Source organism: Rhopalosiphum maidis, chromosome 1 (assembly GCF_003676215.2).
Source record: "Rhopalosiphum maidis isolate BTI-1 chromosome 1, ASM367621v3, whole genome shotgun sequence".
NCBI classification, from domain to species: domain Eukaryota; kingdom Metazoa; phylum Arthropoda; class Insecta; order Hemiptera; family Aphididae; genus Rhopalosiphum; species Rhopalosiphum maidis.
In genome coordinates, this window is record NC_040877.1 from 46,378,000 (window position 1) to 46,634,380 (window position 256,381).

Consider the following 256,381-nt stretch of genomic DNA (forward strand, 5'->3'; position numbering starts at 1 on the left):
ATTTATAATAAATATTGTATTGGAATTTTGATTGTAAGTTTTTTATTATCTTAACTATTTTTAAGTTATAATAATATGTATAATATATGTACCTATTAGGTATAATTATATTATTGTTGTGGTCTGTTTCTACGTCTGATTTTTCGTTTAATTTTGATCCTATTGAACAAGCGTATACTATAAGTATTTAAATACATAGATTATGGAACCATGAAAACACCAACTCTTAAAATACCTATCAGTGTATATTTAAAAAAGTTGCAACAAAATAGTAGGGAATATAAAACCGGATGTAGATACCTATACTTCGATTGATAACGATTTCAATAATTTTAGTAGAACGAATAACATTTCAAGGGGGGAGGGGGAATTAAATATCACTCTGTATCATATAACGTTGTAGGAAATAAATAATAATACATCGTTTGAAGCCAACATATAGCTATAAACGAAACGAAAGAATAATTATTTTGACTCGACGAAAATAATAACGTCACACTCTATAATTGTATAATATATCTATAGCTTATAAATAATATGGAGGGTTATGATGTTTAACGTTGACCCATATTTAGTAAGATAATATCAGTTATTATTATTGCAATGATACACAGACTAGATTATTAAAATTGATAAAGGTAAAATCTCAACATATTTAATATTGGACATCACAAAAAAAAAAAAAAATTGTTAATAACAAAAATACAAATCTATTTTTTACTGTTGTTGACAGTAAGATACTATTATTGAGATAATAATATTAAAAAAATATTCTGTTCTTCATCACGTGTAAATGTGTAATGTCTAAAGAATTCAAAGTACTTACGATATTCCTAGAAGGCTCGGATTTAAAATTTAGATACCTAGGTCAACTGCGTAGATAATTATACATACATTGGAATAGGTGTATTCAAAATCAACTATGTATGAGTGTATAATTTATTATCATCACTTTCAAAACGGTTCGGGCAATTTTATTAGAGACTAGATTTTAATGGAAAATATCACGTATTTGTGTGTCGATCATAAAGTATAAAAAAATAATGACAAATTGTTTGTTAGCACAATAACAAAATACATTCAATCAAAATAATTCTTGTATTAGATATTTCAAGTAATAACGATAAAAAATATATTTATATATTTAAATAAAATCACTGTATTAGATGGTCTGAAACAATAAAAAAACGCTAGCCAAGTTAGAGATCGGCGTATAAACTTTCTTGATTTTCAATTTTTAGAAATTTATTAATTGTATGCAATATGTATGTATAATGTATTTTGTTTTCATTTTCATTTAGTGAGATTAATTGATCTCTCAAACCGGAGAGCGGATTTTGTTGTTTGAAGTCTTCTTAGATTCACATTGGCTAGCTAGGAGAAATGCAATAAAGATTTTCAGAATTTGATATTTTATAGTGAATTAACACTACAGAGCTTCAAAAAAAAAAATTAAAACAAATTTTATTGGGCGTTTTTTATGTTTTTCAGCTTTATAGCTTTGTAATGAGTTAACGAATGAAGATACAGTTCTGAAAATCTTCACAGCACTTCTCCTAGCCAATTTGAATATAGCAAGACACCAAATAACAAAATCCGTTCACCAGTTTCGATAATCTATCACGCTAAATTAAAATCTAGCAAAAAATAACTTTTTTTTTTAACTGTGAAAAATTAAATAATTTTTTTTTTGAAAATGTATCATTAAAATCTCACATTTTGTATCTACTTGATAATCCCTTTTTAATGAGCTATCAACCAATCTTTTAGCTATAATTATTTTTGGAGAAAAGTTAAAAAATAGAAATGTTGGGACTATTCACGCCGACGATTTTGTGGATTTGAATCGTTATACCACTTGGATGTGATATCGGATCTCTCTCATTAATATTTTATGTTAAAGCTAGCTCATTTATCCATCTACTTATTACAACTTGTTACATTTTTATCATTTTCCTGTTTAACAAAAATTCTTTAAGTTTAAAAAATTCATACTTTTTTCATTTCAATTACCATACTTACTTGATTAAAAATCAAGAAAGAAAAATGTATTTCTCTTGTTATAGATTTAAAACAAATAAATTATATTATACAAAAGTATGAAATATTATGTGAAAAAAAACTTCTTCTATTGTGGCATATCTGTATTGCGTTCACGATTCTCATCATTAAAGGGTAACCATATAGTTTAATCACCGATCAATACCTAAACAATATTATTTTATTATTATACTATAATCGAAATTTGTATCCAATAAGTAAATACACATTACAATAGCATAGACATTTCTTAATCACTGTTTCGTCTGACGGGGAAAATAACGGTAATTATGTAACGAGAGTTCGAACTCGGTTGTATTGTAACTAGAGGTTTATGTGACTGATGATAGGGGAAAAGGGTTAATTTGAACCTATAGCTTTAACGGGGTCAGTCTAAACGCATTATTATCTTTTAATTATTTTTTTTATCAATAATCAATTTACATTTCTGGTTAGGATTAAGCTTTACCTAATAACAGTCTAAATATATTTCACCGAAAAATTACAAATCGTCCATCAAATATATTCATATAATAATATCTGTATACATACAGATAGGCAGATATCAATGGGATGCGTTAGATTTATGATAAATAAATTAATAGGTATAACGATCTAACGTGTGGGTGCGACACATAAACTACAAAACATGCAATGCTGAACGTGCTTTCTCTTCACAGTATTAAGGGTGCAGTGGATATTAATTTCGCGTCTGCCGTTTGCTTGTACACGATTTATTAATAAAGAATGACGTAGTTATTATTTTCTGCTATTAGAGTATGACGTATTGAAGGAGAAGGACTCGCTTTGTTAATATTATATAAATTATTCAAATATTATATTTTTATTTCGTCGTAATTCATAGATTTTAAATTGTACTTACATTTGTATAATTATTATGTTATATTTAAATTAAAAAGGTTTGAATATTTGAACAAGTCTTGCAAATTTATAGTCTATAAGTAATGAATGGTGTTATGTAGACATTTATCTCTATATGGGTAAAGAATAGTTTAGAAATAATTTGTGAAAACTACCTCATTTTTCAATATTTTATTTTTCATATATTCTAATATTTCGATTTTAAGATGTAATATAATATTTTTAAATTTATTATACGCTATTTATAATTAAATTCATACATTAAAGCCTTTACTGATGCAAATTATCATCTTATACACTCATGATGTAAATATCATAGAATTATAATGGGTTTTAAAGGAATTTACTATCTATATAAATGTTTAAATATGTCTTTCTTCATAAACTAGTTTTGTTTATATAATATTTTACCCCATATTAATTTATATCATTAAAATAGTATAAATATATAGTAATTATTAGTTACTTATATATTTGTATACATTACCATTGATTTTAAAATAATACGCCATTACCCGTACATGTCACGCTCTTAATTTTCAATTATTTTATTTAAAATAAATTAATGTAAACCTGTACAAATATTTTTGTTCTTAATTATTCAATAGAATAGTATTTAGTTTTCATTATGTAAATTGATTTGAGTAATATTTATTTAAAACTAGACATTTAGGATACATTTTTAAATTTTTGCTGAATGCAAAGAATTTATTTTTAAATATAAGCATATAAATATATAACTATAATTATAAACTCGATAATAATCAGAATAATTGTTGAATACAATATTTATCATAATAATCTTAATTTTTAACCTATGTCGTAAGTGTTAAAAGTATATTTATATTTTATTTTTAATTAAATTTGTATTTTAAATTGTATTCAATTTCAAAAAGGAGAGATCAATTTCACATCAAAGTATTTGATAACATTTTAATGAAATTTATAATATATATATATGTTTTAAGGTTTTAGCGTTTTAATTAAATGTATTAACATTAAAAATATAATTTGGCTATCAAGATCAATAAATTAATGATAAAATATGTGCCAAAAAAAAATTAAGAAAAATGTAAACACATAATGTTTATTTTGACTTAAAATTAGTTTATGACAGTTCGTTTCGAAATGTACTCAACATATGTTGCGTGTGTTACCAAAGAAATACAATTTAAGATGACATTAATTTTTAGTACCATATTATTTTAAATTGTTATCTATCATAAATTTAAAATAAAATTAATTTGTGCTAGAGTGGATTTTATTTTATTTTTTAAATTGTTGTAAAGAATAAACAAAATAAATGTTTTCCTAACCAAGATGACTAAATAAATATATTGCCGTATAATGATGAAATGTCCAGCCTCACAAATTGAATTTATAACAATAACTTACTATAATTCATATTTTTCTTTTGTAGTAGATGAAATTAATATCTAAAACTTTACTTTCGACAATATTATATAATTATATACTATATATAATATGATCATAATCATAATCCTTATTTATGTTGTAAATTAAATATTTTAAGAGAAGACTTAACATTTTTTTAGTTGCATTAACACATGCCATACTATTATAATAATATAGCCATATTATAGGTATTTATAACTTAGTTTGTTTTAGCGAGAAATATTCATCGTAAATACAGCCATTAAATTCAGTTAATCCTAACCTAAGAAATCGCTAATTTTTCCCTACAGTTCAAACTTTTATAATAATTGCTAATTTGGTTAATTCATCACCACATAAACAATATTGACCTTGGTGCAATCATTGCTGGCTATGCCATAATGGACCAGCTGAGCACATGGAAAGAACACGATGGTAATAATATGACGTTTAAGTTCAATAACAAAATATAATATAACATACCGGAGTTTTCGTAACGCAGGTATCTACGTAAAGTATACACTGCACTTGATTCAATCGCTTATTTATATCGAAACGTTTTGAAATTATGGAATAGGTAAATATTAGTTAATTACAGAGGAAATGTTTATATGAATAATCATAATACTATTTTAACGAGGTTATACCTATGAGTATCGATAATAACATGTAGACGTACAAGCATATATGATTGTATAACATTTGAATCTAAGTTTTAATACTACGAGTATGTTTAGATCAAACATAGCTTAGCGGTTTTGAAATTTTAGATTTTAAATAAAACTCATATAGTATAATTATGTGATGATTATAATTATTATTGTGGGGGGGAGGTCCAAATAAAAATGTTGTTGAGCAATAAAAAAATACTACAAATATGTTTTGCCGCAGCAGAGTTATTGGTTAATGTTTGATCGAAAAACTGACAATCGTATTTTTAATCAAAGGCATAACTTATAATATTGTGAAATTATCATTAGATTTCGACTAAGTAACGAAAACAAAGAATCATCCGTCAGCATAATTCAAGATCGTTTAAGAAATCGTTCTATATTTTGTCTAGATATGATTTTAGTCGTTTATTTAATATGATTTTAAACGTGTTCGAAAATCTAATAGTTCGTCTGATGTACAAGAGTCGATAACCCATGCATAGCTTTTTTAAATTCGATTAATTCATGACCAAGTAGTTAATTAAAGCGTTTGATGTACCATTCAATATGGGTGTATTTAGAATTCTAGCAGCCTCACTGAAATGTCAACGTAAATTTAATTTAATTGTCAACATATAAGCAACCGAATCACGGGTGAGAGTCCTTCCTGGTATACATACTGAACACAATATATTATATTATATTATATTATATTATAATAAAGTCAAGTTAACAATCCGTGTTAAACGGAAAATATGAATAATTACAAAGCTTTGTTGCGAACATAATTATAATTCTCGAGAGATGAGATGGTAAATACTTATAAACAATACGCTGTTGCTTCGTATTGAACACAATTTTGAATGCGCCAACTGAATAACGTTCTCAATACTATACACCGCTATAGATAAATGTATATACACAAATTATTAATAGATCGAGAAAAATTTTCGGTAGTCTTAGTTGCCCGTATTATTCAAGCGAATTTACAGCGGTCGATCAGTTGCAATATAGGTCATGGTCTGGAAAAAAAGTCGTTTAAACGGTATTGTTTGGCTCAAAGAGTTACAATGTCGGTAATTATAATAAATCGATCGATCGAAGTGTGAAATTATAATGATTAGACAATAAACGTCTACTACCATTTTGAGTGAGTTTGTGCATTAGATTTATGTAAACACTTATACTTGAGGACCATATTTTCAAATAGACGTCATATACGATTAGAAATAAAAATTAATATAATTGTAAAATGCCGTTTACCGTTTAAAGTTTAAAATCTGAAATTTGGCAACGCCGCTTTCAGTTTTACGCACATTTGTATGCATTTAAAGGGTCAAAATAGTGTTCTTTTTTATTCTAAAAAGATTCGCAATCGTAAACCTACCCAAAAAGACAAAAGTGCATAATCGCGCGTATTTCGCCGTTTCAAATAGTGACACATACTAACATTTGTATACTATTTATGGAGAGACCAAAAATATTAATTTCTAGTTTAACGACGAATTTGTAAACTTTTCATTAATCATTTTTTTTCTCATATACTGAGAATAATTAATCATATTTTATTCCTATAAATAATTAAACATGTAATTTTCCGTTAAAAATATTGATATATCTAAGTCAAAATTCAAACAACTAGTTTTAAATTATTTAACTTTTTGTAATAAAAATATTATATAGGTCCCTGATGGCTGATAATAGGTTTTGGTAAACATGGTTTAAAATTATTACCAATTAATATTAATTTATCAAAATTTTTATAATTTATAAAATTAGTTCGAGTATAATAAGAACTATCTATAGACATATTTATTTATTTATATTACATTTTATAAAATAATTTTTAAGGAAACTAGCCTTGGTTATACATTTTAATAACTCAGAAATTATTGATTCAAATTTGAATTTATATAACTCAATAGTTTAAAAAAATCATCTACTTGACAATTTACGATAAAAAAGTTTAGTTGTCATTTGAAAAAAGAAGTATTCACAGGAGCATAAGATATTTCATAAATAGTATACAAATCTTAATAATTAAAAAATAAAAGACTTACTACAAAAATTAGAATTTGAATAAACTCATCATAAAAAAAAAAAAAATAGAAGTAAGTCTGTATAAATCACATTGTATAATTTTATATTATTAAAATTCTGTGAAGTGATCACTCGTTGTAGTTTTCTTTTGGTTAAACGACATTTGTGATCAACTGTAGTGTTTCCTAACAATAACATGATATAATAATATAATATTATAAAGTAACAATCGTAAAATCAAAATAGTAGCAAACGATTTTTTCCGACGCTTAAGCAATTAAAACAAGTGTTTAACATGATAGTAATTATTTCTTTATGTACATAATTTTTTTTTAACAATAACTATTAATTAATTTCATCATAAAATCACCTATATTTAGATGTAAATTTGACGTAAGCGATTAAAATATAGAAAATGTATTATAAAAACTTAAAACTATGATTAATTCACAAAAAAAAAAAAAAACCATAAAAATAATATTTATATTTGTATGTAAATACTGTCAAGTTAATTACGAAAAATAAATGTGTTAAATATTTATAATTTAACTGTAGTTTATAATATTATATCTTCAATGGTAAATAAATAAACAAATATATTAGTTTATATCGTCAGTTTTAATTCTCAGTTACTTAACAAATTTTTAATTTTATTATTTTTATGAATAAATTTTTATTTCAAAATTTTTTTTATAATATAACAAATATTTTAGCTTTTGAAAAAACCTATTGATTTGAGTAAGTAATATCTGAAGTTTTTAAAACCTTTCATTTGTTTATCAGGGGTATATTTTTGTCTGTCTAGACTGTTTAAATTATTTTTACACCTCATGCTGAGTTAGGTTTATTATTTCATTTATCGGATGCACATTAATTAATTAATTTAATTAATTTATGACGTTAAAAGTTAGTAGTGAAATTAGAAGTTGTCGCTTATCTTTTGATGTAAAATCTCCTATTAGCCAGCACGTATATTAAACACTGTGCCGTATCTACATTTCAACATGTAAACTCCAACTAAGTTAAGTATTAGGTCACTAAATACATTATTTATATTCATTTTTTTTTAATATAAACTATAATATTTCAATATTTTTTTTTTCACTGTATGCTTTATAGCTGTACAGTCTTAAATGTTGTCATTATATTTCGTATTATACGTCATATACATTTTACCATTATATTTATAGAAATTATTGAAGACTTTTTTGTCTGTCCTAAAAACATTTTACTATTTTATTACCTAGAAGTCAGCTATATATGTATTATAAAAGGTTGAAGACCATTGTTTCAGCTGAAATTTTGATCTCAAAGAGATCAAAGCCAAACTTACAAAAGCTTATTAGTACATTAGTGTTTATAGCAGTGTATTAAGTTGAGTAATAATTTCATATTATAATTGAATGTATGCTGCGAATGACATAAATATATATTATAAACAAGTAAAAACAATATTATTATAAATATGAGCGAAAAATCTTGTTATAATTATAAATATAATATATTTTCTATTTCCCTTAAAATACAAAATATTATTTATAATTATAAATGATTTGCATAATTTTATATTGTTATTCAATATTTATAAGTAAATACAAATTTAACTAGTAAAACGTATATTAAAACTCATCACAATCGGTTTTATTTATTGTATGAAAAACTTTATCAATAAATTAAAACTATATTAGATTTGCCATGTCTTGATAATTAATTAATTAATAGCTTAATGTGAATCTTTTAATAAGGTCAAGAAAAAAATATATATTTATTCCAAATATTTAATATTACATATCATGATATCATTATATAATATAATATATATTTTATAATATAAATGTAATTCAATTTATCCAAATATACATTCCAAAATAATAATAAATTAAATACAAACTATAATTACTAATAAGCATTATATGATCATTATTAAAGTAAATTATAGTGAAACTTTAACTAGCTATAGTTATATAACCATTAACCTTTTTTTTAAAAAAAAAAAAATTAACAGTAACATTTAAAAGATCTATTATGAAAAAAACTGATTTAAGTTCGAAGACAATTTATTTGTGAATAATTTGGAAAGAATTAAAATACTAAAATTATATGATTTTACAAAAACATAATATTCTTCTATTATGATATATTATGATACACCCTGTAAACCAAATAAACATTTTTTTCGCATTTTAATCTTCTCATTTAATTTGTATTTCATTTGCACATTAACAATTTCAAGTAGTTCAGTTGGTCAAAAATATACATCTATAATTTTAATATTTATGAAAATATTTGGAAATATTAGATAACAGGCGATAAAAAAAAATAATTTCATATTAAACAATATAAAAAAAAATGGGTGGAAGATGTCTGCATCAAAAATATACTGGTGGAAAATGTCTTACTACACAATCGAGGAGAATTGTCCGCAATTCGATAAATATATATGATATACAATATATTGTATATTGTATATCATATATATTATACATATTATGTGAAATAGTTACAATCCTATAACGTGACTTATCGCCTTAATGTTGACCCTTTCATATAATATTTAAGAAGTATTCTGTATTTTTTTTAATTAAACCAATATTATATAAATTATTTCCTATATGATTTAGTTTAACACATGATAAACTGATTTATAATTACATTTTATATATATATATTATATATCATACATATTTATAAGTACATTACAAGATTGAAACTATTTTCCAAGGTGTCATAACTTAATTTTTGTTGACACCCCTGAAAATTAGTTAGTTCAAAAGTAAAAATATCTTATTTATAAATTAGATACTAAAAATCAGTGAAGTCATTATTAATTAACTTAAGTAATCACCAATATCGACAGCGGAAAATAATATTTTTAACTCGATATGTTCAATTTATTTCAAAATATATGCACCATAGTATTATTTTATATATAATATATGTCTATGTATTATGTATATGCATATTATATATACATTATATAGTATAATACGTATAATACCTATCTATATTGTATATACATACTATTATTATAACCTATATATCCTATTTGTATAGGATATATAAGTATTATAACTATTATTTAGAGAAGTTTAATATGATTATCCATTCGGTTTCCTTATCTGATACATAAATAGTTAATAAAGTTACACAAACTATAAAAATAGTTTGTTAACGATTTTTTTTACAACAGCAAAAAATTATTATGATTAAAAGTTGATCCTAAATTGCCTATCTATAACGCCGTCATAAATATTTTTGAATTATAAAAATATAGTAGTATTTTAGTACCTAATAATAAAAATATTGAACAGTCTAAGTTTTATCAACAATTATTGTTCTAACCATTAACTAATCATATTCTGTAAAATCATGTCTTAAAAAAAAGTTGTATAAATAAAGTTCTAGCATACTAATATATTATGTTTCAAGGTTTCCATCATTGTTCATTAATTGTATTATGAAAAAAAAACAAAATTTAAATTTACATATGAGCAATATATAATATACTTGTCAATTAATGTGGCATTTAATGAGTATTAAACTTTTAGAAACGCATAATACCAGTGGCCAGACAATAAAACAGAATTCAACTAGTTTCATTCAATTGTACGACGTACCTATATAATAATATAATATAAGAGTATTTCTCATCAAATATTAGCGTTCAATAATATAGCTCTATTAATTACCGTTAAAGCAGGCACTAAGATTGAACTTGATTGAAAATTGTCCATAACTCATAGCTAAGTGAGTTGTAAAGTCCGAATACGAATTTTCAACGTTTTTTATAATGTGTTGCATTTTTTGTACATAATTTCGTTTATTATATTAATTAGACGATTGTATTTTTTACACATTTAATTATACTACGAAACTTAAAAAAAATAAATTCCGTAATAACTAATGAGATATACGATATGAATGAGTTTTGTCGTAATTCGCGGTTCCAAGTCAAATGTCATAAGTGAATGGCATTTTTATATTATAATGTAAACACCAGATTGGAGAATTGATTTATGTTGCTGTTCGTACATATATTTCTGCCAACTTCGCCACTAGAGAGGGACAACTCTGTTTTCATCGTGGTGATGGAGTTTTATAATAATTATTTATTTTGCTTGAATATAATTCTCACTAATACTACATAGATTTATTGTTAAAGATTTACAAATTACAGTTTGTATCAGTTGTATGGTATCGTCGTTAAGTACTTGAAATGTATAGAATTCAGCCAAACATAAACGCTAATTTTTGTTTGTGTATAAATTGCTATCTATGTATAAAGTATAAACATTAGTTATTACGAACTATGTACAATTATAATATTATTATTATATTATTAGAAATATTATATTTTAATGTCACAGAATTTTATTAATTTAAATTACTTTTAACTGGTACCAATTATAACGAATACAAGACAAATTTGAATTATAAATTAATTGGTATTTTATAACCCCCGAGTTTTACGAACACGTATATAATATTATCTAAATTATAAAATGTGATATACACAAACGACACGATATTTTTCTAACTTAACCATCGCAAGATTAACGAAGAATATATAATGTAGTGCTGTTGAGATTTCGTGGTCTGAACAGAATGTTTCGATTCTAGACTTTGCGTCTACAGCAATAGCCAATAAACAATGTTATAATGCACAGTATTAGACTGTTAGCATATTAGTTATATACATCGTCAGTTAGGACTAAAATAGCAACTTTCCGGAAGCTGGTGGTTTGGCACCGAACGAAAACGAATTTGTTTCAACCAGGAAGAGAAGCTTTGAGTAAAGTTTAAACGGTTACTGGTAGAAACTTCCTGTTGAGATAGAACCAGAGCCAGTGTTTGCATTAGAGTGTTTGAAAAATCTATTAGCAATTGAAGATGCTTTATTATAAGATACAATTTTATATATTGTTGTAAAAAAAAATATATGTTCACTTACACGTTTGAACTTGAAAACAATATTTAATGAGTTGTTGATATGTTATAGTAAATTTAATTTATATTTTAGTAAAATTTATCAACAGTCATCACTGAGTTAATTTATATATTATATAATAAATTTTGCTCTTCTAAAATCACATGGGTAGTTTTTTGTTTTCAGTATTTAAATTAATAGAATTTACTGAAATTGAATCATACATAAAAAGATTACTTTAAAATTATATTAAAATTTTAATATAGAATGTAAGATGAATGAAAACAGTTTATATATATATATATTTGCTTTTAGTATTAAAGTATTGTTATATTTGAAAAATAATAAAGTGAAAATTATAATACAAATATTGAATTTATCACTAGGTTTAATTCTTATCAAAGTTCAATTTTATTTTTACATGTTATTTTTTTTTTTTCATTATACTTACATTTTTTATATTGAATTATTAAATTTTAGCTGAAATTAAATTGAACACAATGCTGTTATGAATATTAAAAAATTGTTTGTTCATCTAGAGTTATATCTATGACTTGATAAAAAAAAAAATAAAAATAATATTAAATATTAATTAAGTTATAGCATTTTTCTCGAAATAATGATTTACTACAGTGTATTATTTGAATACGCATACTATTATTTTTTTCTAATGTATAGTATTGTAAATGTAATCGTGAGATAAAAAAGAATAAAAAAATCCAACGCATGTAGGCATTATACCTACCTGCTATGGAATAAAAGGTGTTATTGACTTTTTAAATATTTTTATAACATCACCTGTTGCACCATGGAATACTAAGCCATCCGTCGAGTCAGCTTTCAAAGTTATGGTTTAATATATATCAACGTTTGGTCCGTGAAATAGCAAATCAATACTATATGTATATTGTTATTTTATATAATATGTACATAACAATATGCTAGTATAAAACACGCCACAAGAGGCGTTTATGTATCAGAAACACATAAACGTCATTTCTGAATAAGTTTCGATGTTCTGTTGGTCAACTCCGACTATATACAAATGTTATATAATTGAATTTTGAAAAATTCGGTAAAATAAAATAGATAATAAAAATATATTTACTAGAAAATAATACTTTTTAACATTAGATTTAAATTAAATAATATATTAATATCAGTTTTTTGAAACTAAATTAATCAGATATTTTTTTTATTTATATTTTTTATATGGTACATAACTAGTTATAATTTTTTTGGTACGTTAACAATTATAATTCATAATAATATAAATTAATTAATTATAAAGGTATATACCTAATATGTATTTTTTTTAAGTCCGTTTAGGTTAAGCATTATTTAATTAATGTTAAATAAGTTCATAAGGTTATTATTTTTTTATGATATTTGCGAAAATAACGATAACTAAATGAATAAATATTATATACAGATACAAATATAAAATATAAGACAAGTATTATATTATTATGGCTTTAAAATATATTATAGTATTAAAGTTTACCCGATTGATTTAAGTAGAACTCGTTTATTTATTAGCTGTTATCCATTGGATCTTATAAATGTTATTCCTTAAAAAATGGGAGAACTGTGTAGTCTAGTGGAATAAAATAGCAGTGACGCAATGTAATAAAGCAAAGTTACTGGTAAAAATTGGGCAACCGTAGTTTCTTTAAGTACAGAACACAACAGAAAATCACTATTCTCGACAAACATAACAGTCCAATTACTTCAATTTCCGGAGATGCCCGATGGCTGTAAAAAGAAAAAACGCATATTATAATGTAAATATTAAAACATTATATTAATAAAAAATATATAATTTGAATTTAATGAATGAAGTATATTAGCTTATAATTTATTCTTTGTAGTTATAATAATTTTTAATATTGAATTTGAGATTCTGAGCGAGGTAATTAATGTATTATTAGCTTTACAATGGTGTTTATATTTTATAATTTAAAATGTATTTATATAATAAATGTTTCCTCATTCAAAAAACTTAAAAAAGTATGTATTATACGGTTATTTATATTCCTAAACAATTTAAAAATGTAATTTATTAAAAAAAAATATAAACACAACTTTTAAATTCTCAATTTCATTAAATTCCTGAATATTTGAAAATTATTTTGTTAGAAACCCATAAAGTTTTAAATTCTATTTTTAATACCTAAAGATTAACAATTTATTACAAGGTTTCACCTAAGATTTTCTTAATAGATATATTTAATAATTTGTATTGTAGGGATTTTAAATTACAACATTTAAATGAAAAATATTAATTTTAGTTATTTGGTTGTAATATTATAAAAAAAAAAAAAAACATTTATAAATACTGTCACTTTGTATACATTACTAGATCTAAGTAAACGACTTATATCACGAAACCTATTCACATAATATGACGGTTATGCCGTATATAAATCATATTTTTAGAATATATATAATATATATTATTAAAATAAAAATATTCTCCACTCAGAAATGTATTTAGTATGTAAATTATTGAAATTTATTGAATTTCAATTTTACACATCTATAATACAATATAATAACCTATACATAATGATTAACGCATCATCATATAAGCTCATCATACATCAGAGTAAGTTTTCTATTTTTTTTTTTATATGTATTTAATTATTTAAAAAAACAACTAATTATTCGAACCATAACTATTATCATAATAATATAATAAGCATTTCAAACAAATAATTATAAATTTTAATTTAAATAAATCATTAAGTCGTATAAAATTAACAAATAACTAAAATATAAAATCACAATTAAATATATTATATAACTAAAAAATAAAGGAAATAAAAATAAAATATAAAAATAAAAATAATGTTACGCATCAGACGAAAGTGAAATAGGAGTACTACCACTTTAAAATGTTACAGATACAATAAAAAAAAAAAAATACAAAAATGAAACTATTGTTTATAATTTGTACACAGAATAATATTATACACACCGCGCACACTTAAAATTAATAATACAGTTGTACGCTGTTTCGATGTAAAATAAACTTTTAGATTCTAAACGGAGCAATAATTTTATTGATTTTAGAATTATAGTGTTTTTTTTTGTCTGTCGTCACTTTTTGTTGCAATAAAAAAACTTCTGAAATGAGGAGTGGTTCTAATAGCTAATTGGATCTAGTTGTTGCTCTGGAAGGTAAAAAGTTCCCAGTAATTTTCAACAAAGTAAATTGTAAACTAAAAATAAAAAAAATGATAAGAAAAACAATAATTTTTACAAAAAACCAATATTTGATAAAACTGATTTTGATTTTTTGATGCTACTCAATATATAACTGTAAATCATTGAAACTTAAAAAAAAAAAAATAATTATATTGGTAATTATTTCCTTCTCATAGAATAATTTTTTAAATATTATACCTACCTCTTTTTGAGTATTCATAGACATGATAAGAAATTATCGATTTTTTTTCTAAAAGTACACTAAATTGTTTGAAATTTTAATACAAGATTCATTAATAAAACTGTATAAAATATTTGCGAGTTTGTTTTAAAGCATTTGAAGTTCATATTTTGTATAAATTCGTTAAAATCACGAAAATGTTCGAGTTATTTTGTAGCCTACAATTTATAAAACTATAAATTGTTATTTGATTTATTTATTTGTATTATAGTTATACCAAAAACTACAAAGTTGCTCACACGAGAAGCTGAAATTAAAAATGTTAATATTACAATTTTTTATTGACATTTAAAATTAAAATTTGGACCAAATTGCGTATTTAAACAATAAATAATGACATCAATTATTTTGTTGTAATTCAAAACTATTATTAATGGAGACTTAAAAATTTTATGTATATTTTTAATTTATTACTTAACGTAATGAAATTATAAAAATATTAATATTAATTTTAAACTATTATCTATTTATATAATGAACATATTCACACTGATTTACGGTAAGGGTAGTATTGTCTCAAAGTTAATAATAATAATCTAATTTAATATAAATATATATTCTTATAATAATTAAATATAATAATCAAATATCAATAAAATATAAATGTAATGTTTTCAGGAAAATTAAACCAACTTACTGTTATAATAAAAGTTAAATAAGTTACTTTAATAGTAAACAAAAAAAAAAAAAAAAAATCAATAACTCTAATATCATGGAATATACTTAGTGATATTATAGGCTAACAGACATAATTGGTTAATTATTAATAATTATTCGCTCATAATTGGTTTTCGTATACAATGATAAAATAGTTAAATCCAAATTTAACACGTAAATTACAGTGACCTCCTTGTGCCTCGCACCTACTATACAGCATAATAGTACACTCATTCCCACTTTTTTTAATAAAATTGTATAAATAATGTATAATGAAATTAAGGTATATTAATTGAATAATTAGTATTATATATTTAATATTTATATTTACTATGAATAATTATTATTAAATCATATAGCATAGGATGTCCATAATTTATTGAAAATTAAAAATACTACTTAATTTCAATAAGTAGTATGCAATGTTATATAGTTCACTAAAATTAATTTAATATCAACTTAATTGTATTAAAAAATAAAAATAAATGTTTTATTTTTGTATTAATATAGACAATATAATAGATATATAAACAACTTTTTTCGATTTTAAAATTTTTATGAAAATTTAGTGTTTATTTGTTTTTGTATTTACTTTTTTTTTTAGAGTGTTATGTAGATAGAAGTTAGAAATAATATTATAATTGAATTTTTTACAGTTAATTAAACTTTTGTTCATAATAATCTTTGATAATGGCTGTTCGGTCTATACTCTATATAAATAGTATTTGTAGGTAGATACGTATTTGCTGTACACGGATGATCAATATTAAGTAGAAATATTAAATTATGATAAAGTGGTTTCACTAATGGAGGTTCGATGAGGATAATCACTAAATATTACGATGCAATATTATACATTATTATTATACAGAATGATTCACCAAGTATGTTCGTTCTAGTTTTTCTTTTACTATCTATTTGTATGTATAAATTCTGATTTTTTGAATTGTTAAATACACTTAAAAACTATATTTTAAAATGACTACTTCATTTTTTTTATAGAAATAAAAATAAAGATTCCCAAACGGATAGAAATAGATTTATTTTTATCATAGATAGCTTCCTTTATTATGATATATTTTCGTCACTTTTATTATAATATATTATTATCATTTTAATTTAATTTAATTTTTAATATAGATTGTACAGTTTTTAGAAAAAAGAATTTTCGTAATATTATTACTTAACAGTTATTATTCATTATTGTTACATCGATAATTAGTTACAAAGAAAAACACTCAATACATACTGAACTGCAGTAGGTACAAATTACAAACATTAACGCTATCAATCGGTCTCAAAACACATAACCAATGTATAATTCGTAGTAGATATACTATTATAGATATTCAATTGATATAAATATCTATTGATAAAGTTTTAGCCATTAACAAGGTAATTTCTAAACCACGGCTAATTATCGTCGATAAATGTATTCAATGTTAATATTATCAATGTTTACTATGTGTTATCAGTTATTACTAATAAATACTAATCATCTAAAAAACGACAATATATATTAATGTTTTTAACAACTCAGCACGTGTATACGTTTATACGTATTTATAATTTTTACTTTGTGATTTTAGAATATTTCGATACAAAATAATCGGAAATATTCTTATGTATATTATCTTAACTTCCGGTTTGAATATACCTCTATTGCACTAGACAGTAAATTTGTTTTTATAATATCCATCGACGTCGATGCTAATGCATACAATATATTACGCAGTATAGCACGATATTGCATCAAAGTGAAATTAGAAAAGTTAGTACTATTAACGTGATTTATTTATCTGGACAATAATGACGTAACCATCCACTGTTTGGGAGTTTGTCGTAATTAGTTATCAAATACATTACGCTTAATGTGTATGGCCGTGGTAAAAATAATAATTTTAGAGAACTTTGGATCAACCCCCATGTGGCAATATGACAAAATAGATTATGGTGCAATAAAACATAATATTTGACACTAAACTTAACCGTAGGGCCTGTTGTCAACGACAGTGTAGTTTATCACCATACCACAAAGAATGAGTTAACTTTTACTCCCAAGTATAATATATGTTGGTGATTTTTATCTTGTGTTTATTTTTTGGTATTACGTTTTAGGAAAATAATTTAACAATTAAATCTTGAACCAAAAAAAAAAAAATAATAATAATAATAATAATAATAATACAAATCGTGAATATTCTTTTTTACACAAAGCATGATTGATTTGATATTTTATTGTAAATAAAAATCACTACTTTCGGTTGGATATAACACAACACCCACTAACACCGAAGGATTTATACGAACAATGACAACTGTGGTAAATGTTATTTCATTATATTAGTATTCATAAATAAAAAATTAAAATAAAATAATTCCTTCAAAATATTTTGAAATATTTGTTATACATTTTATAAAAATGGTATATCGGTAAAATCTTATTCAACTAGAAAGCTTTAATACTAAATCTCTGATTGTACATAATTAAAAAATTTTATTCTTCCATTTCAAAAGGTGAAATTTTAGCATATAAAAATCATATTTGAAACAATAATTTAGTAAATTTGTTTTTTAGTATTATTTGTTTATCATTTTTAAAAATATCACACAAAATTTGCGATTAAAATAAAACGCATTGGAATTACACTTCAAATTTTAACTTAATGCATCATATTTTATAAATTATCCAACAGTTGTGGTTTACTTCAATATATTTTAAAATCGTGTATAGCAATAAAGTTAAAACTTATAAAATATAGAAAAGTTTTCAAATTGTAAATATATTAATAATTAAATAAGTTGATATTAATTATTTAAGTTTGGATAAGTTTAATATTTAGATGTATTTAATTTCCGCAATACTTTGTATTTTTATGATATTTTTTAGATTAAATTATTATTAAAATTTCTTTGAAATAAAATAAATGAATAAAGAATTACTTATATTAATAAGATTCTAATAAATATAAAGTTATATTAATAATAACACTTACACTTAAATTTGAGTTTTAAATTAATTGTTACATCGTTGGGTTTAATAAATTACCATTCATCTTTAAAAAATATGTTTATACTTAATTATATGACATAAAAAGTTCAACTTACAACACATAAATTATTGCATTTTTTCCCTCTTAAATTATGAATTTATTTTACTTCAGATCTGCATATAAAAATACCCAATTCCCAACAGTTTCGTCATCCAGCTCAGTATTCAAATTCTTCGTTTCTCGTTCATTAATTTTACAATGGAATTATATAATTAGTAAAAAATCATATAAAGCTATTTTTATATTAAAATTAAAATAATAAAAAGAAGCCGATAGGCCCTATTTTCTAAATGTACTTACGCAGTTTGTGTATGGATATAAATTACAATTTATAACAGAAGAAAATACACGATTGGGTAGATTATTTTGTAAGAATCTTAAATCTTTACACGAATTTGTCATAAAGTAAAAAATTTTAGTTTCTTCCGCCAGGATATTTTTTTTATTAAACTCTCGCCAACTGCATTAAGTAAAAACCATTATAATGTTTTATATTTATAATATTTTAATAAATATAAGTGTCTTCGCCCGTAATCCCTAAAAAGAAACATCGTCTGAGATCAGTGATAACAGACATAACTTGCAATCTCATCTGTGTCGTATATTGTTTGAATATAAAAATTAATCACTTTCCGTCGCATTAATATCCAATAAAGCGGAGCGGACAGAGCGCCCACGGGAAAGCAACAACTGTTCCGTAATGTTTTATTGTTTCATCTTTCATGTTTCTAGCATGATATGTTGGTCACTATCTGATGTCAAAAGACCATGACAGAGTTAAAAGTAAAAGTTATATTTGAATTTTAAAACAAAACATTTAGATTAAACAAACATTCAGCCGGTGGTCGACTTTTGGATTTCGGTATCCGAAAATACTACATTTTGAAACAACAATAATGATGCGATGATAATCTTGTTGATGTATTTAAAATAAATTATATCATTCGTGTCTACAGTTTAATTTTTAGACTTTCTGAACTCTCAGACAGCCCACATACTGTTGAGATAAGAACGTAAAATGAGTTTCTTATGATATTTTTTACATGATTTATTAACGTACCTATGTTGTCAAAATGTATTATTAATTTTATTTCTTTTCCAAGCTGAAATAAGAAAAAGGACCATAAAATAAAACAAAGCATTCCCAATAGAGTAGTTGAATAATCTGATAAATAATTTTGTTTTTACAATAAACGCAACAAGAACATTGTTGTTTTTACATAGAACTACTTTTAAAAGTGTAAAAAAAATCAAATATTTAAAAATATATATATATACTATAACTGTATAGGTATTAGGTATTAATAATCATTATTATGTTATGATTTTTATATACATACATTATGTTTAAATAGATACATAATAACTATATGAAGTAACTATAAATTATTTAATAGTGATAATACGGTTAAGTTTGATAAAAAAATAGAAAAAAAACAACGTTTGAAAAATTATTCTATTCGATATACCTAATGTTAATTATAAAAAAAGGATAATGGAAAAAATGCACTTTAAAAGTAAAAAAAATGAATTATTCAAAAATAAAAATGAGTGGATGAGAGGATTAAGATTATAGTACATTTATTTTACAACTTTCCACTTGGTTAATAATAATAATCGGTTTTAATATTTTTCATTTGTATTGTGAATACGAATGATTAAATTAATATCAAATACAATCGAGTTAGTCTGTTGTTAGCTATAAATTATAAACGTCCAACGTGTGTAAAGTGTACTTATAGTGCGTTTGTTAGAATTGTTTTTTTTTCTTTTTAGAAGTCAATGTAACGTAGTTGGATTACTTGGATGCCAAATATTTGTTGTTCGTTTGGTTTTGGTATCAAACATAATGTTATGTTCCAATGGCTTTCAATGTACGATTATATGCCTCTACGAAGTTCAATTCCAATACAAGTATTATTGCAATCACATTAGACTTTGTCGACATATCTTTTAACATTTACCATTTGATAGTTCTTTTCTTTTTTTTTTTTTTTGGTAGCCCAATATAATAGCTTATTTGATTTATATCGATTCTCGATTTTCTTTAGCAGTAGTTAAAAAAATCCAATGATTCTACACTCATCAAATCATACTTAAAACGATATAAAATTCACTTAGATATACTTAAATGAAAAAAAATATGAATATTACAGCGTTACCTGAAAAATTAAAATATTTATCCATTATATAATACACATATATAATCTACAAGTTATAACGACAAATATGTAATTAGTTTTAAAGGCGTATTCAGGATTTTTCAATGCTGGTGAAAGGGGAGGGCTAAAAGCTAATATTTGCAGAATAGTCGAGCTCGTTTAGTAATAATCAAAAATCCAAACATATATATTACATAATATGTTTTGTTGGTGTTTATTTATAGTTTGGTATCCGAGAAATAATTGGTTTTCAGTGTAGTATAAAAAAAATATAATATGTACTTTTTAAAAGCAACTATAAATCTTTAACGATGTGAAACAAAAAATTAAATAATACGGTAAGGTAACAAAGTAGTATTGTATTATTGGTAGTTCACTAAAAAGAAAAAAATATATCCTTATTTTCTATATTTTTTAATATCAATTAAATGTTATCTCCAATACATTTTCTTTCTTGAACTATTCATGGTTCAGCGCATATTAAACTTTAAGTAGAGTATATTTCGTAAACTTCTCGAGAATTTGTGATATACTTCATACAAAAAAATGTCAAGTTCCAATTTCTAATGTATTGATTATATATTTTTAACTGGTATCCTGTAGTAATATATATTTTCTAAGATACCAGAAGTATTTCTGTTCTTTTGATCATTTTACATCAACGGCACTCCAATACTCAGTTACCAGCAATCAATAAAATCATTAAACTCGTCTATTTCGTTAGGTTGGTTTTTGCTCAACCGTATTGCATTTTCAAGGTACCATTTTAAGATGGTTATCTTGTGCTTACACTGTAAACCTTCCTCTTATCTTCCACGTGGATAAACATATTTTCTTATTGTACCGCCATTCTTAAATTATTGCCATAGACGCTTTGGTTCCTTTGAATAACTTTCCATTTAATTTGTTTTACGGTTTCTTTACTCTATAAACTTTCAGATTAATTCAGTTGATTCAAATAATGCGTTTGTTCGAGTAACACACATAACTATAATAATACGAGTATAATAATTATATTATTGATAGGTTATTCATTAATCGAAATGGGTATTTATGTTATATCAATTAAAAAAAAAAAAAAAATAATCTCTCACATTTCAAAAACCAATTTATGTATATATATACAAACAATCAGATAAAATAGTAAAATTGAGAAATTGAGAAGACGTTTTATTGATAAAGTATTTTAAAATAATAATAATAATAATAATTACGTATTTAAAAAAAAAATAAAGTTGAGCAACATATAATATATTTGATTTATATTTAATAAAATTTATAATAGCTTTAAAATATTTTTATTTTTATTTTTATCTTTAAATACTTAATACTCGTACTTTCTAATTTATTTTAAAATTATGTAGAATTTTTTTTTTAATGACTATTGGTGTGTTTTCAGGCGATTGAAAAAATATTTATAGATTTTCGTTTTCTTCAGTAGTTGCTTATATATTTTTAAATGCTCATCAATACACTCCATAGCACGTATATATTATTGGTTTTGTATTTATTTTCTTTTAATATCGGTTGTCTGGAAACCATCTCATTTTAAATAAAGGTCGGAAACAAGTTTCCAAAACAGATAAATTTACCTCAGGCAAAAATCTATAAAAAAATGTTCAGTGCTATGTAGAAGTTGTCCTTTAAGATGTAGTTTAACCAGTCCAATTGTGTATTTTAAACGGGTTTGCCTAATTGTATTTTCAATATATTTAACGTTGGTATAATATTGATAATATTTTTTTTCTAAATTAAGTAGGGTTTTAATAATAATAGATGCTATTTAAATTATAAGACCCTAAATTTATATTTTATCAATAACAATGTTTGGGAAATTTGAATCATTAACCGTTAACAATAACTTCATGTTTAATACAATATAACAAATATGTATTTATTTTTATAACTATTAATATAATTTATTATAATATATATTTTCACCAGATATTTTTGATCGTATAGAAAGAGGTTGATAGTACGTTAAACATTAACTGTTATAAATCATAGCTTATAATATTCAATTAATGTTTTTTTTGCTTTTTAATGTTAAGGCTCACTATATTTATGTTGATGGGAAATTCTATTTATTTTTTTTTTTTTGGCAATAAAATTGTTTTCATGTTTCTCAAAATATTCAATTTCATCATACCATAATATATTTAAATCTTAAATCATATCTCATTTTATATTTAGTAATATATTTTATGAAAATAATAATTTAATTCACTTCTATATGTGTGTTAAATAATTTAAGGTTACCTTTAAGAATCCAAATTGATAAAAAATCAATTCTAAACTTGACATTTTTCAACTTGAAATTCTGCTTTAACTATATCAAAATACATGTTAATGTTTTGATTTTCACCAATACAAACACATTTCATATGAAGTTTCAATTAACAATTTAAATAAATGAATATATAGATACTTACTTGAGTCATTGGCATCGCGATGGCATTACATTTTAGTATGTACGTCGTGATAAAAATGTTAAGATTTTTTATTCATATTATTAATGCTTTTTATATATATAACAAATAATTAACAATTACAACAAAAATACGTATATCGACTATATCGCATTATCGCGTTTACGTGTTTGAAAGCGTCAGTTTATTCTGTAACTATTTAATAGTCATCACCACAAAATAGACTAGGCAGATATTCGAGATTATACATGAAATCCAGATAGAATATATTATTATATATAATAATTAAATATATTATAAGCTAAATTATAATCAGTGTAGTATTATTATCAGAAAAAAATATCATCGTAATGGTTATTATTTTGTTAGCGGACTAAAATTTAAAAATGAAAATTTTATTATTAGTTATTATTTATTTTAATATATATTGAACATTTTTAAAGTATTTTAAAAGTGTATATTAAATACAAAATGTATTTCTAATACGTTTGATTTACATTTAATTAAAATATTGCCTCTCACTGACTATCTACAAATTAAATTAAAAATAGTTCGTGTTGTGGTCAAAAGTAGTCATATTAATAACAACGGAGATATCGCTATGGACAAAAATATTATACAAATAAAACATTTTAGAATATGACTGCATGCATCTTGAATAAAAAAGTAGTTTTTGTTAAAAATCAGAGAATGGTTAGATTTAGTCATGTACAGCCTATGTGGAAAAGTAAAACATTATTTTAATTATACCAAATCAATATTTCTCTAAATCATTTTGTTTTATATATTATATTACATAATATAAAGTATATTTTAGGTTCCATTATTACCTACAAGGGGCGAATATTATTATTGAGATGCTTTAATTTATAATTAACCACCCTGTTATTAACTAAAACGTAGATAACTATATGATATTGACAGTAGTAAGAACACATTTTACTTAAAGATAAATATATATTATTATTTATCAGAGTATGATCTACATGTTTTGAATTTGTAGGTACACTCATCGTACATATAATAACTGTATTATAACATGTAATAGTAGTCTTTTCTTTGGCATGGGACGTAGTTGTTCCTGTATTTCAGAATGGTGGTCAAAATCCTAAAATATGTACCTACTAATTAAAATCACTCAATTATGGGCGAGAATCTAAAATATTCCCTTATATACAATTATTCCAAATTGTATTATACATGTATTTAATTTTGGATAACCGGGTACAAAAATAGCCATGATTTAAAAAACAAAACAATCATCAGTTTCGTTAAGTCATTGGGTAGGAGATGCACATTTTTTTAAAGTATTCTGTAACTTCACCTTTATTTTTTATTATAGTTTTGTAAGTTCTAAATTTTAAATTTTAAAAAATCTTCCATGGACACAACTCAGACATACTTACGTTCTACAATTTAAACACCATGATAAAAACTTATATATCTACTGATCATAAGAATTGCCACAAATGCAATAATTGTATAGCTAATTGTCATAGTTATACGTTATATTTAAGGATACAACCCTTAATCACACTAATTGACAGTATTTTCATAATTAAATAAGTAAGCCCTGTCATAACTCTGTTTATTAGCTATGCACGGTAGTGAGAGACACCGTGAATATTACTTGCGGGAATCGTTCGTTTAACCGTTCGAGATTATAAACATAATATGTATATTATATTATCATGTAATACCTACGTTTTGCCAAATACTATCATAGTGTATATATGTACCGACAGACAGAGATGTATTAGTAATGAGTAATGGATATGTTAAGTTCCTGCATGAATCATGATTAAAGTATCATTCTTACCTGTTCATAAGTTAATAGGTAACTGTCATAGAATAAAACAATGCATTGTATCAAACACATTGTCGTTATTACCCTTATCAGTCAGTAGAATTTCTGAAAAAGTGCAGGAAATAAATAAATGTTATTTGTTATCAGCAAACATTCACAATAATGTTTGAATTCAATTTTACAAAAATTGTACAATTTTATGAATGAGTTGAAACCACATAATATAACGCTGCATAATTATAGTTCTATATTCAGTACCTGATTATACACTGGTTATAAATAGTTATATAATTTTATAGTAATCAATATCCAATCAAATTCTCGTTATTCTTTTACTGACCAAAGCATATATTTTGTTATTTGACCAGAAAATAAAAGATTTAAAATTTGATACAAATTGATTATTAATTTTTTGTTTACAATATGAAGGAGTTGAGTTATCGGCACCAGATAACGAGACAACTGAATAGAAAATCGTCAACATACATTATTAAAACTAAAAATGATAATTTTGATTATATAGGTGTGTTATATAAAAAATAAATGTAAAGGTATTGTATTCAAAAACGTATAAAATATAAGTAGTTTTAAAAACACAGTATGTGTAGCACCTTAATGTTTATTTTCAAAATATTTCAATTTCATTAATATAACATTAATATTATAATATATATTTTATATTTTCATTCATATAACATTATTCTCTGTTAATTTTTATTATTTTAAAAATTTTAAAAATGTGTATTTGTATTGTTATTCAAGTAGTATTCAATATGAAATAAATTAATTGTGTAGATACTAAAATATTAAAGCTAATATTTGAATAAAAATTAGTTCAAAATATAACATTTGAATTACTAAAATGTAATTTATATATTATATTTGTATATAGGTATATTTAATTTATATTGATATAAAAAAATTGATACATTTCCAGTTGTATCTCTGATAACGGATTTGTGGCAATTTTTCTAAATAAATATCAAGATGGATCTATGTAACTTCTTAAAGTACTACTTCTTTATGTATGGTTAAGCCATGTATGTTATAAGCCAAACTGATATTTTCTAGACAACGTTGACAACCATTACAAAATACACCATACATAATTAACACTTGTACTTGTATTATTATTTTAATAGTAATAAAACAATAATTTGTTGTAATAAAATAAAAATTAATATTTTAAATATTTATTTCTGTAGAGAATAACAATGTATGTATTCTGGAATACTAATTTAATGTATAGATTAAATAAAGTAAATAATATAAAAATATATTTAAATAAGACAAAAATAGCTAACAATAATACTGAAACATAAAAAGCAATCTTTGAAGAAAATGTATTATATTAACCATTTAGTTAATGGTTTTGATGAGAATCACAATACTTATAGGTCTTAACGTTTAAATTCAGTTGCTAAAATATCGCCTAAATTTAAAATAAAAATAAAACCAGACAAGTTTCCAGTTTATAATATAAAAAGCTTTGCCATACGTATTTCTGTCTTATATAGAAAAACTTTATTAATTAATATTACTTGCTGTGAATTTATTGATCTAAAATTTAGTGCATTAGCTTTAAAAAAAAATGATTAAATGGTATAAAATATACTCGTACGATGCACGTATGAACTGAAAATTCTAAAATACATCTGAAATTATGCTTAAGAAATTAAAATTAAACTTAGTATTTATTATCACCCAGGCACCAAAATGTATGTAATAATTAAAAATATACTGATTAGAAAAATGTAAAATTTGTATATACAAAGTTCAACATGCAACTGTTACTTGCTTTAACCTTTTAATATATTTTTCTTTGACAAAACTATATAACATAACTTATTAAAAAAAAATATAGGTATGTACCTATATGTATACAAAACATATATGTATAATATAACAATTGTTGAATTTCATTTGACATATAGGTAATGATTTTGGATGATAATCATTAAAAGTTAAGATTATGAGTTAGGTACCAAATTAAATATCTTTATCCAGAAGTAATTATATTATTAACTTACACACTTATAGAAATCGCTATATAATCTACTAAACGATCATTTAAATCATTAAACTAAAAAAAATTAATTAAAAAATCATTCAAATAATACGATTTGTTTTACATATAAAAATAAACTAAATACGTATCATTATTAATAAAATAAATTTCTATTATATTTCAAAAATTATTTTTATATTGAACATGTATAATATTATATTAATATAGTATATTTTACTTGAAAAAATCATTTAAAATTAAAGGTACCAATTTAGCTGTTTTTAGTCTTGTTTAAACTAAAAACTAATAAAACCCCTTTAATAATTCGTATGACGTACAAAACTATTCTTGACAATTCTGTAGAATGTTTCAAAGGAAATATAACTTGAGATGTTCTTAATAACACAAACAATTGAAACTATTAATATATAAATCCATTGATTTCTTCTATCTTTAAAGCAGCTATTTATATATTTACCACTAGTTCCATAGAATCCACTTATATTTAGTGTCTTCGTAGACCATGAAAAAAAAAAAAAAATACAAAATTGATTTTAGAAATCTAAAATTATTTCACAGTATTGTTATCGTATTTATATAAATGAAAAAATAAAAATAGTTTTTTATTAATTTATTAAATATTTCGAATAAAATAATTATCAATTAAAATTGAAAATAAAAAATTCAACATAATTGTATAGTAAATTTGATTTAATGTAATTTAAAAATGTCATTGATAAAAAAATTGATTGTGAATTTGAGTATATAACGATAGTTTTTAGTTTGTCCAAAGTTGTAATTTATGGGTAGAGCGTAAATAGGTTAACGAGGGACTTCACGTTACTGAAGCATATTAATATATTATATTTGAGATTGAAGAACGAATGTATTTTTATTGCGGTCTTATTGTTATTTTTAATCAATTATTATTATTTTTGGGAAATTCATTTAGGTTTATAAGGAGACTTTTATGTAAAGTTTGACAACATGAAAAATGTTCGATTTATCAGACACCAACAATTATGTCTCTTGTTTGTGTAGTTATTGGATTATTATTTGTAATGAATGTATTTCGCTAGCAGCCAAATAGCATTAAATTTATGACCTAATTGGACAAGAAATAAGTCACATTTTTTCTTTTTATTCAATAAAAGGTACACAGACAATGCAACAAGGAAATCGACTGACTCAGTCATTGAGACAAGTTAAAACATGTTCCATTATTATTAAAACAAAATGAGTTGTTTGCGTGGTCTTTATTTCTCAAATTTCGGTTAAAACATCAGTTTTATTGAAGTCTTAAAACTTAAAATTTATATTTTTGTTCTAATGACAACTAGTAACAACTAATTTCTAGCCCAATAAATTGCCTCCACCCACAACAACGAATTTAACTTATTTCAAATCAATTTTTTTTTATTTTTTTTTTTCAATTTCATTTTTCGTAAAAACATCGAGTAACGTGATGAATATTCTTTGCTTATACCTATGATTCAGTACAAATAGAAAAAAATAATCATATTAGATAATATTATGTTATATAATTTGAAAGAAAATATTTCTTGCTCGGTTCAAATTTACAGAAAAAAAATTGTATTGCTAAAAACGTAAACTTTGATCAGTTATTTAAATTTAAACTATTCGGTACATAATATAATATTAAAGTGTTATTAATAAATATTAAAATACATTAATATAGGTATATTTCATAAGCAGTTAACCAATAAATACAATTAGGTAAGTTTATGGTATAACTGTTAGAACTCTGTGCTTGCAATATTTGCTATGTCTAATTATCTAGTAGCTAGTAGTTTTAAAAGTCACGTAAACAGAAAATGTATATTTTAAATTAATAATAAATTATTGAATGTATAAACTTAATTTAGTCGTATACACTATTAAACTGTTGGATACAAATAAATTAGATAGTTATGATTGTAAAGAAATAAACTCAAACCTAAGTATCTACACATTTAAATACAAAAAAATACACATGCAAATAATACCTAATTTATACATTAAGATGGTATTAGATTGTTCTTAAGTCACCGTGTAAAATAAATTATATACTATTCATATTACTATACAGTAATTAAACTAATAATAATATAATTAAAATTAAAAATTAAGTAATTGAAAAAATAACTAACTCATTAAGAATTTTTGTTCATAGTATCATATTAGGAGTAAAATATGGGTATATAAATTATCAACTATGGTTAAAATGATATATTTGCTCTGCATTATGATATTCATAAATTTAAAATTAAAAACAGTTGACAATTAGATAAATGGTTCCAGAACCAACCCGTGACATTACTCATTTAAACTTAAGAATAATAAACACACAGATTGCAATTATTAAAAATGGACATGACTAATAAAATAAATAATAATAATAAACAACTATATTTTTTGCTACTCGTAACCAATTGCAACCAGAAATAAGCAAAAAAATAAAAATCCAATTTTTATATTTTATGGACAAAATCCATGTGTGAGCCACCCTATAGAGTATAAGCTATTATAGGGGTTGAATTCCGGGATAAAAATAATCCTAAGAGACTCTCCGAGTCCATACTAATCTATTGATATAACTCTTATTGTAATCGGTCCTGTAGTTTCGATAATTAATTTTGGCTAACAGAATTCAATTTCATTTTTAAATGGTTAAAGAGCTACATCTAAAGCGAATTATATGTAATCAAATTTTTATCATTAAGTGTGTACTTATGAGTTATTTATAAACAAATACAATACGCGTCATTGATGTTTATTAAATTAAAACAGTCAATAGAATTATGCAGTTCCGGATTGAAGTAATTTGCTATCAAACGTCTATCACCGATCAATATCATATTTTCTCTATCACCGCACTGATCCGCGGAAACCGATGTCAGACGGGACGACTCGGTATTCGCAAGCTAGCAGCTAGGTAATAGGTTTTCTAGCCATTCGATTCGCCGAATGGCCCATAATATTTAATAATATTATACTGAATATTATATTGTGTACATTATGATTCGTGATAAAAACTGTATAGTATGCTATGTAAATAAACAGATATAATTTATTTTACATTCCCTGTTTAATGTATTAGTATTTAGAATGTTCATAAAAATATTAACTTGTGTCACAATATATTCATTACACATCATATACCATGAAATATCTTATTTATTTATTAAAACAAGTTGACTGCCTCCAACGTCTTATTTAACTCTCACCTTACTTTGCAATTTCGTTTGATAAAAAATTTAGAAACCGTCTAAATTGGCTTTGCACAGAGTTAGATTTAATACACACCAAGGTTGTTGTTAGGGCTATGAGCATTAAATTTAACTCTCACATATTTTATTATTTTATTTTGTGAGAGTTGCGTTTAACTCTCACTCATATTATATATCACTGGAAACAGGAAAAAACCTGAATAAAAACCAGGAGCAATTTTTTCATTATTTTCTTACCATGATAATATTAGCTTTAGTATAACATTTTGATAACCACAAAAATATTGTATAAACGCTCTTATTGGCTATGAGTATCAAATTTAACTCCCACCTAAAATGCTAATGATTACTAAATTATTTTAAGCAAAATTGATTCTGAATATCGTAAAATTTGTATGATAAGTATTAGAATCTGTTTTTATTTAAATAAAGCCCAAAACATTTATGACCAAACTATACTGGTTGACCCGATTACATAATTGAAATTAACTCACAATTCTATCAAAGAGATTTCCTAAAAAATACAAAGACAGTTGACCTGTTAATAGATATTATATTCTCCATTCACCCACTACCAAAACCACCACATCGCACGATGGGCTGCATCAAGATAATACAAGTCAAAATATTGCTTTTATCTCTGAATCGTTTTAGACAAAAAAAAAAAGTGTTTAATTTCTTTATAAATAGAATAAATTAAGGCTCCAAAATCAAACTTTTAAAAATCAAACAAATGATGGATAAAATCAATTTGTTGAACTGATACTTTAAAAAAAAAAATCTTTTCTTTGCAATTTATTGTGATTTTATCGAAACCTATCATAGAGAAAAATTACCTCTCTAAAGTATAATTTGTATTCATTACTGAGATATAATAAAATTATATAAAATATTTACTGTTCTTCTTTTTTATAGTCCTCAGAAAATAATACACAATAATTTTAGAATCAATATCTTTTTGCTCAAGTTAAAATAATTATGTTATTAATACATAAAATATATAGTTTGTTTTAAAAATAAAATAAATAATAACATGTTTGAAGTTTTGAAATAAGTTGACATATAAAATCCCTATAATAAATTTTCATAATTCATAATTAGATCATTGAAAAAATTCTATAGTTGATGTTTAATTAAAACGAAAAGTAACAATAATCACTAATGAGTATTAAAAATTACACGTTTTTACATAACTATTTTACTATTAGTATAATTATATTATCGTGTATTTTAAGATAAACAATAACTGCTACTTATAGAAAATTAAAAAATACTGAAATAATTTAATTTAAATGTATTGAAAATTGTTGATCGTTTAAATTCTTCAGGTTTGAAATAGTCTAGAATACCATGCATAAATTTAAATGTCAGCTATATTCCACAAAAAAAATTACCATGGATTATTCATGGTTTTTGGTACGGTTAGCAGAATTTTTTAGAAAGGATTAAGGAATTAAAAGAAAATTATGTTATTAAATTATCACTCACAAACATTTTTTAATCTTAACAAGGTAATATTATTATTCGAAGCACTCTTTCACCCCTATAAATAAACTCATTACATGTTCATTTATAAATAAAAAAAACACATAATTAAATTTTATCGGAATACCGTGCATACAATTATAACATTTTTTTTTTTTTTTTATTGAACAAAAGAAACATCAGTTACAAGGCCATTTTTTTTAAATTTTTTAATAATTTACATTTTATATAAAAAATTTTAAATTAGGTTGTACAGTTTGGTTTCCTTAAGGAAGTTGACTATGTGTTTATACTTGATTGGAGGTCAGGTTGTAGAGCTTCACTAAGTTGATTTGGAATGGAGTGTTTGGATCTTGAGTCTGCGTACTTGGAACAATCAATGATAATATGTTTGACAGTGAACTCCACTCCACATGTCTCACAAATGGGAGGGTCTTTTCTAGCCATGAGGTGGTTATGTGTTTCGAACATATGCCCAATTCGAAGACGATTTATTATTCACATTAGAATGCAGTGTTAATATATATATATAAATTTTGTATTTATATCAATTTATTTTTATGAGAATATATTTTTATTCAAATACAAAAGTAAGCATTGGTTTAAATGATTCTTATACAATAATTATGTGAATATGTTTTTAAGTGAAATATAGGTAAATTATTCATATATGTATATATTATATTTACGTTTATTTTTTAAATTATTATTATTACCTAGTAAATTTGATTTATAATATAAAATAAAAATCACAATAGATACACTCATAATTAAAATGTGGTATACCTATATGATTTGAGTTATTGAGATGTACCGATATTTTAGAAAATAAATTAATAGTTAATAAATGCATATAAATATTTAGATAAAATAAAAATACCTTATACAAAATTATTCCTACAACACGTGATTGTATATGTTTGTTATGGTATTAATACATTTCATATACTTTTAACACTTGTATTTTAGAGAAAAATAATAACAATAATAAACAAAAAAAATATGCCAACGTTTAGGAGAGACTAACTAACAATGAACAATTATTTTTTAAACTGGAATTTTTAAATTTACAATTATGACCAGATACTTGAACAACATACTTATTTATATCTCACACAAAAAATAAAATACAGAAATTACTAAAAATAAACTAAATTTAAAAAAAAAAAACTAAGCTTTTTAAATAACTATGTCATTTACAAGTTCGTGTTAAATAATATACCTTCTTTTATAAATTATATTTTTTCAAATACCTATTTCATTAAATTATTTTTTATTATTCAAAAGAATTAAATTTCTGTCACAATATTTATCGACAAATAAGTTAGATCACAAATAAGTAAAAGCACAATTTTTATTAATGTTAAACCTAGCTATATTAAATGCCACTGTGTCGTTTTGTCCGATATTATAAAAGTTTTATTCAAGTATTTTTTCATTCATTTTACCAGTAGGCAAGTTTATTGAAGATTCGATAATAGCTTACATTCTGTTCTAGAGCTTAAGCTTGTAAAAAAGTTAAAAAAGTTAAATAAAATGATTATGGTATTATAAAATTAATGTAATAATACGATAAAAAAACAAAAATCGATATCATAAAAAACACAGCTTTTATTTATAATTTCGTTGATAAGCTATATATTATGTTATTATAATAAATCACTGAGTCTTTTAAACTAAGAACTAACAATTCTTATTTGGGACCTTATACTCAAAGTATAAAAAACTAAAGTAAAAAATAATATATATATATATAGTTTTATTATATACTCGTATAACTGTACGTACTTGAGCCTTAAAAGCTTTTATATCAATAAAATAAATATATAATAATATCACTAATCGTTATCGCATACGTGTGTTATCACTTTTATCGTAATTAATTTTATGTACATTTTACTTTTGGGTTTATAAAATTTTTTGATAATTAAGAGATTTTTTTTTATATGGACCGCAAATATAGTTTTTTGGAGACTCCCGTTATAAACTGTCGATACTTGGAACGATATCTTAGAGCTGATAATTCATGTACTCATGTATTGTGATTTCTTAAGTCATTACATAACAATATTTCCGGCCAAAAAACCAGTGTGTCAAAATAAGTGGGTCTTTTTTAACACTTACCCCAAAAGTAGTGTATTTAGTTCATACATTTATCTCTGTAATATTATTATCTTAGTAGTTTTAATAAACGTAATTCATATTAATCTTAGTATAAATAAATTAGTTATGCTTATGTAAGCATATACAAATCTAAAACACAAGCAATTTAATTTCGTATACGACAATAATACTCGGGTAGAGTTTAGGTTTCAATTAGGATAAACATATATTATAAGTATTCAACGGCACATAATTTATTTTTATTAAACATTTTAAGGTCTGAATACCTTTAAAGTATATCAGTACTTTTCCAAGAAAAAATTGTGGCACTATCAAAATTTAAAATAACTTTTTTTATAACACCGTAAAAAATTATATTTATTAAATATTATACATTCTTTATTGGTTTTATCGGTTTTATATTCTAAGGCCGTGTATAGAAATACATGATTTCCGACCAAATTGACATAATGTGCATTCAAAAAAAGCTATTAATACTACCGATTAATAAATATAAACCAGAACGACAAAACGCCATACAACAATCTAGGAAGAAAAACTCTAATATTATAATGTAGATATAAACGAAATCTTCGATTTAAGCTGAACTCGGATCATTATGCTAATATTATTACATATTTAAGTTTAAAATCAGCTAGATTATCATCACCATTAAATTTATACGAGTATACCTACATCAAATATAACCAATAAACACACACAATTTTTTACTCCAAATAGATTTGAAAGCCTTAAATTGGATAAAAACCGCTACGGTAAATGAAACCATTTAAAAATTCTATCTCCAATATTTATCAAATCTTATCATGCAACATCTTTATTAAAGAAGGACTTGAAAAATGGGTTTCATTGCGAGAAACACTTTAGAAAGCTCATCATATAACATCCAATACATACCCTTACATTTATTTTTAGTCGATTTAAAATCTGCACTTGATAATAAAGATAAATTTGTGCTCAAATATTTATGCTACGTAAAAAATAGAAGTATCTCAAATTAACAAACATATACCTTGATATTTTAACTTCTAAAACTATATGTACGCCAAAACATAATGTTATAAGTTTACAACCACTCTAGATGTGCCTGTTAAACGTTAACACTTGCACTAAAAATCGCGATCTCCCGAAAAAATGTGCATTATATACGAAGAAATCACCCCACCAACTACCGTATATTTCAAATTTAAAAAAAATCTATAGCGTCTCTGAAAACTAATCTCGTAACAAAAATAAAACAAATACAAACTAAATTAAAGACAATTCAAATTGTAATGTCAATAAAGTCGTAGATCGTCAATAGATACCAATAGTACCTTACACACAAATCATTTAATTAACAGCCAAATAGCCAAACCTATACATATGGTACACATTACATAATCACACATAAAGCAGACTTACATAAATCATAATGAATTCCAGTACAAACTAAACAAAAACATTGCATTCAAATTTTAAAGGAAACTCTCACAAATCCACTGATCTCACTTTTAACCTAAATCATTGGTAAAATATTACTAAAAAATGTCAACTATGATTGATACAACCTCTGCTCTATCAAATAACATACTAAACCGTGTAATATTAACACACTGAATGGATTATCTGAAGAATCCGATCTTGAAAAATTAAAAACACAACATACGTATTATTGAATATTATGAGCTTTTATTGATGAGCGGTATTCCCATCCATGCCTATCAAACCATCTATATCATTATCTTGTATTATATTTACTTATTTTATATTTAGTATGGATTGTAAATAAAGTTTTAATTAAAAAGAAAAAAAAACAACTTTTATTTTGTTTGAAACAAACACAATAGTCTTATTTTACTAGAATAACTGCTCTGCTACAAATACCAATGTCATTACGTTTTTCGCAGATTTCATTAAAAAGTATCAAACTTTAGATACCACTCACGTATTTTATGTTTCCGCTGGCGTATATAATATGTTTGTTCGTATTAATAAACGTCACCTCGTTCGACTTTTCATCGTGCATATTGTTTGCGGTGCTCTTTGCAATAAACGATTTATTATTTCCTAGGATGCACGTCTTTTTTTTTCTTTTAACACGAATTTGTGGTGCATGAGAATAATAATGACAATAAAAATATTATAAATATTAAATCGTAATATTGTAACAGTATTAACTTGATATTTTTTGGGGGGTGTAATTTGTAAATTTTACACGAAAAACAATAAACACTGATTTTTCTGTAAAAAAATAAATCGTGTTTTTTTCTATTCGTCTGAACGTTTTGTTTTACACGTCACTCACGCACAAAATATAATTATACACCGTCTTAAAGCAAAACATTTGAAAAATCTGTCACGTTTCGTTCGCTAGGCATGTATAACGACGACGTTTTACCTCGCGTCTCCAGCGTATGCAGATGTTTGTATACACAGAATATTTCACTATAGTTGAATAATAAAAACTAAGAGTGAATGTATTAAGGAAAAAAACTACATGAATATCAACACAGTATGAAATATTTTTGATTGAATGAAGTGTGGTCGAAACACTCTAAACGCTGAATCGCCTGCAGAGTTCTGTAGAGACAATTCGTACACCTCATAAATACGGTTCTTTTTTACGCATCGTTTTAAAATATATTAACCACATTTAGTTGATACTCTGTGTGTTTATTATTAGAATTGATTTCTGGTAAACTCGAGACTTTATAATATTGCCGAACTTGTCGAAAGTCGTATATCATGTGTAATTATTTTAGTCATAATATTATACACATCGCATATTTCATTTCATAGATACCTCTGAAGCATGATATTGTACGTAGAAATAATATAAACCATGAATATAATTTGAATTTCTTATTACGACATGTTGTAAATAGTTCAGAATATACTGACATCAATCGGCCTAACGACTTGGAACTTAAGCCTTACTAACAAAACTAGGCCAACATTTTATTTATTTTTTTTACTTTTCAGTCGTTTTTTATTACTTTTCCGAGATTATTTCCCTAACTCCAAAATGTATTTTTCATACTATATTAACTGATTCATTTTGTATAGGTGTGAAATTGATAATATGCATTATCAACTTTTAAATATTATTTCTGTATGAAAAAATACCAAACATTATTAAACTTGCATATCGCTTAAAAATGTGAAATATGAAACAAAATAAACTTGTAATAAACAGTATATTTATTTTTCCACAAGAAAAAATAAAATAAACACTTTTACAAAATATTAATAAAAATACAAACCAAAATTTAATAATATTATTATGGCCAAATAAAAAAAGGAAAAACTACCTAGATAACCACTCTACAATATATGTCGAGTAAACCTCGTCATTGAGGAGTCATTCACTGCATTGTATAATATACATATTATGTTAAATTTGAGCTCAATGATATATCATTGACTATGAAAAATCATTTTAAATCAATACGGGTTGTCCCCTATACTACTATAAGTATATTTCATGTCATGTTATTTGACATTAATATTATTAGGTAATGTAATTTATTTTACATTTTGTGATGCAGTAGGTTGAATTTTTTTTTTTTTTGCATAAAACATTGTAAAAATGTTTTATTATTCATATTTATTGTTAAATTTGAATATATTACATATAAACTAATTAAGAACTTGTTTTACTTCCTCTATAATTAATTATAGGTATAAAAATAAAAATACAAGTACAAAGCATTGAAAAATTAATACAATAATCGATTTGTTCAGAGTTTGAAAAGCCATAACTCAATAAATGGGCTTTATTATTTGGTTATGTTAAAATTATTTTGTACATCAATATTTTTTTGTTAGTTATTATTTCACTCTGATAAATTTTAATAGTATGTATATAGATTTTGTAAAATTATTAGATTTAATATTAATACCATTAAAATGTGATAGATGTTATCAACGAAAAAAAGATGAGTTATGTATTGCAGGATATACTTGTGACTAGAAAAATCTGATAATTAAAATAATTCATTTAATGCAAGGTGCTTTATTTTTACGAAATGAGTACTACAATTATTTTATAGATATAATATATTAAAAACATAAATTATTATAATAATCGAATTCTAAATTTTTTTACTCCAAATTCAACGATTTTAGTATTTTGATTAATTTAAAAATAAATAACTGTATAAAACATTTATTAGCTACAATTATATCAATCATTTCAATTTAAAACTTCGAAAATTGGGTTATTTTTTTTTTATTGAGTTTAACTTTATCAAACGTTAGCGGAATCATAAACATATTTTTTTACTGCTTATTTATTTAAGTTGAGTCGGATTTAAAATATTAGGATCACAGATGGATTTTTACTTTTTTGGGTACATAAATAAGTTTTTTTTAATTATTTAAATGCATTATTATTATTATATCAATGTATACTATGACGTATAATACCAAAATATCAATGTCACGTCGAAATCAACATACCTCATATAAAATTAGAATACCCTGCAGCATATTCTTTAAAATTAGTTTTATAATGTCTGTTACTTTTTCTTGTACGTCATAGGAAGGAAAAATAAAAAATAAAAAGTTATGTTATATTCAACGCAAAACAAATTATGTGGTAGCTACAGTTTTATTTGGTAGCAGCGTGCAAACTACAAAGTTAATGTTGAAGCAATACGACTGGGTGATTTTTAAATTTATTACTTTTTTGAATGAGAGCATTCATTTTAAATTTTATATTATTGAACAAATATGTTTCTATACAAAAATCAAATTTTGAAGTAACATTAAATTAGTTATAATTTGTTCATTATAAATAATAAATAAAAAATGATTTAAAGTATTAAGCATAACAACCTGTATATTATTATTATTCAAAACCTATAAAATATATTTTTATATAGAAAATAAATATATCAATGTCAATAAAGATTCATTATATCAACAACGTGGAATAGGTATTTTAATTAAAAATTGTTACTGAATCCAAACCGTTAACTAAAGAATTTTTTTTATCAATATTATGTGGCCCTAATTCTGACTTAACAACATAACACTGTTTCCATTTAAAGAATTATTTATAACCTTAGTAATCATTGTTTGAAGTTATTCCAATGGAGGATTCTTCAATTTTTGATTCATATATCTTATTTTTTTTTATCTTTACCATCGCCTATGGGCTACGGTTATTTTTCTCTATGTGAACAAATTTTGTAAAAAATAAAAAATAATTAAAAGAAAACAATAATTTAAAAATTGTACTCATTAGGTCTCAATCGAATCTTTATATGTCGTGGCTTTCACTTTTATTAGAGAAAGATAATGATAAATACCTATTTCAAAGCTAACATTGATATTGTAATAGTATACTTGGTAGTTTATTTAAACATTAAATCACGGATATTAAATTTTTATTCAAAAAGCTAGCCATAAAATAAGCTATTGTTGTATAATATATACTTTAAAATTTTTAATCATTCAGAAATTTTTTAACATTTTCTTTACTACCTACACTCCATGGTAATCTATAAAAAGATCAAGAAAAAAACCCTAGAAAAAAATCTAATAGAAAACAAAACACATTAAATGATTATATACACTGATAAAAAAATCCCACTGAAATAAAAACTTATGCAATTTACATAATAAAACTGTATTCTTGTATAATATTAGTTTATAATTACAATATTATGTAAGTATGCTTAAGCATGTATAGATAACTATATTATAATTATTTGTCACTGCCTTTATTGTAAGTACTATAATCTTAATTTTTATAATTAATTACTCAGATAATATAAAAATTATTTAAAAAGTATACTTCATATATTCTTGATATATAATAATTTATTATCTTCATATATATATATGAACCATTTAACTATGCAGTAAGAGTGTACTATTTCATTGATACATTATTGTACACGAAGAAAAACAATTCAGATGAGGTAAGACAGTCTAAATTTGTAATAAGTAAGATAACCAAACAATCATTTTATTAATAATATTACAATTTTAAAATTTTAACAATATATGAGCCTAACAATGAATTTATTTAATTGTTTAATGATTTTTTTTTTTGAGTATGAACGAGTGAAGATGCTATTTCTACAATAGAGTAGTTTTTTTCTGATAATAAACTTTGATACATGTATCTTGTAGGAAATTTGATCTAGTTGGCACTTCTGAGAGATCAAACTCAAAATTTTATATCTTATTTTATTTTTTAAATAATCAGAAAAAACTTAAATAAAAATTCGAATATTTGTTACCATTGTATGATTATTACTGAAATAATTGTTTGGTAACCTTGGCTAGCATAAATATAGATATGTTTCACTCACAATTATTTACAACCATTATCGTATATAATTATTTATTATTAAATTCAATTTTAACACATTGTCATTCACTACTGTGCATATTCAACGACAATAGATACACTTAACTCCAAAAATTATATAAAAAGTGATGGTTACCTATTTTCTACATTTTTAAAGTATTATTTTAATTTTTCTTGTTATTTTAAAAAGAGCAAAAAATATTAAATTTTTACTCCCTAAAAATACCAACTAGATAAATTTTCTATCGGAAACTTCCACTGTAATTAATAATCGGAGCTTTTTTTTTACACAAAATAGTGTCTTCAGAGTCAGACACAAAAATAACACACATCATTGTAAAATCAATATATTATTTAGTAAATAATGTTCTCTACATTACTGCGGGTGTGAATGTGTGACGTTTCTATTGAGAACCTTAAAAAATATATATATATATATATGTATTTTGTCATACACACAATTCGCAATACTAGAATCCCGGATATGCCATTGCCTCAAGCCCACGGGATTTATCTTCACTCGATTGATTGAAATAAATTGTAATAACGTGTAAAATATTTTTGTTTATTTTCTTCAGCATAATAAAGAAACAACATAACAACTAATAATCAATACAGATAATTTAATTATTTTACAATGTGTTGCATTTCACAAATCACAATACATTCATAATTATTATTAAAATAATTATACGTAATAATTTTCATATTTATTTCATTATTTATACATTGTCGAGCATTAACATAAGAATATACTATGTTAGAATTATATAATATTTTATGCAGCTAAAATGAATTCCAGATGGAATTTAGTATTTTTTCAAGCATAATAGAAAAATAAATATTTATTTCGCTGCATACGAATTGTATCCCAACCATATTTAATGAATACATGAATTGCGCTCCAATATAAAAAACATAATTTTCCTTCTATTTTACACAGATTTAGAACTGTCAATAGAAAATTATCGATAGGTTAAAAATATTGATTTTTGTCGTTTTTATGCAATTATAAGTAAGCAAAATAAAAATGTATAGGTTTAAATTAAACGAGTGTAATATAATAATTAAAATTTAAAAAGTTATAAATATAAAATTAAAAAATTAAAAAACTGGTAATGGGAACCTAACCTTTTTTTTGTTTTTACGACTTAAACCTACCGTTTGAATTTTCCTCCACTAACTTTGGCCTAAATAAAACCTGCATCTCTTCATTTAAACTGATAGCCACATAATTAATAATGATGAGTGTATTGCTTTTTAAAATTCAACAAATATTATTTTAGTTAAAAAATTGATATTATTTTTTAGAAATTCAGATTTGTGATGTGTAAATGTTTAAGTACCTATAATTATACTAGGAAGTAAATAAATGCCAGTGGTATATTATTATTATTTTTCAAGCCATGAGTTGTAAGAAATCGTGTTAATAGTTTTGGGCAACTTTTAAAAGTTTCATCCACAAATATTGAATCAGTTTTATTTAAGAATTTTAAAAACTGGACAAAATTCATGTAGTCGTTTAGATAAAGCTAGAGAAATTCGTGTACCCACTTGATAGCGCTTGATACCAGCTGGGTAAAACTGTTACAAACATTTGTTTGTATTGCTGAATACAATGGATCACGTTATGATTCGAACATTATCATTTTATGAAAATCTTTGAATAAATACAAATGATTACAATTTAATTATTTCTTATCGTTGACTTTTTTTTTAAATTTAATAAAATGTTTAGTTATATAATAAATTTAATATATTTTTATCGACGTCGTAATAAATAAACGATAAAATGAAATAAACTCTATAAACACTAAGTTTCAATTCGTTTAAAAAATGTACGTTGTTAATAAATCTTCATGTTACATTGTTACATGAATTTACAAAAATTATTGGTAAAGTTTATAAATGAGCTAAATAAATTTAATAAAAATCAACTGAACATAAAGATTATTTTATTAAATATTTATTTTTTTCTTGGCGCGTTTTTAAAAATATATAAATTATTTCATACTTTTATTAAAATGTCGATATTTTGATAAATGATACTCTAAATAAAATAATTTTAAATGGCATTACCACTGCATGTTGTTTATTTTTAATATAATTTTTTTAATCTCGCTAGATTATATATCTTACTTTTGTAGGAGTATAGCCACCAACTGATTTCTGTTTTTCTATTTTTAAATCGTTTTTGACAGTTAATCGTCCAAAATTGATTTTTAAAATGTATTATTTACACAGTTTAGAAAATAAATCGTGTTCTGGAAAGTTGTCATTGTCGTATAATGTCATTTATACTCATTAAAAAGTTATAGATAAACGTCAAAACTCAAAATCGTAGAAACAAACATATTACGTTAAAACTAATACAATCAGTATAAGGAATGACAAATATTCAGAACAACATTAAACACGGCGAATGGTGATAATACAATAATTTTCTTAAAACTAACTATTTACTGTTAATACAAAAAAAAAAAAAATCGATAAGTCACTGTGCTTGTAATTAGTATTATTACCTATATACCTATATAATAATTAGGAATTAATCATTAAATAGTATATAACAGTTAGTCACTGTTTGATATTCATCTCTAATATAACTTATACAACTACAACAATAGTTGATAACTAAACGTCTAGACCGGATGGCAAATAGTAGATACCATAGACGGTACCAATCACCAGATCTACTCTGGTCTTGCGTCAATTAAATTGGTATGTCATGTATGAATTTTAAAATCAATTTTCTTCGAAATAAACGACAAAAGGATAGAATAAATTATTACATCCATTAAAATAGTATTTATAGCAATTTAATATAACGAAGAGAGAACCGGGCTTTAACAGTGTAAAATTAAACTAATTACTATGCCTTACATTACTATTTAAGCACTGCATTAGTGTTCATCAATAGAGTAGAACGAGTTGTCTGAGGTGATAATATTATTATATAATTTGTGCTTATATTATTCACACAATTAATATATTATGTATCTTATAACATAAGGATTTGTAAACTTTTTTTAGCCAATATTATATAGTGAAAAAACTGACTAACACATGTCGGTAACTACGGCAGCAATTAATAAACCAAACACAATGTCATAACCTGCAACTAGTGAAATGCAATAAATACTCTAAACCGGGTCACTAATTTACTAATAGTCTTGATTTTAAAACGTTGCCTATTTTTTTTTTTATATAAATCAAAATGCAAATATATTTTTTTTTTAACATTGCAATAACTATAATAGTTTTACATCAACTATGTAGGTATGCAAAATACATATCATATTACATTTTACTATGTTTTAGTTCATCCAATTAAATATAATAGGTTCTATGCGATGACGAAACAAAATTGAAATAAAAATTAATAAAAATAACTGTTTTCAAACATTAATAACACTATTCATCAGTATAAAATCAAACCTAAAGTTCTTTAAATGTACACGTTATACTATAAAGAATAACTTCAAAACCAAATAAAAATATTATTCATAAAAAATAATTAAATAATTTAGAACGTGCAGGTGCTATACATAAACATCTTATAAATATTTTTATTTATTTACATTTGGCCTTTAAATGTTCAAATAGAATAAATAGATGCTTTTTATTTTTCACTCGGTTTGTTGTTATCCTTGTCAGATGTCAATATTATTTATTTATTTTATTTCTTCTTTATTTATTTATAATTTATGATGACTTCACTTTATTTATTTCATGCAACACTATACAATCTTTTAATCGATAAACTCGTTAAAAGTTGTGTATACAAAAACCAAAAGTAAACTTTTGTGATCGATCGCATTATTACTCGTAAGTATTTAAAACGTAGACATGCGGAAGAATAATGTTTTTGGTGTGACAACGTGTGATTTGAAACCAAATAATAATACTGTGCACTGTGACGTCGTCGTTGAACGAAGTGGATTTTTTTTGTTCGTACAGGATATACCTAGTATAGTATGGACTATGAAGTACCTATAATATGATAACACGCGATATTTTACATATTATTATTATTATTATTATTATATAATTTACCGTACCCAAGTCTTAATATACTATGTTGCGTAATTAAAATGGAATATTCATGATAAATCGACATCGCTGAAGGTTTCAATGGATTAATAATATATAAGGGAAATGAATCCCGCGTATTAATACGCTCTGCCGGGTATACGGTAATAAGCGTGTTAGATACATATAGCGCGTTGCACCCGTGTTAGATGTAACCCCTATATATATTTATGGCTTTCGAACCGTTGCGCTGTGTACAAGTTTTAAAGGACTTGGACTATCCGGGCAACGGTCAACGGAATAGAATATATTTTGGCGAACAAGAAATGATAATATAATAGTAACAACAACATATTATAGCGGGCCTGTTCAATAGTCGGCGCATTACATAATATTTCATACTTAAATTATTATTTGCAATACACAGGCCCGCTTCCTGCAGTGATATTGTTAGCGCTATCCTTGTTGAATATAGAAGTAGAAAATATATGTGCAACGACGTGCTAATATGGGTTACTTAACTTGTTTGATTTTGGCGAATCAAAACGTCGCAGTAGTCATTAACTCGTACGTTACAGCTAAATTTCGAACAAATACGTATTATATATTTTATACTTTTCCTGGTTTTTAATGTAAAAGATCGACAGCGTAATTCATTTTATTAACTAAGAGATTTTTTTTTTCGTCATGAAATAATTTCAACAGAATCTCAGTAATGCGTGAATGAGAAATCTTTCCAGTGTTTAAGCTCACTGTATACTTAGTTCATAATAAATTATACATAAACTTCCTGGATTTCAATAATTTTTTTATTATTAGTTTAATAATAGATTTAAATATGACTTAATTTTATTTTTTTTAGAAAGATTATGACAATAATATTATCAATGGTGACAAGGCATCTTGAATAGGCAAATTAGCTACACCAGTGTCGTAAGATTATTTTTTAGCATCTTAAAATAAAAAAAAAAAATTAATACCAGACTTATTATTTTGTACACCTAACTGACATATTTTGTTTTGATAGAAAATTCTACTTTTAGATAGTCTTTTTTATTTACTCTTTTTTATATACCCACGCAAATTATTCACACCATATAATATTACATTTGATTACGATTAATATTTATACACATTAACACCTAAAATAAAATAAAACACACATTAACTTTGATGCGTTTCAATTATAATACTAACGACGTCGTTGATTAATGGTTGGTTTAAAACTGTATTATTTACTTTTGTATACATCAAAATTAAATTTATTATAACAATACGTGTACCATATTATATCGTTATCATATTATAATCCATTGTTTAACAGTTTAAATAAGTAAATTTACATAAATAAATAGATTATGAATCGTGGTAGTTGTAAGTAAAAATTTTCATAACCTTAACAAAATTTGTCAAAATTCTAACTACAAACACAATAAAATTATTGTGAATTTACGCTTGATTTTTTTTTTAAATTCCATTGTTAAACATTTTTAAGATCATTTTTTTTTTTAAACATTTTAATGAAGCAAATAATTTTTCACCGACATCTTATCAAGGTTACAAAAAAATTATTTTAATAATAATATCAAAGATTTTACAAATGTTTTTGTTCAAAAAAATATATCATTATTAAATCTAATACAATACGAATTGTATTTATACTATTATCACAGGATAAATATAATATCATAAATATTAATATCATTAATAATTTTTTTTAGTTACCATGGATATCAAAAGTTGATTTGTCAATTTTGACAAACTTTGTCAACAAAGTTGATACAATGATTTATTATTGAATTCAACTTTAACACATCCATTACAGTACTTATTCGATAAAAAGGTATATTCGACTCTTATTGCACAGCAGAGTGGTTATCTACTATTCTCCTTTTTTTTAAGTTAAACTAAATATAATATTTTATTTTAAAAAATAAATTAGATAGAAGTCTTGATGTTCACTTTTTTCTAAATAAAATAAAAATTATCTCGATATATTTTATTGTAAGTATTAAATTAAGTAAGTCTTTACGTTTTTTTTTGTAAGTCTTTTATGACCTTCTTCAAAATAATAATTATTTTAAAATTGTTACTAATATATTATTTACGTACGTAATAAATTGTATATAGACTCATACCTAAAAACATAGTTTGTGAATCTTTTGAGGTATAATATACATCAGTGCTCTCCACAACTGTAGGTACACGAAACAGCAGACTACAGAACTAAACTAAATTATTATTAATTTATTAAACATTAAATTGTTAAGTTAATATTATAAGCAAACTCTAAATTCTAGATTTCAGTTTTGAAAAATAAAAATAATTTCTTAATTTCTCGAGATGAACATTTCTTGAATTGTCAGAGCTCCATAAGCAATCCTCTTAAAATATACTAATAGTATGAATAAATAATAAATATGCTTCCAAAAGGATAACTCGTATAACATACGTTATCACTATAATATACGACACAAATTCAAAATTATAGTAATATTGTAACACATACGATTGCACACTACTACATTACCATTAAAAACGCATAATATGTTAAACGTGTCTAGTGTATTGTGTGCCATGAAGTTTTCGTCAACTTACAATCAGTAACCAAACATGTTAGAAGTTGTTTTTGATTCAATCCATTTTGCTCCAAGCATTGAAGCGTGTAGCAACTGAAATATTGCTTTGGTAGAAAGTTATACAATACGACTTTGCAGCTGATTCTAGTCACTCGCAAAATAGTTTTAAATGTACATTTCAACACGTTACTTATAGTAAAAATAAACATTTCAAATACAAATCGAATTCGTTTAATTTTAATATAATTACTCAAAGCTACGTATGCAATATTTCGATTGTAATATTATTAATATCATTTACATTTTATAATATTATTTTTATAGTCTCAAAATGCATATTGAATACATTCAAAAATGCTTTTAAATAAAATTGTAATAATTTTAATCAGAAATGCTTTGAAATTAGGTAGAAAAAACATTTACAAACGAATTTATTTTGGTTGGATTAAAAGTTTTACATATTTAATTCCCGAGTAGTGGAAATTCTATTTTATAAATGGTCAAATATTAATTTTTTATTGATGATGTACCTTATTACGTATTTATTTCTGTATAAAATGTATTTATAAATTATAGAAGTATGAAAAAAAAATAAAAAAAATATTTTAAAACTAATTCGCATCATCATTGTATTTACAATTTCAATAAAAATAATATTAAATAAATATCTAACAAAAGCACTGATAAAAAAAAAAATAAACTCTTATATGACTAGACTTTATGTACCGGAAGGTGAAAACTTATTGGACTGAGAACAAATGGTAAGGACTGGATGTGAAACCCTCAAAGACCATGAATCATTAATATCTCGTGGGATCCATTAGCATCGCCAGATATTCAAGAACAATTTTGTTGTTTCATAAGAGTAAAGGACTCCACATTTTATGACAAAATATACCTAATTTAATTTTGCTTCCCAGTTTCCAATTCTACCATCATGTAACATGACGAAGAGATGTATAAGCTTCCGGTAAAAACGAAATAATTATATATTTATATCACTGTGCGAGGTTATACGTATTAATATGTGATATGTTTTTTATGTCTTGCTACCAAATTGTGATTTTTTTTTTTTAACCTAACCTATATTTTAAATACAATTTTCTATATTTACTTCAATTTCTATATAAAATACTAATGCTATAATGTTGGAAACATTCTCGCTGTTCTTTGAATTTATATGTTTCCTAAATTCTTCAATATTCTTAATATTAATAAATAAATAAACTAATTAATGAGTGATAAATTTGTTTCAAGGGATTTCCAATGAAATTAACTATATTTTATTTTACATATTTTTATATATTTTGCCATAAGTACATGTTTTTACATAGGTATTTCTCAATAATTCCATTTTTTCCTACATATTTTGACAATTTGTTCATTTACGATTTTTTTAATAATTATTTATTATGTACGATTGTATTTTTCAGTACAAACAATTTCCAAAAGTACAAAATAGTAACGAAATAATACCAATTATTGAAATTAATCTACGGTAGATATAACTTACTCCTTCAGACATAGTCAAAACGCAATACTGTCCAATATTATCAGTGGAAGCCGAATGATCATTTAGTCGGTAAAAGGCAATTTTACGACCAAATTAAAGATCTTTTGTATTTCAAAATTTAAAAATGGCTGTTATCATGAAGTGTAATTGAGATAATTAAAGTTTTAGCTTTTTTTATTTCTATTTTATAATTTGTAACACCTTTTTTAAATAATTTTACTATTTAAAATATAATTTGTTTTATTAGAAATTCATATGAATATATTATATAATTAAATATTAATAAATAAATCATATTAGTAAAATACATATTTTGATTTTTTTAGCACATATTTATGTTCATATTTTGCTAACGTAAATACATATTTTCGTTTCATAAATACATATAAATCCGAGTCCTAGTTATAAGTAATATCGACCTTAAATGCGGTACATGTCTGCTGTAACAAATCGATACGTAATAAAATGTAAGCGACAAGCGGTGTTTTTAAATGTAATTAACTTTGTGTTCTGTACAAAAATAAAGTCCATCCGTTATACAAGGATTAAGTTTGAATATTATATACATGTATTTAAAACGTTTCATAACATTTTCACAGTAATACAATTAAAAAAAAATAATATAATAAAATGCAAAAAATCTGCATAATCATTAAATTATTTTTTATTATCGTTGTCGAACAATATCATAAAATAGAAATCAAAACAATTTGAATCAATGATAGTGATGATAATGCCGATTGTTAAACAACGTTTAGCATACAAATATAACCATCACCAACGCGTTTTCGATAAATTCGAAATTCCATGTCACGTGTCACTATTGCTGTGCCAACATATTTCTAGTTGTAATATATACGATTACCTAATGCGCTTTCGACTTAAACATCTTATTACTTTATTTTTTTGCAAATAAATATAATATATAACACTCGATTTTTAAATGTGTTTTTTCATTCAATAAGAAAATGAATTACCGACGGTGGTGTACATTTTGTGATATCTTATATAGCCTAAGGTCGTAAATGTCAATAATACCTACGTGCTATATTAGCTGTAAAATAACAATTTTTAAAAATTACATATTCTTCTGTTAATATTTATTTTTGAGGTACTTGTGAAAAATAGTATTAAAATATTTAACAATTACTTAAAATAAATTTCACTACACACTGGAAGAATTCCTTTGCAGTTTTTAAATATTTATATTCAGTATGAAATTGTTAGATGTTACATTTTTATTCCATAGTTTATGTATATTTCAAACGCTTTGCAGCTTGCAGGTTAACCCGGTTTTTTATTTACATTTTCTCATTTCACACATTTCTAGTTATATCTAAATAATTTAAATTTAATTTAAAAAAAATCTGTTTCTATAACAACACACACATTTAAAATATTTAAAATTAATGTTTACAAGTAACCAAGTAAAATTAAATGCATTTATCTAATGCTCAATTCAATATTCACTTTATTTTTTTTCTATTTTACTCGTAAGTTTTTTATCCAATCATACTAATTTGAGATTTTTGTACCACGCTTGACGAATTCAAATAATATTTTGAAAATATATCTTTTTAAAGAAAAATCGTCTTTTAAAATATGCAATGGATTTATAATCAAATAGTCGTATTATGGTAATATCTTATAAATTATAACATATTATCATCTTATACATTATATTTTGCACCGAAATATTACTTATAAGAATAACGATTTCGCTATTTTCTCGTTCGCCTTAAAACACTTGCCGAAGTGAAGTACATACCTATCTTGATCACACGATATACATAGTTATTGTTTGTTGGGTTTATAACATATATATATATATATATATATTTATCGTAACTATAGTTTGTGTATGAATGCTTAAATATGCGAAGTCACACTGCACTGTACTGTCTGTACTATAATGTAAGCAGTTTATTTTTAAAATACTTTTAACATAACCTCAAGAAAACATTGTCTGACTATACATAAATGTAAAGCGCAGTGATCAACAATGAACACCACTCAAGTTTGAACCCGGAACAGTGAACAGTGGGTTTAGTGGGTTTCAAGTATGTTTGCCGAACAAAAATATTTAAAAAAAATTGTATCGGATAATTAAATTTTCGATAGGTATTACTTATTGATAAGTTTTTATTGATATCCAATTCGCAGGTTGCTAACATCACACATATTTTAACACGATAGGTTTGGTTTTATTGCCCGTACACGCATATAAGTATCGATATAATAATTAATTAAAATAAATAAATAATTTTCAATCCATAATGTCATGCATTGTGTATAACGACTTATGATTAGTCGGTGTGTTTGAACTTAAACCATCACCCTTTATATTTCCACTTCGTCAGTAAATATGTTATAGTAACTTATATTAGGTACACAATGGATGGTTTACATAAATAAGCACTGTCATCAGTAGATTTTGCAATATAATAATATCCTACTGTCGACTTGTTTGTCAAAGTGAAAATCAATTCTATATTTGTTTGAAAAATATAATAATTTTATCTAATTACTTGATTATTTTCGAAAATCTAAAACATATATTTATTTAAACCGTTTTATTTAAGTTTTTGAGGTTTTTATATTTTTTTTATAGTAAGAAATAACATAAACGTTTTATTAAGTTATAGTTAAATATTTTTATAAATCCTAATGCATTGTTTACAATTGGACAATTTAAAATTATAAAAGTTAATGTTTGAAACAAAATCTGAAAACTTATAAAAACTTTTATAGTGCTTTTATAACCCTGAAATGTGTTCACTGAAAAAATAAAACAAACGGTTTTCTTGCTTCGCTCAATAGGTATCTAAAACTAATGAACAATTTAAAATAAGCACTTAAAGAGTACATAAATTAAACGCTTTAGGAAATTGTATCTTTGATGTCAACTTATTTGTGTCTTCATATACTATTAAAATACAGTTGAAATGTAATATTATTGTGCTACCTTTAGTTTTTAAAATAGATTTTGTATCTTTGGCTTGAGTATTATTTTTTAATATACTTAAAATAAAAATTTCATTACTTTATAGTTTATTGTATATAATTTAAAATGTACCTATTTATGACGACGGTGAAGTGTTAACATATATTAAAACTTTTGAACAAAAAAAACTAAACGTCAACGAAGCCCATTAGAATATCTTCTCAAAGAATAAATACAATAAAAAATGAAATATCTGTTTTAATTAAGTTTAAATAACATTTTTGAAAAAATAATATTGACAATTATTACTAATAAAATATGTTCCTATTTTAATATTAGAGTGAATTTTAGACTCAATATCAAAGTTAAAACCGTTAAAGGTAAGAACATTATCTGTGTTCAAGAAATTGATATTTTAGATATTTAATTTTTAAGCAATATATTAGTATTATAAATATCACCTACAAGTTAAAGATAATATATAGCTCACATATAGCTAGAAAATTAAAATACCTAATCATTTTACCTTTTATGTTGATAATGGAACATTTGACTCTAATATTAAAGCTGACAACGTACAGTCTGTTCTACTCAATGCAAATTTGCTATATTGTGTGTTTATAAGACGAAGACAACGTATGTGGGTGTAGCACAATAGCGTCCTTTTGACGCTAACAATACAAAATTGGTTCTGTTGAACTCGAATTTGGTATATTCTATATTAATTGTATAATAGAAACAACATAATATGCGGGTGTAACGTGTAAAATAAATGTATTTTTCAATTAACAATATTATTTATGCTTTATGCTGAACCTGTAATTATCTATATAATACAATATATTTTACGTTTAATTATTCAAAATACATATAATATATTGTTGTAGATCATATAGGTATTGTATAGAGATATTATGATTTGAATTCTTCTAATATAAATTATAAATTTTTGATAAAATATCATTCCTTCGTAAGCAGCTTTTTTAAATGTTAATTGTAATTAAGAAGTATCTAAATATAATAGTTAAAATCCTGCTTTTATTGGATAGAAAATACAATGCATGATGGAATATATTATATACCAATGTAATATAAAAAATATTTAAAGTTATTTACAATAGACGCGCTTTTGACTGGCTGTTGCTACCGTGGTTATTAGAAAGATGGTAGCAAAATAATACAGCAAGAATTTAGACCAGATTATTTATGATAACTACGTTCATTTTTTAACTATTTAAATGTTGTAAGTAGTTGGACTATAAATACATTCATTGCTTTAAAGTATTTAACACACAAATAGCCTTAATGATAGAAAAAGAAAATATTAAAAATAATTGACGAATTTGCAATAATTAATTGCACTTACTAAATATATTTAAATGAGATTGAAAATATATATAAAAAAATTATATAGATGCTAAGGTATCATACAAATAGCTAGAAATAGCCATAGCACAGAGGTTAGACAATCATTTGAGTCTGGATGTTTGGGATTTTTGATTCTGACGATAAATATACGGAAGTATGATAGTGCATCATCCTACATATTATACAGTACCGTTACGGTAATCCGAAGGAGATTGGGTAAAGATGTCGTTCGGACTACCTATGACTTAAATAAAAAATTGCCTTGCATTCTAAAATTAAAATTTTTTTTTACTTATTTATGTATAAAATATTTGAGTACAATAATAAATATAATAATTGATAACATTTTTTCTTTAAATTAATTAAAATTATTATTGATTACCACGCCTTTCGAATAAGTTTATGTTCGGATTATTGCGACGCTACTATAATACAAACTAAGTATCAGTTTTTAGAACCACAATTATAATTAACTAATTTTATTGAAACGATAACAATACAACAATAAAATTAATGAAAATATATTATTATTTGATAAAAATAATAAATTTAAATAATTATTAACCAAATGAACATTGAATAATTAAAAAAAAATTTAATTTTTAGATCATTATAACTAATTGAAAATAATTTATTAGAATTTTGAATTAGGCATATTTGTAGCGATATTACAAAGAATTATTTCAAAATATATTCATACCAATATATGTATTTAAATTTCACTCAACCAACTTTACCAGAAAAAAAAATATGTAGTATCTTTCCTGATGGTTTAAAAAACCCTGTACAATTTAATGAAGATAATATACATAAAATATATAAAATATTACATATAGGACTTTACCCAAAGAACAATAAATAAATATTTTCAATAAAAATCACCTTCATTCTCAAATTGTATCACATTCTACCAATATTACGTTCCAATCAATGAACACTGAGAATTTATTTGTTCAAATATAAATAACTGTAAAATAGTTGCTGACTTTTTGTTTGTGGTTTTAATGAAATAGTATACAATAGTGATATCGATGCGACTTGTGTAACAGAAATATAAGAGAATTCTATAAACTTCCACAGTATGCAATACTCATACCACGAAATTTAAAAAAATATTATGGTATTCATTATTTTTCAAAATTAATTAGTGCTTTGTATATAAAAAGAAAATATTAGAATTACAATGATTTGCAATAAACGATCTTTTATTCATAAACTAATATTAAAAAGTTCTGATAAATTGCATTTGAAAACTGGATATCGTGTTCATTAGACTAAAGGTGTAATACGAACAAAACAAACGGTAGAATCGTAATTTGCAACATGACAAATAAACCTTTTAAACAATCCCGTATTTGTAATATTTTAGGTAATAAATCAATTCATGTAGATGAAATAAAAAACTTTAAATTGTATAAAGAACTTTTTGATAAAATCAATACAAAATTAGATAAACAAGATTTTTATTTAATAAAATCTATGAATTTGTGTATGAAATTGGATATTTGATTATCATTATAATATTTGCAATATTATTATGCTTTGATATATAATTCAGCAAGTATGACAAAAAATAGATCGATAGCTTTAGAAAATATAAATTTAGGCTATTATCTGGCGTCCATTGCCCAAATAATATAATTAACTTAATTCTATAGTTTAAAATTAATTTGTTTATATTTACGTAAATTTCAATAAGCCCACATTACGTAATTGTATTTATTTATTAATTTTTTTTTTTTTTTTTTTGATAATATTTATTTTTCAATAATAAGTTAATAGTCGTATTTATCTGTTAAATATCAGTTTTAGAAATTTAAATTATCATTAACGTATATTTACTATTTATTATATTTAGGGTTTTAAAATTTCATGAAATTTATTTTCTTGAAATATTTCATTTCAATGAAAAATAAAATATAAATTAGTATATCTTTAAGTTACGTCAACTTGTAAGTGAACATTTTTAAAAGTTGGTTTATTGTGTAAAATAAAGAAAATATATATAATAATAATAATAATAACCAATAAAGAGCTAATTAATAATACAAAAGTGAAGTGATAAATTCTAAAGCTCGGAAGTTGTTGTATTTACGTTTTTTTGTTTTTAGATTATTTGATTAGTGAGATAAAAATCTTTTCCCAGATACTACGAAAAAAATATCAAAAATTTATAATGTATATTTTTACATATTTACTATCAATATTTTCTGTGTATAATCAATATATTATTTCTAATCAACTATAACCGAACACGTTTAAAAGAAAAAAAATTATTTTTCAATATTTCATTGAAATATTTCAAAAAGAATGAAATTTTCAAATTTAAAACCCTAATTATATTGATATTTAATGCATTTTTTAATATATATATATATATGATATATAGTTGTATGTATATAGTTATTTTTAAATTAATAATTATATTATTTTATAGTAATTAAAACGATTATAAAATTATGACATAAAATGCTATGGTTTAGTGTAAAAATTATATCTATAATTACATTTTAATGTAAATACATACTATTTTATATTATATTAATGAATATATTGTGAAGTCTTCGAAAATCTAAAATTAATTTATGCGGAATCGAATTGATATAATATCTATATTAATTTAACTTTTATGTTTTATAAAATTTAATTATTTCACGTTTTATATTGATATTATCAAAAAATATTATATTATAATTTTTTTAATTTTAATTAGTGAATGTATAAAAACCTGTTTAGTTGGGGCTAAGCAAATATTATAGTGAAGTACTAAGCTGTGTTTAAAAGTAATTTTTATCACAGTAGATGTTAATCCATGTTCTCTCTACAGTCGTAAAATAAATATAAAGCCGATGCTGAATTAGCATCGTCCAACAAACGTGTTTCCACTTAATTAATTACAAAAAAAAATGTTTAAAAATATCGTACCATTTTTTTCGTTACCCATACAATACAGCGCATTGCAATCATTACTATGCAATTTGAAACTAAACTCGATAAAACTTTTGTAAACGAACTTATTTTAATGTACAAATACTTTAAAACGAATTCTAAAGTTATAAAATGCAAATCATCATATTTATGTTAGCAAATTATAATTGTAAAACAATTCACCCTTTATACCGTACCTATATATATATATATAGGTAGGTATAATATGTGAAAAGGTTCATATAATAAAACCATACCTAACTTAAGATATGCACGCACTTAATACACATTATTATAATGTGTATCGATCTGTTTTCGAAGCAGCGAAGTGAAAGCGCGTAAGCATTTCCTAATTTCCTAGTTAAATTGTATTCATAAAGTATCATTACGATTTCCATATTACGATTCGACGTACGTTTATTGGGAGCGAAATAAACGGGCGTTCCGTCGTAATTCGTAATTCGACGACGATGTCACGTGAGTTTACGATTTCAGTAACTATTAATCTACGATTGTATTAAAATTTAAAATAATAGATTATTACGAAGGTTTATACAGAAAATGTATCAATATCATACAACAGAATAAAATATGATGATATGAGTCAGATTTTATTGTACTACAAACATTGTTTTTGTGGAATTTTACGTTTGAAAAGAAAAAAAAATGGCCAATTCAGTTGTCTTTACTTTGTGTCACACTTCAGAAAACATAATCTTGTAGAACGATTTGCTTAAAACAAAAACGATACAGAATCGCTACAGCTTTTAGGTGGCGATGTCTCGTTTGGGTCTTGACTCGCCGTATAGAAATGATTTGAAAATAATGTAAAAATTTAATCGTACGCAGTTTTCTTTCTCTACGAGTACGGCGGAGCGTTTCATTGGCTAGTAGTGCTTTATTATTTTTATTTATACGAGTTCATTTGACATTTGTACGTCTTATCCCGCTGAGTAGGGAGCATTGGCTCAACTGGAGAGTCACAGTCTCCTAGAATCCTAGATCTGCCCTCTCAACCCACCCCCATTAATGCCGTATAGTTGAGTATTTATATAATATAATTGCACGTGGTCAATTGCGTTTTGTATTACTGCAAAATAATAATAATAATAATATAATATTCAACGATAATAACACATAGGTAATATACAGCGTTTAAAAAACAAAAATATGTATATATCAATAACACCGCCCCGGTAAATTTCTGGTTACATTACAACTGGTTAGGAAGAATGACACGAGATTTTTGGTATATCATTAATTTTATTTTTTTAAGTTGTTGTTCGGATATTTTTTATTTTTGCCATATTCGCTAAATATTTATGTTTGAGTCAAAGGACGGAAAAATACGCGCGACTACGTTGTAGATGTTCTGCGATGATATAATATATTTTGTTTGTACTGTTACCACTGCAGTAGCTATTCACCACGCATTTGCCGACCAAAGTATTACACTAGTGCACACAGTACACGTTTAGTATTATTCGCCGTATACAGATATTATACCATGGGCCACTGACATCGTTTCCAAAAGCCTTGACATCCTATTTTTCTCCGGTAAAAAAATAATACCATCCCAACATATAATGCCGACGCACATCGGTAGCAGAGATGCAGTTTATCGTAGACGGCTTTTCAGCGCTATTACGTTTTATATTTAATTGAAATGTCGTATCGCGTGACAAACCCGTAATATCATAACGTTAAAACGTTATACCTATATACCTGAAAACGTGTGTATTTTTTTTTTTTTTTGTATTACTCAAAACGTCGGAGAAAATACATTTTTTTAAATTTTAAAACTACCTATACCTACCGGTTTTTTTTTATGCCGTGTAATCATACTTAGTAATATAAGTAAATTTCCGATTGCAGGAAAAGGATTATCTCTTTCTTTTAGACAGCTGTACGTATTTTGTCTCTCTCGGGTATAAATATTATGGGTTCCTTTCGGAATTGCAATAGTTAAACAGATCTCCTCTTGTCGTCGCCGCCGGTCAAAAATGGAAAAAATATATAAAGATACCTGTAATACATTTGAGCAAACATTTTATAAAATAGGAATTGTGAATAAGGTTCTTAATAATAATACCGCAATAAATTAATCCAAAACTACATTGGTCGTATCGAAATTATAAAATACCATATTATATGGTCGGTATACTATCGAATTTTTACAAGAATTTAATACCGTTTAGAAAGTAATAAAATTGCGTGTATGTGTATATATACAGACGAACATTTAAACTTCGATGGACATTATATTGTGAATTATTACTTACTACCTAGTTATTTTATGATAAGTACAAATGATTGAACTATCATATTTTGTTTTTAATATTCTTAAAGATCAATAGACATTGTTAAACTTCTATGTCCTCAAAAATGTGCTTTTATGATAATATTTTATTTCCAATCTAATGGTAAACATAATATCACCGTAAAGTAATTTTATTTTATGACAAAAATTTTTATTATAAAAAATAATAAGGACATTTTATTATAAAATCAATAGTATTCTCTACTAAGAAATAAAGATAATAATTTTGAATGTTCCTAATTTTTTCCCGAAAAGTATTGAAACATATTACAATTAATAAAGTAAACATTAGCATTCAAATACAATATGTAAATATTGTAAATATTAGTGAATTAATGAGCTTGGAAAATATTTATTCTATATAGTGTATATTTTTAGTTTGTATTACATTTCATTGATACAAACTCCATACCCTAAATCAACCAGAGCTTAAAAGAGTTGATGATTGTTTTAATAATTAATAGTTGTTGTTGTTTTAACGTCGTAACCATGCATTGTCGTAGAACCGTACTGATTTAATTTAGCAAAAAAGGTACATACACACGAGTTTTAATTTATTATTCTATTTGATGTTGTTTTAATGTTAGAATATAACAATATAACAATATGGAACATTCCAACCATTACAATAAAAATAAAAATCTAAAAAAAAAATGTACAACCTAGAATGGAAACACACAAACATTAAACTAAGAAAAACTAAGTAATCGTTATTTTTCTCTCTCCAGACGTAGTCAAGTTGGTGTTACTTTATTTGAGCTCGTGAATACAACTACATTTCAATATTACGGTAAAATTAAATTGATTATATTTTATTATTGTAATTATAATATTAAAAAATGCAAAATATTATTCATGCATATTATGTTTATATTAGGTATACTAAATAATAATATGATATTAACAATTATTATCAAATCAAAAAATTACAAAATATAATATTTATTATTATTATTATTATAATTGGTATAATTTTTTATAATTGTGAGCAAAATCTAGCACTATTTTATCGGCTGATAAGTGTTATTAATCACTAACTATAGTAGATATTTATTTAGTATTTTCAACTTATCGTTATATATATATATAGTGGTATTATGTATCCAGCAAGTATAATTATTCTTTTAACATTTTAGTTAAACTCTGATCTCTTTTTAACGTATCTATGAATTTCCAAACGACTGATTTCGTACAATTTATCAGTGCTGACGTTGCCATTCTTCTACATTGCTGTTATTCCCGAGTAGATCATCTTGAAAAGGATTAAAACAGTTTCAGTTTTCTATTGAAAATAATAGAGTTCAACGTCTACCTCTTCTATAACGAAATTCTTATCCACATTCTCGAAAAATATTTTATAATAGGTGATAAAATGTCTTAATTTTCATTGAAATACTGGCTTTCTAGTATATAAAAATAAATTTTCAAAATAACGTAGTTACCTATACTTACTTAAGTTATTAGCAATATACATAAAATCAGTCACTTAGTTTCAACACGCTGAAAATATTTTATCATTGCAGGTATGTGACTGATGCGCTATACTTTTGCACAGTTTAACATATTCTTATAGAATTTTAAAACTACCAAGTAACCAGAGCTGAAATATATTCCATACAACCTATAAACGTCTAATGCCAAATCATGTTACCATTATTCTATCATTTAGCCCATTTATTTATCTGAACTCTATAAAAATATTTTTTAAGCTATCATTTAACTATATTTTTATAATAAATTATATGCATTTTATTTAATATTATCTACTTTAAAATAACATATATTATATCAAATTAGATATATATGACGTTAATAACTCTATTTTCGATACATAAATAAATAATAAATAAAAATATCATGTAATTTGAACAAATTTAAATCATTATCTTATTAGAGTAAAATTGTCTTATTGATAACAATTTATTATATATAATATCTGATATTTTATGTGTTTTGATGAACTTATCAAGATTATATAATTCCAACTGAGGTATGACAAGCGAATTTAAAAGTTAATATTGGAAAAGGATCCTTTACCGATAGAGTAGAGTAGATGACTATATTTATGAAAAAAAAAATGAAGGTCTTAAAATTTACTAAAATTATAACTAACCGTATATACACGTTATAATACACAATTTTATAAATTTCACTTGGTAATTGACTCACTTGACAGATGGATTGTATTATATTGTATATCAATGGTTTGAATACCACCAGAGTACCAACTAAATTCATAAAGGTAATATCAAATAAAATCGCAATAAATATAACACACGAAAATACGTATACACGCACTGCATGTATTATATGTATAAAAAAAAAGGTGTACATAAGTTTACCGTTTTACCGAATCAAATAAACATATTGGACAGCAGGTCGTTTCATACTAACTATAAAATATAAAATAATACACGACACTGTTCATAAATTCATATAATACAAATAACAATAATTAATGCAACAACATGGTTAATTACGTAAAACGATAAAATATTATCAAATAACTATTTGTGATGATTGTGATTAATAATAGCTAAAAAACCAAACAAACAAATAATATTATTGTTGACATAATTTTTATTTGTATTATAATTTTATTTAAAAACATATATCTAGTTGAATATGAATAGCATGTTTTTAATCATTTGGTAAAAATATTATCGAATAGTATTTATTTTGGTCAAATTAAAAAACTTAAAAAGTAATACTTTTAACTTTTGAATGAAAAACAATAATACAATTGTTACAGATTATAATAAGAATATATATTTAATAATATATAAAAATACAACAAATCGAATCATTGAATTATGATTATCCGTGAATTTATTACGACTCAAATATATAATACAAAAAAAAAAAATATCGATCAGACTAGAACTTTTTAATGCTATTCACATTTTTATCATTACTATACTGTAAATTCCTCAAATACGCCCACTCGCGTGACACAACAATATTGTATAAATCTTACCAGATCAGTGAGTAAGTACGAGTAAGTACGCCGCGCCGTGTATATTCGGATCACTGGCTTTACTTCAATGTTTTTTTATTATTTTCCGATTCTATATTTAGCTATATGTAAAATATACATTTTATTTTCAGCTGATATTGATTTATTTTTATAATCCTCGGCGGTCCTTGATTTTATTCGATCATCAAATGGGAAACAAAGTTCAAATAAATAAAAATATTTTTAAGACATAAATAAGCGTTTTAATAATATAAAAATTATGAATAAAGTAATATAACCTAACCTGCAATATTTTATCTGTACATCGGTTTTAAATACACGATAAAAAACATGAAATTATCTTGTCAATTTTTATAAAAAAAAAAAAAAATAACTTTATGTAAACGTATGAAGTTAGAAACGTTATATTTCTATTAAATCTATAATTTATTGTGATTAAAATTTTAATATTCGTTATCAAAAAAGTGTATGAAAATTGACTTGTTACTTTTTCAAGCATTTTTTACTGCTTTAAGTTGGCGTAGATATTATTTTTTCTGTTGTTAAAATAAATTGTAAATATATTTTAATACATAATATATAATATTATATAAGGATATCGATCTATTTATAATTAATTGTTAAACTGCTCTACATTTCAGTAATTATTTGTGTTATTCATATAACATGAAACTTATTTATTCAATATTCAGGTTAAATAAACAAATATAATGAATATTTTAAATGTCAATACCACAGTATAATGATATTTGAACTTGTATTACGAGTATAATATTGTAATATGTACCATGTTCAAATAATGATAGTTAATGATATTCTTTTTATTTATATATTTTTGTCTTAGCATGGTTTTCTTTTTCATAAATCACCGTAGAATACAATTATTGGATCCTACCCGTGCATTATCCATATTCAACTATATGAACTTCGTGAAATACATGATGGCATTATTAATATTACTGTAATACAACGTCGATGTGAACTGGAAATAAGTTCAAATGTATCAGGCTAATAGTGGATTTCATTATAATATGTGAAAAAAAAAATACTTGAAATCCTGCTACAATCGTGTTCTAAATGACGTCTAGAACTCGAAAACCATCGTTCTATATATGTTTTTGAGTACAAGAGGAATGTGTGCATATCTGTCTATGGAGCAGATCGCCAGTGTTAAATCGTCCAAAACATGTATTTGTACACCACGTCTCTTAGTAATCTATCCCATCCCTTATTTATTTAAAAGAATAAAGCAACGCATTTCAATGGCTCAGTGTCACAGTACACTCTGAAAACTGATCTTAATAGAATCACTCGCAATGTACTGTCAAACACTTTTCATTAGAGATGTAACTGTTTTATTATATGTAATTAAACCCTTGTTGTAATATGTGTAAGAGCTTTAATGTTCATATTGTAAATATAATTAACGAAATGATGACAAAAGTACACTAAATGATTTCTAACGCTGTAAAACGTCAATAAACTTTTGTAGTTATCAATGGAAACGGTTTTATTTTGGCAGTCTTCGTTAACTTCGTTGTTTGAATTGAATTCACGTCTTTCATTTATTTAGATAGTGAATATAAAAACTAAAAAGGTAAACATTTTTATTTCTAAAGAACAGACACTTAAAAATATAACGACTTCACGATAATATGAATAATGAACTCTCGGACGATTAAATAGAATTAAAGCAGTAGCAGAAAACTATTTAATGACATACTGGAATGCGTAAATTTATTAATTTAAACTCGTTGTCGGGTTAAGCGGTAAAAACGTCACGAACTTAAACATTTTTTTTTATTTACATAAAAAAAAATTGTCTAGCACTCATATTAAAATGTGACCAGCCTTTGAATAGAACCATAATCACTGTCAAACGTTTATATTACTCGTTATTATATTTAACAGCAAAAGCCATACGACATAATAAAGTCATCGATCGATCAGTGCGATGACTGTAATGTGAATAAATATATATTTTAAATACCTATGTCTAATTATATTATTACGCTCTGATTTGTCGATACACCACAAACACTGAAACCATGGTTGATTTGACCACTATCACGGTTGACACTAATATAGGTTCCAATAATCGAAATAACTCACACTGCAATTAAATGCATAACGAGTATTTTATATAAGTGCAATAAACGTATTATTATGATAACAACTCAAACGTCAAAAGTACCAACTAATTTTAATATAAATTAATTGCAGTCGTTTTTCTTTTGTTAGTACGTGTACACTGCACATAATTATTATGCACAATATGAAAATATTATACAAACCACAGAAAAAAGTGTCATATCATATCGATATAATATTTTATTTCTCACTATAAACGGAACGATTTCAATGTAATATTATAATTATTTTCCTTATCATCTATTCTTTGATTACAATTATCACACTGCATAAGTCCCCGAGGTGACGAATACTGCAAGAATGGGAGACGGGAGTAAGTAGTGTCTATGATTTATATTGTGTAGTTTTGGTTGAATTTTGTTAGATTTATTATTATAGCCTAGAAATGTAGGGTTACTTAAAATTCAAAACTATATGAAATGTCTTACCTTACCTTTGTTTTTAGTGGTTTGGATAGTATTTTCTCTATAGTAAATATGATATAAATTAAATAATTAACAATAAGTACCTACATTTTATATTTATTCATAAAAATAATTATTATTAACTGAAACATATATCGAATTTCTCTACTTAACTCTGAGTTTTATAACTACTAATCAGTTTACTACTTTATTGCATTTGGTTATAACTTATATTAACAAATATCACATTAGCACATTTGGTAACAGTCACTGTCGTAAGAAATCAGTTATTTTATGCAGCATATTAAAAAAATATCATTTATCCAACGAAAACGAGCTCAATGATTTCTAAAAATATGTAACTGAAAATGTATAAACAAAATAAAACCATTAATTATTTTTGATTTTCTGAGTTATTAGGTAGTACGTAGAATAAGTACGTATTTAAAATCAAGTTATATGCAGGCCAATCAATTAATTATGATAGGTTAGTTAAAAATATTTGTTTATATTTTTGAGACTCTACGTGATATTCTATCTCCCTCTCCACGAAAATGATGTCTTTGACATAAACACAAGCACACTTGTGACACAGTGTAATCAGTATACAGCAGGTCTCATAAATCTGAACGATATTGGGAAAGGGTTCGTTTAGATTATCGATTTGTTCAAATTACTTATGCCATTAGAAAACAATTAATTTTCTAGCAATTTCAATTTTAAAATTCTGTTTAATCTTTAATTGAAAAAACAATAAATACAATTACAATTATTAGTATTATAACAAATTACATAATATAATACGTTTACTTAAAATATTGAGTTTTATTATTATTATTTTTTTGAACATTGGTCTCTATACGCTGTTAAGGTGTTCCGCAATCGTCTAAGCAACAATTTTTGAGGCTTCTGAAGTAGATATTTTCAAAAAGAACAAAAATTCATCGTCTAGATCCAGTGTTGGGTAGTAACGTAACGTGCGTTACTCGTTATGGTAACGTAGTTACAATTTTCAGTAACGTTATAGCAACTTCGTTACTATTATTTTTGGGTAACGGCAAGAGTAACGACGTTAATTATTTAGAAGTAACTTACCAGAAGAACGCGTTACATTATAAATTTAATTATATTTTTATATTTTAATGTTTTTGGGGAATATATATCGCAGTGTTACGAAGGCACTTTCGTGGCTCTTCAGTGTAACTAAAGACATTTGTACAAAAAAAAAAGCACGTATAACTGATCATAATTTTGAATATACATTATTGTATAAAATAAATATAAAATATGATTGATTTAAAATAGACTTTTTTTATGAAACTTAAATAACATAAGAATAACTTTATTGTAACTAGTTATTTTTGAGTAAAAAAAAGTAATGTAACGCATTACTTTTGTTCTTAAGTAACTAACAAGTAATCTAGTTACCTTTTTAATTTTGTAACTTGTAACGTAACTTAGTTACTTTTAAAAAGTAACTTACCAAACACTGTCTAGATCCAACTTTCTCGACATCGTCTTAAGTGAAGTCACGCTCGATTTTATCATCAATTAAAATTTCCTGATGCTGTATCACTTCTTCATAGCTCCCCGATACTCACTGTTAAATTTCGTCCTCAGCGATGGCTGTGCATAGAGCCTACTTGACTAAAAGTGGGGTGAGCATAATGCTGTTTAACATTAGAGGTTTCGTTCAAAGCGACCAGGTGCGGATTAAGGATTTTCAGTGTGAACGATCACAATGTAGTATGACACACAACTGACGAACGTATTCAATCATATCTAAACGGCGTATACGTGCGATGCACTATCGATATTATTATTATTGTGCGGGTCTACGGAAAAATATATCTCTAAATATAACGATGCAATAATTCTCAAGCCCGTTCGGATTACCGCGTCTTTCGGATCAGCCCGTGTTTGGATTCACTGCGAGACCTTACTATAATAAATAATTTATCAAAATATTAAAATAAATATATTATTTAAAAATCAATACAATTATTACATAAATATAAAAGTTAATCGTTTAAATATTCTTTACAAACTAGAAAAAGAAAAAGTCACCATGGCATATATACATAACTACCCGAACCCGTCCGGTTTTGACGATATAGTCAACAGTCATAACAGTGTTATGAACACATACAAATGCGAATATTATTTATACATATTTTATAAATTTATTATCGTAATATAGAAGCTCAGCCATTAGTCATAAATATAAAAATTTAAATCATTTTCCCGTTATCATGAAATAATAATTTTTTACAAACAACTAATGATTAAATTATAAATACAAAACATTAAAAAAAAAAAATAATAATAATTTAATAGCTATAATAATAGTTAATAGGTATATTATGATATCATACAATGTTATAAATTAGGTTTTTAATAGGTATAAGGGTTCAATTGAACTTTTATTTTGGAGTTATTTAAACTAATATACAGGTATCTATAGTTTATTGACATAAAAAATAATCTTAAGACTGTTCATTATTTTAATCTTGACACTTATTTATTTTTAAGTATTTTAAAAATTGAAACTAACTAATATTTTATTGATACTTCTACTTATACAGATTATGTACATGATATATTATTGATTGAGTGTGGTTGAGAAGCTCTAAGCTCAAATTTAATGCTACAATGTTACTATATGTTACTATGTATGTTTTAGAAAAAATACACATAAACTATACACATGCTATCATCATAGATGCAACTAGGGGGGGGGGCTCGGGTGAGCTTATCCCACTCAGTTTTATATTTTAACGTTAATAATCAATACTAGTGGCAAAGGGGCAAAGCCCCCACGGGTTGCTGATATCAATGTAGCCTACCCAGAAATAGAGCTCTAATTGCGTCTTAGGTTATCATATTTTATTTTATTTAACATAAATTATAGAGTTGATACTTATATTTAAATACGATTTAATTATTTTTTTTTTATTATGAATAATACGATCTTAATAATTAAGTGATCATTTTAGTGGTGACATACTACACAGTACCTATTCCAGATGATGATAACGGTTTTTAATTATTTTCTTTTTCAAAAATCGGTATCATGGAACCACTAGAAAAATTCATGTATGAATTTTAAAGTATCTAAAAAATATTGTGGCTGGTTTAAGTATAATTTTTTTTTTATCGATTTTAAAAATGATAATATTTTAATTAAACCAACTCAAAACGATACCCGCCGTCTTTCACGAATTGAAATTCCCGAATGAACTTTTTCTCTACGGTTATTGTTCCCGCAATCAAATTTTTAAAAAAATTTAAAAAAAATTGTTTTAACGAGGACTTATAGTGGCGTATTTTCTATACATCATATTTTATACTTATAATCACTAAAATTCAGCTATTGTTATACATTCTAATCTATCAATAATTATTTTTTCCGTGCGATAAACGGACGCATGTAAAATCATATAGTATTTACGAAGAAGTACGTATCTTTTGTCATTATCGCACTTTACCGCCGTTACAACGACATACGCCTAATGCATAATTTAATATTTATATATTATTATAGTAATAAACGCTACATAATGAACATTTAACTGGATTTGTATTTTAAACTTATATTTGTGATATTATTATTATTGTTGCTTGTATACACGTAAATCGTAATCTTTGTAATCGTAGTCGCGTTATTAGAGTGGGTGTCGGCCATCGTTATACTTCCATTTTAAAATATACATAAAATTGGTGCGTTTTATTTCAAATTATAAACATAGCAAAATTATTTTAATTTAATTTTACTTTACTATCATGACTGAAATTAAAACTTTGGATGAAACAAAATTAATTAATGCTGATTTTATTTACGTGCGTTCAAAATTATCAGTCAACGGCAAAACATATTGGGAATTGTGAATCATTCGGGAAAAAGTTCATTCGAGAAAAATACCGTTAACCATTCAAAACACAGTTATGTCGAACTAAAATAATAAATAAGCAAACGGTTTGTCACGACATCTTTATATCTTTTATAGAACAAAAATACACTGATGCATATCATAGCTATTAGGTACCTTGTTTTTACCTTATTTTTACTTACTAATATCAAATGGCATACTATTAGTATCCCACAAGCTGCACTGCTGCGGTCATATTCCGGCTGAACCGCTTCTCGTGTTTAGGTTTTAGTGTTGAATAAGCACTGCTAATACATAAATCATGTTATCAACTACAATTTATATACCTATATGTATATTGTCTAATAATAATTAAAACATGAATTATAAGTACCCACTAATTTCATATTGAATTTCTATTATCATTAATTTATTTGTTAATTTATCATTTATGTATATTTTTTATTATGATAAGTAAAATGTGATTTAAGTTGTGTTAAATTTCTAAGTGGACATTTAATTATACCTGCACGTAATTAAGCAAATCTGTAATTAGCAGAATAAATATTGTGTCGTTAGACGTTAGTTCAATAATACGACTTGCACAAGAAAACTATTTTTGATAATACACATAATATGATTTTTTAATACTCTCTGGGCCCCACGTACAATATAATATGTTCACTATTATTATATTTTTATTTTTTTACCAATCACATATTAATAATATACATTTTCCACTCGGGCGGTATCCCTTTTGAGCCGTTTTCACGAAAGGCAATAAACAGTAGAACAGAATAATAAACCCGGTCATGTATAGCTACTGCAGCAAGTGTACATCTTTAAAGTAATAATATATTAACTGTATTTACCCAACACGCCGTTAATGAATATTCTCATTTTGCATTAGCCCGTTTGTAAACAAATACTGCCACCGCCTTTCAGTAATTGATGCTATCGCATATTCGTATCGTGCTGGAATTTATTTAAGACCGTTAGTACGCATAAATTGCACTGCAATCCGAAAGGTTTTTTTTAGAATTTAATCGTTTCAATGACGTATTTTTATCAAAAACCATGATGGGGTTACACCATTACAGTGTTTGTGTACTTTATTGCTGTGTTATTATTATTGTGTCGATACCCGGGTCGAACTGGCCATTGCTATGAAATGGCAAGAGCCAGGAGGCCCTCATGTCTGTATGAATTATGGGGCCTTTCTTCGTTGTAAACGGAAAAATCATAATTATAAAAGGAAATCATGTGGATACCGCTCTGCTGTACATTATAGGTGTTGAATGGGTCACTGTTATTTGTGTGTTAAATTTAAGTTTAACGGTACATTATCATTGTATACGAAAAACGATTTTGAGAGGAAACGGCGTGTTATCCTGTACCACCGAGTATATTTCGTATCAATTTATTATATTATATATATATATAACTATTAAAGTCATTTATTTTACTTTTAATATTACTGTTAATATAATTGATTCCAGAAATATTATATTTATTAAATTATTAGCATTTAATTATTATAATAATATATTATATTTATACCATAATACTATATCAACTTATTTGACTCGCAATTTTAAAATAATAATAATAATTTGTGTTTTTAAATACCGTAAAACAATAAAAATAGATTCATAGTATCAATAGCTATAGCTATAGATATTATAATATCTTAAAATTTAAATGAATCAAAAATGTAATTTTATATAGGAAATTAAATGCATAATACGCTATCGGAACTTTTTGCTGCGGCCCACCAGATATATTTCATGGTGTTTAAAATTTCAATTTTATATCTTAAAGTGATATAAATTAAATTTAATCATGACTTTAATATAACAATGTGCACATCTCATGACATAAGCTATGAGCAAGAAGGTCATTTAATCGTATATAATGTATATATATATATATATATAATAAATTATATTTTTTAATATTTTATTTTTGTGTGCGGCCCTCAATGAAAAACTGAAAAAATTATGGCCCGTGTAGGTAAAAAGGTTGCCTAACCCTGTGCTATAATATATTTAACATTTTTAAGTTTCTGCGAGTAATGTTTTTAAAAATCAAAATAGTTAACATGATTATTTATCATTTAAATAGGTATTATTTCGTCCAAACTTGGGCTTAAAATTTCTAAATGTCTATAAAAAATAATTGCTTTTACATATTTTTATGTAGTTTCTATATTAACTACTTATAAGGAATGTTATATTAAATTACCTATTGAGAATTTTTATCCAGTGAATCTTTTCATTGATAATTATAAAAAAATTTAAAAACAATTTTTTACGTATATAAATAGTTTATTAAGAAGTAAAGTTTTTTAAAAATTGTATCACACAATGCAAATGATATTATAAATATTTAATGAAAATGTCTTATATCTACTTTTATTTTTATACAATATAATATTAAAAATCTAAAAACTGAGAAATATTTTTTTACGGGTGAATATCCAATATCGTAAAAATTTAAACTTCAATTACTCATAAAAATTATTTTATATAAATTACTGTGGATTAATGGTTTATTTTTAGACTTCAAATAAAAAATATTTCGACTTTAAATTTTTATATTTCTTAACTAAGAAACTAAAAACTGTGTTAAATTAATAAATTAATATACATATATATTTATTATAATACTATATACTATGTAGTGTATAATGTAATAACTATATAGAACGAAATACTTATGTAAATGATACATTGTATGTACGATGTCCTAATGATGTTAAATGATACCGGTACACTGTTTTCTACTCAAAAATATCCAAGCGATAAAATAAAGAAAACATCGTTACAGTTATTATATTCTAAATATTCAATAACAAATATTTGTGAACAATTTGTATATAATATTTTATTAACATAATGATGATATTTTTTTTATCTGTAGAATAAATGTTATACCAATGTATCCGTAGCTATGTAAAAACTAATATTTGCTTTAAATTTATTTTATCGGTGGTCAATCGTGGCTGACAGATAAATATTAAAATCATCACGAGCACTCATTTAAGTATATGTATGAATCGTTTTGATGTTTTTTTTTTTTTGGTGATTTATCAAACAATGAAACGGTAATCGGGAAATTCATGTCGGTAATTTATTGGAAAAATATAATACTTCTACTAATATAAGTAAAAATAGTGTATGTTTATTGCATTAATGGTGGTATTTTTTAATTTACATACTCATAATAACAATTTAAAATAGACCATTAATTGTATATTTGTATTACGATGTTGAAGGACCAAAACTGAATAAATGAAGGAAATTATCCAACTAAAAGAAATTTGTAATCATCAATCATATTTTTCGAATTCTTTGTGTTTGGTGTAAAATATGGATAGAATCTACTTGAATTGGAATATCTCTGAAATAAAATAAAGAAGACATAATGTAACTTTCTATAATATCTGCTATTATTCAAAATGACATTAAATCGGAAACAACCATTTATCAAAGAAAGTTTATAATAATTTAAAATAATTTTCAGGATAAAAACTATATGTATATTATATTATAATATTAATAAATAACTTTAAATTTTAAAAAATATAATAGAGATAAATATTCTAATTATTATCATCTATAATTTAGCATTTTTACTGAGTATTAAAATTAAGTAATATAATATATGTTACTTTATGTTTTCAGCGAAAGACATTTTACTGGTTTAAGACGAGTGGCTACAACAATCGAGTAAAATCTAATAGGTAGTGTTGTATCTCTTAAAAATGCTTGAATGTATACAATATTGAAAGCGGTTAGGTATTATAAATTCTAAAAAAGTGAGCCTTTTACGCATAATACATAGTAACTATCGTCTATCGGTGTATACTACGTAATTTATAATAATAGTGTGGTGCAAATATTCATGGATTCAACCATTCATATGATCATAATAATATATGCGTCTAAACTTCCTATATTTCCCACCACTATTTCATACTTATGTAGCTACTTGTTGGTACTATCTTTGAAATAAAAGCGTGAACTTAAATAATATGTATTATTTTATTTTAAAAACATTGTCTATCCAATTATACATATTATATTGTAACCACAGTTGTACTACGTTATAATTATATGTATAATGGTGTAAACCTAAGTGTTTCAATACTTCTAGTCGATAGGGTGAGATATTTGGGATAATATCGATATTATTCAAATACAATAATCAATGAGGCAGTAACAACTACACAAAATATACAAAATATAGACTTAATTTCAAGTTTTACTAAACAATGCTCATGAAATTGTGTACATTCATACATTCATACCACATAAAACGATGCAAGTAGGTATAAGCTCAAATCTGTACAAATTATTGTTTTTAAATATAACAAACACACAACAGAAAGATTAATTGCAGTGGACTAATGCGAAAATACTTGACCTACATACTTATTTAATGATCTGAGATAATGGAAGGGAATTTATTATTATTTCTCGTTCTCAATGAAAATGATTTTAAAACAAAATACACAAACCTTTTTTTTTCGAAACAACAACTTTCTCGGAGTTTATTCAATTCAGTAAACCATCTAATGGATTTTGGTGCAACTAGATGGCATATTCAATTTTATTTCGAAAATATTTGTCCATTTTATATTGTTGTAGTTAATAGTTGTGGATTGTAAAAATAATATTCAATGTCTAAACAGCATTAGTAAAACGTTTTTAATTCTTGTAGACCTGTAGCTAATGATATAGAAATACTATTTCATTATCGGATCATAAATCAACTATGGGTTTTAAGCGTGTGTTTAATTTGAATTTTCATTTAAAATATTACCATTGATAGTTTTTTTTTTTGTTAGAATTTTTATATTCACAATATTATTTAAGTGTGTATTGAAATAGTACTTAATTTTATAAATTGTTCCTACCAAAATATTTCGACGAATAAAAGCAAAGAGGAATCAAAATTAAATTATTATAGTCGTTTGATATATTCGTAATTTTTATCACAGATCATACGACTTCTATTTTTTTATTAAATTAACAAAGTATTACATTTTATTTTTAATAATATTTAAAAAATATTATTGACATTATTGTGACAAGTGAAAATGATTATTTATAAGATTTTAGTTGGTTATAAATTAAGATAATTTTTTAGATATTTTAACAAAATAAAAAATTATGCATGTTATTAAAAGATTATATTTACCTTGTTGCATGATTAAATGTAATAAATAATCTGGTACTTACATGTATTTTTTAAAAAACAATGATCTTGAACAATATTGATTTTGTAACCTATCATTTTTAAATGTAAGTAGATTATAAAATGTCTCTGCATTTTAAATTATCTTAAAATATATATGTATTATCGAAACTTAGACTTTTGATGAAATCTTTTCTAAGAGAAAGCCTTATAAATAATAGGTTTGTAAATTATTACTTGAATAGTTAATTTTTAATTTCACTTTTTTTGGATAATGATGTTAAAAACAGTTGTTAAGTAATATTGTTGTTAAACAAGGTAAAGCCAATAATACATATAGGTAACGATATTTGAATGCGAAGTTACAATTACAATTTATCTATACTTTAGTTTTTAAAGAGTCTAATCATAATATAGGTATCAATAAGTTATAAAAACACGTCGTATACGTGAGACAACAGAAATTCACTATAGTCGATGTAAAAATAAAGCTCTGTTTTTATTGTAGTAATATAATAACTACTTATAAATTATAATATCAGATATAATTAAATTAATGTTATATAAAATCCTTTAAAATAAAAACAAAATAATCAGTTGTTGGTATGTATATAATTTATTCATAAGATAACACTGAATAACATCGATTTAAATAATCAAACTTAATAGTAATATTATATATTATATGTTTAAAACAATTTTTATAGAAACATCAAACCAATGAAGTAGCTTATGAATAACAATGTAATCTAATATAAATTAATATTAATAATATATATTAAAGTTTAACATTTATAGGGATAATAATTGTATTTTTCATAATTTTTAACGTATCTTAAATCTAATAGTTGATATAATTTATATTCATGCTTTAACTTAATTTTGATTAAAAATAATAATAATATTAAATAAAGTAATGGAATTTTACTGTAATAGACTTATAAACTAAGTAAAGTTATTAACAACTAGTAACATATGAAGACATAGGTAGATAGTAAAATAAATAAAAATAAATAAATAGGTAAATAAATACCTAATTCTATGCAAATAATAATTGAACATTGTTATGAATCCCACATTAATATTACATAGTAGGTACGTAATAATATATTATTATTATTTAGGGAATAGTTAATTATTAAATGATTAAAGAATACTGATATGCAAAGCAACGACTAAGAGTTATGTTATCCAATTATTCGTGAAACGTCAATGCAGTACGATATATTCATGAATTTACCATAGTAATACTATTTGCATTTCCAGTGATTTAAATATAATACATAATCTAATTGCAGCACTGATATGATATTGTGTTATTAAGCACTTAGTTACCAAATACTTGGATTATTAATTAACAATTAGTAATTTATTATATGTTAATTTTTAATATTTTTAATAATTTGAAAGTTATATACAAACAGTATTATGAAATAGTTTAATCTTAAATTTTAATTTCTGCAAACTACACACATATTTAGTTATAATATACATACGCGAATGCGTTTTTATTATTTCGCAATTCAATTGGACACATATAAAAAAATTCAAGTTATAAGTCTATGATATAAATAGATACTGTTGCAGAAGTTACATCAACATAATAAGAAAATTGAAAATATATTATTTATCATACAACTATTTGAGAAACAGATAAACTGTACATGATATTTTTTTAATATAAGTATACTACAATAGATAAAAAAAAAAATTAAAAACTTGTGTAGGTTTTTCATTGTTAGTCAATAGATTTTCAATTAAGCCCAAACGTTATTATTAGTATTTACACTAATAAATAAAAACATTAATTAAATCAATATATTTTTATTCTTTCCTAATTTAAATGTAAATACCGAAACTGATTGGTTTATATTATTGGAAATGATAAATTTACTCAAGGTATTTGATATTCATTTTTAATTAAAATGAAAATTTGTTTAAAAAAAAAATATATCAAAAACTGAAAAATTGTAAAATATTACTTAAATTTTATAATTTATTTAGTGTATTTGGATAACCTTAAATTTAAATTTGAATGTTGCTCGCTATGATATTATGTACAAATTATAGAATAATTCTGTATAAACAATCATCGTACAATATTGTTTAGGTGGTTTTTAAAATCTAAAAATGTTCTGCGCGAGCAGAGGACTTATATTATATACAATCATAAACCGCTTACAGAAAAGTATATGTTTTACCTGTTGTCTATGTTTTCGTAATGTATGCGAGTAGTTCAAAACAATGAAATTACGAGTATTAAAGGTTACCTATATTGTGAGCAATATTTTTTGAACTGCGTTTAAGTCACGGATTTTTAAGAAGTCCCATTACGATTTCCATACTGGAAAAAATATAGTATTATTTATTATACGAGGTACATATTATATTATTACTCTAATACGGCTTTGACTTACATTTTGTTTTTACCGATATGCATTATTATAATCTGTGTGAAATCAAAATCATTGTAATACCTGCAGGTCTTGGAAATAGTGTTTTACCAAACAAATAGTCGTATGAATTCGTTCGCGCGCACACACACACACACACACACCCGGGACACGCACAAACACAAACACGGATACGTATATACATTAAAACACGTCACGCAGTAATTGCGTGTAATAAATATGGTACACAAGAGAAATGTGGGATTGTGGTGATAAAAGTGACACGCGTAGGTCTGAGGTAGTAATGGGTTTACCGGTTAAGAACTTTTATACTAATAGCGAGAGGACAGCTGCGGGACGAATAGACACACACTAGTTGTTTACTAACGACGATACCGTCGGACCTTTAAAGTGTAACATATATATTATATTTTTGTGGTTTATTTTTTCTAGACGACATTTTCGGAGGCGGCGTTCAACATGCGATTTTGACAGGCGTTCGATAGCAACACGCCGCCCGACCCGTTAGACACGATGAACGTCATCGTTGTCGAACTGCTGACGGTCGAGGCCCTCTTGCCTTTGTTCATGACCGAATCCGCGATGATCGATGGCCGGGCCAACCTGAAAACATAAACACGGCCAAAATTCGATTAACAGCACACGACGACAACGGCGCAACAATACAATAATTAACGACGTTCGCCGCGGACGACAATGGCGCTAAGAAGGTTCGGCTGATGTATGGGTGGGCATTTCATGTGGGTACGAGTGCGTATTGTTGCAACTATTGTTTGTCGCACCAATGAAATTCAAATTTCGATATTTGCAAATGCCCACTGTTTGAGGTTGCAATTGGACATTTCGACCCCGACGATTTCGACGGTGTCTTATATTACATTACAATATGTAGGTACGTGTTTATAGGCGTGTGCGTAGTCTAAACACTTGTTCGCAATGTTTTCACGTATACCAGTGCATAAATTACCGTTTTAAAACGCCTTACGATCTGGTTTTGGACGCTTAATATAATATATATTTTATGCGACGAGTATGTCGCTGTAGTCCTATATGTATATATGTACAAGAGTGCCTTATTGAAAGCTCGTGTTCACTAAAAATAATCAGTTTTGAACGGCTATAATTATATATACGATTGAAATTATTTCAGTTACAAGAAGTATTGTGCTGAATAATTTATAAACTATTTCCTTCAACACTTTTAACACAGATTATTAGCATCAGCTGTACATTAAAAGTCCTGAAAAATGCACGCTATCGACGTGGTGTTGAAAACAACTACTTCCCACGTATACAATATGTCAATATATACTATAATATACTAATATAACAGAGAAGAGATTATTGTTCAAACAAATTTAACACTTAAGACTTATACTCTTCCGATAGTTGTTCTTTCGGCACTATCCTAAACCTATTGTATATACTATCATGTTCAATTCGTATAATCAAATGAACCGTCATCGATAAGAAAAAAAAGTTTATGTGTATGATTATTGACATTATTGATGACAAACAAAAAACACATAATCAAAAAGTGTTAACTATTGACTAATTTTTATCTACATTTATATAATTAGATATATTCATTTCACATATCACACTAAATAATTATCTAATCGTAACTTTAGAAATTTAAAATATAAGGATTCATAAAAAAAAATCGAGTACCTAGAGTTTTTATGAATAATATTATTATGTAGAATATTGATCAGTTTATAAAAAAATTAATTTATCATCCCTGATAAATGTGAAAATTAAATGTATAATATTTAAATAACCTATAAATAAATATACCTATAAATTCTTTGATTTTCAATTTTGAAGGTTATTTCTATTGAAAAATTGAATTTAGTCGATACATAAGATCCTTTAGGCGAAGGTCGGTGTATAGTGTACGTTATCGTTGAAAGTAAGTCAATAAGTCATTGTAATGTATGTGTTAAATTTAAATTCAATATTATACCATTGCACACGAAAAACGATTACTAGCAACTAGCGAGGGTGATTTGTCAGCATGTATCACTAAATGTATTATATAATAAATTTATTTATTTCGCTATTAGTAATAGGTTAAAATACATTTTGTTGAACACGAAGTATTTGAAAACGTCATTGTGTACATAAAATACACAAATTTAAAAACATATAACATTGTACAATAAATAATATTATATTTGTCACTCCGCTCTAATACATAATATTTTTCATAGTCTGAATAAAATAAGGAGAAACGGAAATTTGTATTAATTATATTTCAAAAAAATCGATTTTTTTTCTTGGCATGACTTAAAAATTAATAGTACATACTTGATATTCTTTATCAAATGTTTATATACGTAGCAACAGATTAAAAATTGTCCTTACATTATAAACCCGCGAGTAAAGGAACCTATAATGAACAATAAAAAACAACGCAAATATATATATATATATATAATAAAACTCCTGCTATAACTAAATGCCTTCAGACGAAAAACTCAAGAGACACTCTGATGCTCTCCTACAATCTGTGTGAAATATTGTCATCCAATCCAGAGATGACTTCAGCTCTCTTCGATTCCTCAAAGAGACAGAATTTTTTAAAAAATATAATATATTGTATACATCATTTAATTACATGCAAATCGAATGAAAATGACACCGCATGTTTATTATAATATGTAAATTTAATTTTAATATATCGCAAAATAAAATGCGTCTTCGTTAGAAACGCTAATAACTATAGCAACCGAGGAGTATAATTTTTTTTTTTTTTTTAAATAATCATTATTATTTATTTCCAAATGTTACTATTTTTTTAAGACTTATATTATGTTAATGATAATTTAAAAACGAAAAACAGTACCGCCGTTGTATCAAGATATATGTTAATGAATATATATCATTACTTGATAGTTTATTACTTTGTTTGTATTCTATTACCGAGGGTACGTCATTCAGCAGTGGTCACGCGAATATTTACTTACGATACCATTTCGAACGGAATTTATTGTTCTTTCGCTCATACGCGGGTCACATTGAAAACGGTGTAGATTTACATAATACGAATTTAAACGGTTTTCGTGGGTGTTAATATGTTAAGTCAAAGATGGTTCTAATGACTGGAAACCCGCATCCCCGAAGTATATAATATGTAGTGCAATGACAACATGGTGGGTATAGGCACCGTTGGAACATCATGCCAGACTATTGTTGGATATACGACTTTGCATTTCCGGAAGTGATCGTTGATAATATGAGGGACGACTATTTGGGTCAAAGTCTAAATAACATAATATTTATATATGTCGTAGCCACATTGTGAAATCGATCTTTTCATGAAAAGATGACCATTTCGTGAAATGGAAACAGATTTTTTACACTCCGTGAAATTCGAAAATATATCACAAAATGGTCACTTTTTCATGAAATAGTTATTCCAATTTTACATCGTTAATTTTCTTCACAACGTGGTCGATCACTTTATGTAGCGAAATACAACATTAATGAAACGATAAGTTTGATTAGATTTATTATTAGTTATTTCAAGTATACTGTATACTCATATTTATTAAGTATTTACTTATTTATAATATATTATATTATAACAGCGGTTCTTAACCTTTTGTAGAACACGGACCCCCGATGAAAGATTTTTAGAAATCGCGGACCCCCTACCAATTTTTTGTCGAATACCTTTTTTTTACAAGACATCGAATGTTATCATAACTAAAATTATAATAATTATTTTATATTACAAATTACATAAAGTAGACACAACAAAACATACACAGTTATAATTATTTTTATTAAACTTAATTTTTCATAAAACTGTAATATAAATTATTTTATTTTTTATATTCTTAAAGCTGCCGTGGACCCCAAACATGAGTATCGCGGACCCCTAGGGGGCCGCGGACCACAGGTTAAGAACCGCTGTATTATAGTATATCATATTAATTTATTAACAATATTATAATTATTTTTATAGTAATATAGTATATTTACTTCTATTTATAACTTATTAAATAAATACATATTTTGGTTTGAAAAGCATTTTTACACAAACAACTTAGGAATCCATGACCTCAAGATACAACTTGGAAATCTACTTACGATTAAATTTTCAAAATATTTAGAATTTTTTTAATCTATTTATAATACCATAGAAATTTTTGATTTTTCCAATTTTTTAAGTTGAAAATTTATGAAATGTTTGTGATTTATACCTAAAGTTAAAAAAATCAATACTGTAAAAAACCTCCAACGTCAATATAGAAAAAAACGTATGGACATATGAAATTAATTTTTTAATTAAATTAATTAATTATCATTGACTGACAAATCATCTCCGTTCAGAATGGTTTTTCGTATACAATGATACCTGTCATTGCATTCAAATTTAACACATCCATTATAGTGACCAGTAACCTACTCAGTACTCTCCATCTCTACTATACAGCAGAGCGATACCCCAAAAAAGTGAGATGTATAAAGAAGGAACAACACATGGTTTCATTAAAGGATGGTTCAATTCTGGAAATATACAGCATGCCACTGCAAGTTTTATTTTACCTAAACAGGTTGACAAACAAAAAGTTAACTTTACGTGAAACTGTCCAAGTTGTATCTGGAGGTGGAGGATTCTTAAGCTGTTCTTGTAAGAGTGCTTGCCAAACAAAAAGATGTATTTGTTTTAAAAGCCATTTAAAATATAACAGTCGTTAACCCAGTTCATTTTCCAGCTCTAATAAATAAAACATTGTTTAATAATAATATTGTTAATAAATTAATATGATATACTATAATATAATATATTATAAACAAGTAGATACTTAATAAATATGAATATGAAATAACTAATAATAAATCTAATCATACATAACGTTTCCATTAATTAATGTTGTATTTCAGTACATAAAGTGATCGACCACGTTGTGAAAACAATTACACGATGTAAAATTGGAGTGACCATTTCATGATAAAGTGACTATTTAAAAAATCTGTTTCCATTTCATGAAATAGTCATCTATTCGTGAAAAGATCGATTTCGCAAAGTGGCTACGACATATACATATTTATTAATAAATAATAATATAATCATTGAGATGCTATGAAAATTTCTCCACGACCACGCGTATACATAATATTATAGATATTATATTTTACAGTATAAATTATACGCCTTTACGCCAAAGCTACCGATATTTGAAGGATCGACAAAAAAAATAACTCATCAGTGATTTGCGTATCCACAGCGTGGATTATAGGATTATACATTGACCTCGGAATAATACCGTCATTGTAACGATAGGAAATACTAACCCCCGAACGTCATTATATGAATCTTATCCGTTACACTTGGCTTGATGATTGGCCACCAGCATTAGAATCGTTGACATTTTTCATATCACTCGGGAAATATTTTATATCGACGAAAAATAATATGACGTGTCATCAGGTTTTTCCCCTTAACGTGTTTTTAATAATTTTCAACAGCGGTGACTACTTTCGAGTGCGAATTATAATATATTTATACATATACATATATATATATATATATATATATGTGTAATAGGAGTGTGCCGTTTAACTGAATTCAATATTTTTTTTTTTTTTCATAATCGGAAACAGAATACTTTTATAAAAACTTTGATGAATAAATATTCAACACTGGGCAATTTTTTTTTTTTATGTATTAATAATCATTTAAAGTTTAGATTTTATAGTAGTGGACCACAACTTTTAAGGGGTATTTGCTATTTTATTCCATCAATCCAAACTTTAAACAATTATTGAACAAAAAGTTTTTTTTTCAATAAAATTCGATATATATTATACATCAACATTAAAAAAAAAGTATTCTGCTTTCATATAAAACTAAAAATATAAAAAGCCTAAAAAGCTAGTAAAATGGTAGTAGTATAAATATTTAAAACCATACAAAACTCGAAAAAACTGACTAGTTATATGCGTGTAGCCAGTTAAACGGGAATCACCGCGTAAACAGTTCAGTATACACGCGATATTTATGTAGACGCGGAATACCTTACATCTGGTTTTCTGAACATAAATTATTGCGGTTGTAATGGACACGCAACAACAACTACAACAACTTTACAAAATATGACCTAGCAAAAAGCTTTCGAGATGGAGTGACGTTAAAAACGATAATTCGCATGTATATATTATAATTTGCGGTCAGAAGAATACGGATGTGTTTACACCTGCCTTCTGATAAAGATAGATGTCCAACCCTATACACCACCGGAGTGATTAACCGATTTACCGATCCTATAGACTCTTTTACCGTCTGTTTTTATACACTCACCCTGACCCTATTCTCTGACCGCGTTATAAATTGGACTATTGCTGCAAAGATAATGATTGTGTGCTTGTTTCTGTACAACGATAATCGAACATCTCCGTTTATACACACATTGCAATTACCGCATTTCGATTAAATAATCAATTAAAAGCAAATTGCAATAATAACAATATCCATTAAAAAATACGAGATAAAACTACAAACGAAAAACGCGTAATGAAAAATAACGCACGGACATAATTATATCGCTTAAGGTTTAGGTGCGTTGTTGCAATATAAGTGTAGTGATACAATAATAGTAATTTTTATTAACTTCTATCATATTTAGAAGAGTAAAAATTGATTTTCTATGGTTTACCCTTGGGGAATAAGATTCCGTATATCAATTGAATTATAGTAAAACAAAATAATCCTTTAAATACATCGTAATTGTGTTCCTACTACTTGCTGCATAGTATGGTTCTAAAATTGTACATTTTGTTTGGTTAAATAATAAACAATCAAAACATCTATCAAATTTATCAAGTTTAAAAAATATATCTAAACGTGTCTTATGGGTATAATTTGTCAATTTAACTGAATTCCAATTTTACTTACTCGATAACCAGTTTATATGAGCTCATAACACTAATATTAAATTAATATTATTAATCATTAAAATAAACAAGTGTTATTTATACATGTCCAATGTAAAATGTCGTTAAGTTAAACTAGTTATTAATAATTTAAAACAAACATTTTCTTGGAATAATTAACCAATTGTACTTGTACATAAATAAAACAAACATTTTACGAATCTTTTATGTATTATATAATTTAATTGAAGTTTGAATACGTTTTAAATCAAATTGTTTAGAAAGAGCCTTTTTATGAATATCTCTTGAGTTTTGACATGACAAAATATATTTTAGTCTTTATTTCAATTTGAAACTCCATTAATATCACAATACAAATTTGTTACCTGGCGAGCACTTTTAGAATTCTATGTACAAAATAACACTGTGAAAAACGTACCATCGATAAACACCATACTCAATCATGTTTTACCCATTCAAGCATGCATATGCGGGAGCTCTTTGCCCCCTGCCTAAATCGTATTTTATTCTTTTGAATATAAACAAAAGACTGATTATTATTTATTGATTTAGGTTAAGTATATTTTTATTTAATTGTCTGACGTTAGCTATGAGATTTATAATAAATTAATATCATCGATATAATAGTATTGAAAAAAGTCACTATAGTTATTAAAACAACAACAAGAGTATACTTGCGATATCATATTATAAAATATATAACTACTTAAACTAAAATATTTTACGCTTTTACTTACTCATGTTTCAATTTAAATTCCAAATTACTAAAAATACAACATCTATATTGTACAATAAGCATTCATTGTTGAAGTGACTTGAAATAGTAGAAAGTATGCTCTACATCTACATTTGTATATATCTCATGAATTATTGGCTATATGCCTATACTTTATGGGTGACCGGTGGGGGAAGAGTGAAAGAAAGCTAAACCCCTATAACTTTTATCATAATACGATTTAATATATGGAATATATTTTTGTTTTATATTTTAACCACGTATTTACGGGCGCACACCATTGCGTATCAAAACAGGTAACGTACCTTTTTTAACGAATTGTATCCAGGACGATTCGTGTTATCTTTTCACCAACAGTTGATTTTCATAAGTAATTCCTTAAGTTATATTACCGAAGAAAATTCACAATTTTATGTTTAATTAATAATTTACTATTTAATGTATTTTTGGAATTAAACATATAATAATAATAATAATACTTGATATCATAGAAGTTATTATATACTTATCATACTTAATTTAATATTTATAAAAAAATGTATTCGTCAGTAAATAAAATATCTAAAATATATAAATCATAATTTCATATTACATGTCTTCAGGTACTCATATTTGTAAGCTAATATATTTACATCATCTTTAATTGTTATTTTTATTATTTAATTAACTTAATTAACTTTTTATAAATAATATTCTTTCAATTATTGGCTTTCTAAGTGCGTGGACTTTTTCAAAACTTGTTCATTTTAATACTATTATAATATCAGTTAGCATATTTTTAAAACTTATAAAAATATATACATGTTTATTGTTTAGGCGAGGAGAATTAAAACACCTAGCTTTTAAATTACAAATTAAAAGATTCGCAAGCATTGATGGTTGTTTTTGAGGTTGTACGTTTCTCTACCCATAAATCTGTAGGAAATATTAAATCTTCACTGATATATGTGTCTATTAAGCAATAATACTGTAAACTATTTTATCTTACATAGATATCTAGCCCATGTACTATACTTATCGATAAAGAAGCTCGTATGATCCGTAATATTTTTATAGAACATATAAACCCCTAAGAACTAGTTTCATGTAAATTATATTATATTATTATACGAAGTATGAAATATTTAATTTAATATTGTTAACTTAGTGTTTTAATACTAAATATTTTCACGAAAAGTAATAAAATATTTATAATATTTTAAATCAGTTTGAGAGCCACCAAAAAAAATATTTCATAAATCAACTGGGGACATAATTCGATTCGTGTTGCATTTATTTTAAAATAAGATTGGGATGCAATTCAAAGAATTGATACATAACTCGTGCAAACCGTAAAAATATTTATTTGTATATACTTTAAACAATGAAGTACACAACTTATAGTTTATAAACATTAACAATATTGATTATACCATTATACAGCTATAACTAACTCATACTTGTATGAATAACTTGAAACTCTAGAATGATTGTACTTATATAAATTATCTTATTTGTTAAATAATTACATTTGTTAAATCTAGGCGTCACGTGACCCGATTCAAAGAAGAAAAAAAAATACTTGTTTGTAACAAAAAAAATAATAATAACTATGATAAAAATGAATAATAGACATCTTTGTATAATAACTAAGTAAAAAAACCGTCATAATACAATAGCAAATTTAAAAAAACATTATTTTTATGAAAAGATCAATAAAAATTGATAATTTTTGTAAAATAAAATTACGGAGAGAATGTATTATTTGAGTAAAACAATGAAATGAAAAATATAAATTGTAAAAAGTAGAAGAACACCCCCTCCCCATAACTTTGACCACTGACAATATGATCAATTTTCAGTTTTACTTAAAGTTCACATAAAACTTTTGGATAACTTTACAGCCCTAAAAAGAGTAAAAAATAAACTGTAAAAACCACATCATTGTAAAACCAATAGCTTTTCTCGTTTCGTTCCAAACCTAAGATAACAAGTGGAAAACTTGTTTACGATTGCTTCAGAGATTTCTTTATTCTTATCGTATACAGCACTTTAAAAAAGTAGTTAATCATAATCCATCAATAATTTTTAATATTATTTTTAAGTGTGATGAATGTTAACTATTTGTAAGTGTAGAAATATAATACTAACATTAATCTTTTTCATACATTTTTTCAAAGTATTATTAGATATTATTTTATTAATTTTTCATATTATATTAATTATAAACTACTTACTTTATTGATATAGTTAACTATCATCTATCAAACTCAAAAATATCTATCTATATTAAAATCTGGTAAAACGTAAAAAAAAAAAAATTAGAACCTAGAAATTGGTATTTGCTATACTACGTTTTTAATGTCCTAATACTAAGTTTTATAATTCTTACAATGTATATCTAAGTAAATACCAATACTACAAAGTAAAAATCGTCTTTAATTTTTTTTATTATATTTGATAATATGATGTTTATGATTTGACGAGTATTAATGTACTAAATATAAGTGCAATTACAGAAATTAAGATAAAATCTACATGTGTGGTAATTAATAAATAATTATTAATTATTGAAATAATACGTTGAAACAGTTTTATTATTGTTGTTCTAATTTAATTTCAGTCATTACATTAATCACGAATCCTGAATTGATATTGACTGTCACACATTTTTCATTATTCTTTATATTTTGACTTTGAAATATCTAAAAAACGTAAATATCATTTTTAATAAGTATTATCCAACTATATAATAAGGGGTTAAACATTCAAAATAATATAAGAATTATCGTTATTACATTATTTCTTATGCTATTTTCCAAAATTCATATATAACTTTTTCATTTGTATAAAATAAAATTTTAAATAGGAATAACAATACATATTTAGACATAATATGCTATTTTTATTTATCAGTTGTTTTTATATATTAGTATATATTAAAAAAGAATCTTAGTAGTCTTATACAAAATAACAAATAGTGCCCTTCTAACAATCTTGATATAATTGAAAATAATAAATAAATATCACGCCACGCTCTACTTAATAATTGGTGTCGTATTGTATTTTGTTTTTAAGCTTTAATCTTTATTGAACAATATGTAATTGTACAGAATATATAATATAATATTATAAATAAATATTTCATTTATAAACATTTTAGATACCCAATTATAGCGAGTTTAAAAAGTAAAATGTCCACTTCATTATTATTTATACAATACAAAAATAATACTAATTCAATAAATTTTTCAGTTGGAATTAATAGTGATCAAGCCTGTTTCAATCAATTCAAATAAAGCATTTATAAACGTCAAACGGAAAATACACACAAATCAAATTTATTAGGTATTTCAAATCATATAATATTATATTTTAACAATATCCAACTGCAACACAAATTATACTTTTGTTTTTTGTCAAGTATTTTATTCTAAATGCGCTGAAATGTGATTAAAAAAAAATCAGCATTACCATAAGCTCTCAATGTACAAAGCAGTATGTATCAAAAGTGCATTCACTCTAGGCAAAAGCCTACCTTATATTCTAGGCGCATCCTGTAGTTTTCTGTTCGCCTATATGAACGCTGGGCCTAAAACATTAAAATGGAATGTTATTGCAACGTGCTACCGATGCCTAAGGGATCAAACTATACACAAATTACAACATAATCTGAATATATAATTTTTTTTTCTCAAATCGTGTTCGACATTAAAAATATCTGTGCATTTTAACTGATAATTAACTTAAAATCGATTTTTTTTAATTTCAACACGCATAATAATATCATTATAATAGTAATTTTTTTAGCTAATTCTTTGAGAAAGTAATGCATTGTATATGTTAAACATTACTTTGTGAAATAAATAATAAACATGTACTATAAAGGTATGACTTTATAAGTGTTATAACTATTATGACCATTGAAATTAAATTATTATTTTAGATGTACAATTCTATTTTATTTTTGGTTTATAGGTATCAATTTTTAATTATAGCGTTTAACTTTAACATATTTTAAATCAAACATTTTATAACTTGCATGCTATATTAAATATAAGTTTGATTCAATCCAAGAATTAATTGTTTGTAAAATTGTAATACATTTTTTATATGAAAATATACTCATAATGTCATAGATTTGTGTTTACATTAATACTTATTTAATTAAAATCGATTGGGAAAAAAATAACATATACTATAATCTATATTGGACACATTTCATAATAGTATTAGTATATTACTTTTAAATTAAAAATCTACTGAGAAAAATTACACTCGTTCACTCATTAACTCTGTGCGATGTATATGATAGTTATTTTTGGATTCTATGCGGTATATTGTTATTTTCATGATAATAGAAATTTCATAGAATCCGTGGCAACAAATTTATCCCCGGATTAATAAACACAGCGGGTCTATTATATATTATTTTAGATAGGTACTCCATACAGCGCACGGAAATATAAAACCATATTTTATGGATTTTTCAACAGACATTAGCCTGATATTTATAATATCATCTACTAACCAATACACATGTTTGTTTCTATGAATTACCGAATAATAGTTCGTTGTTCTACATAGATAACACTCTATGTATCATCCAAATTCGGTTAACAATGATTGATTATCAGTAATTTATTACCAAAATTAATACTCTGGTATATCACAATGAAGTCTTATTAATTTAGATATTAAATAGTTAAATAATGTATCCCTACACGTCGATTTAGTACCTATTTTATTTGTTTTTCAACACCATATGTAACCCAAAAATAAAAGTGAAATGGCAGTCAATAACAACTTTTTCTAAATTATTTATAAATAATACTAAACCATAGAATAAAGATGCTCTTCTTGTGGTACATAAGAAGATACAAAAATTACATAAGAACTAATAACGAAATTTAACAAACTGTTCTCAGTTACATAATATGACTGCAAAAAATATACATAATTATTAGCTTAAAAGATTACAGTACCGATCTTTTAAGAAGGTGAAGCCGGTTTTCAGGTTTTCAAATTTGTGTGGTTAATTTTTCAATAAGAGGTTTAGGGTGATTGATTTAGATTTTGATATATTGTGACATAGTAAGGGGCATTAGTACATAAGACTGAGATTTTGGAATTAAAAATTTAAACTCCGATAGATTTTGTTTATAACGGACTACTCCCATCCCACTTAGAAGCCATACGGCAAAAGCTATAATGGTTTTAAAATGTTTAGTTATATGTCAATATTGAAATGTAAAGACTTGGAAAGTAGATCATGAAGTAAGCATTTTCTATTGTTAAACAATAATCTTTTTTTTTCGTTTATTATAATACAAGAACTTCAAGTAAGTCTCTTGTAAAAACTAATTCCTATTGTTTTCTGTAATATTTAGAATTTGTATGTCTTTAAAAGTTATGTTAGACTTTTGTCTTAAGGAAAAAGGTTATTCGGACAAAGGTATTCACTGTAACGCGCCATTTAGAGAATCAAATGGATAGCTTTTTTTTGTGTTTGTAAGTTTTTGACAGCAATAACTGGATTTTCTGCTATGAGGGTGTTATAAAGAGTTTACTGGTTTAAAGATTATATCGCAAAAAGAAAAGAACCAGAACTACTTCTCGAGGGACACTAGCGCGAATAAAAGCTACGTGGGAAAGATCCGATTTAACACGTAAAACGAAAGGTTCTTACTGATAAATAGTATTTGATAAAAATGTAATATGATGAAGGTAGAATATTATGCATACTTTGATGCTTAGACTTGATTAGAGGCTTGTAAAATTTTATCCGTTAGTCATTCAACTTTTTTAAATGGATTAGTGTGTTGGTTTTTCTAACCAAATTGAGTATTAGTATGGTTTTTTTTCCTCAGTGGTTGAATAATTGCGTTAGTCAAATTATCTTCTATTTTTGTTGGATATGAATAATCTCATAATGTTTTATACCTTATTTACCTACCAGCAATTAAATATATAGTTTCTTAGTGTAACTATTGAATACCTATAAAGTAGGAACTATATAGAGTTACTCCAATATACTTTATGTTTTGAAGGACAAATATAAAAAATTACTATTGTAACATTTATACAGTTCAGTTTGATGGATTTGTCTCATGGCTGTAGAAAATTTTTGAAAAGGATAGTTAATGTGTTATATCTTAGAGCAGATCGTGTAATTGTAACCATAAATTATCATGTTAGAGTTTTAGGTTATGCGTGACTATAATATAAGAGTAATTTATGGTCCATAATAATTATAATGTAAGTAGAGAGTTTACAGTATTAATGTAAAAAAGAAGATTACTATAAAAGCTATGAAATATGTTAGAAAATTTGTCAATTTGTCAAAATTTGTACAACGTCGATTAATGAGGAGGAATAATTCTACTTATAAGGAAATCTATTTTGTGATGTTTTATAATACATGCGAGTACGAAAAAAAATAGAAATTTTCTATAGGTAATACTAATAGTGTTGGTTTTGAGTTAACAAAAATGTAATTAAAATGAATCTGATGCCTGATGTTTTGAAATAATTTGAAAAATAGATGAACGTTATTTTTTATTCCTGATTGAGTTTATAAAATGGATAATTTCGTATTTTACATTCATTATTATAGTTATTATATAATAATAACCATTATTTACGATACATATTTCTAAAATAACTTCGGATTTAGTGTATGATGGCGACAAATGAACTGCGTTGCATTTATTGGAGCGTGATCACTAATACTTCCACTTTGTAATCAACCTGATAAAATTTTTTACTTTAAAGACTAAAACTTATAATAAAGTAGGTACTAATAACTACTAAATGTCATTTATTTTTAATTTATTAATGAAATACCTACAAATATTGTTCAGTATTTTTACATAAAATATTATTGGTTGAATACAACTATTTTTCTAATTCCAAATCTTTTGGTAGGAGGGTGAATAAAACGCCACTTCAGAATATAATAAAATATAGTAAACACTAAACACATCCATAACCATTAAAAAAATATAATTGTAAATAAATATACTTGTACGTACTTCCAAGTAAATAAAAATATATAAAGTAAATCTATACAATTCAATATAATATGAGCCAATATACCTAATCAGTTATCATATTATGTTATAACTTAATAGATTTTATACATAAAAATTAATGAATTTTTTCTAAAATTTTAATGTTGCTTAGTTTTTACATTAAAAAATTGTCCATTAGTTAGAAAAATTAAAAATATAAGTTTTTCTTATATATCACCAAAAAAAAAGTAGTTATAGACAGATACAAATATTTTTATCAAAAAAGTGCAATTTATAAACTAGATAAAACACTAACAATTTATAATATTATACAATTTTAAAAATACGGAGAATCAGTGTAAAAATTTAATTTAGAATATTATCAAGATTTGGGGCAAAACTATTGCACTAAACTTGAACACTAAAATAAATTGTTACGTATTTATATTCTATCCATTAAACATTAAATGCATCGGAATAAATAAATAAATAACTTCGAGTTAATGATAATTTAACATAAAAACTTATAAAAACTCTTGTAGTAATGGATTGCACTTGATATATAAAAATATTTATACGTTGATGAAAATACAATTCTACCATGGTAAAAAAATACCCTTCAGTTATTTTAAGAATTTATTTTACTTACTTAATTATTAAATAAAGAGATCTATCGATTTTCAAGAGAATATCATCGTGCAAATCTTGGGAATAATTACGTTTTTAAATCTTAGTTTTATCTATTTTTATTTTCACCAACTGTTTCGTGCTTAGAAACCGTATTTTTTTATAAAACTTTCATGCCCCAAAGGTTAGCTGATTTATTTTTCATCATGTTAAAAAATAATTTTGTTGATTTAAACATTATTGAACTCTGCTATTGGGGAAATACGAGCTAATTTCTTTTGATAATGTTTATGAACCTAGGAGGAAAATATTAATTTTATCAGATAATTTAATAAAAATACAAAATACAATTGGAATTTAATTCAGTTTTAATCAAAAACAATTCTTAAATGTATTCTGAAATATATCAAATATCTGAACAGAAAACACTATTTCTAATAATGCTTTAAAATGTTTTCATACGTTATCTGGTGAGTGGCAAGTAACATCAAATTTAAAATTTTAGAAATTAAAAGTAAAATTGGATGAATTATATCTTGAGAATAAATACATATATATATTCTTAATTGTATAAAATTTGATTAGTTACATAATATTTTGATCTGTAAATTGAATTTATAAGTAAGTATATCTACTAACGACCATAAATTGGTACAGAAAAAAATTAAATTTCTTAAAATAAAATATTCAATAAGAAAGAAGCTAAAATTAAAATAAATTAAATACCCGTTATTTTTTATTATTATTATTATTATTATTTTTATGATAGTTTAAAACTGTAAAACCATGTCCCATAAATATTATTCAATCGTTATTCAATTTAAGTACGTTCATTACAAACATTTTAATACTCTTATTTTTATTTTTATTTTTTTGTGCTTTGATTTGAATAAAAATAAATAAGTCTATAACATAATTTCATTCACATCAAAATTATTGTTGGGTAGTTTTTTTAAATCAAATCTTTCATGTACAATATATATATGTTACGGTAAAAGGACGAACACCGGTAAAACCTAGGATATCAAAAATAATTTGGTCAAACCCTAGATGATTTCTGTAATTTAGACTTAAACAAACAAGATTTAGTTAATCTTAGAATAAACAACTAGCTTTGGTAAAAGTCCAACATTTTTTACCAATTATGTGTTATTAATAATATTAATAATAGTAATTATTATTTTTAAGTACACTAAGTACTTTATTAACTACTTAGTACTTCCTACTAGTATATTATATAGGTACATTTTTATATTATATTATTATTATATATTTTAAGTGCCGACTGCCGATCAAAAAATGTATTGGGTAACTCAAAATTCCACTATGCAACCAAGCCTTCACAAATAAATAAATTATGAATGTAATAATTGTAATAATATTTAGTGATAAATTTGTTCTAAATTCGAATATATTAGGTATTATAAATATACAAGTAAAAATAGTAAAATACCTAATTTAATATCTGTTATAATTATTAATCTCATAAATTGATCATCCCACATTTTATAAATACACAACGATTCGGAGATATTGATTATATATTTGTGAAATACTTTATAATTAAAATATAATTACTTTTAACTTTTTGACAAAATGGATACCTACGTAACAAACAAAATATGGAAAACCTAAAATTTGAAAGAATTTAAGAGGGTTTATATAGATTTGTCACTAATAAAAAATAAATATAAAATTATTTAGTATAATAATACTTACAATTTTAATTTATTTAAATAAATTCATTGTTTACTTAGACTTTTTCATGTACATATTTTTAATGATATATAATACGTTTTTTCAAAAAATTTAGTTTATGTTTGGGCTGATAAATGTATAAATGTAATAAGTAACTAACTATGTAGAAGTCAAATAATACATCAATTTAATGTTTAAATATATAAAGTTTTTAAGAAGAAATAAATACAGCTATACTTAAACAGTCTATTACAACAATATTTAATCGGTAGTTGATTTATTTACCCTAAGTTTATATCTACCTATTAATCTACAACAAATTATTAAAGACTACATTTACACATTTTCCATAAACTCCATGTCCATACTAAATTTGTATTTTTCATCAGTAAACCCACGATATTCCATTCCATATATTTGTTTGTTTTTAGCTACCAAAAACTAAAAAATAAAATAAAATAAAATAAATAAATATTTAAAGTGGAAAGAATTTTTATGAAAAATACAAATTGTTTAGCACAAATAGATATATTAAACTATTAACTTATTTATGTACCCATTTACAGAAATTAACTATAGGAATCAAATAAAATTATTGAATATTTTATTTTAACTTTTAAATGCTTAAATGTGATTTCATTTAAAAAAAACTTATTTGAAATATTCAAGCGATTTAATACTTATAAGTACAATATCTTAAATTATGAGACATTTTCTCCATTGCTAATTCCACAGATTAGAATTTCAAATATATTAATTATTATTATTTTTTTTGAGGTACGATATTTATCCTTTTAACATTAAAAATCATCAGTCAATTTATTAAATATTAAAAATGTATAAGAAAAATAACACAAGTATCATAAAATATTTAAATCATCATTCAGTTTTATACGGATATATAATATACTTATTTCATTTTAAATTGTTGTTAGGTTTGATTTTTTTACGAAAGTTGAAAAAACATTGTAAATTTGTAACCTATCGCTATACGTTTGTTTATTTTTATAACATGCTATTATTACTAAACATACAAAACATATACATATGACAAAAAAACCTAATGGGCAAAAGCCAACGTTTCATGAGTATTAGTTTAACTTGTACATTTACATACAACTACCCGCCACCACGGAACTCATATACATATTTGTTGTGGTTTCGAACAAAAAAAAATTGGTCTTTGCTAATTTTATGCATAATATTCTGTTGACTTGAACAAATTACATATTTTTAGTAAAATATAACGTTTAGAACACGGGGTAGTCAGTTAACGGTAGTCGGTTGATATGGCGCACATTATAACACAAAACCATCAGATGGATATTTATGCTGTCCAACTGCGGTTATAAATGTCTATAAGGACGTACATACTCGTATATACATATTCATACATATATAAAATGCTACATGTTTTACGATTTCACAATAGATCAACTATTGTATGCCTGTGGTGGCTATAGTATTGTTTGACCACACGAAACATAATAATTTTCAGTCCCTTTTAGTTTATAAGCTAATGATTTGGCGTGAAGTTAGCGGAGCTTTTAAAAAAATATTTATAAAATGAACCAAAATCCAATAAATGTTAAGAACTTGAAAACACTGTCCAGAAAACAACACAATGGGCAATTTAAGATTGTGTTAGGCGAAGAGTTAACCGTTGGTGATATAAACTTTGGAAAATCACTCATAACTTTTAAACAATTTTCCAATAAGCTGTAAAACATTACTACAATGTCTAACAAATTAACAACAACATTTTTGGATTGATTAAAAGTGAATTTTATAATATATTATCATATTATGTACCACTAAGTTTTTAGACATAAATTGAATGCTAAGATAAATATAATAACGTGAAAAATTTACATACTTATGTAATTTATTTTTAAGTTACAACAAAAAAACAAAGTTTCGACAAAAACTGCTATATCGTAAATTGTTTAGTTTTCCTAATTATTTTGAAAAGTGAGTACTGGAAACTACCTACAATAAACACCAAAAATAATAGATTGATTACTAAAAACTAACCTCATAGTTTAAGGTCGAAGCATTTTACTGCTCCAAAAAGTGATGTAAAACACAAAAGTAAACATAAAAAACCCACATCATTGTAAATCAAATTCATACATCGCTAATCTCAAAATCTAAAATAATTTTTTTTGTTTTTGAGTTACTATTTTTTATCACTTCATGTTGTTGGCTGAGATTTTTAATATACCATGAAAAATTGAACTAAGGTAGACTAGCCAAGGTGTCCATGGGAAATTCACTGATTAGGGTGATGCAGATTTGGGCCTATTTCATATATTGGACTGATATTCTGTGCATAATTAAGTAGTAATTAGACGATTGTGCAAAGTTATAGACTCAGTTGTATGGATATATATTAATATTGTAGTTGTACAATATTGTTTACGCATTATATTGTATATATTATTATGTGTGCGTATGATTGAAGATTATTGAGGGTAAAAATACTTACAACTTACTTCTAAATAAGAAAAAAATACGTGAAATGATGAACGAACATATATAAGTTTTTCGGTTAGCACAATATTATATTATAATATATCTATACTTAATATTCTAAAGAGGTAAAGTTTGTAAGTTTGTGAGTTTGTAGGAAGTAATCTCTGAAACTACTGAACCGAATTTTAAAATTCCTTCACCTGTAGAAAACTAAATTATTCGTGAGTGACATAGGTATTTGATTGTGATTAATAATATTTGTCAATAACTTCCAATAAAAACGGACTGATGCGTTGATTTATCGGCGTGCGTTGACTATAGGTAAATATAATTATGTTTTAGGTGGTTATTCAATAATATTTTTCTTTAGTAGTCTTTTACAAAAGTCTGCGGAACTACATATCTATCTCAAAAAAAAACCTCTAACATCAATAGAAACTTTGATCAATGCTTTAAAAAAAAAATTTAAACCGACGTCAGCTTACCGAGCGAAAAATATATTTTTTAAATGCTGCTTTTAAATAGTCAACATTTGCACATGCAATTCTGATCGGAACACTAATGTTACGTCGATATTTCGGATACATAATCTATACACCAAATCACAAAATCAAAAATATGATTTATCCACACGTATTACGTTAAATGTTAACAGCAAATTTAACGCAAATGCATTTTGTACGGATAATAAAGTTCGCGGTAATAGCTAATATAATTTATAATATAACCTTGACCCTTGTTTACAATAACGCTATCTCAACAATAAAAATGTCCGTGGTATTTCGCCAATACTAAATTAGGTAGAAAACATATTTCTCACTTACATTCCATAATAAATAACTCAAAATTCTAATGAAACATAATTTATGGTTTCATGCTTTTGATTTTGAATATTCACTGCACATACTGTCTTACTATTTTTACCAGAGTTAAAGCGAAAACAGTATATTTTGTTTTAGTAAAATAATAATTGTTTGAATTACTTTTACGATGTACGAATAACAGGGGGGGGGTTAATCTATTGGGAAATTGAGAATCTTCCCGATAAACCGCTTTATTATTGTATAATTACAAAAAAGTTATATTTTTGTAAAATATGCATAATATTAATACAAAAAAAAAAACAAATATAACATTGTAAGTATTATTTTGATACTATTATTATACTTATTGCTGATAATAACAACCAATATTGACTTACATAAGATATTGATTATATTGATCTATATTTATGTTAAGTTAAATCATAATATAAACAAGAGTGAAACAACTTATTGTTTTATTTATCTTAATTTTTGAACTAAAAACTAAAAATTGATGTGAAGCAAATTGATAATTGTTTTTATACAGTAAAGGCAATGTAACATAATATTATAAACAATTATAAACAATTTGTTAAAATGTATTTCTTTAGAAGTTTCAAAAAATTAAATTAACATTTAAATACCATACAAAATGTAATAAGATCAAACTTCAAGTCTAAGTCGAAACAGAATAACCTTATCTGATCTAACCCAAAACTGTTATAGCTATAAGCTTATAAATATTATTATTAAATTATTATAATTATTTATTAAATATTTTCTAATTTAGTGGTAAAACTAAATAACATTTTAAATTCAAGCAAAATAATACCGTTTTGGATGTGGAGGAGTAAAATTATACTTGCGGTGCATGATAATTTGATTCATATTTACCAGGATGAAAAAATTCACCAATCTGCTCCTGAATAGATATCATCAATTTCAATAGAAATTTATATAATAGAAGACCGCCAAACATACACTGTTAAAAATTACATGGAAGACTCTAATATAAACCACATAGATACTACTTTCCTGAAAATTGTTGTGTACAACAATTTAATATCAACAAAAAAATTGTATTTTTTGTATGTAATAACACACTTTCCTATTTAATAAAAACATCGAGCACATTAATACAAGTATACAAGGTGTCCCGTGAAGATTTATCCATTGCGATATCTCCTGAAATAATGGAGATATCATAATTCTTGGTTTTTTAATAAGATTCACAGGAACAAGAACTACAAATATTTCATGTTTTAATTTATTTTTATGTTTTGGTAAAAAAGTTAAAAAATGAATTTTTTTATATAATTATTTAAAAAAAATTGAAGATAGTCATTTTGTAGAGTTTTTTTTTCTAAAAATATTGACGTTTTAACATTTTAATTCCATCAATTTCCTGATTTTAATATTTTTTCTAGTTTCGAAAAAACTGCGAATTATTTAATACGATAGTGCCATAGTAGTATCATGATATCAAACATGTGGCCCGCGTGCTCGTACGGCTGGCGAACAGATTTAAGTGTGGCTCGCAATAAATGTCATATTTTATTTCTTCAACATTGTTAAATTTTTAAATAAAATAATAACTATTGTACAAAATATCAATATGTACATTTTTGTTATACCTAGTATTAAATACGGTTATATTATAATAATTATAATAAATTGATAAAACAAATGTATTTTGTTTACTTTGAATTTAGTAAAAAAAGGTGTTTTGTCCGCAGTTTTATCGAAACTAGAAAAAATATTAGAAATCAGGAAATTGATGAAATTAAAATGTTAAAACATCAATATTTTTAGAAAAAAAAACTCTACAAAATAGTTATCTTCAATATTTTTTTAAATAATTATATAAAAAAATACATTTTTTAACTTTTTTACCAAAATATAAAAATAAATTAAAACATGAAATATTTGTAGTTCTTGTCCCTGTGAATCTTATTAAAAAACCAGAATTATGATATCTCCATTATTTCAGGAGGTATCGCAATGGATAAATCCTCGCGAGACACCCTGTATTATGTTCACAAGATCATTGATAACGTTCAGTTTTTTTAAGAAATCACTAATTACACTTATTTAAAATTATAAAACTAAGTCAAACGTATCAACTGCCAACAAATATTTTACACTAATTATTATAACCAATACAGCGATAGGTTAGGTTCCCCAAATTGTATGTTAAAAACTATAGCTGTATGAACCGGCGTTAACCGGAATAAATAAAACCACCTGTAGTTCATAGTAAAATGAAATATCTATTAAGTATTTTTTTCATACGTAATTGCAAGCAGTAATAAATAAATATGTAGTTTTGATTTTAATTAATAATAATAGCGAGTAATAAAAAGTAATCCTAAAATAACTGATTTAATCCATTATCTAAAATATTCAAATTTAATTGAGTAATTTTTGATAGTATGAATCACCTCAGTCCGTATACATTTCCGTTTATGTATAATAGTTGTTACCTATAGTTTTTATTTAATCCTCTTCATATCTATACAAGATCCCAAATAGTATGTGTTAAAAATTTGGTACCAATTAATCAAAAACCATAGATTTGCATAATATGCGTCACTTAAAAATGGTCTGATAAATAATATCAGACATATTAGCTGATTATTTATTTTAATATATCTATCTATAATTTTAATAATGTTTTATTTGAAATATTCACAGTTTTTCTTTTATTTGTTAAAGTCTGCAACCATTGACAATACAATTGACGAATCTATAATAAAAATAAAAATAATATTCGATGTTCGTAAGCCGAAACAAAATGCATGTGTTAGTGAACCCTATAGCATACTATAAGAGCTGAAATACGAAACTCTATAAACCATTCTTAAGTCTCGAGGAATCTATCGATATAACTTTTATTAAAAACGGTCCAGTAGTTTTTAAGTCTATAGCGGACGAAGAAAGAAACATTTATTTTTATATATAGATAGATAAATCACTCATTCCATTTCACACGAACAACTAATTTGTAAAGATGTCAAATATTTTTAACACTACAAATGAACATATAGATGACTAGAGCTATCGGCTAAGACAATATCCAATCTTACCATTTCTAAGCAAACTGGAAAAACAATCTATACCATACAATAACTTATAACACTAAACTCAGTTTGGGATTCGATCAAACCATACGAAAAATCAACTGACAAATAAATAACAGATTATTATTTAAAACACATCAACATACTAGTACTATATTTTCTTATTGTGAAAACTTTTGATTCGAATCCGATACATAATATATCTACTAAACTGTGTAATATATTAAAATTAATAACCTAAATTTAATATGTGATTATTGAATTATTCAACAACATTTTGAAAATGTATTATAATATTTAAAATCACATAAGTACCAACACAACTTCTGGTAGGTACAATAAATTAATATTAATATTGATCTTTTTTTTTTAATTTTTATATTTCAGAAAAAAATGTGTTTGATTTAATTTTTAATAAAAACTTTTAACAACATGCATGTAAAACTATATTATAACCTTCTGATTCATATTAAACTAAACTATCCGATATTTTTTTCTAAAACTAATATTTAGTATCATTATATTATATTAGAATAAAAAATGTTAATAGATAATAATTATTCTTTTTTAATTTTGATGTGCACCGAAATTAAAATACAATTAATACTATTAGAGTAAATTAAACAAAGAATAATAAAATGTTATTGTGATCGTAAGTTTATTTTTATTACCAATTACCTATCACGTGATATTTATAAAAGCGTTTGCTATTTAGACATTGAATAACAATTTATCCGTCCTTTAGTACATTTTAAGTATAACTAAGGTTAAAGAGTTTCAAATTTTTTCATCTTAATAACAAGTCTCCTTACATTCCTGTTGTGTTCGTTCCTTGGTTAGTTATCAGTGCATGGTTACATTGTACTAACTAACTTACGTTACTCTTCAAAGTAAATTCACACAAGCCAGTAAATATATTAAAATACGAATATGTAGTATAGATTCATACTATTTATAGACAATATTAAAAAATAGGTACCAAAATACAAATGTTACCAAATTCTTTATAAATCGTAAATAAAATAAAATAGTTTATTACGTTTAAAATAGTTCAGAAACCTGTAATGTAGCACATTCACATTCCCTTACTTACTTAATCAAATAGATATATTACATAGCAATATATACGATGCTTATAAATAATTATACAAAACATAATATGAGATAGGTATAATTTGTATTTAAAAATAAATGTTTTAATTTAAAACTAAAAATTCTGTTAATATATGTATTAATACATATGTATATCATATATATGAGTTGCATGTTAGTATAATTTAAATAAATTTGTTATCATTCAAAACCTACGGCCATTTTAATTCACAAATATTTAATTTAAATCAGAAATTACCAACTATTAAGTAAAATTAAAATTAAATTACTGAAAGATGTTCAATCCATTTATTCGTAAGAATAATTAAAATAATTTTGTTACATTAAATACTTACCATAAAGTTATTTTAAAATCGTATTTTATTAAATTTTGTAACAAAATAACATTTGACAATAGCTCTCATTATATAGTTTATTTTTTTGAACGAATTATTAACGTTTCTATTACGATAAAATTTAGCGTTCGGTTAAAAATATGCAAACAATTTTCATTGTTATATATATTTAGCTCAACATGCACCACTTAATAATTTATTGTGAATATTATATTAATTGATAATTAAACTACCGATTATAATAATTAGTCGAGAGTAGTATTTTGTAACGATATCTACTGAATTTCAAAATTAATCGAAATATTTCTTTACGATATTAATAAGTGAACTTAAATAATACGAATCGAATTAATACAATAAATTATAAAAATGTATTGTTTTCTCAGAATTTTAAAACTCAATAATAATACTTAAAGAGTAAACAAACCACGCGTTTTAAGATAACATATTATGATGACAATAAATTATGTTGTATAAAGTATTATTTATTTTTTTTTTTTTGAAAATCACAAAAGTTTGTAAATTATTTTAAAGTTGAAAATTTATAGCAAAATTAATTTCATTTTTATAAAAGGCCAAAAAATGTAATTTAGGATTCCTCATAAGAAGTTTATAATGAAACTAACAATTTATATTTATACATATAAATACAATTTTTTTTAGACATTTTGTTCAATTTTGGATGAGACTTTTATTTAAACTCAGATTAAATATTGTAGTTATTTTTTTCTATTTCAAAATAATTAGTTTAAAAAACATTTAGATTTAATTTTAAGCTATTGATCATTTCCAGTACGAACCTATTTACATCGTTTTACGGTAAATTGGTACTGATTCAAAATCAAAAGTTAATAACAATTATTAAGATATAAATAATATATAGGTATTATTATACTAATTAAATATTAATAATATATTCTATTTTTTCACAAAAAATAATCGACTTTATTATTTATAGTAAAATAAATTAATATTATAGCAGTTTAAATGTATCATATATAGTACATACTTACTATACGGCATTATTATTGAATTCAAACTTAACTGCGATTACCTATGTCTACACCTCTCCCTCTTTTTTTATTTTTACTTAATAAATGTATGTTTTGTAACTAATGAAACAACTAAAAATTAATAAAAAAATTAAAACAATTATTAAATTTATGTATCTGAGCATCAGTTATGACAATATTTTTTTAAGCAATATAAATAAGTAATCTAAAAAAAGAAAATTAACAATAACAATCTTATAATTATTTAAATAATTTTGATTATTAAGTGTTATAAGCTTTACCAGAACATCCTCTTTTGAATTATCTTAGCTTATATACATTTAAGGTAGATTTATTATAATAACGTGTATACTGTATATAGTACATGAACATCACATGTTTACGTTCACTCAACAACTTTTATCGATATAAAAATTAAAGAAAATAATAAACAATTAATTTAATGTGATTTGTTACTATTTTCAAATGTATTTTTTATTTGTCTCTAAATAATAAAGTCTATCAAAATAAATAAAAGAATTTCTAAACCAAATAAAATTCAATAGACAAACTAGATATTTATCATTTTAAAAGTCATTTATACTTATCAATTTTAATTTTATGATTTGAAATTAAACTATTGTAGTGTAATTATTGATGTATTATAATTTAATGCAACGATAAATATTGCATTTGAAAAACAATTTTCAACCGAAAATGCTTATACACTTTAAAATATACTTAAATATATATTGATATTGCTATTTTTAATACGTAGTAGATTAAACTAATCTTAGAAAAAAACCATATGGATTTTTAGCTACAAAATATTTTACATATTTTCGATCAAGATGATTTAAAAATTTAAACTTTAAACCTTTGTAAAAAAACTGTGTTAATGTATTTTTGATATTTTTTTTATTTACCGTTAAAGAAAAATATGAGTACCTATCCTTATAATTTATTTTCAACCTTTATCATACATAATTTGAAAGAAATGTCGAAAAATTCAAATTTTTATATTTATACTATGCAAAAAGAACCAAACTTTTTAAATTTTTATCATACCTAGAAAATGCTGTGATAAATATTTAGTGACAAAGTGTTTACGTCATTTAAGTATTTTAAATTACAAAAAAAAAATATATTTTATTATAAACTGTCTACAATTCAATTCTTTGTTTTTTCCTAATTTTTGTTTTATTATTTTAAATAAAGAAAATTTTCAATTTTTACCTCTCAAAAGCATCAATTAGATCCAATATTTTTTCTATGAAAAAATATATTGAAGTTAAAAATCAATTGATGTACTATAAATCGTGTGTTTTGTATACATATTGCATATGACTAAACAAGTACACAAAAAAAATATTTACATACTTGTCATTATAAAAAAAATACATTCATCGCTCCGCCTAAAATCTAAAATCTACAATTTTTCAGATAAGTAGACTAATAAATATTAAATTACAATACTCTGATTTTCATTAGAGATCAAACGAATTTAAAACTAATTTAGTTGTTAATGGGGTAAAGGAATTGTTAAGATTTTAATTTTGATAGTACCTTGTCATGGTTTTAGCAGGAACGTTCAAGACAAGGAAACAGAAATTGTATCTGTATTAAACACATAATAAATTAATACAGTCTGTTGATCCATTAATTTATTTTATTGGTGATAAAAGTATAAGTACACAAAATACATTACAAAAATCCTTACCGTAATACAAAATAAAGTAGTTAATTATTACAAATAGGATAATAAACAATTTATTCAAAGAAGTTATTCGGTATCGTTTTAAGGTAAAACCTTTTTACTAGTATACAGAAACTCCTTGTACAAAAGACAGAATAAGTAAAATATTTACAGAGATTAAAAATGAAATTAATTACAAAGAATTGCGTATAGATATAACAATGATGAACAATAAAAGCTTACGACAACGACACATTATAACAAAATCAATGTAACTATAGTGTTGCCATACGTATATTATATAGTTATGATCAAAATATTTATTGTTGTTAGACCATTTTTTTAAAAGTCTGTCATACTTTTTCTTAAATGATAACTAAAGTTTTGTTGTTTCGGTGAATAAACCGTAATAATATGCTTTTTAAACTGTATCCAAACAAAATATTATTTTAAGCCACCATTATGTCATGCGTGTATAAAAATGTAAATGTTTTGTGTTTTGATGTGATTGTTAATGCAACATGTAAGTGCGTAGGTATCCAGCAAAATTACTTTTTATTCGTTATACTAAACAAATGTTTTTAAACAATTTTTGAAATTTAAAAGATCGGTACTAGTGTTGAAAAGGATAGACTAAGATTAGTAGTAAAAATAATAGCACTATTTTATTATGAATTTTAACGTTAAAGTTATAATTTTTCATTTAACAGTTAGTGAGTTATTTCAGCTTAAAGTTAGATATGGTTTGAAGTTATGAACACATTATCTTACAGGTTATTACGACTGTTAAGAATTTAAAATCCAAATTTTACTGATTTTAATATTGAAATATAAAATATGTGCGTGTGGGTGTCTGTGTATAAGTGTACTTAATTGAGTCCATTTAATACATATTCTATAATATAGTTTAACCATTAGTTATTAATTTAATAATTTATTTTAGCACATCAGAATTCTAATATGTATAAAAATAATTTAATTTAATTTATGATATTAAATAATTTAAAATACAAATATAATAGTAATTATTCAGGCAATATAATGATTAAAATCAGAAAAGTATTAAACCATTCGTTACGTTTTATCGTCATCATTTTCTTTTTATTGAAATATAAATGTGATTTACTAAAAAATTCTACCTGATTTGATTTGTTCGCGTTGTGAACAAAAAAATAACATAGTATCGAAACCGAAAATTATATTCATTAATCTAAACTTAGTACATTATTTTAATTCTCCAGATCGATTTTTTATCGTCACTAGTAAGTCTGATGTTTATGGTAATATTAAGTTTTTATTTAAAGTAAATCATAAAAAAAACTACGATCGATTTTAGTGAGCCAGTGCATATTCGAAACCTTATCTAAACGAAACGATGTAAATTGTTTATTTGTTTAATTATAAATATCCGATGAGTTGTGCGATAATCAGCGTACTGTAACCATAAAAGTTTGTTGCCCCGTGAAATTAAATTAATTATAATATATGAAAATCGTTGTACATAATAATATTGTTTATTTACGATTTTAAATATTTTAAAGATATATAAATAGTTGTTTTTAAAATAACTCGACTTAAACGATAAGGTAAACATAAAAAATGTTAAAAATACGAATTCAATAATAATTTTAGGATTTATACGGAGAAAATAATATTGTCATATTACAATATTATTCTTAGTTCCCTGCTTTTTTCTCTACTTTATCGTTTACGATATCAAATAATTTTCTTAATCAAATAATTTTTATATTAATTATAATGAGTTCATTTAATAAACCTATCCAAACGTTTTGTAGTAGAATAATATATTTTGATTGATGTAATTAAATTTTGATTAATAATACAATTAAGAATTTCAAAAGCAGCACGTACATAACACCATTCATTAATTATTAACGAGTACCTACTATAAGCCCATTTTGCATAGATACCTATCAATATAATATGATATTTTAGTATTATGCGCCGTATTCAGTTCTGATAGAAGAACGTTTATTAAAGACACATTTTGACAGAGGTATATAATATAATAGGTACAACGTACATTTTACATTAAATTTTGGATTCAGTACGTCATATTATAAATATTTAATCACTAAACATTAAAAACATTACAATTATAGACAATGATATTTTAAGCGTATTAGTGTATATATTTAAGGTTCAACGAAAATGTAATGTATTTAATTATTTTTCGTTCCTTGGTAATATCCGTATTTATAATATGTTACTGATTAATGTCTGGTCCAAAACATTCACAGAATACGTTATCGTGGTACTCTGTCAAAATATTCTTTGTATGTTCATAAATCATCGTTAAATTAACGTTTTTTTTGTTCAATAAGTGTAATTCATATATTTATTTTCTTTAACATGAATAAAATACTGTCCCTTTCTTTTATGTCATATAATCTATTGCATCACATTAATAAATAATACATCCAATACAAGTATATATATATAATATATTAAACCATAATTAAAGCTATTTTTTTCTTAAAAAAAATTTTAATGTGATTTATTAAAATATTATATTGTGTATATTATTACTATGTGTCTATATGTACAACCCGACTTTTTACATGCAAATAAAGAAACATTAAATACGCTGCTATATCAGTGTATCTCAATTCACGGGCAAATCAGCATTGGTATATTTTGCTATGTATCCTAATTCAATCAATCTAGCCATTTCAACTGTTATGTATTGGATATAGCACTAAAACTTAAATCCAAATCAGCCTATAGTTGTTAACGAGTCTATATAATCTACAAATACAAGGACATTGCTTTTTTCTGTACATTTGAATGATAAACAGGACATTAATTATTATTTTAATTGATTAAAAAAAAACTCATAGCAAGAATCTAAATCACCCTTTGAGTTTCAAGGAATTTATTTATATAATTTTTATTGAAATCAGTCCAGCCGTTTCTGGGCTTAACGCAGCCAAACATTCAAACTTTTGTGTATTCAATCTAAGTATATACGATATAGGATATTCTATACTTTAGGATATATGCAAGCGACATAAGTGTGTATTATATAATAATCTATATTGAGTTAATCTTTAATATTAATATCTTTAAGATTTTGATTTAAAAAATAAAGATAAAACTCGCTAAAAAAGCACTTACAACATAAAATATTTTACCAACACAAACTGGGATTTGATATAATATAAAATAATCAAAAATTTTCGATTTTATGTGTACGCACTTAGTCATATATTTACTAATATTTATATACCTGAATTTGTAAATTTATTTAAATTAAGGATATTAACAAAATCCAGAGAAATATTTTAAAACTAATATCAACGTTTAATCAAATTACAAGATTAAATAATATATCGATATGTATGTAAATGGCAAAAAAACTATAATCCATTTTATAATGTAAAGCCAATTGTCCACAAACTGTTGTGGCTAAGTATACTAAAAGGTTTTTAGCATATTCAAATTCCAAATGCAAATAATGTGTCCATTAAATTCCATTATTTATATATCTAAGAATAATACACACCCTCATATATATCACAATACAAAACAAACATCTAATAATACCAGATATTACCGTATCGATGGTGTTTTCAAGTATTTAATAATTTTATCATTACAATATTGTAATATATCTAAACTGATATTATGATGCAGCTACCTTTTGGCAAAATACAATGAACTATATATAGACGAATAGTACACCATTACAAATATAAATATATTAAATATTAAAATGGATTTATAATTAAAATATTAATTTGATTAAAATTACATTACATTAATTTTCTATTCACTAAAGAACTCAGCGTTATAAAACAGAATACAATTTAAATAATTTAAAAATGTTATGACAACTAAAACTTCCAGCTCAATTCTTTTACACTTCATTAAATATTTAACAACGTTTAAAGTATAACATTTTGACTATACACTTTAATTGAAAGTAGGAGTATATAATCTATAGAGTTATATTTGCTATATAATATATTATATAGACTACACTGTAAAATAAAACGATAATAGTCAATCAAATAAGTATAAATAATGTAGTTACATTAAAAAAACATGAGTATTTTTACTATCCCTAGGAAGATATATTTTGTAAAAATGAATTACATACTCAATTGTAGATGGTTATTGGTTAAAGATACTAAGTCATTCACAAAAAAAAAATAAGTGTCACTCAACTGAATGCGTATAATTTATTAGTTTAGAGTTTTTAAGATTGTATAACGATTATTAATGATTGTTACGGGTGTATATTAGTATTTAAATATTATGTGTAATATATAAGATGATAGACAGTTAAATATATTTAATTAATATGTTAAAATAAAATATATAAACATGCAATTTGAATGTCTTATAAATTTCAAACAATTTAACATTAGTATAAATTAGAATCCAAAAATAAAAAATAGTTTTTTATGGATTATTAATTTTTCCATAATAATAATAATTAATTGGTACCTATACCACCTACCCACATAAGTCCATCTGAACTTGATATAAAAAAAAAAATTATAATATCATAAAATTTTTTGATCTCACAACTTTTTTTTAATCATATATTATTATTTAATAACCTAGAAAGGACTTTGGTAATATTCCAAAATCAACTTAACTACTAACAAAGGTATGAAAATTTTTCACAGGTGTCATCAAGATATATTTATTTTATATGCATACAATAAGCTTAAATTACAACTCGATGAAACATACTAAACTTAACTTAAAAATAAAGATTTGTATAAATAATTCTAATTGATTATCCATATTTTCTAACTAAGGTATATTATATCTAAGCTACTGCACCACGACCACTTCTCCTAGGTCTCATTAATAAAGGAAACTTCGTGTATATTTTGCACCATTATATTATTTACAACAAAATATAAGGGATATACTGTGATAGAGGAAATATATTAAAACATTTTAATTATAATATTATACGATCGATTAGTGTTAATTTGTATTAAAACACAAGACATTCGATCGTTTGTAATGAAATCGGTATAATGTAACCATAAAAACCAATTTTATACCTAACATTTTGCAATATAAAATTTTAGTGGAAAATTGATTTTAAAGCAAACTGTTTTATTATCGAGAAAAATGGTGAGATGTTAATAAATCCAGATAAGACTTTACACATAAGAAACGCCAAGTGTTTAATTTTATACACACTTCCTACATTGTTTTAAGTTGTAACCACAGTAGATTACCGTTAAAACCACTTAAAACCATGTTTGTGATCCAACTATGGATATTTTTCATTCATACGTCAGCCAAGATAAATTACCAAACGCAAACATAATATTGAACGTATACTGTTATAATGAAACTAGGTAATATCAAAACCTGTCTTTTAGTTATGAAATATAACAGGTGAAAAACAATTATACAACCTATACATTCCTAGCGTAGTCGAGGTAATAAAATTAAAACTTTTCAAATACTTTTTACCAATCGGCTTCAATTAAATCAGTTCAGAATTATTGACTTTGATCTCTCGAATCGTTAAATTTATTCGTCTCATTTTTAACATAATTATTTTGATTATTATTATTATTATTATTATTATTCAACGAATTTAAGACAGCTTGCTGTGATATTATTTGAAACGAACAAGAAATTATTTACATAAAATGAATATTGAATATACACAACATATATACTTCTATAATATTACCAATAGAAAGTAATAATTTTCATAATACTTTGAAAAACGAACAAGTATAATTTGTATGTGAACACATTATTGCAAAAAAAAATGTCCCAAACGAATATAACTGATGTGATACTTAGCATAAAAAAAAAATCTAAGATAAAGTACCTATTCAAAAACATCGAAATTAAAGCATGCGCATGAAAACTTCGCATCGTGCAATAGGAGTTTGTCAAATTATATCAGATAACGTATATATGCACTGAATTAACAGTTTCAGTACATCTAACTATCTAACCGTGAGAAATTGTTATTGTGTAAATACTATAAATTATACTTCAATGATAGCTACATTTACTAAGGAATCTAATGTATTATATTATGGAAGTTGTAAAAAAAACTTTTAACTTAATTAAAACGTGTTTGACTTTAAGATTATAATTATGATTCAATTGTATAATTCAATTTAAATATTAGTTAACACGGTGTTATAATTATTATACAGATAGTAATTTTGTTTCAAAGTCAACTAAAATGGAAAAATCAAATATATTAGTCATAGCATTGAAATTAATATTATTAAATTTTAATTTGATTTTGAGTATCAAGTATTAAGTTTAATTAGCCTTCCCCTCATACCACAACAGCAATAAAAAAAAAAGTCACACAAGCTTTTCTCGTGTCTTGTTGATTCAATCAACTTTGAAATCACCTCACCCACCCATCACACTAAATATTCAACTTAAGTGAACTTATTTATCTTAAATAAAATGATAAGAAGTTTCAAATGTATAAACAAATTAACTATTTAAAAGAGTTTTTCAAAGCAAAAAAGGCTTGTAATTTTAAATTCAATATATTTCTCATGACACAGTAAATAAATATAAAAAAAAATTATTATCTTTTAAATAAAATTACTAACAAAAACTACTACTTACTAACAAAAAAGACAGTAAAGAGAAACATATACTTTTTTGTTACGAACGTAGTATGTATTAACATTGATCAGTGTGGTCACTGATCAACAATTCCAGTGGGAAATGCGACAAATACAGATAACTATAACGTAAATATGTGTGGTTTCAACAAGAACAGCAACTACGTAGAATACCTAGAATACTATAACTAAGTTTAGTATATTTAAGTTAGATAAATAAAAATTAAAATATAATACATAATTTATGACATATTATATAAATAGATAAATAATTGCGGTTTATGCATATAATAAGAAATTTCAATTTTTCAAAACATATATCTATGAGCTAAAACATACCTAAACTATAAAGAAAAATATATTTTTCGTTATAACTACATATAGATATATATTGTATATATAAATATGTTTTATGTAGTTATAATAATAATACCCGTGTTTTTCGTATTTTCTGTAGAATTCGTATATTGAATAATACGAAAACCAATGATATGCAGTTACGCCGAAAATACTATTATATTTTTGAATGACTGAATAAAAAAAAAAATAAGACAAGCATAACTAACTGAATCATAATAACTCACTAGCATTTATTCAGCAGCATCCTATCTCTGGATTAAATATGCATTATTGTTACATTAATTTTTTGTATATGATATGATATAACTTATAAGTGTGAATATGTGCGATTAAGAATAAAATTAACATACGAGCATCTCACTAACTTTTTAAAACAGCTACAATCAAGAATTAATACTAAAATGATTATTAGCGGTGCGGTCATCCATTATAAATAATATTACAAATATATTATTGAAGTGACTAATATATTATGAAAATAAATTAATTATACCTAACAGTTCATTTTTGAGTAGAGAAAATTCTTGATTTGGTCTGGAAAATGTGCAAAAACAAAAATGGAAAACTAGTATTTTCTGGTAGAAAGAACAGAGAATAAATGATGGTCTTAATCACTACAAGTTTAAACTTATGAAGTACTATTATTTTTCATTTTCAACAAACATAAATAGAAAATAAAATTTAAATGTTTATAAATAGTTCCAAAAAATTCAAATATTTTAAAAATAATATATAATGTATAAAAAAATCTTTTATAATTATATTATGGTAAAAATGTCAATCTTGACGATATTCCTTAATCGATTACAACAAAATAAATAAAATAAATGTTTTTAAATGCTGGTATGGCGTGAATATTTCCGTTTTCCAAATTTGTAGGTAACAACAGTACTACAAATTTCTTATTTCTAACTCCTCAAAATATCCACTATAATAATTTGCTAAAATGTCTAATAAAAACTACCATTTAAGTTGAAAATTAAACTATTATAGCAAATTTTTGATTCTAAAATATGACGTTAGAAATACGAAAAAACACACGCACGTATTATTTCATCATAATTATTTGAATTTTATGTTTAGATAAATATATTTTCAATCTCTATTTTGAATAATTGAAAACTAATATAATATACTCAACAAAGTACTTATCATTTTTATATTTAGAGTAAAACATAAATATGATGGAGCAGAACTATTCATAATTTAATTTAATTCATTATTTTAAAAAATGTTATTCTTTACTAATCTATACATTTATAATATTGAATATATAATATTTTAATTCTACTAAAATCTTATTACATTTATAGTTATAATTGATTTTCGAAAAATTACAACCAATCATCGTTATTTTAACACTGCCGGAAATTAATTACATAGATTTCAACGTTAAGTTTCCAATGTTATAAACTTACATTACTAAAATGTAAAATATAATCCAAAATGTGAAAACTTGCAAAACAAATAAAACGATAATAAACTACGCAGTTTTCGTGTCTTAAAGTTCCAATATAGCATCCCAACATTTCGACAAAATTTATTTATTCGACAGGTAATTTAAAAGTTTTTTTCAGGAAAAAAATACTAATCTTAATCTAGAAACTTAATGTATTTTGTGATTTTAACCACAGATACTTGAAAATATTTTGATTTTCTTTCTAGAAATAATTGATATTTTTTATTTTAAATTATCAAGTAAATACTTCGAATTAAAACAATAAATAATTATAAAAAAATAATAATATTATTAACAGATTACATTAAAACTAATAAAAGTTACAATTTATTCGAAGTGCAGACTACAAATACTTTTAATAACTATTGTCTATTAAGTTTAATTGTGTTTTTCATGTATTTTGAATTAAATTATGTTTAGGACAAAAAATTATTAAATAAAATAAAAAAATGTATATATATAAAATAAAACTTAGAACTATAGTTTTACAATATTAATATTACATAGTTTACAAAATAATAGATCTACTTGTCAAAGTATGAAATATAATCGTTCACATGAAAATCTTTTACAAATTTTATTTATAAATTAAATCATTCTACGCTTTTTTGAATAATAATAATGCATTAAATGTATAAAACTAAAATAATAATAAAGCTTATTAGTGTAAAGAATTTAGGTTATACACTAGTCCCAAATATTAATTTTCTCATTTTAACATAATATTAGTTTATTTTTCAAACAGAATAAACTATTATTTTTTTTTAGTGTTATGAATTTTAATTATTATGTTATTATTTTATTAATAAATCGCATCAAATACTGAATAATTTATTTTGGTTCACCTATTCGGTCAAAATACCCAACTTTCAAAATGTTTCCATTAAGAATATCCCATAAATTATAAAACATTCCCATTAATATTATTCTTGATTTTAAATAATCAATTTTTAATAGAATACATATTTAAAATGTCTACAGATACATTTATTTCCATTGCATTTTATTGCTAATTAAACCATAACATACACTTACGGGCTCCAAAATAAACGTATTGTTTCTGAATCTAAATCAAAACTTATTAACTGTTATTCAATATTTTTGTTGCAAAAATTACAAAAAATTTAAATTTAATTATTTTAAACTAAAAAAATATATATAAATTATTTTACAACTTAAGTAATTTTTCATTGACTTAAATAAAAATAACTAGTATATTATTATAAGTTAAAGTGCACTTATATTTAATACTATTTTTTATAAGTATAACCTAGTAATTTAAAATAACCTGTTCGAAAGCATTCTCATTCTGTACATTCACCTAAGAATTTTGAACGTAATCCTTTAGTTTTAAATTGAATTAACTAATAATATATACAATAAATAATAGCGTATTAAATAATTAAAAATATTTTTTAAGAAATGTTTGTTTATTTGGCTTATTTGTTATGATTAAAAATAAGATTACATTATAAACAATTATAATTTAAATAGAGATTATTTTTAATTAGGGATAATTTCAATGGGTATATTTTAAAGGGAGATATTTTAAACAATTATATATTGAGGGTGCATTCAAATAGTGTAAAATAAATTTGATTATTGTGAATTTGTAACTGATATATTAAATAAGTTATTCATATGATTAAATGCAATGCAATATTAAAAAAGTAAGGATAACATTTTATACCATAGATCAACGCCGGTTTATTAAGTTCAGTATATATAGCTACGGATTATCGGTATTAGTTTGACACTAGAGCTACATAAGTCAGTGGAGACAGACATACAGATATCAAGTGGCCATTCGTTCAATCTTATATCCCCTTTACCAAAAAGTCATAATTATTTATTTAAAAATATCAGAAAAGTTGACTCACTATACCAATGTAGCTGAATTGCCTAATCATAACGCCGTGGTATTAAAATAAATTATTATTATTATTATTTTTTAACAATAAGATAAAATTGTGTGGTGTTAGGTACATAATATTTTTGTTTTTAAGCTGTTTATTGTTATTTTTCTCAATATCAAGGAACGTACTATAAATATAATGTAAAATCGTGTAGATTTGTTAAAAAAGTAAATGTTATGTATCGCAATCATATAAAATAATAGGAAAACAACACATAATAAATAATCATAATAACATAATTAAAACAGACAAACAACTTTTAAATGTGACATTCACATGATGTTCACACTACAAATAACGTGATTAGCTACACAGTAACTTAACGCATATAATAATTATTATCGCGTCTGTGGAACAGTCCGCCAGAGCGTGTCTCTAACATATACAACACTACCTCCCTTTTAGTTTATAACAAAAATAATAAAGAATAATAAAAAATAAATAATAAATGAACATTACAAAATTATTATACATAAAATAATAATAAAACAAAATGAATATAAAGTGAATCATAATTTAATAATTATAATTGATTAAAATTTCAACTTTATAAATATTTAAAATACATTTGTGATATACATGTAATATATACTATAGATTAATTAGATCAGCTGTACCTTGCAGGTAAATTGCATTTCCTATTTATGCGAGTGGAACTAGGCTCAGAAGTTTCACTATGGTATGTTTTCTCGTTACTATCAGTTACTTTATCTTTTACATTATTAGAGTCCCCGTCATCAAATGTTTCATTTAAACTCTCATTAAAAACTTCATTATAAAAATTATCACTTTTAATAATCTGATCTACATGCTTTTTGTGTATACTATCATAAGTTTGATCTTTGCATAAATAAACTGATCTACCTAAGTCTCAACTATACTACAAACTTTCTATCCTCTCTGGTTAGGTTTAGTATAATCTCTTATAAATACTTCCTTTCCAATATCAAAATTTTTTTTAGTAATTTAACCTTTATAATTTTTTATTTCTTTATTACACTTCATCTCATTGTTAGTATTTAATGTATTTTGTTTTAATCTGTTAAACCGTATTATAACATCTCTCCCAAACATCATTTTAGTTGGAGTTTGATTTGTGCTAATATGGGTAGTATTCCTGTAAAAGAATAAATATTTGCATAGTGCTGACTGTATAGATATATTTTTGTTATCAGCTATAATTTTTTAAAACCCAACTTAAATGTTTTTACAGCGTTTTTTGCTGCACCATTACTTGATGGATGATATGGAGAGCTAGTTAGATGTTTAATACCATTTAATTGACAAAAATCACTAAATTCAGTGGATATAAAAGGCGTACCATTGTCTGTTACAATAGTGTTAGGTAAACAAAATCTGGCAAAAACCTTTATTAATTTTATTAATGTATTATTAGTATCAGCCTTTTTAACTTTAAATATTTCTGGCCATTTTGAAAATGAATCAGATATAATTAGAAACATTTTATTCATAATTGGACCAGCATAGTCAATGTGAATTCTATCTAAACATTTATAAGTTCTGGGCCATTTTGTTAAAACTATTTTTAATGGTTCAGGTTTATGCATAATACAAATGTCTCAACTTTTTGCAATCAATTCAATGTCTTTATAAATATTGGCCCACCAAAAATATGATCGAGCTAAACTTTTCATTTTTACAATACCTAGATGTGTACTATGTAATTCAGTTAATAGAATTTTAGTGAATTTTGTGGGAATTACTACTCTATACCCCCAAAATAAAACTTTGTCTTCAACATGTAATTCTAACTTACGGTTATAAAATGGTTTTATATCATCTGTTATAACATGAGGCCAATCGCCTAAAACATAAGTAACAATTTTTTTTAAAACTGAGTCTTTAGCAGTTTCAGTTCTAATTTGAAGAAAATCAATTGATAAATGTTTTATTATCCAATTCGCTACATCTGAATTTTTATTATTATGTGAAATAATTTTAGTTTCTAATATTAACCGAGATAAACTGTCTGCAACAAGATTATCTACACCTTTAATAAATTCAATTGTATAATTGAAATCTGGCAACAAAAAAATGCCTACCTTTGGACGCGACTAGCTGCCATCTTTGGAACAGTTTTGTCTTGGCCAAAGAGTGCTAATAAAGGTTTGTGGTCTGATTTAATTATAAATTGTCGCCCTAGCAGATATTGGTGAAATTTAGTAATAGCCCACATTATAGCAAGTGCTTCCCTGTGTATAGATGAATATTTTTTTTCTGTTGTTGTAAGGGAACGTGACGCATATGAAATAGGTTTTTCAACATTGTTTGCAAATCTGTGAGCTAATACTACACCTATGCCAATATTTGATGCATCAGTAAATAAAACAATTGGAAGGTCTGGGTTAAAATGAGTTAAGACTTGATTTGAACTTAGAATGTTTTTAATTTCATTAAATGCTTCCATGCAAGAATTGTTCCATTTAAAAACAACATCTTTTTTTAAAAGATCATGCAATGGACCTGCTATAGTTGATAACTTCTGTATAAAATTACCATAATAGTTAATCATACCTAAAAACAATTTTTATTCTGTAACATTAGTTGGAATTTTAGTATGTTGAATACATTCTACTTTATCTTGGTCAGTTTGTAACCCATCTTTATTAATTATGTGCCCTAAATATTTAATTTTTTTTTGGAAAAAAGAGCATTTATAGCGATTTAATTTAAACCCTACTTTTTTGCAACGTTCTAGCACATTTTTTAAGTTATGATAATGTTAACTGAGGTTTTTCCCTGAACAATGATATCATCTAATAGGTTTGCAGTATAGGGACAATCTTTAAATACTTTTCAACTTCTCTCTGAAAAATAGCCGTTGCTGGCTTTATGCCATACGACATACGTAACACTTCATAAGTCCCCTTGTGTGTGCTCCATGCTAAAAGTTTACTAGTGTTATCATCTAATTTCAATTGGTTGTAAGCATAACTGAAACCTAACTTTGAAAATGTCTCACCACCTTGTATTATAACAAATAGTTCCTCAATCCTAGGAAAAGGGTAGGGAATATCTTTAATGTATTTATTTATTGTTGTTTTGTAATCAGCGCACAGCCTAATGGAACCATCTGGTTTTAAAACTAGGACTAAAGGTGTGCCTCACTGGCAATCATCATTTTTCTTAATAACACCTGTTTCCTCTAGTTTTATTAATTCTTTCTCTTCTGCCATTTTATGTGCAAATGGAATAGTGCGATGCTTACAAAAATTTGGTTTAATTGCTTCACTCAGTTCCAAATTAACACTATAATCCTTATATTCACCAAGGCCACCATCGAACAACTCACTGTATTCATTTAATAAACTTGATAACTCATAATCACCTTTAACAAAATTTGTTTGTGACCATGTGATATTGAATGCTTTCATTAAATCTCTACCAAACAATGGCATGACATTTCTAACACTTTTTATAACTATAAATTCTATTTCAACAATCTTATCCTTGTACTCAACTAATGCCTTAAATTTACCTGTTGGCTCAGATGTTGAACCATCAAAAAAGGTTAAATTAACATTGGATGACTCTAAAGAAAGATGTCCTAATTTTTTATTAAAAATATCTTCAGTGAAAAAAGAACTGGTTGCCCCTGAGTCTAATTCCATTTCAATATCTATACCATTAACTTTAACTTTTATAATTTCTGGAGGTACAAAACTAATATTACTATTAACATTAAATAAATCAAATTCTTTAAATACATCATCTAACTTAATATCAATATTCTTAACATCAATACTACTTTTACATATAATTGCTAAATGACCAACTTTAGAACATTTTTTGCATTTGTAATTTTCATATTTACACTTAGAAAAATCATGATTCTTTTTCCCACAATGAAAACAAGCTAAATTTGAATCTGTCTTACCTTGATTTGACTTCTTTGATGTACCTCCTTAGCTGTTTTGCATCGTGCTTCCTTGACCGCCTCCGCCTTTTGATTTGAAGTTGCTGGTTCTTTTGAATTTTTTTTCAATCTTATGTATGTCAGCCGTAATATGCGTTGTCTTAATTGTCGCTTCTTTTTTTAATGCAAGTTCAACAATTTCATTTAATTCTTTATCTAAATCTTCTTCACAAAGTCGGTCTTTTTTGATACCATCATTTAGACCAGTGATAAACTTGTCTTTTAATACAAAATTTAAATTTGTTCCGAACTCGCATTGCGCTACAGCATTTTTAATTTTAATGTACCAATCGTTCACTGAATCGTGTGAATCCTTACGTAAATAATAAAATTCTTCACGTTTATGAAAAAATGAAATTTTTGGTGCAAATTGTCTGGTTAATAATGGACATAATTGAGTAAGTACACTGGGCTGGTGGTAAAGGATCGCATAAATCTTTTAACATAATATATACCTTTTCCCCCACACAAGTAATTAAAATTGGTACCTTACATTCTTCGGGAATCATATTTGCAAGAAAATACTGTTCCATGCGTTCTTGATATACTGTCCAATCGCCGTCTGGTTTAAATTCTGAAAGAACACCAATAGTACCATACATGTGTACTTCATTAACAATAGCCATTTCTGATGAACCGCCTTGATCGTTGGTCACGTTTGCATTTCCCTTCTTCCCCATTATTATAACAAGATAGACACAATGTCACCGATTTCCATCCGCTTTAATCCTGGACGTTATTGACGCCGTGTCAATTTCATTACGCGTGCGTGTTTAATACCGATCTCGTCGCCACTCTTATGTATCGCAATCATATAAAATAATAGGTAGACAACACATAATAAATAATCATAATAACTTTATTAAAACAGACAAACAACTTTTAAATGTGACATTCACATGATGTTCACATTACAAATAACGTGGTTAGCTACACAATAACTTAACGCATATAATAATTATTATCACCTCTATGGCATAGTCCGCCAGAGCGCGTCTCTAACATATACAACTATAAAGAATGTAATTAGTAATTTTCTATTTCAATCATAATAAAAATATACAATATGATTATTACCTAATAATAATATAAACTACCAATCATAATATTGTAACCTTTTGACATTAAATGCTATTCAAAATCAGTTTTTTGAAACTAAATATCACTTCTTTTTTTATACTATTATGAGGTTACTTCCCCGAATGATTTCATTTTGGACTGAGTATGAGACCGGAATCTCGATTGAAGGAACTTCTAGAGTGATAAAATTATCATGTTTAACATATTGCTGTTATAATCAATATATTTTTTTTACGGACAATCTTATAATTGGTGGTTTATGCGCCGTAATATGAAGCGCATCTAGCTAGTAACTCGTGTGATCAAACTGAATCCACACTCCACAGTGAAATATTTTGGCAATGTACTATACTTTTCGAAGTAGGTTATATCTTGTATAATATGTCTACAGTTATAATGGAAAATTGGTGAACCTACGACTAATTTTGAAAACTAGCAAACGTTTAATATAGTAAAATTAATTTCAGTACAAACTCAATATCCTCAACCTCAATAGTCGATGAGAATAGAATAATACAAATGACAAATGGTAAATTACTTTAATTGGACATTGGGTGACCAAATAAATGAAAGGATAATTTCTCTTTAGATAAGTACTAGATAGAACTTAAGGGTTTTTAAATGATTACCGTAGTTAAGCGTTTTGATTAATAGACATTCGTTAAAAGTATAATAGTAAATAAGTGAATATTTTAAATATATTTAAGTGCTGACCTATAATGGGAGTTTCCTGAGTGCGTTCCGAAATTACCTTTTTTTTAATGTTCCTAGTGTGTCCGAAATAAGATAACACCTAAGTGCGTCCTTTCAAAAAGGAAATATTTTTGACATAGCCTTAGTGTGTCCCAAAAAATATCATATTTTTGACATAGCCTTAGTGCGTCCCAGTTCGTTTACAGTTATCTAGGGTGCACCACGATGAGGTTACAAATTTGTTGGAAAAATTCCATCACCCAACATAAAATTTTAATATTTTTTAAAATCTTAATTTATACCCGTCAATAATTTTTATTTGCTTACCATGTTGGCTTACCATGTTATCCAGCAATGACATTTTTCAAATTCTGATAATATTTTATTATTAAATATTATAGCATACTTCGCATGTAAGTTCACTAACACTTATTGACCGTAACTGAGTAAATTATAGTCGTGCTAAATTATTATTAAAGTTAAAATGAAATACAATTTTCTCACCGTTTAAGTACTTCACAATCATAGCTGTAAAAATTAAGTACCTATAAAGTATTAAAGTTTTGGATTTCATCCACAATATTCGATCTCCAAACCTGTATCTTGAAAGGTCTATTTAATTATTTCATCTTAAATAAGTACCTAGCTGTGGACCAAGAACACACTCGGGAGATTCAATAATATAATTTGGCGATAAGACTGCGGACGTACTCGGGCTATATAAAAAAAGTAAAAATTAAAAACGGGATGCACTTAAGATATTCCCCCTATAATTATTAAGATCATTGACGACATTAAACGATTTTTTTGTATCCTTGCATAGACTTGACAGTTCTCTGAGACGGGAGAGCGCTAGAAACTTCAAAAAGAGAATAATATCATGTAAAAACAAATTATTTTCCATCAAAAACTACAAATATATTTATTATTTATTATATTATTTTAAATATTTTTTTGAAAATAATTAAATAAAAAAATATATTTTTAACTTTTTTACCAAAACATTAAAATAAATTAAAACATGAAATATTTATAGTTCATGTCCCTGTGAATTTTATTAAAACACCAGAATTATGATATCTTTATTATTTCAAACAATTTCGCAATGAGTAAATCCTCACGGGACACCTGTATATATAGGTATATATAATCTCAATTTATTTAAAAATAAAAATATATGTCTAGTAAAAAATTTGATGTAATTAAAATAGGGGCGTTACAGGCTATAGTTTACTTATAAATTACAACAATATTACGAAATCATTAATTTGTAGTCTAAAATATATTTTGACAATTGTGACTGAAATGATAACTAGCATGTGATAGATAGTATGTGACTGATTTTTTATATTTATTATAAAACATTACCATTGGCTTAAAAATAATTGTAAGCTATTGTATATTATAAGCTACTTTTTTATTAAATTGTTCTTTATATTTTGGCATAGACCTAGCTACTTTGTAATGAAAATTAATAATTTAATATGACAATATATATTATAAGTAATATTAATATAATAATTAAATAAAACGCTTATAAAAAAAAATTATTCTTATACATATTTTCAATATTTTTAAATTATAGAAGATCTGAAAAATCTGGAAAATCTTTTATCAAATTGTTAAACTATTAAGCTTTTTTACTTTGAAAAAAAATTTAATTATCAATATAAATCTAAAAATAATTAAAGTTGTTAAACTTAATAGTTTAATATCTCGTTCATCTATAAATTACTCAAAAAGACCTAAATTATTTTCAAAATTATATATTAGCTAAAAAATGTAATTCTTAGTATTTGGTAAAAATGTTGATTTTGTATTACAAAAAAAAAGTAAATGATTTGTTAAAATCTGGTATTGCATGTAATATATTCCCATTTTTCATTTTTTTTTCTTTATTTAAAAGTACTACAATTTTTATTTTTTACCAAACCCTCCTAAAGTTCAATCTGTTTTATCAAAAACCACCCTGTTTTAAATGATTAGCTGCAGAAATCGACCGGTATCCGGTACTGGTTAAATGTATACTAGTGTGATACCTTTAGTTAGAACTAATGTGATTTGTTTTTCCGGTCGACCTCACACGTTTTATCCAGACCCACCAAAACGCATAGTATGATAAAAACCTAATACATTGGAGATTGAAGAATTTTTTCCTGCTTTAAATAGTGTCATCATTTCAAAAAAAAAAACTATACAAATCACGCACATCATTCAAAATCTAAAAATAATTACGTTAAATTATTTCGTACTCATCGTACTTAAAATTAAAATTTTGTTTTTATTAAAAACTAATTTTTAGTTTATTGTAGTGTTTAAATTTAATATTTTATAGTTAAACCTACTTAACATTACCTATTAAATGATTCAATACTTATTTATCAAAACTTTGGGTTGTATAAAGATCCAACCGACAATGTATATAAGTGAATTTAGTATATTCACGTAATTTAAATTGCAATACTTTGGTTGTTCATAAAAATACATCGATAAAAAAAGACATCAAAATGCATTTCATCTTTACAAATTAACGCTATAATTGAATTCAAGTCAGTATAGTTGTTATTAATTTTATTTTCAAAATCAAATGTTAAAATGTTAAAACGATAACACCTATTTTATTTAATACAATCATTATACTAAATCACTATAACAATAATTCAATACTTAATTTGTATGATGGGCTCATACGCCAATTAATATAGTGATTCACTAAAAAATGTATAAAACTTGTTATGTTGTTTATTTATAATATTTTTAAGTTGAATTCATTCACTAATTATTCTATATTCTATTTACTTTACTTAACGTGTTTAAATTAAAAACAATCTAAAATTTAAATTTAAATTAAGAACTATTATTATTGTTGACACAAATTGTATTATATTTTATGGTAAATATTATTGTTATCATTAGATTTTTATAATTTTTAATAAAGTGTGGTTTGTTATTGTGATATAATTTTTATCATTCTCATAGACATTTTTTTATGAACACTATATCAAACAAGTTGAACACAAATATCATAAATAATTATAATTTTTCTAATGAAAAACGAATTAAAATAATTATTTAATTTAATTACCAACTTGTTTTATCAAAAATTGCCTGAATAATTCTGCATTTATGTAGTTATAGAAGTACTTTTATAATATACATAATATGTAACATTCAATATGTTCCATAATTTTTTTTTTCAAAGCTCTTAATTGATTTTTATTCAATTATTGAAAACCTACTTACCTACTTATTATAATTCAATATATATGAGCTCAAATTTAAAAAATATTTATGAAAATAGAGAGTATTGATAAAATATGTATACTTAATAAAACAAAAAATAATAATAATTTAAGCTAATATTAATAAAGTTTAAAGTGAGATAGGTATAATTGTATAATTTAACTATTGTTTGCATTATATTGTGTTAATTGGTGTGTAATATATTATCTATACGATAATACTATATTGAAATATACAGCAGCCTTTACACAGTTTTAAATACAATAATTAATTATTTAATCAAGACACTTATTCACATCAATTTTTTTTTTTTGATATAATTGATAATAAAATATTATGCATTTGTTAAAAATCTAAAAATATCATTATTATACTTGAGAGGGTAATCTTCTAGACATTGACCACCTATAAAAACATTCGATCACCATTCATAAACAAGAATGATTGCTTCAGTTTAATGTCTACGTCAACAATATATCAAGTAGATTAAAATAATACCTGACACTATCGGACCTTGTGTTAGGTGACCAATCTTTTGAATAAGTAAATCTTCGACTACCACCGGTTCTCAGATTTCTCGCATCATTCCATCGAATGAAATGATGTTTGAACGTGTTCTTTACTTCAGAATTGACAAAGCAGTAAAATATTGCCACCATAAAGCCCTATACATAAATGAAAATTAATCAAAAAAATGTAAATTTAAAATTCCATTAAAAAATAATACAACAATTAATGTACTAAGGATTAAAATAAAATATATATTTTTAATATTTGTTTTAATTATTTAATTTAAAAATATCCTCTGGATAATATTCATTATTATATAATTTTAAATTATAAGATCACAAAAAATCGTAAATCAAGATTTGATTTTTACATTATTTATTAAATATAAAACGTAAATTACGTTATTATATTATGCTCTTATTTAAATTACAAATCGCGTGAATATCAGTTAGGTTTAGTTCCAGAAACCTAAGATACCTAACTGATTTTTGCTTAAAAATAATAATAATATCTTGATAAAAATAATTGAGCTTACCTGCATAGACAAAAGCGTAGCTCTACCATAAGAATAATAGTTAGCGTAAGTACCGGATTCCGTAGGCCCGACCATGGTTAGTATGTAGGTAACACCTAACAATGGTATAAGAACTAACAAAGCTTTACTAGCTTTGCGGTATTGTTGGGTTTCAGCCGAATTTGCTGACCTTAGCTTTGTTATTAGTACCTATAAATTTGATAAATTTGATATATTATTAAGTTTACTAAAAAAAAAAATAATAATAATAAATTGAAACAAATTATCAGAAAAACATTTTATTTAAAATATAATATTTAATTTACCGCCAAAATATTGCGTGACGTGACTATACGTATGTTTGCATTAAAAATTGAGTAGGTTTTTATCATAATCATGACAATAATGAAAACATTTCTTTAACTCATTATATAAATATTATACCCATTTCTCAGTAATAAATGATACTAAAATAACATCCAATATGTTCAAATAATAACTTAGTAAATATTTATGTTCTTATTATTAAAATAAGAAGAATATTTCAATATTAGTTCAATATTTAACAGTAAAAAGTAATAATTAATAAATACACTTATAGTATTTTTATATATACTTTCATATTATATTTATGAATAGAATTATGTGAAATTATATTTATGATACCTTGTTATAATATGGTTTTGTAATATGAAACAACGAAATAGTTGGTATATTCGTAGATTATTATAAAAACTAGTTATATTATGTAACGCTTAGTTATCATTTTACATTGCAATCAATAAAGCCATAAGAACCCCTGATTCTGGTTGATTATTTTATTTCATGAAATAAAAACATACTCAACTTACATTTGTATTAGTAGGAAATTTTAAGATATTATAATTTTTAAGATACTTCTAATTATTTTTTCTACCATAAATTAAAAATCAACATTTATAAATACTCATTAAACGGTAAACAAAATTAAATTTTTGATTTAAACCTAACATTTCTATATTTAGTACCTAAATTTGTATTATATTTATAATTAAAAACATAAAATTAAGTTATAATCATAAAAAATAAATTATTGTTAAATATTTTATTTTATTAGATAATTACAACATATATAATTGAAAAAAGATTCTTTGCATGGTTGTAAATATATAACCAGTATACTGATTAGTTAATAGTCCAATAAAAAAGTCCCAGAACATATCTTATTACCTATACATAAGTTTTTTTTTATATAATCGATGGTATGAACACAACTTAAAATAATGACCTTAATATACATAAGTTTAGTAGTTACTCGCATGAATTTAATTAAATAAATGAATTAACTGTGCAAATATTAAAACACAATTGGATAATTTTTTTTTTCAACTAATTAGATTTCACAAGATTATATTACATTGAATTATATGGACTATATATTACAAATAGCATAATAAATAATAAAGTATAGCCAATTGCAGTAGATACTTATATAAGCATATTTTTAAAGTCAACGACACAAATAAGCAGCTAATAATTTACAAAAAAAGTATAATTTTTTATAATTTAAGAATTTGTAGTGTAAATAGTATCTTATGTCACCTAAAAAATAATTAGTAGGCCATAAATTGTATACGAATACTTAAATACTACTAAAATAAGTTAGTCTAGAAGTAGATTCAAAAACTTTTATATTAAGAACTTCTATCAATCTATCAAGCATTAATATATTTGAAAGAAGTAAGTACTTTTTTTTTAGGGGTACTTTACATTTACTACCTTATCATTATCATATACATTACTTCCCAGTTCACTTGCAACATACACTCAGGTTTCACAAATACACTTACGCATACACAAATTAGTGAAATTTAAACAAAAATTTCGTGATCACGCTAACAACATGTTACTTGAAGCAAAGTATTTACTTTTTTATTATTTAATGAATGTAAAATTATACTTGTTTTTACAAGTTATTGTTTTGGTTTTTTTTACCATTTATTCTAAAATTTGTTTATATACTATCATTTAAATTGTCTACTATATTATTTTTAGGAAAACTATTTGTAATATTCAAATAATTAAATGCGTTATGGCAATATAATATACTATATATTTATACGTCTAAAATTTACATAATGCACCAATTATCTTGAATTATTTATCTATTTACTGATTATAATTACTAGTAAAACTAAAATTATCAAGTAAAAATAAAAATATTAATTAACTAACAGTTATTTATTTATTGGCATTTAAAATTTAGATAAGTGAAGTAGTTGACCTTAAGTTTAGTAATTTCCCGTTCTACTTCATACCTCTTAAACTTAACTTTGGTTTTATAAATTAAGTTCTGTTTATATTTTTATTTTATTTTTCTTTACATGGATATTTTATTAAACTATAAAAATGAAAACAAAAGTCAACTTACCCACATTATTTTTGATAGAAAAACCAAATTTACTATTAGCACTATTATCGCCGGCCCTTGATAGATCCAATCATGCACGGGATGTGGAGTCATCCAAGAACAAGAATCGCTTCTTTCCTATAACAAAAACAATAATATATTCTTTAATTTTTCAATTGATGATATTTAATTTTTTGACTAACAATAAATAATTATTATGTTAATCATAGTAAAAAATATATAATAATATACAAAATGTTTAGATATTTGTATTGAAATAAGCTAAATTATTGAATAGCATAACATTCAACTAGTCTACATTTTACTTCCAGCTAATCGTACTATTTATTGCATTGAATAATGCATTTCAATATTAAAATCGTATAATTATTGATATATTTGATAAATACAAAATAAAATGTTATTTATAATTATTACTAATCAATCTTTATGAGTACATTTTTCGCTTTGATAGCTTGGCATTAGTTTTACACTTATAAAAATTTTAAATTCTGCGAACTTAATGATTTTATGATTAATTTATATCGTTAACATATTTGTATATAAGTAAGAACAACAATTCAAAAATAAAAATATTATCATAAAATAGGTACATAAATTGTATCACGTAATTATACATTATACTATACAGCTTTACAAGAATATCATAAATGATAAGAACAAAAATTAAATACAAATATTAATAATGTAGTCGATAACTACATTATTATTTGGATTAACTATATTCTTGAGTAAACATAGAAAAACATAAACACTAATAATCAATATTCAAAACATAATAAAACTATAATTTATAAGATATAGTATGTATAATGTATTACCTATTATAATATTAGATACAACATTTCACTTTCTGCTTATTGACATCAACAATTAAATAACTATTCTAAATATAAAATAATTATAGTTTGTTTGTTGATTACACAGTGTAATCAAATAATTTGTTCAATACATCAACACCCATTACCCACTTTCCCTGTACAAAGTTAATACTCAAAATCACTTACAAGGAAACATCAAGTAAATTTGATAGTCAGACTTGACAAAATAAAACAAAAGTATAAAACACTGACTGCCAGCGCGGTGCTAACTGTAGATCTCACACAAACAACTGCTATACAATCCACGATTGATTAAGTCGTATAACTAATAAGATGTCTTAAGTTTGCTCAATGGCTCATATCATACCTAAGTTCGTATTGGATTACAAGAAAACCATTATTGTTTGATACATATCTAAACGAGAAGTATAATACTTTTAGCATTTCTAACAAATCTGTAACTACATAATAAGACACAGCGCGCATTCCAATGCACTCCCACGAATTCCTTACTATCTACGTACACAGAACATTTCTATCCCATCTAGAGTGTAAAGGATTTTGATAAATTTTTATATTTAACTGGTAAATAAAAATTTAAATGTTTGAGATTTATAGAACATATGTTAATTTAATTTAAAATATTTATATAAATACCGATTATATGTTGTGATTGGCGATTTCACATTCATCTTTTTATTATTTTTTAAATATTGCATTCCACAAGTGTATTCCTCGTATGTCTTAGAAGTATATAGTAAGTGAGAATATTTTCATAAATATCTATCAATCTCTATAATATATTCTAGTGGCAAATTGGATCTAGTCGACACTTAATGGGGTCAAAATAAAAAAATAAAAACATTTCTGAATCAACATGATGGGAAATTTAATTCAAAATTCTTCGTAAGTGAATTTACTAATTAAAAATATAGAAAATATATAAGCAATATTAAATAAATTAAAAATTCGTCAAAATCACAATTTTATAAATTATTTTGTTATTAAAAATTCATAAATAATTTTTTTTTATATCGAAGATTTGATTAGCCAAAAAATCCTATTAGTTTATTATGAGATTTTTAAATTTAAATTTTTACAACATTAAATATTTATCTGATTCATCATTGAATTCAAATTGAAGTATTTAACATATACATTACAGTGACTTAATTCTGAATGACGAGGAACACTCAATATCATCTACTATACAGTAGAGCAGTTATCTAATTTCCTCTTCGTTTTAAATATTTTTCTTATAAAAGTATAAACGTTATTTTTCTTGTGTATCCATTAAATATAGATAAGTCAATTGTTAAATTCTATAAACATTTCTACAATCTAAAATTTGTTAGATGCATAGTTCAAGAGTTATCTATTGTGCACCAGAGATGTAAAAATTATTATTTAATGTGCATACGATCTATGACAAATAACAATGATAATTTAAGAATTTAAAGTTGTTTTTAAGATAATATGATGTATACCTACGTTATAATGTTATATATTATTTATTTAATTATTGTATGATCAACGGGCATTAGCCATTTACAAAATATAAGAAAACAACATAAAATTCAACAACCAAGATACATATAAAAATAGTAATAATACAACATTTCAATAATATTTTAACAATTAAATGCATAAGGCTATACAAATAAGGTCTAATGACAGCAAAACTAATACAATTTTTTTAGAAACAATAGAATATTAAATTTAAAATTAACACGTGTAAAATTGAAAAAAATCAAGTGAGTAAGAGATTATATATATATATATATATATATTATACTATGTATGTACTATATGTATATTTTAAACATAAGAGTATTATCATATCATATCTAAAATGACTTATGTAAATTGTATTGATTATAATAATATAAATATTTTTGTTTAGTAATGTACTTGATTTTTATTTGATTTACTATTATTAAATTGCAAAACCCTATAGTAACATTAGTTTATGGTGTGTAAAAAATTATGGCTATACATATTTTTGTTTGATTTTTAATAGATTAACAATCGTTCTAAATGATTTAAACAAATTATCTACAATTTTTAATGTATTTTTAACATTTTCATTCAAATACTGAAATACTTTCAAGTTATTGACGGGTTATTTAAATACATTGGGTAAGTATCGAAGAAAATGCGCTGCGAATATAATCAGACAAAAATGACTAAACGAGTATACTGGTCACTAGAGAGTAGATAAACAATGTAAGTAAAAAAACTATTCGTTATTATGTTTTTTGAAAAATTAGATTTTCCTAGTTTTTATCAATTCCGTCAAACCGTTTTTATCAGTAAGGGGCACGTGTGCACTTGTGCAGTCATCAGCGAACACAGTACTTTGCTTTTCTAATGGATATAAATCTGTAGTCAACTTTCCTAATGTCACTTTATCCTAATCAAAATCTATCAAAAATAATCGATGGTTTAAAAAATCTTGAAGTATATTGAAACAAAAAAAAAAATAAGAGGAATGTTTAAATTTAACTAATACAAACACCTATTATTGAAATAATCTAATTTACTACTGAAGATGAGACAAAAAAAAATCGAAAAAGTCGCTCTGCTGTATAGTAGGTTTCGAATGCACTTCCTCATTGAATAGGTGTAATGGTTGTGTGATACATTTTAATTTTATAATAAGTCATTAGAAATTCAAAAAAAAATAAATTCTTAGCAAAGACGGTATGTCAACTTTTATTTCTAAATATATTTTATAAATTATTTATATCATTATTATTAATTTCATAAACAAATTATAACAATGTACAAATCTTTTCCCACAATCTTTAAGTCTCAATACAATAAAAAGTAAGATTCTCTTTTTTTTTTTTGTATTTATAATTTACACTAGATCTTCAAGCCTTAATTCTAATAATAATAAAAACCTCATAGTTATTTAAATATAATTGTTTTAAATTGTTTTAAACAATAATATAATAAAAATAATATAATTTAATATTTTATTCTAAATTCTTTTAAAAACTGAATTTATATCATGAACTATGTTCAATATTCTTTTAGAGCAATATTTTTTAAGACCCAGTTGTTTTCGTTTGTTTTAAATTTGAATTAAAACTAATATCATAAATAAATTTACTATGTACTTAAAAAATGATGATTATAAGTGATGCACATTGTTCAACTTAAACTTAATGTTTCGTTAAAAATGTTTTTCCGTCCCAATGATTAAAAAGCTACTAAAGATAAAAAAATAAGATTATCAATAAACTTCTAAAAACTTAATTGTTAAACTTTGAGAGGACAAAAAAAATTATTAATTAATTTTTCATTCTTATAATATTTATTTAACGTTAAAATTCATTAAAATATTGAGCTTACCTCTATGTCAATTTGTGTGATGATCTTAGAAACACCCCAAATAATTACAATTACAAGTGGAAAACCTGGAACATTAAAAATATTATTATTTATATTATTGATAATTAGAAAAAAAGCATTTTAATTTAAATAAATACATTTGTATTTTACATACTTAAATTTATATTATCTAACTGGATTATAATTAATAGTAACGCACAATTAATATTTCAACAATATTTCAAGAGGAAAAAAATATTATTAAATATCATAAAATAATACAACAATATTGTATAATATGAAAACTAGTTAGTTTTGCTTATAATTCAATACAAAATAATATAGGTACTTAATAAACATACTATTATAATAGTGTCCTTTAAAATAGATTCCTGGTTGAGATTTACTAACCACGTATATTTTAGAATAACATTTAAACTATCAAATATTATGTGCCAAGTATTGCCTAAAAATAAAATAATAAATACGTTTATTTAAAAAAAAAACTATGTCACAATAATTTGAATGTTTTTCATCTTTTTTAAATTTTTATTCAAAAATTACTAACCTAATCTTTTATACGAAAACCTAAAATCTTATCAAATCTAATTTTATTTATTGATATAATATTCTATTTGGCTTTATATTGTTCATTAAAAAGAATTAAACATAAGCTAACCTAAAAAAAACTTTTTTAAAGAGATGTTATACAGAGTGTAACATAAATACATGGCCAAAAAAAAATTATGCTACTTAAACGTATGACAAAAATTATTAATATTATAATATGATGAGTAAATAATTTAAGAAATATACTCATACCAGCAAATTCTCAAAAAACATATTTTTAAAAAAGTTATTACGTGTTATTAATTTATTATGCATATATATATATATATTACGCAGTTAGAAATATAGATTATTAGTTTATTAGGAGTTTAAATTATGTAAGATGTTTTTAAAAATAAAACATAAAAACGTTTGTTTATAATTGTAAATTGATTTTTTTTTTTTATATTTTGGACCTATTTTTATAATCATACCTATATATATTATTTCTACATATATTTATTGTCGAATGACGGTTGTTGAGAAATACATGTACATTTTTTGTTTTTTTTTTCTGACGTGTTATTACGTTAGAAATAACATATAATCATTTCAAATTACCTAAAATTAAAGTAATTTTATTACGAATTTATTTAAGTAACTTTGTTATTTTAATCGCATCTCTTAGTAATGAGTAAATCAACTTACTCAACACTGATTATAAGTCACAGCACACTTTGGATAAAGTTGTCTGCGTTCCAAAAATAAGTACCCAGTTTAGGAGCTTAGGATCAGGAAACACATATACAAGAATAATCGCACGTGAATACATCGAAAATCAGTTATATAGGTATATCAGATATTATAAAGATAATCTTTATCTCATCTAGTAATACGTCTATACTCTATATAATAGTATTTATCTTTTATTATCTAACAATATTTTATTCTATGAAAAATCGTAGTAATATCTTTAGTATCTTAGTTTAATGACGAATATGACACTCTGCGCAACGCTTTTGCAGTAACATACTAACATCTGATACTACATCTCACCTAGAATTAGTTAAAAAATAACCACTTTCAGAATTTCAATCTGATTAGTCACTTAAATTAAAACAATGGAATTAAAATTATAATGGACCCATCTATTTTTGGAGTTTAATTCATACCGAATATCCAATAACTACAAAAAGCTATAGATAAATTATTACCATTTTATATGATATTCTGCAAACTTGGTTTTTCCTACTAACTATAGTATAAAAAATAGGAAACATAAACGACTTTTATCAGTTGAACAAGAATACCTATATGTTTATAGTCGACCCCTCTTCGAATCGAATTATTATGCAAACAACATCAAGTGTTTCACACTATCTAAAGGTGCATACATTTAAAATTAAGATAGACTTTTAAACTTAAAAGTATATTGGCTATTTTAGTATAGATTTTTCTTCACAAACATCCTTCATCCTTTTAATATAAATAAATGATACAATTTAAACAGTTATATTGTGATTAACGTTTCTAGACACAACGGCGTTGTGGGACAACGCTTTAAGAATTTCTTCATTATTTTTAACTCTTTATATGTAAAATTTGATAACCAACAATCACAATAGTTCTTTCTTAACAGTTAGTGGTTTAACATTTAAAATACAATTTAATCTTTTGAAATCAAAAATATGCCATAACTACGTAAAATATAAAAGTTGTAATACAATAATTGGGTAACATAAATGTTAAATATTGCATAATTTCTACAGCATTTGAAAGGAATTGAAATTTTATTTTAGAGAAAATAAATCATGATTTTTAATAATCTTCTTTTTTTTTAATAGTCTCAAGCGTTACATAAAAGATCATAATATACCAGAATTTGTAATAAAAAAATATATACATTAATGCCAAAAGCGGAACAAAACATTTTTTTGTCATTAGTCAAGACAGCATAAATTAACCCTTAAAAATAATAGTCTAAAACATTTGACTGATAAAAATACATTTTTGAAACCATAAATTGCAAATAATTAGATATAAATGGTATAAATTATAATATGCTTTTATTTATAATGAAGATATCTGTAACTTTAAAATCAGCTAACCAAAAATTCCGAGAAGTGAAGTGGTATTGCTATAAAATAAAATATAAATTCTTCTAAATCGGCAATTCATAAAAAATTTAAAAACATTAGTACCAATTTTAGAATTATTCATAATCTTACATGATATCTTAAAAATAAAATTAGCATAATTAAAAACTTAAATACTACACTTTTTAATTTATAAGATTTGTTATTAAAATATTTTTTACAAATGTTCTTGTAAATAACTAGTATTTATTTATTTTTGTCATGAAATATTTAGAAATTTATATTTTTTTTGAAATATTACAACCATTGAATATTTTATAAAAATTATAAGCTCTTGCATTTATTTTATATTTTTCCTTAAATTACTTATTAATGTCTTAAATATTTATCCAAAAATAACAAAAGAGTATTTAATACAATAATACATTTAAATGCAGTATGAATAATTATTAAAAAATTGACGACAATTTTATGTGACCAGAATAATCTAATTGATATTAAATAATGCATAGGTATTCCTTTAATGTCATCAATATTTTTACTCAATAAAATAACAAAATAATTTAAATTTTAAAGTCTCTGAAATTATTGTTTGGGTTTAAATACAACAAAATATCTAAAATCTATATAGATAGATACATAGATATATACTTATAATACATTAAAAACGGGATTTTACCTTTTTTCGAATTTTTTTTTGTATTATGCTTAGGTATATCAAAAAGAAAAAAGTTAGGTATCTCTTTTTACTACGAACTAAATAACATTTATAACCAATAAATTACGATATTTTTTAAACTAATAGAATGTATAATTTGAAATAAATCATAATTTTGTATTACACTCATGATAGTCATGACCTGTATTTTATATTTTTGTAATATTATAATGATCAATAATATTTAACAATTAACTCAAAATTTAAAACTGAACCATAAATTTAAAGTATACGAAAATATAACTAAAATTTCAATGATTTAATGTGTATGCTAGATGTTATATTGTTCCTCATAATTATTCTCGATTATAATTCATAAATGAAAACTTGTATACCTCTTGAAATAAAATAATATATAATAAAATACGTGAACTAAATAAACTTGATTTTTACAAAACAACAATAATAACCCATATATTATATTGTTTATACTACAATAGCACCAATGTTAAAATGCACTACAGAATTTTCAAATCGTGAATTATGACCTACACACTACAAATCGGACCATAATTCATAACGTTATTCAAATATGAGAAACTGATTAAATGAAGGATTAACTCTTACAATACAATATCAATACCTACTCAAAAACTCAGATTGTTTTAATACTTAAAAATAATCAACCAACCTGTAGGCTGTAATATTTATTTATAAATGCCACATCATCTTGCTGATTATAGCAGTTAGGTACCTCTAATAATTTTACAAACTGATAAAAACAAAATGTTCAGAAACTTCCTTAAATATTCTGAAAAATAAATCTGTTTTGAAGTCTAAAATTTGTTAACTCCAAAATCATTTTAGTTACTCTTATAAATATCATGATCTCTAAATAACATACCCATACTAATTAAAACATTTAAACAAATATTTAAAAAATGTTTTAGACAAAATACTAACTCGGGCCCATAATACAAAAAACTAAAAGAAAACAGTCTAACACTCGCCTACACCTTCTCCGCCCATTATTATCCTCTTCAATGAAAATAAAAACACAATTTTAATATATAAGACAATTACAGTAGACGCCGTTTATAAGACTCACATTGAGACCAGCACAAAGTGAGTCTTATAACCAAATGAATCTTATAGGCGAAGTGGAAAAAAAAATTAATTACGTATTTATAAATTTTATTTTGCTAGATATTTTGCTTTAATTTTAATACTTAAACACATATTACATATCACATACTTATTATTGAAGAAATTTAATAATCCTGATAAAAAAAAACTAAAATTATAATAGGTAAATATTACATATAAAATATTATAAAAATTATACATTACCACCTAAAAAATTATAAAGGATGTATGTATAATGTATTTATTATTTACTTTGAAAAATTATTTTTGAAAAAAATTTGTAATTTTAGTTTGTTTTTTATATTTTTCTAATATTCCGAAAATATAATAACGATAATCGTTGCGATAAATGTGAACTTTTAGCTGCGATAAAAATTATTATACGTTATAAGGTACCAACAGAAACTAGAAATAATCAACACGAATATTATTTAATTTTTCAATACCAATTTATTTCTAAATAATAACCAAAAGAGTTTATTTTCTACTATTTATTTTACGAAACTTGAGTCTTATAACCGAAGTGTTGAGTCTTATAACCGATTTTTTTTTTTTTAATGTTTTTTGGTACGTCCAATCTAGTCGATTTTGAGTCTAATAAGCGATTGAACCTTATATCCGTGAGTCTTATAAGCGGCGTCTACTGTATAACTCTCCCTCTAGTCATATGGTATTCAAATCTGGGACCAAGCCAAACCCTCAAATATTAGACATGTCCATGTCTTTCAATCCATATGTATTTGACAAATCACTGGAGCCCTATGTTACATAAACAACAAGGATCAACATAACGATTTATAAATCCTAACAGTTAACGCAATTAGTAATACGATATAACGAAAAATTTCATTCCAAACTCTACTCAAATCATAACCCACTAATCTTTAGTAATTCATTAATCACCATTTCTAAAAACCTACCAAGAAGACTTAAAAGAAAATGGCCAAGAGACCTTATAGAAACCAAAATATATATATATATATAATAATAATAAAAGAAAATGGTTCCCTCTAACCCATCTTAATTAGGGGGTACTGTTCCTGAACGGTTCCCTCCCTCAAATCATTCAAGCCAACTTCATAATTATACTTCCATACCATTAACGTATTATGCTATATTTTACATAGATTTTAAATTAACCTTTTTCAATAAAATAATGTGAAATCCCCGTATGGCGTTACCTACAACACTTACTTCAGTTTATTATAGATACAAATTTATAATATTTACTACAATTTATCTAAAACGACAACAAATAAAATATTCTGTTTGAAATATGAAAGTATTAACATACTTAGGTATAGAAAACATTAGACGACAGAAAATACAAATTTCCAAATTATATTTATGTATGAATAATTGTTAAAATAATTATATTTAACATACTTGTTATAACTTATAATTATTGAATAGCGTAGTAAGTACATAAATCTCTAAAAGTATTTAATATTAAATATTAAGTTATAATATATGAAAGATTATATTATTTTTATTTTTGTCCTAAAAAAAATAATTCTAATACTCAATAAGAGTACTCGTATAATAGCTCGCAGGTCCCGAGCAATATCATAAATAAAATCATTATTTAAATGAACTACTATTATTTAGAATGTAAATTTATTACAATCTTTTGTTTTTTTGTTATGTATTTATCAATTAATTCAAATTGGATTCATTAGAAGCTTTCAATGAGATTGTCCTCTTTAGTTTAATGTTTTATTTTCCATAATTTTTTTAATTCACTCAATTAAAATGAACAGTAAATGAAAAAAAATTATCGTTAATAAATATTTAAATCAAAAAAATATGAAAAATCAATATATAACGTATAACAAAAATTAAAGCAAACAAAAATAAGTAAGTAACTGAAAGTTTTTCAAATAAAACAAATTCACGTGGAATTTTCTTGGTTTTTCTTTTTTTTTTTTTGTATGAATAAAGTCAAATTGTGAACCGTTTTTAATTAATTTTTTTTAAGTGATAAATTTAAAAATTACTATTATAGTATTCCATGTATTTTATTTTATCCTTTAGTGTTTATACTTAAACTGTAAGAATGTGTTTATTTGTATATACTTTTTTTAGGTACCCTTTGAAGTGTTAGTTTTATCAATTTCTCAGAATTTTTAAGATGATAACAACAATAGTCAGAAATACAAACTTTTTTTTTAAACAAAAACATAACCATTTTTAATTAACCTGGCTTCTCCTGCTAATAATAATATTTTAAATATACTAAATTAATATTGACTAAAACTATACTTATATTTATAGTGAATATAGTTTTCTATAACATATTATGAGAATTTGGAGTATTTAAAAAGATTACTGACAACTTGAGGAATTCTGTTAAATTTTTATATTACACAAATTTTATATTATTTATATTATTCAAAAAGAAAAACGTGGTTTTAAAATCATTATTCATTAGCAGACTAGTATAATATAGGATTTTTTTATATGATCTACAAAATATAGATTTTTAACAAAATGTGTTTTGACTATCAACAAGTTTAAATATATGATTTTTATTTTTGTTAGGACTTTTTTGGATTTTAGGTCATTATTTAACATCCTGGGGTCACTTTTTTAATTTCAAGGACATTTTTACAATTGTATACACTTTTCGGGAGTGGTTAGCTATATATCTACTATAGAAATAATATCGTAATTTATTTTTATAAAGATAGCCCAAAAAATATAAAATACCAATTATTTATAAATACTGATCGATAATAATCTGATACTGAGAGTTATCTTAGATAAGTTTAGTTTTTTTTCTCTAGAATGAAAAGTATTAAAAAAAAATTTTAGTAAATGATACAGTACTTTTTCATTGTGCTAATTTCAGACAAATTTACCTCATTAGTTCAAGATAATAACTAATTTTAATGTGTCAATGTTTAAAAATATTGTTTATTTTTTTCTATGTCATTTTTACATTATTTAAAGGTAATTTTTTAAGATTTTTTTAAGTCATTAAAATTGTAATCCTATTAATTAGTGTATCCATCTACGATCTTCAGAATATAAAAATTAACAACACACAAGATTTGTTTATGAATGATTGTATTTCCTGAATTAGATACATTCACCCGAAACATAAATTCACTAGTTAGTTTAAAATTATACAAACATATCAAAATAAAGTACCTATGCAGCTGCATAAAAATTAGTTACTCATACTATGTACGTATAGTTATTCGTCTTATACGTGCAACCATTATCTCAATATTTAAATTAAATATCTTCACATTCAGTGAAAATTTCACTGAATGTATTTTTGTTTCTAAAAGAGTGGTACAATCAACGAAAAATTTTACATTTTTAGTTATGTTGAAACTATAAACTTTTAACATTATTTACTAAGTCTTTGATCATTAATTATTAGTTTATTATAACTAAATTAAAAATGATAATAATGCTACTATAATAGTAACTTTTGAATACTGAAATGTAACATATATGTAAGTAATGTGAATATAAATATAATATTTTGAAATTAAATTATAATTTTATAAATTATTTTATTATAGATCATTTATAAATTATAAAAGTCTTTAACATAATATATGATGTATTAAATATTAACATTACTTATAATTTAATTACATGAAATAATATCATTTTAAAATATTACGTTATTAAAAAACCATTTAGTTGCTAAACTAAATTGATAAAATTCAAAAGATAATAAAACCTTATTATTGCAAATTATAGGTTGCATTTCATAAATTAAAAAGCTTGATACTTAATAGTCATTTTCATACTACTCATCCATTTTACAATTAGAAATTCAATTATTTTAATATGAAACATAATTTGATTTCAACTTCAAATTATAGTGCAGGTGTTAATAGGTATATCGAAAATTTATTAATATAATAGTGATAATAAAATGCACTTAATATATATATATATATATTTATATAGGTTAATAATTTAATAAATAATTATAATAATAATTGTACTTATATTTTTATTTTTATTTAATGCATAATAAAAAAGTATAAAACATACCCCAGCCAATAAACATGTAAACACGGAGTTTGATATTTTCCCTGGTGAAAGTCTCTACAACCAAAATATACAGGTACAAGCCTAAACAAATGTTTAAACAAAAAATCATTAATAAATCAATTATTTTTTTCTTTCAAAGATTTCAAATAATCCTTACCTTCGACAAACATCCAAAAGAAATTTGTTAAAACAAAATAATGTAACGAAAATGTAAATAACACACAAGCGTTATTACTAGCTGAAAGCCATTCCTAAAACAAAATAATATATAATTGTTTTATTTTTCATTAAATATTTTTTTTTTTTTTACTCAACATATTAATGATTAATTTTTAATTTTGTGTGTATATAATCTTTTTGAATCTATCGATAATATAAGGCTTAGAAGTTTAATATCAATGTAGGATATATAGAGAAAAAAACTATAATATGATTGTTAATTATTACGTTTTACAAAAGAGTTTGAAATATTTAAAAACATAATGTTTAAAAATTAAATGCACCAAAAAAAAATATTTATCATTGTTCTATACACAACTTTCACTTCATAAGTCATTATTTTTACAATTTATTTAAATTTAAATATTGTTTCAGTTTTTATTTATTGATTTTAAATCCCTAGACTAATAGTAAATAAACATTTGATTCAATAATATTAAACACATATTTTTATGTAGTGCAGTTAAAATTGTTGACTTTCTAAACCATTAATTATAAATAACTTTGTACAAAATATTAAAAGCATAACTAATGTGATTTTTTTAGTAAATTATTAACAAACCTGTAGTGTTGACGTCAATATCCATGTAAAATCTGATAGTATATAAGTGCACATCAAATTTGTGTGTATTGTGTTTCTCAAGCACCGTAAATCTCTGAAAAAATTAATATTTTACATTTATACATTAATACATGTCAAGAATACTATGAGTTTCTAAATGTATTTATTTATTTAACTATAATGTATAATATTTAATTTGGTAGACATAATAATATGTGGTAATGAGCGATGGTAAATTGAATGAAAAAATATAGTTAGTGAATAATCTATTTATAAGAAATTAAATTTAAATAACAATAAAATAATACATTTATTTGTGGAGTATTCAATCATTATGAACATAAATAACTCAAACAATAACAGAAATTATTTTAAAAATATACGTGCGCCTATAACTTGGCTACTTATAGAATATATAAGTTATAAATCTTATCGTATTCATATAGAATTAATATTCTCAAAGTTCAAATAGCTATAAAAATCATTCTATACAGTTTAAAATAATATATAGTATATTTATAATGTGCATTTTACCTCTATATCATATATTATTCATATTATTTTAGACGATGAATCAGTGTCGTTTAAATATTTGGGTGATCGATATAAATCGTAAAACTGTGATTATTTTTTTATTTTTTTTTTTTTTTTTTAATGGAAGTATTCATCATAAACAAAAATAGCTTAGTTTTAATGGCCACACATAAAAAAAATGATACATAAGCGTATATCTTTGAAGTTTACGAGATCCATTTCTTTATAATACACAGGTATTTGTGAAACAACATTAACATATTAGATACATGACTCTATTTCTACGCCCTCAGCATGTTTTAAGCTATACAAAATACAACTAAACTACAATGTATTGTTGTTTTTAGCTGATACGGTTAAACTTTAAAAATACAAATATAAAAAGCAGAATCATTTGCCAAGTTAATTGTTAGAACATAATCACATATTTCGAGCTAATATAAAACACACAAGTAGACTGTAAAATGCTTACTTAAACAATGAAAATAAATTAATAAAACTCACACATTAAGATTTCATAATTTTATAACATAGATTTAATAAATATTTTTTTCAACTTTATTTTGGCATTGTATTTCATATCCAAGATTCATATGCCACACTCAACAACTAAAAAAGGAACACTTTTCAACAGATTTTTGTACAAAAAACGAATATATATAATCTAATTAATGATATTTATAATTACACTAATTAAATATCTTATATTTTGAGGTGAAGTTAATATAAATGAAAACTTACAAAAACATATTTAATAGCAATACAAAAAAAACAATGAATTTAATAACTATTTGGTTATTATTTAAGACTTAGATAATCCAATTGTCAATGCGCAATTATGGGAACAAAATAATATTATAAATATTATAATCAATACAATATTAAAATAAAAATAATATAAAAACACTTATAATAACTAAAATACAATTTGATCAACAATAAAATAAAATCCACAATCAATACATTTACACCCTTCTTCAATACTGTGAAGTATAAATTGAAATAAATAAATAAAAGTTGTCCGGTAAAATACGAGAGTGAGTAAGATGAACTACTGGAGCGAAAATCTGTAAATTTAAAAGCAATGATAAATCATTGCATTCAAATAACGACTTAGTGCGGATCTCGAATCACCCAAGAATTGTCAACATTTATTCTTAAAATACGTATACTTGGCTTTTCGAATTTTTATAATTTTAACAAAAAAGCACTTTGAAATTATAATTTTAAAAAAAATAAAAACTAACTTATTTATTCACCTTTTAATCTATAAGATTTCTGCGTTAATATCTAGACTTCAGGTTTAAAAATGTCAAAAAAATTTTCGTGTTTTTCAATCAAAAACATTTATTAAAAAACCAATAAATTATTCGTTCCAAACAGGATCTAAAATAGACAACGTTGACTCGCACTCTTCTTTGATAGATACTTAGATAACACATATTTTAGATTTGGACCACATAAGTGTATTCAATACAGCAACTAATTTTACAATGTCTTTATTTTTTCGATAACAACTTTTAGTACAGTAAAAAAAATAATATAGTTTATCAGTACTTATTTTAAGTCTACTAGTTCACTAGCATAAGATATTATTATTGGTAGACCTCAATTGTCACTACAATCCTTTGTTCAAATAGGTTAAGCCTTGAAACTGATGGATTAATATAAAGTACCAAATTTACAATTTTAATATATTTTTAAATGTAAAAAATTTAGAAATTATTTAAACCACAACATTATCCTATATTTAGTTTTGATATAAGAAAATAAAACATTTTTAATTTAGTTACTACGATTTCACATAATATTATGAAAGTAAATAATTATTCTGTACACATATGCATATTAGACTTACTTGAAGTAAACAAATATGGAAACAGCTGCTACCAATGCCACTAATGATATAGTATAACCACCATAGTAAAAATATGATGTGTATACAACTGATGGATCTGGATATAATGAGTTATTTGTATCCAAAGGTCGGCAGTTCATATAATCAGAAGAATTTTCCCAGATACCATTCAATTTACAACGACGACTAGCATTTTCTGTGAAAAATAATAGAATTTTAATAAGATACCTACTCCACAAAACGTACATAAAACAATTAATCATAAAATAAATTAAATATCCTATTTGGTATAAATTTCTGTGAAATGAAAATAATAAAATATTTAAAATAAAATAATCATAATAAAAAATATTGTATGATCAATAATTTATGTATAAAAATAACTATACTAATATGCGCAGTTATGAAAAATTAATAAATAAAGTTGATGAATTTCAACATTTTTTTCGTTTTTATAGCAGAATATATTCAATAAAAATATATCATCCTAAAAACAAATTAGTTTTTGTATGAGCTAAATAAAATATAATTTTTACTACTCACATTATAACTATTTAGTAAAATTGATCATACATTTTATTAAAATATATACAAACAATATAATATAAAACTAATACTAATCACAAATGTATTATTCTCGTGTTACCTTTACTAGTTATACTCATATTTATAATAAACAGATATGGCATGAAACAATAATATAATAGAAAATTAAGTAAAAATGGGATTATGATTTTAATTATTATACTGTAATTAAAAAAAATATATTAACTGCAAGGGCTTGAAAATTATTGCTATTACGTATATTATTTTTATCTATACATGATACAATTTTAAAAATATATTCACAAATGCTGTTCTAAGGTACTTAATATTGACTTTAAAGTTTGAATAAATAATAATAATAATATATGAATTATAAATGCACCAGATTGTAATCGATGAATAACAATAATAGTAATTTAAATATACCTATTATAAAAAATTCTTAGGAATAAGGATGACTCACGTTGTCACCTCTCAGAATGATTTTTCGTTAGCAATTATGATTTATCATTAAGTTAAATTTTAACACATACATTACAATAAATTTCTTAATTATGAAGTATACTCAAAATCTTATTATACAACAGAGAAATTTCTCCAGTTTTTGTTTTTTGTACCCGTAAAATCTGACGATCAAACTATGGAATACTCGTGTTAGAGTTTAAACCATTTAGACATTACATGCCAAAACTAATAAGATATTCGCGGCATATACTTAAGCACTAATAATATTTACACAAATAGTAATGATATAATAATATTTTTTACCACATGTAAGAATACGTTGCCGCGTAAGACGACTGATGAGAACTTGGTGGTCACAATAATAATTTCAACCACCTACCGCGTTTACAGATAAACTGTATATGTGTATTATTTATATTATAATTCAAGTCGTACTATCTAATATAAAAATCATGTCTAGACAATCGCTCCTTTAATTTTCATCACAACCTACAGCAATAAGTTATATACTAAATTCAATATTCCCTTTACTTTAGACATATATTTAGGTAGAACAGATCCGTTTTAACCTTATTACGATCATCGAATCAAGTTTACTAAAAACGAAATGTTAGTGCAGACATTGCAGTATTGCATCTTCCTAAGTATTTCCACATTCACAATTACCTAGTTCGGACCACGGCCATGTCAAACACCGGTCACATTTCCGCATCAAACTGTTTGACTTTCTTTCGTGTATTTTTTCACTATTATCAATTCATTGTAAAAGATAACTAATTCATTCCATTAAATACAACCAATTAAAAAAATATCTAAGTGAGTGTTTTTCGTATATATAGTAAAAATATTAGGAATGTTCTACAGCCACTGAACTTAACCGAAAAGTAAGCCCCAAGTATTTCGAAAATGATAATGTTCCCTTTGTCACCACGTCATATTATATTTTCATAAACTGCTGAATTTTACCAAAAACAACATTTGTTGAATATTTTGCAATACCTAACCTAGAAATGAATACTATCATATAAATTGTATAGCTGCAGTGTACCGGAATAGAGTATAGTCCATACTTCTTAAATGCTGGTTTAATATAACGCAATAACGCACAGTTTTATTATAATATATCTATTCATGTTCTTCTATACATATTTATAACTATCAACCTTAAAAATTAAGAGTTGTTTCAACAACAAAATATAATAAATGTATATTATTATAATAGTTCACACAAAAATAATTTATTTTGAATATTAAATTATTATTAATAAAATGGTTTTTAATAATAATTTCAAATTTATAAAAATAATATTGCATCTTGAGTACTAAAGTAAGCGAATAATAATGTATGATGAGGTGATTATGTATGATGTACCATGGTCTATATAACATCTAATCTAACTAAAAAAAAAATGTATTTTTCATTACACTGAAATTTCTATAATTTTAATCATAAAAAATGTTTAATAAATTTAAAGTAATATAATCTATCAATTAATAATATTATCAGTTTATATTATGATGGATATGTTATTTTATATTTTTCCATTTTAATATTATAACCTTTTTTCCACTATTTTACTAGTAATTATACAAAACTACAACAAATTAAAAGTTTAGATAAACAAATTTGGCTGTGTATTTATATTGTTAAGCAACTAATTACATAAATACAAGAGTAAGCAATAATTATAAATACATTGTTGGAAACTAGAAACAACACAATCTAGGTTACGTAATCAGGCTACATTCTTAAATTATAATATTATTCTTCGTATTTATATTATGTATAACCTATACCTTATATTATTACAACCTACGTTATAACTACAAAAGTCCAAAGAGACAAGAAAATAACAAATAACTTGTCATCTTGTTTAAACCAAACTTAGTTTATCAAATAACCTCATTGTAACTATAAAATATTATTTTAAGTCTTATTCAAAACTAAATAAAATGCTATTAGTTATTATAGAAGTCAGAAAAAATACATTTTCAATTTGTATACTTACATTCTAATATGCATATTTTATATTAAAACATAGATTAAAAATATATTTAAAGTTTTTGCCACATTTTCTATCATCTATAAATTATCTCTTATGATCTATAAATAATATTACTGGTTAATGTTTATTTTAATCTTTATAAATCATACTATAACGAATATGACTAGTATATAATATAAACTTTACCACAACTCCATCAATTATATTTAAATTTCTATGTTGTCCAATCAAACCAATATATTAGTTATATTTAAACATCTTACAAAATTAGTAATAAATACAATCTAACACAAATTAAATTAATAAAATATTCACAATAAAATATGATATGAGTAAAAATGTTTATTCTACCTAGTCGAGGTTTTTCGTATTTTTAGTGAACCTGAAAAGAACCATTTTTATTGGTTAGGATGTACTTTTACAATCATTGCATCAAAAAAAAAAAAAAAATTCTAATTAAATCTTACTGTAAAATCAAAAATGTTATGCGAACTAGAGGACCATCGCTGATAAAATATACGCGCAATGTGAATATGTGATATCACACGTAGAAGTAGAATTGTGTCACAAAAACTACACTAAGTTTTACTTAATAAATAATAATAAAGTATCATTAAAATAAACCTAAGTCCAATAGTATACCTACTATATATTTATTTTTAAAGACTTAATATTACAAGGCATAGGTTTAGTAGACTGATTTTGGCGTGAAGTGCCATTGCGTCATCACGGTTGTATTAACATACATGACCATCTTTTAGTTTTTTGATGTACGATGGCACCAAAATAGCAATACGACGAAAAAAATTTAAAAAAATACACGAGTAATTAGTAAGATAATACAAAAGTGCCTACATGGTTATAAAATAATAAATAAGATAAATGTTTTAAAATTTAACCTATAAGTTTACAAATCTTACATGTTATTTTCCTCATCATAATTGTATCATTAAAATATATATTTACATCATTATCTAGTCAATTTATTTACATAGCAATTTTAAGCATTTAATATAAAAAACAAATAAATTAAGGAAATAAAAAGAAAACATATTAAATAATTCTAATAAATAAAAATTTTAATAAATAAGAAAGTTAATTTAAGTCATTATAATGTTATAAAACAATTAATAACAAAATACCATTAAATTGTAAGGAAACATTTTGATGTTTCATATAATTTATTTCACTTTTATCCATATTACTATAATACTATATCTAATAAGATAAAACTGAATATAGTTACTTACGTGATGTATCATAACGCATTCCGTTCAATTCATCAAAACATGCTTGGTAAACTACAGTACCAGGTTTTGAAGCTTTCCAACATAATAATAGATCCCAGTGACTAGGACACCAACCAGGATTTAGTATTTTTTCAGGTGGACAAGTCTAAATAGGGTTTTTTCCAAAAAAATGTAATAAGTATACAAGAATTAACATAATTTTTTGTAGAAATAAAAATATGATGTACTTCGTAAGTAATTGAAACATTTATATAATATTTTCAGTGCAGAATGTTTATATCCTACTAATCTTCAAAACTATTTTTATACATAAAATGATAAATTTAAATTATGATTCTACATCGTTTACCAATATCTGAATCATAAAACTTATATACATTTTAATTTATATATTTTAAGATAAAACAAAACATCTACAATTGAAGTTAAGGTTTTGTTTTAAATAAAGGATGCACCACGTCCACGTGTTTTTTTTCTGACTTACAAACATACAACTAGCAAATTTGCAATTAGTAAATATAGTTAAATTCATCTGTTATCAAAGTTAAAATTAAGAATATTATCAATAGCTTTTTGTGTTATTTTAATTTTTAAGCAAGGTATAAGTCCACGAAATATTATGAATTGAAATTTCTTATATCCAACTTAAAAATAAAAATATCAAAAAAAAAAAAAGCCAACGTTTAATCACTGATAATATTTTTACCTCAAACTTTTTTAATAGTTCAATTCACTCTAATATTAAAGAAACAACACATAATGGGTTCTACTGAACGAGAATTTGGTATGTAGATAATTGTATTTTTTAAAGACAGTGACAACATAAGTGGGTATTACATCCTCTTAGATGCAAATTATATAATATACAATTATTTGGATTAAAATTTTGTCAAAAAGTAGTAACTTAAATAACGTAGATCACGATTAAGCAATCCTAGTATCTAAATAGAACTAAAAAATGTCATAATATATCATAAGCATTTAGTTGAATACTGAACTAACAAAATTAATATATCTAATATATCCAATATTTCTATGAAGTACATAAGTGATAAACTGCAATTACAAAGTTAAATAAAAATATTTCCTATGTTTTTCAAATCATATACCTAATACTGAAATATAGAATATAAAAGTATGATTAATTTTTATTATTTTTATTTAAGTATTATCTAATTTTTTATTATCAATTATTCGTTTCTAATATCTACTATCGCAAAATAAAATGTAGGATATTTTTATTTCACCGCTGATATCAATAAATAAAGTAAATACACGGGTATATAAATATATAATATAAAAATGAATATCAATGTTTAGTGAGATTTCAGCTTCATTACATATAATAACAAAATGTAATTAACTAAAATTACCTTAGTGATTTAATATTAATAAATAAATAAAACTAAATCTATACTTATTTATAAACTAAAATATAAATTATTCAAATGTATTAAGCTTATTTATTTAATACTCACGTTATTTGTAGAAGTGATATTCATCGTAAATTTGAGTTTCAGTTATTCCTAAAACAAAGTAATTTCAAAATAATAAATTTTGAACTTTTAAAAATATACTGCAGTCAACCATTCAAAATATATTGTTGTGTGATTTATAAAACCATGACTAGAAAAGTAACTATTCATTATTTGTGTATAATTATTTCAGTGAATATTATTAATTCAGGGTTATTAAGAGATAGGTAACTAAAATATTTTAAATAAAAACTTCAAAAAACGTATACAAATCATTTCTATAACTGTATAATTAAATGTATATAATGTATCCAAGAAAGGTATTTTTATATGTTTCTTATTCTAAAAATTAGAATTTAGAAACAACAATAATTACGATTAAAAAATCTGAACAAATTAAGATCTAACCATAAACATAATATTAATTAAAGAATAAGAAACAATATTTTTATTAATTTATTTATAAAATAAAAATAAAAGTTTTCTATGGAAAAACAATAAATAAAATATTAAAGTGTACATATTAGTAAAGCTTTAATACTAGAAACAAAATAATATGATGGATGAATACTAAAACTAAATTAAAAATAATAATTAAATATTTTACATTATTCTATTGACACAAATTTCTAAAGAAAATATTAAATGTTAAATATAATCAATTATATTGATACATTGATATACATAAGTCAGAAAAGAGTAGGTAAATGCTGTGTATAGAGGTATGTAATTAATGTAGCCACTATCGTGAAATTAACTTAACGGGAGTTTAATATATTTTTAATTTTAATTATCAATTATCAAAATAAAAAAACAATACTATGAAAAGTATGATTGATAAACGATAAAAAAGTTTTGTAATTAAAATATAAATCTTTAAAGTTATATAATATACCTACCTACATCTTCAGATAACTACTGAATAACCTTATAATATCTAAACTGTTTAAGATAAACATAAACATGAAAAACAATGAATTTAATATTACTTTTATACATAATAACATATCCGTGACTATATAAATATATAAGTAATAATTATACAATGTACAATAATTACCTACAAAAATCAAACATACTATACCTATGTAAGCAAAATATTATTAAAACCATTTTGAGCGCTTTTATTGGGATATTTATTGGGATATCCGAACACAGTCTACCTCGTCAGAAAGCGATCTTCAACATCTATAAATATAAGAGATATTCAAAATTATAACTAAATATTTTTAGAAATTTAGTAATTAATAAAATTATGATATTATAAAATATAAATCATGATGATCACAAGTATGAAAACTCCGAAAACCTAAGTACATTTTTTAATAATTTGGAAAACTAACAAAAACGTCAGGAAAAACAGTAATATTAATACAATACTGCAGTTTTTTGGAAAAAAATGATTTTACTTTTTTTGTATATCAAAAATAAAATAAATATATAATATGGTTACTTATAACTTATAAAGATTTTAGAAACTTGAAATATTCACTAAATATTTATATTATTAAATTTTAAGTAAAATTTTCAAAATACATAGACTAATAATTTTAAGCTATTTAATGACATTAAAAATGTGTTAGTTTTATTTCAATACATTATAATGGAAAAAAATTTTTAGTAACTACATCAGCTATATCCAATTTCTAATCTGAATTACATAAAACATTGTATTATATAAATTAATACAATTTTTTAATAAAACTGATATGAAAAAACAACTGAACATAATTAATAATTAATGAGTATTCTATAGCTTAAATAACAATTAAAATATAATTTTAATCAAAGTACATACAACAATACATTTTACTAGTTATACATACATAATAATATGTAGCCAAAATAATGAAGTTGACAGGTACTTAATTTAATAATCATTATGCTCCCGTGATCATATATTTTCATAAATTATTTAACTGAAACCGTAGACAATGGAGTATAAATTGGAAGTGCTAAACATTTATTGAATTTATTTTTAATACATATTTTTTAGCTTTTAATAATATTATAGGTATTTATGGAAAAATAGATAATACACTTTTAATTTAATTGCAGAACAGAGATCTATACACTTTATAAAACTATAAACGTACCACTTATGTTACATATATACTTTGTTAGCTATTACTTAGCTTGCTAATGAGGTATATCGTACATGAATTAAAATGAAAAACTAATTTAATTCTTTAAACATTAAAAATATGTTTAAGATTTTCTGAAATTGTTCTTTTAAATAAAATAACGACATATTATGATATGATTTGATATATATACTATATATATACTGCATAGCGATTACATGTATAATCAGTTTAAAAAAAAATAGAATAAATAAAAATAAAAAGATAAGTTGATTACCCTATTAAGTTTTTTATTATATATTATATTATCAATATTTTACTAATTTTCTCACAATCTGTTATACGTATTAAAAAATCAAAAAATTCCCATAAAGTAATAATGGAAAAGTATTAGTTTAAGCATAAACTTTTAATAAAAAATCCATACCAACATATTATTGGTTTAAAAAATTATATTTTCATAACATTTTCTTACGACGGTTATATGAAACTACTTTACGCTACCTATTTATAACACTTAAAATCAACAAAAGCTAATTAATTAATAGAATGTAATTTAAAACGATTTTTTAACTCATTATTTTTATTTCTTCCATTTGTTAACGTTAAATTGTTTTTAAAAAAAAAAAAAGAGGGAACAAATATCAATTTTGTACCTAATAACTAAATTTTAATATTATTATTTTAGGTGATTTTAGGTTTTAACATTTATACACTTTATATTAAATTTATTATTACGTTAAAACTATTAATTATAAATATTTCAAATCTGTAATAGTTAATTATTATGAAATATCTAACTCAAAATATTCAATCTTATATAGACAGTTAGAATAAAGAAAACTGCTTAAAATTGGGTTTTTAAATTGCGATAATTTATCATTATATTTCAATTATAAGTAATTTACCATCATTGAATTCAACGAAGCGAGAAAATTCCCAGCACCCAATCTCTAAATCCTTTTCGAAATTTTTTAAGAATTATACTTTTATATTCATAAAAATCTTATCTGTATGAATAATATAAATAATGTTACACAGTTGTGTAAATAATTATCAACATTTTATTATAAATAAGTGATAATAACTCATAAACAAACCAACTATTTATTTTACTTAGATTTTACTATATTCCTATACATTTTTTGTTTTTAAATTAATTAATGGTTCGGTGTAGAGTTCAACTATTTTTTGATGAATCATTTATGTGTTGTGTTTACTCTATAATCAATGTTCATATTACTCAAGGCCGTATTAGCGCATAGACACTATAGGCACTGTACCTAGGGCCTACGAACATTTTTGGGGTCTACAAAAATAAAATATGCGGCTACTATTTTTTTTGTTACAATTATCTTGTTTAATACTTAAATACGAGGGATAAAGAAATATTTAAATTGGCGTAAAATAAGTTTTTTTTTATGATTTTAACAACTTAATTTTCTATATATTTGTAGACTGAGTAAAATAATTGTTTTTAAGATTTATTAAAATTATTATCATATAAAAGTTTAGATTTGATTTTTTTTTTTTTGTTTTTTAAGGATTAACATCGAAATTCAACACTTCCTCTCTTAAAAAGAAGGTTTTATACCTATTTAAATACTGGACACCAAAATGCTGTATAATTGCATAGGAATTAAAAGCACTATGCATATAGGGCCAAGGCTGCAAATGAAATAATTTCGGGGGGCAGGGTCAACATTTTTTTTAAATATAAATACTGAAAATTTATAGTCAATTAACTTTATTCATCACTATAAAATATTTCTATTTTTAAAAAAATCTTGAGGGGTCCAAACCCCTGGACCCTCCTCCAGCTACGGCTTTGCTTAAGGCCTACGATTGTATTAATCCGGGCCGGATAATACTTATAAGTTATAATTAATTGTTACAGTTATTGAAAATGTACCACTTCCTCCTATTAAACTTATCTTCTTCATAGATAATTTTTATTGCATGCTTGTATGCAAACATTACATTTTTTACTTACTTTAAGAATTTCCAAAATATATATTATTTTATGACGATTAAATATATGCAATATACATATTTTCAAATATTATAGGATTTCTCAAATTAGTATTTTTATCAAAATTTAATATCTGCTAAATGTATTTATTTTACAGTCAATATCGAATAAAAAATTGTACCCAAGACAAGCGACAATGTGTGGAGTCTCTAAAATCGTAAGTAGGCTCAATACATTTACGAGTCTATTAAATTCCTGTAGTGTTTAGTGTTTTAATAAAATTATAAATTAACCTAATAAACATAAATTATAAATTATAACTGGAAAATTGTTTCATCACGTATATAATAATATAAAAATCATATTTATAGTTTAAACTGTTTAAAGATGTTTATAATTTATTTATTAAAAGGAAATATTAGAATTTTTTGTGATAATTCTTAAAAAATTATTGATTTATATATTAATAAAATAATTTTACCTATACGTATTTAGAATTCCATGAAACGCTTAAATTTTTTGGATGTTTAGCTTGAACAGAATGGGTCAAAATATAACAAAAGTTTAGGTAAAAAAAAATAGGTTTTCCTTCTCAAGCGGTGGATCAAATCCGCCACTTCAATAAAATACTGAATTAATCAGTGCAGGATTTACCCATTTGCCTTAAGCACTAAAAAAATGTGTAGCCTTTCGGATTTTTTAATTTAGTGAGACTATGATATGATAGTAGTCACAACTAATCTATTACTTATTATGTCTTTGTCAATAACTTTATACAAAATAATTGAATAATTAAAGACGTTCCTTATATTATATATTATTGTAATATTGTCACAAGAATATAACTATATGTTATGAACATATTTTATATTAGACTTGTACTTTGTAGTATTAAGTATATAAAAATAAATGGTTAACTTTAGTTTTCTACTTTTCTAGCCATGTTGTGACTTACCTATAACTTACAAGGAAGTTATTCGGTCGTACACTGTTACATTTCATGTATAGCTATTAGCTATGCTAAACAAATTTACTTGTACTAGTATTTAATATTTATGTACGTTTCAATTAATGAAGTAGCATAAAATTATATATTATACAACATTAGAATAACGTATTCATGATTCAATAACAATTAATATATATTAGTAGATATAATGGAATCAGGATATTTATTTTTTTTTTATATTCAAAATTAATATACCATATTAATATTATAATGTACACAATTTTAAGATCGATAAATCGTTAATGTCAACTATCGAAGATAATACTTTTATAAGTTTTCTAAATTGATGTTGTAATTTTTCTTGTTTGTATGTTGCAATTAATGTTTTTAATTTTAAGTTACAACCAAATATTTTACCAAGCAGTAGTTTTCATAGGAAAAAAATTAATTCAAAAAAATGTCACATATCATTGAATTAATTCACTAAATATATTTTATAATATATTTTAAGCTAGTATAACTGTATATGATGTATTACAGTTGATGGATAACTTAAATTATAAACCAATTTTAATAAAGTAAATTACAAGTCATAACATATGAATAATTTTGTTCAATATAACTATTAATTTGTAAGATCGTTTTCTTAGTTTTTCGTAGGTATTTACTTAAAGTATTAAGTATCTGTAATTTTACATTTATATTATAATATAATTATTAAAATTTGCAGACGGTGAAAATCATTTTATAATAGATCTTTAAAAAATAACAGAAACTGAGAGTATATGTAAATTGCACCCAAGATTTCTTAATAGGTTTTGTTAATTAAATATTAATCCACGTACAGTGTAGGTATTTATTGAGTATGTAAAAGCCGAAACAAAAAATATAGCTCACAACTGAAAATAATTTCTATAAATTTTTTTTAAATTATTATTTTCATAACTTTTATGTTTTAAAATAATAATTTTAGTTTTATATTTAATTAATTAACTGAAAAATAGTAATAGCTATAAAATCCTCTATCGACAAAGCTATACAATTTAAAAAAAAATAAATAGAGACTAGTATCTAATTAATAGTAGGTATCTAGGGTGATGTTGTTTCATATGATTTACCTACTTATAAGTAAATGGGTCATGGTACAACGCCTGTGATTTACCAGCTACTCGTTATATAAATAAATAAGTAATCGTATTGTACTTGTGCAAAACGCAAGTATTTGTGCCGGTGGTACTGTGGTATTAGTGTAATATCTATATGGATAATATAAGTACAATATTAATGTTTATAGCTTGAAGACAGAGCCCTAGAAAATGATGAAAATAAAAATATTGATGATCAAGACTATGCATTAAATACATTTGTATGTTTTTTTTTTTTCTAAATCATAAAATAAAATAAATTCAGTCATCAATTATTATGATTTATAACTTTATAAGTGAAATAAATTACGAAAATCGTGTTAAATAGACCCATAGATATTATTTAAATGATGTTGTCGCAGTAAAAACATCATAGAACAAAGATTTTATTGTTCAAAATAAAATTTTCAAATATTACTGCCCATTGAAGAACATATGGGGGCCCCTACTATCGGTGATCGCTCCAGTGGTAAATTTTTAGAGAAAATATTAATTTACATGACCAATTCTTCAGTTAATAAGGTTAATAAATAATTATGTTTAAAATTGTTTTTCATCAATAATATTTTTAGTGGTACACCTTCAGTAAATTAAAAGTGTTCTATCATATTATTTGATACTTGATCTTTTACAGTTTATTAAAAGAAAACTTCATTTTTTTATGGGCGAAGAAGGTGAAAAAATATTAGCACCCATGCCCCATATTTCTGAATACATCTTTATCATGACTTAATGAAAAAAGTTGAACGTAGATCAACTGCAGCTATCTGTGGAATGCCTATTCTACATTGAACAATTATGGATACATTCGTAAAACAGTAAATCACAGCAAAAAGTTGGTCGATTTAAATGTTGTAGGACATACGCAAATCATCAAGAGTCTTTTGTCCTTTGGGGATGTTTAAAAAAAACTGTATAGAAACAAATGATACAACTCCACTTTTTTATTATCAGCTTTTTGAACAATGAATGAAAAGTCCTATCCACAAGAATATATATTTGAAGCATTTCTTCATGACAAGTATAAATCATTCAGTAATTAAAGGATATAGTCCTAGTTACTTTTATTATAAATAATAATAAAATATCTTGGTTTTTAATTTTTAATTTAAATTATCAGAAGCTTATTTTCCAAACCATATTTTGTAATATATGTTAAATGTTTTATGATATTATAATTTTTTTTCAATTATTTTCTGGCAAATTATAGTCTTTATATATAATAAATCAAGTATGCAACTAACCAAAATTAATTAATTAAAACTAATCAAATAATAACTATGATAACTTATGTAAACGTCACATTAGGTGACAACGAAAATCGTTAAGTAGATCATACGTTAAAATACAAACAAATCTAGTTACTATGATTGTAATTAAACAATGGGCATAATATCAAAATAATTATATTGTAAATTTCTTATAAAAATATTTTTTTCTGAATAGTGATGGACGCAATTTACCATTGCTATATAATTTGCACTTCCTAATAAGTGATTACTACAATTTTAGAATTAAAATTATACAAACATATTTTTCGAAATAATTAAAAATAATTGACAGTTTTTATATTAAAATGTAATAATATATTATGAAATTATGTAAATAATAATAATATTTAATAATTATATTATTATATAATATGTAATTCGATTTGTAAACAATAAGAAATGTTATATTTAAAAAAAATTGTTGAAGTAAAGAATTTTATTAACGTAATTACTTATTATGAATCTAACAAAAACCTTTTAAATAATATGTATAATATTAGCATATTATAGCATTTTAATTTTAATTAGAAAAAATTATATTCAAATTCTAATGTGAAAATAGGTAAATATTAATTTGATGTATATATATATATTAATGTGCTTTGATTAGTAATTATACTTTCTGTTGTTGGCTTATACAACAAGTAAAAATTAATTGTAAACATTTTATTTTATTTTGGTGTATATATTATATATTGTAAATTCCATCTACATGTTGTTGATTGAAATTGTTTTATATAATAAAATATTAAAACATTTAAGTACCTACTTAAAATATAAAATAATTAAAAATGTTTCTACTAAAAAAATGTTTTTAAAAAACATAAACTTTGGTTTACATAATAATTAAAATGCACGTGCATATTATTTTACAAAATATAAATATATACTTTAATTTTATCCCACCGAAATATAATAAATGGCTAATAACTTAGTTTAAGTAATAGTTTTTTTAAAACACCTCATATTTATGAAATTTGTATACACACCATTTTATTTAACATGTACATACAATAAGCAAAACGAAAAAACAAAATTACGATAAAGTGGAAATTCGCGAACTACGCACACGCGATACTCAAAAATCGGGCGACCGAGTCGAAAACACCGAGTACACTGAAACCGTAGATATTTCTAAGTACCGCGCGCGTTAGTTGTACAGCCTCGATAGTCAACGAAGAGTCTGGCGTGCTGCGTCGACGAAACGCCCGCCCATTTCTGCAACCCCAGATTATGTTGAAACGAAATAAATTATGAATTATTATAATATTTTATTAAGAATAAAATTCTTATAAATGTTTACATTTTTAACAGCGTTTAATTTATTTTTTATTTTTAATATTACAAAAATTAATAAAATACATATAAAAAAATCTTAAGATGTGTATACAGTTAATTTTGAAATATTTAAAATCAACGATTTTCTTCACGCTAGCGTACATATAGTACGTCTAAGCTACCACTTGTAACACCTATATACATACTAATTCTCACTTTCAGAATCACTTAAGCAACGTTAAGTGTATGTATTATATATAGCAGAGGCGTAGCCAGGATTTTTTTATGAGGGGGGGGCTAAATACTTTTAAATTGAATTATTGAAAATCAAAAATAAAAATACTAATAACATATTAACGTTGATTTGCCGTTAACGCATTTATACTATTTTAAATAATTAAAAATTGTAAAACAATTTCCATATTTAAATTTAAATATTTCAAAACAATATAATAAATACGGTAAATGGGGAAGGCTATAGCCCCTTAGTCTTCCCCCTTGGCTGGCTACGCCACTGAGTACTAATATACAGATGACTAATCAAAAAAATGAGAACATAACAGTATTTTATTTTTAAAATGTATCACTTATCCTGTTTGAATTTATAACAGATAAATATTTTTTACAAGTTGTAATTACACTAAAAAATTTAATTTGGGCTATTTTAAGTACTAAAATGTTATAGTAAATAAATGTACATAAATTTGAACTAGACACCTATGTATTTTGGAGTTTTACTAGGTACTTCAAAAAGTACCCCCAAAAATATCTAATAAAAACACTAACCAAAATTAAAGTATAAAAAAAAACGTTAAAAATAAAAATAGCCAATTATAGTTGTAAGTAAGGCCCGGATTTCAATGCAAATTGCATCTTTTTTTGACTGATCTTAAACAATGCTTTCCAAGTACATAATTCATTTCAGGTAACGAGTGCTTCAAAGCTGAAACTTTTATTTTACACTTTTTATCATTATTGGCTCATTTTGTTGGTTTTAATACATATTTGTTCAATATACTATACAAATTTAACCTATTTAAAATATTATTTAAAGATAAATCGTTTTCTTGATATTTAAGTTGTATTCCTTTAATAGGTTTATCGGGTAAATGTATGTTTAGAATGAATAATACTGCCCCAAAAGTCATACGTGTCAACATCATCACCACATCGAGTAAATTTTTCAAATTTCAGTTTTTTTTTTTTAATAAAATAATAATTATACCTTATTTATAAATTACCAAATTGTATAACAAAAAATTATAGGACATTTTTAAGGTCATTTTTGCTATTTTTAGAGCATATTTATACTATGGTTTAAAGGGAATTTAAGTCCAGAGCCTAGAACTTTTTCAAACAGTTATTAATAATTAATAATTTGTTCATTACTAATTAATAATCTAGAGTAAATACCTATTACATTTAACTATTTTAATATTAAATATTCATAAGATAAAATTTTATCGACAAATTAGACTCTATTATTTAATTTTCTCTTTTATCCGGAGTAAAGATAACCTGTACTCTATAGTCTATACTATACAGTTCTTAGGAATATTGTACTGGAAGTAAAACATATCTAAGTAACCCTCACCCCATCACCCCTTACATTTAAAGTGTCATTGCTTCAAGTGGTATACAATGAAACTCAATGCAAATTCAGTGTTGAAACTTATCTAGATAGATATTTTATTATATTTTATCTTGTTCAGATAATTGTTCAGTTTCATTAAAATATATAAAAAGTTATGTGCATAATTATAAACATTGTAGGTACAGGATACTACGGACAAAGATATGCCACTAATGACTTATACTTATGGGATATTTATACTGAAATTTTTTTTTTTGGAAAGAATTACAATAAACGTATGTATTAAAGGTAGTCTCTTAGTTAAAATACAACATTTTTAATCGCAGACATATTTATAATAGCTTAAAGAAATATTTATAAACCGTTTACGGCTATATTTTCTCATTTATCTTAACATTTTATAAAATTAGGACTGTTCAAAGTTTATGTGAGTTAAAGACACTTATGTAAAAAAATACAGAAATCCAATTGACCATCAGAATGTGAGAAAACGTTTAGTTCAGTAACTTAATTTTTATACCTAAAAAGAAATCATCAAATTATTGTTCAGAGAACATATCATAATTAACCTTTGTAAATTCTGTTGATCTATCAGTTGACAAAATTAATACAGCTATAAATGGATTGAATCACGGAAAGAGTAGGAAAAATGTATAAAAAATTAATAGTTTAATAGTTTATAAATAATTATTTAAGTATAATATTAAATAATTAATGAAGATAAATATTGCTTATTGCTTGTATTTTTTAATCAATTAACAATGACTAGTAATATAAATACTACAAACTTAGATATTATGTTAAAACAACTACAATTATAAATTTATATCTAATTGTGATATATAATTATGGGGGTGTTTTATTATCTGAAATTATATTGTTTTATTTTATATATAGATACTCGTATATGTTTTTAATCATCGTTTTAATTCAAAAATATATATGTATATATTATAGCTGTTTAATAATTTCCATATAATTTTTATACTGATAATAATACTGATATAAAATTGAGCCAATGATTCGTCTTTAATGTTTTTTCCCAATAATCCAACTACGGCATAACCGATATGCATAATTGATGAATATAAATAATGACATTTTTGACAGACGATCAAAAAAATAAGAATATCATCGTAATTCATAAACCTTGTTACTTGGCCTGAACTAGGAAGTGAGGAATTTGAAAATAAAACACAAAACAAAAGTACCTATACGACAGCGCCATCTACGAAGTTCAGTCGGGGCGGTTATTTAAAAGTTTCTAAACTACGAAAGTAAATGGCACTGCCATTATTATCCGAACATGTTAATAAAGTATACAATAATGCACAAGGTCTAGTTCTACTATGCAGTACTGTAACAAAATTACATATTAATTTATTAAAATTGTATTATTATAATATATTATATATACCTACATGACTTAGTAAAACGTCCAATGTTAATGATGGAAATTTACTAACGCTGCGTGGAATTCTAGTTACCTAAGTCAAGAATCTTGAATATTGAGTTTGTATTTAGTTACAAAATAATTAAGTGAAACGTTTTGTAAAAATTTAAAGTAAAAAAAAAATGGAGGAGAAAATAGGTAGGTAACCGCTTTGTTGTACAGCAGGTGTTGAGTGTACCTGATTCATAATTGAGTAATAATAAGTAACTAAACATATTAATTTTTAATTAAACAACAAACAATAACGAATTTTACAAGCTTTACGATGGTACCTATGCCATATGGAATAAAAAATAGTGTCCTAATTTTACATATTTTATTATTTTATTTATTATATATTAAACATTATTTACCTATTTATTTTGTCAAAATACAAATAAATGTTAAAAAATATAATTTTTGTAACGCAGTAGGTAGGTTAGGTACACTATACACTATACAGTATTGTAACGTAATAAATGGAATCTCGTAGTGAAAAACTCAGCTATAATTTCAAATTTATAAGTGATGGAAAAAAGAAAAGTCAGTTTTGGTGAAAACTAGCAAGCACCGATGTTTCACAAAGAAATAATTGTATGACCTAAACGGTACACCGTAACCGTATACCTATCTAAGTGCAAAATACCTAGGATAGTTACCAGTGTATCTTTATAGTAATCAGTACTTATACTTATACTTAATACTATTAAGTTAATAGCCAATAGTGTATTGCAGTGCCGCAGTGATCTTCAACGACCCATTTTTGAGTTACGTAAGCTATAAATAAGTCTTCTTTTTAAAATAAAAATGTAATTTAATAAACGAAAATACTATAGTTTATAGTTTATATAATTTATATTTTATAATATAATGTTAATATATTATAATAATATAAGTATTAAGGAATGAGGATATCAAATCACAGTATAAGTTAGTAATATACTACAAAGCATTAATCAATTTTAGTTTTTTTTTTTTTCTACAAAGCTTATACGTGAGTCGTGAAAATGTAGGCCTAAAAAAATGGGTCACAAGTCCAAAAAGGTTGAAGACCTCTAGTGTATACCTATCATTGATTAAATTACAAGCATTTAATGTATATACTTAATCAACGCTATTATGCTAGTATAGTACCTAGTATATATTAGTCATGGACTATACGTAAATCTTAATCCGTGATGTTAGTATAGGAGGTATACCTATAAATAGTATACAGATATAGGTACCCACTATCTAGATACCCGTTTTAAAAAATCAAAACTACAACATTATTTCTAACAAAATATATATAATATAATATTACCTATGTTTGCTTCAATAACTATAATATTAGTGCCGGATATCACATAAAAAAATGCATTAATTTAATGGTTCACTAAAACTTAATAGACCAATCAATAAGTCACTAAATGACCTATGAAACCATTATTGACATTAATTGAAATATATTTGAAGATTGTTTGTGCAACCCAACATAAATTAAATTATTAATTTATAATTCACGATGCAGAGAAGATATCTTTTCCACGACTCGATATCGTGTTACGTGTTAAAATAAATTCAAATAATTCAATATTCTTTTCATAGGCCTTTAACAAGTATAAATAAGGCACTATAATATGTTTCTATAGTAATCTAGTCTCTAGACGATCTAGTGCTCTAGCTGTAGTATAAAGAAAGTATGTAAAAAACCTATATACCTAGATAGTTATATTTTAGATTCGCTTATATTTTCTAACGTCTTTGATAACATTGATAACAACTACGATAAAGCTTGTTCTGTGATATAAGTTCGCGATGATACCATGTTAATAATTATCACTGAATACCACGGTCTTGGAAATATTCTAAGACCATATTTGATACCGTAAGATTAGCGCGAAAAAAAATGAGGTTATGTCATTTATTTAATATATTTTTCATAAGCCAATGATAAAATATAAAGAGATTTATTTATTCATTATATCTATACAGTTTAATAAATTAGTACAATTTTGAATTTTAAAGATAGATAAAGGTTTTAGATAGACGATAGAGAAATAGACAATAATAATAATCATAGTAAAATTGTTGTAGATAATTGATATAATATTGTAGCTAGGTATATACCTATTTTGATTGTTTAATTTGTTGAATTCTTTTTTATTTACTTATATCTGTACATCTGTTTCAAACGTATACAGGTGTGATTTAGATAACACGTCCCGTGTATTAAGATAATCAAGTAAGTGTATTGCTTTTACTGCTTTTTAACTACATTATAATATTTTATAAATAATTCATTAAAAAATAATAGATAAATTATTTCATGACCATGGTGATTGACATCAATAACACATTTTAAGCATAATATAAACTTTTTAATTTAAAAATTACATCTAATTAACTTATTATTAAATCTACTGAAAATCAATTGTATTACTTCAAAATGTATTAAATCTGTGGTGGATCGAAAGGGGGGCAATCGCCCCCCCCCGTTCTCTCAAAGAAATAGTTTAAGTCCCTGATTTTAGTTTTTGATGTAATTATACTTCAAAGGTAACAACATTATAGTGATATATTTTTTATTACTATTATCTACTATAAAAATATTTTTTTTGTTCTGTACAAGACTGTGGAAAGTAACATAAGTATATACCTAAATAAATACTTTATCAAAATTAATGTGTGCCCTTTAAAAATCGCCCCCCCCCCCCGTTATCTAGGTCTGGATCCGCCTCTGTATTAAATAGTCCTAAATAAACATTGTTACTAAATTTAATAATTGCAAGTTTTTAAAAATGTATTTGAAATTAATTTTATTAATACCCAAAAGTACTACATAGCAACAAGTATAAAATAATACAAGTCAGTTATAAAAGCATGTTTATAATCTTGACATTTATTCGACTGATCTTACTCTATACTGCCATATTATTTTCTACCTACTTATTAAATTATTAAACTTGATTGGATTAATCTCAAATAGAATTTGATCTGTCTTTTCAATGTCAATCTTTGTAATCTATTTTTAATATAATTGGTTTTAGTAAAACTATTATAACATTATCAAGTAAAAGTAATATTTTTAATTGGTATTAGCAAATGCCTACTCTAAGTTATTAAGAATTTTATAATATTATAAGTGAAAATTATGTTTTATTTTCAAAAAAACAAAATTTTTGTCATTATTTTAAATATAATTTCATATTTTAGATTGGTATTTAAATTTAAATATAAAACCAACATTAAATTTGTTTTTATTTTATCGAAATATAAACATCAAACAATTAAAATGTAATAAAAAAATAATATAATTTAGTGGACATTTTCAGACTTCAGTTTTTATAAGTATTCAGACCTATAAAAAATCAGTAAATTACCGAGTTGAACTATGTAGGGTTAACTATATTTTGGTAGATTAAGTATTAAAATGTATGGTTCTAACGGGTATTTTTTTTTTTTTCATTATATGTCTGAAGACATAGGATACAGATGCAAATTAAGTTAAAGAACTAAATACGAAAATACAAATTTACAAATTAATATTAAGTAATAATTTTAAATATTAATGATTATTCATTTCTATTTATTTTTAGACAAGTTTTTACCCTGACTTGAGTTGAAAAAAATCAAATGTTTTCCATTTATTTCTCAATATTAACATTTGGTGTACTGGTGCAAGAAGTAAAATTTTTCTTGCACATTGGAACATGAAATGTAGTAGTAGAACGTAACGTAAAACTAGGAACATTAAGATAGATTGAAGACAACATTTTAGCACAGTCCATTTTGGTATTTAACAAATTATATATACGATGGTACATCACACTATTGTCCTACATTAAATTCGGTAGCTATCTTGTTTAGTGGTGATTCGTCTTTATGTGATTTTAGTGTCAACAAACATATAAACCTTGTTTTGGATTCCAAATCAATGACCCATGTTCTATAATAAACCATACAAGTGAAAAATCCAAAAATACAATGATTTATTACATATTATTATGAATATGTTCAGTAAATGTTAAATCTTAGGAAAAAGTAATACTTACGTTTCAGGCTAGTAAAAGTTCTAAAACTGCAAGCCTATACTTAACCTATCAGGCATGCAATTATAGTTGTATAAAGTAGTATGACTTGATAGAAAAATGATCTGGTTATAAATAGAATAAGCAAAAACTCTTAAAAAAATTCCTCTAATTAGATCTATAGCAGTGTTACCCAACTAGGTGTTTGGCAGAACCTAAGGGTTCCGTTAGCTAGTGCCAAGGATTCCGTGAGAAATTTGAGAAAATATAAATTAATTAATAATATTTTTGATTTGAATTATGATTCTAACATAGAATAGCTCCAAAAATTATATTTTATATAGAGTAGGTCTATCAAGTGAAAAGTATAGAGACACTGACATTGAAACCTAAGACTTTTAATGCTCTATTTATGATAACATTAGTATATTGTTTAAAAGAAAGTTAGGATGAGTATAGTATAATTCAAGATCTTGGAGTTAAATATCACTCTGAAAATAAAAATGAACTAGGTATATGTATTAGTTAATAATATATTGACTTTTTGTCCAATATTAAGGTAACTTTATTATTTATTTAATCACAAGTAATGTAAGATTTACTAAATTAGTTATTTTATAAATTCTATAAAAAGAAAAAATTTGTTTTTTATTAAATCATCTTAACCAATGGTAATTTTTTATACTAATTATTAATGTATTGCTCTTTTCAAGTGCTTTTGTAAAACATATTTTTAGTATTATTGAGGATTTTTGCGCTAAACAATGATTAGAAATAAATAACAAAAATGTTAACAGTATATTAAATAAAAATAAATTTTAAAATTCATAAATTGATGGATTAAAATGTTTTCATTTTTGCTAGTTACTTTTGAATTAGAAAGTAACACTATTACTTTTGTATTTTGGTAACAGTAAGTAATTTGATTATATTTTAATTAATAATGTGACCTAGTTACCTTTTAAAAGTAACTTACCCAACATAACATGACTGTTCAAAATCTGAAAAAGAAATTATTTAACACTTACTCAAGTTGAGAGTTAATTCAATTTTGGTGACTCGACAGCTGATAATGTCTAATTCATCTTATACGTTTTGACAATCGGAAAGTGTCAATTTCATGAAAATATTTTATGTCATATAATGGATATTATCGGATAGGTGTTATTTATTTTAACAAATTGTAATCTCCCCAAGAAATAAGAAGTGAATAGACAAAAGTGGATTAGGCTTTAGAAAAATCAGAGATAATGATATCAACTTAAGAGCAATTTTCAATACACTCAGAAATGTATGAAATACATGAGAAAAAGATAATATACTACTTGAAATGATGGATTTTTCAAACCAGAATCCATAGTGTATTAAATTATGTAATTGATACTATGTATAATGTAGTTGTGGATGATTAATTCAAAGATAATTGATTGATGTGTTTAATTAGCTTTAATGAACAACTAAATAATAGCTTTCTTGGTTTCTTACCCATCTATTGGTTTTAACTGTTTATAACAATTTAGTAATCTAGTGATTGTCTACCGATTATAATAATATATAATTGGATAATAATAACAGCATGTTTCAAAAATAGATTAGCTAACATCTTTAAAATGTTAAACCATAAGTATTTATATAAATATAGAATTTGTAACAAAAAACTACAATTTATAATTCAACTCTAATAATTTATTTTGTTGGTGCAGGAAGCAAGTCAATAATTAATCAGGAATTAAATTATATAAGTTATAGTATCATGACCTCAAATATTATGGTTATTTATTTTTTTATTTTTTTTTTTTGGCTAAATCAACAAATAGAATAATATTTCATGCATTTGTATAGGTATTTACTTAATATTTAAAAATTTAAATATGATATATTTAGTTGAAATATGTTCATATCACCTTATTTGATTAGAAATAATTATAATTATGTAGGTAATGGTTGTTTTGAAAAATGCCGAGTAACAGAGTAGCATAACAAAAAAAAATATTTTATATTAAGATTTAATATTAATATTATTATTTGTCTTAATAATTGTATGTACCCTATAATTTTTTTGACTATATTAATATTTATATTAGTTGATATTTTATACTATACAATATGCATAATGACTAATGAGTATACATTTATTTATTTAATTTTTCTACCTAATAAATAGTATTAGTTATCATTGTTAGTATAATCAATATTCAATGTCATTGTATATATAAGCAGATTATAAATATTTAATGAATCAATACATTTGAAAAAAAAAATCATGTATAGTTCTATCTTTTTAAGAAAATTAAGGGATTTAGACCCCTATGGATCATACTTTTTCATAGTTATAGCCTCATAGGGTAAAAAATTTACTAGGGATAATTAATAGACTTTTTTATTTTTTAAATAATCATTATTTAATAAACATTTTATACTTATTATTATTACTAGTCTATCTTATAATATTAAACTATCTATTAGAAGTCAATATTTTTAATTATTTATTGATACCTTAAGTTATTAACTTTTCTAATTGGTCTTGATTCTGAATTTGCCCTCCATTTATACTAAATTCCTAAACCGATTATGTCAATATATTTTAAACTTGGAAATTGTCACCAATATATTTTATTGTTTTTTATCCTAATATATCATATTATTTTTTTTAATCATTTACAAACATTAGCTAAATAGTTAATCTTTTTTAATATAAGCGTCTAAATTTATTTTGTGCGTTTGAGGTCATGAACTTATATTAATTATAACTATTAACAAGCTAGAAAAATAAAACAAGCAAAAATTATTTTTATATTTGGTCAGTTCTTATTTTTGCATGTTATTTTCATTTTCAGTTTTAACATAACTAGATTTCCTTGGAAATACTGGAGAATTGCGCCGTGATTTGTTTTCTTCTGTGGCCAAGTGTTCTGGTGATTTACTTTTTGATTTAAAGTGCATTTTAGTTGCTAAATGTCTAAATCTGTATTACAATATTTGCTTAATGTTTAATTATTCAATTCTAATATTATAAACATATTGTGTTGTATAACTGACCTTACAGGAACATCGTTGCCTTCTTTATCATCAAACACTCCTTGAAATAAAAATGCTAATGGCCAACTTATCCATGAACTCCTAAAAATATAACAATATAATATTTTAATTTCATAGTTATTAAATAAACATTTATACCTAGTTGTGGAATATTACATATACGAATTCATTAATATTCCCCATAATTACTATGACTAATATATTTATAAAATTATATAATTATTTGTATTAATTATTGATATATGAAATATTCAAAGTAGAGTATAATTATAAAATAACTTATACCAATCATGCAATATAAATATTTAAATAAATCATATTATATTTATAAACAAGTTATATAGTCATACATGATAGATAAAAAATCACATCCTTCAAGAATATCTACTGTTTTTAAATGTTTAGATCTTCTTCACAATTCATTACATGTATATCAATCATTAATAATTTTTTATAGATTATTATTATTACTATCATTATTATTTCTTACGCTGGTTGTGTCATTGTATCTTCAGTATCACTTGTAGATGTAGATAATGGATCATGGATATCATCATCCATTGAACTTAAATGAGTATGTCTGCGAGATCCAGGGGATGATCGAGCAATTATTGGATTATATATTTTCGGATCACTGACCATTCGAACAAAAAATGATCTCCTATAGGCCAAATCATCCTTCTTTTTACGTTCCGATAACTCAAACACTTCATCCACTTGCTCCTATTTTACATTTAATAAATTTTTATAGAACAAGTAATTTGTAATTATTCAGAATTAAATTTGTAGAGGGGGGATACGAAGGATAAGAATAGGCTTCTAACATTAGTAATGTAAGATTAATTTTAAAATTTTAAAATGTTTATACTGTATAGTAAATAATAATATACAATGGTTCAAAAGTTTTTACTTTCTACAAATGATATTTTTTTAAGTATAAAAAAATAACTAAAGTTGTGGTTAATTGTTTTATTTTGATATCTAATTTTATCAAAAATCTAGTTACATTTTTTTCAAAATCTGAACTTAAATTGCTTTAAAAAAAGTTATGCCTTGTATTTTTTTTAATTTCTACAAAATATACAACTTATGAAGAATTTTGTTTTAAAAAATATAAGCTTTTTGATTGAGTATAACATTTTTATCAACGTCTGTAGTTAAAATAACTAAATGAATTAAAAAATTTTAAATGTGCATAAATTACTCAAAATCAGTCTAATAAATATTTTGAAATATAAATCGTTATACTCAATATTTTTTTTAATCATTCCAATATGCAAAAACTTATGATGAATCTTGAATTAAATTCTAGATTGATAGGTACGTTAAAATAAAAAAACGACAAAATTAAATAAAAATATATAACTCATGCTGTGCAAGTACACAAGTATGAAAATAGGTAATGTTAATATATAAATTTATATAATTCTATACTTAGAAAAGTGTCTTACGCTATAATAGATTAAAAAAAATTTTAACCTATTTAAACAATTTACATATTCACATAAATTATATTTACTAACTTCTCGTTTTTCTGTGAGTTCTTGTTCGTTGTACACGACTGTTACTGCTGTTTCTTTTATAATTTTCCAGGCATAATCTAAGTTTCAATAAAATTTAGTTAAATTTCAAGTCCTAGGTATAAAATACAGTTACATAAATGAAGTATTGTTTTTCGTAATTTAAAAATTTTAGTTGTTATGACGAGAGAAGAAAAGATCAAAAATGTATAAATAATATGCTTCAAAAAATGCTCACAAGAATAAAACTGTTATTCAATTAGAATTAAAAATCATAAAAATAAACTTTTCTAGTACTAATTTGTTATTTTGAAAAATTATTTTAGCTAGTTAATTTCTATTCTATTAAATTTAAATAGTTTGAACTAAAAATGTAATGACTGAATAGTAGGTATTTTATAAAAAAAAACTTAAAATGTTACTGATTACAGTTAATTGTTTAATTTGTATATTATATCTTTGTTTGTTTTATATTACCAATATCATCTTCTGTAGCATGCTCTGCAACTACGCAAAACCTGATGACATACTTGTCGTGTACTAATGATGGCACCATGTGAAGTTTTCCTGATTCGTTAATGGTTTCTAAGAGCTTTTTATTTAGTTTATTTGTCGGATCGTCTTTCAAACGGAAACAAACTAACCCCATCTATTTTTTTTTTTTAATGAAAATGTTAATTTTATATAATGGTAAAATATTAAATTAAATATATGTCAATAATTATTACCTTCACATCGTTTAAGACTTCATACATATTATCACTTCTGACTAATCTTTCAAAACGTTTTGCTAGTTGACAATGGTGTCTAATATATTTTTGAAGTCCTGAAATTCCGTATGTGCGTAGTACAAACCAAAGCTTCAGTGATCTAAATTTTTATATTCAAAATAATTAATAAATTTGTACAAATACAAATCTTATTATACTAATATAAATATACCTGAAACGTCTACTTAATGGTATACCCCAGTGTCTATAATCTACAGCACCAGCATAACCATGTTGTAAATAAAGAGGATCGACCACCAAAGCACAAGTTAATTTAAACCGATCTTTTACCCAAAGACATGAACAATCAAAATTTGTTAACAACCACTTATTTGTGTTGAGGTTAAAAGAGTCTGCATATTGTACACCATTCATTAGAGACCGAAATTCAGGACATATGAATGCACTTCCTGCATAAGCAGCATCAACGTGTAACCAAACAGTTTCAAATTGCTGACATACTAGACCGATTTCGGGTATATTATCAAATGAACAACATGACGTTGTTCCTAATGTAGTAGAAACGAAAAATGGTATCAATCCCATCGCCTCGTCTTGTTCCATCACCTACAACATGCGTTAATTTATATATATTTAACTTAGTATTAATGGCTAACGGACTTGTCTTAACGTAGCCCCTCTTAAACTGTTATTCTCGTCAGGCTCAAGTATACGTAATTTAACAAATGCCATCATAGCCCCTTTTTCCACGCACGAATGTGATTCTTTAGAACAGTAAGCCATCAGTTTTGATAGTAAAACACCTTCTTCAATAAATGGGTGAAGTTTTCGTAATCGCTTAATTGCTTGAGCTCGAGCTGCTAGCATACAAACAAATATGCATTCACTTGCTGAACTCTAAAAAAAAAAATAGTGTTTGTGATATATTTTTATTTTTTACGACTGGTTAAATCAAATTGTTTGAATTTTTCACCTGAAGTACTCCACCGCCTTTTCCGTTGTGTACTTCGGTTTCGCTATCGCCTTGTCTCGCAGAATTAATAGTTTTTGATGCTTCTTCTGAAAATGTTAAAAACTCTTCTGGTAATCCTATGGCTTTACCGAGCCAATCCAAAACTATAGTTTCCAATTCGGTACACGAAGGACTTGCAGCCTTTATAAATTAAAATATATTATATAAAAAAAATATATATTTTTTTGGTTACTTACCCATGAAAACCCAATACATGCTATAGAATCAGATAGCATGTCTGCTAAAATTGAAGGAAATGAATTACCAGAGGGAAAATAAGCATGAAATCTTGGATGTTGCCAATGTGTCACCTAGTAAACACAAAAATTTAGAATGTCTTATATTTCTGTTACAGATTTGGTACCATACTTCTATTTGAATTTGAAAACAAAAAGCTGATAAAATATTGAAAAGTAAGTTTATATTAATGTCCAATTTCTACTTAGTGTTTAACTATATTAAAAATATTTTATAATATTTAAATCTCGATTTTAGTGTAAAAGTAATTTACATTCAACGATAGCTACTAATTATAATATAATACAAATATTTTACTCCTGGCATAATAATGTTTTCAACGTCTTTCATTATTGCATCAAATGCCTCCGGATGTACAGGTGCTTCCAGTGGGATTTGATTTTTTAACCATCCAGGGTTTACTGTTGGTGTCACTCTTCTGTGTTTTATTGTCTCTAAATATTCACAAATATAGTCCACCATCTCCTTGCCATGCTTGCGAAATTGTTCCGTATCCATTTTATAAATTTTTCCTTTAAATTAAATAAAACATTTATTAAACACATTTATTATTATTATTATTCAAATGCATTTGATTTCGTTAAGGATGTAAAACTAATTGATTTCTCTCGGAGAATGATAATATTCTATGTTGTCATGTGCATGAAGGAAATATTAGATTGACGAAACCACTGCAAGTCAACAACAGATTTTTCGCCTTTTTATATTTATTCAATTTTTTCATTTCTTATTTATTAAAGAGATGTTTTTCTGAAAATTTAAGGGTACCTCTATTTTAATTAATATTGCTTTATTTGACAAGTTTAAGTAGCACCAGTTGTTAACAAAACTTGTAATGAATAAATCAAATTAATTCATATCGGAAAATAATCGATAGAAGATCATTAAAATCACAATAATTGAACTTTTCGAAAATGTCCTACAAATAATTAATGTATTTCAAACAAAATTTGCCTGTTAGTGAAAATACAGTTAAAATTATTTAACAAGATAAAAGTATACCTACATGATAAGTCAGGAAATCATTACATATTTTCAAAATAATTACTTATATTGGCTATGGAAATTAAATAATATTGCCAACAATGCCAACACTTTATATAACCTAATGCTTATTGAATTATATACTATAAAAATACTGTTACAATTTAATTTTTGAATTTTAATGGTTAACTTCATATTATATTCATCTATGTTATATTTAATATTATGTAGCAAAATATCCGAATATCATTTACTCGGGTCGCGAAACTTTTATAAGTCTCTAGAGAGGGGGTTACTTTGATTTGTATTTTTAATAAATGAAAAATTACTTACATAAATAAATACTTGGTACATAAAAATAAATATTACATTTAGTACAATGAATTAACCTTTTTTTAACTATCGAAAGTCTACCAAATTGTTTAACAAAATTTATTATTTTTAATTTTTATCTATTCAAATAAAATATTAACGTTTAATTTTTAAAATATAACTAAAGATAACTTCTAGATTCTTAAAGAAATTTAAGTAATTTATATTTGGTTTTAATCAAGATAATGTATTATGTATGTATTAATTTTAAAATTATTATTTATTATTTATTTTATACTAATTCAACAATTAACAATAATAATAACCATCTACCATGTACAGTTTCACACTTACACTTATTATAATTTAAATAATGTTGGTATAAAATTGTCATACAGGTATCCAATTAACTACGCCAACTTTAAACTGTGGTGATACCACCGGTCGGCTTCCCCACTCACGCCTCCTAATTCCTTACCTCGATCAAATTTTCTATAAAAAGATTATACAAATTGTAAATTGTCATATTTTTAATAAAATTAATCCGATTGGTGTTTATGTGTAGAGCGAATATTACCAATATCCAGCACTTCGAAACAGACTCGACTACATTCGAAATAAATTAATAATTTTATAACATTTTACTAAATTGTATACCAATACATATGATACTCTTGGCCTAAATTTCTCCTCTATAAAGGTATATTATCAATTCTTATATACATATATGATATATATATTAATTATACATAATTTTTTTTATTGACACCGCAACTATTATTTCGTATTTTTGCATAACCATATTATCGCATATTTATCACATTACTTTTAAATATATAGATTGTTCCACCGCCGACCTATCCGCCTACCGAGTTTTAGGAATTTCTAAAGTTTGATTACAACTACAGCTACTGTACGGTTAAAATAATTCAAATCAATTATATTTTCTACCAATATTTGTACTAGATTATCACAAAAATAAAAAAAATACGACCAAACATTCATAACCAGCCCATATTTTGAGCGGCCCACCAAGTTTTCCTCAGTAGCTCGCCAGACCAATCCGGCCCTGATTCATTGTTCTATTAAAGTTATTATTTTTTGATCATTATATAATTCTGAACACATCAAATGCGTATAGTAAAACTCCGTATAGTATGTTATATTAACTGTAGGTTTTTTTTTTCAAAAAATTCTTAAAATGTTGTATAAAACACTGTTAGTTTTAGATATTACTTTAATAGTTTAACATTTCGAACATGTATACCATTTCACAGAGAAAACATGCATTATTTACTATCTTGTTAAATAATTTAAAACTATTTTTTATTATCCTTTTATTAAATATTTAAAATATTATGAAAATGTGGAATTTTAATTTAATCATATTTTGCGCTGTATATAAATCATTTATATATTTTATTTGTTTGCGCAAAACACGTACTAATTTAATTTTTCTAATTAAATATAATATTACAATTACAATATAACAGATTATTAATATAATACATCATATCATAGTTACATAATTTCAAAATAATCAAATAATTTATTTTTATTTTTGTTCTAATACTTACAAAATATATATTACAATGTATTTTATCTATATATATATAGATATGTCTACTATTATAATGTACAAAAATGTACAATAAGCCTTAATCGATTATTTAAAATAATTTGTATAAAATATGAATTTGTCATCAATAATTTATTTTCGATGAATATTTTTAAAACAATAGAATTTTTAAAAAAACAAATCATTTTGTATTTTTATAATTTACTTAAAAAAAATAAATATCAAATACATATTATTTGATTATTATATATTTATATAAGAATACATCATATATTTGAGAGGGTGTACTTACTGTGATATACTTCGAATGCAGCGCGTCCTAACTGCTGGAGGTATAGAACAGTTGTGGAAGGCTCTCGAAACGACTGCCTGTAGCGTGAAACTAGCGGCCAACATTTAAATCCAAGATGAATAATATACACCGTTTTTCGATGGCAAATTATATTATTTTATACAATATTGCCAATTTTAATTCACTTTCTTTTTATTACGTTTTAAACATTTTTTACTTTAATGAATATACTCGTAACATAAATATTAAAACAATTTGTTTTTCAATCATAATATTGTATTGTACCTAATTTATTTAAATTATTATTCTCAGTGCATCAGTCTTTTAATTAATTTAAATAAAGCAATTTCTATAAATTATAAATTACGCTGTTTAAGCTATTAGTTATATTTAATATGAAACATTACTTAAACAGGCTAGGATTCTCTTTAATCCTCATCTGACTTGAGGATGGAATGAGACACGTATCATAACACAAACTTAGTATGATTAAATTATTATGATTTAATATTTATTATAAAATGTAAAAGTTAAGTATTTAAGAAAAGTAATATTATTGATTAAATTATTAAATTATTATAAAGTTGATTCCTACACGATCCCACAATTTATTAAGTCGCACAATTACTAAATTAATCAATGTATAAATTACAGGGAGGCAAAAGGGACATTTGCCCCGAGCGTAAGTGTTTTGGGGGTGATACATTTTTGATTGGTCAAATATTATACAAAAGTGTGAACAAAAAAAAAAATAAGAAAAAAATATTTTTATTACTGTTATTTGATATTTGTCATTTAAATTGCTTATGTGTGTTTATATATAATATTATTTAATTGTTAATAAAGATACATTTAATATGATCCTAAGATGAATCAATGCTTTATATACTCCATAAATAACTACAAATATAGGAGTTACTTACTATTTATTAATTAATTAAATATAAAGATTTTACGCTATAAATATTCCATCTTCCAACACTATTAATAAAAAAGATCATTATTTCAAATAGATAATTTCTAATTAGTATAAGAAGACGATTTTTACGTAGCTATAACATTTATATGAAATGGAAATAATTAACTGAAATACCGAGCATAACGAGGAAAATAATTTTGCACCCCTTCCCCCACTCATATATTAACCTTTAATGCGCCTCTGATAAACTATAAAATGTAATTTTGTTCCTATACTTCGAATAATTTCAATTTTATTAGTATAAAAATTGTTAAAATTTTAGACTGAACTAAGTATTTTATTCAAGAAATTGAAATAACTATTCGTGTAACTAAAATACAATTTTGATTTATATTTTATTTAGTTTAACCAAAGATAATTAAAAACAAGCTAATCGTATTGAATAACTAAAATAGCGTCTATAATATGATGTTCAAAAATATTAAGGAGACATTTTCAAAGTGTAATATACGTAAATCATTTAATTTTTATTTATATAAATCGTGTATATGATTTATAATTAATATTAAATATTCCCAGCTAACCAACATTTTAGGCGATTTGTGCGCCAGCTGAAACCTCCCTTGTCTCCGTAACATTCACGAATCAAATACAATATCACATAATTATATAACCGTCAATATTAGATGTACAATGGACACCATGTCTCCGTGGAAGTTTGTTGTCGCTAGGGTTGTAGAAAACTCGTGCCCAAGTTTTCACAGCGAATTAACTCCCGAGAAACTTCACTTTTCTGTTAAGTATTTTAGCCGTTTTCCATTCGCTCGACCACAGAGTATATAGTACGTGTATATTATATGAGAGTATTCTAAGGAAATTAAGGCCCTGTCTCGCTCTGTATGATGGATGTATTACATGGCAGGAAATGTTGAACAGTTATATAGTTACTTGTTGTAGCTTGTTAGTGAATTTATATGCTTTTTGATAAGAATAAAGAATATTAGAGAATCTATTACTGGACTAATGTATTCAATCATACCCAGATAATCGCAGATATTAATTTAAACAAGTTCGCCAAGTACAATACCTATAAGTTATTCACAAACATTATTTTGATCGGCACCACGATTACAGTTGATGTGAATGTGTAAATTTAATTGTAAAATTTAATTTTGCTATCCTGAAAAACTACATATCTGTTTTCCAACCCATGCTATAATTCGAACAAATATAATTTTTTATATACAAAACCTACTGATTCGAATCAAAAACATTGTATTTTATTATTATTTATTTAAATTACACGCGGAAACTTAAATTGTTAGTGTTCGTTGAAGTTATTTTCAGTATACTGTATTAACCCCAATATTTTTGTCACATCCCTTCATAACTATCATAGTCCTAAATAATGCTACCAACAGGAAGATCCATAACGATCAATTCGGTGTGTAGGTGATTGTACTTGCATATATATATGTATATTTATCCATATAGGTCAAGGTTCATTGGGTAAATCGTGAAGGAATTTTCATCAACGTTTTCTAATAATATGACGCTTGTAATGTTTATATCACGAAAAATAAGAAAACGCATACTAAAAATCATTGAATATGTTATACTGTGTATTAACATAATACTTTATGGTTCCGTGCCATAATATAAACTGCCTCAAATATAAGTGAATTGTAATGGTCTGTCGCTACGAAACAATGATATGAGAATTCATTTTTATAAAATCCCCTATCCAACTGTGCTTTTCGGGATGTCTGAAGTTAGACTTGAAAATTATAATCGGTATATTTTATTAGTAGTCGGTCGTGGATGGAATGTTGACTATGCGACGATTGCTGTGGAATGCTCTTCATTTTATCTCATAAAAGTCTCGTGGCTATAATAAACCTGGACGAGTGACGGGGGCTCTTAAACTATTGATTCTCGTTCACATGCTTGTGAGATTTGTGTCGCCTGCGCGCTCAACTGTATTATCGTTACATATCTATAACTTGAGCTCATATTTTGTACAAAATCCATCGTTTTTGTTTTGTTAGGTATATCTGCGCGTGATTTATTAGATGACAATAGACAATAGTCAATAGATATTAAATGCTCTACCTATATGTCCTTCTAGAAATATATATACTATAGAAATACTCGTGTATGTGTGTATAGTGTGTAGACCATTGATAATTTCTCTCGAAGATCGAGTAATGTCTAAATTACAAGTTTAACACACGTTTGGTAGTAAATTCTTAAATTTTTATTTTACAGTAGATCAACAAAAACTATATTTCGAGACTACTACTTCCTTACATTCCTTACTAGAATCCCAAAAATATTAAATATTTTTATGATTAAAATGTGATGAAAAATTTAAAATTAAGTTTATAATTTGTATAATTGCTGCTATTTTGCACTATTCGTTATTAAATTAAAATATAAAAACTGAACAAAAAATGGTAATTGTACTTTTTTTACTATTTCTAATTTTTTCTTCATACTTGAATTTTTAAAACTAGTATATTATAATGATCAACTGTAATTTTAATATTTTATAAATTTAAGCACAACACACAATATCAGTTAGAAATCATTAGAAAAAATCATTTGTAAACTGTCTCCGCAATATTAAAGCTTTATGCTCTTTTCTAGTTTACAATACAATTATTATACAATTTTGAAAAAATAGTTGGTTTATCTCAGGCCTGATCCTTTCCCCAACAAATTATTGATTAATTAAAAAACCATTCTAAATAGTTATACCTAATCAAACCGTTAAGTAATTCAATTATATTGTAGCCACTATATACCCACCCATTAACAAAAAAAGTTTTAATTTTTCTTGATAATTATTGCCTATGTATAGTTAAATTTCCCATGAGTACTAAATTACTCATTTATATATACTAATCTATATAAACACTAAAAAATTTATTAAAAATAAATTATGTTATTAGGTATTGGTATTATCTATATTAAATTGAATTTCTCTAATTAATCAAGTAAATATAGATGCTCTCAAATACTAAAAATTTAATTAAACATTAGTACAAAATTATTTTTTACATCAAACTAAATGTGTTAATACTAAATTTATTTATTTCAAACAGTAGACCTACATAATTCAGATGTGAGTGATGAGACGTTTAGAAGGAGAGTGTCAGGGTATACATAGGTTAGGTATTTAAACCCATAATCTAGGCATAAAAGATAAAATATATTGTATAAGCCATAATGCATTTAATACATGTACCTTTACGAGAAAAATTTTCTAAATAATTGATTATGAAAGTCCTCATTACTTTGATGTAAAATTTTTGTATGTACTTTTAAACAATTTTTTTAATCATTACTTATATTAAAAAATGAATCTGTTAAAAATGTCATCTGTATTTTGTATTTACTTCTGCAAAATCATTACTTTAACATAATAATATTTCCTAACCATATTTGAATTATATTATTGTTACACTCAAATAACTTCAAAAACACTCGAGATATTTTGCATTTTTATCACCGTTACAGATAGTACTGCTGCAGATAGTATCTAATAAAAAATTGTTTCATCACTTAATAGAACAAAATCTTATTTTCGATAAAAAATTGAGTGATTAATAATTATAAGATCTATAAAAAAAAAGAAGACACTTAACAAAATAGATTTGTATAGAGCAGTAAATTAATTTTCTAAAATGAAAAGTAGAAAGTAGAAATTATAATACCATGATATCTGTGCTATTATAATTAAATTTTACTTTCTGTTTGAATAATATTATTATTTAATTATTTAATTAATAACGTTCATTTTCAATCTAACATACTAATAAGTATTACTTTTTGAAAAAAAAATATATTAAGTAGTAATTTTGGTTCATTAAAATATTAAATAATAATCCTTTGACTTCATTCACTGAATAAAATATGTACATTTATTAACTATAATGAAACAAAAACTCAAACAACACCTCTAATATAATTTACTCTGTAACTAAAATATAGTATACAATTTTAGTCAGAGTGGGATTGAAAACTTTTGACCCATCACGGTTTCAACATTTAACCGACCAAATAATATTTTAAATACTAATAATTATTAGACATTATAGTACTCAGTTACATAGAAAAAAAAATACATATTAATGTAAATAATAACTTGTTCTATCCAATCTAACTTATCTGTTCTAACTGATGCATTTAAAGACTATAAAGAAATAAGAATTATATTATAATAACTGTGAATACTAAAATGTTGTAATTTATTTATATTCAATTTTTACACAATTTTTATTTAAATTTTATCAATTACCTTGTTTCAAAGGAAATAACCTGCAATTTGCTCTATAACACTTAGATCAACAATTCAACAAAAATTGTAAAATATCGAGTAAATTACATATGGATTTAAGTTAGATAATGGCTATTACAATGCTCCATATTTACCATGAATCAGAAATATCCTTAAAATTGTTACAAAACTGTTCAACTTAACAGTATTTTATTATTATTTATTATTAATACATAGTTAAATATTTTTACTTCTATTAAAATATAAATTAAAATACTTGTATTTTACAGTGGAAACTCTGAAACCTAAATGTGTATACCAAGAAGAACGTTGGACACGTTCCTTGATTACAATTGACAATTTACCAGATAATTTTGAACATTTAAAAGTTAATAACCATTCCAAAATCCGAAACATGCTTGGTTTTGCAGTAAAAAGTTTTGAACACTCTAATCACCTAGTATGTAGTGCCAGTGGTCCATCAGTTAATAAGGCTGTAACGTGTGCAGAAATATTGAAACGACAGATGCCCGAGCTTAAACAAGTCACTGGTATTGGATATAGAAAGTAAGTAACAACTTGATTCAAATATTGTAGATAAACGGTACAAGATAAATAATTATGTTTATTGTTGTAACTTAATAAGTTATAAGTATTATTTCCTATGTATACAAATTTAAAATTATAGTAATGTGATTGTTATATAAATATAATTATAAATTGAATTTTCACTGAAAATTGTGGTATGGCACCATTACAAAATAAATACTATAATACTACAAAATATTAAAATGAGAAAAATTTATATTTATTAGTGTACTAAACAATTACACTTTAATAGTTAATTTATAAATACATATTATTGTTTTAAAGTTAAAATGTAATTTACTTTGAGAGACAATTCATAAATAGTAATATTATTTTTTTTACTTACAGCGTAAGAATGATTAAGGATGAGATGATTGATGGTAAAGTCTCTCAATCAATTACAACAAGAAGATTACCTTCAATCCACATTCTTTTATCCAAAAACCATCTTCATCCTAATTTACCTGGGTAAGCTTACAATAATCTAATATAATACATAATTATTGGTTAATTGTTTAACTGATCTAATAAAAAAAAAATTAGAAGTTAAAAAAAAATATATTTTGTAATGTTTCCTAGTTAAATGATTAATTTTACTGTATGTCTAAAATTAATTAATTAAAATATTTTAATTTTAGATACCAAGGAGCTGATAAGGTATCCGATCATGTTAGCAGACCAGTGCCTCGCAAAACATTTGAAAAGAATGATTACCGCGGTACTAAGGAGAGTAAAGTTATGGCTCTTTAATTGATGTTGTTCCATCCTCTTCAGTTCTTATACCTTGCATAATTGCATCAGGCATAGGCACAATCAGATTTTCTTTAGCCATTAAGCTGTATTTAATCACAAATTTTGTAAACCTCTGGCATAAGTATGTTTCATTCTGTAATATTTATCATTTTATACAATTATAACCTATTACATAATTATTAATACACATTGTATCTGTAACTACTTTTAATGAAATAATAGTTTTATATTTTGAATATTTTACCTCAAATTTATTATAAATGTTTTGATGATGGTAGTATGCATGGGAAAATATCCTATACACTCGTCGACAAACAGATCCCAATTTTGCCACCGATGATTCCTTAATATTAACTCTAGAATAAATAATACTTTTAAAATTGTATAAGATATAAATATAATATTTTATTAATTCATTAATTAATTGTTGATTTTTAATTTTAAGCATTAAAATAAAAGTGATGTACTATTATATAATATATAATGTTATAAAAAAAAACAACCATTATCGGTACCTTGTTTTTATATTATAACAGTATACTTAAGTACAAATCTTTATGACTTATATGTAGTAAAATGTATTTTATCATGTATTTAAGTAAAATATTTTAATGTAAGATGATACTTAATAATAAACTTGCATTATATAATATAAAATTGTGTTTCTTTTATTTAGTTTCCTTAAAATCATAATTTTATGACTATGGACAAATAATTAGGCTATATTCAATTATTCTTTGAAAAGAATAATTGATATATGTTATTTTATTATTCAAAAGTAAGTACTATGAGAAAACTGAGCTACAGGGCAAAAAAAATAAACATATTTTCAATACATAAAAATAATAAATTAATAAAAGCTTTAAGAAAGGTAACTAGCAGATTTAATCTGAGAATACATATTCAACGTTAACAATAATCGAATAAAACATATTAACTAAAAAGTTCATATATTTTTCCTTTTTAATGAAACCTGGTCAATAATGAGAGGGAGATTCATTAGTGCAGACAAACATATAAGTGCCTACACACAGTTATTTATATATATTTAAACAGATTCAAAAGCCCAATAATAGCTTTTAATATATGTATAACATAATATGAATTTAAATGAAGAAAATAACATTTGATGAATAAATACCTAATATAATTATAAAAAGACTAGTTATAGAGTAAAAATTTAAAAAATCAACTTGGTCATGGTCATTATTAGCATATTCAATGTTCAATTAACAAGTGATAATAGAGCATGATTAGTATTTTTGAATAAGATACATTTTTTGGTGAATAGTAGGTTAATTTACAAAACCACTATTTTATAAAATGCATGATAATATATGTATAAGTTGTACCTGCTAGGAAAATATTTATTACTGTTTAATAAACAAGCAGCTCCATCTAAAGTATGGCGTGTATAATCAATAGCCGGACATTCTTTTGGAGTTTTATGTGCAGCACATAAAAATATCCACTGTTCAGTTGATGTCATTTGGCTACATGTATCAGGTAAACATTCAGTTTGTAATTCGACTGCTAACCCATTTAATTCCATACAAAACTGCCTATAAATGCAATCAACCAGCATTAGTAATGTTAATTAAGACAGAAGAAATTATTTGTCACCTTAAATGTTCATATTTCCAAACTCCTTCTTCTTGAGAATCTGGCGGTGTCAATATTATATCAATATTACTCGGATCTATACGTATTTGTTGCTGAATAAACTCTTGAACAGCTAATGTACTTTCCATCTCTTCAAACGGCTCATCAGGCCATTTACGGAAGAACTACAAAATAATGTTCAAATTAAAGTAACAAAAATGTAAATAATAATTTAGGACTCACATTAGCTTTAGTTCCTGGTTTGTTTCTTTTTAATAATTTCTTTACAGATTCAGCCATCTTCATTTTCAGTGATTAACTGTTGTATGATGGAATTGTCTTTTTGTGTATAAAATATACACACTATTTCATTATAAAATTGTAATAGAATTCAAACATAAAAATAATGGTATTCAAATTTAAAATTTCCAAAGGGTTGAACGATAACCAGTTTACACTTATACAGATACATAGAAAACACCATTCTTTGGCCGACAATCAATACGCTATCACTATCAAACATACGGAACTGATAACGTATAGATTAAATAAAAATTTAATATTAAAATTTAATATAGATAAAAAAAAAATTATACCTAAACAAATTATATAATATAAAATTACAAAAGTACCCAAATCACAAAATAAATGAAATCGAACCCAATCTATTCTGCACCGAATCATTACCTTTTGTTTTACGAAACAGTGGTACAAAGTCAATCTGTTTAAATTGAATTAATATACTAAAACAAAACGTACATTTTATTCATAGAAATATTTATACTAACGACCAATTGTTCGACAATCTATTTATGCCAATAATCAATTTTTTTTATTAATACCATATAATATTTCTATAAAGTAAAATATCTTCTAACTTCTTTACTATAATCATTAATCTATAATTATCAGTGACACTGAACTCGTATGTTACCTATGTGAAACAATCGCTTCACTTCTTAAATGGGTGGGGGGTCGTGGGTGGGTGAGTTATATAAGGTTAATCGGTGTTAATGGATCAACAAAGTTAAATAAGATGTAACCTATATACTTATATTATTATTGATGCCTGAACGCGTGAAACATAGAAGTTAGAAATCTACACCTGTAATCTGTATGTACCTATCATATTAGATGACTGAGAATTTTTGGTGACAAAAATCTTAGATTTTACTTCACAAAAAAATTCTGAGTTTAGCGCCACCGATAATTATAGATTATAGTAAAGAAGATTTAGGTACTTTATACTGTTTTATAGAAAAAAGAAATATATATATAATTAATAAAGAAAATATAGTGAGTAAAAATTATGAGTAGGTAGTTAACAAATACAAGCACTTATACTGGATCAATTTTCGGGGGGAGGGAAGGTAAAATTTTTTTAAACCATGAACTAAAAACCAGTAAAAAGTGTGTAGTTAGTTTTTGTTATATTATAAATCTATACCTAAACTTTAAAAATGTCTGGGGGCTGAACAAATATATTGGAACCAATACATTTATTTGGTATCCAATATTTAAAATTTTAAAATAATTGATGGGTTTAAATTAAAAAATGGAAAACATTTATGTATATATAAAAATTTAAATTATAGGAAAATTGTGCTTTTATAATTTTTATATTTTTTTGGATTTAGTATGAATTATTACCAATTTGTTACTAATAAACAACGTAGTATTAAATTGTTAAAGCTTAACTAATAAATAATTTAAATAATTTGCAAATTTTTGTGAGTTTGGATATATTATTTTGTTATTAATTTTATCAAAATTTAAACTTAAATGATTATAAAAAAATAAAATTGTGTTTATGTTAACTCAATATACCTATCGGCCATCATATTATTCATATTCTTATATACCTATCTATGTTATATTTTTATTTATTTTTTAAAATTAAGAGAACGCTAAATTTTAAAGTAAAAATAATATCTAGTGAACACAAATATGTAAAATATGAATATAAAGTTTAAAATTAATATATATTTATATAAAAAAAAAAGTAAATTAAAAACATTTTAAAAAAGCACTAATACCTAACACCTACCATTAGGGTAATGCTGTAATGGTCATACAATATTGTCAATACAAATATTCGACTTTCGAAAATTGAAAATATTATTTTTAGGTTATTGTGCCATTTGTGCCGAAAAAATGTATTGCTAGTAAGTTGCCGTAAATAACTTTTTCACAAGATATTATCTCCAGTGGTTATTTATTCTAACTTTTTTTGAAACAAATTATTATAATAGTTTAGGTTTTTGGTACGCAAATGTCTTATGAAACTGCAGAAGATATTCTCCCGAAAACATTAGAATATGGATGAATGTGACGTTGGAACAAATTGTGTGATCCCCATGCTAACGTATTTGTGATCAAAACGTGATAAGCGTTAACAATTAAACATTTAAGCTCCTTCCTCGTGAGGTTGGTTGTTGTTACCGCCCGGTGACCGACAACACGGAACGAAAATATTATCAAACGACTTAACGTCTAGTTTGACGCTTAACTATATGGTACCTTTTAACGAAGACGAACGTCCAAACGTGCTTTAAAGTTTAAATTCATTTAATCATTTTTATCGACTTCGACTGTCATCCTGTTAAACTGACTTATAACGTTTGTTTAGGAACGGTGAGTTGCTTACAATACTATTAATTTTTGAAGTACCTACTGGTTTTCAAACCGTGATTTAGAGTTTTAATAAAGGTGCATAATTCTGAAATCCTTAGTTATAAATATATATTTTTGAATCGGATCTTTTTTGATTTATTCCCATTTTGTTATTCGTTTGTTATATACATGTTAATTTTATTATCCAATATTTTTAAATAATAGCAATGATCTAAATTTTAAATGCACTACAAAATGATTGATTATTAATCATAATTTTTGAGAAAATCTTGAATAATTATAACTTTCAATGTAAGATTATGTCTACAAATAAGATTTAGAATAATAAACATTTAGACTCGATTATTATTATTCAGGAGCATGTATATTTATATATAAGTAGTTCAAATTATGTTGATTAATCTAGGATCACTTATTTTTGTATGAAACTATCAAGTATAATTTTTTTTTATAACCCCAATAGGTCCAATAAATATTAATAATAAAATTTTTTTCCTAAATACAATGATCAGATGTTAAATATAATATTTTCTTTTAAATTTAATTGAAGTTGTATGAGTTTGTATTTTATAAAATGTAAGTAAAAAAAACTATGAGATTCATTGATTCATTAGATAATAATATTCTTACTTTTAAATTTAATAATACATCAGTTCACCATCATATTGAATATATCAGATTAAAATGTCTTGTTAAACGATTAATCAAAACATACCATTTTCTATATTTTACACCCAAATATACATTTATGCTAGGTATCTCTTGATAATCATTTTACTGGAATTTTTAATTTTTAGAAAAAATTTGATATAGAAAATTTTTATAAGATACTTCAAAACAATAAATTATATTTTATTCATTTATTACTCGTGAATTATGTAAACCATTTATTAATTGTGATTATTTTACTTTCTTTTCTTACAAATTATAACAATAATTAAGTAGGTTTAATGTGTAATTGCTATTTATTACTTTAGTTTTTATTTTTAAATTAATTTTTCATTGTATTATTTTGTTTAGAGAACATGGATATTGATAATCCATACCTAGATACCATCTACAGACAAGTAGTTACTGAACATTTTCAATCAAACGAATGGAGGGAAATTTTAATTAATCCTGAAGGTGCTTCAACTACTCTGCGTGATGAAAGTACACTACCTCGATCAGGTGGACACTGTTTTAAAGATATTCCTAACCGTTTTATATTTTGGCGTGTTTTGTATGATAAACTTGAATTGGTTGAACATAGCTTAGACGTAAATCTTACAGAAAACCAAGTGCGTATACATTTTCGTGATTCACCTGTGTTGGAAAGTGGAATCTCTGTGTATGAGACATTAGAATCTGTTGTTTTATTAGTACCAACAGCATGTAGTTGTCACCGATTGACATTTCCACGACCAAATCATGTGGAAAATGATAATGAAAATGAAAATGTATTATTGGATTCGTCAATTTTTTCAAATTTTAATGTACCATCTATTGATGATCCAGCGACATTTTATTCCTATAATGCAGAACTTAGTCATCCATATTCAGCTGCTTCTTGTTTAGATCAAAAACATGATGCTATATTTATAATAGCTTTACAAAATAATGTCATGCTTTACATACGTATGGAGTATATTTCTGGACTACCCACCTTAAAAGAAATTTGTCAAGAATCTGCTGTACCTCGAATGCTATCAAATATAACCAAAGTTTTTTCTACGCATATTGAGAACCCAGTTATTAACAGTTTAGCTGTACACCCATTTCAACAAGATATATATGTATACTCTCTTGATGATACTTGTGAATTAAAAGTTTGGTCAATCGATAAATCTGTATATATTTATATTATGGATATGAAAAAAATATATGCGGCTTCAACAGAAAATGGTTCAAGACCACATATTATTCACAAAAGTTTTGATGAACAACTTTTACTTACTATTTACCTCAGTTTATCTGAAAGTTCAACATTTGTAGTGCTTGAACCATGCACTGACCATGGTATGTTTAAACTTCAACAAAAGTTTTATGTACGGTCACCTGTAAATAGTAGACTAGTTGATATGTCATTGTATGATAATGAAATTTGGTGCATATGGAGAACAGGAAAAGATACTGCTTGTGTTAAATCTGTGAATATCAGGAATGGTGGATGGAAAGATTGTTCTTTGGATACAACTGCTTTTGAACAACCTACCCATTATTCATCTAACTCAAAACAAATTTATTTGGATAAAATATTTTCGTCTTCGACTTATTTTACAAATGATGATTTGAAAAATGCTATTGCTGTTTACGATACATCTGATGGTTGTGAATTTATTACTGATTACCGTACTAAGATAAGTAATGCAATTGATACAAAAGTTGCTCAGGAAATGGATAAATATGACTCTTCAGATATTGAGTCACAAATGCAACTTATAGAACAGTGTAGTGCCAGTTTTTATAAAAGCTGTTTAGATTACCGTCGTAAAAGATTAGCTCCTCTTGGTCTTATTTGGTTAGGTTCACCATCTTTTTTACTAGTTGTTGTAACAAATTCAAGTTTTTGCTTTTTGCGACCATCAGATAAAATCGAAAACAAGATATTTTCAATTAAAAGTCCCGATGATGAAACAAACTTAAATAATTTACTCAATGTGCTAATGTCAGTACCAAAAAATAATTTTAATTTGTTTTTGGACATAAATATGTCTCAGAAAAGCTTTTTAGAATTAGTTAGAAGGTCTTATATGTTTGATAGTAGTGATCCAATCATATCAATATTTTTAAATGGATTTAATGTTCTTGATACTGTTCGTATGTTAATAAAGATGCTGTATGCTGATCCAGAGACAGATGAAAGTATGGAAGATACACTTTATTCAAGATGCTTCAAAAGCAAATTAGGTACCAGTATAGTTTCTCACAGTTTCCATCAAATAGTGGTGACACGTTTTGACTTGTGTTGTAGATTGTTTACATTTATGGAGTTGAATTCCAAGAATTATGGACAAACTAGAGAGTATATTGTTGATGCTAGTAATCTTGCTTATAGTTATTGGATTCAAGCATTATTTTCACATGATATAAAGTTATTTGAAAAAATGATCTCTTCAAATACATTTTTAGCGCAGGAACCATTTATGGAATATATTGATGGCTTGTTAAACTACACTTGGCCACTTATTGATGCTTCTACTCTTGTAGAATTTTTATTACAAGAGGGACAATACACTTTCATACAACAAATGGCTCAATTATTGGATTTTAATAAATGGGAAGAAACATTAATTATTTCATATATGTTAAATAATGATCCAGATAAAGCACTTAAGATACTTAAAAGTGATCTTAAAAAAAATATAGATGATTTTCTAAAATCTATCACTCTGTTTGAAAAATATAGTTATTATGAACACGCAGTAAAACTTGGAAAGCATGCATTAAAAATGTGTAAACATACTGGAAATAAAAACATGACATCAATGTTCCATTCTAACATTTTTCTTAATAATTTAAAATTAAAAGCGTATAGGAATGCATACATTAATATCTTAAGTTTAGAGGATCAAGATCGAAAATTAAATTGTTTGCATACATTTGTTTTAACATTATTAGAAAATGATGAAAAAGAAGAACTATTAAGTTATAATTTTTATGGTTTACAAAGTGCAGTAGAAGATATAGTACTAAAAAAAGCACGATCTTTGTCAAATGTAGATGCAGATCCTTTTTACATGTTTTTATGTTCAATTCATGATAAACATAAAAAATACAAAAAACTATCAATGACATTTTATGAATTATATTTACGGGCTGACACATGTGTAGCCCAAGAACAATATTTAAGATTATCGCTCTTATACTTAGAAATATTAAACCCTAATAATGCTTGGTTTGTAACAGTTTCATTACCTTTTCTTTCAAAGACTGATGATGTTCCCAATGGCATAATACAAATTGAGCACTTAAAAAAATTATGTTGGTTGGCTCGAGCTCGTCAGGAAATTGAAGAGTCTACAACCGATATGGACATACAAAGTGTGATATCTGTATTGTTAATGAAACATAAGTATAAAGATGTGATGCGTTTGTCTAAAATGTGGAATTTGCCACTTTATCAGCCATTAAGAGAGTTGGTGAAAACTTGTTTATCTCTAACAGATTCTGATGAATGTAATAAAGCATGGATTTGGTTAGCCGACAATGGAGTTAGTGGTGATGGTATTGATAGTGGGAAAATAGCTTGGCATTTTTTGGAGACATTAGTAAACAAGTATGAAGAAAAAGGAAGAACATTGATACATTATCACATAGCTGATGAATTACTTAGACATAAATCATTTTTACCTAATTGGATTGTCAAAACATTCAAAGAAAGAAATGTTGGTGAACTGTTACAATTATATTTAAGTTATGGAGAATTGATTAACTGTGCAGATTTAATATTAGAACTATTTGAAAAAGAAATAAGTAGTGATGGTACTGGAAATACGTTTGGTAAAACAATACCTGTAGATATTATAGAATGTGTAGTAGTAAATTTAAAACATAATAACTTACAGGCTGGTGATGAGGTTCTTAATAAATATAAAATATTTTATGATAAAATTGTAGCACAAGAAAATAAAATTAAGTGTTTTTAATTAAAATGTAATAAGTTTTAAATTTTGTATAAATAAAATTACATATGTTTAGATACTTATAAATTAAGATAAAAAATTATTTTTAAACTTTATACTAACTGCTAATATGAAATAAGTTAATTGTAAAACAGTTATAAAATAAAATAATTTTATTTGTTTGATATATTTTTATGTTTGAAGAATGTCAAATAAATCAGCTGTTTTTTATAAAATTATTACGTTTATTGCTTAATTTTAGTTATGTCTGTATGTTTACTTTATTTACACTTATGATGATCACAATAATAGCAAATGTATAGTCTAATTGTCATATCATTGTTTAATCATCATTTTTTTAATCCTATTATATGTAAACTGTTCTTAAGAATTATTTTAAAAATCCTTGTTCTATATTTATAATCTATTAATTATATTTCTTTTAAATAATAATAGAATGTTGCAATCTGCTGTCTGAATCTTATAAATTCAAATCAAATTTATAGTTAACTAACTGACTATGATGTATTTAATATTATAACAAATTTAGGTTTTGAAAAAAAAAAAAAGTTAACTGATAAATTTAAAATACCAAACATTTTTGTTATTTGCAAAAAATTGCATCATTGATGCAGGTTTTTCATTTTTGGGTGTCGTTTCTTAATTCTGTACTAATAATTTGTTCTACTAAATATTCATTTAATTTTTTTTAATTAAATTTAATAAATACATTTTATACATGATTTTATTATCGTTTTAAATTTTTGTACAGTATTGGTTATACAGAAGTGTGCTAACATCTGTAAAAACAAAATTCTGGCAGATACTAAAAAAATTAATTAATATTGATACCAATTTTACTTGAATAGAAATATTAGAAATCTTCTACATTCAGTAGGACTTCTGTCACACAACTATTTTTTAATTTAAATTCTCATAATTATAACAAACTAAAAACCAATATTTTATATTTGTAAGTAAAATAAGTTTTTGATAATATATGCTTGCATACAGAGTATCTAATGTGTATTTTTTTTATATTATCTATTGTTAATGGCTTCTATTTACACTATTTTTTGATATATGATTATATGAAGCCATAATGAAATATCAATCCTATAAAATTGTATTCAGTTTTTATATAAAAAAAGAAGCCTTTGAAATATTTTAATCGTTTTAATTCATTGGATTTATACAATCAATTATAATATGTACTCTGCTCTTAATCATTTTGTTAATGTAATATTTACAAACCAATCATATCATAATTACCTACCCATCTATTCTATTTAGGTATTACGAATTATTATGTCTTGAAAAATAGTACACATATTTTTATTTATTATTTCTAACACATATTATAAATAGGTGTTTATTATACACCTTAAAAATCATTGATAATGGTAGGTAGGTAATAGGTATTACTAAAAAGTTTTCATGGGATAATTTGTATTACAACTATTACAAGCATAATAATAATATTTACTATTTAGGTACCTACTGAGATATTTATTAAAACAGATTTGAACGAAATGTTTTGTAATTATAGTTTTTCACTACAGTGAAACCTCCCTTAACGGACACCTCTAAATAGCGGAAATTTTTTGGAGCACGGGGACATTTTCACTACTTTTCTATAGGAAAACCTCTAAATAACTGACACTTTAATGACATTTTAACTTTTGGTTTTAATAATTTTTATCGTAAATTTGTGGAATTAAAAATGCATTAACATACGAAATGACTTCGTGTCAAAATACGAAACAATCTAATTAACTAATTTTTTTAATATAGGTATGTAAGTTTTAATTTTTATATTATTAACTTTCTTTATCGTTTTACCTTCCAATTTTTAAAAATACATAAAAATAATTAAATTTATTATTTACCTATGTATATCGTATATGTATAATTCACTAAATAAATAAATAAATTTTTTATTTCTCTAATATTTTTCTCTCTCTAAGTACCGAATATCTCCAAATAGCGGACAAAATTTCAGCGACCTAGGGTGTCTGATATTTAGAGGTTTCACTGTACTCTAAATTCAGAAAACAGCTATCTAAACTATGGATAGTTTCAAATATGGTCAAAATGAATTGTCTATTTTACAGATGAAATAGAATTTTTATTGTTACAATGTATAACATTACGTAATTTCAAAAAACTAGAAACGAGGTTAAAACATCTGTAGGTACCTAGGTATAAAAATATAATATGACAACCATTATATTATAAACTACGTAGCGAATATTATTCTTGAAATCTATATTATAAAAACGATTTTGTAAAATATAAAAAATGTAAATCTGGAAGGGTTTTATGGATCTCTCCCTTCCACATACTCTGTTTTTTTTCTAAGTTGGGCTACCTAATTTAATTTGAAAAAATAATTTATACCCATTAATGTGTAAGTGCATAATGTTAAATGTTTTATAATGTATATTTGTAGATAATTATAGAAAAATTGTAATAATTATTGGACATAAAAGTTAATTGATGATTACTATTTTTATTCAATTAAATAGGTACCTATCTATTATACATAACATTAAAATATATGAGCTGGCATAATTTGCTAGATGTAAGCCGATTAGCCAAGAGGTTGAGCTTTTGCATTAGATACATGGATCTTTTTAATAATTAATTAATAATGTTGTTTGAATGGGAATAATTTAAAATCCTAAGTAGAGCGACGATTGTAATTGTTTTACAAAGTTTTCTTTTGTTTTATGAAGATACTCTTTTTATTTTAGAAAACACACTTCGATCTTAATCTTAAAATGTGATTTCTGGCAGTAAATCTACTGCTATTTTAAGCAAAATATAGAAAATTAGTAACCCTCTGATGTTGAAGATAGATGTATTTTTTTACTATAAATAATTTAATGTTGTAATGTATAGACTAATAACTTATCAGTTATCATAATAAATTCATCGCTCTGCTAAAAATATCAAATAATTAACAATACCATCATTTATTTTGTAAATATTTAAAATTGTGTATAATACATTTTGATTTCTTGATTTTTAATTAAGTAAGTATGGTAATTGAAATGAAAAACATAAAATATTAATGAGAGAGATCCAAGATCACACCCAAGCGGTCAAATTGTTATTTGAATCCACAAAAACGTTGGCGTGAACAGTCCCAAAATTTCTATTTTTTAACTTTTCTCCAAAACTATTATAGCTAAAAAATTGATCGATAGCTCATTAAAAAGGGATTATCAAATAAATACAAAATATGAAATTAAAAATTTTTCAGGTCTTTTAATTTAAAAAAATAGTTATTTTTGCTAGATTTTCATTTAGCGTGGTACATTACCGAAACTGGAGAACGGATTTTGTTATTTGGGGTTTTGTTAGATTCACATTGGCTAGAAGAAGTGCTCTGAAGATTTTCAGAACTTTATCTTCAATCGTTAACTCACTACAAAAGCTTTAAAGTTGAAAAACATAAGAACGCCAAATAAAATGTGTTTTATTATTATTATTTTTTTTTTTTATGCTTTGTAGTGAATTAACTATAAAAGATAAAGTTCTGAAAATCTTCAGTGAACTTTTCCTGACTAGTGTGAATCTAACAAGATCCCAAACAACAAAATCCGCTCTCCGATTTTAGAGATCTAACTCACTAATGAGTAATGAAAATGAAAATAAAATACATTATACATACATATTGCATAATACAATTAATACATTTCTAAACATTGAAAATCAAGAAAGTTTACATGCCGATCTTTGACTTGGCAAGCGTTTTTTATAAAGATTAATTTCTAAGATAGATAGTGAATGTTTACTCTTAAAACAATCACTCTGTAGAATTTTCCAATTTAAATAATACTTACCTATACTATTATGTGTTATATATCCCTATATAAAGTATAGACACATGGCGAGACATATTCGTCACATTTTTTTATTTATATAGGTGCATATAGATAGGAACAAATAAAATTGTAGTAAGATTGATATTTAAAAATCGAAAGTCGATTAACAGTTTTACTTACATAGGTGGTGCTATATTTAACACACGGGAAGAGGATTGTGAAAAATATCAAGTGCTTAGCTAAATATAATAAGTGATTAAGAATATAATAATGAATAGGTATCTGTATATTTTAAATATTAGAAAATGAAACCATTCACTTTGAAAAAAATTAACCAGTGTACCTACAGTATTAAATTCAAATTTAACGTATATATATATAGGTACGTTCAAATGGTATAATATAGGTATACACCACTATGTTATAAATAGTCTACTTGCATTTGATTTATGCGATTTTAACGTATTATGTCGTCATTAAACTATCAACCTGGAAAAAAAACTTTAGATATTATAACCTTATAAGTAAAAAAAAATTATTAGCAGGGGATTAATCATTTGATAGGCTACGACGACTACGTTTAATCCGCGTCGCCCTTGCAATCCACGGCGTGTGTACCCTACTCTATATACACCTCCCCACAGCCCTACTTACGTGTATAAATATAAACTACGGCTTAAAAGTACTGTCTGTTCCGGACGTGTACAGTATATAGTATCTAGGTAGTGTTTTAGTTTTCCGGACTCCGGAACGCGTTCACAGTCAGTCCACACATAACCGTCACAATGTCACCAACTCTAATAATGGACTTCAATCGTACCGTATCAAGACCTCTGCCACAATTGGGGTAGGCTGAAATATTATCGAGAAAAAATAAAATAAAACCCCTTGAAGTCGAGCGTACTCGTCGAGGGAAAATTTCTATCGTTTTAATCCCGAGGCTGAATGCGGCCATGTTACAATATATTATATTATTATACAATAACGCCCCAAGAAATACACGTGATTTACCAATCGATATTATATCATTCTCTCCCCTTTTTCATTATTTAACTTTTTTGAATGGATATTATTATATTATTTACGAATTTCAAATGTCTAAAATTCTCCAATCTCTTTTTTTTGTCGTTTGCGTTGACGATTTAATAGGAACAGTAAAAATGAAATAGATATAGGAATGATTTTGTTCGAATTCTAGTTTGATGGAAAACGAAGTAGGAGAAACTCACTTGTTGGGTTGGAACCTTCCAGCCGAAGATCTCATCCACATCCCAGAACACTGGTTAAAATACCAAGAACCTAGTGCGTTGCAACATTACTATTTAGCATTTATGTACACACTTTTTACATTTATCGCATTATTTGGAAATGGTTTGGTCATATGGATATTCTGTATGTAAGTACTTACCTTATATATTATATTTTAATATAAATATTATTAGTACATAGCAGGTTTAAATCGCGAGTCTATATATATATATATATTTTATGTACAATATACCAAATACCTAGGTGTATATTATTATTTTGTCAGTGTCGGTATTTATATTTTTACATACCTACTTATCAAATATTTCAAATAATTGTACACAAGAACTAATATTATTCCCCGTTCAATTGCGGATTCTTTTAATATGAAGTTTATTATTAATAATAATAATACCAATTTATTAATTTGAACAAAACAAGTAAAAACCCAATTTGTTAGAACAGATGATGGACTTAAATTAAATGTAACAGGTCAATAAACAAAATAAAATAAATATAAAAGAGAAATATACATATTATGTGTAAAATAAAAATAAAATAACAATATCTAAATTATTTTTATTTTTTAATTATAATTATTGTGATAATAACAGACCATATACCCAACAGGTAAAATTCATTATTTTTTTATTATTTAAATTTTCTAAATATTTTAGGTAATAAGAATTCATTAAAAATATTTTGACGAAGAAAAAAAAATTTATTTTAAAACAATATATCATAGGGTACTAAAATGCATAGTAATCAGAATAAAAAGTATACATTTTATATTGTAGTACTTAGTTATGGAATGAAATTAAAAATATTGGTCAGTAAAAGTTTCCAAAATATTACATACATTTTAATATATCAAAATGTCGTATATTATTTATTGCATTTTTCAAAAATAATATAATGACCTTAATATAATTACCTTTTATAAACTATTATAATATATCTATGATTATTGTTATAAAAAATAAATTAAAATTGATGTTAAATTATTAAATCATTAATTATTTTTAAAATGGATTTTTTCAAATATATTATGAATTCGGCATCAGACATCATGTACCTGTACAAAAAGTCTTTTTTTTTATTATTATTATTATTAAAAAAGTCAACATTTACAATCTGTATACAATTAATACATATAAAACAAGATACATGAAATATACGGCTTGATTGAAGGGGATGTCCATACTTTATTGACACTGTGGTAGATACTTCACGAGTACCAATACATAAAGTTACAATTGAATACTTTATTTCAGAGCAAAACCATTACGAACGCCATCCAATATATTCGTAATTAATTTGGCGTTGTGTGATTTTGTGATGATGGCAAAAGCACCAATTTTCATATACAGCTCTATAAATCGTGGTTATCAAGGCCATTTCCTCTGCCAGCTATTTGGTGTGGCTGGAGCTTTCAGCGGTCTCGGCGCGAGTGCTACGAATGCTGCGATTGCATATGACAGATTTAGGTATAAATAATAAATACCTAGGCCCTAGGTACATTATTTTTTCTAAGTTCTTCCTCGACCATTTTCAAATATTATTTTACCTACTATTCTATTTAGCAGTAATCTTGTATGTATATATATATATATATACATGTTAGAATGTTGCTTTTGTTATTGAGTATATTTATCGGTATTATAATTCTCAGTTTAAGTACCCATACCTTAAACCATTCGCGTTTCGTCTACAACACATACACATACACCAAACTTATTATTTATTAGTATTTTTACCATTTAACTATTATTAGTATGCACATAACTATATTATGATCTTATAGTATAGGATGTAGGAACCTAGTACCTATTATACCTATTTACTATGTATTCCTTTATAATTATACCTAAGCTATTGTAATTATTAATAATATTAATATGTACTAATATATATATATATGTATATAAATTAATTTATTACATTCAAACTTTTTAATTTCGTTCACATTCAATTTTGGTTTATTTTTTTTATTTATTACTCAGCATTAAATGAACCAATACTTTCATTATATCGATTATAATAATATATTAGCCATTACCCATTATATATACTAGGTACCTATTAAGTTAATGCCGTTGACATATTTTGTTTACAATAACTAGATATTTTAGGATAAAAACTAAGTATTTACGTTTAACTATAATTGTTTTTCGGTAAAGTAAATGTATGGTTTGAAAATATGTTTAAAACGTAACACTTTATTTTTTAGTACGATAGCAAAACCATTCGATGGACGTATGACTTATGGTAGAGCATTATTTTTAATTGTATGTATTTGGACTTATACTTTGCCATGGGGTATTTTACCTCTAACCGAAAAGTGGAATCGATTTGTACCAGGTTAGTCATTAGTTTTTAATATATATATATTTATATATATTATATAATATTATTTAAAAATGTTTTGAAGGTACTAAAAGTAAAAACAAAAATTGGCTATTAAGAAAAGAACATATAAAATAATACTATATTTTAAAACTTAAATTATATACATTGCCAACATAATAAATAAAAGATAAAAACTATATTGTTAGTTATATCTTATAAACTTTTAACTCTGTTTGAAATGTGGAAGCCATTTATTTAATAACGGTATTTATAGATACTTTACGTTTTCACGTACTTATAGGCAATAATCCATTTAAAAATCATAGAATTTAACAAAAAGATAATGAATTTTAATTTTAATCGTGTGTACTTCGAATCAGTTTAATATGTATCTATATTATGCACTATCCATAATTGAAATTTGACCGATTTCTGAAATTATAGCTTTTCACAATAATTCCCCATGAATTATAAGGAGATATTGAACATTTGGATCATGAATATGTATATAATTATAGAGTAGGTTGTTTTTAGTCTACACAGCAGCGTATACATAATTTTTGTAGGGAAGGCGGGATCAGTGGAAAAACACGTAAATTATGTACAAAAAATAATTATTTTGATGTATTTATAATAATCTAAAAAAAAAGCTCATTAGTGTATGACAAACAGCTTTGGATAAAACACTAACGAAGCTCCGGAATGCATACACCGATATTTTTAAACTATATAAAGTTTTTTAAATAGATAAAAGTTAAACAAATATCCTATAATGGATTATTATTTATTATAAAAAATAAATTATATATTTAATTCACTTTATTTCAAAATTGTTTGCTTAAGTAATTAAGTAATTAAATTATAAAATTAAATTTTCTTTTCTTTTTTGTCAATTTGTTTATTACTTATTTAAAAATGATAGAAATACAAGTGTCGTATTAAAAAGTGAGCAAGCTGAACAAGTAATGCTGAGATAGGTGATTAGATCTATTGCTATATCTTGTAGAATACAATTGAATAATTCTTGTGTATAAATATATTAATATACTATACTACTACAGCAATAGATTATAGGTAACTACTTACTATAATATTATTAAGCATATATATTTATAATATATAATCAGTTGTACTATATCAAATCCATATATTGCCACTATATATGTTAAATACATTTTAAATTGTCTACTACATTTTTTATAAATATGAACAAAAATATTATATTTTTAATCTTTTTCAAAAAAATCATAATTTTCTAAAATGTTATAAGAAATGAAAATTATAGAGGATGGAATCTGAGTTGTGACCACCACATCCTCACTTTTATAGGCCCTGTATAAGTACCAATATTAATACATTTTTATAAATACGCGCGATAGACACTTTATATTGTTAATGTACTATTTTTCTGCTATAATTAATTCAAAATTAATTTTGTTTAATTCACCGAAATTGACGATTATCGAAACTGTATTTTTTATTTCAGAGGGGTATTTGACAAGTTGTACTTTTGACTATTTATCTCCAACAGACGAAACTAAAGCATTTGTTGGAATTATGTTTGTTATTTGTTATGTAATACCGGTCTCATTAGTCATATTTTTCTACTCGCAAATCGTTAGCCATGTCTTCAATCACGAGAAAGCACTTCGTGAACAGGTTAATTAAAATTGTATGGTAGTGTTGAAATTTTTTTAAGTACCTACGTATTATATTAATTAACAAACTCAAATAATGATAATTTTTTGTTGTATTTGATTCAAAATAACAAGTATAAATTAAGTTATAAGTACCTATTTTGTTGTTGTTTTTATTCAAATGTTAATCAATTAATTTCTTATTCATTGTGGATACCTAGCAATATATTACTATTTTACTTAGTGACGTAGTGAGTGATATTCTTATTATGTGAAAACAATATGTTTATTTTATACATGTATCATATTAATTATACATTATCATAAATCAAGTATAATAAATGTACTATAATTTATGACATATGATGACATTACAGGCTAAAAATCAGTACCTAGTCGGCTCTTGCTAATAATAAAATTGCTTATTTACTATTATAATTATTACTACAACCACCCATCCCTAAATTGTATTGCTATAAGCCCCAGACCAATGGCCATTATTTAGACATAATGTTTACCACACAACTGTATCTACTGCTTATTTAATATATATTATTGTAAAATAATAATTATTATAAAATGAGTTTCGGTAATGTAAGTCTTATATATTATTTTTTTTTTCATAACATGACATTCATTTATCATAAAATCTCTGCACTATTATTTATGTATATATCCAGTAACTAAAGTGACATTGTAATATTTTAATTGTAATGTGAATTATGCAATCATAACTTAACACTGTCTCATAAGTTGCACATAAGCGCCTTTTGAAATATTTGAAAACTAGATTATATTCATTCATCTCAATATATTTTAGGCTAAAAAAATGAACGTAGAATCGTTGCGAAGTAACCAAGATGCAAACGCTCAATCGGCGGAAGTAAGGATTGCAAAGGCAGCTATCACTATATGTTGCCTATTTATAGCTTCTTGGACACCATACGCAATAGTCGCCATGATTGGTGCTTTTGGAGATCGGTAAGGGTTTTTAAACTTTTGATGATTTTTAAATGTTTTCTGTATATTATATTATTAACTCAATAATTCAATTTTTAAAGTAAACATTTATCTAATGGTAAATTATAAAATGCATGTGAATATGTAATCACCAAAAATCACATAATATTATCATTTAATTTTCTTGAACATCTACTAATCAGTATTATTTTTATACTTCAAGATCATTGCTGACACCTGGTATCACAATGATTCCAGCGATATTTTGCAAAACTGTTGCATGTTTTGATCCTTATGTATATGCAATAAGTCATCCAAGATACAGGTAATAACTTATGATAATTATTTGTGATATAAATTATAGTTAATGATTACCAGTATTATAATATATACATAGACACTTAGTTAGGACAACAATATTACTAAAGTAAATGTATAAATATGACTTGGTATATAATAACATGGTGCGTATTTTTATGTAAACAAATTTAAATCTTATAATTTGAGCCCCAATAATATAATAACTAGAGCGCGGATTTTTTTGCACTTAAAAGTATCGAAATATGCCATATAATATGCAGTAAAAATCATGAAAATATGCAAAAAATATGCAGTCAAAATTATGAAAATATGTAAAAAATATACAAGAATTTTTTATTTATTTGAAATTTACAATAAAACTTATAATAATTAATTACTTAAATAATTAATAAAAAAAAATTTAAGGAATTTTCTGAACTTAATTTATATTTACAATTATATTTATTATTAAAATGAATAATCATATGCATTTCAAGCTTTTCTTCTGTGAAGCTGTGTCGTTTATCGATTAATATATTTTTAAAGACAGAACGAACGTTCGATGTCAACCGAAGATATTGAGGCACATTTGAAGTTTACGTCGTAATCGATTATTTATCTTATAACTAAATATATAAATAAATTATTATTTAATGACTATGAAATTCAGTTTTAATTTTTCTACTTGACAAAATATTATTTTATATATTTTTTTAAATTATCGCTTCAATATGCAATAAATTTTAAATTTTGCCAAAATATGCAGAAATATGCAAAAAAGATTTTCACCATTAGCTTCAAATTATGATGATTCGTGGAAATAACTGACAAAAATCCAAAAATATTGAAAGGAAAAAAATATGCAATTGCATAGAAATTCGCGCTCTAATAATAACTATTAATTTTTATCTTAAAATTGTTTAAACTTTTTTTAATTTAATGTTTTTTTTTAGTAAAACGTTATGCAATATTTTAGCACTTCAACATATTTTCTATAACAGTATTGATTACTAGGTTCCATATCTCATTCGTCATTAATCAAAAATTATGTTATTACTTAATTTTAGGTTGATCATTATATATTTCTTAATTTATTATTAAATTCGTAAATCCACATTTAACTTTCATAGGTAGTACCTTTTAATTTTTTGTTTAAGGATTTGAACATTTTTTTATTTAATCGAAATATTGTTAACAATGAAATAACAACTTTTTAGAGGAATTTGTTTTTGAACTAATATTAAAATTAAAGTGATAAATGAATTGAAAGTTTTAATAAAAATATGAGTTACCTACATTATTACGACGAACACTGCAGTCTTAACCTTAAATAAATAAAATAAAAAATACTTGCAAACAATTATTGTAGGTATACAAATAGATATATATAATGCTAGATTTGAAATATTTTCTGGTTTTGAGCTTACCAAAAAATTATAATTTTGATTGATAAATTCCGAAAAGAGGTTTGCAATTCATTAACTAAATATTGTTGTTGGTTCGGAATTCCTTTTCACATGAATTACGTTTAATTTTCTAATTATTTGCACTACTTCTAATAAATTTTCCCGAAATAGTAGGATAACTTCATAACAATCCACTTTGTCGTTCTCCGCAAGTATGACTGTTTTGTAATATATTACAGACAATGTATTTTATAAGTATATGAAAATACATTTAATTGACTAAGGTATTCTATTCAATTTAATTTATACATTATTTTTATTTAGGTTGGAATTATCAAAACGTGTTCCATGTCTTGGAATTAATGAAAAGCCGCCACCAACAGCATCCGAGACCCAATCCACAACAACTACAACTGCTTAATATATACCTAATATTATAAAAGGTTTATACTTACGAATTAATGAAAACTCAACAATAGATCAATAACTAAACGTGTGTCTTGTAAAATAAAATATAACCATTAACTAAACATTTTATTTAACTGTCTACTCCAAAGAATGTACATTTTCTATTTATTTAAAACTAATATGTAACATTTAATATTTACCAATTTACTTTAGATTGATTGCAAAATAAAAACGTAAGAAATAATTGACAATGTAACTGTTCCATACCAAATCTGTAAACAACTTAAAATATATATATATATAATTATTAAGTGAATAATAATATAAATTAGGTAATACTGTAATAGGTACTGCTTTTTAACTAAGAAAATTGAAGTTATAAAACGACGACTAAACTTATAGACTTTATTTCAAAAATTAGGAAATAATATCATTTATTATACTTATACATAAAACATAATTATATAAATATAAAATTAATTAACCAGAAAAAATTAATTTGATGAAAATGATTCTTACACATTATAATATACGATTATATTATTATCGTATTATAATAATATAACGTATCGTTTTATTTATAAAACATATCTAAATTGGTATCTTCTCCAATTAATAACATCTGTTAATAGAATTCCTCTCTCATTATTTTATGTTTTTTTTTTTCACTATTCTAGTTAAAGTAATATTCTTTCAGTAATGAAATATGAAAAAAAAATAAAATATACTCTTTTAGAATAATAATAAACGAAAAAAAATTATAATATAATATTCAACGTGCTATTAATATATTGATGAAAAATCAAATTAGAAAAAAATAAGGAAACTTTTTCTGCTGTACCTTAGTTGGTGTCAAAGTATACCTGCCATTGAGTTAGGTCATCATAAAGGATGTGCTAAAATTAAATTTAATGATAAATTATTGCATAGGAAAAACTATTTTGAGCGAGATTATCTGCCAGCCTATATTTTTCTAACTTTATAGCTTAATTTATTTAAAATTGTTATTAGTAATTTAATTTTTAGAATACTAATACTGTAATAGTAGTGATTCGGTAGGACGAATTAATTAATTTATTAAAATAAATCGCATGTATAATAATTTAATTAGATAAAAAATCATTAGCAGTCATTAACTTATTAGTCAATATTGACGTACCGTAAACTGGTGTGTATAGTTTCATAAATTAATATAAATATATTGAAATTATCATTGCGCAATGTAAATAATAACATGGGTACGTATCATACATTATATGCGAAAACGTTCATGTCTCTACAAATATTTTCGTAGTAAAATTTACAATGAAATACAATTTAACAAATGGTAGGTATTTTGTCAAAGTTTCAATTTGAAATGTCTAGAGAAAAAAAATGATAGGTATTAATATATTATGTATATTAAAGATTTTTATGTTTTTGTAATAAAACTTAATAAATTGCTAAGCCATGTATTTATTAAAAATTAAAAATATTAAGATATGAGGATATTATTATATTAAATGTTCTTAAACATTTTCCGTAACTTTTAGGCTGAATATAAAAAATGTCGAAAACATTTATAGAAATTTGAAAATGTATAATATCTATAAATAAATAGCTTAAAATTAGTCAAAATTTTTTGAAAATCGTATTGTATGTAGAGAGTTGTAATTTTAGTAATATAGTAGAATGTTTCAAGTTTCTACAATTAATATTTTATGAATGATAACAGATATTGTTTGAGAATAAACCGTTAGTAGGTATATGTATATCATTTGAGTATCCAATATTCCAATGCGTCAAAATTTGAATTTAAACAACTCAAAAATCACATAATTAGTTACGTCTTAATTATGTACAGCATAAATTATTGTCTTACATGGTTTTTAGATTAAAATTGCCACTGACTCAACATAACTACTTTGATAATCGCCTTTACCTAAATATTCTTTCTTTGTCCAATGTCCACCTGTCATAAAAATATCAACTCTAATTTTTATTTATGTTCTTTTCAATAATTCAATAATGCAGATGATGAGGTTTCTCTTCCGTGTTCTATTTAAAGTCCCTTCGTTTTCGCATAATGTCAGAAATCAAATTGCCTTTTAGATTCCTATACTCATTTCACTTTCTACAGTCACGATCGTCCAATTGATAAAATGCTTAAGCTGTCAAGTAGGTATGATCTTTACTGCCACTTAATTTTATAAATTAATTTTTACTCAAAAATCACTCATCTAGTCATCGGTATCGCTCGTTGTGTATTATATTTTGATTTTGAACATATACTAAATATTGTAATTGTATGCATTTATTTTCTAGTTGTTAAATTATACTTTAGTTCAATTTTATGCTTATAGATATATATTTTTGTATTTTTATTATAAATCGAAGTAATAAATAAATAAATACAATTGCACACAATTTTTTTTTTTTTTGTTCAAATAACAAAATTTGATATTTAAACGAAAAATTACAATCTTTGTTATTTTATTATTTATTTTTCAGATGAACAATATTATTTTTTACTACCTATATTCATAATGGAATTTTCAAAATATTTATATTAATTTTAAGTACCTATTTATTATATTATACCACAATTCTATTTACATCAAATAAACACACCTATACAAAAATATGAATAATCTCAATCTTAATCTAACAATATAATTTTGTTATACGAAGTACTTATTAGGTACGCAATATATATTAGACATGACATGAGAAAATATTGAATTTGATTTCTTACCTTTTATTAGGTATTTATTGAAAAATAACGGATTAAGGTATTAGTTTGAACCTTTGAACATCATGTCCTTTTAAGTGCACGGGTGATATCGATATTAAATCATAAAATTTCCGTTTGAAAATGTCTGACAGAGAAATTCATAAATATAATGATGATTACCGAATTCTTAATGAAAAATGGTTAGTAAATTACTTTTCCATTGAAATTAAAGGTCTGTTTGAGACTGTTTGTCTCGTGTATCGTAAAACGGTTTCAGTTCTTAAAAAATTTATTATCAAACGACATTATGAATTAAAATATTAAGAAAAATTTGCCTACCTATTAAAAGGTAAGCTATTATTTTTGATATAACACCTTTATTCAATTTTAACTTTAAGGATTGAAACTACTAAATTCCAATCAGATTTTTCATTATTAGTAAATAAAACACAAGCTCAACTTTCAAATTCAAAATAAATGTAAGACATTTTTTTATATTGTTATTGAATTTTTGGAATATATAAAAGAATTCGTTAATTAATAAAAAAAATTGTATTTTACTGTTTTTTAACGTTTTGCTTTTTTTAAAAAAAAAATTGTGACGAGCTACATTATAGAATATCTTCGTGGACCACATGTAGCCCGTAAGCCTTGGGCTGAACATTACTTCTATTATATAGAATATACTATACCTATATTAATTTACAACATACGTAATTATATTATACATAAATATGTTTTTATTTTTTTATCTTACCTTACTATCATATTCTTGTCCAATCTGTGGATAATAGAAATAAAATATACCATTTTACAAATTAAAAACTACATTATGATATTTTAGTGAAGTGAATCAAAATATAATACACTGATACGTTTGAGTTTTATAATGAATAATTATTGTTAGTGTCTCTATCGATATATACTACTACACTCCCTTCCGCAAAAAACATGCCATGATTACATAGCTTTTTTAAATCTGTTATATCACGAAGACTTACAATATCTAACATCGAATTAATGTTGTAGAATTATTTTACTTACATATTAATACACAGCATGCATATTGTATTTATTTTTGCAACCAAAGCACTTTCATTATACATTCAATGTTTTTTTTGTTTTTTTTTTAATCATTTTTAGTTTATATAAAATATCACACAAAGAGCATTTTGAGCGGATCTAGGAAGTTAATGATTTATACAATGATATAATTGTTAGGTGGTCGAATAATATGATTATGAGTCCGTGGATTATTGAAACTATAAAACATGAATGATATTGTATTAGTACTTACCTACTTCCGTTAAAATCAAGCTCGAACTAAAGATCTGTTGAATTTCGAAATACTGAACACTTAGTAGGCCCTTTTTAAATCTCAAACTTCAACCCTTCACACTTCAAACAATTCAAAATATTTTTAATTACTATTTTTACGGTATAACCACACGGCAATAACAAACTCTTTTTAAGCATTAGACAATTAGAAACATATTGTTACATACCTCACGAAAATAGGACAAAAAATCTTATATCATAGTTAAAAATTAATGGTACGTTAATAATATACATATTAATCAATTTACCGTAAAACCTCGATTAATCGTTTGTAATGAGACCAAAAGAATAATGGATAAAAGTAAAAAAATCATTTTTATATTTATGATTATAAATTGTTAATAACTATTATTTATTAATAGTATATTAATTCTAATATTATACATATGTGTTAGTATAAGTTAATAAATAAATTAATTAATTAATTAATTAATAATTTTACTGTTTTAATTTGTTTATATGAATCCCGGCCTTTTTTTCATAGATAAGTTTTTTATTTTTCTTAATAGCTTTGGACTTCACAAATCGGCTTCATCTTGTTTATCATGCCACTCTATACATTTAATTACATGGTTTAATTTATCTTATAGATGAAAACAAGTGCAAGTATATCCATAATATGGGCGTTCAATATTCTATATTTATAATTTACAATACTATTGTGACGGCGGGTGGCATATAATAGAAGTTGATGGATGACAGAGTGACAGATATGAGATAATCGAGGTTTTACTGTAATTAAATAATTACACAATAAACCAGTATACCCATATCACATTGAACTACATTGTTCATTACTTTCATTTGCATTAATTTATTATGTATTTATGCATTTAGTATAATTTTTCCGTTTTTGTGGTATATAAATACTTTTCATTTTTTATTTTTAAATTTTTTTTGAGACCATTAGAAAAATATTTTTTAAAAATAAATGGATCCCAGAACTATTACCTTTTATAACCCATTAATCCGATCTTGGTTGAAATTACCTTTTTTTAATTTTATTATACTCCAGGATTCGCCAAAAAGTGTATTAAAATTGTAATAATAGTGAAATTAGCACAAATTATTTCTGTCCAAAAACCTAAAGTCTAAATGTCATGAACTTAGATAAAATTATATTTGTATTTTTTTTAAATTATTTTAGTTATTTTTAATATTTGCTTAGTATAAATTTAAAGAAATATAATATTTTTTAATTAGGTACCAACTGAAATTTGATAAATACAATAACTTAAAAATGTTCAGATCATTTTCACTATCAAAAAAAAAGACATAAAACATCAATGTCAAACTAATATTAAACAAAATTTTAAATTATGTAATTTTCTACTATTTTAACTTTTACCGATAAATTAATTTGATAAATCTTTTTTATCTTTATTAAAAATTTATACGTTCATAATATTACGTAGGTAAAGTATATTTTTTCCAATTTTGAACGACGTGAATTTTCCATACACGAATCATTAAGCCATGTAAGCATGTTTTCTGCTTTGATTAAAAACTCAAACACATTTTGAATCTAATTATAATACGTATTATAGTTTAATCATTGTGTAAATAACAGAATAAGGTTGTATGTCACTGAGGATAAATTAAAAAATAATAACAACATCCCTTGTAAGTTAGCAAGGATTATCAGTTGATAGGCTACAATTATATAATCCATGTTGTCCCTGTGATGCATATTATTTATATAAACCCAGATCGGCTTAATAACTGCGTTTGTTTCGGTTGTAGTAGTGACTAGTGTTTTAGACTAACACTAACAAACATTAATAATGGATTTCAACCGAAGTGTTTCGAGACCTTTATCACAACTAGGGTACGGTACAAAATTATTAAATATCATAGTTTAACGCAATAACGCGATATTTTACAAGATGATAATATCAGGGATGTTTTGATTTTTGATTAGTTCTAGTTTCATGGAAAATGAAGATGAACTTCAATTAATGGGTTGGAATCTTACTCCTGAAGATCTTACTCATATACCAGAACATTGGTTGTCATACCCAGAAGTTAGATCACTCTACCATTATATTTTGGCATTTGCTTATACAATTTTATTTAGTCTCGGTGTAATTGGAAATGGCCTGGTGTTATGGATATTTTGTGTGTAAGTATTAATATTAAATTAATAAAATATACATATATATATATATATATATACTCAATAGAACAAATTGCATATAATAATAATACATATAGAATTGAAAATTAACCTATTTTTAAAATATATTAACAGGTTCAAGTAAAATTAATACTTATACAATTATAGTTATACTTCACTATTAAATATAACATAATTTTAAAAAATTCGTTTACTTATGTTTACCTAACTACTTATATACAAATTTTAAATTTATGCAAGCTCTTTATGTAGGCATAATATAACCTTTTAACAATTGATTGAAAACATAATTATATATATATTTCAATAAAAATATAATATACAAACACGCTTAAGAGGACGTTTCACCCGCACATGTTGTCTCCGTCTCACACACGTACGTACGTTATAGTAAATTTCCGTTCACCAGTTTCAATAGTGTGCTTTTAGTTTTAATATTACAGTGAACTGACCTATTATCAAACTTTTAGGTAAGAACATCATCTGTGTTCTCTCGTTGGCTTTTTGCGATATTTTAATTTTTAGGTGAGTTATGAGTGTGAAAAATATTAAATATTTTAAAATGCTCATAATTCACGGTATGTGTAAGACAGAGACAACACATGCGGGTGCGATGTCCTCTTAAATGATTAAAAAAAAATAATAACAACCATTTTAATAAATAAATATATTCATATTAATATTTAAGAGATTTTGAAGGTTGTACATTATATCGAATCTTATTTTTCGTGTAATCATGCAGTAAAATAGAGGTATCTTTTATTTTAGATCAAAACCATTACGAACACCTTCTAATTTGTTTGTCCTCAATTTGGCGCTCTGTGATTTTTCTATGGTATTAGTACTACCAATCCTCATCTATGATTCAATAAATCATAAATATCCAGGCCATTTACAATGTCAGATATTTGCATTGTGCGGATCTATTAGTGGCATTGGAGCAGGAGCTACAAACGCTGCGATTGCTTATGACAGATATAGGTACAATCATTTAATTAATTGTATTCAAATTATTATTCATTTAATAAACCGTATTTCTAGATTATTATGCACTAAAAGTAAAAATAAAATGACTAGTTTATTTTTCTACTACTACTACTATCTATCGAGAAAATTTTATTTTTATTTAATATAATATATTACTAATCATGGGCACTATATAAAAATATAAAATTAGATAAAAAAAAAAAAAAATATTCAAACAAAAGTAAATTATATTAATTATGTTAAGTATGTGTAAAGCACAAACAGGGTTTTCCAATTTTAGATTCTGAGCAGAGTGATATTGGTTTTACAATGATGTTCCTCAATTTTTATTTTTCGTCTAATATCATAATTGGTAACTGTAAAAATGCTTTTATCTTTTAAACTTCCTGCGTAGTTTCTAGTAAATACTTGGATTTTTGGATCTAGTTGATACTTTGATGAAAAGGAGGAGGGTCAAAGATAAAAAATTCCCAGTATTTTATTTAATAATCAAGGAAGAACGAAAAGAAATAGAGAAAAGCAGAAATTTTTAGGATAAACTATTTTTTTGACAAAATCTATTTAAATTTTGTTGTTATAATTTAAAAATAACAATAAACACTTAAATGTTCACTAAATATTTATACAAGCCATTTCTATGAAATCGATATAATTTTCAAAATATTTTAAGCGCGGTACGGTAGTGAGACCGACTGTGGCGTAGCGACGCACCACTCGTGGCTCGTCGGCTCAATTCGCTGAAGCTCGGCAAAAAAATTAATAATAATAATAATAATAATAACTGTAATAATAATTTTCAACATTATTACAAAAAGAAAATTGTTGATGTTTCACATCTGCCAGGCGTCCCGCGACGGCTCAGTTTTGATTTTTATTTATGTATGATACAATTTTGTTTATAAGTAAAGAAAGCTTGACAATTGAATACAAGGTTCCTCATATATAAGATATCTTTATCGCAATTAAAAATTATCAAAGTTACGGAGTCACAATTTTTTTATAAGAGATTTAAAGTTCAATTTTACGAAATTTGTTAAAATCACGAAAATATGTAAATTATTTTGTAGTTGAAAATATAAAAAAAAACATTTTAAATATTAATAACCAAAACTAGGCAATTTAATACAAGGTTCCTTTTAAATTGTTTTATATAATCACAAAAACCATACAAATATATATCAATACCAACATTATTTTATAGATGATTTTATGTTGATGAAATTTTAACAAAATTGGATATTTAAACGAAAAATACGGATTTTAATTACATTACTCAAAATAACAAGAAACTTCTCGTTGTTATTTAGCATACACAATGCCATTTTTAGAATATTTTGATTAATTTGAGGCTGTATAAACCACTAACCTATATTCACGCTGCTCTACGAAACGTTGATATTAACTATATGACTTTACAAGTTACAAAATACCTTTTAAATAAAAGTGTATTAATGATTATACAATAAGTATCTATTCTATTTTTTGCAAAAAAAAAAACTTTCTATTGGCTGACAGACCGTCTTCGCTCAGAATTGTTTTTTTTATTATGTGTAAATGTAAATAGTGTAAAATGTAATAATTTATCATTGAATTCGAATTTAACACATCAGTGATCTATCCTATTGAATTAAGAGCTACACCCGACATCGACTATACAACATAGCAACTTCCACTGTATTTTTTTTTTCATCTACTTAAATATTATATTATATTATTAGTAAAACTGTAATACCCATTAGGTATGAAGACTTCATTAGTATACATGAGTTTTATTACATCTAAGTTGTAAATTTGTAAACAACTGCATCAATCATGGATTTTCAAAAAATCCTTAAATTTATAAATTTAACACTATATAAGTAGCTATGCCATTATATTATAATATAATTATGTTAATGTTATGAACAGTGTAGAATGTGTACATTGCCAGATCTATTTGAACTGCCAATACAAATACATCGATTTTGTACAATATTTTTTATAAAATGTATTATTCTTTACTGTTCGTAATACATTATATACCTGTATCGTTTTCATAAATATTTGAAAATATATTCACATTCAATTGTTATTTTTTAGTACAATTGCAAAACCATTCGAAGGTCGTATGACTTATGGTAAAGCATTAATATTGATCATATGTATTTGGATTTATGTTTTACCATGGTGCATACTTCCTTTAACCGAAAAGTGGAATCGATTTGTACCAGGTGAGTTGATAAAACTGTATAAAAATAAAATGTTAATTCAAATGTTACAAATAACAATTACTTGAAATTCGGATTAAATTTAATAGACATGAGTTTTTATAACCTACCATATGAAAATAATTATAAGTAAGTATAGTTAGTTTAATAAGTTTTTTTTAATAATATGTTCTATAATTCTATAGGAAAGTCAAAATAATTTAGAAACTAACAAAAAAAATCGAACAATAGCATTCTTAAAAATGGCATACAAAATAACAACTACAATTTTTGACCTAAGAGGCTACGAGAAAATTGAGGAATTTTTTATACACCCCCATGATACAAAACTTTGAATAAGTCTTATAGAAAGGACAAACAAATTCAAATAAATAACGTTTTAAATTATGGCATAATAAATAATTATAGTTACAATATTTAAATTTGTTTTGTTCTATTATTTTGTACACATAATAATAAATAATAATGTTGTCGTTCATATTCATAATTATTGTTTTTAGAAATTTAAATTCAAACTCTATTAATGACATTTTTCAGGGCATTATAAATCTCTTAAAATGGTAATCTTTTATACATATATGGCATACAAATCTTATGATTTACTAAACTAAGTATTACATCTACAATACTTTTTTAATTAGCAAAAAATGTGATAACTGAAAATTGTATTAATAGATACTAATGTTTACTGACAAATAACAATAGCATTAGGTACCTAGTTTTTTTTTAAATTTATCATTAATAAGTACAAATAGATAATAATTTTTACATAACTACCTACCTATTGATGTACTCAAATAAAGTATATGCGACAATATAAATAATTATTGTAGTGATACTATAACGACGTAACGTACACTAGTAAATATTCTTTTTAACTTATTCTTTGCTTGTAGTTAGTAAATTATATAACAACAATTTATTTTTTCAGAGGGTTTTTTGACAAGTTGTTCTTTTGACTACTTAACGCCTACCGAAGAAACTAAAGCTTTTGTTGCAACTATGTTTGTGATTTGTTACGTGATTCCCATGTCTTTTATAATATACTTTTATTCACAAATTGTCTGTCATGTGTTCAATCATGAAAAAGCACTTCGTGAACAAGTAATTCAAATCCAACTTTAAATCTAATATATATATAAATATATTTCAGATTTTTAGATTTAATAGGTTTCCTCAATTGTTTATATAACTCAATAAAAAAATATCCAAAAAACATAGTCCTAGCTTTTGTTTTATACTTCTTTCAAGTCTTACGAAATTCATCAATATCATAAAAATATACAAGTTATTTTATAAATTATTGGAAAACATTCAATTTTTAATTTTATCCCCTAAAGTCTAAAAATGTATTATATGATACCTTATATATTTTTATTACATCAGGAATTTAAAAAAAAAAAGGTTAGTGCAAAGCAATATAAAGTGTTAATGACCGATTGAAGTTAAAATGTTAATAACTTTGGATATTAATCAACCTGTTTATTATTGAAAAATATAATCAAAAAAATGTCTAAAAACAGTTTTTTTTTTAACATCTTTTAGGCTAAAAAGATGAACGTTGAATCTTTACGAAGTAATCAAGATGCAAACGCTCAATCAGCGGAAGTTAGAATTGCAAAAGCCGCAATTACAATTTGTTTCCTGTTTGTAGCTGCTTGGACACCATACGCAATAGTCGCTATGATTGGCGCTTTTGGAGATCAGTAAGAGTTTTAATACCTTTTTTCAGTTTATAATCGACAGCGTCACGAGGACAGCTTTCGCGATACTTCGCGACAAAAAGTTTTGATACCTAACTCTATTTAATATGCCAATATGCTATACATTTTAAATCGGACTTCTGAAAAACCATATTCACCAAACTTCTACTATGATGGATAAAATTAGTATTTTTCAAGTAAAATAGGCTATTAGTTTTAATATATTTGAATTTTTTTTATTAATATTTTCGTTTTATTTCATCAGGATACCTGAATTTATTCCATTAGAAATAAAAAATGTATAACAAATAATAAAGGCCCAATTCCTGTAGTATAAAAAATACGTTTATACAGTTTCTAAAGTACAAAATTTATTTTTAATTTATGATTTTGGTTCATTTCTACGTACAAATAAGTATTATTATTAAAAAAACATGTAGGTAGTTAAACAATTTTGTTCTTTACATATAAGTTTTCTCCAATCATCCCCCTGAAAAATTGAGAAACTTCAAAATCAGTTTTTTTTCTTATATAATTATAAAAATGTATTAAATTGTTACAGTTTCCTCCTTAAAATTTGTATCAGTAATAACCTTTTGTTTTAAGATCATTACTAACACCTATTGCATCAATGCTACCAGCGGTGTTCGCCAAGACTGTAGCTTGTTTCGACCCTTATGTATACGCAATCAGTCATCCTAAATACAGGTAAATCAATACAAACAATTAACAATATAGACAAGTATTATAATATTTAATATTGTTTTATACATGAATATAAATATGATAATTTTGAATTTTAACAAATTTATAGCAAATTACTAGTGCCTATGTACATAGGCGTAACTTGGCAAGGGCGATTGGGGGCAACTACCCCAACGACCAAAACGACTGAACTATTCTATTAGTTAATTAGTCAATTTTATTACTGTTTGGTATAAAACTTATAGTAGGAATGTATAAAAAGATGCTTGCTTAAAATGAGTTAAATGAAAAATGCTCGTAAAAATGATAAAACGGTTTTATTATAAAAATTAAATTTAAATTAGATTATGAAAATGTGTAGATTTGCAAAAATTATTTTTGCCCCCGCGTGAAAAGAGTCCAAGTTTTACGCCTATGCCTATGTATTATTATTATTTTATTTAGTTTTTAAACAAATAATAAAATAAAAACGATTTATTTTACAGTCATTGGATAATTATTTACCAATTTATATAATTTGAGCTATATCACATTGTGGTGTGTTCTTATTGATTGGAGTTAGGCGTAATTCAACAGTGAATTTTAAAATCCAAAATCCCCCCTCCAACTGAGCCTTGGACTATAGAATTTATATAACAGACTTATTGATTTCTTAATCAACATTCAACATTTTAAAACCTTCTATTCTTAACAATAAATTATCACAAATTTTGTTTCACTGTGTTTTTTAATTCATACAATGTAGGAAATTAATACCTTTGATAATTTCGGTTACCTTTACTGGCATAAGCTCAATAATTGTCGGGGCATAACCCGTTTGGGCGTAGTTTAAAAAATATTACATGAAAATTGTTAACACGTTTAGGCGCATTTATGATAACACCTTTTGGGCACAATATTGAATATTGTAATTAGTAATCGAAAGTCTTGTGTAATCTATACTTATACTTATAATATTATAAAGAGAAGTAAGATTTGATTGTTTGTATTGAATAGGCTTCGAAACTACTAAACTGATTTAAATGAAATTTGGTACATAGATAGTTTAGACACTGAGAAAGGACATAGGCTACTTTTTAATACTAAAAAGGGCTTTAAAGAGTTGAACTAGGGGACGGTATATATTATAAAAAAATTAATTCAAACAATTTAAATAAATAAAAAAAAATAATTACACATATTTGTAGTATCCTAGCAACCACTTAGAAGAAATAGCAAACATTATTAAACAATTAAAAAATACATAATATATGTTTAACGGGTCAGCTATTATTAATATAATGTAAAAAAATCTCGGTTATCACCTGAGGTGACTTTTGCCCGAGCAACGCCAGGTGGGACAGCTATCTTTAAATATTTTTGGAAGACTATTGAGCCAATTTGCGGTGTCTTTTGTGTAAAGCTAATAGGCTCAGATTTAGTATAAATAGTATAATATATATTAATATATATTCAAAAGATATATGTGCCCAAACGTACTACTATGAAAGGAAATATTACGCCCTAAAGTCTTCCATTTTGGGTAAATGCGCCCAAACGTATTCTCCCACCCCGATCGTCAACCTTATTCGAGCGTCCAATTTATCTACTTCAAATTCGCCAATCCTATATACAACTATAAAACGAATTATTTTATCGTTTAAAAATATAGTGCATCAAAAAATTATAATTTCGGTTATCTTAAAATCGTATTATTGGCATTTTTTTCATCCATTTTGGCCGTATTAAATATTTATACAATTAGAAATATGACTGCAAGCCATAATTTAAAACTATAATACCTACAATAACAAATAACAATCAACAATTGGTACCTATCTATAATACATATTATATAAATATTACAGAATATTTTTTTTAATTGGTTAACAGTAATTACAATATTGCATATATTTACGTATTTAATTGTATATATTTTCTAACAATTATTCAATTATTTAATTTTTGTTGTATAAAAAAAAAATCTTGAATTTGTCATTTAGATTAGAACTTTCAAAACGAGTCCCATGCTTGGGTATTAACGAAAAACCTCCGGCAACAAGTGATACACAATCAATAACTACTGCTGCTTAATGTATTTCATGCTAGTTCACAATGTGATTTTTCAAATTTCAATGCTTAGATTCTAATCGAAAAAAAAGCTAACTCAAATGGATAATATAGCATTTAAATGTAAAAACAGAAATTAACTATAATATATTTAGTGTAAGAATCAGTTTTTAATGTATTAAATATCTCACTTATATAAGCGTGTAAGTGATTGACCAATATTATACATTTATATTGTACATGTATTATGTCCTAATTGAAATTTTATTTAAAATAATAATACAAATACTTACATTTTCTATAAAATTATGATGTACCTAATATTGTTATTTATTTTTTTAGATTTTAACCTTTTATTATTATAATTTGTGACTTTGATTTTTTTCCTTATTTATAATGAAAAATAATAATTTATAGATTATAAATATGTTACTATAAATTATAATTTGCAATAATTAATCGTTAGCTGTACAATAATGGCAATGATTATATATTATACTATACTCTATTTAAAATAAGTCTGGCGATACTAACGCAGCCGTCGCGCGTTGAAACAGCGGACCACTGTGATTGACTGCATTGATTAGGTAGGTACTTACCGTAGTGCGTAAGCCACGACGCCTTTAAGTCCTGATTTTCGGCATTTTCGCCAAATGTATTTTGATTAGAGTAGGTATGTAGCACAGAGTTGTTCTTAGGAATTGCGAAGCTCGGTGTGCAAATAATTAAGAAGCTTAAAAGGACGCAACTCCTGCATGTGTACCTAGTCTTCGCCTTACAAATGTAAAACATAGCAAAAACTGCGCGAGATAGAACCACTTAGATAGTTAAGACTACAAATTGATAAACAATATAGCCATATAGGTACCTAATGAAAACATTATCCGTGAAATATCGTTTTTATTTTTTTTTTTATATCGCTTACATGAAAAAAGTTCTTTTGTCTTGTGTTTTTCAAACTTAAATAATTTATTCATAGAATTTTCTTGTTTTATTTAAAAAATGAATAACTATAAACACTTAAATGTTCACTAAATATTTATAAACATTTGAAATAGTCGATAATATAAGTTTTTTTTATTTATGAAAGATGCAATTTTGTTTATGAGTAAAGAAAGATTGACAATTGAATAATTTGATATCGAAAAAATAAAAACAATATTTTATAGCCAAAGTTCTTCTTTTTATGTGGTAAAAATTTCGTTTCTTAGTTATGACTGTAGCCTTCTCGATTCTTTCCCGTGCAAAACAGTTTATGCAATGTTTTACATTTTTAAGTTAGAGACAACACATGCTGGTGTAGCGTAGGTACTCTTATCATAAATTTCTATTTGCAAGTGTCTTTAAAATAGGTACCTATTTTTTTTATAGTTAATAATAATTGATTCAAAATAATGAGCTTCAGAAAATTTTTCCATTTTTTGTTAGAACCAGAAAAAAATCGTAGTCTATAAATTACACAAATTCATAACAACTGAAATAGACCATCTCTTTAAAAGAGCAAATTATGATGGCTATAGCAGATAAGAAATGCATAAAACAAAAAAGAAGGCAAAATTTCTAGGGTTTTTTTAAAAGTATTATTGTACTTCAATGTTATGTCTTAACATATTTGACACATTATATGCTATGAACATAAATTTAAAACCTATTTTCCCATTTTATTTTTTCAAACTGGAGGCCATAAATTTAAGTAAAAAGTATGAAGGTCAGGGCCAGGACCTTCTTCCCTTCCCTAACCCCAATAAGGATAGCCCTAAATTCAGTACACACATATAGTAAACAGTTATTTTTAGTCCGAAGTAATCACTGAATTTTTTTTATTTTAAAAATTAAATTAATGAACTATGACCATTTGAAACTTTAAAAGGTAATGATTAGAATAAATACATAATTTTAAATATGTTAAATTATAACAAACTTAAATACAATAGGGAATATATTATATTATTATATAATCAATTAACAACCTTAAACATAAACAATTATTTTAAATTTAGAAAAAAATAATAAAAATACAGTAAACTATAAATTAATTTGTCCAATTAAACATCACCAGTCTTCATTTTACTTTTTTACAATACTTAGAATTTAAACTTTTATAAAAAAATATGATAACTGTAAACCACCTCAGACAATACTGACTGCACATTTGAAAGCGTTATCTAAGAAGTTTTTAATATTGCATCTGTAAAAATACACAAGTATTTATTAAAATTTTTGACAAATTTGAAATACTTAAAAATTAGTTTTAACAAACTACCACTTTTAAAAGTTAAACCATATAAAGTAAAAATGTGTATTCATAAATATTAATTTAATACTATAAATATTATTGTTACAATGCAAATCGATTTAGTGATATTGGTATTGTTGTAGATACCTTTATAAAAATTTAGAAAACATTTATTTTTAAACTACCTATTATTGCTGAGAAGATTAATGTCAACTGTAGGAACATCTTTATTAATTTTGTATACTAAATAAAGATTATTTTTTTTAACACAGCAAAAATACCAATTAGATTAAATTTAGGTGCAATACTGCATTTCTGAACAGAATAATAATATAATAGTATTGTTTGATTGTAAAATTTAGAATGAAAAAATAAACAAATGTTTAAGTAATATGAAAGTTAGAAACAAATTACTTTGAAGAAAATTGCAAAATGGACATTTAGAATGAAGATAAAATTTTAATGACAAACAAAATTTGTTTTTTAAAATATCAATTCAAGAAATTTGTATTATTATTAATGTTAACCCTTAAACGCATTATAGTTATAAAATATTGGCTATGGCATTGACAATTTATTAATCTAACCAGATGCGTACTGGAGGTGTCCGGTTCATTGGGAAAGCAGAGTTAACTGGCCCAACTAAAGATAGACAAGAAAAAGAAAGATATGAATAAAAATATATATTTTTTTTTTTGAAAATATTAATTCAATATTGTAAATTATTAAAGTATAAATTGGTATAAATACGTACAACTTAAATTAATTATATCATTAAATGGTCACTACTTACTATCATGTATAATATTTTATGCATTTAAGACTAAAATTTGGGTAACTTCTTTCTGAAGGCAAGTAGTACTTAAAAAAAACTTTTATACTGTAATAAATTTTTTTTTCGTATATTCTATAATAGAGTCTTGTAACATATCATAATGTATATTAAAGATTAAATCCTTAAGTGCCATTTTTCAAATGTAAGTTTAACCATTTTAAGTTTTTAAGATTTTAAGTCTGTAGTTGTCCCACTGTAAAACATACTAATAAAAAATTACTATAAAATAAATTTTAATTTAACACCATTTAGTTCATGCCTCACTAACACGCATTTAAATGTAATTATTCTTATTATCGTTTATTAAAAGTTAAAAACAGCAGTGCTGGATAGAATTTACAGACAGCCAGCCTTAGAAAGCCTATGACCAACTAAGACCATTTTCAATGTCCCAACAGGCTAGTCCACCTCTCGGTATAACATACTAATATCAATATAATATTATATATTTGATATCGATAGGAAAAAAAATTTAATTTATTATACATTATACTTGTAATTTAAAGTCACACATTGTCTAGACTTCCTATCTGACTATACATTTCCACTAAATGCTCATTTTATCCAAATTTTAGATAACTCTTAATCATAATTTTTTTTTTATTGTATACATCAAATATTTAAAAAGTATTTGTATCAATTACTTATTCATTTTTTAATACCTGATAAAGTATTTAATATTTTATTTGTCTTAAAAAGATTTTATTTATGTTTATTATTTTTTTTTATTATAAATCCTGAAACAAACATATTAAAAAAAATAAAAATATCCTATAATGTTAAACAAATGTATTTGTGCACACCCACAACTTTATTTTGTACATGGAACTTATACAATGATCCCATTTTCACAAGAAATATAAAAGGAAATTGTACTTGATCAACGTGAATATTAAATACCATATAACTTTGCAAATTTACATGCAATCAAAAAAGAAATATGAATGCAAGTATAAGCTCTCAAGTTGAGTATTATATACAAAGATGTATTGGAAAACATTTTGAATATACATATTTTCCTAAAAAGTATCTTAAAAAAAAATGTCCTTGCTGTGGTAGAAAATTATTCATTCAGCTTATTCATTAGTTCTCAGACAAGTCATTAGATAAAACATAGATATTAAAATGATATACTCATTGCTCACTATTCACCAAATACTTATAAAATTAATAATTTTTCATATACATTAATTTCTTTATAAATAATGTTATGAAAATATGCCATATACTCCAATTTACTCCTGAATATATGGTTTTTGAGTTGTAAGTTGTAATACCATAAATAATGGTAACAAACCCTATAAATGAGATTTCAATAGAAAAAAATGTTATCTAATGATAATAATTCTGTAATACACACTTTAACAATATATAAGGGTTAAGTTAAGGTTAGTTTTAATAATTGTATGACATCCATAAATCTCATTCCAACATTTTCTAAAATAAAAAACTGTCTCAGAGAATTACTGACCCTTGAGAAATAACTAAGGAAATAAAGATGGTAATATGTCATGATAGTATGATACTATAAAATCCTGCATAACAAAAAAAATATATAATATACCTAAGTGACCAAATTGAGCTCTTAGGAATAGTCATATTGACCCCGGATAGTATCACCTATCCGTCAGCCCTTAGACCGTCCGTTTGTCAAACCAGGCGTTTGTTCGACAAGACCATCACGTATGAGCCGCAACAGGGATAGGATACGACCGATAGAGTCTAACAGTCTCTCGTGCAGTTCAACACACTCTCTGATGGTGGGCAGTATGCTGTGCACAGTCCGGGCAAACTCTGTCACTCTATTGAACACACTCTCCAGCATCCGGAGTCGATTCAAGTCATTTGACATGACGACTGACAAGGAGGAGACTGCGGAATGGAATGATGGGGGCCAGAGTCGAAGCTGATGGTAGTTATCTTCAGTTGTTGGATGCGCATGGACCAAGACGTTCGGTTGTTCGTGCTCGTACGACGAATATTATTAAATGGCACTAGGTACAGGGATTCTGATCCGACCCTAGTTCACTCGTATGCTACGATTCTAGTAACGAATTTTGTAAGAACACTAAGAACCATACATGATATATGTATAATAAAAGTTTATTGTATACAAACAAGCGATAGGTACTTAACTAAACGATAGTTAATAACGTGTATTATTAACGTTTGTGGTCGAACGGTCAAAGTACTCAAAGCACATAGTACATAAATATTAAATATAGTATCACGAGTATCACGATTTGAGATAATATTATCTGTCATATTTATGCTCACACAAATATGTAGATAATAATCGTTGAACTAGTTGAAGTCTCGAGAAGAATTATTTTTTTTTTTTTTATCAGACCTGTCACCTGCGCATATCAAGAATTATCAACCATTGAGGCACAATGTACCCACCTATCTACCTATTTTTGTCACTTTTGGGGTATTTTTAGTTATTTATGATTTTCGTTTTTGTTGTTTTTAAACGTTTGCAGTTTTAAAGTTTTTCTTGTAACGTTGATAAAAAATGTTCGCTGTTTAAACTGCAGGTTCCACATAAGTGTAATTATTTAGCTATTCAAAAACATTAAAGATGCAAGGGCATGATTTTTTTTAAAAAGCATCTAAAGTTTAATTAGTTTGACAAAATTCGTTAAAATCACAAACATTTGCAAACTTTGGTAGTTGAAAAAGTATTAAATGTTCAATTTTTATAACTAAGTTATGAAAACTTAATAAAAGGTTCCTCATAAGTAGTTCATCATTCTGTATTTCGGTAATCTGTAAACAAAAAAATTAAAGATATAAACACAAATACACAATTTTTTTATAGACATTTTAAAAACAAATTATTCAGACAAAATTATTATATCATAAGCGATATTTAAACGAAAAATAACGATATAAACGAAAAATGACGATATAAGTTATTTTGTTATTTTGCTGTGTTTCTTGGTACTTCAAATTTGTAACGTTAATTATATTTTATACAGACGAATACACCATATTTCTTATGTGTATAGTGTCAAAATATTTTGAAATTTATACCATAGGTATGAAAGAAATGCTAATATAAACATTTGGTTAAACTCAGACATTATACAGGAGGTGTGCGGGGGGCACACCCTAAAAAAATAATTTCGAGTAATCAGGAAAAAATTGTTTTATTGTATTGCGGCACAATTTGTAAAATTTGTGTTGCGAAATTATTTTTTGTATACGTGCCTGGTTAAATCTACGATTATTCGTTTTTGAGTTAGGACAAAAATAATAAAATGCATTATATGGAAAATTGGTTTTGCGTAAAATTTCTTGTTTTTTCTTAATTTTTTTTCCGCGGTTATTTTTAAATTAAGTGGGAATTTTTAATGTTGATCTCTCCAAAAAACCTATTAGAATCAATATTTTTCCGAACCACCCTCAGTTCAAAATCGAAGTATTTTTTCAATTAGTAATTAAGTACCTACATAAAAAAAAAACATATTATTGTAAAATCTTGTAAAATAAATACATTTATTGCTTCGTTTAGAATCTAAAATATTCATTTAAAGTAACTTACAAGTTACAGGTACCCTAGTCTTAACTCTTATGTGTATATAAATAAATTATAATATATAATTATACAACATATTATTTATTATTATGTTTAAACATTTACATATAACTATATAAGTATAGTCTTGATAAATCAGTACTATATGCAACTCGTTTAATGAATAAACTATAATTTAACTAATTAAATTTAACTGGTTGACAATAACACATGTGTCTTCGGACAACGGTACATGGTACCTACCTATAAACTTTGTTTTCGCCAATTTTAATGTTAACAAATAACAATGTTCAAGTAGAAGTACCTATTTGATATCGGAAAAGTTAGTACCTACCTAAAATACCTATTAAGTTTTGTACATTTAGAGCAAATATCTTTAATGATATAATCTAGTCAGGAGTTATTTCAATTGTTACAATCATTATAGTTTAATTATCCAGTTTTCAGTAATGAATTAAAATTTATATGAATATGTACGATTTGGTTAAGTTTAACCATTTGATATTTTGCGATAATCTATTCTGTGATATTACCCATGTAGGTAGGTACCTAATGTTATAAATGTACATCTTACATGTACGGAAGCGTCGAATCTTATGTTTTTTTTATCTCATTATTATAGATTATCACAACTCATTATTATCAATTAAAACTCGTAATTATTACACAACGCAACTCAAAATTACGCGTTGACACAAGTCGTTATTATGGATTATCACAACTCATTATTATAAATTAAAAATTAGAATTCGTAAAATAGAAAAATTTTGGAAATGGGGTTTGTGGGTGCTTTTAAATTTTTATAATCGATTAAAATTGTCATCAATCATATTACTTACTTACTACTTTACCACGGATTGAAATAAAACTATTAAAAACTATTTTAATATGGGACTAAATTAAGGGAAAATTAAAAAGTTTATCTCTCGCTTGCCGAAAATGTGTTAAAATGTTATAAAGTGTAAAGTGTAAGGTACCTATAAAGTAATAAATTACTACATTAAAAAAAAAATCGAATTACCCTGCAGTGAATCTAATTTTCAATGAACAATCTTTTTTTGTTCAATATAACAGACATACTTTCCTTAAGAATATGAAATTAACGAACAACGATTTTAATACAGGGACGTACGCCGAAAAAAGTTTTGAGGGGTGTTTTTGAAAATCAGTTATTAAAAAGTATAGAACTTTTTTAAATATATGAAAAAAATGTACGATAATTAGGTATACTTAAAATACAAACATTGATAAAACAAAAAAACATTAAAATTGAATAAGTAAATCATCATGCAAAAACCCAAGTATATTTCGGGGGGTGTTTGAACACCCAAAACACCCCCCTGTGTACGTCCCTGATTTATTGTATTAATTATTAATAATTGGTCTATTGTACCTATATAAAATATAATTATAAATATGTATATAGGTATAAATCTGTATAAAATAATATGGTTTAATATTATTATAGGTATATCTAATTTTCTTGATTTTTTTGCAAACTTACCAATTACATATTCATTTTTTGACCCATTTGTTAGTTCTTCCCATGTACAAAAACGAAAGATTAGTAAATTTACTCTGCATCATACTCACGATTTAAGATAGTTATTTCAGAAAACTATCTTAAATCGTGACTATACATGATACATGGTGCGCAACCAAATCGTATTTGCGTAATAATCTTAATACGGCGCATTAAAAAAACGATCTTTCATAAGTTGCTGATGAGGTTGGTATGGTTATTGCATCTTGAATTAATTTTTAAAGGCCCAGTCATATTCTTAATATCATAATCTATGCTTTTAAACTTTTATATGAAGTTTCTGAAACATTGTAAAACATCACTACTAAAAAAGCTTTTTTGTTGACCAAATTGTGTTATGGGATATATCTACTTAACATTTAATTAGTAATAACCAAATTGTAAAAAAAAATTATAAATTAAATATTGACAATCCGATAGGCGATAGCTTATGATGTTTAGGTCCCGTTTCCAAAATCCAAATGCGTAATAATTTTATAAATAGATAATATAGATGATATATTGTAATAACATCACAAACCCAAATATCTAATATTCTAATATATATATATATATATATATATAGTATGTAACTATGTAAGTATATACGTCCGTGGCGTTTGTGCATTACTAATAAAAACTTATTAAACTCATTCTTATAAACGCAAAATTACACTTTATATAATATTTTTAGTTCAAAATAAGCTGGGGGTGTTAAGTACTCAGTTCTTAGTTCTCATTTCTTGGTCATTCACCAATTTATGATGTGTAATTCCTTCATTATTATTATTTATTCTATACTATATTTTTAGGCCTAGCTAGTTTTCGACTCGGGTTTGTTTAAGTTTAATATCCTTGAACAGTAAAGCTTACATCGTAGTATCTACATGCAGGCACGTACACAAAAAAAAATTTTGAGGGGGTGAACCCCAAAACCCCCCCCCCCTGTATACGTGCCTGTCTACATGTATTTATATTTAATTATAGAATATCTGATATCAGAGCATGTAGTAGATGTGTCTCATTAGAAAAAATCAAAAATTTAAAAGCACCCACAAACCCCATTTCCAAAATTTTTCTTTTTTACGAATTCTAATTTATAATTTATAATAAAGAGTTGTGATAATCTATAATAATGAGATAAAAAAAAACATAAGGTTGGTCCTTCAACGTTTCCGTATATATGTATACAATGAACATATATTCAGAAATCAGCCCTCACCCAATAGCCAATACCACACATGCAAAAAATTGTATGCTTTGCAGATGATAATATATTCATCCTGTATTTCTGTGTAATCACCTTGATCTAGATGTAGGTAGTAAAAAATAAAATAAATAATTACCTAGTTTTAATTAAAAACTGGTTAGATATACTTACATTATTGCTTAACAAATAACAATAAACTATATTATACAACTATAATAATATCATTTTGTATGTTTTTAGATAAGTATAAATCCACAATTAGTTGTTTTAATAATGTAGTCCTACACGAAAACGTCGAAAATATCGATAAAGGTAAACCAACAGGTCTTAATATAAAAAAAACTGGTTCAGTTAGGACAGTTAAGTACATACATAATCGATTAAAATGAAACATTCGCATTAAAAAATTAACGGTCTCGATTAGAAAGTCATTTAATATTTTTAATTCTCCGGAATAAATTTTAAATGCAAACCTTAAAATTATGATGGGATATTATATACGAATCTAGCAAAAAAACGACACAGAAAAAAATGACAAGTAAATAACGACATTTTATAAATAAATATACATTTAAATAAATAAATGATAATAAAAATAAATTATATAGATATCATATCAAAATTCGATAATCGAATAGTATACACGACAAACAATTTTTAATGCAGTTAACTTTAAAATTTCAAATAGGTATTAATTAAATATAAATATAGCATAAAAAGTCAATTATTTTTAGTTATAATTATTAAATTTCCATAAAGTATCGCGTATTCACGCCGAACGATCAAGGTATAAAATACGATTACATTTTTAACGATGAAATTTGATTTATCGCAACCCATGTGTATCATTATGTAGGTATACAAATATATAACTTTAGGCTAATGACCTGTGATGTTGAAGCCTTACTTCTAATAATATATATATATATAACTTACATATTAAAAAAATTAATATAAATGTAAAGTTTATATTTCAACAAGCATGCTTTCGAATTTCTATGTAATTTAAAAATAAATTTATTTATGACAATTATTTTAATAACTTTTAACCAAAATTAACGTTTTTCACTTAGTCGTTTTTTACCGATTACCATTATAAACCAATACAACTTTAATGCAATAATTTATCGATGTTATGATATTGCTCCATATGGTCAGGTACTTTTCGTACCCATACTCGGATTTTAGAAACTGCAATTAATTCCTTATTTAAATTTATTTTCTTTAAGCCACAGCCAGAGTTGGGTATCATTCGAATAAAATATTATCTAAATACAATTTTATTCGAATAATTATCTAGATAATATTTTGCCCAACTCTGGCCACAGCTCTGTTTTTAAATAATTAATCAACAACACAAATTTAATATGTATTCAACTTAAAACCTAATAATTACCTAACTAGACGTTTGTACAACACTTTTTTTTTAATCTAACACTAAAGGCTATTTACCTATTTTACTTATTTATTAGGTAACTACCACTTACCTAATATTATTACCGTTGGTTTTAATTTATAGAATAGACTATATATAATATTCTATAATACAGCGGTTCTTAACCTTTTGTAGAACACGGACCCCCGATGAAAGATTTTTAGAAATCACGGACCCCCTACCAATTTTTACAAAACATCTGATGATATCATAACCAAAATTTCTTTTTTATTTTAAATTAATATTTAATTAAAATAAAATAAATAGTATTTATAATAATATAAACAGAGGACCCGGAATGACAGGTATAAGTATATAATATTATGTTATACCTGATGTTTCAATTTTGTTAGTTGATAATTTTTTTATATAATAATTTAAATTCAATATACCTAATCAAATTATCGAAATGTTTGGGGTTAGCCATTTTTGGGGGGGGGCTAGATCTGAAGATCACAATCTTTTAACTGTTTTTATTGAAAATACTGCCAGCCATAGAAAATGTGTTTATACTTTGTATATTATTTATATGTTAGGTACTTTATTTAGTTATAGGTATTCTAGATGCACTAATATAAAAAAGCCAGTGATATTGTAAAATTGGCTGTGAAAATAAGGAAACCCCATTCTAGTCGTGAATATATTGGTTTTTAAATTATATGAATACATAAATACGTTTTTGAAATTAGTAGGTTAGTGAATAAACTGTGGAAAAATGTTGTCTTAGAAAAAATGGTCTATCAATCGACAATTAATTATTTAAAAATATAGGTATTTACAAATTTAAGTTTGTTTCAATTATTAAAAAAAACAAAAAATATTAGAAGTAATTTTAATGCACTATTATAAGTTACTTTAATAATAATAATCTATATTTAATGCCAACAACGCACACTATACGTGCGAAGACACAAAGCTATGCCGGACAGCCCGGACATGAAAGTTTCTATTGGCTCTGTCCTCTGTACTTTATTTACATCAAAATTATTAGAAACGTAAAATATAATTTTAAAAAGTTAGTTATTTAATTATAGGCCATAGGTCTACTTATTATACCTATATCTACTAACACTAGGTGTGCGAATGTGGGGGATTCAGCCGTGCAGGGTATGCAACTGCACCTCCAGTGAGTTCAGCTTACTTTAGTGTTTAGGTACCTACCGAGTTAAATAATATTTCATGAATTAAAAAAATGTTAAATCTATTTTTTAGTATTGTACACCTCCAGCAATAATGTTCTGCGCACGCCTATGCTAGCTGTAGGTAACTAAAAAATAATTTAAGAGATTACAAAAGAAACAATATTTAGGTTAGATAATTGAAATTATATCATTTTTAACTTTTTAAGCTCTTAAACTTAAATTCTATAAATTCCTAGTTTAACATAAAAACTAGTGTAATATATTTTATTTATTTTTCTTGCAACGACTAACGAATATATTAATTAGGTATGATTAGTACCATATAATTATAAATAAATATATACTTTGTCCACAGAGAGAATACACCGCGATTTTGCGCTTCGCCATGCGACACTGCCATATTGGAAATGGTTTCGATCACGTTCTCTGCCGGGCACTAGGCAGAGTAGGTTGTAGGTAATAGGTTTATAGACATAAAGACCATATAGCAGGGGTGGGCAAATTGTGGCTCGCGAGCCGCATGCGGCTCTCTTCATTGACGTATGCGGCTCGTGGTTTTATTTACAAAAACCAAAACTTTAATTTTTTTTGCATACATTTAAAAAAAAAAAATGTCTTTATTATTATTACTATTTTATAATTTCATGATTCATAATTTTATATATTTATCGGATGTTAGCTATCTTTATTATTTTTATGGTATAAAAGTACAGATTAGATAATTTGGCTCTTGATATAATTGCATTAATATATGTGGCTCGCATACATAGTTATGTTGGCCACCTCTGATATAGAGATACTAGCAATTAACATCACAAAAATTATAATAAAAAAATAATTAAGATCATATACCTGATCTGCTGAGATGTAAGACATCAATAAATCAATCATATAAGTTTTGAAATTTTGTATCAAATATTACTGACAGATAGTGATCTTGGGGTATGGACTTTTTAGTTGCAGAATACAAACAAGTGGATACCCAACCATTCTTTTTTTTTTTTTTATATAAAATATAATTATTAATTAATTAAATATTAAAATATTCAAGGGTACATAGAAGGTAAATTTTTTGTTTTTTATTATTATTATTTTAATGGTAAAATTACAATTAGCTATTTAAAACAGCAATTTCAATACCAATGGAAAAAAAACAATAATAAAATAAATACATTATATATACATATTATATATAATATGTATATATTGTAATATTATTTATTGCGCTAATTTTTCTTTTGTACAAAGTTATTACTCATACGCAATTAAAAAGTACAATATTATTTTCAACAATAAAATAAATCATAGAATAGAAAAAAAAAGTTAACAAAATTTTTTTCTAAACTCCAGAATCTAATATTTTTTTTAAAAACTTCTTTTCTAAAGTTAATTTAAATAATAAGTAATTTAAACAATAAAATAAACACATTAATAAAAAAAAAGAAAAAGAAAAACAATTCAACTAGGTTACAAATAATAAAGACAATAGGTATAAACAAAAAGCAATACATAATTGTATGTATAATAAACATATTTTTTATGTATAAAAAACTCAACAAAGTAGTAATATTTAATTATAATGTATTACATTTTTTTTTTAGGTTATATATTTCTATTATGCTTAGTATTTTATATAATATATATATATATTATATATATACATATACACAGATACACACATAATATAACATAATGAAAAGGACAACTAATTTTACAATAATGGTTTCAACTGACTCTCGCATGATGATGTTAAATATTGGCAGACCCTCACACTAAATCTATGTACAAAAAAAATAATAATAATAATGATATAAATCAATACAATTTTAAAAAAGTCCTAGTTTTAATATCACCCTCTGAAGAAAAAACACTGGTTAACTTACAAAAAATAAAAATAAAAACCTAGATTTAATAATTGTACATGTTTTGTTTTAGTTTAACAAGTTTTGATGATAATGGAGGATGGGAAGAAGAAGGAAGTATAAGCAAGCAGCACCAAACAAAATGAAAATGAAATATAAAAGAAAGAAATATAAACAAAATATTGGTACATGTTCATGTTGCACAAATAATATTGATTATAAGCACAGAAAACTCATGTTCCATCTTTTAATAATGCTTTTCTGTTATGTAAACAAATTGTTGTTCTTTTAAAAATGCATATATTATCCCAGAGCAAAAAAATATATAATAACTTAAAAATATGACTTATAACAAGAAACAAATAATACATTATTTAAAGAAACTAGTAAGTTACAAACATAATATAATAATTAGTTATATTTGTCTATACACGTAATTACATAAGATTTGGAAATTTTACCATTGGATTTACTGGTATAACATTCATAACGGTAATATTAAAAATTAATTTATATATATTTAGATGATAAATATATACTTTCAATTGTGCGATTTTTTTTTTTGTAATGGAACGTTGCAAATATTATATAGTTAAAAAAAGTTATATTAATGCATACAATTATTTACATCATTGAATTTGGACATTCAACTGTAGTAAACAGGCTTGAACTAGGTATCCATTTTAATACAAATAATATAATCATTAGGTTAGGACATTATTGTACCTGGTAAATAATAGTTAACAATAATATAACCATTGACAATGTAATTTTATATACTATAATATTACTATATGTTAGAAAAATGTATCACCAATTTTAAAAGCAAAAAAAAAACAAATGTATTTATTGGTGAATATATTTTATAATATTCATTGTACTAGACATTGAACAACATAATGAAACAGATATTAAATTAAAAGTTATATACTTTTATAGGATTTAAGTTTAATTGTTAATTTTTTTAACTACTTCTACTAATAAATTATCTAAAATTGTGACTAGGCAAACATAGGTACCTATACATCTTCAAAGGTCCTAATATCTAGATATGTATTCTTTTTGCAAAATCCTTATTTGGCTGCTTGTAAAAGAACGCTCACCACAAGGAATCAATTTTAATTACATACTACTGAAATGTTTAGGTTTGTTGAAATGATTTTGGATTTGATAACCTGTGATTCTGAAAATCGAATTAAGAAAAAAAAATATGCATTAATTTCCAAAACTGGTTTATATTTAACGAATTGTATCTTTTCATATTTATGATAGATTATAGTAATAAACAATTGTATTAACTATATATATTAAAAAAAACCAATTTTTACTTAAATTTGAAGGAACTATATAAAAAGGAGAAAATCAAATTGTAAAAAAGGTTGGAAGCAAACAATACATTTTTTCTTAAATATTGTATCAATATGTATCAAATATTGTTGGTAAAATATTAGTTTAACAAATCAGATATGAAAAAAAAAAATGTAATAAGACACTCTCATAAGTCTTTTAATGGGAACAATTGAAAATGAATTAATAAATTGAATTTATAATTTAACTTATTTTTTAATAATTTAACCAGATTATTTTTATTTTATCAATACAATATTTGGGAAATGTTAGTATGCATTACAAAAGTATTAAATTAAAAAATCATTCACAATATTGAATAATAATATATGTTAGTTATTAAATATGAAGTAAATTATTTTAATAATATTTTTAGACAAGTTTATTCTTCTCAATATTTAAGCCAATTTTTTAAATATAAAATCAAGAAAAATGTATATATTATTGCTTTTGTTAAATTATATGATTTATTTCTTAAAATATCCATTAAATGATACTCTGTAAAAGTAAATAATTAATATATATATATATACATTGAATTATTTATAATGGTAATTTTAATTAATTGATATAAAAATTAATGATTTTTTAATATATATTTATTTTTAAACTCAAATTCCATCAATTTCTGAGAGAAAAATTATCACAGTTAAATTATTTAGTAATTTATAGTAATAAGTATGAAATTAAATATAAACTAAATATGTAAACTAAGAAAATCATATCAATGATAAGAAAAAAGATAAGTACATTTTCAGTTTTACAAGACCTAATTGATTTGTTTGGTTAAATGATTTAATAAAATTAACAATAACTTAATTTATTATTATTATTAATATTTGTTTAGATCTTTTAAATACAATTTATCAATTTAAGAATTAGCGTGAACTTATTTTTAATCCAAGAAGATTAATAAGGATTAATATATTGATAGGATATAATTAAGAATACTAGAACAAAAAGACCACACTCTGCTTATTTAAAAGTAAAAACATCCTGATAAGTCGTACAAATTAATGCTGTAGTCAAACCAGTTTCTACTTTAATTTAAGGAGTATATAGAAGAATTATTTATGTTTTTTGAAAAATCTATGCAATATCTTGACCCATTATAAATTTAAAGCTTGTATAATTATGTATTCTTACATATGTACACATGTAGATTTCAACTAAATAGTATTATAAATGTTTAGAAAGTTTATTGTAGTAACTATCTTTTACCATTGTAATAATATAGTGGACAGTATATATTTTTATAATTCATAATATTTTTTGTCATATCTTGTTATATCAAGTTCAGTATATCAGATATTAACTGAAATCTATGATATAATCAATACAAAAAACTGGTAAATATTTAATGTAATGCGTAAATTTATAATTTAACAAACTACACAATGTATAATGGGCCATACTTTAAAATATAGCATATATTTTCAAAAAACCATTAAAATATAATATTTCCTATACTATATTAGTTAAAGTAGCAATCAAAGTGACTGCAGCATAGAATTTCTTTTTCAAGCGGGTGACCTTTTGTGTTTGGTCTCCTTATTGTAGTCTTCAAAAATATATTACAAAGTATAAACATATATTCTGTTATATGAATATCATTATATTATTGTATATTATTTTCAAAACAAAAAACAAGTGTATAGTAACTAATAATATATAGGTAGTAAATTATTTAAAAACATAATAATATTATGTTGTTTTTCATACATAAAATTGTTAATTTTATTTCATGATATATATCTGTTATTTTTAATTTTAAAAATGTTAGTTGTTTAAAAGCATACATAGTTATTTTTAACAATTATATAGATAATATGATTTTCTTACATTAAATTAAAATTTTTATTTCATAACTTTTCATGAAAATGAATAATAAGCGAATGTGATGATGGCATATATGAAAAGAGGACATGATTCACAAAATGAAAAACTTTGAACATTGAATCATATTAACCTGTTTTAATTAATTATACAAATTAATTATTACTTTTATTTGTTTTTTTGTTATTTAATTATATGAAACATCTAATTTTTTAAAAAGAATATTTAGATGGATTTTTAAAGAATTAAATCATATGATTCTTTGCATTTTTAGCGCATACAAATATGTATGCCTATTAAAAAATTAAATAAAAACACATTAATAATTTACGTGAAATAATAAATCAAACGAGATATTTATTAACAAATATAACAATAATAAATTTATTTTCTAATAGTCTTTGGTATGTTATTATATTATAATTAAAGATGTGAATAGTTTAACTTAGAAAAATGAAAAAAAAAAAACAATAAAAACAATAATACATAGGATATTCATATTTAGAGGTTTTAAATATTAACGATTTCATTAAAAATAAATAAAATGAATTATAACTCAGAACAATTAATACTGACAAAAATATTGATGTATTAGAAATTGGTTGACCAAAGAGAAAATGTATTTATATTACTACAAATAATGATTTTAAAAATCAAAATTTCTATATAAACTATAATTATTTGTACAGAGCAGTAATTATTTATTTTAAAATCATAATTTATAACTATATAAATGTATTTATTTACCATAGTAATTAAACATAATAAATATATTGTTAAATTAATAAAAGTTGGTACTTAATAAAAAAAAATAATAATAATAATGAATGTTTATATTATATTCAATAAAATTATATTTAAGAACCCAAATTAATGGTATCTTAAAATATTTTAATTACTTACTCAAAATTGCTGCAGAATAATGAAGAGACCTGTGTATGTATATGTGAGTGGGTAAGGGAGAGATCATAGCAACTCGTACTGGCGCAGGTGCATCCTTTGTATGATGTCGCGACAGTCATTGAAAACACGTCTGATGTTCTCAGTGTCAACAGCGCAGGTGAAATGTGGATAACAGTAGTGTTTACCCTCGCCACTGGCAGTACTGATGCGCTATAAACCAATAAAAAAAATGCTTAATATTAAACTTATTAATTAACCATAAAAATAAACAAGATTATGGATAAAAGTTGCATACAAGGAACTCATCTCGGATGAAATATTTGGCGCGAATAACTGGAGGGTCTTCTCCTGGATCAGGAGTAGCATCCATTGGCGTTTGGTAACGGGTGAATTCGGCGAAATAATCTTCTAGCCGAGATTTACCAGCCTTGATTTTTTCGGCTAATAAGTCTTGTTTATTCAGAAACAATATTACTGATATCGTTCTCAACCATCTTTAAAAAATAGATAGTAAAAATTTAAAGCTCAATTATAATAAAATAAAAATAAACTAAATACCTGTTGTTCCATATGCTTCTGAACAAGTCTAATGACTCACGGAGTCGATTTTGAGTGGGATCCTCCCTTAGGACCATATTGTAACTACTACAAGCAGTCACAAATATGATGGCAGTGACATCATTAAAACACTGTATCCATTTACGCCTTTCATCTCTTTGACCTCCCACATCAAACATACTGAAAAAAATAATTATCAATATACTGGAATACTTGATTAAGTTTAATTTGTATACTTACTGAAAATTAACTTTTTCAACTTGAAATCGTGTTTCAAATATACCAGAAGTTAAAACACGGCACCTAAGTATGTCCTAAAAATAATTTATTAAATTATAATACCAAATTTAAAAAATTTGGAAAAATTCAAATTGATATTTAACTAATTGTGTGTTTTTAACTATCACTAAAAACTAATTTTATAAGAAATATTTTTTAAAAGTATTTAATTAAATACATAAATACTCTTAGAATAGTTATTTAAATACTACTATAGTAAATATAGTTTAAATATTAATAAAACTATAATAAAAACAATGTTATTGTTATGATAAACCTATCATAAATCATACAAGAAAATGAATGATTACGGACAATATTGTTCTGTACTAATGAGGATAATTAAAAAATATAATTGGATAATATTTGTCTACTTAAGTAGCTTCCAATAACACATCTAATTATAAAATAAACTGTTTTTTATATTATGATTGACTATCTAAAACATAACAGTTATGGATACCAATATTTGATAATTTACCCTGTATATGTAATTTATCCATTTGTTTATAGTTTAGTTCATTAAAGCAGATCACACTTAAATTGTATTTAAAATAAATAATAATCTATTCAATATTTCAAAATTGAATTTAAAATAGTATTTGATACAAAAAAGTATTTGAATACTTTTATAAAACACTTCTACTCAAATACTTTACAACACTTAAAAGTCTATGATCATTGAACATTTTTATACATATATTTATATTTAATATAATTCATAATTAACAATTATTTGGCAATGATAAAGTATTTTACATACCAAGTTATTGAGTAATATTGAGTGACCAACCAAATTACAACATTATTTTATTTTATTATTAATTTACTTTAAATTATTATTTATTGTAGTTACAATAGACAATAGTAATACATAATAAAATAAATATATTAAATGCACCAAAATAGCTGTTACAAGTAAACACCTTTGATTTGAATTATTACATATTTTTTTTTAATAATAACCAATTTACATTGAGGTAATATAAAATATTTTAAATTTCTATCTTGTAAAATAAAAATTATAAGAATTTATCAGTGATTGTATTTTTACATTAAATGTGTTATGTATTGGCATCAGTTAAGGATTAAAAAACATTTTTAGAATGAGCATGATATCAAAATATATAAACTGATTAATGTAATAAAATTGTTTTTAGTACATTATATTAAGCCTGTAATCACATGATGAGATTAAGATTGTTAAGTCACTTATTAAACTAGAAAAATTACCTGGTAGGTTATACTTTACAAATGCCATTTATTTTAAATTAATCATAAATTAATATTTAAAAAAAGGTTTTATAACAAAACACATAAATGTATAAGTATAATTAAGTAAGAATATTATAATTACTTGTTCCGAAGGGGTATAATTTAATTGCTTGATAATGTGTACTTGATCGAGAAAACTGAAATAAAAATTGATTTATTTAATTATCATACAAAGAAAGTTTATTTGTTCTACTTCTCATTTAAAATAAATACTTAATTGGTCTTATATTACCAATAGTAAGAATTTTCTTTGACAAATTTAACCTAACCTTAGTGTATTGTATAAAAACACAAACCTATTATTATTTAAATGTTGTATGTATCTTATATCATTGTAACATTAAGACAAGAAACGAGATATTTTAAATTGTGTAATAACTAATAATCAATAAATCAAAATCGACGAGAAAAAACATGTTTAACATAGATTTCTATTTGAAAAATAGTACATTAAACTCTCATAAATGCAAACATAGTACTTAAAAATAATAATATATTGAAAATGTAAAACAAATAATTTAGTTAGTGCCAACTGTCTTACAACTAAACAAAAAAAAAATTAACCAAACAAAAAATTTAAAATTTAAATATCACTTCTTCAAACTAAAAGAGGACATCATTATAATTTGTACTATGTTAAGCAAATTACATAACATGGATATTTATATTTTTGAAGTCTTTCATTGATTACATATATAGTTTTATCTAATATATATTTATAGGTATGTTGAGATTACACTTTGAAAATATTGAAGTGAAATACTTACTATTTTGCACAGTCAATGAGTTGATATTCATTAGATCTGTCAAAACAAGACTGTACACCTCTATCTTTCCACAGTATTTCTGTGTGTTCATAAAACTCCTATGATGAAATAGTATTTAGAAAAATAAAATGACAATATAAGAGTGATTTACTAACAATTATTAGAATTATTACTCACCGTCGTATATTCAAAGTTATGTTGGGAGGCAACATCTTGCATGTAATCGACTCTAAACTGATTTTCTGGGTGTTCTAATTGTACTGGTGGGGTGAGTGTGCTCATGGCACCTGTAATTGTCTATAAAAATATATATTGTACATATTATACATACAATATTTAATTATAATATTACTCAATGACAAGAAAAACTTACCAATATGGCATCTCTAATATTTTTTTTAATATCTTCAATTTTTTGTTTTTTTTCTCTATAAAATTGAATTATATTAATTTGGAATTCAAAAAGTAACATTATTATACATACTCTTCACTAAATCCATTTACGTGCAATATTCGCATTTGTTTAACAATTGTGCTTTTACCAGATTCTCCAGCTCCTACAAAAAAATAAAAAAATAAATAAATAGAATTTGAAAATTTGAAAACAGATATTTTTAATTTCTGTTAGTTTCTACCTTACCCAAATTTTTGATATTGGTTATAATATACAATTTGATTTGTCTAAATATAAAAACAATTTATTGTGGTGGTACCCCAAGGATATTCATTGACTGTAAATTTGGTTAAGACATGGTTTGAGTACCAACTACTATTGTTTCATTCAACTATCTTAATTTATTATTTCAGTATTTTATATTTTACATTTTTCAACAACTATGGATAGTGATACTACTGAAATAATAGAATATTTTTGAAAACAAAATATTCTCATTATTGTTGGACGTGACAATAATACTTCCGTCAATTAGGAATCAGTGTTTAAAGCTTTGAAAGGAATTCTCTTTATTTGAACAATCTGTTTAACTATTCTGAGCATTAGTCTTTCTTTAATTCATTAAAACTTATATTATTGTTAACCATACCTAAACTCTTTTTTGGGTATATCATCAAGATAGGTATATTCTTTAGGAAAAAAAAAGTGCATTCATTTGAATAAATATTGATGTATAACAAGACAATCTAATATCACCAACACACATTTTAAGAGAATGTTTGATGTAAAAAAAAAAATGTAAAGACATCAAAATAAATGTAATGTTACGCTTAGAACATTTTTATATAAATGTGTATAGAATTATGTATTTTTCTGGTAGATGTTGTGAGAAAAATATAAATTTAAAACTAACCAAGACACAACATTTGGCACGTTTTCAAGTTTATATTTTTAATCGATTATATTATACACTATCATGTTTAGTTTATTAACATAGCTATACTGTCGTCTGTCACATGTAAATATTGTAATTGGGTAAAAAAAAATGTATATATATATATATGTATATCTTGATATATAGAAGAAAAATAGAAAATAAAACAAGTCTACTGATGATTGATACTTGTAGGTAAATATGACAAGTTGAGATTACTATCAATAATTACATCTTTCAGTTTCAACTACTTTCAAGGACACAATGATTTAAAAGAATAGCTAATCAAATAATCAAAACCCATGTAAATGGATACGTTTACCTTTAGTTTTAATTGAGTATTCATAATAAAAATACAAAATGAAAATATTGATCATATTATCATTTATGTTTCACAAAAATAATTATCCATTGAAATCGTTAAGAGGTTAGATCAACCACTGATATCTATGACCAAGTCTTTCAGGAAGATTTTTAAAGTAGAAAACATTCTCAATTTTTACTCGATATACAAAATGTCATATTATAAACAAGCATCACTGCAATAACAAATATTATGGTAGGTAACTACACCATAGACATTTTTAAAATTGTTATAAGATTCAAAACAGAGTTCTAGAGACTGACTTAGAGTACCACTCAATATCAATTATCAACAAGCAAGAGTGATAATGCATATAAATTACATTAGTGTCAGTAGTAGTGTTAGGTATTGGGACGAAGAGAAATTGACAAAGAATAGAGAGAAAAATCCATACGGAAGACCGAAGAGTTATCACATAGAAATGACTAATTTCTTAAGACTATATTAAGTCAATCACGACAAGCAAACGTTTTGCAAGGCATTAGTAGCAATTGCACTGTGTAGAGCCTGATAGCTGGCAGTGGCCAGACGATACATCCAATATACGGTGGGGCCCGAAATCAAGGAAAGTTCTGGCAGAACTTTGGGGTTTGTACTTGGCGAGCACCCATCAGAAAAAGGGTGGATCGCAAGTCATGAGTGGGGAGAGGACGTGTTGGCGAGACGGGCTGGACTACTGGTGTTTTCACAACGTCTGACGACAGTGAAATGCGAGACGGGAAAAAAATTAAAATTTTTTAAAAAATATATATACCCTCTCACTCACCCAACAACAGTAATCTGTGTGTGGCCCTGTACACCTGTTTGTCCTTTTGCAGCTGCTGGTTTATCTTTTTGTTCGTCTCCTTGCCCTTTTTCGCATCGTCGTGGTCCGTCTTGGCCGCGGCGCTTCCAAAACACCCCATAACATTAGGCCAGCCTATTTTTGTGGCTTTCCGGCGGGAGGGCGGCTGCGGCTGCTGCTGCGGCGGCGGCGGCGACGGCGGGGCGGAGGCCAGCACTAGGCTACGGCTCGTTTAGAGGCGACACCGGTTTTATTGTTATTGTTGTTACTCGTTCGCACCACCACGAAAACAATAACGACGGGGCGACGACGGCGACGACGACGACGACGACGACGACGGCGGCGGCGGCGGCGGCGGCGGCGGCGGCGGTGACAACGACGACGACGGCGGCTGCGGCGGCGGCAGCGGCGGCGGCGACGACGACACCACTATACGCGGCGGGCAGTGGCGGTGGCGGACGATACACACGGGCCGCCGAGGAGTGTGTGCATGTGTGTGTGTGTGTGTGTGTGTGTATGTGTGTGTGTGTGTGTGTGTGTGTGGACAGTGACTGGTTGGTAGCGGTGGGAGCGAACGGTGCGCGAGCACGGCGGACGGGCAGTGAGGTGGCGCGTAGTGCCCAAAAACGCGCGCGCGGTGCTGTTATCTATATATCACCGTTCGCGTACACACACACACACACACACACACTCGGCGGTACACTGCTGCTCTGCTCGCACACTCTCACACTCACACGCACACCACTAACACTAGCGCGCGCATACATTCACGCGAAAAACACACTACCGTCGCCGCTCGCTACTACTTGTGCTTCTGCCTTCTGCCGTTGCCGCCGCCGCTGGTGGCAGTAGTAGTAGTAGTAGTAGTAACTGTAGTAGTACTAGTAGAATGAGTAGAATGAGTAGTATGAGTAGTAATAGTAGTGGTGTTGGTGGTGGTGGTGGTGTTGACGGTGGTAGTAGCGGCGCGTGCGCTCTCTCACTCGCTCTCTCTCGCTCACTCGCTAGCGGTCTTTCGCGCCGCACGCTCACTCTCTCGCTCGTTCACACACACGGTTTGTGGCCACACGCCGACACTCGCACACCTCCGATACAACTAAACCGCGAACATGACACCCGTCACGATCCTCTAAACACATACATAATATACACACTCGTCGGTGTGCCGTGGACGCGCGATGCTGATGCGCTCGGTGCCGGCGATCTTTTTTTGCGCTCGCTCTCCGGAAATAATTGTCTGTTACCCTTGCGGGCGGTGGCGGGAAATCGAGCGCGAAATCGCATTGGTCGTTGAAATTTTCAAAAATCGTCAAAACGAATCGCTTGCATCGCATATTATTACGGTGGGCAGTCGAAGACGCGCAAGAGTACTATATTATACGTGTTAATGTGGTATCGCCGTTCATTGGTGTCCGCTGCAGTTTGTATTGCGTGAAAAATTAATATTATAATTATAATAATTGCAGTCTGTACGAGGTGAAGTGGACCAGCAGATAGCTAGTGAAAATAAACTATTCTAAGCTTAATCGTGTGTAAACCAAACGCCGTCGCCGGAGGGTCGCGGGGATCGAGGGAGTCGTGGGCGGCTGGGGCACCGCGAACGAGCACGGCAGCTGAACGCGTCACACGCACCAACGGTACTGTACCGAACGCTGGTGGTTGTTTGGCGCGCGCGCGGCACGTTGCAGTACGCCGCGCGATGGTCGTGCCGCCGTCGCATGGAAAAAATCATAGAGAGGTGGTGGTTCTTTCGGGAAATTCGGTGGCATAATAGCGAAACACGTTCGCCGGACCCGCGGACTCTTGGCGCTAGCGTAGTGGCGTCGATGTGGTTGCCAGGTTGCATTGGTGAAGGTCCACCGCTGCCTATATATTCACGATTAAACTCGGTATAGCGGTGGACACCAATCTCACGATTTCCATATAGTTGATTCGATGCACCATGCACCCTTCGCATGGTCGATAGGTACCGCTCGACTGCTATCTACACGTGTCATTGGACGCCGCCGCAGCGTATATTTTTAGATGCGTTCGCTAAAAATGGAATTTTTGCAACTATAATAATAGTATATTTTATATATATTTAACTCGTCATGTTATAATATACACCACATATTACCAATTACTAGACGGCTATTAATTAATAATATACAAAAAAAAAAAATAATTTCTTCTATAATCATATTTTTTGTGGTGCGTTAAATATGGGGGTTGAAAATATCGCTGGCAGTTGTGGTCAATGCCGCTTTTTTGGGAGCTTCGAATTATAGAAAAAATATAAATTATCTTGCCAAAAATGCTATTGGTCAGTTTTTGCTACATACACGAATCGTAGGCTAACTGAATTTTGTACATTAAGTGTAGGTAGTTTATATAATATTATAATATGGTAGACGCATAATATTAATTTTATGGTTTATTTATAGGTACTCGTACACCGTACAGTCGTCATTTAACTGCTATATGAATTAATATATTTTAATATTATATCATAAATAAATAATAATTATTAAAAGTCCATATGGCAGGTTAATGCAAGTAATTTGTGCTACCTTGTAATATTATTTTGTTTATTCCATATGTATATTACCTAACTCGCCATAACATTTACGGATAAGGACTAAGGGACGTGGACATAGCATTTCCAATGAGTGACGAAATTCAGATAACTCTTAAAGTGTTACTAATTAATATATTGAAGTGGTTATAAAAAAATGCGTGTATTGTTTACACTATTTTATTATATTCAATTTGTACCAATTGTATCAATTCAATATATGCCGATATAACCCATGTAGATGAAGTATTCAGGCTTGAACATACAGATCTTAATTCTTAATCTACTGACTTAGGAAATCTCCCTTCCACATCCACGCTTCACGTATAGCCACACAGTGGTAGCGCGAACTTTTATTCCAATGTGACAAGAAAATTTAATTTGTGGAATAAATAACATGCTATATTCATATTTTAAAGTCAATAAAAATTTTAATTTGAAAATAATATGTTAAATAAGTTTTAAGTATAACTTAAAAGAAATTCCGATGGTCATAATTTGTTTGTTTTGAAACTCAGTGTAAAAACATATTTTTCATTAAAAAAAAATGATTCTCTGAAATCTTTTTTTTTCAGTTTTTTTTTTTAGTATAACTTACAACTTACAACTTACCACGAACAAGCAACATAGATGGGTATTTTATTGTCGAATGCGTAATGCATAAAACGCGACCCTTAAATAACCCAAGCGACGAGCGTCGTTGTCGTCGTCATATTTCTTTTTACGCGTTTCACCGTGTCCTACTCATGGAATATAATAATAACGATTATTATTATTATTATATGTATTACATATATACCTATGTCGTATACACACTGCTACAACTACACTGTCACCATGTAGTTATGCCCAAATTCAAAAATTATTATTATTTTATGTATTGTGGTATTCATAAACGTAATTCAGGGAGTGGACAATAGACAATAATGTCTTTTGTCTTCTGTTAAAAGTTAAAATAAAAATGCATTATAATATAACAATATTATTTTTTAATTTATGATAAATAGGTATATATGTTACTGCGAATGTCCGCAATTGGTGAGTGCTGACAGTCACCGGTTAATGTCGTCATACACCAAACTACCAAAGTCATTGGCTTATTGATTAAATTTATATTGTTTGAAAACATTTACTAGCGAATGTCGACATTTATATAACGATATTGGTGAATGTTGGTAATGCCGATGTTATTTAATCTGATCTTATCTAAAATTCTAGCACCTACCATACAAGATGTAATTGAAAAACAAAGTGCACAAAAAAGTGTGGTTGTAGAAATGTTGGCATTTTATGCAGTTCAAAGTGTCATGACAGTTTGCCATGTTGCAATAAGTAGAACAATTTTCGCCGTTGTTTTAAAAAAAATTTTGTATGTCAAAATAATGATAATTTAAATTAATAATGCAGGTATTGTTCAATAATTAATAAAAATAATATTGTTAATATTTATAACTAAACATAACATTCTATCTTATATTATTATCTACACTTTATTATAGTACTTTACTATAATATTATGTACGACTACGTAACCTATGTCAACATTAATCAAAACTGTGTTATGTATGTCAACATTGACCAAAATCCTAATGTAAATGTCAACATCCACTAGTACATGTCTATATTATTTTAATTTTTCCAGATTCACCAATTTAATAGGTGTATGTCGACATTCACAAGGTGATTGTCAGCACTCACCAATTGCGGACATTCACAGTAACATATACATAATCATAATATTGTTCAATAATGTTTAGCGTACTGTTTTATTTTTTATTTTTTGATTACTTACCTATGTTTTAAAAAATATTAATGCTTGCTTTTAATAGTTGCGGGTACAATATTTTTCTTATTGCCGTTGCTTTCTTATATTATACTAACTTAGCTAAAATGCTGATTATATATTGGGAAATATACCTCTGTGGAGGAGTAAAGTCTCCTCTTTTTCATACCTAATAGATTTTTAGTTTTACCACAATTTATCTCCAAGAATTTACCCATGATTATACCCCTATAGTTCTATAAATTTCTTTTGATCTCGAAAGTTTCTAGCTTCCCCTCTACCATAAACAACCCACCCAAAATATTACGTATAAGTCTACGAACAAAGCCAAACGTCAGTATTGTATTACAAGTGAAAAATGTATAAACGTTATAAACATAAAGTGTCACTGTTAAAATGTTACAGAGCTATAAGGTATTAAATTTGAATTCAATAGTAAATCATTTCATATTATAAACAAACAACAAATCTGAGATGTTTGGGCCACTAGTTTAGGATACTTTATAATATAATATTTACTTTTTTATAAAACGGCAACATCGTTGTTTTTCTAAAAATTCAGATAGAATATATTATTTTAACGAAATTTTAACTTAAAATCATCACTATAGGAAATAAAATATAGGTGTTTAATTATACGTTTTCTAGCTGGTACTTTATCTGCAAATAATAATTTAATAATAACATAGATCAATAACTCGATGGATATCTCAAGTATTTAATAACAATTCGTGTTTAGACGTTTAGTTGATTAAAATGATGTGATTACCATTAAAACTATTTTTATAATGGAATTTTTTTGTCAAGGTGCCGTTACACCGACATTTGTTTTCCTTGTCTATCTCAGTATCTCCCACGTAATATAGGAACAAAGATATTTCGTATTTTCACGATTACGACTCTCTGGTTTAGTTTAGGGCAAAGGCACCTATTATTTATTTTATGAAGAATATTTCCTGCGTGTATTGACCGGATAGGTTTTTAATATTTACATTTTTAATAAATAAAAGCAAGTTTTGATTTAAAATACTTTCGATTATTTTTAACCATTAATAACTTATTTGAACAATTTTATGGAAATAGACAAAGAAAACAAATGTTGGTGTGAATGTCCCTTAATAGATCTAATAATCAAATTATATATAAAAAGTATTTAATTTGATGAAAAAGACCATTTTGCTTTGCTTTTATTTTTCAACTAGTATTATATTACATTTTTATCTGTTTATGCAATATTAGTTTTTAGAGTTTTTACCCATGTGATGTACCTGTTTATTAGCTAAGGTTTCCTATAATTATATGAACATGAATGTTGCTGAAAAAGTTTTAATTTAGATATGGCGAATGACAACGTAATGAACGCCCATAGTTTCTATAAGACGAGACGTATGACGGACGTCGAACGATACCATCTACTTCAAGTACTTCATATATAATATGTTTTACTATAAATCAAGAAAAAAAAATTTTAATTTCAAACTAAATCTTTTGTTATTAATGCAGTTAAAGAAATAAAAATAACATCACACACTAAAAATAACGCTTAATTATTTGACACTTTATTATTTATAATGGTTATAAGTTAAAATTTCGTAAAAAAACGATTTATGCATTGCATTTACAAAATTTTCGACTTACTCTAGGTTAGGTTTATCTATGATGTATCAATTTTAGAAATAAAAAAAATACTCTACTATAATTTAGAGAAAATAATGATGTTGCCATTTAAGAAAAAAAAATATAGGTTAAATAGTTAGGGAAGTGTATTGTGTATGTGCAAAAGAGGTAAAAATTTTAAATTTACCTGAAAATGTGTATTTTAAATATAATGGGAGTACCCTTTTTGATCCCCGAAAACTATTTCATTATTTCAATCGGTGAAACACGATTACGTAAAATTTTTATCTGCAACTTTGAAGCACTGTTACCATCATTTTATTTGAACTAATAGAACGTTCAATTTAAAACTAATCTGAAAGTTTTCATCGAACTTGTAACGCTCAATTTCATAGCTCCCAATGCTTCAATCCTTCTGGAAACATGTACGAAAATGCAATTACTATTTTAAGGTCGGATTAAAAAAATGGAAAATGCTAATTTAATTGGTATAAAAGAAACCATGAAAGAATATAATAATTAATACAAAATTCATAAAAATATAGCATAACATTTGTCAAAGATTAGTTATGTAAGTGGTACCAACTTATACAATTTTAAATTGAATTCACTTTTAAAATTTATATTTTAAATATTTTTACTTAGGTCATTTTTTCAAAATTTAATTTTTACTGATCACAAATAAAAACCTTAATGTGGCAACCTTGCATACCAAATCATACGCAATCGTTTGATTTTTGGGGTAAATATTGGAATTAACTGTTTAACGTACGCAATCCTATGGTACCAATTTCAATATAGATCAACCAACAGGCGAGATATTTAGTGGTACCAGTATCATGATCATATTGTGTAGTTGTAGTATATGAAAATATTACGGGACTGACATTTTTCATATGGTATATTAATTCATAACATCGAGAAATACATATTTTACATTTTTGCCTTATTCATAGATTTCATTAATTCATTTATATAATTTAATATACACTATACTAGCAAAATTGTATTGCATGTCAGTATAGTTACGTATAACCTCATAATAATTAGTATAATAGTACAATTATTACAATTATACTAGGATATGCATTCAATGATATTTATTTTTTTAAATATTTAATAATTATTAATTAGATTTTTAATAGATATTTAGGATCTCAGATGTATATTTAGTTACAATATCGGTCTTACTATTTCACATGTTTGTGGACTATATAATTTGTATGATGGTTCAAATATTCAATTTGTATTATTAACAATTACAATAAACAAAAATAATCAATAACATAAATACATACCTAATAGAACAAAACAGAAACAAGAATTATCTGTTAGATACTTGGATCTATGGCAGTTCTATGTATACTGAAGAGAAGCATATTGAAATCTCAAATTATCATGGTCAGAGTTGTATAATTCATGAAGTTAGTCTAACTTGAAAGTTGAAGAAAAAAAAATGTAATGGTGCTATTATACGTGATACCCGACTATTGTGTCGTTTAGAAAACATGGAACACCCAGTGCCAGATTTAGAACAGGTGCCGCCCAATGCCCTTTTAAATATGCTACCCCTATTTCAAGAAAAAAATGTATTTCACTAGTAAATTTATTTAATTTTAAAGAAATTAGGTCAGAAGTCATATATATATATATATATATATTAATATTAAATAATATTAATTTACGCAATTACATAAATGCATAAAATATTTATATTTATATTTTCCATTTCTTACAAAATTTGTCACCCCCAAAAATTTGCCAACCTAGGCGTAAATCCGGCCCTGGGAACACCTAATCAGCCATTCTCAAATAATATTTATCGATGTATAAATCATCTACCTATATTTTATATGATAAATGCGATTGTTTGAGACTATTAGCGATTACAACAATTCCATTAAAAACATTACTATACAGTCTACAACTGTGATTTGTAATAAAACTTTTATAAATTAATAATTAAAAGTAAATATATAATTTATTATTAATGAATATACATATAATAATAATATAATATACATGACGTGATAACTATAAAAAGAAATGGGAGAATTTTTCTCATAATATATAGATAGACAGAAGACAGGTGTTCCCATTATTTTTTTTTGAGAGTATACTAGCTAAGTCATCAAATACTAAAATATAAAAATGTAATACAATATACAATACGCAGTATACTCATACTATGGAAAAATAATGTTAAGAATAAGTATACGGCGTATATATAGTATACCCCCTTATATATACCTATAATATTTATAGGTTTTATTAAATTCAGAAATATTATAATATTTTTTCCCTTAAATATTATAGTTTTTTGAAGATTACTAATTCTATATTTATTATGTGTGTTACTATTGTTATATCAGTATAAGTTATTGTAATTTGTAGTAGTATACTAGTATAGTTTAGTTCGATTCATTCATAAATTTATATGGTAAATATTAGATAACCTAATGATCCATTAGTCATTACACTAATGACTGATTGATATGAACTATACTACATGCAGTGTTGTAAATGTGAGTGTAGCTTGATTTATTTTAAGATAATTGTTTTAATTCGTGTGTAGACTGCATATGCATAACTGCATAATACTCGTACTCGTAAGTATACAACCATGTGGAAAACTGATTTACTGCCTATCGTTTAATTTTAATTTAACTAAATTTGTACTTTTTTTTGTATGAAAAAGAGGTATTAAAGTATTATGTATTAATTTAGTGGCGGCTCGTGTGCTTTGAAAAGGCCTATGTAGGGCGATATAAAATTGCTTATTTATGGAAAGTATCGAACACAAATAATATTAATAATAGTTATTTAATCAAATCCATTTAATACATATATAATAATAATGAAATAATAAAATAATAATTGATTACTAGTTATGACGGCACAAAGTAAATAATAAACACACGCAAGTTCAGACTCCGTGCATGTCGGGGCATCGGGCGATTAAAATCATCGCCCCGGCGGCAGTGTTATTACTGTGTTCCCCCTTCTTAGTTTTTTGTATTCCAATCATAGTTATGATGAGCGACTTTAACATCACCCAAGAATCGCATTCGCTGCTCGCGGATTTCGGCAAATTGTTATTGGTAATCGATTCTCAGAAATTGTAAACTCCCATTATCTGATGTTTTCATATTTATTAGTGTAAATATATTAGTGGAAACATAATTTTTATTTTTGACAATAATATTATACTACAATATAAATTTGAAATTTTATATTAAACTTATACATTAGTAATAAATAATAATTTTAGAAGGGGGGCGACCGCCCCATCGTCCCTATCTGCGAGCCGCCACTGTGTATTATACTATTAAAATATAAATTCACATTCACATTTTATACTTACAATTTTTTAGTAAAAACGACTATTATAGTGCGTTCTGATGGTGTGGGGGGCATAGGTATATCTATTATTAATTAATATGAAACCTATATAAGTAGAAGAACCAGTGGCGGCTATCCTTAAAAATATAGGTATAGCGAAACATTAGAAGTAACCACCGACCTTCAATAATAATCATCCATATAACATCCCATCTACTGAATAGTTTATTCAACATGTTGAAAAAAAAATATTTACTATTATGCTATTATAAAATATTCCAAAGTATTATTATATTATTCGCTTACGAAAAATTACATAGACAACCCACACCACCCACCTCTAATTAAAGGTGTAGAGGGCGCTACACCCCTACTATAGGACAGCCGCGACTGAGAAGAACAATAACCAAATATATTGAAATGTGAAGTAATAAGAACTTAAGATATAATACAAAAATTGGTACAGAAAATTATTGATTATAAATTTCGAATTTATAGATTAAAGAATATTTCTGAACGTCAATATGTTCGTTGCGATGGTCGGGGTGAGTCGGTAAATTATATATACACGCTATATGCGCAACACTTGATCAGTACGAAACATACTTATAAATTATAATGTTAAATCTATAAGTGGAACTATCAATTGAGTTCACACTAAAAGATACAACACAATAATGTTTGAAAGCTCTTTGATGTCTTATTTATAGTTATGTATAGGTAAACACGCTATTTTAATAATAATAATAATAATTAGGTTTATATAGGTACCGCTATATCTAATTTAAATCATTAAATTAGTAATTGAAAAATGTTAATGTAAGGTTATCATTATTTCTGCGATGAGACAATTTAGGTTTTATTTACTACTTTATGACGTAGATTCGACTTAAGATTTTAATAGATAAATTAATGGGTTGGATACTGGGATATATATATAATGCATACCTGTATGGGCGTATTATAGGATATATTATTATACACTATAATTATACACTTATTATATCTATAAGTATACATACGTAAACAATATCATCATTTTCATTTATAGTATGAAATTATTACTTTGCTTTAATCTACATCATAGATTCTAAACGTTTTTTTTTTTATTTTCCTATCGAATTCTCCAACGTTTCTATTTGCGCATAACAAAGTCTTTCGCACATATCTTACGGTGGATTTCATCTACACGATGAAGATTTTAATCAAATGAAATAACGTTTAATTATAGATGTGATGGTCGCGTCTTGCGGCGGCGAATACGAAATACGGATAGGTATAAGTATAATATTATATTATATATTTTTATTTCATCGCCACGCGGTACCGCAGAATAAAAAATAATTGCGGGCGCTCACCAAAAAAAATCAGAAACAGCGCTGTACGATAGACATTTTGAAAGTTCAGCTCTCATCATTCGTGCACACTGTACGGCTATGATTATAAAGATGATAACAAATTAAAAATATGGTTTGTGATTATAGTTTTGTGTATTCAATAAATCATTTATTATTCACGTGTGAAATGTGTTATTCTGTTGATTCTTACTTGATATTTAATAACTAAATATATTAATTTTAATTTTGTTTTTGACTCTTTTTATTCGATAGTTTCACCATGGAAGACTGTGTTGGCTTTAAAGGTACGTAATTTATTTATGCACATTTTACTATTTTAATACTTATATTACTATAATAATAAGCTATAAGCATATAATCCGTTTTAAAAATTTTGATATTATACCTTATAATTTATTCCATCTTTGCAGTTCTCCCTGTAAAAGTCAATGAGAATTCCAAAGCTGTTCGTCATTTATTTTTAAAAATGCACCTAACCAGGGAAAAATGTGCTCAAAAACCAGAATATCAGACATTGTTTGTTGTTGGTGTTCCTGGATTTTGTAATCAAGTAATTATTCAATAACAAATAAACTTTTTAACCAAACACATTTTAAACAATTTTATAACTTTATTATGTTTTAATGTGAGATACTCAAATGAAGTTTATGAAGTTCTATTATATTTATTTATAAACACAACTATTTTACATATTTTAATTGTACAATTTTAGAAAATTATGAAACACGCATTTCGTCGATGTGGTAAAGTAAAATCTGTATTTTTTCACAATGAACCCACTCCAATTGAACCAGAAGTAATACCATCAAAATATTTCATTCCAAAATTAATTAAGGTATGAGTATTCACTTTATATGCATATATTATATATTAATAATAGGTTATAATTTCAGGGCTTTAAAGTGGCTTATGTCGTGTTTGCACATACATCTGGCTTGGAAAATGCATTATCACTGAAATGTACTGAAAGTGAACCTTTTATATTGTCCACACAATCTGCTCCTATCACAAACATAATCAACCGTAAAAAAAGCAAATATAAATTATAACACTTTAAAGTTTAATTGTTTTATTTTTATTTTTAGGATGGTGTGAGAATTACAATGACAATATTGTTGATGTAAAAGAATTACAATCTGAGATTGATACATACATGACTGAATATGATAAAACATCAGCAGCAGCGAATACAGATTGAAAAAGAAACAGTTGACAATGAAGACGAAGATGGGTGGAAAACTGTTTCTAAAAAGTAAATTTTTTGTCATTTTGAGACAAATTAATCATTTGAAATTATTATTGTAATTTTATTAAAGAATAGAAACATTTAAAATGGCAAATTCAGAGACAATATTTTTTTCTTGATACAATTTTTATAACCAATTTTATTGCTTAATTGTGAATTACTTATTTATTATTTTTCAATCACATTTTTAGAGGACGAAATCCAGGATTTGCACGCAAAGAAGTTATTAAGAATAATATAATGAAAAATGAGGCTAAGAAAAAGATAAAGAAAACACTGAAAAACTTTTATCGATTTCAAATTAAAGAGACTAAAATAAATCGTAAGTATTTAAAATGCTATATAATTTGCGATACCACAAAATAATAACCCCATATGAAATTTTAATATTTAAAAAAAAATAAGGTGTTTCTGGACCAAATACTTATATAATAGTATCATGAAATTGTAAAGATAAAGTTATAGGTGCCTTTTTTATTTGTTATATTTGTAATTACAGTTTAGATACTATTATATATTGTGCCTCGGAAGTAATGAAAAAGCTGTTTCTGCAGCATCGTCGGTTATAAACTGTAAAAAAAAAAATATTGTATTTTACGTTTATAAATATTGATTATTTGTACTAATCATTACATACATATAATCTTAAATATGGTGTTATTTTTCCGGTGTTTAAAATTTCAGGGTTATTTATTATGTGAATCATAGTTTATATTATAAATATCTAAATTATTAATTAATTTAATATTACCATTTTAGAATTGATGGAGTTACGTAACAAGTTTGATAATGACAAATCAAAAATTGAATTACTTAAACAGAGCAGAAAATTTAAACCTTTTTAATATAGATGTATGTTAAATAAATTATACCGTGTTTTGTTGGATGGAAAATTGTATTTTATTGAAATCTTATTGCACAATTATAATTATTAAAAATATGTATTTTTATAGTTATTTATAATGTGAAAAACTACTAAGAATTATGTATAGAATTTGCAGAGTACATAGTATACTTGACAGTTATAATATAAGAAATATATATTTATTAACAAGGATGAATTAGTTTAGCCCAAATGAAAATTGAAAAATACTTTTAATAAGATTTGTGAAAACAAATTTAATTTTAATGAAAAAATGTAATGTTATGTCCACAGTGCACATCATTATTATATATTTTTATCTTGAAGTTAAAACTCTGGAACAGACACTACGGTATATGGATAATATTGATTATAATATGTACCTATATAACCTGAAAACTGGCTCCTGAGTACTACAACACAACCTATACTGCTTATCCCACCAATTAGCCAAGAGCTCTCAATCTATACCGTTTATCGCACATTGGTGGCCAGTGCCACGTGTATTATTTACATTTTAAATGTTTTCTTCTTAGTTTGAATAAACAAATTGGTTTATGAAATATTTTAAAGTATTTTCTGTGAATAAAGTTTTAATTCAAAAAATAATATTGATTTATTTACATCTCTGAAGCGAAACAGTCTTTAGATTCATGACGGTCAGGGGCCAGTTTTCATGCCGTGGACTCATTATGATTATTTGTTCTCTTGAAAAATATGGATCCATCAATTATAATTGATCTACATATTATTTATGATATTAAAAATGTATATGTCTATAATCTTTATGAGGTTTATGACTAAAGAGTTTAATTGATCGTGTACTTATATACACAGATTTCTATACTATACTATTATCATTATGTACATAACTATATAAGTATATTACTTATTATTACTATATGGTGCTTCTATACGAATCAGTGGCGCCGATCTATATTTCATGTTATAGGGAAAAAATGCTGGTGTTAGACCCACCTACTAAAAAAATGTTTAGTTAGTTACTTTCAAATAGTACTATATTTATTTCTAACTAATAACTATATAGGTACATACAAGATACTGTATTATAAACTATTTTTGATTATTACCCACCCATCCATAAAAAATGTTTCTGGGGAATTTTCCCCAGTTCATACCCGTGTTCGGCGTCACCGTTAGTACATACCAAATTTGAATATTGACAAAACTGGATATTTTAAAAATAACAATTATAGTTATCTATTTTGTTCTAAGTTATTACAAAAATATTATTTAAAGATACCAATTCGTGTACTATTATTTAACACCAACAGAGAAGTATTCAAAATATTATATAGATTAGTTTTAAACATGAACTAAGAAGTTCTTCTTAGTTTATGGTTTTAAGCTGTTTATGCCATAAACCTATTAACACCGATTGGTGATGGCATCGATTTACACGTCAATAACAGCTAGTAAAAATACATGAATCAATATTAAAATATAACTATATTAGATAATATAATGCGATTTATTTGTGAAATAAATTAGTAATTAATTGTTTTTAAATATTTAGATGTCTGGCTAATGCCTATTAACAATATTACAATATAATAATACAGTATATGGTCTAATAGAGATCTATCATCTATGGCAATTATCAATCCTCGCTATTAGTTGGAAACGATTGACGGTTGTAATAATTTCAACGGAGAAAAAAATAGACGTCAAATCGTTAAACCGTACTTTAATATATATAATATTTTACATGCACATGCCATTCTGTTCAACTTATTTTTATGAAATATCTCAATATCTTCAATTCGAAACGCAGTTAAGACGGACGAAGAAAGCTGTTCCTGGGTCGGCGATGTGGTTACTGAACATTTGGACATTAAATATGACACAACTAAGTTTCACAAAAAAAAAAATCGATGTTTACGTGAGTTTGATTTTCTATACTTTTGAAGCTTTAATTTACTTTTTAGACATAAAATAAATACATACTTATTGCACCGGACAATCTGCTACCCGCCGGGTGACGTACTACCTATATGTATACATATATTATTCCCGGGCGTGAGATGCATAAAAATAATATATAGGTACGTGAGACTGAAAATACATAATCGTCATATTAGTAAATTACCAAACCTATTTTATAGAATAATAATTTATATTTATATTAATTGTATTAATAGTATTTTTCATTTTTAACCGGCCGAGTACCTGACTCATATGAGTTTTTTTTTCCCTAACAAAAATAAAAAGTTTTCCGAAAAGACCTATTAATATTTTATAATTGTTTGAATTTTGAATTTTTATGACATTGGATATTCATTTCATATTTCTGTGATAACTATTTCTCCTCAATGGGTAAACCGATTTTTGTTTTTTTTTCGTAGTAATTTAAAAACGAATAACTGTAATTATTTGAAAAATTTACCAAATGTTAATGTTTGTATTTCTTATACATGTTATAATTTTCAAAATATTTTGACTATACACGTATAGGATAAAATAAACATAACATAATACCAAAAATAGATGCATTTATTACACATATATATTTTTTTTAAACTTAATTCTTTACTTAGTGATCTGTTACAAATTTGAACAATAAGCTTAATTTATATAATAATATATAGAACAGGAATAACAGAGTAAAGAGACCTTCCATTGGAGGTACTTCGTCAAATATTATACATATTAATATTGCAAATTATCTGAGCATATTAATTAGAAGTTATAACCTATAATATATATCAGTAAAAATTGTATGAGTACTTACAAATACCTATGTATTTTTCCTAAATAGGACTGTACCGAAACAGGAATGATATAGCCACTTGTGTATAACGATTAACGAGTCGAATATGAATAACTTTTTGTATTTAGAAACTCATTCTATTGATTTTGTAAGTTCTTCTTTATTATACGTAGATCATAATATATTAACTATTTGGTATGCAATATTAATTTAATGATTAAACTTTTAAAATTATTAATCATTTATCCCAGCTAAACTGTAAACTGCTGTATAGTAGGTGACTACATGTAGACTAGGTTAAGTATGTCATAATAACGAATTTGTACAATTTGAATTCAATACATTTGCATATCACATTGTGTACAATATTAAATTATGCTGGTTGAGATGGTCTTATTTTTTGATGAGAAATTTTACCAAACAATTATTAAAATAATAAAATTATAATTTAAAAAAAAATTCGTATATACAATTATTATGATTTTACGTATAAATTAATTAGATACCAAAAGTTTCGTATGCAAGACAGCTTAAATAGAATAAATAGAAAAATAAATCCTATAATATCACAAAGAATTCTATAAAAAACATATGATAATATATCATATTATTATAATATACATCATCTTCGGCAAATGACAATCGTCGTCATTTGTAGCTTGTAGGAGACGATTAACCGAATTAACAATTCTAGTAATTTTATTGAACAGTCGTCAAACAACAGCCTTTAGTAATTTAATACATTACAAGTACTCTCATTTTCATAAAATATTTCAATAATTCCTTTCCAAAGCGTACAAAGAAGACGAATAGACGAATGAAGAAATAATCTAGCTGTTTCTTCGGTGTCGGTGCACATTTGAACTTTAATATGGCACAGCTTGATTTCGCCGAAAAGCGTCAAAGAATACTTACGTAGGTTAATTTTCCTATAATTTTGGGGTAGTAATAAATTTACTTTTTATACATAAAATAAATGTTTGTTGACTTCTACAAGCAGCTACCCCGATGACCAATATATACTATCCACTTATTAGTCCTATAAAATATTTCCTATTATCCAATGGAGTGGTTAGAAACCAGCGGGTTATTGTATACGACCCGTTTTAAATTTTAAAACACTGAAATTTTTTTTTATTTATATTTTATTATTTTAAAGTTCTAGACAATATTTTTTTTCATAGTAAATAATTTAAGAATATAAAATTTTTATTTTTATCTGGTCCGTAAACTATTTTTAATTTGTGAATGTGGCCTGATAGTTCAAAAAGGTTACCGACCATTGATTCAATGCATGGAATTTAATTAAAAAATTAAAATGTATAGGTAAATGGTTGGCTTCATGTGAACCGTGGAGCACTGTTTTTAATTTATTTTTAAGTGATGGCAACAATTGCGTTGTTTTCCCTTGAAATAATTTTTATTGACTTCTAATTTTGTTTCAAATATTTTGGATATTTCTCGTGAATTATATCTAATTATATCTTTATAAGTATAAATCTACTAAGAATATTTTTAAATACACATATAACATAAAATTAGTTTATACATACACATAATAATATATGATATATATTTAGTAGGTACTAAGTTATTTTATTATTATTATTATTATGAGATGTTAAAATAAATAATTTTTTTGTTTCAATAAATTATTCCTGTTTTATAAAATTTGAAAGTAATTATATTAACGTGTATATTTTCATGGGGGGGACCGATACTCAAACATATCTCGCTAAAATACGCTCTAGAGGGAGGGGCGGTGTACTATTTAATTTGTACCGGGCGCCGAAATCTTAAATGCGGCCCTGTGTTTAACGTTCTTAAAAGAGCGAGGAATTTAAACGGTGGCCACCAAACAGAAAGTTAAATGGCACTATACTAGAATCTCATGTAAAGTATTGTACTACGGTTTTAATAAGTGTTCTTTTATTTTTATTTTGTTGATACATTGATAAATAACCAAAATTTTCTATTTTTTTTTTCTCATCACATAACTACTTTTTTTTCTATGTTTAAATTTATACTTATTATAGTAATCATGCTATTTAACATTCTTAAAAGATAGTGAGAAATTTAAACGGTGGCCACCAAACAGAAAGTTAAACCGCACTATTCTATAGTAATGTTCTTGTTTGAATTTTATAACTGAAAAAATTATGAATATACAATTTTAAATTGTTTTAAATTCAAAAATAAAAGAACACCAACACAGATTATAATTATAATAAAATTGAGTTTTTTATAAGTTTAAATTACTTTTTATGTATACTAGTTTTATTTCTATAAGAACCAAATATTAATGTGGATCATCTACTACCCGCAGACGAATAATTTGTCACAAAGCTGATTGAAAATGTGTCGGCTATGTTTCAACTCGGAGGTCGTTGTTTAGCAGAAGCAAAAAGAAGCTTGTCTGATGTAAATTTTTAGGTTTAATATATAATATACTTATTTTATTAGTGTTTTTACCAATAAATATATTTACCAATACACCACTTGCTATACTGCAGCATTGAGCGCTTTAAGCTTTTATACACATCTATTGATTACTCTAAATAGGTAGTAAATACTTAACTATGAATATAAAATTATATTTTAGAAGTTGGCTTGGTTGTTACTAATCCATATAATTTTTATTAGCATTGTGCTTCATAAAATACAAATCCTGTAAATGGTCGAACCGTTTTTAATTACTAATATCAATAAGAAGCATTTAATTATATTGAGGTAAATACAATATATTACTTTTTATCATATTATTAATCATATAGTGTTAAAAAATATATTTTTAAGTTATACTAAATATTAGTTATTTACTTTCACTTCTGTAGGAAACATAGTAACTATTTGATTAGCTGTTCTGCCACACACAGACATTTGAGACATTGGTATCTTCTTGGTTATGACATAGTTAATAACAGTATCCATCAACAATGTTTTTATACCATCGTTGAATTTACTGTTTGACTTTTAATATTGAACTATCATTGTACCAGTGTTTGAAGAATTTAACACATCGCCTAAACTAATACCTATTTTATCAATATTATTTTGGTGGTGGTGTTGAAAAGAATGATTTATGGAGATCGGCAGATTTAACGGTGGTGTGATGGTAGCTATTATATCATTGTCTTGAGTTTTTTTCGTTCTTTTAAATTATACACAAACAATAGTCTTATACCCATTGGATAATGTTTTAGAAGTTCATAAGCTTGACAAGTTTTCATAATTACTAAACCTTTCATACTGATGAATTCATCTAAACATGATTTTTTTAAACTTTTATACTTCTTAGCTTATTTCAAATACTATACTAATATGTATATGTATTATATAGTTGGTATAAGTTTGGTTTTGAGTGTTTTAATGTTCCTATAATCCACATCCACAAGGTACAACAGCGACAGCTAACTGGTGCAACCTATTAATAATTGTATATTCATGTATGCTTTATAGTTTATACAATCACAAATAATAAGGATCAAAACACGAAGGCAGTGGTGCGTTTAGGGGGGGGGGAGCTTGTTGACTTTTATAAATGTGAATAATACCTGATTGAACTTTATCCATATGTAGAAATAGCCCTTAGCTAGGATTCTATTATGTATTCCTTCAAGCAATTGTTTTGTGGAGAGGTCATTTTCTGCTCTTAAAAGTGGTAAACATTATCTGCAGTCTACCATTATTGGAATGGAATAATTAAACTCCTTAGCCATACTTAATATAGAGTCAAAGTTAACAAATTAACTCCAATAT

The 256,381-nt window shown here is 24.8% G+C and overlaps 9 protein-coding genes across 18 annotated transcripts; 5 read left to right on the plus strand and 4 right to left on the minus strand.

The window, feature by feature from the left end:
* Nucleotides 1-74,982: 74,982 nt before the first annotated feature.
* LOC113555054 (diuretic hormone receptor-like) lies at nucleotides 74,983-155,603 on the minus strand. Of its 6 annotated transcripts, none has more exons than XM_026959370.1 (13): nucleotides 155,489-155,587; nucleotides 148,163-148,266; nucleotides 147,082-147,129; nucleotides 145,604-145,748; nucleotides 141,337-141,532; nucleotides 138,945-139,038; nucleotides 138,321-138,414; nucleotides 138,164-138,244; nucleotides 129,716-129,780; nucleotides 125,535-125,651; nucleotides 123,146-123,334; nucleotides 122,599-122,765; nucleotides 74,983-75,954 (listed from the first exon to the last, which is right to left on the minus strand). In XM_026959370.1, the coding sequence occupies exons 3-13, from the start codon at nucleotides 147,103-147,105 to the stop codon at nucleotides 75,780-75,782; spliced, it is 1,347 nt and encodes a 448-aa protein (XP_026815171.1). In that variant the 5' UTR covers nucleotides 147,106-147,129; nucleotides 148,163-148,266; nucleotides 155,489-155,587; the 3' UTR covers nucleotides 74,983-75,779. The 6 variants fall into 6 exon arrangements, with proteins under 6 accessions (XP_026815171.1, XP_026815181.1, XP_026815162.1 ...); XM_026959399.1 differs by lacking the exon at nucleotides 148,163-148,266 and adding an exon at nucleotides 86,511-86,564 and having other exon boundaries at nucleotides 75,861-75,954; nucleotides 122,614-122,765; nucleotides 155,489-155,603; XM_026959385.1 differs by lacking the exon at nucleotides 148,163-148,266 and adding an exon at nucleotides 86,511-86,564 and having other exon boundaries at nucleotides 75,861-75,954; nucleotides 155,489-155,603.
* Nucleotides 155,604-160,770: 5,167 nt separating this feature from the next.
* LOC113549266 (ribonuclease P protein subunit p25) lies at nucleotides 160,771-179,332 on the plus strand. 2 transcript variants are annotated; one of them, XM_026950478.1, is made up of 5 exons: nucleotides 160,771-161,027; nucleotides 169,471-169,528; nucleotides 178,032-178,308; nucleotides 178,678-178,797; nucleotides 178,968-179,332. In XM_026950478.1, coding segments are annotated over exons 2-5 (510 nt in total). In that variant the 5' UTR covers nucleotides 160,771-161,027; nucleotides 169,471-169,527; the 3' UTR covers nucleotides 179,080-179,332. The 2 variants fall into 2 exon arrangements, with proteins under 2 accessions (XP_026806279.1, XP_026806280.1); XM_026950479.1 differs by lacking the exon at nucleotides 169,471-169,528.
* LOC113549264 (tyrosine decarboxylase) lies at nucleotides 165,026-172,630 on the minus strand. 2 transcript variants are annotated; one of them, XM_026950475.1, is made up of 12 exons: nucleotides 172,541-172,630; nucleotides 169,671-169,885; nucleotides 169,313-169,426; nucleotides 169,077-169,256; nucleotides 168,764-169,000; nucleotides 168,315-168,709; nucleotides 168,101-168,242; nucleotides 167,850-168,021; nucleotides 167,376-167,452; nucleotides 166,343-166,575; nucleotides 165,853-165,933; nucleotides 165,026-165,778 (listed from the first exon to the last, which is right to left on the minus strand). In XM_026950475.1, exons 2-12 carry the CDS (start codon nucleotides 169,869-169,871, stop codon nucleotides 165,622-165,624), a joined length of 1,989 nt encoding a protein of 662 aa, XP_026806276.1. In that variant the 5' UTR covers nucleotides 169,872-169,885; nucleotides 172,541-172,630; the 3' UTR covers nucleotides 165,026-165,621. The 2 variants fall into 2 exon arrangements, with proteins under 2 accessions (XP_026806276.1, XP_026806277.1); XM_026950476.1 differs by lacking the exon at nucleotides 172,541-172,630 and adding an exon at nucleotides 171,024-171,261.
* Nucleotides 179,032-181,188, minus strand: LOC113549265 (MOB-like protein phocein). The gene is made up of 5 exons (XM_026950477.1): nucleotides 180,928-181,188; nucleotides 180,706-180,869; nucleotides 180,435-180,644; nucleotides 179,327-179,438; nucleotides 179,032-179,215 (listed from the first exon to the last, which is right to left on the minus strand). The coding sequence occupies exons 1-5, from the start codon at nucleotides 180,988-180,990 to the stop codon at nucleotides 179,066-179,068; spliced, it is 699 nt and encodes a 232-aa protein (XP_026806278.1). The 5' UTR covers nucleotides 180,991-181,188; the 3' UTR covers nucleotides 179,032-179,065.
* A 1,940-nt stretch (nucleotides 181,189-183,128) lies between these two features.
* LOC113550396 (nuclear pore complex protein Nup160 homolog) lies at nucleotides 183,129-187,967 on the plus strand. The gene is made up of 2 exons (XM_026952188.1): nucleotides 183,129-183,318; nucleotides 184,339-187,967. Exon 2 carries the CDS (start codon nucleotides 184,344-184,346, stop codon nucleotides 187,944-187,946), a length of 3,603 nt encoding a protein of 1,200 aa, XP_026807989.1. The 5' UTR covers nucleotides 183,129-183,318; nucleotides 184,339-184,343; the 3' UTR covers nucleotides 187,947-187,967.
* A 4,469-nt stretch (nucleotides 187,968-192,436) lies between these two features.
* On the plus strand, nucleotides 192,437-200,339 carry LOC113550397 (opsin, ultraviolet-sensitive-like). The gene is made up of 8 exons (XM_026952190.1): nucleotides 192,437-192,602; nucleotides 192,954-193,151; nucleotides 194,278-194,490; nucleotides 195,234-195,364; nucleotides 196,839-197,011; nucleotides 197,810-197,970; nucleotides 198,173-198,274; nucleotides 199,980-200,339. The coding sequence occupies exons 1-8, from the start codon at nucleotides 192,541-192,543 to the stop codon at nucleotides 200,074-200,076; spliced, it is 1,137 nt and encodes a 378-aa protein (XP_026807991.1). The 5' UTR covers nucleotides 192,437-192,540; the 3' UTR covers nucleotides 200,077-200,339.
* A 5,489-nt stretch (nucleotides 200,340-205,828) lies between these two features.
* On the plus strand, nucleotides 205,829-214,055 carry LOC113550447 (opsin, ultraviolet-sensitive-like). The gene is made up of 8 exons (XM_026952276.1): nucleotides 205,829-205,942; nucleotides 206,036-206,236; nucleotides 207,020-207,232; nucleotides 209,318-209,448; nucleotides 210,377-210,549; nucleotides 210,991-211,151; nucleotides 211,755-211,856; nucleotides 213,836-214,055. The coding sequence occupies exons 1-8, from the start codon at nucleotides 205,899-205,901 to the stop codon at nucleotides 213,924-213,926; spliced, it is 1,116 nt and encodes a 371-aa protein (XP_026808077.1). The 5' UTR covers nucleotides 205,829-205,898; the 3' UTR covers nucleotides 213,927-214,055.
* Nucleotides 214,056-227,426: 13,371 nt separating this feature from the next.
* LOC113548464 (guanine nucleotide-binding protein G(s) subunit alpha) lies at nucleotides 227,427-237,490 on the minus strand. 3 transcript variants are annotated; one of them, XM_026949353.1, is made up of 12 exons: nucleotides 237,109-237,490; nucleotides 235,135-235,207; nucleotides 235,024-235,078; nucleotides 234,828-234,947; nucleotides 234,651-234,748; nucleotides 233,966-234,020; nucleotides 232,570-232,643; nucleotides 232,330-232,509; nucleotides 232,067-232,265; nucleotides 231,772-231,981; nucleotides 228,705-228,868; nucleotides 227,427-227,601 (listed from the first exon to the last, which is right to left on the minus strand). In XM_026949353.1, the coding sequence occupies exons 1-10, from the start codon at nucleotides 237,245-237,247 to the stop codon at nucleotides 231,835-231,837; spliced, it is 1,140 nt and encodes a 379-aa protein (XP_026805154.1). In that variant the 5' UTR covers nucleotides 237,248-237,490; the 3' UTR covers nucleotides 227,427-227,601; nucleotides 228,705-228,868; nucleotides 231,772-231,834. The 3 variants fall into 3 exon arrangements, with proteins under 3 accessions (XP_026805154.1, XP_026805155.1, XP_026805153.1); XM_026949354.1 differs by lacking the exon at nucleotides 228,705-228,868; XM_026949352.1 differs by lacking the exon at nucleotides 227,427-227,601 and having other exon boundaries at nucleotides 228,527-228,868.
* Nucleotides 237,491-247,927: 10,437 nt separating this feature from the next.
* On the plus strand, nucleotides 247,928-249,922 carry LOC113550089 (ribosomal RNA-processing protein 7 homolog A). The gene is given in 8 exon segments (XM_026951720.1): nucleotides 247,928-248,067; nucleotides 248,194-248,333; nucleotides 248,496-248,618; nucleotides 248,677-248,806; nucleotides 248,869-248,950; nucleotides 248,952-249,035; nucleotides 249,221-249,351; nucleotides 249,789-249,922. Coding segments are annotated over 8 exon segments (801 nt in total). The 5' UTR covers nucleotides 247,928-248,042; the 3' UTR covers nucleotides 249,875-249,922.
* The last annotated feature ends 6,459 nt before the right edge of the window (nucleotides 249,923-256,381 follow it).

Bases quoted from the DNA above. Each gene is read 5' to 3' on its own strand.
- LOC113555054 (XM_026959361.1), bottom strand. From the start codon at position 147,105: ATGAATATCACTTCTACAAATAAC. The intron at 125,652-129,715 runs GTAAGCTCAATA...TTTTTGTTATAG, and splicing joins TCACACAAATTGACATAGAG to GAAAGAAGCGATTCTTGTTC. The intron at 123,335-125,534 runs GTAAGTTGACTT...TCAAATTTATAG, and splicing joins TTCTATCAAAAATAATGTGG to GTACTAATAACAAAGCTAAG.
- LOC113549266 (XM_026950478.1), top strand. The intron at 178,309-178,677 runs GTAAGTAACAAC...TTTTACTTACAG, and splicing joins ACTGGTATTGGATATAGAAA to CGTAAGAATGATTAAGGATG. The intron at 178,798-178,967 runs GTAAGCTTACAA...TTTTAATTTTAG, and splicing joins CTTCATCCTAATTTACCTGG to ATACCAAGGAGCTGATAAGG.
- LOC113549264 (XM_026950475.1), bottom strand. From the start codon at position 169,871: ATGGATACGGAACAATTTCGCAAGCATGGCAAGGAGATGGTGGACTAT. The intron at 169,001-169,076 runs GTGAAAAATTCA...TTTTTTTTTTAG, and splicing joins AAGGCGGTGGAGTACTTCAG to AGTTCAGCAAGTGAATGCAT. The intron at 167,453-167,849 runs GTAATATAAAAC...ATTGAAACTTAG, and splicing joins TGCTACAGAAGATGATATTG to ATTATGCCTGGAAAATTATA.
- LOC113549265 (XM_026950477.1), bottom strand. From the start codon at position 180,990: ATGAAGATGGCTGAATCTGTAAAGAAATTATTAAAAAGAAACAAACCA. The intron at 180,645-180,705 runs GTGACAAATAAT...TTGCATTTATAG, and splicing joins TGGAAATATGAACATTTAAG to GCAGTTTTGTATGGAATTAA. The intron at 179,216-179,326 runs GTAAAATATTCA...TAAATATTACAG, and splicing joins ACATTTATAATAAATTTGAG to AATGAAACATACTTATGCCA.
- LOC113550396 (XM_026952188.1), top strand. From the start codon at position 184,344: ATGGATATTGATAATCCATACCTAGATACCATCTACAGACAAGTAGTT.
- LOC113550397 (XM_026952190.1), top strand. From the start codon at position 192,541: ATGTCACCAACTCTAATAATGGACTTCAATCGTACCGTATCAAGACCT. The intron at 192,603-192,953 runs GTAGGCTGAAAT...TTCGAATTCTAG, and splicing joins AGACCTCTGCCACAATTGGG to TTTGATGGAAAACGAAGTAG. The intron at 197,971-198,172 runs GTAAGGGTTTTT...TTATACTTCAAG, and splicing joins ATTGGTGCTTTTGGAGATCG to ATCATTGCTGACACCTGGTA.
- LOC113550447 (XM_026952276.1), top strand. From the start codon at position 205,899: ATGGATTTCAACCGAAGTGTTTCGAGACCTTTATCACAACTAGG. The intron at 209,449-210,376 runs GTGAGTTGATAA...TTATTTTTTCAG, and splicing joins GTGGAATCGATTTGTACCAG to AGGGTTTTTTGACAAGTTGT. The intron at 211,152-211,754 runs GTAAGAGTTTTA...TTTTGTTTTAAG, and splicing joins ATTGGCGCTTTTGGAGATCA to ATCATTACTAACACCTATTG.
- LOC113548464 (XM_026949354.1), bottom strand. From the start codon at position 237,247: ATGGGGTGTTTTGGAAGCGCCGCGGCCAAGACGGACCACGACGATGCG. The intron at 234,948-235,023 runs GTAAGTTTTTCT...ATATTTTTATAG, and splicing joins ATATTAGAGATGCCATATTG to ACAATTACAGGTGCCATGAG. The intron at 234,021-234,650 runs GTAAGTATTTCA...TTTTTATTTCAG, and splicing joins CTCATTGACTGTGCAAAATA to TTTTCTCGATCAAGTACACA.